At 46.5% G+C, this 286,944-nt stretch overlaps 4 protein-coding genes across 8 annotated transcripts; all 4 read right to left on the bottom strand.

The window, feature by feature from the left end:
• Window positions 1-3,057: 3,057 nt before the first annotated feature.
• Window positions 3,058-66,571, bottom strand: CAPN5 (calpain 5). 5 transcript variants are annotated; one of them, XM_075140304.1, is made up of 14 exons: window positions 66,370-66,571; window positions 63,736-63,862; window positions 47,081-47,257; window positions 27,126-27,257; window positions 15,420-15,628; window positions 14,792-14,984; window positions 14,057-14,250; window positions 13,248-13,325; window positions 12,537-12,732; window positions 11,407-11,529; window positions 10,698-10,894; window positions 10,206-10,327; window positions 6,723-6,859; window positions 3,058-6,381 (listed from the first exon to the last, which is right to left on the bottom strand). In XM_075140304.1, exons 3-14 carry the CDS (start codon window positions 47,240-47,242, stop codon window positions 6,199-6,201), a joined length of 1,926 nt encoding a protein of 641 aa, XP_074996405.1. In that variant the 5' UTR covers window positions 47,243-47,257; window positions 63,736-63,862; window positions 66,370-66,571; the 3' UTR covers window positions 3,058-6,198. The 5 variants fall into 5 exon arrangements, with proteins under 5 accessions (XP_074996405.1, XP_074996403.1, XP_074996402.1 ...); XM_075140302.1 differs by lacking the exon at window positions 63,736-63,862; XM_075140301.1 differs by lacking the exons at window positions 63,736-63,862; window positions 66,370-66,571 and adding an exon at window positions 62,301-62,384.
• OMP (olfactory marker protein) lies at window positions 15,638-23,069 on the bottom strand. Its single transcript, XM_075140324.1, has one exon. The coding sequence runs from the start codon at window positions 21,358-21,360 to the stop codon at window positions 20,881-20,883; it is 480 nt and encodes a 159-aa protein (XP_074996425.1). The 5' UTR covers window positions 21,361-23,069; the 3' UTR covers window positions 15,638-20,880.
• A 12,816-nt stretch (window positions 66,572-79,387) lies between the features above and the next one.
• ACER3 (alkaline ceramidase 3) lies at window positions 79,388-139,165 on the bottom strand. Its single transcript, XM_075140289.1, has 11 exons — window positions 138,983-139,165; window positions 117,858-117,968; window positions 109,884-109,936; window positions 105,659-105,711; window positions 103,412-103,493; window positions 102,230-102,265; window positions 94,026-94,084; window positions 90,665-90,766; window positions 87,835-87,939; window positions 86,066-86,111; window positions 79,388-85,836 (listed from the first exon to the last, which is right to left on the bottom strand). The coding sequence occupies exons 1-11, from the start codon at window positions 139,083-139,085 to the stop codon at window positions 85,783-85,785; spliced, it is 804 nt and encodes a 267-aa protein (XP_074996390.1). The 5' UTR covers window positions 139,086-139,165; the 3' UTR covers window positions 79,388-85,782.
• A 45,286-nt stretch (window positions 139,166-184,451) lies between these two features.
• On the bottom strand, window positions 184,452-201,017 carry TSKU (tsukushi, small leucine rich proteoglycan). Its single transcript, XM_075140334.1, has 2 exons — window positions 200,935-201,017; window positions 184,452-187,885 (listed from the first exon to the last, which is right to left on the bottom strand). The coding sequence occupies exon 2, from the start codon at window positions 187,876-187,878 to the stop codon at window positions 186,820-186,822; it is 1,059 nt and encodes a 352-aa protein (XP_074996435.1). The 5' UTR covers window positions 187,879-187,885; window positions 200,935-201,017; the 3' UTR covers window positions 184,452-186,819.
• Between the last annotated feature and the right edge of the window lie 85,927 nt (window positions 201,018-286,944).

The following is a 286,944-nucleotide window of genomic DNA, read 5'->3' on the forward strand; positions in this document are numbered from 1 at the left end:
CATCCCCAGCCCTCAGCCTGGTCCCTGCTGGGTGCACCCTGCCACCCCCCACTCCGCCTTACCTCAGCGGGGCATGGCCGGGGCCGGAGCCGGGGAAGGGGCGCTGGTGCCCGGCGCGGAGCCGCGCTGCCTCCGGCACCGAGCGAGGGCAGCGCCTGCCCTGCCCGCTGCTGAGCCTCTTAGCGGGGGAGGAGCCGGGATACAGCCAGCCCCTGGTGTGTGTGTGTGTGTGTGTGAGTGTGTGTGTGAGTGTGTGTGTGATACCTCCAGCCCGGGGACACCCAAGCATCCCCACACCCCAAAGATGCACCCTCCTGCATCCCTGGGGTCTGCCCCAGACTGTGGTACCCATGAAGAGTCCTGCTACGAGTTAAGCTGCATTTTCAAATCCTCGTTGTGCAGAGCTCTGATGGGCAAAAGGATGGCTGAGAGGATCCCTCTGCCCCATGCAAAGAGGTCTCAGGGGTGTGCAAGGGACCATATTGAGGTCCCGTGGGATGGGGCCAGGAGCCGACAGGCGTTCTGATTTGAATGCACCAGCCTACGCTTGTAAATGTGGAAACTGGGAGAGAGAAACGCTTGAGGACCAGGAAACTCAGAGCTCAGGTTTTGCCTAGAAGCTTAACTCTGACCTGGTGACTCCCTGCCCAAATCTGGGCTAGTGTCTTTTCTCCTTCCTGCTGAGAAAGGTGGGGTTGGCTTTTAACTGTGCTATGAAACATCATGAGGTTTCTTACTTTGGTATAAAGCGTGGCATTTTAGGCATTTTAGCTAGTGAATGGTGCAAAACACGCCTTTTTATTTGCAGTGTTATCACACAAGGTGTTTCTAAACTCCGCTTTGGAATGAGGGGGCCTGCACCCCTCCTGGGGACTGGGACGGCTGAATTTTTTTGGTGATACTGCAGAATTAAGGCGCAATAAGAGGCAGCCTCCTTCCTCCAAAGCCACACCAGGAACTCTGCTCAATAGGTGGGAGCCACCCTGTCCCTTCCCCAGCTCTTCGAAACTCCCTGCTGCTGCCCAGCCCTCTCGTGGGAACCAGCTATGAATAGACTCAGTTGACTTTAAGCTCAAGAGAGATGATTTATGACCACCCGGGGCCATGCTCAGTTTCACTCAAGCCCTACTCACTGTGGCAATGTGGTGTGTGTGGATGCGAGGGCAGATACTGGTTGTGCCCGGGATTTACTTTGCTCTGGACCACATCCGATGTGCCTTGGAAAGGGTCCAGCCTCGGGCAGCCTTTTCTTGTGCCCAGCATGTCCCATGGGTGTGTGGGAAGGCAGCGAGGGAGGTTCTGCCAGGGACACAGGGCTGGACATGCTCCTCTGCCTGCATCGCTGGGTTTGTAGGTGGGATTTGAAAAGCACGAGGAGCTTTTGGACAACTGCTCAGAACAGACTCTCATAGCTGTGGGTCATGGGCTAATCCCTTGGTATTTAATACCTGTGACATTGGCCAAGGATGTGGTAGCACCTGAGCAGCTCTGAGGGACAGGCAATGAACCCATCCCCTTGCTGAAAACCCTTCTTGCTGGTAATCCCTGCTCCTTTTGAGCAGCAGGAGGCTCATATCCATATGGGGTGGAATGTATATGGGCGTTAGGCTGGGAAGCTGCAGGCTGTAGGGTACCCAACGCCAAGAAGAAATATTCCAGCATCATCTTGCAACCATGGTAGGATGTCTATTCTTCCATGGAGATGCTCTTGCAGGTCAAAAGGGGAGACTCTGAAGTGTCGGTTTAGTTAGGTTAACATTACTGAGCAGAAATCCCTGGCAGGTGGCGGCGCTGAAGGGATGAGGAGATGCTGCAGGACCCCTGGGGAGCCTGGGCTGGATCCTGCCTGGAGCTGTGCACCACTGCTGCTGGTCTCCGAACATGCACGAGCTCCTCACATCTCCACACTGATGTGCTGGGGTCCCACACCAGTTCCAGCATCCCTGCCCATGTTGCCAGCCCACACGTCGGTGTGCACCACCAGCACAGGGACAGGCAGGGCTGCAAAGCGACCGCCACTTTCAAACCCACTGCCCCAGTACCAGCAAAACCGAGATGTGGATGCTGGTGGAGAATCATGACCTCCATGCCTACAGGATGATTTGTGGCTTATCCAGGCTTGCATAGACCTTTTTTTGAATGTGCAGAAAGCAGGATTCAGTAAAGCCACCTGGTCTACACCAGAGCTCTTGTGCTACATCCAGCCACAAGTATCACAGCCCCATAGGTGCTCAGCCATGTCTACTGCTCAGGACATCCTCCATGAGAGTATTAGGATGTTTGTGAGGTTGAGATGTTTGTGAGGCTCCCTCCCGAAGAATGGTCCTTGCGAGCTGTTCCAGTGATGGAGGCAGAAGAGTAGGATGCTCCTTTCTGTATCTAGGGTTTGGTGACACACTTTGTCCCAGGGGATGATCCCAGGATCTGGACAGGTGCCCCCACCCCGGAATAAAAAGGTTTTTTCCTTTTTTTGCCTCCTCTAGGCTCTTGAGGATGGGCTGCTCCTCCATGCTACAAAGACCTCGAGCACAGGCAGGTGATGGAGCTGGGGGCTGGAATCTGAGATGGGAGCAAGACCCTAGGGCCAGCGCTTTGGGGCGGTGTGTTACAGCAGCAAAACTGGAGACTCCCACGGGCAGGGAGAGGCTTTTCACTTTTCAAATGCTCCCAACGTGCAATCTGCAGGTTTGTTCTTTGAGGAAAAGCCATCCGAAAAATCACATCCTCCTGCTGCTTCGCCCATAATTTTTTTTTTTTTTTTTTTTTTTTTGTGATCTGCAGAGCTTTTTCTGAGTCAGGTGAGGCTCAAAAAACCAGGTTCCCTGCATTACGGTGACTCTGAGGCATAGGATGCAAAGGTTTTACAGTCAGAGGAGGTTACCCTTCTCCTCTGTGGCTTTTCCCAATGAACGTGAGCGTAAGCTTGTGTAAAACCTTCATGCAGATTGCCTTGCGGAACCGAGTTTAGTGAATCAAGCAAATTAAAAAGGCTCTGCAGAGCCACCTTGTGCCCATCAAAAGCATTCTGGAAGAACGCAGCAGTTTAAAGGCAGGGAGTCTGAATAAAATATACACAATTTATTTATAGGAGGTTTATAGCTGTACAACGTTGCCTTTCTGATCGGACCACTCTCTGATCTTGTGCAGCGTGACACGTCAGTGCCTTTGGAGATGAAGACAAGTCACAGCCTGTTTTAACATGCAGACATCAAAAAGAAAAGGATTTCACAGAGTGTAATGGCAGACTACTTGCAACCATTGAAATGATTAACAAAAGAGATGGAAAATAAATCAGAGACACGTCCTACAAGACCTGGAGGGGACTGGAAAGTGCTCATCAGCTCTGCCCTCCCCTCAGACAAAAAAAAACCCTGAATATTTCTGTCTACTTCATTCAACGAGAAAAGGCATCAACATTAGGAAAGGCGTTTCAATAACTGCCCTCCCCCATCTGCTCAAACAACACAAGACCAAAAAAAAGCAACAAAGGTAATTTTTGTTATTCCATTGGAAATGTCGGGAGAAGAAAACTGCTCCTCTAACTTTTCAAAAGTTTTCAGAAAAAAGGACAAATATTACTGGTATTAAGACATTTTGGTCCTGATATAGTATGTTGATTCTTTTTTTTTGAAGAAGCAGCTGTTAAAGAGCTGCTTTTCCTCTCTTTATGGCTTGATTCTCTGTAGGAAGGAAGGAGGCTGCCCATGGGTACCCCTCGGCAAGCTTCAGCGCCGTTCCTTGGGGATCACGGTGCGGTTTGGCACATGTCAGGGCACTCCTGGCCAAATGGCTCTCATTTGCTGAAGCTACCAGTAGCCCGATTTCCTGAGAAAACAAGGCTAATGCAGGCAGGCTGGCTACCCCCATCTGATGGTGATGGTGCAAAGCTCCTGTGATGTTCCTCTGATGTTCTCCCTTAGCTAAATAGCTCTTCTCCCTGCCAGGTGAGGTATCTTTGGGCATCACAGTCCCTCTCACATACCACTCTGAACATGAGCCTGTGAGATCTTCTCCTAAGACCTAAATCATGCCTTCTAGCCCCACAATGCTGCTTCCATTTATTTTTCAGTGATGAGTCCCATGAACAAAACCAGAATAAAATCAAAGTATCTCTGAATCGGTCTGCCCAAATTCAAGGATTTGCTTTGACCTTAGGGTGAAAATGTCACTTTATCAAATTAGGAGCCAATTCCGCAAGATGCTGAACTAACCCAGGTCCCAGTGATGGCACCAGGAGTTGGAGGGTGCTCAGCACAAGCCAGGAATAATTGGGACCTGGAAAGAGCATCCTGTGGGCCACTGCTTGCCTCAAAGTCCTGGAAAACAAGACCTAAGAAAATAAGCAATTTGGTCAAAAACCAAATTCATAACCACAGGAGGTAAACTCTGAAGATGAGGAAAGGGGAACAACAGCCTACAAAAATCGATGAAGTTGTACCGTACGCTTCTGGATGCACCAAGAATTGAGCTGGCAGCTAATGTGACTTTGGGGAACATCTTCTCACGTTGCAGACTTAGCAGATCTTTAGGGACTTTTTAAAAAAACACAGACTTGCAGCACAAACATGGGCATTTAGAAGGGCAAACAGAAAACCCTACTGGCTATGACAAAAGAAAGCTTTCCTGTTCACTTGTTCTTGCAGGCAGAGGATTCTTGTCAGGCCAATATTTACCAGGATTACAAGATTACATCATGAGTATTCATTTCCACTTGCACGCAGGTGACTGCAAAAGATTTGCTTGTTAGAAAATCTGACAGAAAAATCCCTTAGCTTGCACCATTTTTAAAGGCACACGAATAAAAAAAAACCCAACCTAACAACAGGAGGAAAAACATGCTTTGAAACCTGCCCCGATCAGCTGCTGACAGGCCAGGCAAGGGTTTGTGGTTTGGCTTAGCTGGGATGGTTTATAAGAAGCCGGATTCTGCCACCCAGTGGAATAAGGAAGATAAACCCAGTCTTCATGGCAAACAGGAGCAGAGGATGGCCCTAGACGTGGCCCCGAGGATGCATTTGGGTTGTGCTTGTGAGACTGGCTCTGGCACTGCGCAACTCATCCTCCAGGCCAGGAGACTGGAAATTAATGGTGAAAAATAGACACTGGTATGAATTAATTATTCCCAGCATTTTCAGGCTGCACTGGGAGCAGTAGTCCTCTTCTCTCCTCTAGCACAAGCTAAAATCCCACTATTTTTTTAAAAGAATTTGGGAAAGCGAGGCACTGAGACATGATGCACTGTATGCAGCAGTAAAAATGGTGCCCATTGAGCAAAGCTCCCCATCCCTTGGACCTGATGCTTTGGCCTTCAGAGGAACTGATCTCCTCTTATCTAAACACTGAACGGCCCCAGCAGACAACCCACCCCAACCACGGGGGTGAGCTCTTGGGATGGGGACTGCATGAAGACATGGAATCAGCGGGCACCAGGGCAGGTCGAGAGGCACATGCCGGAGCTGAGTCCAGACCGATTCAAAAACTTGACCCCAGAAAACAGTTGTCCCACCATGGTTGTTGGCATCTTTGCATCCTTCAGAGTTGCATGGGGTTGAACAAGACTCAGGAGGAGACAGCTCATCCCTAAAATGATGGAGCCAGTAGTCTTGTTGCCCCTGTGGATTTGGGACTGCCTTGCTGCATTTTCCTTCCAGTCGCAGTATGCAAACCCATACCCAGAAAACATCCAAAAGGCCCCAATCTATTTTTCCCCTTCTCCTTTGCTGAGGTGCCTCCACAGAGAAGCGATTAAATGGCAGTTTCACAGGAGACGACTCCACGCACACTACTCTAAAACCAAGCAGGCACATCGAAGATGCATTGAAGCGGCTGGTGGGACCACAGCGGACACACGTGTGCGTGGTGGCACGTGCGTGCCAGCCCGTGTAAACAAACAGCATCAGGGCATCGTGCTCTGGCTGTCAGGACACACAGCGTGCTCGCGGCGATCCCACGGGGCACACGGCAGCGGTGGGGGCTGCAGAGGACGCCAGCAGGAGGATTGTTGCGGTTCCCCAAAAAGGCACCATTTTTCAACATGGAAAACACAAGATTGGCTCCTTTGAGTGGAATGCATGCATAGTTCATATACACTTTGCAGATGGAAGGTAGGCTCTGTGTGTGCGTATATATATATATATGTATGTATGTGTGCATGTTTATATACACATTTGTGGCACCAGAAGAAGAGTCCTTGAGTACTTAGACGTTGGTGAGGATGTTACTGCTCAGCAGCCTCACGGCGATGGTTCCAGAGAGATCGTTTGATCTCCTGTTCCCCTTGTCCTGGAGATGCAGCGTGTGCACTGACTGCCGGTCGCTGGGATCCCCCGTGAGCACCACTTGGCCCAAGAACTCGTCGCTTATTAAGTTGTGGTTCCAGATCTGGGGAAACAAAACAGACATGAGGGCAGCTCCTTGAGGGATGCAGCCAACTTTCACGCACCGAAGAGGAGAAGGGGTTGTTGGGGACCTGCTCTGAGCTGGAGCCGTGGAGGTGGTCGAGGTGTGGGGTGGTTCACTCTGTAACTGAGAGGGGTGAAGGACATGCATTCACCAGTTGTCACGGCTCAGCTGTGGTCGTGAGAGGTTGAGCTGCATGAGCTGATGATGTTCAGCCTTGGGGAACAGACCCGTTGTGGACAGTGTGAGGAGAAGGCAAGTGGGGGGGGGTCCAAGTGAGAGAGGGTCTCCATCCCTCGGCTCACTGCTTGCCTGCTGGATACCTGAACAATGATGGGTTGTCCTGGCTTCTTGCGGTAGAAGAGACCTTTCACGTCAAATTCTGGAGATACCGTGTTCTTCTTCACTGGAGAGCGAACCTTTTGCCCTTCGCACTTCATGATGACATAAGGGTCAGCTCCTGGGGAGAGAAAAAGGAATTTTTGCTTTGTTGTAGCTCCTGTAATTCCTCAGAGCCCTTTTCCAGGGGTGTCATGCAGCAGTTTTTCTCCACACCCCACCAGAGGAGATGGATCTGTGCCAAAGAGTTCATCACACCCCAGATGATGTCCGTGAAGCTCAGCTGATGGGCTCACGCTTACTCCTGTTAGGTGGCATTGTCCCCCGTGTGGCAAGCGGTGATGGACTGCCGAGAAATGGCCACCTCTTCCCTGACCACATATTCTATATAACACTCCTTCATCACCCAAAATCCTCCTGGCCTTTGGGATAAATCTTTCATGGAAGACACTGACCTGCTCACCTCTCCCTTTCAGGATTTGCCCTGCTGAAGGCAGGCAGAAATAAAGCCATGGAGAAGAGAACTGGGCTCACAGAGCTTGTTTCACACAAAGAAACCGAGAGGAACAGCAAGAGCCTTCAAGCTGCAAAACCCCACTTGCTTCTGCTGCAGCTCGTATACTTCCCAGCCAGGCTAACCTTGGCTTTACTTTAAGGTGATAACTAGCTACATCAGCAGGGACTGTGCTTTTCACCCCTATGCACAAATCATTGGCACATCTTAAATTCCTCCCAGATTGAGACTCAAATGCTGCAGGGGTTGTCAGTATAACGACTAACGCTGGGGTAAGAAACATGCTGGGTGGTCAAGGTGATGAGAGATGGCACAATGCTGAGCCAAAATTAAGTTCCAAGATGTGTTAATTTATGAGATCAAAAAATGAGACCCCTGGGGCATTGGGGTGCTCACCAAACCTTGGTGAGCAACCAATGAATGGGGAGCCTTAGGATGGAAATATATTTAAAAGACTTTTAAAAAGGTGAAGATGGTTGTTAGAGTATTTGCTTTGGGCAAGAATTGAGGGAGAAGATCTTGGACATTAGGAGAAATTTCTTTACTGAAAGAGTGGTCAGGCCTTGGAACAGGCTGCCCAGGGAAGTGGTGGAGTCACCATCCCTGGAAGTATTTAAAAGACGTGTAGATGAGGCCCTTAGGGACATGGTGTAGTGGGCATGGTGTGTTGGGTTGACGGTTGGACACGATGATCTTAGAGGTCTTTTCCAACCTTAATGATTCTATGATTCTATGATTCTATGAAAATGTCAAAAAGAATCATTGGTGGCAGTGAGAGACATGGGGAAGAGAAAGATTGGGCATTAGGGGGCAACCAGGGGAAATGAGTGGGAACCAGAGGAGATGAAAGCAGACAAAACGGGTAAGTGGGAAGCCAGAGGAGAAGTTCATGAAGGGATGTGTAACAGGTCAGTGGGAAAGGAAGGTTATCGCAATATCCCAGCCGGAACAAGACAGTCATGGGGAACAAGCAGGCCACAAAGTTGGAGAGTAAAGTACCAAGTTCAGAGAATACCAGGCTTCAGCTGGACGGTACCTGAGCTTCCAGGAGAGGGAAATAGTCCCTCATTAGTGAACATTTTCCCCTTATGAAACAAGTGCTCGTTTTGGGAATTTCAGTAGAGAATGAGCTATTGCCATGGAAATTTAACCGCCAGAATGCATTTTCTCACCATGAGTTTTAGTGGCTCTGATGGAAACACAGACCAGGTGGATGAGTTTTCTTGTCCAAGGGAAATGTGGAAATGAGGAGGAAGAAACCACCCCCTCCTGAGGGCCAGGGATTTAAGGACCACATCTTTGATTGCCAGACCACCTCCTTGCTAGCTTTCTGTTTGCAAGGACCTGGCTCCTCTGGTGAGACACAGCTGCTGGATTTCACAGCTGTTTTTCCAAACTAGCCTTGTCTTTTGGGATGTCCCATTAAATTCTCATATTCCATCAGCTGGAGCCAAATTCCTATCTGTAAATCACTATTTCCAAAGTAGTGTGAAAGGCCTGGGCCGGGAGATGCGAGAGATGCCATTGCACTGGAAAGCACCACACATGCAGGCTGTTGGTGGTGGGAGCTGAACAGCTGGAAAGCAGCTGGAAGAAAGCCATTCCCAAGGGCCTTTTGCTGAAAAAATGTTTTATGGCTCCAGAATCCACATGTACCTTTGTCTGAAGGAAAGATAAAGCTCCTTGTTTCTGTGAACAGTTCAGAGACCTTTGGCTACAGATTTCCCTGCATTGCTACAGATACACTGAGCTATTGTGAGTAACCCAAGAAAAAACAACCTACCTAGGGTAAAATTCCCTCCCCAAACACCAGACAGGATAGAAGGAGTCTCTCTGTGGCATGTGATAAATAAGCAAATTGGGGTTGCCCTTGCCCTACGGAAGGATCCTGCTCATTACTTTCGGGGCTCTAGTGGTACGGAGCCCTGACAATAATGCTTGGGTGAAAAAAAAACCAAAACATTTTAATTAAGTTTTTAATTTAGATTTTTTAAATTTTCAGCTTTCAATTTTTATACTTTAAATTTGGCTTGAAAGTGCCTGGCTAAACCTTGCCACATTCAACACATGTCCTTGACTCAGGAAATGGGGGAGAAAGGCCAGGATCTGGTCTGTTCCCATGGTGGAAAGGCATTTGCTTCTCTAATCGCAACTTCTAGACCTTTCATCCCTACTTCAATGATCTCCCAGTACAAGTCATCACTACCCCTGGGTTTCTTGGTCCAGATGCCCCAGGAGGACTGAACATGGGGCTCTTGCCATGAGCTTCTGTGTGGCTGCAGGACATGGTGAGGCATGGTGCTGCTGCTGTTTTTCATGCAAGAGAAATGTTGGATATCAAAATTGCATCAGAGCAGGGTAGGACCATGCAAATGAACCTTTAGAAGACCAAGGAGGCAGAAACACAGTGAGCTGTGCTGGTGGTGGCTCAGGTCATCTCAGAGGGCTCCTAGGAGCCAAGCGTGGAGCAGGACTTAGAGGAAATAGAGGGAGAGGCTCTTGATCCATACCATCCCAAAATGAGCTAGATTTGACCTACCCTGTACTGATAGACATTTATCCAGTCTCCGGTGATGAACACTACCCCAACACATCAGCCTGTTCCATTGCTCCTCTGTCCTTCCTACTAAAAAGCTTTTAAATACGATTCCTGACTTTTACAGCTGCTCATACTCAGGAGGAAAGTGTGGATTTGGGGAAGTTTTGGGAGGATCTCCCGAGGATCTTAGACAACAGCCTAAATATAACAGCTCCCAGATCATGTCCACAGCAAGGAGTTTGATTCTCCATGGATTTTCTCCTTCTCTGGTGTCTGAATCAGGCATGTTCACTGAAAAAAATATCTGAGGACATAACAAATCCCACCTCATGAAACCACCTTCCCCTTTTCCCACTGAAGCAACCATCTCCCAACTTCTCCAGGACTAGACAACAGGCAGGGAAAGACCAGTACCTCCTTGGGAGTCCTGATTCTTGAGCCCGGCTGCAGCGAGGACATGGATTTGGGATACCACTTGCGGGTAACCACACATCCCGCTCCAGCAGGTGTGTGGTGGCTCATCCAGCGTCAGCTCTCTGCAGGGAAAAACATGTGGCCTTTGAGAGGCGCCCAGCCTTATCCCATGGGCAGACCAGAGAGTTTGCTCTAGCAGGATGGAAGGAGCATAGTCCATGTCCACTATCAGACTCTGTTCCCCACTCCGACCTCCTCAACCTGGGTTTGGGATGCTCTCCCATGTCATGCTTAGAAGCAGAATGGGAGCTTCTCTGCATGTCTGTGGTGAGACCTGTAAAGATCCCCTGTCTCTTGGCCACCCTTGAAAGGAAGCCAAACACCAGCTCCAGGCAAGCCTATGACCAACTCCAGTCAGAAAAACCACATCTCAAAAGCACGAGGCTGTCTCCAAATAGCCAGCTCCTCCCCATCACTGCTCTTGCTCCTTACCGGCAATCTGAAGGCACATCTGTGAAAATCCTGAGAAGGAACTCGCCTACATGACCGGGGTCAAAAGTGGTGGGGATGATAACGTAGCGGCCTTCCTTCAAGTCCGTCCTCAGGAAGACGCTACGGGAGTTGATGTAAATGGAGCTAGCCACCTTCTGCTGGAGGGTGTGCATCCGGTAGTTCCTGTTCAGCTCCACCTGGGCAGAGACCACAGCAGGACGGTCAGCACTGACTGACAATGTATTGGTATCCACCTTGGGGGGCCAGACTGCGAGGACTGACCCCACAGCGCTGGGAGAGCTGGAGTTAAGAGAACCAGCAAAATGGTCCCAACTGGGTTGGATGGAAAATAAGTGTGGATGTGGCTCTCCCAACTCTGTTGACTCAGGGACTCATTCTCTCTTGCATCCCAGATTGACACTGGGGGCCCAGCAAGTAACACATAAGGATCACTCTAACGGATTTCAACATTTGGAGGTAACAGACTAACGGTTGCTTTTAGCAAGGAGAACTTGTCCATGCTGTCACTGTTCACCTCTGAAATCTCTCGTCATCTCTAGCGGGGGGCAGGCTGTGCTGAAGGCACCCCAGAGGCACCCAGATAATGTTTAAATGAACAATACCAATGGTCATGCAGGACGGATGTATCACTCCACCACTAACAAATTTATGGGGGTATTCAGGCCAACATGCAGGAACCACGATCTACCTTATGGATATCAAAGCCTATGGCCAAGTTCTCTCCTTTGCCTTCTTTGCGACTGGTCCTTTTTGGCTTCTGCTGGATGGAGATCAGCACTTCATCTTCTGCCTTCTTCACATCAAACACGTACTAGAAGCAAAGGGAGGAAGGTAAGGGAGGACTTCTACTAAGACAGGATCACTGGGCATGGGTGGGGGTGGACACACAGTAGAGTTAATCTCAGCTTCTCCTCACCCGCCTCACTGCAGGGACAGCCTGGCTTCAGTACCAGCATTGAGAGCCCCTACCCACTCCTCTTGGGAACTGGCATCATCTTGTCAAGCCAGACACCTTTTTGACTCATCTTAGAAAAAGACTGGGAAATCCAGTCTTTGAATTGCTCGGCAGAATCCAAGGAGTCTAGATGCAGTCTCATACCAGAAACTTTCACCCCTTGCAGTCTGCCACAAGTCCTCCTACAACGCATGTATGGAGGAACCGATGTTCACAGAGACCTAAGATCAAGGCTAATACAGAGCTGGAAGCAGGAAACAACTTTCCCACATCCTTGATGACAACTCCTGCAATGGACCAGACCATCCTTCATCTGCTTGTTAGATGAAGGACTCACAAGAACTTGTCTCATGTTACTGAGAATCGCAGTTCAGAGCAGGACAGGACAGAAGAGTTTGTTCCAGGAGATGAACTTCAGAGTAAGGCCTTTTCTGAAGGCCAAGCTAGAAGGAAATGGTCCTATAAACGATACCTGTCCCGGTAAATTTAACAGTGCCAAGGTTTGGGCAAAGGAACTGGAATTTGATCATTCAGACATCCAAATAGTTGGAAATGATTCCTGGCCCTGTTTGACGGCACCAGCTAACACTGCTACCCTGTGGCACGGTTTGCTGTTTCCTAGGGCCAGGACACTCTACACCAGGCACTTGGATGCAGTCTCCCTGATAAGAGCGGTAAGGTTAATAGAGTTGGTCTGGATGCTGGTCATGCTGTGCCAGCGGTCTCAGCCAGAGAATGGTCATGAGCACATTTAATCTACTAGAGTTCTGGTAGCCATTTTGGCCTTCTAGGTCCCTCTAGGAGATTTAAACACTTGGAAGCACATGTGAAAGCTCCAGAAGGTCCTCTGCTCCATGACTCACTTGGGGGTTCTGCAAAAAGGTGTCCTTGTGGTTGATACAGCCTCCAGAGCGGTTCTTCAAGGGGTCACTGTTTCTGGTCCACGCCCCGTGTAGCACTGCCTCCTCCCAGGTCTTGTGGATGCTCAGGTAGGACGTGTTGATGAGACGGCACTTGATGATGTCCGTGAAGTATTTGCAGAAATCTTCAAAGGTCATCCTAAGTCAGGAAAGGACAGAGCTGGGTTATGCTTCATTCCCCCGAACAGTACGCTGCAGGGATTTTCTTGGTCACCTGTTTGAGACAGTGTGTGGGTAGCCTCTGATGGCTGATGAATAAGAAAAGAGATGGAGATACCTTTCTCCGTGCATGCAGTAAATAATTCTTCCGTTTAAACACTAGAGCTATGTGTTTTGGAGTGGGAGAAGCAGAGTAGTGGCCCTTCCTCCACACATGGGTACATGTTGTATTGAAACGTACCTGGTGAGGCTGTTAAGTTCAGCACATTCCTAACAGGTTCCTGGTGAAATAGTTTGGACCCAGTGTGATACAGAGCAGCATGGCCATCCAAAGCTAATACCCACGGGCTCAAGGAGGAGGCTTCACTAAAGATTCGAGGGCTTGGAAGGCCGTTTGCTCTGGATAGCTGTATGCATGGAAATGACTCACATGCTTCATGGGGTGGGAGGACTCTGTGAGCGTGGCCCATGGCAATAACCCCAGGAGGGACTCACCAGAACTCTCCGTCGTCTTCCACCGTCATCCCCATCTTCTCTCTCTCACTTTTACTCACTTTCTGCCACTCCTCAGAGCTGTGGGAAGAGTACAGGATCATTACTGCGAGGGCAAAGGGACACACAAGAATTCAAGAGGCTACTTGGCCTCGGCAGCATCTCTCAAGGGCACAAGGCCTGTATGAAGCTCCAGCCATACAACCCGTCCCTACACTGCTCTGGTTAGCTCATCTTCCAAACATGGGGGGACTGCAGCATGGCTTGGAGCTTCAACTTCCTTCCTGACCAGTGGAGCTGAATCCAGCTTGGCAAAATTTTGTTTGGCCGGTACAATCACAACCCTATCAGTGAAGATAACAAAATGGACTCTGGCCAAAGGCTCTGGTTATACCAGCCCTTGGTTCTTCATCCCACCCACAGACACTGCAGCAGTCAGTGGTGGCAGGGATTGATTCTGTTGGGTGCTATTTTTGCTGCAATAAGAGTGGGAGTGGAAAGGTGAGCTATAATCATCCTTCACTAGTGTGAACATGCTGGCAATTTCTCCACAACACCCACAGAGTCTTAATGAGAAGGTCTGCCAAGCTGAGCCACCCTCCTGCTGACCTCCAGGGACCCCAGGGCAAGGAATGAATCTACCCCAGTGAAATAGTAGGCTTAGGACATGGGTTGAAGCAGCATCCCACAGCTGCCTATACAACGTTATCCTATGGGTGTGGATGTAGTCAAATTGCCTCATGTCTCAAGGCTTGCTCCAACCCAGCTTTTCCCACCAAAAAAAGGTGCTGCTGCTGCTCATCCTAACTCACGTGTCACTCCAAGGGCCGTTCCACTCCCGCTCACCCCACGGGTTGCGCATGCGGATCATGTCCAGCTTCTCCGACTTGAAGAAGGACAGCAGGCCATGGCCCAGGCGGACCTTCCGCACATCCGTCACCGCGTACGCGTGGCCCTTCACCAGTCCGCAGGCCAGGCGGGCCTCCATGTCAGCCGCTGACATGGCCTGGGCAGGGGGACACAGACAGTGTAAGACAGGGGGATGTGACCGCCTTTGCAGGGACTGGATGAAAAAGGAGCTCAGATTTCCTCACAGGTTTCTCTGAGCCAAAAAGAAGAGCACCAATGCTCGGGGAGAGAGCCAGTTGCCTCGGCAGATGTATCAGATACCATTTTAGGTGCTAGATCCTTCCTGGTCTTCATCTGCTCTATGAGGTCTCTGAGCTCCCATGCTGTCAACCAATAAAGTTGATTCTACTGGTTATAATGGGAGGTCCGGCACCCAGTGTTTATAGAGATGTCCACATGCAGACACCAAAACACCCATTTCAAGGGTTGTGGGATGAATCTGGGCTCTTGGACATAGCAATGAGGAATAAAGAGGACTGGCATCCAGGCTTGACACCTTTTGCCATCCACAAGAAGAAGTAGGAACCCTTGGCCATAATTTATCTGATCTAATTTAGAAGTCTCCGACAGTGTAAGACAACTGCATCCTAAAATGCCTATTCCCCTGAGACCCTGACCATACAGGTAACGTTGCTTACTTTGATGGAGCAGCTGATGAGGCCTCCCCGGTTGTGCACCTTCAATACGCGCTCAAAGAGGAGGTTTCGCTTGGCTTCATCAGCAATGTAGTCCCCTTCAGTCAGGTCAATAGGTTCAGAGATCCCACCGGTAAAGTCTACCAGGGCATCAGCTGTGTTGCCTCCATCCAGGGCCTCATAACAGCCTGACAACCTGAAAGAGGGTGACGGGGATGGCACAACAACACTGGCTTGACATTTTAAGGGGTCTGGGACAGTTCTTGGGGCAGCCTGGAGAACAGAGATTTGTAATAGAACTTTCAGTGGGTGAGGACAGCAAACTAGGGTGAAAAAAGAAAGACCCATGCTGCTTGCAGCACTCTTGCTGTCATAGGACAAAGTAAAGGGAACTTGAAATCTCTAGGATAGGCGTTACTTAAACAAACGTGGAGTTGGAGGATATTTTGCTTTGAGGGTAAATTAAGGCTACAGAAGTTTTTTTCTTACAGTTTCTGTCTGTTTGAGATATGTCCTACTCCTCCCCAGGAAAGCTGTTGTTTCCACTGGTGCAAACCAACTGATGAATGAATTGAGAGGAAAAACAGGGTGCCCGGGTCCCAGTTTGTCCTTCAACCGCCTGGGTACCTACTTGGCATAAGCTTTCTCCACCAAGGCGCACCAGAACTCGTTCCTGGAGTTGGAGTGGCAGTAGATGAGTTGGTTGTGGAGCGTGGGCAGGCGGTCATCTATCACCACGTCCAGCCACTGACCGAAACGCCAGAACTGGAAGTGGAAGATCCCCACGTAGCTCTCGGGTTTCTCAGGATTCCACTCCTGCTCCTTCCAGTCTGGGATGACCTGCAAGAGAGGAGGCACGTGCACCTAGGTTATTCCCTTTTTTGCTGGGTTTGACTCTTATCTTGGAACTAATGCAGACAATATCAAAGACAAGGAAGAATGTGAGGGGAATGGACTTGCTTACAGCCTGTTGGGGACAGATTTTGGACCTGGTTCCTCCAATGCAGACTAGATTAACATGTACTGGAATAGCTTAGACTTCATCATGCCTTGGAAGATGGAGCTAAAGATCCTCGTCCTGTTTCTTATAATTCTACCCTAGACATCTGCTGCCATCTACTGCTGCGGACAGGAGCAGAAGAGATCTGACCAGGGATGGTTATTTTTATGACCGCACTTTTGTTCATTTTAGTGTCAGTAGGGTACCACTAAGAGAGGGCACCTTTTTGATTCTTTTACTTGATTCTACTGTGACTTGACTGGCCCAAGAACAAGTGTTGTATTCATCTACCTGCTGGCAATGAACAGAGACCAGACACTGCATACATCTACTCTGCTAAATAAAAGTGGGAAAAGTGAGATCCCCATCCCCACAAGGTCTCCGTTCTTCCCTGTCAAGAGCTACCATGCTCATCCAAGCAAGCAAGCATGGGGAGGTGACTTTCTGAAAGAAGGAAAAAAGGGCCTGGGGTGAAAGAAACCCTAGAGCAGCTGAGGGGCTGAGGGAGCGCGAGTTTGGTGTCACTGCCATCTGCACTACCAGTGGGACAGGCACAAGCGAAGGGTAGCTGCCAAAGTCCATAGTCCTTCACAGCTGCAGGCACCACCAGCTTTGCTTTGGATGGAAAATCCACCCAACAGCTGGGACAGAAATGGGCACAGCCATGCACAGATGCTGCATCTAGGAGGATCTGCATTTTATTTAGACCGGGACATAGAGGCACACAGCAAGGAACTGCCCCGCCACAGCTTGGCTTTTGTTGAGGGTGAAGGCAACATGGTTTTACTTCATGTCCAGGGTGGGCCGTGAGGTCATGTATAGTTAATGTAGTTGATAGTTGACAGGTACTGACCGATTCAGCTGCAGGAACATGACCGACTGTCCACACCTTTGCTTCTTTACTTACCAGCTCCCAAAGCATCATGATCTAAGCGAGGAAAGACCCCAGCGTGCCCACAGGGAAAATTATGGTCCAATACACCAGATAATCACTGTCCCGTGGAGACAGCTGCGAGTCTTGGGGTGGGATAGGACAGGACACAGCTACATTGCATGGAAAGAGGCTCTTCAGGATGTCCCAGGCCATGGTGAGATCCCCTGTACCATGCCTTGGCCCTTGCTCCCTGCCGGAGCCTTCTGCTTTTTTTTTTTTTGGCTGCCGTCACGAAGCCGTAACCCTGCAGAGAGACTTCTCTCTGGAGAGCCCCCCAACTCCTTAGCAACCAGCAACGATCTAGCCCAGGGCTTTTATTGCTCCTACACTGAAATATTAATGATGCCATCAGCCCTGCGAGCTCAATGGCACTCTTGAGTTGTCTAGATCAATAGATGCAGAGCAGACAGAGCCATGAAAAAGAGCTGCTTTTGGAGGGTTTGGTGTTTTCCAGGAGTGCTAACAGCGATGCCCCAGACTCTCTCTGGGAGAGAGCCGGGAAAGGTCAGACAGCCCTCCATCAGTCCCCATCGATTCCCTCCTGAGTGGAGCTCATCCTAATGAATTGTCATAGAGGACCATTGTGCTAATCAACTCGCTATTAATGTGGGCTTAGAAATGATTACGGCATTGATTAGAGGCAGTTTCCAGCTGGCTGGTTCTGAGACTTGCCATTACTGTCATTGGTGGCAGGAGATACCAGTTCCTACCATCCTCCTCCATCCCTTCATTTGGGGACAGTGCTGAAAACACCCTCTGCTGCTGAAGGTAGCAAAAGCGGTCAGCCTTCATACGGAGCAGGATCCAGGAGCAAGGACTGGTCATGTTTCTACACCGACCCAAGGGAAAATGAGAGGAGCCTGATCTCCAGAGCCCAACCTGTCCTCAACCTGCCAAAGTTCAAGGTGTGAGCTCAGGTTCCTCCCCTGAGCTCCTCCCAGAGCACAGCATCCCACCCAGGCCAAGGATCCCTCCAGTTGCTTCACCCCCTGGCCAAGGTGTCTGTGACTCCCTTGGCTGTAGGGGAGCGGTGGCAGCTCTAGCTGCGGTGCCTATCGGGACATCACACTTCAAGGCATAAAGCACAACCCCTGTCTGTGACCTGCCACTGCGTATTACCTAAAGGATTAACCTGGGGTACATCTACAAACCCCAGCAGTAGCTGGAGCCCAGATCCCTCCAGGAGATCATCATACGACTGAGGTCTGCGGCTCCCACTCACTCCCAGGAAACCTCCCCAGACATGTCCAACCTTCTTCAGTGGATGCTGGAGAGCATGCCATGGACCACCCATCCCAGGATCCCACTGAGTCCTGGGCTCAAATTGGTTGTGCGACACTGAGGCAGTGGAAACCATGTCTCATTCACCCAACTGTGCTGCTTTTTGCTTAGGGGCTCCCAAAATCTGGAGCTGTAACACCCTTTACTGGGACAAATTTACAGTGAAAGGGCTCAGAGACAGGTAAATTGGGAGCCCAGAAACACCAGGTTCATTTCCCTAAGCTGGTTTAGGGCTTTTCTCATTTTTCTTGAGTGGCTAATGAAGAGGAAAGGCACCTCTGACCCTGGAGAAAGGTCCTTGATTAGAAGGAGGAATTGGTAGACACCGATTCCTCCAAGCAGGGGCTCTTCTGCTGGGAACTGGCCAGCTCAGGAAGGGGAGGGAGGGACCCAGCTGTGCCAATCTGCTGAACCACGGTACAAACTGGGATGAAATTCCCCTGGGAGATGGGACAGAGAGGTGTACTTGAAAGCCTTTATGGGATGCTGAAACTGTGTAGGGAGAGTTTTAGTGACTGGTGTAAAGAGGCTTATCTTCCCTGCAGCAGAGAGAGATCACACTGCCCCACTCACCTCCCTCCCCCAGCTCTGATGGAAAGGAGGATCCACCTGAGGATCCACCTGAGGATCGTTTCCCCACCTCTGCCCAGCTTCAAACCCCTCCCCAAAGCACACAAACTCCTAAATGCTCCATTAAGCCTTTCACACCAAGAGAAAAGAAGGTAAATGTTCATTTTACTTTTTACAGGAGATAAAAAAGTGCTCAAAAATACCAACAGTGACTTGAAAATTGGTGGGTGCTGCTTTATTGTGTGCAAGATTGGGGCAGCTTCCAAAAAGAATATGAAGAAGACACGCACAGCCTCAGTCCTTACGGGGAACCCTGTTGACTAGGCTTTTATTTACTGTGGTACATCAATACCCAGCAAGGTATCTGCAGCAAGAACTCTACCCCAGCAACCAGCAACGTAGCAATGGCATATTGTCAGACCTGGCGTGTAAAATCCCCTTTGGATGTTGGCAGTGGCTCCTGTTATTTGATCTAATGTGGTTTGCAGTCAGGAACTCTGCTCTGGGATGTATGAGGAGGGATCTCCTATGGGAAAGTCTGCCAGGACCCTAGAAGTGGGTTTGGCCCACAGTGGGTCCATGCTATGACCAAGCAGGGATGCATCCATTTTTATCTCTCCTCACTGAGTGAAGCATTTCTTGGGGTCTAAACAAAGACATCAACTTCTCTGGCAATGTCCATGGCATGGCTGTATGATTCGGTGGTTGCTGAGCTTTGGTTGTGGGCAAGACTCAAAGCTCCCACCATCTCTCCAGCCAGTAGCTGATCTTCCTGCTTTCCTTCTCCTCTTTTCCTGGCATAGTTTGAGCATATCATTTTATACACTATTGTTGGGCTGGGGAGGGCATGAAGTCTGCATCTCTGGAGGCTTTGAAGAAGAGGTTGGACTCTTATGGGGATGGTACGCACAAGTCAGCAGGCCATGGGTACACCTTGTCCTGGCTTTCCCATCACTGCCCTCTCCTTACACATCTCAGGAAAATCTCAGGCCATACCTTGAGGAGCGCTCACCCACATTTGCGTGCGATCTTAGCAAAGGACCAGTTGTAATAATACTTGACTCTTTCAAAGGACATTTCTATCTGTGGGTCTCAAGAAGCTTCATCAAAGTACCCTCCACTTTTTGATGGAGGAAAAGGCAACGTCCAAAGTTAGTAGTTTATTCACAGTCATGGGACAAGCCAGGCACAAAACACTCTCCTGCCTCTAAACCTGCAAAGGTACCGTCTCCCCTCTCTGCTCCCATGGCCACCCAGACATCCCTCCCTGCCTCAGCATTTGTAGAGGGTGGGAGATGCTGTTTTTTAGGGACAGCAGCAGCAGGTTCCTGCTTTTCAAAGTGCTCTGGAGCCTCACAGATCTCTATAGATGCTTCAGAATAAATATATGCATGGGTGCTTTAAGGCCACAACAATGCACAAATTGTTTTTGCTGCAGGGGATGCAATGCTGGCTCAGACCTACAGCCTGCTCTGAGCTGCTGGCTCACTTGCCCGGCTCTGCACACACATGCACGCCTGCTCCAACCCATCTCAGGACCAACAATCTCCAGGCAGCACAAGGTGAGCCATGTGCTGAAGTACATCTCCCCACAGTGACCCCCAGCAAGAAATGGTGGCGACTGTCAGGAAAAGGGTGGTCCAACCTCCCTGCACCAGTTCGTCCAGTGGGTTTGCAATCTGCAGAATTCAGCATGTCCAAATGTACTTCAGCTTCATGGCAAGGTGATCCTCCATGGGACTGGTCTTCACAGACACCAAGCAGCCACCGTTGCAGCAGGAATCACTGCAGCCTGCAAGCACTCAGCATCCTTGCAAGGAGAAGCACTCCATCGCAAACAAGCTCTCCCTTTTTCATGGCTAGGATGGAAACTGGAAGCCAGGGCTCTCTCCAGGTTGTCTCTCCTGTTTCTAGTGTGGCAATTCCTTATTTTTCCATCAGGCTTTTGGTACGCAGTTGGAGGACTTAAGGCAGCCTCATATTTCCAAGTCAGTAAGACCCTGCGCCAGTCAGATGTGGTGAATCCCTGCTGAATTCACAAGCATGCAGTTTTATGGTCTAGGCAAATACAGCAGCAAGCTCATGGCCCCCTCCTCCCCATCGTTCAGACAGAGGACAGCAAGTATGGGGAACGTTTCACAGGGCTGAGGGGTTCCAGAAGCACCGAGCTGTCCCCCACTTTTTCGCGACGCCGTCCCTCATTAAAAAAAAAAGAACCACGTAAAAAATGAACCGAGAACCGAACTTAGAGAAAGAAAAATGAAGACAAAAGCACAGCTGGAGCAAGGAGGGCTGAGCAAGAGGGGATCAAGCTTTAAAAATGATGGAGCCCTTCAGCTGAGCTGGTTCAAGGCCGTCAGTGAAAGCGAGGAGGAAATACATCACCTTGCGGATCTGGGCTAACTCCGCTATCCGCTCCCCAAATTCCTGGGCATCTGCCTCATTGCACTCCACCTCCTTGGCCCCTGGCTTCTTCCAGAAGATGCCCGCCGGCTCCAGCAGCTGCCGGTTCATAAGGTGGGTGAGATCAGGAGTCCAGTGCTGGGAGGTGCCGGTCACTGTGACCTTCCCGGGTCTCTCCAGCTGGATGTCCCAGCGGAGGAAGCGCAGGTTGTGCTGCTGGATGAAATCCACTCGGTAGACGTGCTCATTGGGACACAGCAGCTTCTCACCATCCTGGGGCCTCACGTTTTTTTGCTGCAGGCTCTGGAATCGCAGTCGCATGCACCGGGTGAGCTGGTCATCACGGACGAAGGGAAGCTCGAGCATCCCTGCCTCGGCTGCCATCGCCTCGGTTGCTCCTCTGCTACGTCCTCAGCAACGTTTGGCTTTCAAACAGGACACGCAGGGGGAAAAAGCCTCCAAACCCCCGGAGCTGGTGCCCCCTCTCCACGGTCCCAGCGGTGCTAGGCAACCCGGGCCAGTGACGCAAAACACCCTCCGGGGCTTCCTCTGGGTGCCCTCCCGCCTCATTTGCAGATTAGGAACTGATGGTGCTGCTGTGCACGATAATCTATAGGGAAGGGATGTCTGATGTCAGCCTCCCTGGCAACCTCCCTGACAACCGCGGCTCGTTATCTTGAAACGAAGGCGTGCAGCCACAGGGATGCCACCCACCAGGTCTGGGTGGCAGTGGCTTTCTCTGAGTGTAGGCTCATTGGATAATTCAGGTTGGAAGGAGACTCTGGAGGGGTCTGGTCCAACCTGCTGCTCAAAGCAGGACTTACTTCAAGGTTAAATCAGGTTGCTCGGGGCTTTGTCCAGTCCCTCTTGGAGTAGTACCTCCATGGACGGAGATCCCACAGACTCTCTGGACCCCTGTTCCAGTATCTGACCACGCTCATGCTGAAGATAAGCTGGAACTTGTACTGTTGTCTTTTGTCCTGTGACTGTGCATCCCCAGCAAGAGTCTGGCTCCATCTTGTCCACACCTTCCCATTAGGGACCTGCAGACAGCAATAAGCTACCCTTTCGCCTTCCCTCCTCCCGGCCGGCTCTCTCAGCCTCTCCTTGCATGTCCTGTGCTCCAGACCATCTCGGTAGCTTCTATCAGGCTCGCTTCAGTCTGCCACTGTCTTCTTCTGGGGACCCCAAAACAGTGCCCAGATGGGGGGATTAACAAATGCCAGACAGAGGGAAAGAATAATTTCCCTTACCCTGCTGGCTGCAGTCACGTTAGTTTGGCCCCCATCTCTGCAATGGTGCATGTTTGACTCATAGTCAACTTGTCCCTCAGGAACTCGTGTCCTTTTCTGGATGGCGCAGCTGGTGGGAGTCAGGCTCCACACTGCTGCAGCAGCAGGCGGATGCCAGCAGCTCAGCATGGATCTGCCTGCCCTTGAACGGACTGGCCCGATGTTGGAGAGGGTGCTCACATGTGGGCTTCACCTTAGTGCACCTGGGGAAGGGTAACTCAGGCACGGTCTGCGCCTCAATGCTTGTCTCTTTGGGCCAGGTGGAGAAGCAGGTCCAAGATGCAAGCAACCCAAACAACTTCTTTCCAGGCACGGCAGGGATGCTCTGAGCCCACGTGAGCACTAGCAAGACCATCGTGCCCAACCTGGAACCACTCATTCCCCAGCAATTGCTGTGCATGATTAAACCCAGAGCACTGGTATTGTGCTGGTGGGTTGTCCAGACAGTGGATGGGATAAAGGGGGATAGTGCTGAACGCTTTTCTCTTTGCAGGGTGCTGGGTGGCTCCATGAGGCTGTGGATCCTGAGGAGAGGTGCCATGCCAAGCCATGCCCCCCTTCTGCCAAGTGGCCCTGTGACACAACAGCTAAACCACAGCCACAGTTTTAGGTGCACCATGGAAAGGCCTGACTCCTGCAAGCGTGCTATGGTATCTTTGGGATGTAGTTACTGGTTTGGACTCTTAGAGAGTGCAGGGATTTCAGCACAAAGCTTTAGACGTTGTGTGGAGTCAAGTCGTTTGGGTTCTCTCCATCCTATCTGTGACTCAGGTTGGCTTCTGCCACCTGCCATGTTTGCAGGGCACTTTGGGAGCTCAAACTGTGTTAAATGAACTCCAGGAAACAGTTTTTCTAAAATATTTTTACAAAAGGCTGTGCCATCACCTGGACTGTGTCACACTTGACTCACAACCACCCAGAATGATCCCTGGAGGCTATCACTTTGATTTCCAGAAGAAGTCCCAAAAAAGTCTCCATCAGAAGTTGGCCTTGGCCAGACAAACCGCAGACACCAGGGGCCCAAGATGGGTCATTTTCCTGGGAACTGTCCTGCAGCCACCAGTCTGCTGTTACTCCTAAAGACCCCAAGGACAGTCAAGAAAGCTAAGAGCTACACAGACCCATTTGAAGGGACAAAAGAGAGGTCTGAGGAAACCTGACCCTTCTGGCTGTTCTCTGAGCTCTTGCCTCACTTGTTTACTAGCTTTAAAACACCTTTAGCAACAACTGTTGATCCAACCCTTGGGTTTTAAAAGTTCAATAACCCTGGGGACCTTTTTGAGCTGAGCTACATGTGACAATGTCACATGGACCTTGATTGGACTGCCTTCTTTCTTTTACCCCCCTATGTGGTAGCAGCAGCAGAAGCAATGACTTTGCACCTGATGATGAACGGACTGCAGTGGGGTCCAGCCCCCAGGCACCATGCGATGTTCTTCCCCTGCCCTGGCTAAGGCACAATATCAGCCTTTGGGTCCTCCTCAGAGAGAAATAACTAACCCCAGGCTGTAGAAGACCTGTGCAAAATGGACTTTGGGAGGTGGGTGCCCTCAGAGCTATTTGCTTGTGGCATCTCATCCAAGACTGCCCTGTGCTCTGCAAGCAACACAGGGGGAAGGAGACCAGGCTAGGTGGTGGAGATGCAGGGTTGTCTGAACCACTTGGCCTCAGAGTCTGGCCCCTGTCCCTCCTTTGTTGAGCAATACCAATGCAACATGTGGGAGCACAGGTTATAGATCCAGACAACCCCTTAGGACAAAGCGCTGCTGGAAATTATTTAAACCTCCCCCCCATTTCAAGGCCTTAGAATTATAGAATCATAGAATCATTAAGGTTGGAAAAGACCTCTAAGATCATCGAGTCCAACCGTCAACCCAACACCACCATGCCCACTACACCATGTCCCTAAGGGGGACCTCATCTACACGTCTTTTACATACTTCCAGGATTGGTGACTCCACCACTTCCCTGGGCAGCCTGTTCCAAGGCCTGACCACTCTTTCAGGAAAGAAATTTCTCCTGATGTCCAATCTAAACCTCCCTTGGCGCAACTTGAGGCCATTTCCTCTCGTCCTATCGCTTGTTACTTGGGAGAAGAGACCAACGCCCACCTCGCTACAACCTCCTTTCAGGTAGTTGTAGAGCACGATGAGGTCTCCCCTCAGCCTCCTCTTCTCCAGGCTAAACAACCCCAGTTCCCTCAGCCGCTCATCATCAGTCTTGTGCTCCAGGCCCTTCACCAGCTTCGTTGCCCTTCTCTGGACATGCTCCAGCACCTCAGTGTCCTTCTGGTGGCGAGGGGCCCAAAACTGAACACAGTATTCGAGGTTTCTTTCATAAGAGCTAGACACCTCTGAAGGGTCACAGAAAGGATGTTATAGAGCCAGATCACACCTAAAGCCATGTAGGGCCAGCCGAGAGTCAAGAAAATAGAAAACAGCTCTAAATTAACGTCCAGTCCCCCATTCCCACTCAGTGACTCAAACACCACAGGCTTAATGGGAAGGAGGAACATGGAGGGAGCCTTGGAGCAAGGTGGAAGAAAGCGTGTGAATAAAATCATCTCTTGGGATACACAGGGATGTGGCTGGCCCGTCCTATTGCCTTGAAGGTATTCCCCCTCCCCACACTTGAGAGAGACAGTTTCATTGTGTGAAGTGAAGCAAGGGACACACAGAGCCTAAGTTACACCCTGGTGTAAATCAGGATTACATTTTCCAGCAGCAATGGGAGACCTGGGCCAAGATCCCTGTACTGATATTTCAGTGATACTAAAACCTGCATCAGCATCTTTCAGCTCCTCCTGGACCCTGAATCAGAGATGTTTTGGTGCCTAATGACACTAAAACTAGATTTTAAACTAGGTTTAAAAACCTAGAGGTTTACTGCCTTGTCAGTCCTCTTAACGGTTACTTACATCAGCATATGGACCAGTCAGGAGTAGAGGTTTGCCCTGCAGGCATTGGGTCCTATGTGTGGAGATGCCTGAGGGTCAAGGAGCAACAGGTACCTCCAGCAATGTTATCACAATTGCACGTGCGGCCCTACCAAGGACCAAGAGGTCCATTATTTCTGGGCCAACGAAGGGGTCCGAGATCTTCGGCAAGGACCATGCTCTAATCCCAGCACATCTAGCAGAGCTGGCGTCTCTTTGGACCGAGGGGTTAATCTGTGCACTTGACGTCTCCCATTTTGGTTTAAAAGTTGCTGCTGCAGTTTATAGCCACGCTTACTCCTTGCAATTCATCATAAGCCCTCAAAGCACCTCGCAAAGGGTGAGCAAAGGTCCCATCTAATTCAGAGGTCTCCTAAAGCAGAGGTGTTCTGAAGCATGTCTGACCAGAGCCCTGTAGCAAATACCACAGGAAAAAACTGGGAGGGAAGGCTTGGGCTGAGGGCTGCAGCTTTTGCTTTTGCCAGAAAACAAACCTTTCTGAAAGAAAGAGGCGGCAGGTAAAGAAGAGCCTCTGAGACTTAAGGGCATGGAAAATGAGAAGGCACAAACACCCACAGACAAATTACCAAGGGAGGAAAAGCAATGCCATTGGCAAACTGAAATAATGAGGTATCCAAAGGGACCTGCGTTCTGTTCGGCTGGCATTTCCCAGGGCAGGGCTGGAAGTGAATGGTGAGGAGGGAAGACAACTCGCCCGCTTGCCCTTGGGAGACGTCGATGCAGAGGAAGAAGCTAAACAACCCCTTGCACCACACTTGTAACGAGAGCCGCAACAGTCACCGCAGCCACGATGGGAGGAAACCTTACTGCTTATCCTGAAGCCAACAACAGCTATCCTGTTCCCATATAAAGAAAAACCTGGATTTTAACAGAAGATGAGGATGCCGCAACAAACACAAATTCCCGAGCTTAGTGTTCATGATCACAAAAACCACACGCAGCAGAGACTGGAAGTACCACAGCTCAGAGCGCAGATGCAAAGGCGTAGGGTGGAGGGACCCCTTTTGGGTCCGTTGCAGTAGGGGGCTGTGGGTGAAGCAGGTGGTGCTGTCTGCACACACTGGAGGACTTTGGTGGCTGCCTTTTGCAGTAAAATCTAGGAAAAGGTGCTTGCAACTTGCTGGTCTCTTGTCCTACAATGAGGCACGCCTGTACCCCGGTCTGAAGCCCCCCTGCCTTAGCTTTCACAAGACTGACTTCTTCTGTAGCTGAGGACGTGGTGGAGACAGGCACAGACTGTCCAAGGATGTAGCACGGAGCACCACTGTCTGTGGTTGCTCCCCGGGTCAGCAGCCCCTTGCTTTGGTGGAGCTCCTTGCTGGTTTTCTGGCCCACAACACAGTCCCCTTTGGACCTCATGCTCGAAGGAGCACTGCTACATGGTGCAATCCAGCCACGGGACGTGCCAGGGATGGATGCTTTGGGGAAAGTAGTGGTTTGGGAGAGATACTAAGACCCTCAAATCACCCTATCTGCCCCAGCGCAAGGTGTCTCATTGCCAAGGTGGGCACATGCTAAGCAGCCGAAGAGAGGTAACGCCAGGGGGACTAGGGAAACGGGGCCAAACGCTGCAGCTGAGCTTCCTGAATTTTGTTCTTCTTGTTGTTTTTTAGGTTATTTTGGAGTGGGGAGGGTCAGATTTGGGATCTGGAGGACAGCACTTGGGACTTGATCCACTTGGTTAAGGAGAAACTGGCCAAGGGTTTGGCTTGAGTGTGATGTGACTGCAGCCGTGATGACTAATTGCCCTTGAAAGACAGTCCTTTAAGGGAGTTTTTTGCACAAGAACAGTTTTTCAGGACCTGAGGCGTCCCTGAAGAACCAGTTTTTGAGCTGGACAAACACAACGTGAAGCCAAGGTGTTGAAGACGGGCTTTGCCCTGGCCTGGGGAATCGCTTACCTTCTGCCACAGAGACTCCCGGGACGCCAGGGAGGAGCAGGCAGCCACGAACCAGCAATTCCCGACCTGGCCCTGGTGTAAGTCATGGGAGCTGATCCCGTCCACAAAGAGGTATGGATCATCGCAGATGTCCTGTGAGACAGGAGAAAAAGAGACACACTGGGTAAGCGAGGAGACAAGGAAATCAGGAGGAAGGCTTCTTGGCAAAGGAAAATCTCTTTCTCTCTTCCTCAAGCTCAATTTAAATCCCACCTGCAGCTTTCTGCTGGCCTCGCTCATCACGCCGGTGGCAGGAGGACCCTGTCCTGCCTTCTGCTCTCACCAGGACATGGGCAGCATCACTGCCAAAGTGATGCCAGACCTACTCCCTATTCTGTTCCAGCATCAGCACAGCTTTGTTATAATTATCCTTGGTGATAATGGTACATTTTCACACCATTACAGCCCCAGTGACCCATCCCCTCTTCTAAGTCTACTCTGTTATTTCTCATAAGCCCTTCAGCTCTCTCTACTCCATGACTGCTTTACAAGCTTCTCCCTCTCCTATTTTGCTCTGCAGAGCATGAGAGCATCACCCAAAGCCATTGTCTCCCATACTGGAACTTGTGGATCCATCCAAAAATAAAACCCTGTAGGAGCAAGGCAGAGCCAGGCATTTAGATGAGGAATCACAGTGCCTAAATCAGACAGTTCACCCAGGAAAGCTCAACGCAGATTGAGGGCTCAGCCATGGTTGCAAGAAACCAAGTGTCCTCACCCAGGAGGTCTATCCTTTCAGATCTTAGCACAGCAGATGGAGAAAATTTGGTGAGCCAAAAGTTTGCAGCTGGGCCAGGAGGATTAATTGCTCATTCTGACAGCAAAACCAGCATGGTGGATTGTGCACGGGCACCATGAACGAAGAAACTTGGGTTGGAGGCCCCTAGGAGGTGAACTCATCCCTCCAACCACTCAGGCACCAACCACATCGCCTTTCCTCTGCCCGGCTCCTGCCAGGCTGTCGACCCTTCTTCCCACCCCCACTTAGAGCCTGGCCAAGAAAACACTTAAATAACACAGGGTGTTGAGCAAGCTTCGTGTGAAACACTGCTTTTTTTTTTTTTTTTTGCTTTTCTCCTGATCAATCCAGTTTGGAAGGTCATGTCCAGCTGGAGGCTGGGACAGACAAAGAGCTGAAAGAATCTTTTCCCCTTTGTTATTATGTTTAATTTGAAGGGGGGGGGAAGGAAAAGCAGATTTTCCTTCTTCACCCACATCTCCAGTTTTTCAGGCTGGTTGCATCCAGAATAACATGTTCCCCCAAAACTTTGCACATGAGGACTTGCATTGCCTCTGCCCATCACGGGGAGGAAAAGAAATCGCCGCTTCGTAAGCACCTCCTGCTATTCCCACCTAACCCAGCCAGCACCGTACCCCTAAAAAATAACCAGACACAAACTGGGCAGGGATCAAACCCAAGGGAAAGGATAATCCCCTCCCAGCTGCAGGCGTTGCAGGAGGTTGGGATAAGCACTAGAGGGAAGCAAGCTGACAGCCGCCAAAGGCAAGAGCCACCTGCGCTTCTCGGCATGGCTGAGTGCTGACGGGGATGGGAGAGGAGCGGTGGGGTTTAACTCCTGTTTCATACCACCGAGGAAGCGCCCAGCAGCAGGGGATGCGTCCGGCCTGTCTGTTGGTGATGGGGATGTCTGCAAGATCAGCTCTTAGTGATCCTGCTCTGGGGGGCCAGAGGCACCGTGTTTCATAGAATCATAGAATCATAGAATCATGAAGGTTGGAAAAGATCTCTAAGATCATCGAGTCCAACCGTCAACCCAACACTACCATGCCCACTACACCATGTCCCTAAGCGCCTCATCTACACGTCTTTTAAATACTTCCAGGGATGGGGACTCAACCACTTCCCTGGGCAGCCTGTTCCAAGGCCTGACCACTCTTTCAGGAAAGAAATCTTTCCTAATGTGCAACCTAAACCTCCCTTGGCGCAACTTGAGGCCATTTCCTCTCGTCCTATCGCTTGTTACTTGGGAGAAGAGACCAACACCCACCTCGCTACAACCTCCTTTCAGGAGGTTTGCCCCATTTGAGGACCACAGCTGCCCTTTCTACCCTTGGGTGAATCTGCAGTGTACAAAAAAGGAGTTGCTTGGTATTACGTAGACAGGGGAGAACACAAAAGCATGAAAAATGTACCCTGCTTGGCAGAAATTAGCACAGGGTAGAGGGTGTCAGACGCTCAGGGACCTTTCCTAAGAGCAGAGCTGCCAGTTAGTTGTGATTTCCTCATCACCAGGGAAGAGTTTGCAAATTAAAACCCCATGGTTGCTCATTTTAATAGAGGGAAGCCCTATGTACTCATCAGAAGAGCAGCCTGCCCTGGCACAGACGAGGGGTGCAGCTCGTTAGACCCTATTCTCTCGGACCCATGGCAGCAACAAAAGTGCCATGGCTGGAAACGCTCGTGCCAGGGCAGGCTCCCTCTGCAAAACACAATTCTCGTTTGACTCAGCTTCTCTTCCCACTAATGCAGATGGGTCCCTAAGGGCGTATCGTTCTTGAAGGATTCATTCAGGCAGCTCTTCAGATGCTGCAGTAGGCGTTTCCCATTCAGGTGCACACTCGGATGTAGCGTTTCAAGGTGCTTTTGGTCCAGCGTGGTTGTGGCTGAAAGCACACGCTTGCTCTACAACTTAGCAGCCCACAGACTTTTTAACCTCCTTTTTAACCTCCTTCCCTCATAACGTGCAAAACCCCATGGCAGTTTGCAGCTGAATTGGAAGTTTCCTAGGAGCACGAAGGTTGCTAAATGCTGTGGCAGGGGGTGACAGCCTCTCCTTTGACCCAGGGTCTTGCATGCCTGGTGCCTGGCATGCAAGATCAGGCCTTGGAGAAGGAGTGATGCTTCGCACGAGGATCAGCCCAGCATGATATACAGGCCCGACTGGAAGGAAACACCACGTGAGCTCTGCACAAAACTTGTACAAATCCCAAAATGCTCAGTGAGTCTTCCCAGAAGTCCACCCTGAAGGACAGAGAGGGGCTGCCATGCTTCCCTGCAGAAGGACCACGCAGCATCCGCAAGCCCTAGGACCGAGCTCGGTCCCAGTGATCCTAAGCACAGAATCACCAAATCAATGCGGTTAGAAGGAACTTCTGGAGATCATCCAGTCCATCCCACCTACTCAAAGCAGGGTCAGCTAGAGCAGGTTGCCCAGGACCGTGTTCAGTCAGGTTTTGAATATCTCTAGGGATGGAGACTCCACAACCTCTCTGGGCAACCTGTGCCAGTATTTGGACCACCCTCACAGTAAAAAAGTCTTTTCTCATGTTTAAATGGAATTTCCTGTTTTTCAGTTTGTGCTCACCGTCTCTTGTCCTGTCACTGGGCACCACTGAGGAGTCTGGCCTGTCTTCTTCATTCCCTGCCATCAGGTATTTATGCACATCGTTAAGATCCCCCTGAGCCTTCTCTTCTCCAGACTGAAGAGTCCCAGCTCCCTCAGCCTCTCCTCGTGTCAGATGCTCCAGACCCTTAAAGATCTTCATGGCCCTTCGCTGCACTCGCACAGGGGAAGGCAGCATTGCCTCCTTGCTCTAACGCTGTGGAGCTGATCCCATCAGGGTAAGACTCATCCGTGGGTCAGTCTCCCCAGCAAAACTTCCTGAGAAGGTTTCCCAAATCCCTTAGGCTGGAGCTTCCAAATATTAAATTATTTGGATTCTTCAGTCCCCACTGAAGCTGAGCTCCCACTCACACATTTTGGCCCTGGTCTAGACTGCGTGGCCTTCAATCTGCAGGGATGACATTCCCTGGGTGCTCTGCCTGTGCTGAGGTGGGAGCAGGGGTCCAAGGCACTGCTCCAGCAAGGCTGCAATGCCCTCAGGATTGCACGGAGCACAGTTGTGATGCAGCACCTTCAGGGTGCAAAGCATACTCTGAGCCACGAAGCACCATGCCCACATGCAGAGGTGGGTGATGAACTAGGGGGAACTAGGTCAAAAAGAGCCCAGAAAAGCATTGAACTTAGTTTTCCTTTTCCTGAGGACAGAGCTGAAAGAGATAAAGAGCTTGTTCTGCAGCCAGACTGAATTACAGGGCCTGGAGTTTGTATGTGCAAGGGGAGGAGAGAAGCAGAGATGCTCTGATCATAGAAGGTCACCACCTTGGTTTCCTCCCCTCCCTCCCGTGCAGCAGACAGAAACCAGGTGAGCAATAACATTTACCCAGACGGGCACTTCTCCAAAAAGCAAACACGACGTCACCCTCCCAGCACCCCGACCCCGAGAGAAGAGGGCAGCACACAAATGCGCACACCCACACACAGCCCGGGGGCCTTCTGGGTTCGGGCATCAGCCACCACAGAGCCAGCTCAAACCGCCCCGTGGCACCCAAGGTTTCAGCAGTGAGTCCGTCCTGTCCTTCATCTCACCACAGCCAGCTCCTGGGTGGTAGCTGCTCCTAGTCTGGACACAAATGGTGAATGGCAAGGAATAGGGGGGGACAAGCCAAAAGCTATGGCTGCAGGGAAGCTATGGCTTCAATGTGTTGCTCTTGACTCCACCTTGGCCAAGAGGGCCATCCATGCCTCTTCACCCCCAAGGAGAACCTGTCTTGGAGCATCCCAAACGTCCTAAGCACCATCAGAGCTGATTTGCCCTCCCTAAAAGTGGCTGCTGAAATGGCCACTGAGCTCCAGGCTACAAAATACAACTTAGAGAAAGCCTGTGCGGATGGTCCTATGGAAAGATACAGCCTGATAACAGAGGGAGGGCCAAACTAGTGATTCAAAGTTCTAGTGATTCATATACTCCTTCCCACATCCTTCCTCCTGCAAGGGATGTGGGACAGAGGTGGAAATCAGAGCCGGGGCTGGGAGAGGACTTTGAGGTCCCTGTCGATGAGAGGCTGATTGCAGAGGTACCAGGTCTGGTTTATAGGAGCCTCGAACGGGCCAGTTTGCTCCCTCTGGCTTTAGGTTATTGAAGTCCATTAAGGAAAAAAAGACCCAATCAGTGCAATTATCTTGCACTTGGTGGTGTAATTTTGCTTCCCACCAAAAAGCATGTGGGCTTTTCCTCTGCTCTCCCCTTTGGTACTCTCTCCCCCAACACACGCCATTTCCTTCCAAATGCATTTAAACCAGAAAATATCACCCTCGTCTTCTCCAGCTAGTTCAGTTCCACACAGGGTAGTAATGAGCAAATCACCCTCTAATTGGCTTTATAATTGGTAACTGTCTTATCATAAATGTCTCCCAGTGCAGATTTTTGAGCTTTAGATTCACTGGGGATCTGGATCATGTCAAGGCAGCTGCGGGGAGGGAAAAAGCTAAAGGGAGAAAATAACCATGTGAGATACATCATCTGCTGCGTGCCAGGACCATTTTTTGCTAACAAGATTTTGCAAGGAGCAGACTCGTCTAATTGCATTGCAGAGCCTGGCTGTTTCAGGCACGATGCTTTCCCTCAGACTTGCAAAATCAGCAAGATAATCTATTAGCGTGGCTGCGCTTTCCCCCCTCCTGGGCAATGGGGAACCAGAAAGATCCTGTGTCTTAAATGTCACTCACGCAGCCAAGAGAGCAAGAGGCATCTGAGCACAGCGAGCAACGGTGACACAGCTGACGCAAAGGTCCCTGCGCTGCCTTGCTGCGGGTACCTGCGCTGGGATGCGATTTTGCAAAAAGGGTAATTAAAACATTTGCACCAGGGTGATACAGGGAAGGGAAATAGGGTGAGTTTAGAAAACCAGGGGTCCGTGTTTTCAGAGGGATTATTATAGAATCATAGAATCATACAATGGTTTGGGTTAGAAGGGACCTTTAAAGGCCATCTAGTCCAAGCCTCCTGCAATGAGCAGGGACATCTTCAACGAGATCAGGTTGCTCAGAGCCCCGTCCAACCTGACCTTGAATGTTTCCAGGGATGGGGCCTCTACCACCTCTCTGGGCAACCTGTGCCAGTGTTTCACCACCCTCATTGTAAAGAATTTCTTCCTTACATCTTGTCTGAATCTATAGTCTTTTAGTTTAAAACCATTCCCCCTTGTCCTATCGCTACAGGCCCTGATAAAATTTATCTCCTCAGCGTCTCGGCTTCACACATATTGAAGGGTAGGTTTGGTTGGTAATATCTGCACCCTATAAAACTGTTTGTGGGGGTTTGTATTGCCTCAGTCAGGCATCCCTAATGCTAATCCACTCAGAGTATCTCAATGTATACTTGTATCTGTTATCAGCTCCCATGCCATGCAAAGGGCGTTGGACACCTCCACCCACAGCAAACAGGACTTACTTGTAAAGGGAGGCATCAAAAAAATACACTCCCCACCAACCCCATGACTCTGCTTTTGTACCTCAGCACCACGCCGTGCTGTTTGTTTTGGCACCAGAAAGAGCGGGGACGGTGGCAAACAAGATCTAAAGGTCAATTTGCAGGCTTAGCAGCCTTGACAGGTCCCTCTGCGGTTTTATCTTTCGGGTATCCAAAGTACAAAGGCACCAAGGAGGCCTCCTTTAAAGCAATGAGACATGGAGAGATGCAACGTGCGGTGAGAGCACTGCACCTCCCCAGGAGCAGGCGGAGAGGGAGAAGGATAGGAAGGAGACTGGAACAAGTGCAGAGACCTCAGACCCGCCGTTCCCGTTCCTCCTGCCTGTGCTCTCCAGGGATGCACTCTTGGAAAGCCTCACCATTACTCAGCCCAGGACTTCTTCGTAACTGAAGAAGTGGAGGCAGAGGCAGAGGCCTCCACAGCTTGGCTTTTAGCATCTCCACACATTCATAGAATCATAGAATCATTAAGGTTGGAAAAGACCTCTAAGATCATCGAGTCCAACCATCAACCCAACACCACCATGCCCACTACACCATGTCCCTAAGCGCCTCATCTACACATCTTTTAAATACCTCCAGGGATGGGGACTCCACCACTTCCCTGGGAAGCCTGTTCCAAGGCCTGACCACTCTTTCAGGAAAGAAATTTCTCCTAATGTCCAATCTAAACCTCCCTTGGCGCAACTTGAGGCCATTTCCTCTTGTCCTATCGCTTGTTACTTGGGAGAAGAGACCAACCCCCACCTCGCTACAACCTCCTTTCAGGTAGTTGTAGAGCGTGATGAGGTCTCCCCTCAGCCTCCTCTTCTCCAGACTAAACAGTCCCAGTTCCCTCAGCTGCTCCTCATCAGACTTGTGCTCCAAGTCGCAGATGCAGCCCTCCCCAGCCTGCCTCTCCCACAGCAAGTTATTTTGATGTGTCTGGTTGCAGATCCGCTATGAAAAAATACTCCCTGGATCCTGACAGCCCTGAGAATTGCAGATCTCAGTGCCAAACTGGGAAAGTCTTCCCACGCCTCGCTGACAAACTGGGGGCTGGGATGCTCAGAGCAGTGAGATGACGTGCTCCAGGTTACCCCATCCAGAGGCAGCAGTGGTCCCTCTTAGTTTCAAGTCCCAGCGCAGTCCGGTCACTGCACGAGCCATCGTTCCTTCATGGAAACGATGTCACCTGGCTCCTTTTCATGCTGCATCGCCTGAGCCAGCCTGACCCTTACGAGTGCACACAACTACAGTCTTGAGAAGTGAAGGAGAGGACACTGAGCAAATGCAGCAGCTCTCAGGGATGGCTCCACCTGGATCTCCTTCCCTTAAATATCGTACATGTAAGCACGGGCTCTAGGGAGCTACACCAGAGAGGTGGAGGAGGACAAACAAAAATAAGTTCCCATGGCTGTTTTAACACCCTGTGACAGATATGTCCCTCTGATTCACCACAGTGCTGCTGGCCACCTTCTCCCAAGTCCCTCCATCCTCCATCATATCCCAGCCTTGAGCTCTCCTACAGATCTCCCTTGACCAAGCTCCTTTGAGATGATGCTAAGGACTTGCAGGGCGAGGAACAATCCTGGTTTGCCAGCATCATGGGTTTAAAATACACCCACCCTCCAAAGCCTGTCCTCTCACCGTGGCACTGATCTCACCTCAACTGTGCCAGCACTTCTAGTTGTGGGGTCTAACCTCAACCAGAGGAAATGCTTTGGCTTGAAACTATCTTCATCAGGCCCCAAACTAGTTCTTGGGGAGGTTCACAGTCACACTGGTACAAGTGAGGGACCATGAACCACAGGCATGAGCCATGAGGATGTCCACTTGCACCACTTTTGAGCCATCAGTCCCCACCCTGGAGGACATGGTGGTGGGGATATGTTGGTGGGAAGGAAGGAACCTATCCAAGTAAGCCCTGCTGTGAGAAACCACAGTATTTTGGGAGGAATGGTCCAAAACCACCCACTCAGCTATTGTGAAATCCTGGAGCAAGCTGATGTGGCCACGAGCTCGGCTGCACGGTTTCTGCCTCCAAGCGACATAATTCAGGTTTGGCACTCGTGCCTGCTGAACGCTGCCCTGCCTGAATCCCAATTCCTGCGTCTCACCAAAAGCCAATCTTCTAAAACAGCATTTAGGAATATAAATTATGCTGGGGCTTGTTTTGTTTTGGTTTTTTTTTAATTATCCTAAGAGCCAAGTTATTGATGGGAAAAGAAAGAACCCGAAGCCGCAAAGGAAAATTACCTCCACCCTCCACTGTGCATATCTCAGAACAAAACCTCCTAACTACTTTTCCACGGGGATACCTCCCACACCCCCTTGAGCTATACTGTCCCAGGGCAAGGAACTGCCCTTTGGTTTGTGATTGTGTCATATTTATAGCACAGCAGCACCAAGACTTGACCCCATCACGGTCCAAATTAATCCCTGACTATGTAATGACGATGAAGAGGTTATCGTGAGTTTGAGCCATTTAAAGAAATGACTTCCAGCCCACACCTATTCTGGTTATTCATACCCTGGGTGTAGCTTTACAAACAGAGAAACCCGCTTTATGAGAAAACCACCCTCTCGAAATGTGGACTCCCAGTTTCTGTTAGCTGGGAGAAGGGACAAAAAGGGGCATTATTTAGAGAAAATGATTCAATATTCAGCCACCAGGAAAAGGCTGAGCTCCTGCCACTATTGAGAGAAGGAAGTGGAGAGGAACTTGGCAGCAGGGTTGGCCATAAGCACCCAGCGTTAGCTGGCGCTGGCTGGCACCTCTAAGGGGGATGTTCACCAAAAAGGATGAAGCCTATATTTAACAACCAGCAGGGATCTTCCCATGAGACCATGGGCTCGAGTCATGAAACTGCAGGAGTTCACAGAGACGTCAAACTCAAGCAAGCTTCATCTCTCCTTGGTAACATCACTTTCCTCTATGGTGATTTCCTCCTGACCTGCTCGACTTTCCCAGTAACACAGGCAATACGCAGCATTTCCAGATGAGACTTTGAAGCCTTCAACTCATGCTCAGTTTGCTGCCAGTTTACTGAGAGACACAACAATGCAGGTACAGCAGCAGCAGCTCCAAGACAGGAATATGCACAAGCTCTCCCAGCAATAGGTAGCACAGGGTCTTCACACAAACTCACGACATGCAAACTCACGACATGCTTTACATGGGCTGTATACAAGCTAAACGTGTGTATGATTAGACTTTTAGCCAGTTTCTCCAGTTATTGAGCACTCTGTTTATGTTTTCCATCATTAATTCTTACATAACTCTATCAGTGGTATTTGTATCAGACCACAGCCAAGCTTTAACCATCCGTGACCACTCTCCATTAAGATGGTTTGTCCACCCTTTTCCTTCTTGGAGGGGAACTGGGAGGAATGCATCACTGAGCGGTGGTTTCCTCCCAAAGATCCAGAAACATCAAAGATGTGGGATGCTTTGTTTCATCTCTACGTGAACACACAGGTCACCCCTCCCAAGCTGCAGCCTCTTGCCTTCTTGGTCAACACAGCTCCTGCTGGCCCCAGCTATCACCCGAAGGGGACAGATGCTTCAGCTCACCCTTGCTGACCTGACTTCTTGTGAGATCTGAGCAAGATACCACCAGCCTCAAGGGGTGGGGAAGAGAGGCCAGCTTGCCCCTGTCCCACAGGGACTGGGAACAGTGACTGAAGCACTGATCTCATTTAGGGCACCTGGGAAGCCAGGGCCAAAAAGGGGGTGAAGCCAGAGCATCTAGCAAACTCCCATGAGGGCATCACCCTGGGGTGCTGCTTTTGGCTGCACTTTCTGTACCAAAGGATAGTCTAAATGGTGGGTTTTCATAGAGATGAGCATCCAGATCAGGATGCGAAGGGGTCCACAGATCACACAGGTTGGCACCCCGCTGTGCAGGCTTGGTCCTGGCGAGCTCCACTACCCAGCGCCTGTGCTTTGCTCCAGGGCACTGCCAACACCTAAAGCCTTTGTCCTTTCTCAAGGATGCTTTTCATTCTCCTCCACTCCCCTGAGTGCCCCAGTCCAAGACCGGTTTGTCCACAGGGTTGCGTGGGACATAGCAGGGAGCTGAGCACCAGGTCCCTGCAACCACGTGGCAGCAAGACAGCGTGCAGGGTGGGGACGATGGCCATGAGCATGGGTAGGATGGTCAAGCAGGGCAGCACCATCCCAAGGAATTCATCCCCCCATTGCACGGTGTTTCAGCACACACAAGTCTAAATGATTGCATTGAGCTAAGTGCCTTCGCTTAGGACAAAAATCCCACCCTACCACGCTTCCCTGCACTACACACCTCAGTCTGCTTCCTAAACAGGTTTTTAACCTTTGCAGGGCTTTGGGGCAGTGCTTGCACAGTCTCTGTGGTAAATTGTATATATCAGAGGAGAAACGGTGCCATTCCACTTACTGTCAAATTGTCTTGGGCTTTTATTTTAAAAAGGGATAAGTTGGAGAATTTAATGCTCCCTACAAATAATTCAGATGGCATCAGTAGTTTGGCAGCAAGGAAAGGACAAGCCCTTGCCCTGGGGTGTTTACAAAGACAGACGCTAGCTGCATTTATTCATTCCCCGTCAACCCATCGATGCTTCTGGACTGGACAGGAGTGCAGACTCTGCTGAGCGAGGCAAGAAGGAAAGATGATGGAGCGAGGGTTTGTACCTGCCTCTTTACAGGTGTAGGTATCCCTCTGTCCCAACCACATATGCATTACAGGGTTACCATATATTTGAAGGGAACAGAAATGCAGAAGCAAGCGAGTGCACACACAAGATCCAAGGGGTGTACGCTGAAGCTAAGCCAATTCACACCAAAAAAAAGAAAAAAAAAATGCAAATCCTGAGGCAGGGACTGGTCTTTAGAGCAAGTGACCCAGAGCCGCGGTGGATTTTCCTCTCCTGGAAAAATAAAACTAGATGGTGCTTAGAGGAAGCAGGTCAAATTTAGTTCAAGGGGGATTAATTCAAGGAAGTGCCGTGACCTCTCGTTATGCAGAAATCTGCCAACACATCCACAACGGTTCCCTCTGGCTTCGAATCCGCCAGACCAAGGAAACGGCTCCTTTTCTGCTCCAACCGCAGGGCCAGCGTGGCCCCGGCTGTTGTCCTCCCACCAACGCTTCCTCCTATTTGTCTCTTCCTTTAACCACTTCTTGCAGCAGCCTCGATTTTACTGCTCCTCATGTTTTATTTTCCTTCTGCAAGAGGCAGCACCGTGCCTGATCGAATCTTTGCAAGGGGACTTTGCAAGAGCTTTGGCGAAAGGCATTTGTTCCAGCAGGACCGAGACTGCCTTTAACACAGGCAAATCGCCCCAAAATCCCATCCTCTCTGAGGGCTCAAAAATTAGAGCTCACAGGCGGTGCAGCACCTCCCAGCTTGCACCAAGATTAAAAGCCTGGGCTGATCCAGGGCATCACTAGCTCTGTATCTGCTCCGTAGGCTGAATGTGCCCCTCCGGCACCCCAGAGCCAAATCTGGAAGGATTTGCCCAATTCCCTCCCATGGACCTCAGAGGGCAGTGGATGTCCAGGGCTCCTTTCTGCGACACACTCTGCTATCATAGATAGAATCATAGAATAGAATCATGGAATCATTAAGGTTGGAAAAGACCTCTAAGATCATCGAGTCCAACCATCAACCCAACACACCATGCCCACTAAACCACGTCCCTAAGGGCCTCATCGACACATCTTTTAAATACTTCCAGGGATGGTGACTCCACCACTTCCCTGGGCAGCCTGTTCCAAGGCCTGACCACTCTTTCAGCAAAGAAATTTCTCCTAATGTCCAATCTAAACCTCCCTTGGTGCAACTTGAGGCCATTTCCTCTTGTCCTATCGCTAGTTACTTGGCAGAAGAGACCAACCCCCACCTCGCTACAACCTCCTTTCAGGTAGTTGTAGAGCGCGATGAGGTCTCCCCTCAGCCTCCTCTTCTCCAGGCTAAACATCCCCAGTTCCCTCAGCCGTTCCTCATCAGACTTGTGCTCCAGGCCCTTCACCAGCTTCGTTGCCCTTCTCTGGACACGCTCCAGCACCTCCATGTCCTTCTTGTAGTGAGGGGCCCAAAACTGAACACAGGATTCGAGGTGCAGCCTCACCAGTGCCGAGTACAGGGGCACGATCACCTCCCTGCTCCTGCTGGCCACACTATTTCTGATACAGGCCAGGATGCTGTTGGCCTTCTTGGCCACCTGGGCACACTGCCGGCTCATGTTCAGCCGGCTGTCGACCAGCACCCCCAGGTCCTTTTCCTCTGGGCAGCTTTCCAACCGCTCTTGCCCACTTGTTATGCTCTTCCCCGTTACCCATACAATAATTTCTAGACATCGACACGCAGTTGCATTAAGAAGCAGGCAATGAATCCAATCCACTGATTTTACTGTTGCTTTTGCATCTAAGGCTGTGTCCTTCTGATGCCGAGGACAGAGCAGACTGGCTGGCTAATTTCTTATCAAAGGCTGCAGTGAGCCATACTCACGCCGAGCAGCTTTATCACCTCCTGTCCTCATTGGGGCAAAGGGGGAGAGCGGCTTTGCCTGGCACCGTGGGGCCATGGCCCTGGGAGGATCCGGTGAGATCTGCTGGAACGCAGCCAGGGTCATCATCACGTTTAATGAGAGGAGAGACCTTTTAAAATAAGCATAAATAATAACAAAAATGCTCTTGTCCATCCTTGAGGGGAAGGAACGGGGGGAGCCTGTGGATGGCTTAAAAACATAAAAACAAGGTCAATTCAGAGATTGCATTAAATGGTGACCAAATCCTTTTCTGGCAAGGAGCAACCAGACTGGCAATCAGCTCCAGGCTTTACTGAAAACAGCAGATAAATTAACAGGTGAGCGGCTCACAAATTCCTAAGCTGAGAAAAGCAAAGGTCTGGAAGGACTCCGACTCCCGTAATGGATCGCAGACAGATGATAGACTCTGCTCGGAGGAGACGATCCCTCAGTCCATCCAGCAGCACAGAGGAGCCACAGCGTCAATGCTAACCACAGCCATCCTTCGGGCAGGACCAAAACTGAGTGAGACAGGCCAAAAAGCTGCAAAAAGCTGAGCAAAGACATCCCTGGAGCACAGGTGCCAGAGGTTAGTATTTCTGGCAGAAGAAGGTCCAGGTGGGGCACCAGAAGGTTATTGCTCCCAATGACTATTACCATTTTAATTGCCTCTGTGCGCCTGCTTCGGGTGAGCTCTTAGAGCAAAGAACTGCAAGAACTTAACCTCTGTCTTCTCCATTATCTTCACCCTTGTGTTTTTGCCAGCTTCCCAGCCTGCCCTATACACTGGGGAAAAGACCTTTTAATGCAGAAACTTGCAGGCAGGCAAGTGCCGGTCTTGCTTTTAGTGAATTAGTTCATTGACTCCTTTCCCCTTCCAGGAAAACCCCGCAGGGATTGATTGTATAACCCTCACTCAGCAAGTGAAAGGAGCTAAGTGCTTAACAATGCAAGGAAAAGGGGATCTGAAAGATGCTCTCCCATCCTGCAATATCTCCTCATCCTCCAAACACAATAGCATCGAATTCAGGAGACAATGGCTATAACGGACAAAACCCACGTACACAAGTCAGGCTAGATATATGTAAGGCCGACAGGGGAGCGGCTACTGAAAAATGGTATTTTCTCAGTTTCTAAACCAAGATTCCTTTTCTCTGGCTGGAAAAAAAAAAAACAAAACAAAACCACAGGGCTGTGAATGAGGGCATCTCGCCCCACTGCCACAGTAGGGCTGAAAATGCCATGGCCCCACTGCCCTAAGACCTCTTGCTTCCCACAACCCTTCCCAAAACACCTGGGCTCTCTGTCTCCCCCAAAACTACTCTGACTCTCAGACTTTCCCCTCCAAATGACTTTGCCTCTGCACCCAGATAAAATGATGTTACCGTTTAGCAAGAATCTACCTTTGTGCTGTCTAATCAGTGACAATCTCCCTTGACAATTCCTGCAGAGATAACTCGGCGCTTGCAAGCAAACGCTGGAGAGATATAAAAATACTGAGAAACAGGGTTGGAGGGCAAAACTCTTCCCCTGAAGACGGGAGGCTGTAGACTTCATCCAAGAGAGTTTCTCTGGTGGTTGCAACCAGCCAGGCTTGAACTCACAGTGCAGAGGTGCAGCTCAGGTTCAACCATCACCGCACGTCACCTTGAGCCACCCAGTCACTGTGACAACAGTCTGCTTGGAAACCCTCGTGCTTCGTCACAGCTGCTCGTTACACCACCTTTGGTGCAGCTCGTAGTCCCTCCAAGCATCTTTGGGATCTCTCGTCCCAACCACTCTGCATCTTGGGGAAGATCATGAGGTGCTTCTGCAAGGTCCTGTGACACACTGCTGTGGACAGGGAAACACTCAGCACACAGCAGCCCCGTCTGCCTCCCAGGCAGGAAAAAACCTTCTCCAAGCTCAACCTTGCTCCCTGGGAAGAGCTGAAGGACCAGAGCATGGTTCAACATCACATCTGTGCATGGCCTAAGTCTCCCACCAGGCTTCATTTGCTTCCCACAGGAGCACAGTGATGCCCAAATTTGTCCTGGCTGGTGACCAGTCTCAGCAGCAGGTCATCGCTTGGTGGACTGAACCTGAACCTGAACCACGTGGCCCTCCTTGCTGCAGAGAGAAAGCAAGCCCTTGCTAAGGCCCAGGGGTACTAACGACCTTAATTTAACCCTGTACCAATCCCATGGCATCACTGGAAGTGGCTTGTACCCAAGAAGAGAGTTTGGGACAGTGATGATTAGAAGAGATGAACTCTTCTCCCACTAGGTAGATGAAGAGGTAGATGAACCTCTTCTACCCTGGACATCACTGTTTTTTTTCCCCAGGGGATCAACAGATCCGGGTGCCCCAGATCCCCCCTTATTTCTGCCTCCCAGCCTGCATCTCATCCAGCCCCCTCCCTTCTTCTCAGTACCACCCTTCCCCATTTACCCAGCTCCCAAAAGCCCAGACCAGCTCACCAATGCACAGACTAAAACTCCTGCTCCCGCGCTGCACTGCCAGCACTCCCGTCTCAAACGGGGAGGGCAAAACCCAGAACTTGAGGATCAGGCTAAGACCTTCTCTCGCCTGAATACAGAGATCTCCCTCTCCTTCGTATGGTAGCAGGCAGAGCGCAAGGGAAAGGAGTTTCAAGCAAGGTACTGGGATTTGGGCTTAGTCCAAAAAAGCTGGGTTTAATTTCTAACGCAATAGCCGAGTGCTGCTGCCAGAAAGAGCCGCTGATGCTTCCCTAGCCAGCTCCAAAATCTGCTTTGGCTCAGCAATGAGCAGCCAGTCTCATTTTTAAGTGGATGCCCTAAAACAACGCTCTTCAGGACCCCCTTCCCAGCTCAGGCTGATGCTACGCCTGCCCTCCCTCCAACACGCTCGAACAATTAGCTTTCTGGTTTCGCCGCGCTGCATCACGAAGACGTCCCGCAAACAACCACCGAAGCCAAAGCCCGATCAGAGGGCTCAAACAGCTGCTCCCTCTGCAAAGATCTGGCAATCAGAGCAGGGCTCGAGGCCAGGGGAAAGCAGGGAGGAAGGGAGGGAGGGAGGGAGGACACCCCGCTGGAAAGAATAAGGCTGAGCCTGTGCCAGGAAAGGCTGCAACGCCAGATGCAGAAGGAAGTTGAAGCAAAACAGCCTGACCTGGGAAGGGTTATTCATCAGCTGTTCCAGCAAAGCCCTTCAGCCTCCCCTTTTCCTCCCTGCTCAGAAAAACCTGAAGCAAGAGGGGTTTTTTTTTGTTTGGTTTGTTTTTTTTTTTTTTTGCCAAAGCAACCTCAGGCTTTGGGAGCACATGGAGGAGCAGAAAGGATGAGAGCAGGTCCTGGTCGGGAAGGAAGGGATGCGCACACGAGGGTGGGCTGTTTAGATCTGTACTAGTGCCATGTAAATATATGGGAATGAGATCCTGCCTCTGCCAAAGCTCATTCCCACTATCCCAGTGAGTTCACTGCAGTTACTTTTTCACATGCAAGTGCTTTGCCTGAAAAAGTTAGCTCCTACGTATCACTTCTCTGCATAGATCATAAGCGGCAGCCTTTCTGAGAAAGCAGACAGTTGTTTTTAATAGTTGATGCCTTTTATTTCCACTCTCCACCCACTCTGCTCTCACAGCAAAGCTTGAGGCATGATGAGCTCTTGCGTTTTATCATGCAGTTACAGCTGAAACTCTCCAAAACAAACCACGGCCGCGGCCCTGAGAGATAACAGAGGTGTGTACACACCATCCCCTCCCTGCAGACAGCGTCCCCGGGACTGGCAGACTCCATTTCTGCGTCAGGAACTCCCCAAAACAGCACTTGCCAAAAGCTGGGACTATCACTCTCTTTCTTCTAAACAAAAAGAAAACATGATTGCCTAAGGAAAGATTTGCTGGTTGTAATAGAAGGAGGATGCTGTAGGATCTTAGTGTGGTTTAATAACCATACCGTGCAATTACCACACAAGCAGAGCAGTTGATTTGAACTTCATGGACATTTTGGACCCTAGCGAATACTGCATTCAACTGGAGAAGCCGATGATGTTTCTCTGTGAAGACCCTACCTGGTTTCTCCCATGCAACGTCCAACAGTTGCTTCCAGCTCTTCCTCCACAACCTCCGAGCGTTGCCACTACGTCCCGAGCAGAGACCAGACCAAGCAGTTTCCAAGATGTAGGAAAGAGCGTGGTTAATTCTGCAGCAGACCTCAGGCTGGACACACAGCAAGACCCGCTACAGTGGGTGTAAAATTGTTTCAGAGCAACGTGGGATTTTACAACTGCATTCATGCAGTTTCTTACACCCTCTCCCAGCTCTCTGGCAGACAGCAAAGCGGTGAGATGTACATCAAGAGCCCTAACACCCAGATGCACTGCGTTTCTTGCAGAAGATGCTGGGACCTTTTGCTGGGCTCTCTCCCTTAGAGAGCCGGTATGAATTCAGGCAGAATTGGGTCCAGCAATTAAAAATGTCACTTTGCATTGGCTGGCTGGCACAAAGCAGTTCTTCTTCCCAAGAAATTCAGTCACTTTTGCCAAAATGGACAACTGAAAGAGAAGAACCTGGAGAAGTCCTTTAGAGAAAGAGCCCTCTGGAAATTTCAGCAGTAACCAGGGCACATGTGAGCTCAAATTCTTTTTTTATGACAATTTTGTGGTCAGGACAGCTACACAGGTCTGATCAGACAATTCTAGCAGACAGTGGCATCAAGGAGATTGCTATTGCTCAGCATGGACTCCTTTTGGTGCCAAAATTGCTGGCAAAGTTCCCTTCGTCTGGTGCAGAAGCAGCGAAGGTTAAGCACGTAGGACCTTGCTTGTATGTGGGACCCACTTCCATCACCCATTCCCACTGCCAGCCCATGCCAGAAGAAGCCTCTGTTCAAACTGCAGAGCTGGCTGGTTGGAAAGAGCTTGAATTCACTCCATGCTTGAGCAGGGATGGGCTTGGACCCAGCTGAGCATGCCACCATGTAGGTGAAGACCAGGAGGTGCAGAACCTTTCTTAGAAAGATATCATGCTCTCAGGAGCAAGGCAGCAACAGGAGGATACCTTGCTGGCTGACCTCATGTCTTCCTAAGGAAGAGTTGATGTTACACGTCTGAAGACCAAGGGCTGCAAGTGAGCTGAAAACCAGAAAAGCGGATGGAGAAAAGGTGGGTCACCCATTCAGAAAAGGTCTCCCTGAAAAGAAGCACTGACAAGTCTAATTATCATAAAGTCTGAATAATCAGCGTCGTTCGTGACCCATGTAGGAAGCTCTGTGACATAGAATCATAGAATCATTAAGGTTGGAAAAGACCTCTAAGATCATCGAGTCCAACCGTCAACCCAACACCACCATGCCCACTACACCATGTCCCTAAGCGCCTCATCTACACGTCTTTTAAATACCTCCAGGGATGGGGACTCAACCACTCCCCTGGGCAGCCTGTTCCAAAGCCTGACCACTCTTTCGGTAAAGAAATTTTTCCTGATGTCCAGTCTAAACCTCCCTTGGTGCAACTTGAGGCCATTTCCTCTCGCCCTATCACTTGTTACTTGGGAGAAGAGACCAACCCCCACCTCGCTACAACCTCCTTTCAGGTAGTTGTAGAGCGCGATGAGGTCTCCCCTCAGCCTCCTCTTCTCCAGACTAAACACCCCCAGTTCCCTCAGCCGCTCCTTATCAGACTTGTGCCACTGAAGACGAGCAAACTTTGCCCCTCTACAACTGCATCCAACCCTCTGTCGTTAGACGTGGGGCTGAATTAATGTGTGGCTCTGAATGCAAAACAGCAAGGGGGTGTCAAATAATACATCCTTACCCTGTAGGCCCAAAGAAAGTTGTTTAGAAAGTCTTGGGCATCACCCATCTGCGGGATGTGCAAGGGGTTTTCAAGTTGTCCTCCACAATAAGACCAAGCCATGGTGAGCCCTGCTTTCAGAAGACAGCTGTGCACGGAGCATCTTTCCACTCCAGCGGACAAGGGGAATAAGCTAAAATGCACGCAGAGCCTTGCACAATCCCTGTGTCCAGGCAGAGCTGGCACGGAAGAGCCCAAGGCAGAGCAGAGGGAAGCGAGACCTCCTCCCCCAAGAAGCCCGGTGGGATGCTGGAGGCTTCAGCCCCTCCTGCCACACAGAAAGACCCACTTCAGCTCCGTCTCTCTCTTCACACAAAGCCTTTTTGTCCACCCCCCCAGACTGCCCTCACCCAGACAGACGCGGCACTGTCTTGCGAAAGGCCAGATGATTTTCTGGGCTGCCGGCGGAGGGGGAGGAGGACAACGGCAGCTCAGGCGACCCTGCCACGCTGAAATGCCACCAAGCTGTGCGTGCGAAACAGCACGGGCTGGGCAGCGAGGGCTGCTCCTCCCCGCAGGCCAGGAAGGAGAACCAGGTGTGTTAGATGCTGTGATGTTGCCTCTCCCCAACCGCAATTATCGTTGCTCCCTGGGACTCCTTTCATGGCAGTCAGAGAAGTGGCCTCGTGGTCAACCCCAAGCAGATGGCCATACCAGGGCATACAAATTCCCCTAGACATAGTGCCCTCAGGCTCTGATGTGCATCTTTTGGGCAGGCACTGAGGACAGTAGAAGGGGGACAGGCAGCACCGGGGACAGCAACGTTACCCCCGGCCCCCCACAACCTGCCTCCATGCCAGACACAGCAGAGGACACGCAGAGAGCCTCTTGCAGAGGTCGCTGGTTTTGCACAGGAGAAGAAGGATGAGTTAGACCACCCACCCCCAAAAGACCCCAAGACCAACTAACCTACCCAAAGTTTGTCTTCTTTTCCCTTTCCAAATGGATCAGAAGAGTATTCAAAGAGAAGTCTTTGCCCTGCTGAACCCACCAGACTGAACAAGAGCGCCCAACACTAACCTGGCCGCAAATCATCTCTGTTTTATGCATGGGGAAACTGAGTCACAGAGAAGCCTCCTTTGCTCCTGGGCCTCACTGGGAGCAGAACAACTTGGACCTGAGTGCAGCAGGTCTCTCTGGCATCCCAGAGGCTCATGATACTGAGCCTGGGCAAATAAACCCTGCTGGGGAGAGGAGATGTTGGCTGGGGCTTGGCAGCCTTGGTGAAGGATGCGCTGTGCATTTTCGGGGATGTCTGAGAGCAGAGATGGTGTAAAACAGTGTCGAGGTGCAAGGGGATGGGTGCACTTACTTTCGGCCGCTTCCACTGGATACCCTGGATCCTTGACTTGTAGAAGAGCGAGTCGTCGTTGGCAGGGAAAAGTGGGTCCTCAAAGAGCTGCTTCCGCCTCTGACACTCCTTCTTCAGGGAGGCGTAGCGTTGGTTCTCGTATGGCTTCACCGAGGAGAACATCCTTCCCCACCGGCCCTGGGAGGACAGGCAGATCGGGAGTGAGACAGGGCAGGATCTGGCCAGGGACACCCCATCCTCCTCCACAGCATCTGGGTGGCAGGACCAAGACATTGTGGCTGGAGACAACCATCTCTATCTCTGCCTTCTCCCAGATTTGGCTGTCCTACATCTCTAGACCCCACATTTATAGTCCCACGAAGCACCTCTGGCTCACTCCAGGAGGTAACAGTGTGCTCCATCACCAATTTGAACAGGCAGGGAAAATCCTGCATCCAAACAAGGAGAGATGGATGACTCCTCAAAGCTCAGGCATAGCTTGCAGATCCTCTGGACACGGGACTGTCATTTCCCCCAGAGCTGGCCAAACACCACCAAAATGGGCACAGTAGGAAATGACAACTGGTGTCCTGCCTTTTAGTGAATTCGTAACTCATTTGGGAAAAACACAGCCCTCGGAGGCAAAGGAGGAGAAGACATCTCCTGCAAACTGGGTGTGCACAGGTTTTACGGGGGCTAAGCCCTACCCAGAGCACCCCCACCATGCAGCCTCGACTCACGGACATACATTTCGTGATTTCATCAGAGACGCCAGTTTCTCAGTAGACTTTATATCAGCTCTGTTTTTAATTAAAAAAAGGCCTCCTGGCAGAGCGCCACGTGTTTCTGGATTAATTATTCTGTCTTGACAAGCGTCTAGCTTCCAGGGCAGAGACGTGAATTTAGCAATTCAGAAGACAGCAGGAAACCGTTGCCCAAACGCCCCCCAGAGAAAGTGCAGCACCTCTCCATCACCCCTGCCATTTGGTCACTGGGAACCAACCACTTTGGTCGGGTCCTCATCCCTCCACCCTGCAGTTTGAGTCACCTTGGTCCCACAGCGGGCAGAAGAGAAGGGGGTGCTCTACGTTGTTCCCCTTTACTAAATCACAGACCTTCTTCCAAAGCTCCGTCCCTAAGTTTCTCTGTATTTATTTATAACAGCCACGTGCAATCCTTCTCTCCCCAAAATGGGATGTCCTGTTCAAACTGTTGACCATTCCCTAGTCTGGAAACATCTAGTCTGGTTTCCTAAAGAAATGGGGGTTTGTGTGCCACATAATCCCAGCTGCAGTCTCCAGCACCACCCATGGTAAAATGAAGGGTGCCCCATCCAGCGGGCAGATGCATCCAACAAGCCTAAACCATCACTCCCAGTAGACGTATAGAAACTATATGCTTATTGTGGTGAACATCCACAGACACTTAAAATCATCACATGGGGTGGGACAAGGAAATTGCAATAAAGGCTAATTGGAAGCAGCTAATCTGTAAACAGCCCAAATCCCAGGGATTATATGATCACTTTCAGTCGGGCATCAATTTAGGAGCGGTGTCGCATCCCTTGTTAATGAATCGCTAGGATTAGCTGAAGGAAAGCTAAACCAACGCCCGTGCTGATCAGAGCAATCCTCCGAGAGCATCACCTGCCCAGCCAGCCTCCTCTCCTCTGGGAGAGAAGAAAACACTTCACTTCTGCAAAGCAGAAGAGCAAAGCATAGGTTCTAATTGACCGTATTTATCAGCCTGATTAGCAGCACAAGTGCTCATCACTCAGAGCTTAAGTGAACCCAAAATAACCCCCTTGTTGGCTGCTCCACAGGTCTCTGCTGCTGAGGATCAGTTGCTAAAGCAGCTGGTGGGGTTCTTTGTGCCAGCCACCCACCTTCCTCCAAATCACCTAGCGCCTCATGCCCCAAGATGCAGCGACCGCAAATAAATGTGCAAAGGGGCAATTAGGCTTTTAACTAAACGGGGTTTGAACTGCAAGAAAGGCACCACCCTGGGTGGACTGCATAGGATGGACTGGTGCAACAGGTAGATGCATCTCCCACGAGGAGACCATTAGCACTGGATGGCCAACGACCCACCTGCCCAGACGTCTCTCTACTCCCATCTCCCCGATGTGGAGGAAGAACATAGCGAGCATTCAGCGATGATCCTCCAGGATTGTGGATTTGAGATTTTATAGTTTATAACTATGAAAACGTCCCTGCTCATTGCAGGGGGGTTGGACTAGATGACCTTTAAAGGTCCCTTCCAACCCAAACCATTCGATGATTCTATAACATCTTAGCTTGCAGGCCAAAGACAGGGAGAGCAGCTGCCTGCGTGGGGCCAGTTTAAAAAGTATTAATTCACACAGGAGCCTTTGAAGGCAGCTCAGCAACGCTTGAGGTGCTGTGGTATAACGGGCTTACAGCGACGCTCATGGGATTTTCTCCTTGGCGTGAGGACCAGTTCCCAGATGCTACAGAGGCCCAAGTGCATCACCTGCCCTCAGAAAAGCCTTAAAAATAAATGGCCCAATATCAAAACCTGCATAACACACCAGATGTACTCCTTGTAGAAAAGCAGGGAGCCTCACGGAGCAGCCAGGGAACGCACCCAGCAATCAAAACATGCAGCCACTCTGCTAAGAGGGCCAGAGACCCAACTAGCCTCCAGATCTCCAGCAGAAGAAGGGGGTGAAGGACAGGGGAGACATCCCTAGGGAGGTCGTGGGGACATCTCGGCAGTGAATGAGCTCCTTTCGAGTGACCATCAGGCAGGACTTTCACAGTGACAGCGCTCACTGCGACAGAGAGAGACAGGCAGTGCTGGGAAAGGATGGTTGGCAGCTGCCTTCTGCACGGATACAACTGAGAGAGAAGGATGCCGCTGCTAACTGAGACGCAAGATGAATTGCTCGGACTGGTGCAGGAGCTGGCCTGACAGACGGGAAAGGATGTTTCCATAGGAGGTCGTGCAGAAAGAACCAGCGAGATTTAGGAAGAGAGCCTGGAGAAGAGGGGAGGGAGGTCCGGTGCCTTTCTAAAAGCCACACTCAAGTTAAGGTGGGAGTTATGGGTTTGACCCAGGAGATGCTGGATGCTGCTCCGCAGCCTGTCCCGTGGCCGAGGGCTGGCACTTGGCTGCTCATTCATAAAATTCCTGCTCCTCCCCGGGCAGCTCTGCAACGACGGCTTGGAGCTGCGTTTTCCAACGACCCTTGCAGTGCCAACTTCCACGAGTCACCCTGGGCAACGTCCATCCCTATGAGAACAGGACCGTGGTCCTCTCGGCCAAGGAGCTCCAGCCTTTCTGCCATCCAAATTTGCCTGGGGGAAAAGGGCCAACTCCTTGCCCTGCTATCCCACCCCACGGTGACTGTCACCTTGACAGCCATCTGTCCTCGCTGCGGGGCTGCTCTCACACGAGAGGGTGGAGATGGATTGGAGTTGCAAAAGAAATGCCAAGCAGAACGAGAAGGGATACTGCTCAGGATCATTTAAAAAAAAAAAAACCAAACCCAAAACCTTGCAAAACAATTAAAAGGAAGGGCCAGGGGGAACGTTCTTCGGGCAGTGTTAAAATTCATTACTCCCTCTAATTTGCAGCATTTCATGCTTACCAGGCTGAACTTCAGATCTGCCACATTAAAATGCTCAAGGGCTGTCTAATTACTCTTCGCCTTCTTGCACCAAGCTAGGATGCTCCAGGAGCACAAGAACTGGGCGTTTTCGTGCCTGGTCCAAATTAACAACCCTACACTTGCACGTGCATGTGTCTCTGTGGGCAGGGAGGGGTATCCGAACTCACAACCCTCTTAGTAGAGCTAAATTTTTGGAAACAGAGGTCTGAGCCCAACCTCAGACCAGCCACGAAGGAGTTAAACAGGAAACTATTTTATTCGAGGAAGGAGCCAGACGTATGACTCAGGGGTGTTGTGGACTCCCCCTTTCCACCTCCAGCATCGTCCAGGCGTTTGAGCTCCTGCCAGCTGGTAACGATTACGGCTCCGAGCACCGAAATGGGGAGGATTGAAAGCGCTTGCGTTGGCCAGGACCAAATACTTGCTGAAAGGCTCTTCCTTCCTCTCCCACAAACCGCTTCCTCTCCCTCCCTTCCAGGTCGGAGGCTCCTGTACCACCACTAGCTGGCACGGGCTCACCACGCTTGCGTTATCGCAAGGCTGCACCCCCAGCCAGGAGCAAAGGGCTCCTTGCTCGTAGATCCTACAGCTGCCTGCCTCTAGATCAGACAAAACACTTTGTCCTTAAAGGACAGGATCTGCTGGCCTGTCTTCTCCAGCTCTGTTCTCACTGAGCACAAGGCATCTTTGACATCGCATCGCAAAGGCATAGGATCGGCCAAGAAGACAATGTAGGAACCAGGCATGCGGTTGCTCAAGCCCCAACCAGGTGCAGTCCTATGGGGGCAACCTACAACACTGCAGCCTAATAGCAGGGTGTTCAGAGCAGCCGGCTCTTTCCAAAAATGTTATTTAAATCATTTTTTCCAGTTTGAGTGTTTCTATTGACGGCCATGGGACAACACTGGGGTTGCCCTCCCGCCTACCAACACAGAATTCCAGCTCTCTTGAGGAAACGCTGCCAACACAAGGACAGCTTTAAACAGTATGATTCTATGATTCTATTAGGGACATGGTGTAGTGGGCATGGTGTGTTGGGTTGACGGTTGGACACGATGATCTTAGAGGTCTTTTCCAACCTGTATGATTCTAAACACCCTTTCTCCAGAACCCAGGGAAGATGCAGTTGAACCATGAATCACTCCCTACACCAAACACGAGATAGGCGCTCCACACCTCTTGGCCACCATCTCTATGAACAAAAAAGCCTCAAGTCACAGGTTACAAAGTGACAGTCCATTGAAAGGCCATCAGGACCAGCAGCACATGGTCCACAGCAGGTCTGAGCTTCATTCCTAAAGCCCTTTCCTGCTCCCAGCTGTGCATCTACCACAGCTTTGCTTTGGACTTGATGTGGCATGGCCCGGAGCCAGCAGGACCGCGTAGCATCCTGCATTAGCAACATCCGCAAGGGCTGGAAGGTGAAGCCACACTGATGAAAATTAGAAAACAAGACATCATTTCTTCTCAAATTGACTGCGGTTAACCAGGGGAGCTAATTCCTGTGGGAAGTCATAGGTAGTTCATCTCCAGATGTTTCTGAGCAGAGTTGGGCGTCTTTCCAGAGTAGCTGCTTGAGCCAAAATGCATATTACTGAGCATTTACAGTGGTTACTTGCTGAAACAAAACTACTGAAGAACGGAAGACTGAATGTCTCTTGTTGGCCTTTATCTCTTCCCTTCATCCAGTGATATCTCTGTTCTCATTTAAGAGCTAAAAACTCCACTAGGCTAAAGGTGAAACAACCATTTTACTCTTTACCATATCTATATCAAGCTCCGATTTTTGTCAACGATTTGCTGCAGCACAGCTGGGGTCTGACACACGGACACCTGAACACAGCACCTTTCAGCCAGAGGGTTAACTTGTGTGCATGCACACAGGGACAAGCCGCCCTCCCTCAAAAACTCGGTGTAGTGGATTTAGTCTCAAAAAAGTCCTGATGGGTTAAGGGCTGTTCAGGGTGAGTAAACCCACTGCATCGATACGGCTTTTTGCAAGCACCTAAGTATGGCAAATGCTCCCTGATGATACCTCCTCCTCTATGGAGTGGGAAAAAGCACCACTCTCCATCTGCAGGGATCCTGGTCCCTTCTGCAAAGCACTCCGAGACCTATAAAGGTACTGTCTAACAGTTGGCTATTACTGCAAAAACCTCAAGAAAAAAAGTCATCTTTCATTAAAAAGTGCATTTGCAGCACAGCCAGGGAAGGGGCCAGGGTCACTCATCCTAGCAGAAAACGAGTGCAAGTGACTCTGTATCACCAAAGCAAGCTTGGCTGGCAACGTCTGCACAAAATCAACCGAAGATAAGTTGTCACATTTGGAGGCTGTTTCCAGCAACGCACGGCGATTTTTATCATGCTTTCTTTATTTCCTCTGTTTTTTTTTTTCCTCCAGAACATCGCTCCTTTGTTGCTTAACGGCAATAAGACGGTGCAGGGAGAAACGCAGCTGGTCAGCGCAAGTCTCCTTCTCCTGCTCTCCCCCAAGGCACAGGGCCACGTGAGCACCAGGCAAACACCACGGGCAAGGAAAAAGCAAAACCAAAGCTCAGAGGTTTGCAACTGATGGGGGCATCAGTTGCCACCCTTTTCACTGGCACCTTGCACCCCGACAAGCCCCTCGCTGAGAAAGGACTGATGGGTTTACATGGAGATGCAGCGTTCAATCTGTTTTTTCCTGAGAAGGCTGGGGTTAACGGGAGGGTCTGGGCATTCCTGGATGCCCGTCAGTTGGGTGTGATGGCCAGGAGCTCCCTTTCGCTTGGATAACTCACACCGGGCCGCCTTTGGCCTCGGGAGTTCCTCATTCCTTGCAGATATGAGTCACCGTTTTGCAAACAGAGTCGGTGTTGGAGCTGCAGGAAGAAAGGGCAGCCCGGCACCGTAAACACCCCAATAACCCTGCGTTGACGGCAAGCTCTGCCCGGCAAGAGCACTGCACACAAAATGCGTTTGTGGCACCAGCCAGACCGGCCCTTCTGCTCAACACAGACGTTAAGGTCAGATGGGACCAGGCATCCTGGCACAGGCAGGAGAGACAGACTCAAAGCAAAGCTGGTGGCAGCATCCCCCACTGGACTGGGAAATGCAGGAGGCTGGAAAGACGCAGGACTAGCAGGGACAGGGGTGGAAGAAAAGCCAAAGGAGACGACAGAAGGGCAGACCCAAAAGCAGTGGGAAGAGGGAGGCTAACGTGCCACCAAGCTGCCAGCCTCGGCCGAGGAGCTGAAGATATTTGCCACTCTGGGTCCAGCTCACCCCAACCCACTCATGGTTTGGGGAGAACATAGAAGCTCACTTCTGGGTATCCCCCAACCCATCCCCAGGTGCTCTTCAAGCTCTGAGCTAGCCTTACCGCGGCAGACACACATTACAGTAGGCTTGTTCCCCAGGCCACAGCAGAGTTAAAAACCCTGGTAGATCAGCCGAGGTTGCAGGACAAGCACTGAAAGGTGAATTAATGGGCTTTGCCAATGCCCAGCCCCTGGAGACAGCCATCGCTTCGCTAACCCTCCACGCCCCAGCACACGAGCCCTGACCCTGGTTAATAATTGCAAGGAGCAGCACAGAGCACCAGCACCAGCGAAGCACTCCTGAGCTCACCCAGGAGCCCTGGGGCTTCCCCAAAAAAACCTTGCTGCCGGCAGGAACCTTCTCCAAGGCTCCCCCAGGTTTATATACAGCAACCCAAACCGGGATGGAGTAGCACGGGGACGTGGGGCTGGTCTCACCTCGCAAGGTCTAGGTTCAAACATGGCATTGCTCACACAGAGCAGGTTTTCAGGCATTGGAGCAATACAGCTTAGGAAAAACAGAGTCGTGCATGCAGAATAGAGCCACCTCCATCTCTGGTCATCCGGCCACATGGCCCTTGCTTATCCCAAGAGGGCTGTCACCCCACACGTGCATCGCATTGAACGCAGACCACCCACCCCACGAGGTTACAGGAGTGCTGTGACCTTCTCAGCATCCATTTTGATCACCGTTGGTTAAAAAAAAAAAAAAAGAAAACAAAAGGATGCTATCTTTGTAGGAGTGGAGCGAACATGTATTTCTATTATTTATTCAGGGCTTCTAATTGAACGTCTGGACCAGCTTCTTTTAAATCCGGTCACACTGACTCCACTGGAAGCCTTGCACCACATCAATACACTCACACTGGTTTTCTTGCCAGCTGGGCAAAAACATTATGGTCTGTATCTCTGTGACGTGGCTAGAGGGAAGGACAGAAGAGTCACAGGGCATTGCTTGAGGTAGTCTAGAGAGCCTTTTTCTTGGGCATTAAGGGTCACAGAGATGCTTCGTTAAGAGGTTTGGGTAATTGGAAAATTCATTCAGGAAACTCATCATTAGCACAGATAAAATGCAGCACATCTCCATGCAAATGCTCTGCCTTCAATAGCTTCTGCAGCCTCTGGGATAATTAAAGCAATTGAACTTCAAAAGACACAGAGACGCGTGCCCAAGGAGCAGAAGAGAACGGGGCTGCAGCTATTCTGGAGGAGACTGAATTGAGGCAGCTGGATCCTACAAGATGGTCCCTCCCAGACTAGCTGTGCTGTTTGCCCCTCCGGCTGATCCAAATCATCCCTCCTGGAGGATCAGGATCACACCATAACACCAAGACCATCCCCAGGGCTACGGGTTTCTTCTCTCTCCCTCACCTTCACCCCTTGGTGCAGGCAGAACCCAAAACTTTGTCCTCTTGGAGACCTGGAGATACGACCAAGTCCTTCAGGTCTCCTCTTGAGAGACTCCTGGCCACACCAGAAATGTGTCCCTTGACCTGCTCCTGTTCAAACCGAGCAGGACCCAAACATCACCTGCAATTTCAGCCAACGAAGGCTCTGACATCAGGCTCCACACACCAAACTTTGTCCCAACCCTACAACTCCTGGCCCCACGTCACGACTCAAACCTCTGCCAAGACAACATCTCCCAATTTTGGCTAATAAACAGTTTTAGTATTTTCTCTTTGCCAGACCTAGACCTGAATAAAAGCACCGAGGCACTCTGCTCCTTGTCCTCCTCCAACTTGGTACCTCCATTTTCAGTTTTCCCCTTTCACAGGCTCTTAACCCCCTTGCCAGCCCCTTCCTGAGCCCCACGTCCCATCAATTCCATAGCCACAACAGCAAATATCCAAACCGCACCTGGGTACTGCCTGACTTCAGAACATTCCCCTTGGCTGCAAAACCTTCAGGCTGGGCCAGCAAGATCTACCATTTTTTGATTTTACCTCCTTTTCCCTCCCTGTCTTTCACAAGCCTTTTCTGCCTGTGACTCTTCTAAAGCATCGCCCTCCCAGGACTGCCCCTCAGGGACATCCCCCCAGAGGCCGGGATTACAGGCAGCATCATCAGGAGAGACCCTACACACACAGAATAAAAACCAGTCATCCACCCAGGTCAAAAGATTTCTTCCAGGTGAGGATTCCTCTTCTTTTGAAGACCTCTTGCTCTGCCGCAGCCCAGCACGGCTGGTGCTTGCTTCTGCTGCCGTGCCCGGTAGCAGGATCCATCACCCCTGCTCTCATTCCAGCAAAAATATCTGCCACAGCTGGAAATCCTTGCTCATATCTCTTTAGATATCATGCTGCAGCAGCCCTGAGCTGGAGCTCAGAGCTTCACTTCCCCGCGTGGGACAGAACCCTGCTGCAGCCCCGCGTTAGACGCAATAAATCACGGCTCTCCTGCTCCTGCATGAAGACCTGCCAGGCAGGCAAAGGCAAGACTTGTCGGGCAAGCAGGCAACGGACACCATCCCCGTGCAACGCCCACGCAGCAGCGGGTGGCCCGGCTCCATGCAAAAGCAGAATTTGCAGCTGCATCTTTTACCAATGCAAGAACTTCCCTTTGTTCAGCAGAGAAATCACCTCCCTTAATCATCCCGGAGCAATCTTTACAGTATTTACACATGCTCAGACAACTGGTAGGACCAGCTCTGCAAGGTTTTTGGAGCGGCAAGCGTGCAAATACTTTGTAGGAAGCTCTTGCTTACCAGGGTGTGGCTTGCAAAAAATAAAACTCCAAACTCTGAGCAACAAACAGGCGTGTTTCCTTCTTCTTTATAAGGGGAAGGGGGGCAATGGTGGAACAACTCGGGACGGGCTGGAAAGGGATGGAGTCAACCAGAGCCATCTGCATCCTGCACCAGTGAGCCAGGGAACCTCAAACCAGTAGAAATGCAAATGTAAGCTGGGACAGAGGGTGCTCACTGCAAGGGAGGGGTGTGTTTTCTCACCCAGGGAATTCACTGTATGAATTATCTGGACATAGAACAAAAAACAAAACACAGGAACAACAACAAAAACGCAGTGGGGGGAAAAGCATCTTGGTTTAAGGAAAGGCCAGGCAGGAGCAAAGCTGGAGCCTCTGATCATCCGATGATCAGAGAGACCTGCTGCCCGTCATGTTGTAACTCCGGAGAAAGCAATATGACGTGTCCCTTTCCCCGATGGTCAAAGCGAAGCCCTGCCCTGGGCTGCTGCAGCCGTATTTGATCCGTTATGGCCAGATTACAGGTTAAACCTCGAAGCAATAGAACAGGGCTGCAGCCTCCCTCATCCGAGGATGAGCTCCAGCCAGCCAGGGAGATGATTTGCCCGATAAGCTAAGGAGGTACCTGCAGGGTGGGGAGAAGAAACCCTCTCCCACGTCTCATTTCAGAGCTCCCCATTAAGGTTTTCCAGCCTCCCAGCGTTAAGCTGGTTGGGGTGCTTTACAGTCCCCTCTCCCCTTAACCTACGTCCACGACCGATTGAAATCACAGAGAGAGCAGAGATGATGCTCAGATGGACGGCAGGAGGATTAAAACTGATCATTTTTGCACAAGGGCAAACCAAGGGGCAGGGAGCGCTTTTCTGTGCCGGAAAAGTATTTTAAGGTAAAATGCATCAAAACCTTGTTGAATTGGGACATACCTCCTAGAGTACATGAAAGCTGCCTACGCGAGCAGGCAGGGGGTGAGGAGCTCAGTCCAGCCCCCTCTGAAGGGCTGGATCAGGCCCAAAGGAGCCGGTTCTCTGCTGCAAACCCCGCGGGCTCCCAGCACGGCTTTGCAGGGGTATCAACCGTCACGTCTCCAGCGCAGGAGGATCCCCAAAGCATGAAGATCTGCAATATTGGCTGAAAACTAATGCATCATGCAGAAAGGCAAAAGCTGTTGAAGCCTCCCTGGCCGCAGAGTGCGGAGCAGAAAGGATTTTTTTCTCCAGAGGGGATGAAAAACTCAATGGCAACCATTCCTATTCCCACCATGACCTCAAGAAGTTACCCCTATATTAAGGCACGAGCATGAGGAGGCTCCATGGTGCAAAGGGAAGAGCTGAGAGCAGGGGAAGGGTTAATGTTGCAGCCAGACAGATGTTCGAGTGGTGAAAAAAGCAGCCCCCATGAAGCCAATGGGTCCGTGTCCATTTTCTGCACTGCCCAGAGCCTGGCCCATTCTCCCCGGGTAATCAACTGGAAGTGAGCAGAGCCGGAGTAATCGCCGTACCTCATTCCCCATCCACGATGCCGCCCACGGGGCCGGGAGATGGAGGACCACCGCCTGGCCTGAAGCAGGTCCAAGCAAGCCCATCGTTGAGCCTTTGTGCTCCACAAGCAGCTCAGAAGAGCAGGTGAAGGCTCAGGCATGAAGACATCAGCAAACAAACGGTACTCGAGTGTGTCCCACGACACCAGGGCATGAGCAAAGGACGATAGACACCTCTCTATGGGCTGAAACCCTCCTGCAAGTATGGAGGAGGTTTCACCTCTGGACATCTGCAGAGAAAGGAGTTGACACCTCTAAAGGCTAGTGAGGAGGAGGAGGGAGAGTGCCTCATCCCAGCCTTCAAGGCACAGCTGCATCTTTCTCATTCTCCACGTAGTAACCTGCTGCTGCCCTGCTTGGGGGAAGCGTTAGGAGAGGGGTCTGGGCACCTCTGGACCAGCCAAAATTATCCGGTAACAAATGCACAAGCGTGAGCAGATTTAGAGGATGCACCCGTTCTTAGTATCATCATACCCCAGCACAAACGCGGTCTAAATCTCCTCTTGGGATCAGATCCAAAGCCTTCTTAAAGCATCAATGCTTTGTTGTTAATCTGTGCTGCAACCAGGGAAGGGAGAGCTGGATTTCTTTTTTTTCTTTGAGGCATAATCAAAGTCAAAAAATTATCTCGGTGACATGGCTGGGCTTCATCTGCTTCACGCCTGGTCTGGTGGAGAGACCCGCTTGGCGAAGACAGCCCTTCCCAAAGGAGATTCCAGGACAAGGTGTCTGGACCAGACAGTCCTTGCCTCCTACCTCGACAAGCCCCAAATCCTCTTTTTATCACAGTCAAGCACCTAAGAAGAGAGGTGATGTGCCCTAATTAACACTCTCTTACCCTCCTCCGATGGGATGCAGTTCCACAGCCTCTAGATAAGCCTCCCAAGCTAAACTGAATGAATTCACACCCATTTGTCCCCACACCAACACTCTCCTCCAGTTTAAATAGCTCTTCTGCCTCCCTGGTGTTCACCCCTTGGGTGTATTTATAGGCAGCAAGCACATCTCCTCTCCGCTTTTGTTTCGCTGGGCTTTTATAGCCTCCCGTATAATAGCTCTCCATCCCTCTGATCAGCCTCACAGCCCTGTTTCCCTGCACCTGCTCCAGGCTGAGTTAATCCCTCTCAAGCAGCAGATCTCAGAGCCTGGTTCTTCCACGTTAACCCTTCCGTACCCTTGTCCCACCAACACCCTTTGCCTAGTTCCCCTCACCTTTTTACAACCCTCCCAGAGGCACCCGGGGACCAAACCAGCCCCAAAGCCCCAACCTCTGCCATCTCAACGGGATTCTAAACGTAGCACAAAGCCCAGCCACACAGCACCTCACTGTATGGCCTGATATATGTCCTAGGGGACATCCCCACACCCTGCAACTCATCCTCGAGGTCAGCCGGTTCCCTCTGGCCAAGCATCTCATCCGCCCCGTAAGGACGGTGCCTCTCGGCTTGGTTTTGCAGGCGAATCTTGGCATGAAAAATGAGATCTTCCCTTAAAGGCTTTAAAGCAGATTTAAGCTCTCCTGCGTGGGGTTAATCTGCCCAGCAGTGCCCTTTGCCACCTCCCCCAGCCCCCCGGCAGAAGTCTTCTCCACTGACATACTCCCACATGCACTAAGTGTGTGAAACCCCGTCAAGTCCAGATAAAGGAGACCTGGAGGATCTCCTTTGCCTAAAAATGAGAACAAAGCTACAGGTCGGTCCAGCACAGCCCCCTTTGGTAACAGTCCTGGGTTTCCACCTCCCTCCACCCCAGGAGCTTGAGGATGCCCACGGTAGTTCTCCATGGGCATCCATCACCAGCTGAAAGAGCTCCCTTGAACAGACAACGCTGCGGGGGAGACAGCAGCCGAGCAGGGATTTTGCTGGGCTCGTGGCCATGTCAAAACCCCACCTAAGTCATTTCTTACCAGAACAGGCAAGGATGGGGGGCTGGTGGCAGAGAGCAGGGTGGAACTTGACTCTGCCACGAACCTCCCGAGTGCCTTGGTCATGTCACTTTGCCCCTTTTTTATGTGTCACCGCTTTGCAGACAGGATTATTGCTTCTGCGTGTCACACAGAGTGTCCCTAGGACATGACAAAGGGGCTTGATTTCTATTCTGAGCAGGGCCTGCTACAGCAAGCCCCGTTGCCTTCCTCAAAACCTGCTTTGCCTTTCGCTAAGGCCTTGATCCTCCACTCTGCTGCCAACGAGAAAGTTTTTCCCAACCAATTCTGGCGCACCGTTCCTGGCAAGCGCCAGACACCAAGTAAGCCGGCTCCCACGCACGCAGCAGCGTTTGTACACACGCACCCATTGCAGGGGGGGATTTAGACCTCTCATCCAGCTCCCAAGGGTGGAAGGTCTCTCAAAGAGCATCCATCAATCCCTCTTGGGTTTTACAACCCTGCTGCCTGGCTCATGGGCTGGAGCGGCGCCCCAGGCAATTCGCGTTATAGAATTACTTAAATAAGTAGGAGGCAGCCTATGTTCCTGGGAAGGGCAGGGGGGAAATAGATGGCACCAGCAGGACAGATGTGACATTGCACTGAGCGGGAGCTAAGTGGTGAGCACCCGGATCAGGCCCCGGCTCCTCCATCCATGCCTGGCTCCGCTGCTTTTCCCCCTCCCCGCTTCTTGCAGCCCCAAGGATGCTCCCAACGAGTGATACCTGTTCTCGCCTGCATCCCTAAGCTTGCCCCTCCTCAATTCACCCCGAGCAGCACGGTTAGCCAGGCTCTCTGCATCTGCCTTGGGCTACCCACCACCCATGTGCAGGGTGTGGGGTGGGAGATACAGCTGCAGGGACTCTGTGTTGCCCTCACCCCAGTATAACACCAGTTCAGCACACCTGGACACCAGGCTGAGCCTGGGAGGGGGATCTGAGCCCTGAAAGATGTGAGAGTGGATGGAAATGAAAGGCGCCCTGGGGAAAGTCTGCAGCACGGTCCTTGCTGGATGCAGCAAGAAAAGCAGCTGAGGATTTAACAGCATCCCCCGCTCCCCGCCGTGCTCGCTGCCCTGCTTTCATCTCCTTTCGCCACATCTGCCCGCACTCCCCACCAAGCTCAGAGCTAACGCAGCACCCAGGCAGAAACGTAATGGTAATTGGTAATAAATAATTGGTAATAAATCCAAGCATCGCACGCGGGTGGATCTGCAGGGTCAGGCGAGCAGCCCGGGCTCACCTGGCAGCTACCGGAGCGGGAGGCGAGGGACAGAGGACCAGAGTCACTTCTGATGGGACACCCTCCACTAGAAAGCACCAAGCTGGTTTCTCAGGTTCAAAATAACATTTTTCGGGGCAGGAAGAAAGGGAGAAAAGGATGGTGCCTCCCACCCCTGGGATACAGGAAATCCAGATTCGTATCTCTGCCTTGAAACCCAAAAAGACATCAGTCTGCTGCGCCCCAGCAGCAGCCTGGCCCACCCCGAGGGCAGGAGCTCTCCCTCACGTTGCATTTTGTGCAACTTACTAAAAGCCCTTGGGTTTGTCCCCAAAAAATAGAACAAAGAACAATACCGAAACCTCAGGACTTTTTCCCGGCTCAGAAATCCTGCTCTCCAGCCAGCGCCGGTCTCTGCGAGGCCTCGCTGCTGAAAGTTTCTGTCCAGCTTGGCTCCGCCAGCAGAAACAACCCGGCCTGGGAGCAGCTGTGGGGTTTTAACCATCTCGGGCGCGACTTTCAGATGCGCCGGCCCCGAGCACCCCAACTTCCAGCATCCCCAAAAACTAGACCTCACGCCGGCGCTCCCTAAAGGCAAAAGCAGCAACGTGCTCCACGCCAGGCAGCGCAGGGGAGGAGGCGGGTGCCTGCTTTTGGCTTTTTTTTTTGCCCCCAAATAATCTTACACACACACCCCCACCCCCCGCAATGCAGCTACACCCCCATTCCCAAAGCCACAGGTGCCCTGAGCATCCCCCGAGGGGGAGCCTGGACCCCCGGGGCAGGGCGCGGAGCTGCCTCCCCGCGGAGGGAGCAGCAGCGGGGAGGGGAAGGGGGGATGCGGGGAGGGGAAGGGGGGAAGGGGGGATGCGGGGACAAGCCGCCCCCCTCCCCCCGAGGTCGGGGCTCGCCTTACCTACCCGTTGCCGGTGCTGTTGCCCGATGCCGGTGGCCGGTGCCGCCGCTCCGGGCGCGCCGCTGCCCGCAGCGCTTCGCCTCCCCCCCCCCCCACCCCCGCCAAGCACCGCCCCGACGGGGCGGGCAGCGACCGCCGCCCCCGCGCCTGCGCTGGGACCGGCACTGGGAAGGGGAACCAGCACCGGGAATGGGAATGGGCACCGGGAATGATCGGTTCCACCGTTGGGAACTGGGATCGTCACTAGGAACTAGGGACTGGCACCGCCCGGCAGTGGGAAACGGGAGCGGCACCGGCTGGCACTGGTCCAGGACCTTCTCCCGAGACTGGGAACCAGTATGGTAAACTGGGAACCCCACTGGGAATCGGGATTTGGGACGGGTATTGCCCAGGCACCAGGATATGGGATCAACTGGGAAACAGGCCCATCACCGGGAGCTGGCACCATCCAGATGGGAAACTGGGACAGGGAATGGGGCTGCCCAGGCACCAGCACCACCAGCTGGGTCCGGGGAACTGGGACCAATGCCTGGATCACCTGGGCACTGGCAGCAGCCACTGGGACTTCCCAGGCACTGGCACTTGGACCAGCACTGGGACCAGCATTGCCCTGGCACTGGATACTGGGACAAGGTCCCACTGGCTCTGCCTGGGACCTGGCACCAGGACTGGGAACTGGGCAAACTGGAGCACCACGCACCAGCAGAGCGCTGCACACCGGGGTCACCCAGGCACCAGGGTGCATTGGGACATCACCCATAGAGGGTGCAGGTGAGAGTCATCAGGGGTCGCAGGATTTGGGAGCAAAGGGGACATCCCCCACTCAGGAATGATGCGGGGCAGGATCACTGAGGTTGAAGGAGACGTGTTTTCCAGCCCCAGACCAAAGTTATTCCCCTTTTCTGTTTTACAAGAGGGAAACTGAGGCACTGGAGAGGGGAGTTCAAAGGCTGGGTGGCTGCTTGGCCCCCCCTGCCCATCCACAGAGGTGGACATGCAATGGGTGTCATGGGGCTGGTGATGGGGCATCAGGTGTGCCCCCACAGTGGAAAATGTACATTCCCAGCTTACAAATATACAGCCGAGAGGGGAAAAATAAACATGACCCACCCAAAAGTGCATCCCCCACAGCGGGAAGGAGCCGGTGGGGTTTTACAGACCCTGTGTCACGGGCAGCTCTGACTTGACACACAAGCTTTATTGGCAGTATTCAGGGTTTATCGTAAATTAGGCCAAAAAGAGATGGCAAGGGAAGAACAATTAAAGAAAATGTTTGTAAATGACGGGAATAAACTTTTTGCATTCAAAACTAGACAACAAAAAAAATCAAGGCCAAGGGTTAGCTGCTGCCCGCCAGCGACAGAGTGAAAGCTTAAAGACGTCTGCTTGCCACGTTTGCAGTAATGCAGTGAAATTCTGGTGATAAAATTCGGTGTCACCTGCAGCCGTACGTGGTCACCACGGATCACGTGGGTGATTCACCTCCTCTAGGCCCAGCCATTTCCTCAAGTTTCTTATTACCTGAAACCCCCCTGGACTTTTCATATTGAGGTTCTTGGTATTTTCCTGTTAATTTTATGATCATTTCATTACTTATTCAATTCATGCAATATTTGTGTTACAATTATTTTAATTCATTTATTAGTTGAAGGAATAGGAAAGCCAAAAATCTGTAGTTTCACGAATGCTTTCTTTGGCAGCAAAAGTAATTTTCTAAGGGTCCTGGATGTTCACAAGTCTATGGGGCCGGATGGGATCCACCCGAGGGTTCTGAGGGAGCTGGCGGAGGAGCTTGCCGAGCCGCTCTCCATCATTTACCAGCAGTCCTGGTTAACTGGGGAGGTCCCGGACGACTGGAGGCTCGCCAATGTGACTCCCATCTACAAGAAGGGCCGGAAGGAGGATCCGGGGAACTACAGACCGGTCAGCCTGACCTCGGTGCCGGGGAAGATCATGGAGCGGTTGGTTTTGAGGGTGCTCACGAGCCATGTCCGGGACAACCAGGGGATCAGGCCCAGCCAGCCCGGGTTCATGGAAGGCAGGTCCTGCTTGACCAACCTGATCTCCTTCTATGACCAGGTGACCCGCCTCGTGGATGAGGGAAAGGCAGTGGATGTGGTCTACTTGGACTTCAGTAAAGCCTTTGACACTGTCTCCCACAGCATTCTCCTAGAGAAGCTGGCGGCTCACGGCCTAGACAGGTGCACTCTTCGCTGGGTAAAAAACTGGCTGGACGGCCGGGCCCAGAGAGTTGTGGTCAACGGAGTTAAATCCAGTTGGCGGCCGGTCACGAGCGGTGTTCCCCAGGGCTCAGTTTTGGGGCTGGTCCTGTTCAATATCTTCATCAATGATCTGGACGAGGGGATCGAGTGCTCCCTCAGTAAGTTTGCAGATGACACCAAGCTGGGCGGGAGTGTTGATCTGCTGGAGGGTATGAAGGCTCTGCAGAGGGACCTGGACAGGCTGGATCGATGGGCTGAGGCCAATGTATGAGGTTCAACAAGGCCAAGTGCCGGGTCCTGCACTTCGGCCACAACAACCCCAGGCAACGCTACAGCTTGGGGAAGAGTGGCTGGAAAGCTGCCCGGAGGAAAAGGACGTGGGGGTGTTGGTCGACAGCCGGCTGAACATGAGCCGGCAGTGTGCTCAGGTGGCCAAGAAGGCCAACGGCATCCTGGCCTGTATCAGAAATAGTGTGGCCAGCAGGAGCAGGGAGGTGATCGTGCCCCTGTACTCGGCACTGGTGAGGCCGCACCTCGAATCCTGTGTTCAGTTTTGGGCCCCTCACTACAAGAAGGACATGGAGGTGCTGGAGCGCGTCCAGAGAAGGGCAACGAAGCTGGTGAAGGGCCTGGAGCACAAGTCTTATGAGGAGCGGCTGAGGGAACTGGGGGTGTTTAGCCTGGAGAAGAGGAGGCTGAGGGGAGACCTCATCGCGCTCTACAACTACCTGAAAGGAGGTTGTAGCGAGGTGGGTGTTGGTCTCTTCTGCCAAGTAACAAGTGATAGGACGAGAGGAAATGGCCTCAAGTTGCGCCAAGGGAGGTTTAGATTGAACATTAGGAAAAATTTCTTTCCTGAAAGAGTGGTCAGGCCTTGGAACAGGCTGCCCAGGGAAGTGGTGGAGTCACCATCCCTGGAGGTATTTAAAAGACGTGTAGATGAGGCCCTTAGGGACATGGTGTAGTGGGCATGGTGGTGTTGGGTTGACGGTTGGACACGATGATCTTAGAGGTCTTTTCCAACCTGTATGATTCTATGATTCTATGATTCTATGATTCTATGATTCCTTCTCTTTGCTTGTTTTCCCCTCTCCCCCACGGATCTCGGGGCTGCTGTGCTCAAAACCAGGTCAGTGCAAGAGTCCTGTTTCACGCACCCCTCTTCTCTCCCCTCATCAAAAATCGCCAAAAAAAAAACCAACCCTAAAACCCACAGGGTTTTAGGACCCCATATTTAGGACCCCGTATTAGGTCCGGAGCCCGGCCATGCGCAGTGCTGAACCATCGCCCTAACCGTGGTGGGAAACCCCAGCAGCAAATGGCAAAGACCAAAAAAAAACGGGGGGGGGGGGGGGGGGAAGACAAACCCTCAAGTTTCTGAATGTTTGTAAAGGAGAAAAGTAGATCCTACACAGGTCTCCAACCCCCAAATCATCAGGAATGGCCCTAAAACCAGCTACCAGGCAGGCTAGGGCAGGGATGGATGCTGCTGGTGCTGCTCCCCGGGAGGGCAGGGAGAGCATAAAGCCCATTTTGATTTGCAATGTGCTTAAATGGGGAGACATTCCATCACTGTTAATTAATTAATATCATCATCCATCATTCCTCCCACCACTACAGACACCTCCTGCCCAGTTAGCCACCGTGGGCTTGCTTTAACAGCAACGGAGGTAAATAGGTGAATTCCTATCGTACTGTTTCACCTATTTGACCCCAACGCTGCTAAGGGGACGTGGGGACCGGGGGGCAGTTTGTCATCCACGGGGGTGATGGGCGATGCCGTGCGGCGCCGGACGAAGGGATTAAAAAGAGGAAGAAGTAAAAATGAAAAACCAGAGAAAATGGGCTCACCCTTGAGACGAATCAGCAGCGTGAGCCCGGCTTGTTAACCGGCTGGAAAACGTTAGGGAAAATCTCCTCCGCTGAATTAAGGCGGCGAGCGGGTCCCCAGCCGCTCCCATCTCCCCACGGGGACATGGAGCCCGAGCCCGCTCTCGTCGCAGGCCCAGATCTCGCCGATTAACTTAGTTGCATTTTCGATTTCAGCCTCAGCAGGGGAAGGAAAATTATGTAAATACGATTTATAACGACGCTTCGTTGCTCCTCAGCGTGATAACAAATGAGGCCGCGGTGACGGGGGTGACGCGAGGGCTGCGCCGGGGGGAAGGAAGAAATAATGGCGCTTTAAAACTGGACCCCGAAAATAAGTAGGAATAAGGTAAAAGGCAAAGTGGAGGAGGAAAATTGCAGCCGGCGATTCCTCCAACAAACGGGATTTCATTGTTCCTTCTGGGATTTCAAAGCGGATGACTTAGGGAGGTTTTCCTCCCTCCTGGGAATAATTTGTTGTTCTTGCTCACGCAGGGGACCCCCAAAGTGAGGTTTGGTCCTGGTGTGGTTCAAGGTGAGGGTCTGCCTGCCTGGGGCGGTGGAGAACTGCCCACTCCTGCCACCCCTGCTCCTGCGAGGCCAGCTCTCCCCCTCCGAAGGCATGTTTGGGGGAGAAAAGTGAGAAAACGACTGCAGGTGGGCAGCTGGTGCCCATATCCTTATTTTCATGCCATGGAGATGCAGGGAGCAACCTCCGACGGCCCCATCCCCAACGCAGGAGCTGCCTGGTGAGAGCGGTCTGAGCACTGTTGATCCCACCAGCTTGAGTCTTCTGCTACTCTTTGAAGAGACCAAGAAATGAGCCTGCTACGATTCCTCCGGTGGTCCATCTGCACATGAATTAAACAGCATTTTTCTCAATTTTACAAAGTTGTTTGCCCCGGTTGCAGCCGCTGGAATACCAGTAATGTATTCTCTCCTTTGCCTCTCCACATGATTGCAGCATAATCTCCTACTCACTTGATTTATTTAAGCAGGCCTTCAGATGCTCCAGTAATGGGAGTCATTTAGGTCCCTCTGCAGATATGTATTTATTTATTGCTGTTCATTTAAACTGCAGAGCCAGTTGGCAGGAGAGAGACAAGACTGGGGTCACAAGGATGCTAAATTATTCGCTGTCAAAAATAGCTGGTTGAGAAAGTTAAATTAAGCAAGGTCATTCAAGGTCATAGTCAATCACTGGTGGGAGGAGAAGGGCGTTAATTAGCTGTTTTATTTATGGGGGTCATTGTGACCAAAGGACCATCGGTTGATAACGAAAAGGGAAACTATAGCAACTCCTCTTGTTCTTTGGCAGAAGCAGCTCTTGGATGAGAAGCCAAATTGCTGTCCTTGACCATGACGGAGAAGTTGAGGCTATTGAAAGGCAGCGTTGTGATGCTCACGGAGACCCTGTGGAGCCCCGTGAGGCATGGGCCAGGGAATTCCCCCTTGCAAAGTCCATCTTGGGGCTGAACTCGGTAATGCTCCTTCCACAAAGATGCTTGAGAAGCGGCTGGGAAAGTGCTTAGCAATGGTGGAGGTCTCAGAAGGCATCTGAGATACTTTGGTCGCTCATGCAGACAGGCCCTTGACCGAGATTTTGCCATCTTTCTTGGCAGATGGTGCAGGAGCTGCATATCCTTTCTGTTAATACTTGTGTTTCATTTCCCATTTGAACTTCACCAGCGTCTTCTTACAGCTATTAGACCTTGCAATATTCTTTTCCTCCTAGTTTAATTGCTCCCTAAGATCAGGCATCTTCTCCCTTTCCATTCTCCTCTATGCACTACCATGGACCAGCTAAGGTAGGAAAACCAATTACTAAACTGGGCAGGTATAACCTGGAGTCACTAGGAGCCAACAAATCCACACCTTGTAGCTCGCTGCATGATCTTCCATAGGAGAACAGCATGATCATGGCAGCCAGGTCTTTAATGATAGCAGTACCTGGCCAGAAGAGACCTTTCCATCCAAAGGTCCATATCAATAACCTTTCATCATCAAAAGGCCCATTTTTCCCCTATTTCTTCATAAAATGAGAGGTGGAAACCATAAGGCCTGACAAAACCCACCCTCTGCCTTGCTGCCTGGCGAACGCATCAGCCGCGGTTTGGGATGCGCCCGCGCCGTGATCCGCACAGCAGTTGGCTGGCAAACAGCTCGCGCTAATTGATAACTCTGCTGGGAAATCCATACCATTAAATTCTCCACTTAATTGTCTGTATCAGCGCTTACTTCTGCACAGTCACAAATCAGGCAGCTTTTTAATGGGCCGGCTGCTATTAAGCAAGACAAAAGTCAACCAGCAAGAAGCTTGCTTGAAGAAGAATGAAAACGCGACATCGGGGTTTATAATGGAGGAGAGCGTTGATGTTGCAGCTGAGATCAGGGTGGGAACTGTGGCCCGGAGAGATGCTGAGAGATTGGCCTTCCCCTGAAAAGCCAGCACGGTAAATCAGCAGAGGAAAGGTTATCCATGATTATATCTACAGAAGATATCACAAATCAAGCTCTGGCAGCACGGGGCTGCTTGAGCATTTACTCTTCTCTATCCTGAATCCTCCTTGAACCCTCCTCCTCGGGGGTGACGCCAGGTGACACAAGTGTTGGGAAATGGGGCTCAGGTCCCCAGTCCCTGGGCTGGCTGAGCAGCCTTTTGCTCAGCAGTACGTAATTAGAGGAGAGCTGGGCTTACTCTAACAGCTTTTCTACCCCGCATTGACCTGCTCTACCCCGCATCGACCTGCTCTCCTACCCCGCATCGACCTGCTCTCCTACGCAACTACTCGCCTGCTTATGAATAAGCAGCTTCAGATGAAAATGCCCAAGCGCTGAAAAAAAAATGGTGTTGCAAAGCCTGGTTTAGGGATGTGCTACAACATTAAAACTCAAACGTGCCAGCCCAGCCCTGCAGCACTTGGGGGTAATCTGCACTTAAGGAGATGAGGTTGGGGCAAGCGTCCTGGCTAAACCCCAGCTGGGTTTGCAGCCGGGTGGCTGAACAGCTAAACTGCTGTGCAGAATGGGGAGATAGCACCTAAAGGGCAGCTTGGAGGATGCAGATGTGAGCATTTCCCACCCTCTTAACCCACCATAATTCCTTCTGGGCTCCAGGAGTGTGACATGGCCCCTCTATTCCTGGGCTTTTGAAGAGCCTGAACCCATTGTCACAACAGAGCAGAGAAACCCTCAAATTTTCAAGGCTTCCAGACATAAATGATGGACCTAGGAATAGCAGAGAACTGAGTAACAGCCAATAGTACTCCTCCATCTTACCTGCCATCCATCCTTTTCACAGAATCATTAAGGTTGGAAAAGACCTCTAAGATCATCGAGTCCAATCATCAACCCAACACCACCATGCCCACTACACCATGTCCCTAAGCGCCTCATCTACACGTCTTTTAAATACCTCCAGGGATGGGGACTCCACCACTTCCCTGGGCAGCCTGTTCCAAGGCCTGACCACTCTTTTGGTAAAGAAATTTCTCCTAATGTCCAATCTAAACCTCCCTTGGCGCAACTTGAGGCCATTTCCTCTTGTCCTATCGCTTGTTACTTGGGAGAAGAGACCAACCCCCACCTCGCTACAACCTCCTTTCAGGTAGTTGTAGAGCGCGATGAGGTCTCCCCTCAGCCTCCTCTTCTCCAGGCTAAACAACCCCAGTTCCCTCAGCCGCTCCTCATCAGACTTGTGCTCCAGGCCCTTCACCAGCTTCGTTGCCCTCCTCTGGACACGCTCCAGCACCTCCATGTCCTTCTTGTAGTGAGGGGCCCAAAACTGAACACAGGATTCGAGGTGCGGCCTCACCAGTGCCCAGTACAGGGGCTGGACTATCATAGAAAACAAGGAGATAACAACTCCCAGCACCATGTCCCTTATGTTCCTCCTTAACTGAAAAGAACAAAATCTTTCCTGAAACCCCAACGGGATGCCAGGACCAGGTGGGGGTCGGTGAGTAACAACCTACGGGTGCTGCCCTCTGCCAAAGCCCTGAGACATCAGCATATAAAAGCGGTGGCCGAGAGCTCCCACCTTGCCAGGGTTTCTCATGACACAAGCAGCACTGGAGCGCTCGGAAGTCAATCCCATCTCCTGGCCACAAACCCTCCAGGACTTTGGTCATGATTCAGCCATGACCACCCAAGCTGGAGAGGACCAGGGCTCAGCTGCTTTGGCAGGGATGCACCTCTGCTCGGGAGCAGACAGCGTTATAGGAGCTCAGTCGATGACCTTGATTTTTCCATGGGGTTTTCCACAGGGAGAAGCAAGATGGTTTGGAAAACAAGCGGGTTGCCAGCAATCCTACATTCCCTGGATTAGAGAGGAAGGAAAGGAGCAAACGGCACCGCTGTCCTCTCAGCTGCTCTTTATTTATGACAGGTCAGAAGCCGCCCTAACAAATGCTGACTCGCAACTGTCCTGCCAAGAGCTTTTTAGGCAATTTTCCTGCTGATTCTCTTCTTCACCCCAGAGACAAGAAAATTACAGGGTTTTTTTTCCCCCCTCTGTCACCACCTCTGCCTTCAGCCCCCAGCAGACAGACATCTGAAGCTCCCGTTTCCAGCAGCTCCCAAGAGCAGAGAGCCGGGTAATGAGGAGCCGCACATCAAGGCTCTTCCGCACAACTCTTCTTGCAGATAAGCAGCTTGTTGTGATGTTAGGACAACTTCTGATCGTGGCTTCATAAGCCTAAATCAACGCTTGGGGGAATGACTTTGGATTTACACTGGTGTCACTGAGACCGAGTTTTGCTTGGTAACAGCTTCCCTCTGCAAGTCGCACTCGCTGCGCAAACCCGTGGCTTGTTTCTGAAGGACTCACAGAAAGGCAGGATTTGCTTTTTCTAAGCGAATTTTAGAAAACTCTGCTGTGTTTTGAGTTTCTCTTTGTTTCCCAGTTCCCTAACAATACCGTCCATTTACAATGTGTAGATACATCAAAACACCACCTGGTTCCTGTGTCAGAAGAGACTTTGTCCTTCCAGTTGGTCATCTTCAGATATCGCTTTTGGACTGTCCTCCTTGGTTTTTGGAGTGGTAGCTCTGGGGAGGAGCAGCAGGTAAACGATGGACCTCATGGGAACACCCGTGAGCAAGTCCTTGCTACCATTATGTAAAGCAAAGCTCCCAGAAGAAGACAGGGCCAAAGATGACTCAGATGATTCCCTACAGGACAAGACAGTAAGATGACTAGCCAGTGGATCTGAAAGGACAAATGTCCCCAGGATATATTCATTTTGTGCAATGTATTTCTGACTGAGCTACCTCCAAAACCCACCAGGACCTATGGGTTGGCCACTCACATCCATTGCATTTCAAAGAATCGGAGGTTTCAGAGGGGCTGAGGATAGTTTGCCGTGGTGGCCATGTGTTCCAACAGTCCCTTCAACCCCCTGCACCAGGAACCACGCATCCATGTTTCCATCACACTCATCCCATGAGAACTTGCCATTTGGAAACATCCCTACCGTTACCAAGGCAGGTATCTTCACTCTACGACCTACTCTCCTTCAGCAAGGAATGTCTCTAGGACATGTCCTGGAGGCTCCTAGGGTATTTCTTTCTATGTATTTCTTATCAGCCTAACCTTGACCCCAACATCAGCGTGCAGCAACTCCAGCACTTGTGCTGACTGCTGCACTTGGTGAGGAAGCCAACTCCAACCTCTGCTTCCGGACTGTCTCCGATTACAGAGCTCGGGGAAGTTGCCTGAGTATTAATTAGAGAGGTCACCTCTACATCTCAGCTTCATCCGGGCTTAGCTTCAAACACTAGGCAAGCATAAAACCATTAGCGATATCAAGATTTATTTGCTGCAGTACAGACTGGCTGGAAAGGTGGAGCTGAGGGTGTGGGAAAACACATCATCAATGTAATTCTTCGTGTGAACCCCAGCAGCAAGGCACGGCTCAGCATCCTCGTCGAACTCCTGAACCATAATTCAGCTTGTTTGGGAGTCCACAAGAGCCTTGACTTGGGTACAGCCCCTCAATGCACGCTCAGAAATCATCCTCTTTTCTTGCAGTCTCTAGCAATCGGCTTCTGCCCCTTCCTCCTCTGCAAGTTTTATATTTCAGGGGAAAATACTGTCCTGTAGCCAAAATGAGCGTGTAGGAGAAGGAGATGTTCCCAAATGTACTTTTTTTTCCAAGAGATCTTTGACACAGTAGTTTCTCATTGCTGCCAATTTGTGAAGTGGACTCAACCATTATTTTAAAAGCTCTGGATACACCTTTTTAGCATATGCTGGGAAAAGCAGCAATTACCCGGCACTGCTGATGAGACTGCTGGTTACCACCTGTGTTGTGCAAATACTCCCCTCACACACCAGTAACACAGGTGACGGTACTGATGGCATCTTGCGTGCCTTGATTCCCCTCTTTTTCCAAGTTTTAGAGAACAGGGATGTCTCAATCAAAAATCTTGAGGAGAACGTGACACTAATTTTAAATGCTCTGTGTAGCCAGAGCAGGCTCAGGCACTGCATGCATGGTGATGAGGCCCCCTAAATCTTCAGAGGGTTCCTGGGAAGGCTTCTCCACCAACCCCAAAACTACGATATGCCCAAGGTCCACCTAAGCTTCAGCAAACCCTGCTGAGTTAGCTAGGTTTTTTTTTAAAAAACCTTATTTACTTAGCCCTCCAGACAGCTTTCCTCCCTCTTTTGCACAACACAACTACATTAGTCAAGTAAATGAATAACGATACAGTTTCTGAGCAGACCTGTGGTGCTGCCAAGAAGCTGTTGCTTCATTAAATCCGTGTCATATCTACTTCCACTCACACAAGGATGCACGTCTTGGCTGCTGGGCAATGTACACAAGTCGAGAATTTGGGCTTTTTCTTGCGTTTCAGATTCTTGGTGGTTTTTTTAAAGGAGATGGCATCGCGCAGTCCATGGGCAGAGCAACGGAGAAGGAATCAGGAACTCTCTGATCCTGCAAAAAAGCAAATGTGAATCTTATTTCGGAGAAAAATATATCCAGCTCACAGTTAGCATTTTCTATTTTGCAATGTGGCAGGAAAAGCAGTTACTCCAATTCTCTCCCGACTCTGCAACCCTACTGGCTCGTGCCGTAATTACACCTGATCTCATTAACGAAGCGCTGCCAGACCTGGCTGGGATTTGGAGAGGAGATCTAGGAAAAAGACAGGTGTTGCAAGAGGTGGCAGGGCTGATTCACAGCTTGGCTATCTTCCCTCTGAATCAGCAGGAAAATAATTAATATCCCAGGCTAGCAATAGAGGACAGCAGCCACCTAGATAATTATACGGTCTTCTTTACAATCTGAGGTCCTCCTTATTTTTTAATAACTCAAGTAATCTCACTTACTTGCCAGTCACAAAGAAAGGGCAGTATTAATTAGCAAATAAATGCATTGTGCGAAGCATTTGGGAAGGGAAAGTGGTTAACTTCACCTTGAATTCTCAGCAGAGCCTCTTGTTTTGTCCTGGCAGGGGTTTGCAGCCTAAACCCAGTCCTGGGACTTGCCGTGGTGTTTTCAGCGAACCTCAGCTGGTCTGGGCTGTGGAAGGAGATGTTCACTGCCAGCGGGACGGGCTTGGGATGCCTGACCCAGGTGCTGCATCCTTTGGGAGCCTTTGGTCTTGCTCAAAGGGTTCCCAGGGGGATGGCACTGTCAAATGGGCATTCCTGTGTTTTAAAGGGGAAAAAGAGAGAAAAAACCAGACCCAGCAGTGGTCATATAGCACAGAAAGACCCATCACCACGTATGAGGCTGGGAAATCATACTGCCCAAGCATCCAAATCCATCCCAAAGCATCCAGATTGTTTCCTCTTTGCACGTGGTATTTTAGTAAGTCTAATGATATACACAGCCAATGAAATGTCTTTTCATCGCTGTATGTCTTTGCCAAAAAGAGGGCACTGATGCCAAAAAGAGATAGAGGAAAAAAAGGTTTCAGAATTGAAAAGTTTCTATTTTAACTCTGAGGACAGGAAAAAAAAAATATAATTCAGTTCAGTGATATCAATAGTCAGAGAAAAAAAGGAAGATGGAAATCCCCTGCACATTCAGCTTCTCACACGGAGAAAAGCCCAAAGGAGGGACAAGGCTTGTATCTAACTTAGACATCAGGGAAAACTTTCCAAGTCTCGCGTTGGAGCGGGCAGGCAGGGGAGACGGTGGCATCCCTGCCCCTGGAGGTCTCAAACACCATCGGGGAAAGGCTGGGTTGTGCTCGGGCACGGCAGCTGGGGGGGCTGCCGGTAGGAGGGGATGGAGCATCGTGCTGGCCCTAACTGGCACACCCCGTCCCCCCATTAGCAGGGGAAAACAGGGTGACCCCCCCAGGCAGAAGCAGCCCTCTGCTTTTGGGTACGGCTCCCGCCGCCGCAGCATCGCTGCGTGCCAGTTTTTATCTGGGAGGGGGTGAGTTAATCAGTAAAACAGCTCAGCCAGGGACACGGGGCATCGTCCCTTCCTCCGAGCACCCGAATCGTGTCGCTCCCGTCGTACCCACAGATCGATGTTGTCAAACAGGGGAAATCCCACAGGCTGCTATCTGGGTCAGCGCAGGTGATCGCAGAAATCACGTTGTGAAGAACTGGGTGGGCTCCATCTCATCAGCCAAGCCAAGGAAAAAAAAAAAAAAAAGAAACAAGGCCTTTAATGCAAGCGCAGTAGGGTTTTACTCTTCACACGGACATGGACCATACTTTCCCAGCTCATACAGATATACGTTTCTTTCTGGGACCGATGAATGAGACTTACAACTACTGTCACACCTTAATGAGTAACACTGGAGACTCCTCCTGCTCTCCCTAATTGGCTGACTTCTGAATTCAAGCTGCAGGAGCCATCTCCGATATTATCAGACTGTGTGTATATATATAAAATTAAAATATACCTTAGTTGTCAGTGAGTGTTTCTCCCATTTTGCTCTTTGTCCCTGATCCAAGATCTCTAAGCAGAAATAGCCAAGCTGGGCATGGATTCAGGCAGGAAAACACCAGGGTTTCATTTGAAATCAGAAGCTGTAAAGGGATGTTCTCCTCCACCTCCAGCCTTCCCACCTGATGATGTTTCTGCTCCAGATACTCATCACCACCCTTGCTGGAGATAATTGCCTCCACCACTCTGTCTAGCACCGTTAAATCTACCTAAGGCAAGAATGACCAGGTTTTTACGTTGGTTTGGGGTTCTGTCTTTAAAAAGATACGTCCTGAGTGGTGTTTAAACATTGATTTCCCCTAAAGCCTGATCCATGCCAAGATTTCATCGTGGGTTTGGGCTGGGGTTGTTGCTGTGATGGTTGTACAAACCTGACGTAGAGCTGCTGATGTGCCCCGTGATGCTTAGCGGAGAGGAAGGGGTCTGCTGGGATGCAACACGGATCATGGTATGGGAAACATGATCATGAACACCACGTGATGTGAGCATATGGACAAACCCACCGAGTATCAGATGTCCTGGGTGTTACTGAAGAGCCACGACTGCTCTGGAGGGGCGTACGTGAGCGCGTCGGCTGCAAAGCAAATTGATAGCGAGCTGTCAAATTCAGGGGGACGTGGCCCAAAGATCTTCAGCAGAAACAACTCCACAATGTTCATCAGCCCTCCTGCTTCAATTAATGCCAGCGGCAAGAAAACACCGCTGGAATTTGTTTGCTTTTCAGATAACCTGTATAAAAATATCCCTTTTGTAACAGCTCTGCTTTGATGCCGTTTTGCTCGCAGGTTTGTTGCTGGTTTTCATCCTTGTAACTAGCACTTAATCTTGTTTTCATTCCAGCTAAGGCAGGACGTTAAAACCAAGAAGATTAAAGAAAAAAACCAAACAAATAGAAGGAAAAAAAAAAAACCCCTTGGAGGACTCCAAACGAACAAAATCCTGTTAAGCAATGACTCACAAGTGCCTGGACAGGTTTGCCTGGGTGCAGAGTGGATTTGGCCGTCCTGTTCGTCACTTCTCTTACCTGAGGAGAGGAAGCTGGACTTGTCCCCAGGCTTCTACAATACTGCAATATTTTAACAAATTTACTCCGTTCCGCTGTTCGGCAGTGAGTCAACACGCCAGCTATGAGGAAAAAGCAGTGCTCAGGTTAGGCAGCCACATAAATCACTGCAGCTCTGCTGCTCAGCCAGCCTATAAATATTAGGGGTTGGACATCACTTTACATCAGCAGAGTAATTCAATTAATTCAATTGCTGTGGGATCATGCGAGCTGCTATTCATTAGCATTCACCTACCTGATCTCAGCGATGAGGAACCACCGAGTCAGAGCCCTCGACGTCTCAAGGTGTCGCCGGGTGCTGTGCTGTTGGCGCGCGGTCCACAGGAGCCGCACGCATGAAGCTCTGCTGGTCCCCGCGCTGGCTCTACGTGAGTGTCAGTACCATTAATTACTACTAATTCCATTAAGTCAGCGCGTGCCTCTTGCATGCAAATTACAGAGTCAGTCTCAGGGAAGGCGATTAATGAGGTTGGACATTTTTCAGCTATTTGGATTGCCGTGGCAGCTGGAAAGCGTCACGCACTGGGTGTTGCATGGGAGCAAGGTGAGATACCCAGCTTGGGGGTATTTCAGCTTGGTAAGGAACTTAGGAGCCTGAATTAACTATATTGATTGCAAAATAGGGCTAAAATAAGTCCGCGCAGTTTCTGCTTGTAGGTTGGGATGTTTTATCCATCACACATGCTGCTCCACACAACATTAGTTCAGTGTTGGCAAACACAGGGTCCCTCATGTGCACAAGGTGAACGAGGACATCCCAGCTCCGTTCCTGCTCAGGGTGCGGGGGACCTCCTTGAGCTCCAGGTCTCACCACATTAACCCCTCTCGGGCTCTCAGGCGACTGAGTCTGAATCCAGACATTTGTCCTTGTCCTGCCTCTGTTGATTGTCCCTCCCATGCCAGCACAAGCGTGGTGGAGTTATCTGTCTGTCCTGTCCCCATGGGGACCCATCCGAGGAGCCCTGCTGAACCCCAATCTGGCGTTGGGCCTATCCCTTCAGGCAACCCAAGTTAGCCCCATCTTAGCTGTTGGAAAAGGGGCTGTTTGGGGAGGCAGACACAGGGCAGATGGCCCTGAAGGTGTTCTCTGAGGACACAAAGCTCTCCTAGGTAGTGCCAAATCACCGATCTGACCTCTGGCCAGTTCAAGTCTTGTTTTAGAATCATAGAATCATGAAGGTTGGAAAAGACCTCTAAGATCATCGAATCCAACCGTCAACCCAACACACCATGCCCACTACACCATGTCCCTAAGCACCTCATCTACACGTCTTTTAAATACTTCCAGGGATGGTGACTCCACCACTTCCCTGGGCAGCCTGTTCCAAGGCCTGACCACTCTTTCAGCAAAGAAATTTCTCCTAATGTCCAATCTAAACCTCCCCTGGTGCAACTTGAGGCCATTTCCTCTCGTCCTATCGCTGTTACTTGACAGAAGAGACCAACCCCCACCTCACTACAACCTCCTTTCAGGTAGTTGTAGAGCGCGATGAGGTCTCCCCTCAGCCTCCTCTTCTCCAGACTAAACACCCCCAGTTCCCTCAGCCGCTCCCCATCAGACTTGTGCTCCAGGCCCTTCACCAGCTTCGTTGCCCTCCTCTGGACACGCTCCAGCACCTCCATGTCCTTCTTGTAGTGAGGGGCCCAAAACTGAACACAGGATTCGAGGTGCGGCCTCACCAGTGCCGAGTACAGGGGCACGATCACCTCCCTGCTCCTGCTGGCCACACTATTTCTGATACAGGCCAGGATGCCGTTGGCCTTCTTGGCCACCTGGGCACACTGCCGGCTCATGTTCAGCTGGCTGTCAACCAGCACCCCCAGGTCCTTTTCCTCTGGGCAGCTTTCCAACCACTCTTCCCCAAGCCTGTAGCGTTGCCTGGGGTTGTTGTGGCCGAAGTGCAGGACCCGGCACTTGGCCTTGTTGAATCTCATACATTGGCCTGGGCCCATCGATCCAGCCTGTCCAGGTCCCTCTACAGAGCCTTCCTACCCTCCAGCAGATCAACACTCCCGCCCAACTTGGTGTCATCTGCAAACTGACTGAGGGAGCACTCGATCCCCTCGTCCAGATCGTTGATAAAGATATTGAACAGGACCGGCCCCAGTACTGAGCCCTGGGGAACACCGCTCGTGACCGGCCGCCAACTGGATTTAACTCTGTTGACCACAACTCTCTGGGCTCGGCCGTCCAGCCAGTTTTTTACCCAGTGAAGAGTGGACCTGTCTAGGCCGTGAGCCGCCAGCTTCTCCAGGAGATAAGGCCAGGAGATAACATAAGCCTGTTCAGCAGAAGCACGTTGAGTGCTTGGTCCCTCTGGGGGGAGGTAAGAGCCCACCCAAGATCACTTGGGCTGCCTGAGGTACATTCGCAGCAAAAAAAAAGGAGTCACCCACAGAGGAGACAGACGCATCATAGCTCCGTTAGTGAGTCCATTATCTCCACCATCTCCATGCACGTAGCACCAAAGGTCCAGGCTGGATCGCCAGCTCCTCTGCCAAACTGGCAGCAACTGTCTCCATTGTGGGTACAGCACCAAGCACAGCCAGGTCTCTGGTTAGAGCCACTGGGATTAAAGTGTTGCAAATATATAGCTTCAGTTTTAGCCTTTGAACAGGCTGAATAAAGAAAAAACAAGGGGGGGGGGAATGGGAAATTAATAAAGCTGCAAGTAAGTTGGCAGTTTTGAAATGGAATTCTCAAGCTCAAAACTGAATTTTCTGGTTGGGAGGAGGTCTTTGACAGAATCACAATGTTTTTCTCCCCAGGAAAAGAAGCCAAGATGCCCAAGAAGCCAAGATGCCCAAGCTTTGTGCTACTACCATGGGGGCTCAGACTGTGGCAGCTGCAGGCAGGCAGCTTCCCCATCACTGCAGGTGACACAAATCCTGCTGTTCTAACTTGTGCACCCACTAGCCGAGACATACAACCACGCATCTACTGAACAGCATCGAGATGAACCGGCCAGCCCCCTGCAACGCAAAAGCCAAGAAACACCTGGGGAAAGTTGTATTTAAAACAAAATTCTTTAATAATTTTAACTATAAAGACACAAATTAGTGCTTGACTGCAGCATGAATAACAAATGACATACATTAAATATTTCAAAGCTACTGTGCTTTGCAAAACAAGATATGTTGATACATATAAGTCTAACGTTAGTTACCAGCTGGTTTGGTACAACGAATCAAAATTGTCACTGAACGTTGCTCAATGCAGCTGTGTTTTACAGGTCAACTGCTATTCATCTGTCACAGTGTCATTACCTATCTGCAACAATATACTGAATTTCAGGAAAAAAATAACGTTAGAACCAATAGTGTCAATGTTAGAAAGTTTGGTCACGTAACGCGCGGGGTATTTCATGTCTATTACAGGTGGACAGATGTTATTTGCTAAGACAGTAAACATCATCAATGCATTAAGCTGAGTTCAATAGTCAACATCAAATAATCAACATCAATTTGGAAGATCAAGAGAAAAACCAATTCCTGTTCAGTCTAAGGAGTAACTACTGCTTATGCTGCTTGAAACTCTCTCCTCCAAAATCCAGGGAGCAATAGTATACACAACCAAAATTCTTCTGCAGCGACTGACCAAGGCTTTAATTTAGAAAACATTTTGGTACGTGATTTGCTATGAGCATGTGTGAAAGCCCATTCTATTCAACATTGGCTTTGGAGAAACATGTATATGTTCCAGAGCTTTGGGGAAAGAAAGATGAATCTGAGAATTGTGCTTACAGCTATTCCTGTGGACAAATAATCAAAAGACCCTTTATCTTTGCATTTTTAAAATCTCAACAACCTGGTCTAAACATCAGGCAGATTCAATTTGTGTGAAATATCTGCAAAAAAAAAATTTGCAGGCACTGGTTTAGGGTCTTGCATTAACTGGATTCTGAACTTGGTTCTTCTTAAATCTGCAATTACATACTTAATCACATCTAAACACTTTCAACAAGTAAAAACGCAGAGTTCTGAAGTAAAGTAAGAGGTTCAGGCATCAACCCTGCCCCCAAAATTGTACACGTGAAGCCCCATATCCCCAGTCCTGTTTGGAGCATCTGGCAGGGAGCTCCAGTAACGGGGCTCTGCATAAAGTGCTTGCTTGACTGCTGCGCCCTCACACCGCCCGTCATTGAACTACACACACCAAAATAAACACCACTGGGCTACATCTCCCAGCCAGCTTTCAAAATCTGGGAAGATGCAACAGCATCAGGGACATGGGGTAGTCAGGCACAAGTCTGAGCCAAGCAGAGGCAGCCACGTCCTGGATAACTATGTTTCTGGAAAGTGACTAAAAAGAGTGCTGTGACTCCTGCAGCAGGATAATTTTTAACAAAAAAACAAACAGACCTCCCACCTACCAAGGACCTTGTCTTAGGGATCGCAGGAGAAAACACAGCCTCAGCTCTCAGAAAAGACTTGCAACAGAGATCAGGCACTTGGCAGCCATAGGCAGTCATGAATGAGAAACTGAACAAAGAAACCCCAAACCAATCTTAAGAATTATACAGTATATTCTCTGTAGTTACGTTACGGACTCTCAAACAAAGCTGGCAGAGGACGTTCCAGATGGATAAGAAATGTATTCATTCATGTACGAAACAATCTGTGTCACGTTCCATCCTCATAAAAAAACAGCTGAATAATCTACTATGAACCGAATGTAACAGAGTCTACAGCACTTCTGTGGTAAAGAGTGAAAAGTCAGCATGGAAAGCTAAATGTATAAATAGCAAAACATTCAAGCTTGTAACATAAGTATCTAAAGTGCAGTTATCAGGAGGGTGGTTGATGTAATACTACAGGATTCTGTGCTTAATCTTTTGTTATTCTCCTTCCATGTAAGATTTCTTAATCTCCTTCTGGCTCTCGCTTCTCACGGGTAACAAAGACTCCATCATTTATCCCTCTTCATACTAAAGTCTCACAGTTAAATAGTACTTTGCAGTTAAAGGCTCCCACCGCCTACTTCTAAAGTGCAGATGGGGTTTCTTTAAAGTAAATCGTTTTACCTGAATATGTTAATTTAAATTATGGGGCACACATTCTGCCAAAGTTAAGATGTGTTCCTGGATTGTGAGGTCTACTGAAGAAAACAGCAGTGCTGCTTCGTTAGAGCTCGTCTTCCACTGAGAAGTGTTATATTGAATTGTTTCACCACCTGCTATCAAATGCTAAAAATATATTCACAGAGAGAAACAGGTTTAAAAGAAAAGGTATTACCGAAATTCTTGAATGCAGAGTAAACAAGGTGGTAGTGACTGTGAGAAACACTCGTGATACTGGGAGGATTTTCCATTGCTAAAAGTTTCACATGGAGGAGTCAGCTGAAAAACTCATTCAGCTGTTTGAAACCCGGTGTTGGAAGCAAATGCACTATAGTCCAAAGAATCAACTGCATTTCAAATCACACAACGTCCCTTCAGCCAAACAAGACAGCACAGTATTAGATTAAAAGAGAATTAAAGCTAATTATAATAACAGTATTTTCCATCACATCTCTTCCAAAATCATGTAAAACAAGTTATATTGTTTGCATCTTAGCTTTAAATGTAACTTAACGGCCAAAAAGGTTTCACTTCACTTCTCTGAATTAAAGTCCTCCTCCTCATATCTCTTTCTAAAGCAGCCAGGCTTCTGCACGCAGATGAACAGCAGACTGAGCACAACCTAAACGTGACAGACACCGAACAAGTCAGGATGTTTACGGAGAGTGAACTGAGTCAGCCGCGGATCAATACAACGCTGTGGCAAACCTCAGGGGCTGCCTGGTCTAAGTCAGGCTGCACATTCAGGCAGACGTAATTAAGGGCACAGGTGATGTACAATACATGACGGAGGTAGATCGGCAAGTGATAGACTGCATATTCCAATTTGGACTACGGGGTAGTCTTCTGAACACTTGCAGGTAGCGCATCTTCCTTATGCTAAAAGAAAAAGCATTAAAATGAAGTCCGGAGATGACTAATACTGCTAGCTAACAACACTGCCTTCAAAACGCGGACGAGATTCGTCCCGATGACAGATTTCTGTTTATCATGTCTTATCTTCGGTTCTGGATAATGCATGTCTTGAGCTATATCCAGAAAATCTAGATTCCCAGCACAAGGTATGGTGTTGATCTGTACTGGGAGAGTAATTTTGAGGTTTTTCTTTTATTTCCAAGGAAGAATTTTTCAGTTCACGGTCTGCAGAACTACTTGCTGCTGATCTGTGCCAAGCCGATGGTCGTAAGGTGGCAGATTTCCTGGTTCTTCATGGATGTTAAAGAATGAGAGTTCATTGCTATCAAGTCTGTCCAACGCATCCTGTAGGATTCACATTAAACAACACCTGCTACATCTCTAATTCCCTTTAAAGTAGCTGCTGTCTGAATCCTACTCAAAAATAGGATCAAAAATGACCCGCCTTATAAGATGTAGTGCAAAAAAAGTTTGGGATATGCTGCTCTAAGGTTTGTAGAAAAGAAATCAGCATGTCATACAAGTGATATAAATAAAAAGCAATTTAACAGACATTTAACACATTACAGGAGTAAGGATATATGTCTTTCCAGGCACTAGAAAAGGCAGTCTGAATTTTGGTGACATGCAGTTAAAACTGGCTTGCCGTTTTCAGTATCACTCACAAGATCAGTAAGGCAGTGAAACCAAAGCACCCATAATTTTAGATTATTTATGCTCACAAGGATACACACGTAAATTACATTCTTCAGGATCTAACATAACCTGAAAGAAAGGCTGCTGGAAGGGTGGTAGAGGTGTGCATGTTTTTGGTCATCTGGAATGAAGGAAGAAGCCAATTTGTGTAATTTTTTTTTCAAAGATAAAAACATCAGTGACAAATGATGTGTGAATGAAAAGCTAACAGCAGCATAAAATTAAAACGAGGGCTTTTCCAACTTTTTTTTTTTAAATCCCAACAATTTAATTCAACAAAATCTGAAAAGAAAAATACATTCCTAGTTGCAAATGTGTAGGAGAATCAACAAATTTCTGTAAAATTTACCATTGTAGAGACGCCTTATCAATAAGAAAGTGGCTTTTCAGCACACTCTGGTTCCTGCAATTATAGGGAAACCAAATAGAGCCCCCAGATCCTCCAGTAACAAAACTAAGGCCACTAAAATAAAGGTTTTGTTCGTTTTCTTAAAAATAATATCATACTTAGCAGATATCACAAGTGATTGTTGATAGGTCCCGTTGCTGCACTGCTCCTATTATGGGACTTCTTCCCTAACTTACGAAAACATGTAAACATACTAATAAGAAAACTGGATACAGTGTACAGAAGCATGCTTGAGAGCGCCTGGAGGTCAATAGACAGGCACTTATTTTTAAGCTACATTTTTAAAACAGTTCTCAGATCTCTTTACAAAAAATATGCCTTCTGGATAATTAAAGACACTTGATCCAAGACAGCATTTTCCTACCTCTATGCTAGTTATTCCAACGTCTTTCAGTCTGAAGATCACTCAAATTTCCCAACACAGATGCTGACCTTGTCTACAGAACTGGAGCCTACTGACAACAAATCTGTTTCAAAATTTTCATTCAAGAACCTTTATAGTGGTTTGCTGATTACAGATTGAAATGCACTGCTACTGGCACTTGCTTAAACCTCACTGAAGTCATTCAAGGTTACCTATCTTTTTCTAGCCCTGAGTTTGGGTCTGTTTGATCCCAAGAGTCCAGGGTCAGTCACATAACAAAAGCCCCCATTTTATTTGGAGATTCACATCAGCAGGAGGGCTACTGATGGACACGGAGGATGCAGCTAAGGTGCAAACAGGAAAAAAGAAAAAATATATTAAAGAGAGGAGACCATTTTACTCAGTGTTGATTGTACAATATAGATTTCAGTCTGACTTCTTCAGCAGTCGGAGCAAGGAAGCTTACACTAGCCAGGACTTTGTGATCTAGGAGACAGCTTTATAGCTACATTACTGTGCCTTGCTGCTGTGGGCACATTTAAAATCAATACAGAATGGGATTTCCAATCAGTCTGAGTATTTCCCTTTTTTCCTTCATGGCAAGAAGGTTAAATCCCTCAGAGCATCAAAAGCAGACAAAAATTGCACCGCATGGCAGCTAGCAGGCCCAGAGACAGACTCGGTTAGTTGCCCCAAGATCTGAAGAGTCAAAACCACAGCCTCCAATATGAGGTATATTTTGAAAAACTGTGTTAGTTCAATGTTTTCTTTATGCTTTAACTTTCATCAGCTGGGTAGATAAAAATTGCAGAAACCAGAGGGTTTGTTCCCCCCATTAATCCCCAAAGTTTGGTTTTAAAAAGATGGTCAACTTTCCACAGAGTAACCGTGTGATGGACAGATTAAGAGCAAGCAATCAAAGTGCTGCCAATTATATTTTGGGCTATCCTCAACATCAATCTTGTTCTTTACTCTTTCTTCAATATTTCTGAATAAGAAGATGCTTCTGAAAGTCAGACCAATATTTAAGACTTGTAAAATAAGGGAAAGAGATGAATTCAAAGCTGAACTAGCACACATCTAACGTGTTTGTCAATCTGTAGTATGAATGGGACATGGGGAGTAAAAAATAGGGATAGAAAAGGGAGGCATGTAAATAATAATTATAAAAAAATAAAAAAAGTGTTTCTTGTGTTTATACAGTCACCCTGCAGTCTCCTGAGGGATCACTGGTCCAACAAATTAGGAACTCAGTTTCCACACACAATCAAGAACCTTTATAATACTTCACCATCTTAAGTGTCTTCTGCCAGTCACACCCTGGAACATCCTCCACGATGCACCTCAGTTGGACTAAAGAGAAGATGGAAGCTTGGTACAAAATGAACTATATGGCACAGGTATCCCAACCGTTTTGCTTAAAATATAAATTGCAAAGGAAGCAAGATAGAATAAAGCCCTAAATCAATCATTACATACTTCATTAATTGTATAAAAGTGCAAGATTAAAGTAGTTCAGGTTAAGCATTCAGTTCACTATAGGCCACACAAATGCTTAGCTCGGCCATCAATGGCCTGTTTTTGTCATTCAGTTACTAATATTAGTTTAAACCACAGAAAGAACAACAACTGAATGAAAAACATATGCAATCCACTTCAAAAATGGTTAGTTTTCTGTGACCAGCACGAAATATTAGCTCAGTATCATCAGCTATACAATATATACATAAAAATATTGTGTCTTAATCTTTGTTTTAACAACTTAGAATAAAGCTGTACTAAACATTATTTCCTTAGTGTGCCAACTCTTTGCTCTGTTCCGGCCAGCTGGCCTAGTAACACAGAGAAGTCCTTTTATAGCAATGGTACTTGAATTGATCCATAATTTTGACACTTCAGCCATAGTAACTGTGGAATTGCTTTATTCAGCCAGGCTAGGTGATCGCATGCGACTGCCTAGGTCTCAGTCAAAGCTTCTTGGGCGGCTCCACAAGAAGAACAGGCCATATTCCAAAAACAAACTGTTAAAAGAAAAATAGGAAGAGGGGGGAAGATTTCTTGGAATATTGTGTCTCTTGGAATAGAAATCAAACACTGTTAACCATCGTTTCAACCGCATTTCTTGGGATGTAAGTAGAAATCAAAGATAGTACCCTAACAGGCATAATCAGTGAGCCCCAACGCAAGTTCAAAGCACAAGACATCCAAATGCTGCAGTGCATTAATGGACACAAAATATTGCTTGCTTACCTTCACCTTTGGCCTGTGTTTCAGGAAAAGTGTCCGTGTGTATAAACTGAGGAAAAGGAGAAAAGTGTGCTTAAAATTTCATGTATAAGACAGCATACAAAATAATAATGATGTACTAATCCCAGTTTTATCTTCCAACTAGAGAAGAATTGCTTCTGTGATCGCAGAGCTACCCATTCTGCCTAGATTTACGCAAAATAGGAGATATTAGCCTACACTAAATCCCTTTGTGCTAGACTATGATTAGCAAACTAATCTACCCTATTACCTATGTGGGAAGAAAGAGGGAAACCCAGAGAAGTAAATTATCTCTCCGCTATGGAAAAGACTAAACAGGGACTAGAGCCTGTCATTTTGGAAGGATGAAATTAAATCAGTGTACCACAAAACATAGCAGATGTTAAGCAGGGTGAGGGGAAAGCAGCATAGCTTGATTCTGTATCCCATTTTTGTTCCTATACACCCTCTCCCCTCAGTAGATCTTTTCCTGTGTACGACCTCACTTTTTAAAGTGGTCATAGGTGATGCCACCGTGTGGCTGAGAAAATACTCGGGAAACTACTGCAGGGAAAGCATGTAGTTCATTGGGGTAGGACAGACAAATCAGGCATCTGCACATTCCCCAAGGGCTGGAGGATACAAACCCGAACTATTTTCTCTGTGCAGCATGCTGGAAAAACCTTGCCTATGCTATCCAAACTCTCTGCATCAGCTTGCTTTCTGTAAGGAATTTTCTTCAAAAGATTATCTCAAGCTGTTTAGGGCAGCAGACAACCTGTCAGCCAAAATAGAGCAGCTGTTTTTCACATACCATGACACATTTTATATATACATATATATACACACACATGTACATATAGAGACACATCCATATACACATGTATGTATGTACATATATACATATACGTATATATAAAAAAAGCTATCAGAATAGCTACTGGAAATGTACTTTTCCTTGCATTTTCCTTTTACTAGCTATTTTAACATTTGACAAAAAAGGAGAACACTGTGTTAGATGTAGAAAAACTGATATGTAATCAAGTTTTCTCGACTACATAGAATGTAGCTGTTAAACAAACATTCTCTTATGATTAAGTGATAAAACATTATTTCATTACATAATGAAAAAAACACAGAAATTCTTTGGATTCCAGCTTAAATTCTATTTTTGTTCCTGGTTCCACTAGATGGTGGTATAGAGCAAAAACAGAGACAAAAATCTGCTGGCTGCAGACATGCTAACTCAGGCTTTCATTTAAGTCTCCTTCTAAAACTAATATCCTGCGCTTCTGGGAACAGCTCTGCTCCAACCACTTCAGCTGTCACCCTTCTGCTCTATAGCACGATGCCTGCTAGTTTTCAGGAGCAACAGTGCCTATCAAAAAGATTAGTTATGCTTCTAAAATGAAACATGTTTAAGTACTTCAGGATTGCTGTTCAAGAACAGAAAGGTATTAATAGCTTATCTTTTGAAATCAATATACTGTCAAATAGTTTTGCAGTTTAACTGCTACAGGGTTCCCATTTCCAAATTGCATTTTCCTGAAGAACCATGACTATTTAAAAATTAATGATTACATTTTGAAGAATATAAATTACTTCTATAGAGTTTTTAGACCAGTTGCAAAGAGGAAAGAAAAACTTCCACCAGTTTAGTAAGAAGTCATTTTCCTGCTCTTCTGGCTGATACAACATTTTGAAGTAAATCTGAACCTGGGAAAGCTCCTAAGACTGCTTTATGAACATCCAGTTTAGGAAACATTTCCTACCTTAGCAGGATATGAAGGTAAGAGCCCAGGCCTGTGAGAATATGCCACCATGCATGAAACTGTGTCACAGCTCCCAGAACAGGAGGCATCTTCTCTCGTAGTGCTCTGTAAGAAAGAAACACCATGCAATGTTTTTTTTTTCAAGCTAAGCCATCTCAAATCGCATGTGTCAGATCACACATTACTGTTTCCGTGTCTCAGGCATCTGCTTCACGAGTGAGGCTTCACGTAGTCAGGCCTTCAGCAGGTGCAGAACAGCAGTTACACCTTATATTGCCCGTGTAGAGAGATATTAGCAAACTGGCTTTCTTACACATTTAAAGAAAGCACAGACTTCTTCATACAATGAGTGATCAGTTACTTCTGGACTCAAATTTCAGGTAATATACTTATGGCATCCCACAGTCCCAAATGAGTTCTACCATTCTCCTCCCCAAAACCTGGTGAACTACTGTCCATAGGATGAAATGCTGAGTTTAAAGTCTGAGAGAGGAAATAGGATCCATCAGACATCACCACTTTACATTTGGCAATCACATCACCTATTCTCCAGCTCCATGGAAGATTAGCTTGCCTTTCTCTGTTGTACTCTAAAAGAGGGACAAAGTGGATGTTTAGTGAGAAAGTAATGAAAGTAGAGGGTCTGAGATGCTCCGCCAACGTGCTTTGTATTTTGCTCAGTTATGGCGTGTGAGCTACTTGGGAACAGACTAAGGGAGATAGAGAAAGAAAGGGGAGGAACTACATTGCCCTGATTTCTCCTGCTCACTAGGCTTCTGCAGATAACGCCTATTTTGGTTGATGGTGGAGCAAATGTTTGCATCTGCATGTCTTCTTTTTTAACTTTCATTTCACATTCAGTCAAAACAAAGAAGGGAAAACAATGGTCACAGGTGTCAAGGAAGAAAAATCTGCAGCTTCTGTAATACTTATTTACTGCTTGATGTTACAGTGTTCAGTCCCCCTGACTAATTGCTAATCCCTGAGCTACTGCTTAGCTTCCAGAGCTGCTCAGTCACAAATATGAACACAGAGCTTCGATTCAGTCAGCCCGGGAATGACATAGTGGAACACACAGACTGTCACCCCGGCACAGCCTCTGAGTCTTTCAATGGCAGGAAATCTCAAAGCTCAAGTTCAAAAGTGCACAGATCCAACCAGGGAAGCTGAGTGCTACAGATGGTTTTTTTGTTAGTGTTTTTTTTTTTTTTTTAAAATAAGCTCCAAATTTAATGAAATATGGAAAACCAAAAACTGAACCAAAATACAATTTTGAACATTAAAACCAAAAAGAGCAGGTAGGTGGATGATTCATAGGTTAGATCTTTAAAGAATAAAAAATTACAAGGAACTAGAATATATTTTCTCCAAAGGTTCGAGTTATAATACCACCTGGAGAAATTCAAGGCTCTGCAGACATCTGACTAAAGCTAGTAAACAAGCGTATTTATTTTTTTCCAGTACCATAACCAAACAAGTATTACAGGAAATATGCTAACTTCTTTTTTCCCTTTGCAAAATGAGGATGCAAAAAAGTGCTTCAGCAGCTGGTGAAATCTTTGAGCCTAGGAACAAGTTCAAAAGCCCCACGGACCTGCAGCAGCTCAGCAGGCTTCGTGAATTAGGGGTAATGATCTCACCAGTGATGTGATGCAGCTGCAAAAATCAATCCTGATGCCAATATTTGCAATGTCACTGTATACCCACCTACTTGTGTTGGTAACTAACTTTTCTATGCCATCTGTATCAAGCGTTTCTAGAGATGAGGCACCATGTATTATATTCAGTACACCTATGTTTTTTAAAAAAAGTTTCAAGAAAACTCTGTTGGAGTTAACTTTCAATTGGCCTAGCGTAGTGCAAGGACTACAGAGCCAAAAGGGACAGATGGAAAACACAAGACTTCTTTACAGCATACTATGGTCCTACTCTGACAAAGCAACCTACTAGGACAATTCTATACACCACAGATTCAGCGGCATAACAATATATCATATAGTCAAGAATGGATTTTCTGGATGCTGGCATCAACCTTTCCATCTCCTCCAGCTTGCGGCGGAACACAAGCACCACAACTAAGCGAAAGAAAGGTGCAGTTGTCCAGTGCCAGAGGGACAGGCATTCAGAGAAAACTTGCTGGACTGGTGTTCTTTCTTGCACGGATGGGACATCTAGCTATACGACGAGATGGTGGGTTCCTATAAGCTTTGTCTGGAAGCCTTTTTTACCCCATTTGGCAATACACTAAACAGAGAGGAAGTCTTTCCTGCCCTCCTCTACGAGTGCTAAGCCAGAAGACTTCAGGCTAATAACGACAGCCAAGCACGGTGTATCGGCTCACAGAGTTACTGTTCTTTCTGAGACGCTCAAACAGTTGTTGTTTATTGCTGACAGATACATTGCAATACATATTTCTTTAACCTGCAGAACTACTGCTTTTCATATTTTCCTGGGAAATGGCAAGGGCAGAAACCAAAAAAAGCAGGATAAAAAACTCATTCAGATGAAATCAAGTGTGAATAGCAGGGTTTAGTAAGCCACAGATCCTCAAAATTACTTCAGTGACATTACTTTCTCTCAATTTAAATTGAAGTTCAAGAGAAATATCAATTATTTAAAAAAATAAATCTATTCATGGATTAAAAAAAACGTTAAAAAACTGTTGAGTGCTGAATCTAGTCATGAGCAAACTGGATAAAACCCTTGTGAATGTTTTGTAGGCAGTGTACCGTACATACCATGAGATGGACTTGAATATACACCACAGAAAAAACAAAGCTTTATGCTAGAAGACTATTAAGAGCTATCCGGACAAAGTGAAAGAACTCACCTCAGTTTATCACAGAAAATGTTGTCCACATTCCAGAGAAAAAATCCCATTAAAAATACAGTTAAAGATGTATAGCCTAGACCTCTAAGCCATGGGTATACCCTAGAGAGACAGAGAGAGAGAGAAATAACGCAAACTTTAGTTCAAGATTCTTTAAAGGCAGCTTTCATGTAACATACATAAATAGTATTACATAGAAATAAACTGCTTTATTTTTTTTTTTCCAAAAGGAAAAACATCAACTTCAAATCTCATCTATTTAAATATTGTATTTTACCTGTATTTTACCTCCTCCCCTCTCTCCTGAATTCACATTCTCCGAGACTGGTCTTTTATATGTTTTGCTTATATATTTCTAATTGTTCCCCTAAATACTGCTCTCTCCTAACGCAACAAGTAAGTGGGAAAACTGAAGTTGGCTAAAAGGTGGAGTCCCACGTATAATCTTTCAGTTAAAAAACAGCTATGTTACAAATTAGGACTCTCCCAAAAGAAGAGGCTCTTTTCTATCCCTATACTAGGGGACTTGTTTAAATAAGGTCTTTCAAAACAACTGTAGTCTTTTGTGAATGTAGACCACCATGACCAACAACTAACCAAATGAACGGTTTTAGAAAACAGTAATTTCATGTTGTATTTTATCGTTGAGTGCTATTGGGGATGGAAAAATGTCAATTTCATTTTGTGAGGAAAAAAAAAAATCCTCTTTAGGATATGGGAAACACACTGAAGAATCAGATGCAATAAAGTGCATCATTAATAAATTTACCCTCACTATCTGCATTCAGGTTGGACCACGAAATTGTAAACTTCCTACATGGAAGTTGGCAGCATTTGCTCCTTTCCCACTAATAAGACAAGTCCAAATGCAAACCCAATTCCAACCCTAAAAGGCTGCCATGAAATACTGTTCAAGTTATTTTTAAGCATTATGAATGCACAGTTTAGATTCTGGGTTAAAATGCATTCCTGAGCTGTTTTTCTCCACTGTTATACACAGCGCATGTTTCAGAGCTGTGAGCCGTGGCAGCCAAATGTGCAAAACACGACAGGTAGAGCTTCTTCCACAGGGCAAGCTAACCAGATACAAGTTGTACCTGTTCACAACAAGTGTACTGCCAATATAAACTAGCAAAATCTCTATTTGTTTAGTCTAATAAATGCACGGAACCCCATGCGGTACATGGCAGAGACTACATTGTAATATTCCCGACTCAGTGCTCTAGAGACATAAGCAAGTCCAGGACATGAAAGAGCACTAAATGGTATGTTATACATGCTGGTAATTAGGTAATTATAGCTAGAATTGTTCAGGGAATAAATGGTGTTGTTTTGTGAAAGAATTAGAGAGAGGCTGGCATCATTTATTAATGGAGAACATGCTTTGTGAACAGAGAACAACATTTGCCAACTTGTGATCTTGGGAAGGAAGCAGACCCAAGAAAGAGATGAAAAGTGTGGGGGAAACAGGCAGGAACAGCAACAAATGATGAGGACAGGAGGAGGCAGCAGCCTGGAAGGAACAACATGCTGTTCTTTGAGATTTTTACTCTAAGCTCAGAGCGACTTCAAGCCCCGCACTAAGAAATACGAGTGATAGGAAGCTAATATATACTAAGGAAGTAAGAAACAAAATAGGCAGAAATCAGGGTCGATATGCAAGTTGAAACAGGCTTGGACAAGTCCTAGCACTATCAATAGAAAGACAGGAATATGTTTTAGCAGCACAGAGGAAGTAAATCCAAAAGTGTACTTGGGGATGACTTTTATAGAGAAAAGAACGGGTGCCTTCAGGTTGGCACAGCTTCTCTAGCAGAACTAATTGAAAATTAGTAGTATTGTAGTTAAAATTTAGAAGTAGTTTAAACCTACTTCTTTCCCCACCCCAACTTTCTAACCAGTTTGCATAATATAACCAAAGGGGGGAGCAAGTCTTTGTAGTAACTTCATGTTGCAATGAAGTGATCTAGCTAATTAAGAAAATACACCCCAAACCCCTAAATTTTAAGCAATAAAGTAGGTGGAACTTCAGAGACAGACTTTGCTGGAGGAAAACAATGAATGATACCCTGGGAGGGAGGACGATGGTGTTATTGATAGTGACAGAAGACAACTAAATGCTTCAGAAATAATGAGAATGCACAAGTATGTGGAATTTGCAGAACTGGAAAGATAGCAGGCCCAAGGGTTTGTCTACGCGAAGAAATGTAATCTAAGTGACTAGAACTGTGCTAAATCCTTCTGTAAAATGACCTGAACTTTATTCAACTCAGTTTCCCTTGGAAATGAATTAAGGTAATATCACTTAAGATCTGAAGGTTAGGATTAAAATTTCCACGTTTGTGGGTTTGAAAAGTGCCTTTAAACCGGTGATTGTTTCTAAAGCTGCAAGCAACACGCTATCAGTTTTAAGTTCTTGTTTAATAAAAGACTGTGAACATTTACACTTGGTCTGTGGGGATTTCTTGGGGAAAGTCAAACCAAATTAACTGAAATTGCAATTGGAAGGTGATTCAATGAATCTACTTTAAATTCACACCTCGAAACAAAGTTTAACAGAAAGCACATTTAGAATGAAGACAGTAGAGAGAAATCAGTAATTTTCAGGGGCAATCCCCAAACACATGAGAACGCCAACTATTCACAGGGGAGAGACAGGAAGGGGCAACCAACTGAGCCCCTGAAAACTAAAGGTATGTGTTTACTCCAATACTGATTCAATTACTCTTCCTTCACTTTTACCTACCAAGTCTCTGCTCCGATGATTCTAATGCTTCTCAATGACTCCTAGCATTTCTAATATCCTTTTGTTTGTTATAAATAGTTTTTATTTCAATTTCCATAATGTATACCTAACTTTACCCAGTCAAAACTGTAAAGAAAACTATCATTTAACCTTCTGTGTTACTACCTTTTACATTCAGATTTTACATGCTTGAGTAGGGAAGAGGAAAGGAAAATACTAATCGACGGTTCAGCTCTGCAGTCTTACTCTCACCTCTCTCCAAGTATCATCATTAGATTTTGGACACTGGCAATAGATTTCAGGCATTACCCAGCAATATGAAGACAGAAACTCCATTCCCCTTGACGTCCCAGGCTAACAGCTGAAGCCACTAGCAGAACACCCGGCAGTGAACACTGATCATAAGAGTAGAGACCTGTTTTGTTTAATGTTATCCCAGTGGCTTCAAAGAAATGCAAGGAGATGAGCCATTCCCTTTCAACCAAGCAGAGCACATGAGCTAGCATTATGTACCCAGTTAAAGAAATTTTGCCATTGCCAATTTCTCATGTCAAGCCCACCAAAGATACAAATGCTAAGTTATATCTTATAATGCTGAACTAAATGGTTACTTACCATAATACTATATAAACAGATCGTAGAACTATAATGGAAACTAGTGTTCCATACATGATCTGGAAATAAAAACAGAGATAAAATTCAGCAGTTGGATTCAAAAGACTTTATAAAACACTACAGGAGTAAAAAACTTTTGAAGTCTCTGATTTTTATTTCTTAGTCTCAGGAAAATAGTATCCCCTCTAACTTCCTCTCCAGACAGTCTTCCATAAAAGTTTCAAATAAAAGTATGATTATAAACCATGCGCTTTATGCAATTACAGGAAAAGTCTGTTGCGTAAAACCGCTGTTTCACTTTTTTGAATTAGAAAGCAAACACTAGATGGCACTCAGTAAGCATCCTGAAATCAAAATGGTAACTAATGCCTATTATCTCTTCTGTATCCGTGCATTTTAGCCCGGGATTGCATAAGCATCAGCTAAAACCGTTTTTGAAAGCTATACTTCCTTCACTGATATTTGGTTAATATTTTTTCCTGAAAGCAAACACCTGAACAGACTATGTACTATGCCCACACTGTGCACCAGTATGGAAGAAACTTTCCAGGAAGCATTTAAACCCAACTATTACAGATTGTCAGGATTCAATCTAATTATACAGTGGGAAGGCTGCACGCTCTGAAAAGAACCATGAGCAAAATCTGGCTCACAGTAGGCTTGATGAATTTGAACATAATTGCCTGACTTACATAAAAAGTCAAAGTAATAATTTATTTTCTGCCTTATGATCTTTAAATCACTCTCCCTTTTTTTATTCACAAGCTTAGGATCCACATAACACTATCTCCAAGACGTACAGACTACAGAAGAGAAGAAATGTGGTCAGTCATGCCTGAAAAGTGATGCAGAAGACACTGGAGCAGGCAGGATTTTCAGACACTGGTGACATTAGATTACTCTCCATGCTTTTTGTTCTGAACACTGTTTACCTCCTGCCAAAAGGCAGTTTGTTCCAAGCAGTTGTGCCTTGCCCTTTGCCTCTCTCCAGTGGCCCACAAGCCCCTCGCTCTTTTTCACTTCCTTGTTCACTGACTTTCCTTTCTCATTTTGCTTTTAGTTAACCCCCATCTAATGCTGCCTTGTTTTACATGAAACAGAAAAATGATAAACCTTTGCTGCCTATTTTTAAAAGCCACTAAACCTCACAGAGGTGTGTTTACAAACCAGTGTCCTTACCATGTTCCACTGAGCTCCTCATACCTTTCCTTCTTTTACATTGTCTTCAAGGCAAGGACTACCTCTTACTCTGCTGTAACCGGGGCATTCAGCTATTACTATCCCACAGGCATATGGACGTGTCTAATCATCTGACATAAAATAGATTGCTGTAATAATGCAAAGTGAAACCTGCCTTTCAAAAGTCCATAAAGGCAAATTTTCAAACTCCTTTTAGCTTTAAGGATGAGGTTAGTAGCGCACACCATATTATCAGTGCATACATACAGAACAAGACAACAGAGCCATTATGTTTGACAACAGGTAAACGTAAGCTCCAATATTGACTATGCAAAGTCATTCAGCACAGCAGCTCTTTATTTGCATTCAGAGTGAGATCAAATAACTTCAGTAACTAAACTACTACTGCTGTGTGTTCTGCTCTGTAGAGCTAAACAAAGCAAAACTATTTGAAAGGCTAATTGCTTCTGGCTTGTACTTTATACAAAACTGTTAGCTAATTCCAGTCTCCTTGCTGGGGTACAGCACATAAATCGGGGGGGGGGGGAGGGGAACCAACAAAACCCGCTAGACACAGCCTGAGTATCAAGTGCTTATCAGTCCCAGGCTAAAGGTAGAAAGAGGACTGCTCAGGTATGCTAGGTGCTGCATGCTGGTACAATTTTTCATCACTGACATTTTGCCTAAAAAGATGCCACCATATAACAATACAGACTAAATTTAAAAGTTAAATGCCATTTTACTTCATCAGTCTCATTTGAAACAGCCTGTTTCGTTTTCCTAATCAAATCCAGTAATTTATTCTAAGAGCGGGATGGCACAGAGGAAGAAACTTATCGAAAGGCTCCTCTGGAACCCAAAGCACAGTCTGATGTCCCTTCCTTGCTGATCTCCTCCTTCCTACAATTTCCATTGCTAAAATGCTCTTCTGCAGCAAAGACACAGGAAAAACCTACCCATGAAGAGAAATTTCTATCATACTCGTTAGGGGTGTGACCACCTTCATGCTTTTATCCAATTTGCTCTTGAGTTGTTTGTACAAGGAGTTAAATAGCGTCAGACTATGCCTAGAGAAACATGGCTTATAGGCAGATCAAAGCCCAGGTAAAACACAGGCTAAAAATGCTATTTTTTGCAGCAGTTGCTGAAAGGAGGAAAGAGCAAAAGCTAAGAAAAGATTGCTTTGTAGAGCCTCTGGCTTGGTATCTCCTAGTGAGTTGCTTAGTGGCTTGCAGAAGAGGACAGTCTTAATGGAGGGAGGAAGGAAAAAAATAAAAAGAACCTAGCAGTGACTGAAGAAAAATATGCTCACAGTTGACACTTCAATTTCTTGCCTTTTCCGCTCCCCCACACAAACAGGTTGTTAGCAGCAAAACACATTCGTGTTTAAAAGCCTGTGAAAGACTGGAACAACAAACTGTTCTGCTCTGCACGCTCCAGTCCTCCCCTTCACGCTGAAGGCAAGCATCGAGGAGGTGTTGCTGGGATATGCAGAGACTGTAGCTGCACATCTCACTACAGCTGTTTCTTACTAGAGGCCTATAAACTGAGCTACATAACTTAGTCTATACTTCAGGGAGCAGTGCTTACTTTTACTCCTTTACCACCCATGGATTTACTATTTTCATCATGCCAAAAATTTGTTAGGTATTATCCATCCACCCAAAGAAGGATAAAGTATAAAATAATGAAAAAAAAAAAAATCTACCTTATTCAAGTTGACTCAAATTTTTCAATTCCTTTAGCTCCCTTTGTTCTTCCTCTTTAACTAACACATCATTTAAGTGACAGATGAAAACCCAAGTAAGTTTTGTGCTATTTTGTCTCATAGTCCCTTTAAATTGTAAGCCAAAGAACACCCTTGCACTACAGTTGAAACAAAAGGAAACAGCAGAACCTCATCATCTTTTGTTATCACTAGATAGTTGCCTCTTTGCTGTTTAAGATGCAAATAAAGATGCACGTATTTCAGCTTTCAAGCCCGGATCTTTGCAATGGGCAAAACCCCAAAGTCTTATTAATACACAGTGACTACCCGATAAGGCAGCCAAATATGAAGAACATACTTCTAATTCACAAATGGGAAGTAAGCGTTTCAGGGCTTAGTGTTTGGCAGCATTTTTGACGTGGAGGCAGTTAAGCAAATCATATAGATTCACTTCTTATGCAAGTCAGAGGCAAGGCTGGTACTCCACACTGGGGGGAGCATACAAAACTGGTTCTTCATCTACCCTTCTAGTACAGAAAGCGTACTAGCCTGCTATTTCCACTTCTGCTTCCTCTGCTCCTGGCCTTCTGCCCATCCTTTGTTAATAAAGTCAATTTACCAGTCTCAAATATTAGTGTACACATTGGGAACCACACTGAGAGATTTGGTGTTCTTGGCGACCACTGCTTATCTATTAATATACTAACCAGCTATCAAAAAAATAGTTAGCCTAAGTACTTGAAGCTGGAAACTGTATTTGGAATTTACAAAAAGAAAACAGGGTTCTATATGTTCTTCGATTTCTGGAAAAGAAATCTGAGCAGAGAGAAAAAGGAAGGACAATCCCCACAATGACACGGAAACACCAAGTATTTCAGCATAGTTATGGCTGTTTAGTACTACATGCTGTCCTGACAGCTCCTAAGTGAACTAATTCAGATTCACTTGGTTTGGTCTTGCTTAGATGCACGTACGTGATGGCAAAGCGACACACAAGTCACTGCTGCTGCATGGCACAGAGCAGCTCTCCAGAGCTTCTGGAGCACTGTCTAGTGTTCCAGACATGCACTTTTTAGGCAAAATGTGATGAAGAATAGTACCAGCAAGCAGTAAACTGAGCTTGTAGAGCTGATCCTTTGGAGAGTCTGCACATCCTTCCACATTCCCTAAGTTACTGTGCGGGTAGAGGTACTAGCCAGAATGAAAGCTGTATTCACTTTCTGGAAGACATCCCCAAACAAGCTGTGTAACAGAGTGAAATGTCACTCAAATTAGTTTCATACGTGGTCTTCAGTAGGACAATGCCCAAGTAGAAAAAGCTCTGTGGTGAAGACATGCCCTGAAAAGGTCATTTTTAACAGATTGCTTGGCAACCTGGACATGTAGAAAGTAAGAAACACGTTCCTCTAAAAGGCACAATATATTAAGCCACAAACCTACAACTAACTGTTGCCTTAGCAGCAGGAGGGACTCTGGAGAGCTGTAGGACTTCGAGTGGGTCCATGTAGATTCCCCAAAATGGGGAGTCCTGTAAGTTTGAACAGGTTGTACCCTGACATAACATATTCTTCATGCAGTTTCAGGCTCTCGTATGTACTTCTACATACACATTTCATAGTGATTTCACTTCCTTCTTTGCATTTGTATATTTAAAACACCCGTGGAGAACAATATTCTTAATTTTTTCATGGAAGCAAATGAAATACCTTTTTCTCCCACACTCACTGTCTCCCTCTTACCCAAAGTCACCTTAATTGGTAAATCCAATACTTGTATTTTACTTCTATCACTATTGCAGAAAATTCACTGGTCATATTATTATGCTGTGATCAGAGAACACATCCAGCACTCACTCACTCCCTCCTTTAGTGATCTATGTGCAGTTGAGAACAAGAACAGTTGGTATTTGCCCATCAGTGCATGCTCTTCCATTCTGAATCATTTTTCATCCTAGTCCTCAAGGTCTCCCAGTTACCCCTTCATCTCCTCCTCTGTACTCAGTGATGCTCTGAACTTTGTATCATCACAAAGACCATCAGTACACAACTCTGTTTTTCCTGCTACAGGCCATTAAATAAAAACAGTCCCACTACTGAGCCCAAGAAAGTCCAGACTGAGACTGCCTTTCACCATCTCCTTTAACCATTTTCCACTTACTTAAGGTCACTCCCTTACCCTATTTGCAATTCTTATACTGATCTACTTCTCCAGCTTGCTTAGTTTCTCATGGGACACCATAACAACACTTCTGGAATGTCTATACAAAAGACTTTTTTTAAATCACATTTCCTAATGTAGAAGAAAAAGCTACCAAAAAAAAAAAAAAGCTATCAGGTTAGCCTGAACATTTCACCTAATTTTCTATTTACCTTTTAATTATTTGTTTGCTCAAAATTTGCTTCAAACTCTTGCAGCAGCTGACTATGCAAATAAAACAGGTTTTTAGAGCTAATTCATTATTCACATAACTTGGGCCACTAGCTGAATGAGGTTTTTGATCACTACAAGTGTATAGCCAGCATATGGTATGTAGCAACTAAACAAATCAGGATGGAAAACAATATTTTGTAGGTGACAGCTTTCTAGGCCATATCATATTAGAAAGAAGGCTGTTTGTAAGACCTGAGTCTAAAAATTTAACTGCCGTGGTAATTTCTTCTATTTCCAGTGCTGTCTTATATTTGCCTGTCTATGGATCGCTCCACACCAGCAGCCAGTCGTCCCCTACCCCCTTCCTTGTGTAAGCACAAATATACATGCGGTAAACAGGGATGAGCAACTAATCTGACACAAAACTAATTCTGAGGAGAGTTTTAACCTGTTCAGTTCCCCAATCAAATTCATATCAGTAAATTTGTGCGCCAGATGGGAAAGAGGGCAGAGGCATAGTTGTTTTCTTTGACAATGATGCTGGCTTAAAAACAACTAGGAACCTGGGATTGTTTAGCACCATGGAAATTAGGTAATAACAGTGCTCTAGCCTGAGAAATTTTGACATGAACAAGACAATACATGCTTGTAAAGGCCACTGCTATCTTTCATTTAATTGATGAAGCCGCAAAAAATACCAGATCAGTTGTCAGGCAGGGAAGTGTTTTTTTCCTTCTAATGATGTGTAGCCTCCAACTGACCGAAACATGCATCTCATCCCTCCTATGGTTAAAGCACTAAGATCCTTGAAGATCTGCAGTATGTGGATGGAGAAAAAGAAGCTGGTCTCTGTTGCCACTGTGCCATGAATAACAAACTGAGATCTCCTTCATGCCCTGCTGGCAGTAAGCAATTTATGAGCCTAAGTTGGGAAGGAAAGTAGAAAGTAATTCACTGAAAAACGAGGCTTGGATTCTGGCTACTGAATATAATAGGATCCTTTTCCATTCTTATTACTCTCCTTTCAGGGAAAAAACCACGCTGAAACAATGAACAATATAAAGTTGTCCATGTAGTTATCCCCCTTTTTGCAAGGCTGACAAATGATGATGATCACAGACAAATACCTAGAGGAATCAAATGCTGCTTTATGTCCTGACGCTGCTTTCCAATACAGCTGAGGACTGAGACTATGATTTAAACTATGATTGCACAAGCATATTTAACTTTACTTCAAGTCTATGTGACCCATTCAGTTGGAAAATACTTACTGAAATTATATTGAGGGGTTTTTTTTTTTTGGTGCACTCTAAAATAAAGGACAAGTATTAAGAAAATAACCTTGCTTAGCTGTGCAGTCAGAGAAATGTTTCCTCTGGATTTACAACATATTTGGCAAAGATTGTGAAAAAATGAGTGCAGTACTTGAACGTTTGGAATTTGGCCATAGCTGTATGTTCTCCATAAAAATCAATTTGGAAAGAGTTGTAAAACGTCCAGCACTTTTATGAGCCTAAATCTTTTCTACATTGATTCCTCATGTATAAATTATAACAGGGAATTCATATTCTGAACCTAAGAGAAAGCAGATGCAAAAAATTAAAGGTCCGGGGCAACAGTTTAAAGTTTCCCTATTTCCGTCTTTCCCGACAACTCATAGTATTTATCATCTTAGTATCTGTGACAGGGGACAATACCTATGTCAATGCATCAAACTGGAATATAGTGAAGCTGTGATATATTTATTGCAATAAATGTAGCTTGAGTAGATAATTGATTAAAGAAATAAAAGTCCAATCTCAGTAGTAAATTCTGCCACTGTTGTTAACAAAATTACTTTAAGTCACTTCATTCAAAACCAGTTATAATCAGCTCAGTAAAAGCATCAGAAATTGCTGCTTTCACCCCAGCCAGCATCTTCCTGCCGGAAAGGTAAGTAGGGGGAAAAAAGAAAGGATTTAATTAACATTATCAAAAAAACGCTGCAAGTTTCTCTTTTTATCTATAGGTAGAGTAACAATTCATTTTTCTAGGAGAGATTATTCGGAGCAGCTGGGAATTTATTTTATTCATCAGTGCTTCACTAATCCACCAACAGGAATCACGTATCATTTTTACAACTGCTGATGCAGCAGGCACATTTTGACAAGCAATGGCACTACCAATTTCAGAAATTAAGGCTTTAAAGCTCTGGCCTGCAAAGAGCTCAGTGTTTTCTCTTGGCAATTTTTCATCTCTTATACCTAATCAAAAAATCATAACAGAGGAAAAACTACTCACGGCATGCATAAACGAGCATGATTTCTAACCTCTTGTGAAGAGGCAAGTGATACAAGTCCTATCCCCACAGGCAGTGGATGCATATTCATACTCTTGGGCTGCTACAAAAGGAACCTGTACCAAATGTGCCATTAAGCCCGTAAGACTGTAGCAACCAGCCTGCTACATAACCCTAGAAGATTCTGTGTTCAAATTCAGCTTGAATTTACACAAAGTAAAATTGAGTAGTTAAAAAACCCCCAAACGAATATGTTAAAGTGGACAGGAGAACATGGTGCTAAGTCACCCAAGCCACGTTACGGTATCATGTCATAGCTTCACAGCAGCTGCTAGTGGAAAGAAGCGGACAAGGACTCATTAAGCCCTCCCCCTCACACACACCTTAGCCCATAGCGAGGGTCACCTTGTTACACTTGCCACTGATGAAAACCATGTGAAATATTAGGTCAAATGCTAAAACACAACACACATTAAACCATTCCGGTTTTTCAGGTCACCAAGTAAGAGGATGGCAACATGACAGGCAGCAATACTGCTTAAAGAAAAAGCAAAAGGCAAATTGTGCTTGCCTTCCATCTTCCTTCCAACTATAAAATCCTGTAAAACATTCCACTAAATCAGCATAGTTTAAAAACAAGATTAGCTTCTCCAACAGAGCAAGATTTACCTGATGGAATACAGGCTCTTTCAAATTTAAGTAAACCTGGAAAGATTAAAAAAAGAGAAATAATTTGCAACAGAAAACGATCATAACATTATTCATCTAAATATTGCCAAGACTTGTTCTGTAGAATCAAGACACAAGTGCCTATCCATGCACCATTAAAGTTGATTAAACATTTGAAGTTTCCTCTGGCAAAACCTGAGGTTTTAACTGTGGAATTATTTTAAATTAAGAAGCACAAATAGAGACACTAACATCTAAAATCTCCTCATTTAATAGAGTTGCAACACATCAAAAACAATTAAGATGCAGAAATTACCAGACACATTCTCGATATGCATTGCAAGAAAATGTACTCTACTTTCATTTGCTATTATTAGTGTTTCTGACAATGCTTTAACATTTCAGTTCATTTTACAAAAAGCTAGTAGTTCTTCCTATTGTTAATGCAGTTCATTTAATTTCTGCTTTTGAAGAGAGAAGGGCACTAGACCTTAGGCATAACATGCTACAAGTGCAAAAAATTTTAGGAGGCACAGAAGAGAACAGGCAAGTATTTTGAAGGCAGAAGATGATCTATAATACTTCTCTTTTTTTTTTTTAAGACATTATTGTCAATAAAAATAATAAAGGAGATTCCTTCTGTGGTTGGCAGCCAGCACAAAACTCATTTTATTCATAAAGGGAGCACGCTACACTGAGAAAGGGAATCAAGTTAGCCATGACACAGTTAAAATTCTTCTAATTTTTCTAACAGCTAACTTCCTTTCTTATTCCAGCTGTTGTTTTAAAACACAAGTCAATATCCTGGACTGTGTATCACAGTTCACTTTTTGCAGTCTGTTGAACAGGATTATTCTCATTTCTGTAGATTAATTAACGTGAGGGAAGATGAGGAATGCAGCTTATCCAAGGTCTCACAACAAGTCAGGGGTGACTGTTTTTCTCACATTCCTATTCTAGCAACTGGATTTCTGCTTTTCTTCTTCATTTATTCTACACAGTGGTTTAGATAGAAAGGTTTCAGGTTTCTCTGGCCAGCAGGTAATTTTTCTGACAAAAGAATAATTTGTCTTTCTTGACTGGAAGTGAGAGAGATTCAGTACTGCCTGTACAACGTTCCTTCACTGGCCAGAAAACTGTCAACCTACAGGTGAAAATGCCGTATTAGAAAAAGTTACTTACTATGCTGACTACGAAGCTGTATGTTATTAACAAGAAAAGCAGTGGATAATTGACTGTGTTCTTGTACTTGAAACATTCATACCTGGAACAGAACATAAAGGAGAGCGGTAACATTCATCACTTACCATATAAAGGATGCATTTTTCAAGGTATATTATCACAAAATTTGTGAGAAAATTGATCCAAGTGAGTCTTAAGCCCTTCAAGAAATTGTAGCTCCTCCAATCGAGAGGTGTCATTTTAATATAAAAATTCACACTTTTACCAATAAATGTTTTTTAAAAAATCTAGTGGGAAAAAACCCAATAAGCTCATGCATATACAAAAAATAACCCAGTCAGTTGAAAGAGTTTGGGAAGCAGAAGCATTTTCAGAAGGTGCTTAAGGGGTGATAATGGATGGCAAATTAGAAATGAGTTTAAAATGCAATACAGCTGCCAAAAACCATTACATCTGTGAGCTAAAGGCAGCATGGGAAAGGGACTGCCTTACAAAACAGTGAACTCTAGAGATCTGTTAAAATGCAGATTGTTTATGGCTTTACTACAGTCAGAGTGCAGTAAATTTGCTAGATTGGGTAATGGAAGAAGTGTAAGGTAAAAACAGCTAATTGCTCCCAGTATGTAAAATAACTAATTAAAAGTAGCTTCGCAATCTCTACATTGCACTTCAGTCTCAGTTGTGATGGAATTACACACACACATCCCAGACCATATCTCCATCAGAAAAAAAGTCCAAAAAACCCAACAAAAATGGACTTTAAGCAGCACAAAATCATTAGGGCTAGAGGAAGTTTTCTGTGTAACTCCAAGTTACATCTGCTAGTTTATTTGTTTATGAAACTTTTGGAAACAGACACCATCATGGATGAATAAAAGGAAACAAAGAAAAAACATGTAGGAATACCTGGGGAAAAAAAAAATTCTACAAGACGGCACAATGTGCTATATTGCAAAATGGCTTGCCAAAGTAATTGCACAGCTTGAGAGTCAGTAGGACCGAATGATGTATAAGGGAATGTCTTGTGCAGAACCACCCTGCCACCTACCTTCAAGAAAACCAAAATGATTATTAAAGGCCTCCTAAATGAAACATTAGCTCATTCTTCAGAACATTTTAATTACTACCAAACGTACATACACAGAATCTTATTAGAGCTATAAACGCAGTAAGACTTCAGTGCTTTTGAAGATAATAAAGTAACCATTGCACAAAATAAGCATGATTATTTTTTTAAACAGATTTTTATAGCCACTTCTCATCCTTTTCCCTAATCACATTCAAATCAGACAAAATAAATGCAAAGGCAATTTCAAGGAGGTAGGGAGCTACAATGGAAATATTTCCACTAACAGAGGCATTATGATTCTGGTCCTGAGTTTGCACAAATCATACTAATGCATGAATCACAAACTGATGGTAATTTCCGCAGATGACGGTTTAGTCCTATAGCATCCCATCTCCTTTGCAAGCTACCAGTAATCTTCACCAAAGATATTCCAATTTTCAACGGCTGAATATTTTTTATGTTCAAAAGTAAAGACAATTTTTTTGTCTTTTTGTCTGCAACAAGTTGATTATCATTTGGATTTTCCAAGTGACAGAACAAATCACATTAAATCCAGGCCTTGCAGCAACAGGCAAGAAAAAGACAACTTATGGTATCTTTATAGTCACCAAATGCTACTTTGCTCCCGAAATTAAATGGGAGAAAACATCCTGGCATGGCATTAAGCTGCCACGCGTGTTCCAAGACACTCTCCACATAATATGCATTCAACTCTTCATAAAATCTTTTTTTCTTTAATTTTCCAGGTTTAACCAGAAATCTGAAATTTGCATTTGGAGTCAGACTACATGGTAGAAATACAGCTCAAATAAATTACAATGTTGATAATTTTATAGGCGTTACTGAAGTTGATTTTATGATGTCTGCTGTTTACATACCAAGTAACACTGAGTTCTGGTTGTATACTACACAAAGTCTTTAACAAATGTTATTTTTTTTCCTGCTAAACAAACACTGGTAAAACATCTCTAAATTAGCAAAACTAGGACTAAAGCCAGCCTGGTGCTCTAATGGCCCAGTCATAATGCTCTCCTGCTAGCAAAATTGAGATCTCACTGAGATCAGTAGAAGCTTCAGTGTCAGCCTCACTACACACTAGATTGGGCTTCACAGATTCCACATTTCAAAAGTTAATATTTCATAAATATTCAGAAAAAAAACATTTAACAAATACTTACAGGCAGTAGACAAACACACAACAACTGTATATCATTGGCAGTTCATCCAACAGCTACAAAAAGCAGAGACATCAAAACGTGAAAACTACTTTTAACTCACACACTTGTGTAAGTTAATTAAGAAGAGATAAGGCTGAAGAAAACAGGAGTTAAGTCATTTGGATATCCACCTTCTTGACTGTACTTCAGTATGCAGCAGTGTCAAATCCTACTCAGCTACTGAAAGCTTGCTGCATTAATAAGCTTATTACTCTGAATCTTTTGAATATTACGTTTCATAAAAAGCCCATGCCTTCAAAGAACCATGCCGTTTTCGCTGCTCATACCTCTCAAAACATTTATAAGAATTAGTTTTGTAAAGTCACTTGAATAGGACCACCCCATTTATAGCCTGCTCAATACAGCCAGTAGCCTTTTCTTACTTCTGTACAAACTTCACAGAGAAACTGAAATCTTTTCCATAACATAAAATAGAACTTCAGCCCATTAGGAAGCACCTTGCAACGTGCTTGCATGTTTACTTCCTAATTTTGGAAATTTCTTACATTGTTTTAATTCAGAGACAGGTTTTTTGTTTGTTTGTTTGTTTGTTGTAGGGTTCTCCCTCCCCCCCCCCCCAGTCATGACTGCCACATAATGTTTTATTGTCTTAAATAATTTTTATACTTTGGGAGAAGACCAGCATGTTACAGCTAAAACAGTTATTTCTCCAGGAACTTGCCACCTTAATGGAGATGGAATTAAAATAGCAATCACAAGAGAGGTGATTTCTCAAGAACAGGTAGGCTCAAAATTGCCATTTATTTATCATTAGAGGGGGAAAAAAAAGTAAAAATCATAGCACCATTTTCTTCTAAAACTTTTCTCATCTAAGAACATTAACAAATTTCTGCTCATAAACATATAGTTAAACTTACCTCCTCTTAGGAAGGACTCAAAACCATGAAAATGCAAAAGCATACAAATGGATCAATGAAGATCCACTGCCTCCGATTTCTAATATGTTAAGCAAACGTTAATAGTTAGGCATCTTAGAATTGTTACACCAGGTTTGACTCTTTCCTAAGAAACTCAAGAACTAGATGCAAACAAGATTTTGATCTTTTTTCACCATCACTCTGAAAGTTGTTGATGGCCATGCCTGTACAGAAATTACCTTCCTACTACCGGTACTGGGTACTTAACGGGTTCACAACCATGTTTTTCTGAATAATGAGACACATTAAGAGCAATACCAGCTTACACAAACCCTTTTATAAAGCCACCCTGATTGTGCTTGGTTTGGAAGAATTTTTCTAACTGCACAAGCAAAAACTTTCCTTTAGTTTTGAAATTTCTTATTGGGGGGGAAAAAAGTGATCTAGTTCTTTACAGGAGAGAGATGTATTATCCTGAGTGTGAACTATTAGCTTTTCGTCGTTTTGGTCATGGAAACTTCAGGAAATGTTTCACAATACTGCTAAACGGATCTACTGACTAGCTGCCACTGAAAGGGCAGGTCTTGCTCCTTCACCCACGCTCCCACTGCTTCTCTCATGTGAGGCAGTCATGCTCGCCTCACCCACGGTGAGCCAGTTCCAATAGCTGATCCAGCACACAACTAACCTTGCAGAAAAAGGTTTCAATCCCTGAATCTGTGCATTATAGGGTCAGGGACCACAACAGGTAGCACAAAGAAAGTATCAGGAACACAGATGGCAGCTGCAGCTAACAGGCATGTTAGGTGGTACCTTGCCATCACATTAGTTTATCTTTGCTGTGATGCCTTAGAGAGGAAAAAATAGAAGCAATAGCTGAATTTAGCTTTATACTAATAGTTATTATTTATAAGTTTAGTGAGATGCTTTACTAAGTCTGATAGGAATTAGCTGCAGGATTAATTCATGCAGCTCTTTAAGAGCGTCAGTCGTTTAAGGGCTCCTAAAAGAAAAAGGGAGGAAAAAAGAACAAGAAATACAATACAGCAAAATTTTTCAAATTTGGGCAGCTGATTACACTCTTAAGTTCATTTGCTGGCAGCATCTCAGGGACATAACAGTAACATCAAAGAGCCTCTCAAAAGATCCTAGTTAGAATTTGCTTGCAGAAGACAATGGCTTCTGTATCCAAAGGAATTAATTCTTCCAGAAATATTGTCAACAGCATGTCTGAACATGTCTGAACAATAAAGAAACATGGACAGAAGGAAACTCAGTGAGCTGATTTCGCTGGTTAAATAAGCATTTTGGATTCTTGAGGAATGCACAATCAAGCAGATTCCCATAAAAATAAGAGAAAGAGAGGTGATTGCTTCAGAACTGTTCTAAATAGCTGCTTTCAAGAACAGAAGCTTTCACATTTCTCTTAATTAAGCAATCTGAATTGACCATTTACAGTATTAAGATTGTGAAACAAATGTAAAAAAAAACACCCAAAAAACCCCAAATCTCTTCGAACAGCTATCAATGCTGACTTTTATTCATAACAAGGGATAAAGTGAACGAGAAAAGATTATTTACAGGTTGAAATGTTTCCTCTATGGTGATTCCTGGGCTAGCAATCACAGTAATTATGGGCCGCTTGCAGATTTCACTTGGCTGCCAAAATAATAAGCGTACTTTCTCTGCCTCACAGGAAGCCTTTTACACCAGTTGGAAAGATGATGCAAGACATTCTTGCTCCCCTCTCATCTGCTTCTGTCCGCCCTTTACTTACCACAGTTCATAGGCCCCTTAGTTGTTCTGATGCAACACCATAACTACATGGTAAGTAGCATCAAAGTGACTTGGACTAAAATAGCCTCTACACACACACCAAAAAAAAAAACCCAACCCACATAAGAATGTTTTAAGCCTGGATCATTTTAATGATCTGGGTTTCAGGGTGGCCTTGCTCACCTCTGCATCAGTGTAAGAACAAGGATTTGAAACACTGGCAGGGTTAGGAACAAGCAGCTGAGGGAAGAGAGATAAAAAGGTGGAAATTCAAGGCAGTTTCACCACTGAAGAGAATATAGGTAAATCACACCTCAATTTGGGAGGGAGTGGTGAAATGGCTCTAGAAACCACCTTTTTCATGCCAGGAAAAGCACCAAATACTCTTTTGTGGTGGCAACAGTATGCTCCATGGAGGCTGACAGTCCCCAGCACATGCCAGAGATACAAAACAAACTGTAATTCAGTTCAAGTTTAAGACACCTAACTTTTGGCGTCCACATATGCAGTGTCTCAGGTCCCATTATGATCAGTAGAAATCCAGGACTCAATTCAGTCACCACGGCATAGGTGCCTAATGCCATCTGAGATGCTCTGTCATCTCCAATACACCCACCCAAGACTGGCAGATGTGACACGGGGATCTTTGTGGGATGGCAGCTGGAGGCCAGACAGAACACTCACGAGGTCAAAAATGACACTAAACATAAACTGAATATTCAGAAAAACGAGTATTATTCAAGTTAAGACTGCCAATGGAGTCTGGAGAATGCTTCAGCCCAGCTGACCGGCTCTCCGAACTCCACTGACCTAACTGTATTTCCACTGACTACGGTGGGAGCACAGACTTCCAGCACACACTTCTAAATATAGGTTTCTTAATTCTGAACTGAGTCCCACTTCACGCTGACTTTGATTCAAAGATGAATTTCCTCAATCTTCTCAGACCTAAAACAGGACAACAGGACAAGACTCCTTGTGTCCCCTTAGAAAATGGGAAATACCAGGACCAAATCCTTATGCCCAGTGATTTATTACAGAATGCCTCTACTTGAGAATGAGAGAGAGAGAGAGGGGAAGACTCAACTATTGCTACTCAGAAGATACTGACTTCAGTATTAATGCTACAGGTACATCTAGATAAATAGAAAATGTAATAGAAAACATTAAGATGAAAAACAGGATACAATAAATAACAATAACTCTAGTCTATACTGCTTGCTATTAAGCCAAAGCTGTAGGAATTTTAAAATAACAACTTGAGTAAAAAGATAAAGTGTCTTCTACCAACATAAGCAATCGATTATAGCTCTTATTTTAGATGCAAATATATATTCCTGTACATCTATCGGTGGAAAATATCTAATGAAACAAGACCCGTGCTACTCTTGTTGAGAGCAGGAGTCATGTACAATGATACTTAAGGTAGATTACCTCACGTTATACGAGTTTCATCTAGTCAAGAAATGGCAATATGACTATATAGTGAGATACACATATAAAATGATTCACAGCTACTTATCAATACTCACCTGCATTTCATACTTCAGGGTCATGTGGAAGCACCAAGATCCTAATCCCACAGCTGAAAATAAATCAAAACTTTCGGTTTTTTACAGTTAACATGAAAGTCTACATGTAAAACTTTCAGGTACATTAACTTAAATGCATGAACTTTGCTGGGAAAAAAATTAGAACATCAGCATCCCATTTCAGGGACAAACCCCCGATTTTCCACAGCCTTCTACTTTATACTTTAGTCACCAGTGATGCCCTTGAATTTATGGTTTTTTGGGCGGTGAGTGTCCTCTTTCCCTCCTCTCAATACTGTCTCCTATGAACTAGTGTAATCTCAATGAGGATAGGAGTGGATGGAACCCAGAATGAATGGAACAGTATCATTCTATTTCTCTTTTTTCTTTTTTTTTTTATTTTAAGTACTTAAAGATTTATCATTCTCAATCCTTCTATAATGCAAAGCATCATTCAACTGCTAGTATTCCTGAAAGCCTGTGATATTTCTGCTTGTTGTCCAGTTTAAAAGGTAAGTTTTACAAGGAGCTTTTTGTCAGCTGTAGAAGCAGAAATGAATTGCTACTAGAACTCAGAACTAGAAATTCAGGGTGAACAAACAAAACCCACGCAGTATGAATTCGTTCTATGAAACAAGAGCACCATTTCTAAGCCTTCTTCTTGGAAGCTTATCCTTCTATGTAATGATTTTTATTTATTTGAAATACTTTATTTTTAAACTCTGAATTTACTTCTGAAATTAATTTATGAGATATATACTTCATCTACACACAGCTTTTTCAGTTAGACAAGGACAATGTTTCTTGGAAGTTAGATTTCACTGTTTAGAGCAAAGCTGGTAGAGTATTTAATGTATCATTCATTACTTTGAAATGTTATCAGTTAAACACTCTCATTAAGCACCAGCTCATTTTTATTTTGCAAGAACAAGTACATTAATGCGATGTCTTGTCCTCCTTCAGGAAATTATGTTTTACCTCAGACTCTACTTTCAGAGAAAGCCAAGTAATTTGCACTCAAGCCTTGATCACTGGGTAGTGCTGCTGTGCTTTGCTGCAAGAGCATAACCTTTCTACATGCAGCAGCTAGATTTCACCGATGCATAAGCAGACCTCTATCAAACAAACTCTGCATTTTGTAAAGGATTCCGAAGACAGTTGATAGACATGTCTGGAGATGTTTCTTTAGATGCTATTAGACTAGAATTGTGATTCTTACACGTACTCAATGAAATGCAATACCTAAGCATGTAACTTTACTGAAACATAAAACTGTAACACAGCTACATTTAAAAACGTATTGCCAAATACTTTAATGTCATTAATTCTCTGGGAAAATTAAGCATGGCCGTCTACCAGAACATAAACCACCATATGCACTTCTGTAAGTTCTGATTAAATTGTTTTGCTTCTGAAAAATCTTTTCAAACAATAAGCAACAACTGTTTTTCACCTTCATTGAGATTTTAATGAGAAATTCTCATAGCCATTTTTCTATGTATACAGAATATACTACAACTACTGTCCATTCTGAAGAAAAAAACCATTAAGATCGTCATTAAAACAGTACCATCCATTATCCTGGCTGTCACAGTGATTTCAGTATCTTCATGATACAAACTCTTATAATTTGTAACAAGTGCAATTTTGAAGTATGGGCAAAATCATTGCCTAACAAATTTCAACTGATTTTAAATTAACAAAATGTGTTGTTACGGGGGGGGTTTCTTCTTGTTTTTGGGGGGGTGGGTGGGAGGTTTTTTATTAATGTTATTGGGGTTAATAAATCTCAACAATCAGCTACTAAACTCCTCCCCTTCCTCCTATATGATTAGAAGCAGTTATTTCTAGATTATTTTTCCTTTCCAGTCTTTGTAAAAATCAAGAATGCTGCAGATATTAGTGTTTCAGGTCATTAATCCCACGACTACAATTAATTTCTAAAAATAATTAAAAAAACCCTCTTACTGCTGTGTAATGATCACACTTGGAGTTTCTTTGATTATGAAATTTTACTATGCATTGGAGAACGATGCTTTACCTGTATTGTGTAGCAATAAAATAGCTATCTGAAACAAGAAAAGTTTACAGGGATTCATCATATGGTCCTTCCTAAAATAAAAACCTGTACTGGAAATGGCTGTAATACTGCTTGCTCCAATCTTGACAGAGTTCATGAACACAGTCAAGTCTGTTTGGTATTTAAGTGCATTCTGGAAGAAACTCAGGATGTTACCTGACTACAGAAACTGTATGACTAGATTATTCATCAGATGACACTCTCCCTCTCAAGACTGCACAGACAACATTTCCTCAAACACTATTGTGGTAACTATGCACAACAGCATCTTTTTGAAGAGATGGTTTACATGCAGACTGAAGAATAAAACTATGATTCTTTACATATCCCATTTATACCTGCTTATTGCAGAAGGATAACTTAAAAAGGTGTTTTACATTGCAGAGGGATAACTTAAAAATGTTTTACATCTAGACATCGAATGAGCTAAGACCCAAGTTTCTCATTTGCTACCTTTGGCATACATTATATCTTAACACAGAACTGTGCAAAAAGCTTCATGAATCTGTTCAAGAAGGAGGAAGAAGGAAACTGCATTAAGAGATGATGAACTGAACTGTAGCAGCTGAAGCATATGTCATACTCTGCTTCACTAACATCACTGTATAACTGGTAAACTTCAGCAGAGGGGAACTAATACCTAATACTGCACTCACTGGGCCAAGAGCTGTGCCAGTCAGAGTTGCTGTCTCGTGGCTTAACGCAGGATTAGTGTTTGGTGCTGAAAACATTGCAAAGTAAAAAGACGAAACACCTATCACATGCCAAGGATCGCAAGGAAATCTTTATTTCCTCTGCTCTGCCCAGAGCACACTACCTTTTTGTCACACTTAAAGTCTAACTTGTAAACTTACAAGGGGCTTAACATGTATTTCTCTCCAGTAAATAGTGGTTTAATACTTAAGCTCAAATGTCGTCACATGCAGCTTCTACCTGCAGTTCTACAGAAATGCAGCTATCTTTAGATATACTTCTCATCACATAACTTCAGGATCAAGACATTTCTAAGGAATATTTACTTCACAAAAACTATCACTGCAATAAGAGGTTCTACTAGCTTTGTACTTTTCAAAATGCGAGTGAACACGATCACTGCAATTTACACCAATTTTCATTAGAAGCAACTTCCCATACAGCCATTGACAAACGGAGAAACAGATTTGCTCCTTATCTTGTAAGCAGGGGTTACATCAACAAACCTCTCAAGCTACAGGGAATATACATAAATCATGTATTAAGCACAGAATACATATTAAGTCACAATATTATGAGATCAGAATAGCACTTAAAAAGACTGGAAATACAAAGTCAGGGTAGGTGCTATATGTAGACTAACATGGTCTTTTTCGTCCTGCAGCAAACACAAGTGTGATTACTGCCAATTGATAAAATAGTTGCGTTAGTGACGATGTAAAAGCAATGCATCTGCAAATTTTACTTCATACACAGTTATTTCACTGTGCTTCAGCACTGTCAAAGACTTCAAGGCAATATTCATGTTAGAAATAATCTGACATTATACATGAGATCCAGCTCCATATATGAACCATATAAACTCTCAGGATTTGAACCCCAGAGGGACACAAATATCCCCTACGAATTTTTCAATAGTTTTAGGAAGAATCAGAAGTATCACACAATCAGTGATAATTCATTTTGGTATAAGACTATCCATCAGCATTCAAAATTCTTATCATATAAAGCCTAAAGCCTTTATAGAAAAAACCAGTTTATTATGATTTCATAGATATGGTTTGAATTTAAACTGTACAGGTTCTGTATGAAAACATTCTGAAGAAAGGATGCTCCAGATGCAAACACCTTTATTGAGGTATCTACACATGAACTAAGGTGTCAAAGCTTCCACTAAAGAGAATGGCATTATAAAGAGTAATTCAGCTGACCAAAGGGGATATTTTAGGATGAGCCAAATGATTCTCTAGGTTTTACTGGCTGCAGTAGGAGACAGACCCCTCTGCACAGGTAGATACAAGTTTAGGTGTTTGAATCTGGAGCTGAATTCCACCGACGGTTTCTTACAATGATAAAACTGAACTAAAGATAAACAACAACATACTGCATCATAGACAGTCAAAGAATGAAACACGATGAAAAAGTAGAATTAAATGAACAATTTTTATAGAATTATTTTGTTTTGTGTTTTCCTTTCACAGCGTAAGAGACAGGAGAGACCTTGGTTGCTCCAAGGGTACAGCTCTACAATAAACTCGAGCATGGCTGGGACTGTTCCCAGACACTATAATGCAACCATCTGCTCTAGTGAATTGTTAGAACAGTCTGCGGCGTGAATCTGGCCTGTTCCAACTTTCCCCGAGCAGCTCCCAGGCACAGCCCAGCAGCCAGAAGAGCCCAGGGCCCGTGCCCAGCAGGGAATTTGTATGCGGTCACCTTGTTTTGGAGGCTAAGACGAACAGACACGGGCTGTTCCACACTACTTGGCTTCAGCACTCAGGAATGTTCCTGAGCACATTTGATCTACTAACGCTGACATAGACTAAGCACCTTCTCTACGGCCGTTAGGTAAGAATAAGGGAATTAACTTTGACTGAAGGGCTTCTAACAACTATTTTCACAGATACAGAGTTTCACTGGAAATGAAGTTTAGAAAGTTGTTTACGAGTTCCTATCGCTATGTCTAACATAGAAAACTTTTTGCATCCTTTTTTCCCTCCATTTTGGCACAGCTTCAATGACTGAGCCCTATTAAACAGGCCAAAGAAATACAAAACAGAACAATCCTTCCAAATTTCAAGTAAAGCATCTAATAAAGTATATAACTCCACTGACTGCTTTTTCTTGTCTTCTTAGGTCCAAACCAGTTACACTCTCTTTTTTTTAATATATATAATTTTTTTTTTTTTTTTTTTTTTTTTTTTTTTAAAATCGAGACCCGTCTAGAATATGAACCATTTGGGAATCATAGTTTCCCAGGACGCGTGAGGAAATGACATATGGTAGAACCTGATACAACACCACAGCATCATAAGGAACCATTCAAAAACAACTGCTTATTCTTCAAGGTCGTGACAGTCTGATGATTTGTTCTACCTACTTCATGAGATGCCACATGCTAAAGTAATTGCTTAAGATTATTCTTCATAATCTATAGGTTGATTAAATAGTTCTCTCAAGCTTAAAAATCTTATCCAGTTCCTATAGAGTTCATTGACACATGCCCTTTGAGCTGAAAGACAGCAGAAATAAGGGCTGAGAACAGTGCGCTGTATCTCAAAAAACTTGCTGAAAAGTGCAACTTGGTCTCGGCACCAGAACGAACAAGAAATTTATTTGAATAGTTGTTTAGAAATCCCCCTTCTTGTCCTGCCAACGTTGGATCTTAGCATGTATGTGAAGTGAACAGTGCTTCCCTAATTCAAAACGCATTTGGTTCAAAGAGGAAATAAATGTCAACAAAAGAAATTGTGGGGTATAAAATCAAGCACTGAACACAGCGTGGTAAAACACAAAGGAACTGACAATCAGCTAAATGTCTGGAAGCATCCAGAAGAAACAGCTGATTTGGATCAAAATAACGTCTAGAAACAACACTTATGTTCTCAAATGCTAACAGATTTAATTTTAATGTCCGCTTTGACAGCTGTCTTTTAACATCTTGTAAAATCTCAGTAATGATTCAAAGTTGTTAAAACCTAACTAAAGTGCCCTCCCTTTCACCCCCATATTCATAGCAGAATTGTTAAAGAATTTCTACTTTAACAAAACAACCCTTAGACACTACTAGCTAGTTAGAAGCTCTGCTATATGGTCTTTAATGAAGCATGGTACGTGAAGTGAAATCAGAAGTTTGTGTTAAATTCACTATCCGTTTACAGATTAGGTCTATACTTGTTTGTTACAAATCAGGTAAGTAGAGTGAAATCCATTAATAAATAAAATTACTGTAAGGGAAAGAATTCTCTCTGGTACTTCCTTACAAAAAGAAATTTCTGTACACTTTATCTCCACTTCAGTATGCTTCTCATTCAGTCACATGCACAGGAAGAATGCCAATGTTCCTGGCACTTTTCAACTATATTTAAAATTTGCTGCTTTTATTCTATAGTACAACAAACGTTAAAAGGTTTGTGATTCCAAACCATCCTGTTCCTGTTTTTCACTGAGAAACTATAAAGTCTTCTATATTCCTTTACATCTTTCAACTGCTGTAAAACAGTCCAACTTTATGAATACTGAAGCAGAGACAAAACAGCAGAGAAACATTTTTGGGAGTGACCTTTAATGTTAGGTTCCAACACACGAGATAAAAATCAAGCCATGCAAGCATTTATCACTTCAGACAGGAGTCAAGGGCATCCCAGTCACAGATGAGCAGAGCCCAGCTGGAACTCAGGACTGCCCTCCAGCACTGCTGTCAAATACGTAGGCTGAGCTCCCCTTCACGAACACCAAGAACAGTATAAAACTGAAGTCCATGGTATTTATTGGGCTCAAAGACAGACTTTTAAAAAAACAAAAAAAAACCAAAAAACATTTTAAACATTAAACGATATATAAGAAATGCCCACTCAGGGCAGTCTTGGTGTGACCGCCTGACATTCTGGTCAGATAGTGGCACACTTTGTCCATCATGAAGTGTCACTGACAGTGGTGGCCACAAGTTACGGTGAAGATTTGAGTCTCAAATACAGATTTTTACTTTTTTTTTTTTAATTTAGAAAGAATGGCAGTATAGGATACTTCGATTCAAGAACACACAAAAAATGTCAACTTCAGCAAACGCTTACATAGTTTCTTTCCCTGTCTTTTTAAAAGGAAACCCTGACCTTCAAGAATTCCTTCTGCCAAACTATTTTATACTCAGACAAAAATGAATAATTACTCAAAACCATAAAAAGCTTACAAATGGCTATTTGGAAAGTGTTCAGACAACATTCAAAGCTGTACATTGTTGCTGCTTATCCTTCACACATATCAGCAAAGCTGCCGTAACTGAAAAACCATGAAGTTGTACCTAATACATGTTACAGTTTAATTGCCATCAACAATTCATTTAGCATATGGATATGTGGTTTTCGACAATGTTTGTCTAAATACAAGTATGCCAATCTTAAAAGTAACATTTACAATAAACCAATCTCTTACCACTGAGAAGACAGGGAAACGTAGCCTCCACAGAGATAGGAGATATAGCAAACATAGAAATCCTGTGAAACACAGAAATTCTGTGAAATCTACTTCGAGACCCAGCTGCCAAATCTGAACCTTCTTGAAACATCTTCTTTTCTCACAAGGAACATGACTTCTAGTTGCATAATTAACGTTTTAAAGGAAGTTGGTTCTTTTCTGGATTTTGCTATTTTAGAAAAAACAGACTGCCCTTAAGTTCACCTATGCAAAAATGTCACATTGTTCTTCCATCCCTGCAAAACTTCCCAGACATGATGGCAGTTAGGTTGTTGGGTGATATATGCCAAAGAGGAACTGAAAACAAATTCAAACTCATGAAAGAATGCTTTTCCAGTTCCCTCAAGATCTTGGCCATTTCTTGTATTACTGTTCCATACAAATGTCACAAAAATATTAATATAGTGTGAAACTGTTTGGAAGTAGGACAAGACATATTCTGTAAATCATCATTCAAGGACACAGTAAGCTAAGATGCACTGAGCAGGACTTAAAGCCGGAAAAGGATCACTTTAAAATCTCATAAAGTTATTTAGTGAATTCTAACTTCATGTCCTTCCAAGAAACACCGATTTTCTGTAAACATTAACAAGTATAACAAATTGAGGTTTACGTTTCACACACATAGCATTTGGATTTAACTACTTGGTTTATTAATATTTGGATATTGTTCATTGCACATCTGAGCTCTCTTTATAATGAAGGAGCAAATTAAGTTTTACACATACCTGTAAGACACAAATATGCAGCTAAATACCGTTTTTCAAGGCCATCTTTATACGTCTGAATCGCACCATAGATTGGAGGTAGAATGAAAATCAGGTTACTCACTGTGTTCCCTGTAGGGCAGAAACCAAAAGCAAGATTTAGAATTGGGTACCATGCACTTTAAATAAATCAAGCTGCATTCACTCATTAAAGACAGGTTTGACAGTTTTCATCCAGAAAACTACACCTTTCTGGAAGTTGTCTTCTGCTTTCACACATAATACAAAGTTAAATTTTGGTACAACACAGTTAACTGCCTGAAGGCTAAGAACATTTTAACTTGTCTTTTTTCACATGTATGGATAGTAATAAAATACTAATTTAACTAAAAAGTTTGATTTAGATGATGCTTACTTTCTTGGCAGGAGGCAGAAAAATAGGGTTACCTTGATTGCACAGCTCATGAATTAAAACCCGATTCCTTAAAGAGATATAAGCCCCAAATAGTTCAAGCCTGGTATTTTAAAAGAACTGTTTGTTTGTTTTTTTTTCTTTTCTTAAACCTATTCTTGGAACTCTCTCCTCCACACTCCCTTCAGATACTTTAAGGTCAGCGAGTGACTCATTCCCATATGAAAACAGTTCAAACTTCAGCGTGCCAGTCACTGCGCACACGCAGAACAAGCCGGGTGGGACGCTACATCACAGATCACAATGTAAGACCAAAGACTGTAAGAGGGTACGACACGGAATAGCAAAAAGTCAGAAGCCACGACTGATCAGCATGATAGGCAACTGTCAAAGCTTATTAAGAGCCTGAACTTCAGCAAGATCCACTGCTCTCCATCCCTCCTGCTGAAGCTGGGATGCAATGCAAAGAAATGACATGTGTTGCAGAGATCAGAAAAAGCAAGAACAAGCCAAGAGCCCAGCTCTCATACCGGAAGGCATGACGGCTCTTCCTGCACTTGGGAAGATGAAGGAACCTTTCTTTTTGTTTTCCTTAAGAATACTCTCCCAGTCTGATTTAGATGGTTTTTTCAAACTGTCCTGGCGTATGCAAAAGTACAATGAAATATTGAGAAGTGAAGCATAAGGAAATGGTACATTTCTCAGCAGAAGGGATGCAGATTCAGCTTTTTAGCCTAACCACAAATCATAATTTTGAGAATAACGGTTATGTAACGGGCATAAAATGACATGCAATTTGGGAAAAAGAGCAAATCTATTAAAAAAGGCAGAATGTTGCTTACATAAATTAAACTGCACACTTTCACATGCCGTCAGTTAAATATATACAAAATTGAAACTAATTTCCAGATATCTCAATGGAAAGTACAATGTACAGAGAGGCCAAAAAAAACCCGATTTCTGGCTTTTTTATTCAGCAGAAAATCTCAAAAGAGTTTCACTTTCTAAAACACAGAACAAGAGTGAGCAGGCCATGTCTGAATCACTCCCCTAATTCAAGCACCTATTTTTCAGGAGTCCTACTTCCCAAGATCCATCCCAAAAAAAAGGCAAAAACTACCAAACTATGATCATGCAACCCCAAAGTATTACAGCACCACTGGGAACAAAAATCCATACTGTACAGGTTTACATAAAATTCAAACCCAAATGGAAAAAAGGTAATTTCACAACACATGACGCAGAAGCGTACCTAGTTAACAAGTTAGCTCTTCTAAATTCTCACAAAGTAGATTCAAATCTCAGTTTGAGACAGTCTTCTCAACTAGATAAAAATCACATCTGATTTTTATCAGATCTTCTTTAAATCACTTCCTTATTGATTTAACATCATCTCCTGCACAACCATGAATTTCACCAAGTTACAACAAGCAAAACAGAGATGTGCCAGAGATCTTACTCTTCTAGTCTGTAGTACTTACTACTAGCTCTGTAGTAAGTTCCTCCATGTAAAAGAAGCTGAAACCAAAACAGCTCTGCAAAGACATACAAGTTTATACCAATATAAAAGGCCTTTTTCATGCTCAAATTCTTTGGGGAATCATTAACCTTTTACCACATTCCCACAATGTTGCAATGGGCAGTGATTCACTTTCAGCGGAGACCAGGTTTGGAAGAAATCCACCAAAACTCAGTATTGTGTGGTACGCTGACCATTGCCACGTCCTCCCACAGATCATGCAAAGATGTCATCCAGCCTCAAAAAGTAGAGTAAAGGCTATATAGTCTGGATAGCGAATCTTCTGCTTCCTAAAGACGTTCTCAACTATGCCCATTTTCCAGAGACGTTATTAGACATTACATAAATATCAGCGTTCAAGGTCACTTTGTTATGAAACTGTCAAAAACCTGGCAAAAATTCAAATATGAAAATGCCGAACAAAAGAAATACCACAATGTTTATCCGCACCTGGGAAGGCACGTGACTTTAGAAGAGATTTGCAGTAGGACAACAAACTTCAGATGGATGTAAGAATGCAGAAAAGGCATTCTTCTGTAGGAAAGGGAAGGTTTCAACACTTCCTGTAAAGCTATAATTATGTTAAATTATTGAAAATTTACGAGCGTTTAATCTAGGACCATCTTGCTGAGAGAGGAAATACTGTAAACCTAATCTAGCTGTAAATTCCTGCCACTCCTTCTCTGCACTTTTTGGCCCTTATTATTCAGAACATTTATAGAACAGATTAGGCAAGCCTATTTGCAAAACACACGTATTGAAAGTTGTGCAAATTTTTTACAAAGGGAAATGGGGGTGGGGGAACAATGAAGTCCTCTGGCATGCTGCTAGCAAAATGACTTCTTTCAAGAACAAAAACTACAAGGCCTCTTTCAAATGCAAGGTCCCTAGGAGTGCGTATTTCATAAAAGTCTAGCTAGTCTTTACAGGATTATCCTCACATAGAATAGCTTATAAAATCATTAAAAGGGATTTTTACTAATTCCATCAAAAAATGGCAGTGGGATATGCACAGAGATTAGCAAACAAGGAAAGAAAGAAGGAAAAAGGTGACACAACTACAGATCCATAACTCTAAAGTTAATTAACAAGCAAGGAAGTGAAACAAGTTTTGAAGGAAATAGATATGGAAGTTAAAAATGGGAAAAAAGTTAAACTGCCAAGAAACCTAATCTTTTTCTTTTTCACCCGATTTTCTTTTTTTAAAGAAAAGGAAAAAAATAATGCAGCAGACCTCCTTGGGAAAATCAGATATTGGAGAAAATTTGCAACTAAGGCACAAGCAGAAGGTATGCAAAATAATTAAAGAAGAGATTATTGGTTATGCCTGTAAGAAATATAGTATATCAGAAATTAGATGAATGCACGTGGATGGACCTGGGCTTAACTCTTACAGCATTCTTATATTTCGGTACTGGATTCCTTGAATACTGGTCCAGAGAGTGATCTAATTTTCTTCAGTGACCAAAGACTGCTTCTCAGCATTTTATCTTCAGCATGTCTTGTCAACAGGAAGGAGGACTATATTGTCAGAGGAAGAAATGAATGAACTTGTGGACTGAAATGACAGGAACAGCATTAAATATGATGGCCAAGAACATGCCTTTCAATGCAAATATGAATCCTTATTCCAAATGTAGGATTAACCTATTTGAAGAGGCAGAAAAGTGAATTAAGATCGCATGGTGACTGACCATAAGCCATCACTGTAGGCACCAAACCCCCTAAATTTATTTCCAGTAGAGGCAGGGAAAATAGTAATGTCTTCATGCAAGCCAATAGTAGAATACACTGTTCTCTAGTTATCGATAAAAGAAAAGAGAAAGCACAGCTGGTGCAGAGGAGCATCACTCAGATGGGAGTGATGAATGGGAGCTTACAACATCGGAAGGGACAAAAATTGCTTAGCTCACCTAGCCTAACAAAACAATGGCTGGATGGAATAAAACTGCGCTCGGTAAATACACCATGGGTAAATGCCAAGGACGAAAGGGAGCTATTTGAACTGAAGGATAATACTGACAAAAGAATAAATAGATATAAACTAACCCTAAATAAATGCGGGCTAGAATTAAGAGGAAAGCTTCCCACTGAAGAGAACTTCCACAACTGCTTCCCAACAGAAATGGGCAGCATGATGAACCTACCTGCTTTCGGGTGAAGCTCAGTAAGCTCAGAAGCCAGATTACATGATGTGGTGGCCTATCACAGTAGTAAAACAGACTATGTCCACAAAGATTATACATGGTACTGGGTAAAGTGCTAAATTAATGTCTAATCATGAAAAATGCAGACTGTGTGACTGACCTTACAAATTTTCATAAAAATCTTTCAAGACTGTTTTAATGCAAACCATTGTTTCAAAATACTGTTTTATTCATTGAGAGAACGCCATACAGTACCAGAACAAAAGGAAATTTATGCAAAACATCATTTCAACAGGCCTCTGTCTATGGGAAGGTCAGCTGTAAGAGTGTTAAACCACATCTGCACCCTGTTCTACAAATACAACAGCAAAACCTGACAAGTCTTTTTTACGATGCATGTACATTCAGAGTCATCTTCAGGTCCTGAAAAATATGCATATTATCATAAATGCACAAAGATCTGTACAGTGACTTACCACCTCAAAGACAAAAAAATATAAACTTAAAGAGGAAATAGTATTTATGGGCAAACACAGGCACAATATACTGCTTACTGTTACACAGACAGCTTGGTACAGTTAGAGAGTACACAAATTTGAAGGACCTTACTTTCATAAAGTTTCCATTTCCCCAAATACATAGTTAATTCTACATTAGAAAGTCATTTCTACAATGAAGTTGGATGAGGAGTCAAAAGGAAAAAACAAGTAAAGTTGTAAATAAGTCAATTTGTAACAGAACATGGTCATAAAGAAATAATACGCAGGATGCAAAAACGTCAGGAACACAACACTGGGAGTTAGAATACAGGTGATGTTTTCAGTGAGAGAGGAAAAGTGCTATTATAAAAAAGAAGCAAAAATTATCATCTTCAGCTTTTGACAAGGTGACCAATGGGATTTACACAGTGTTAAGAGATCCTTTCTCCTCTGTTTGTACACAGAATGACTGCAAGATTTACCAACTGCAAGGATCTTGTCAAATGTTAAAATGTTCTTTCTCTGTCAAACAAATGAAGACTTTTCACTCTGCTACGGTTTCTACAAGACTCAAAAACAATAGAAATAGATGTTACCCTCAGAGAGGAGAGAAAATTTTTGCAGTTAAAACAGTTGACTATACATAAAAAGCTCATTTAAAATCAAAACCAACAAACATGACATTCACTACAGGCTTTCAGCTTCCCCTAAAGGACAACTGCATCTCACTGTGAAACAGGAGAAAGGAAAGTGGCTGCTGTTTTCTAAAATAGATAGATACCTAAGTTGCAATAAAGTCAAAATGTCCCTTTAAGTAAAACAAATAAGCAAACAAGCAAGCAAGCAAACAAACAAGACTTTGAGGCTGAAAACATCCATTTCATTGTCTGGATATCACGGTGCTCTGCAGTCAATTTTAGTGCACTTCCTGGATCACGTAGCTTTTTCCTTTTCCATTATTGCATGAAGAAAATAAAAATAATTATAAAAATCAAAGCCTGTCAGATGGCATCATGCAGAACTTGAATCATCCTTCTAGCTGCTTTCAGATATAAGGAATTCTATTTCATGGCTTTTGTTTCTGGAATCATCTCAAGCAGCTCTGGTGCAAACTACTGCTCATTATTAGAGGGTTTACCAAATTTAAAGAAATTGCGAAGCAACACAATTCAGGCACATTTGAGAGCATAACCATCTACCACTAGGTACCCTCTCTTTTAAAGAAAGATTTTTCTCTTGGAACGATCTCTAGGGATATGAAACCAAAGATCAACACACACAGAGAGTAACAGCGAAAGAAAGGCACAGAAAGGGTAGTCTTGTGGCCTCAGCAGCACCCGATAAGATGAAACAATGAAAGACAAAAAGGTGTTTGGAAATTAGATTTGAACTGGAGGAGTGGGTAGCCTAACAGCTGAAAGACTGAGGAGGAATCTAGAGTATTTCCTTGTATGAATAAGAAACTCATTCAAATCTAATACAGGAGTCTTGCTAAGATACAAGTACTTCATAGCTCACCTATCACAGCATTCTAAGTGTCAACAGAGGAATTAATTTGAATAAAACCCAACAAGTTTCCATACAGTATATGCTATCTATTATCAGTCAATAATAACTAAGCCAGAGCCCAGAGGAGGTTTCTATCACTGATGTTTCAAAATACAGGCATTTCATGATTGTTCAGAAGACCCAACTACACAGACTCAGCTGTTTTGGCCACTAACTTCAATCTTGTGCTGTTTTCGCTTACGGCTTATCACCAGGAGGGCAGTATAGGAATTAGATTTTCACTTCCAACAGCCATTTTTAATATCTTCCACTTCAAAGTCTACAATAACTGCACTTCAGAGTGTCAGGAAATGAAAACTCCTGTCTCCATTTGATATTTCAGAAGGAGCTCAAGGGGAGAAAACCAAGTCATCCCGATGGGAATTTTGCCAATATGTAATTAATAAACTCCCTACTTGCTAATGTGCATAAAGGATCAATATAAACTTCCTGTTACTGAGTCAAACACAACACAGCATTACTCCAGGCTGGGGCACAGGATCAACGCGGACTTAAAAAAAAATAAAAAATGGGGGCTAGGGGTGTTTAGAGTGTTTATTTTTAAGCGACAAGATCTATTTCTTACCTCCTGTAATTCTGCTTTCCAAATACTAAGCAAGCCTTGCTTTTGTTTCCCTGGACATTAACTGAAGTTGCAACTTCAGCAATTCAGCTGCAACTTGTATTAGCCACCACATTTCTAATAACAAAACAGGAAAAATACTGAAGCAATTACTGAACTGTATAAGCTATGTATGAAAGCTTCCTGAAGAACTATAAAAATGGGTACAGATGAATAACAATTCAAACTAATGGGTTATTAGAGGGACTATTAGATCTCCCTAGGTATTTAAAATAAAATCAAAAATCTAAAGAGCAAGTTCATATGGATCATAGCAATCATAAAATTAAAAGGTAGATAAAACACCATAGAAAAATGTGATAAAGTGAGCACATTACAAAGGAATGCTGCATTAATCTAGCTCTGTATAGATGTTGGCATACTATTATGAGAAAAAAACGGTAAGGGACAAATGAGAGGGAGGGGTCAGATATAGCAAGCAGGAGCACTACAAAGGAAAAGAAAGATCTTAAAAGAACAGCTACCTAAACGTCAGCCAGGCAGCAGCTACAAGAAAGCAACGTGAAAGCCAACAGATTTACATGGGAGAAGGACTGAAAAAAAATAAAATTATTTGTATTACTAAAGAAGAGCATTCTGATCAGCACTTACAGACTGAAAGAAGGAAAAGGGAAGTTTAGGTAGAACATCTAGAAATCAAGTTTATTTGGCAGCAGCAACATCTCCCAAAAGAAGCCATGAATCCTGGAACAGTTTCAAACAAGAGTGGACAACACGGTGCAAGATACATGAAGAAAACAATCCACCACGGGTAAAGAAAAGAAGCAAACGAGGCAGGAACGCAGCCCCTCCTCAATGCTAGCACCAGCACAGATGCATACCACTGGTGTGAGCACACTGCGTTCCAGTCGCATCTCAGCCCCAGCCACAGCAAAGCGCTGCTTCCAGTAAGTCAAAGTGCTGGGACAAGGCCAAAAAAACTAAAGGCAGCATTGCTGCTGCAGAGCTGGTGGCCAGCTGGGAGGTTTTAGCGTTTAAAGTCAGTGTGCAGGGCAGTGCTTCTAGATCTTCTAGGCTGCTTCTCCCTTGCTGGGCCTCCATTTCTCCAGGATACATAAATGTACGCCGGTATCTTTCTGAAGAGGTAAACCATTTCAGTGATTTACTGGATTGGGGAGGGGTAAGGAGGTAGTTTTAGGGGAAAAAAAAAATTAATTATTAACAACACAATTTGATTTTTATCCCCAGTGCTCATTTATGAGCAGTTCCAACATGCTGTGTCAAGTGATACGTTCCGATTTATGGCCTTACACACTTTATATTCCAGCTGCAGAATTCATTCCCTTGGCATTCATCATACTAGTTCAACTAATATTTTTGTAGATGTTTCTACTCTGATTACAGTATTTCGTGTTACATTTGTGTTCAAAACAATCAAAAGGTAATTAGAAGAAAAAGCTCTCGTCACTCCTGACTAACAAAGCACACACAAGAAAGCTCAGTTCAAACCTGTAAAGTGTGGGTGTATTTTCTAATGCACAAGCCTCTCTTTGGTATGCACGTCTTACAAAAGCACTTATTATTAAACTGCTTCTAAATTGCCCTAGGTTACAGTTAAGCTATTCTTTTCTTTACCCTCACCTCTCTACAAAGTGCTTTGCTACTGTGTAGTAAAGACACTAGAAAATCAGAACCTAACAGGAGACTGCACTAACGCTGACCTTGCTTCTTACGTATACCATACTAAAAATAAACGAGTGAAAGCTAATACTACACAAATCCAAATTTTAAAGCTCCACATGTTTCTTCATAAGCAATCCCAGAAATCCAACATTTGCATTCATAGTGCAGATTTAAACTTAGATGGTGAAACATTCATTGCTGGGCTAAGAAGTTTTTGCTCTTCCCCCTCAAATCTAAAACATATTGGTTACCTATTTAGTCTCCATTACTGCAGGGTCTGAGCAACCCCGGTCTTCTGTCTACTTATCCTCAATATCCTTGCAAGAAGAGGACAGGCTAGAAGAGGGTGCCTGAGTCACAAACCAACCTGCATAAAACTGAAGCCAGGACTTTCAAACACCAAAGTGTTCCCCTAGCCACTAGACCATCCTCACCTGCCCCAATAAAAATAATGAGTTCATCTCATAAAGGAAGCTTCAAAGTAGAAAGTACATCAGGATGAGAACTGGGTATGTTCCAGAAACAACATTTTTGTTACCAATTCCTATAATGCTTAGCGTAACGGAGTCTTCCTCCTCCTCCTACTGGAATTCTTAAAGACTATCACAAATGAAGAAAAAGTGTCTAAAGAGCCAGAACTTGGACTGATGTTTTTTTTGAGGAAGGATGACTGATTTTTTTTTTCAGAGGGATCTGTCTTGAAGTCTTTCATGAGTGAAGTCCAAGGTCTGCACGAGATGCTGTTCCTCAGAAGAGTTAATAGGCCAGATTACAAAATGTGGAGGACCGACTGTGAAATTTAACAGGTAATTATGAAAGCAATTGCAAGGGAAATATTCTGAGGTGACAGGCCAGAATAAAGATAGCTACAACAGCTAAATCAAAAAGCCATGTTCCTCACTTTTGAAACCAGTTTTGCTATTTATCTTACTGTGGCTCTATGTCTTTCGCATGTAGGCCTGTCACACGTGCAGGGCATTCTGAACCATTAATAAATTTTTTTTGGCGTTTTGAAGGGACCATTACACAAAAAATAACGGTATTTAAGGATGTAACAAAAGTGCTAGAATCTATCCTTGGCCATTTTTTGAGATTGCAGGAAGCAGCCTGGACAAATATGATAGTACACAGCTCCTTTACAGGACATTTTATTCCCAGTCCAAGTTATCCACAATTAACTGGACTATGAGGAATAAAGTTGCATTACAATTAGCTGATATGCCATCCTGTCATATTTTAATGTTGCTTTCCTAGAGTATGGGAAGCCTCATGGAAAAGAAAGCATCATTTCCCTGCTAAATGTGCACCTAAGATGATAGCAAGCAGACCAATTACTCTGAAGTACACCTGGAAGGATTTTGCAAGTAAACTTAAAATAAAAACAGTTGACATAGGCAGATCATTTGAAATATCAATCTAAAAAGCTCACCGAAAGCAAGTGCTTACAGCTGGAAAATGCAATCAAAGTCTAAAGAGATTAGGCTGAGATGATGTAAAGTTAGAATATTACATGCAATAAGCTCATTGCTGAAGGGCAGATTTGCTGCTATTATAGCCTTTACTGGAAAACAAAATAAAACATATTTTAAATGTTATTTTAAGACAGGCTGATGATGTCAGATTGGAAGGAAACAACCAAGATGGGGGAGCTTACTCTTCAGCCACTGCTAAAACTAAGCAGTGACCAGTATGATGTTATAGCAATAATCCATTTAATTTTCATCATACTTAACTCCTTCCAGTTCACCCTTCTTCTTCTATGCTGGTGTCAGCATCCTGGCTTCATGTTCACTGTCTGCACCAACTCCTCTAAACCTAAGGGTCTGTCCAGAACAGAAAGTACAGCTTTTGGCAGCTGACAGTTTTGAGCTACCAGAGTACATCCAGCCCAGCATCTGTCGGCTCTCACCACAAATAGAGATACCAGCTTGAGGCACAATATGCTGTGGGTATCATCTCAGAGGCTTTGTAGGACTCTTGCAGGCACTGCAGTGAGATACAAGAGCTAAGCATTTGGGGAGCCCAATATGCTCAGTGGATGGTGGATGGCAAAGAATAACGTGTGTCAGTGCTCTTTTCCAGATATTTGTAGTTTTAGTTTGAGTAGCCTTTCTTCGAAATCCAAATCCTCTTGCATTCCTCCCTTTCTTGCTATCAGCGTGGATTTCCTCTCCGTGTCCAGAATGATTAAAGTCTCTCCTACTAATGACTCATGCCATTCTTTTGCATTTTGCCCTACTTGGATGGTAGGAAATTATAGGTGAGGTGCTATGTGACAAATGTAAAACAGAGCACGTGGGAATAATGAAACTAGTCAGCAACCACTGCCTGATTCAGATATACAGCAACCATTCAAATGCTGATTGGTGACATTCCCCCTCTCATCAGCAGTATTAACAGAAAATCCCATCTGTAACTATCTTTTTTTGCAGGACTGCCTTAAATGAAAAATCTGAAGGCTACCTGGAACATGTGATAGAAGAAAGGCACCTGACCTCAGAAACTACTCGGGCTCTTCTTTTTCACTCCTAAATACCCAACTTTATCTCTTTTACGTAGGCACTTCTTTTCACTAAAGTCTTCACAACCTTCACAACCTTGTTAATATGACAACCTCTGGCACGAACTTTCAACAGTACCCAATTAATTCCCTAACCCAAGACTCAAAGGTTGTCGCTCCTGGTCTGCAACTTCTAAATCCAACTCTATTCTTTAGTCAGTGTCCAACTGTCATTTCAAGAAAACTTTCTTGTTCTTGCTTGACAAATGAAAAGAAAAAAATTGGCAGTTGCCTATCCACCCACAAACCTTGGCAAAACCTATTTATCTAGAGGGAAAATGGAGCTGCTTCTTCACAAAGACAATAGGATCAAAGCCCGCATCTTAAGTATCTCACAATCTAAACCAAACACGGGAAGAGATATACAACACATTGAAGGTTCGAACTTTAAAGACTGTCTTTTTGTTATAAATATAACTTAATATAGTATCTATACAATAACAGTTCATAAGGTGGGTGGCAAGCATTCGGGCAGAAGTCAGTTTTACCGAATAATGGTATGAAACAGTCAAAAACTGTACACAAAATCAACGAAATTCCCAGCACAAATGGTGGCCCAAAGACTGGCAGAGGAAAACTTTCAGAGGACAGGTTTGAGACAAATGTAGAAGTAGTACAATAAAAGCAGAAAAAAAAAAGTTAATACAAAAGCCATGTGGAAATTGGCATGGAAGAGTTTAAAGGCAGGAAAAAGAACTGAAGAGCTTGGAAGGGAAAAGGAAATAGCTTTAAAATATTTCTCTGCAGCCTAGAACAGAGAAAGAAAAAAAGACAAGAAAAATTAAATTGGGATGGACTCAAGAGTTTTAGCATTCGAGTACTGTGGTGATGTTAGACATCGTGCTGAAGACTATATTCTGAGGGGCCTCACAGGAAGATAAAACTTGGGCCTTGAAAGATTTAACAGCCACCAAACCCCAAACATCTGAGTGAAAAGCAACTGTGATATCACAGATCACAAAGGCATAGCAGTTTGTTTAAGTGATCGAAAACAACATCTGCTGTATGATTTCACTACCGTGGTGCACTTCCCTGCTGCCTTCCAAGGCATCTACACAATTCAATTGAGCTGATTCTTATTAGAGACTGCACTCACCAGCTCGAAAGAGGCACAAGCAATGCAAACTGGCAATGCTCATCTGGTTTTCACTCTGCTACTTGTAAAGAAAGCCATAAACTTCCACATTGCTGCTGCTAGCTGCAGCTTTATGGAGATGGCATTAAACTGTACCCTTTTGCAGAAGCCAGATCTGCAGGTACAGGGTGCCATGAACAAAAGTACATTGCCAACCTTCTTTCTAAATTTCTGTTACTAAATTGAAAAAATAAAGAAAAATGTTTTGCTTCTCCAATTTTCCAGGCTGTTCACTCATGCACGGGTCAGCACGCTGCATACAGTTAGTTCTCTCTGCTTACATGGGTCATTTCCACAACTGTGAAAAGGATTTGGAAAAAAAAGAAAAACCCAAAGGAAAAAAAAAAAAAAAGAAGATAAAGGCATCAGTTTTCATTCATGAGCAAAATATCACCTGGAGCAACTCCGAGTTTATATATTTTGTATTTTTTTTTCTTAAGTCTACAAGATTTAAAACCTGAAAAAAATGTGTATCCTGTGGGAGGTATGCAGGGAATATCTGTAGAAGTAGACCCTGCAGCTCTCCTCCCGAGTGTAGTAACCCACACAGCAGGCTCTGCAGCTTCCCTGCTGCAGTCTGGGGCCAGCACCAGACCTGGCAGTCTCTGGCAGGAGGAGAGTACTGGAAACTCCCTCCAAGAGCAATCAAGTCTATAATGAGAATCACACAAACATACCCTTTCTTACACAGTAAACCTCGTTAAGTACTTGTAGAAGAAAAATACACCCATTTTACCTAGAAGAAATGTCAATTCCACTCTGTGACAATAAAATCAGTTCTTTGGGTCATCTTAGCTCCCTGATGTAGGTGACCCATTTGATTTCAGAGAAAGCCAGATCTGCAGATCCTATTTCTCAATGACATATAAGTAATTTTTCAGGTATCCCTAGGTTTCTTCATTGTAAGGTCAAAACACCCATTAGAAGGGATCACAGTAGCGTGCTTTTCAGTTGGGATGCAGGCCTCTGCCTGAACAAACAAATGGTGGTGACCAGGGAAGATGAAGACAACCTGATGAACAAATGACAGATCTAATCAGAAATACTCTGTCCCAAGATTGTCGGTGTCCAGACTATTTTTTACGCTCAACTATGCTACAGAGCTCTATAGGATGACTTCTTTGATCTAATACTGCATCTAATTCTTAAATGCTGGATCTCGTCCAAATGAAAATCCTTATCCAACTGGAATTAGCAATTACTAAAAATCTAGCCTTCGGGGTAGCAGCATCTTGAGCTTCCGCTGCAAGTAATGAGCTCATTAAAGCACTGTATAAATCAGACAGCCTCCAGGGTCACGTTTTATGACCATAAAGTTGATTCCTTGAAATCCTACTAGTTGGAATTCACACAAAACATACTCTGGTGTCCTGTGCCATATACCCATGACTCACAGAAAAGCAGATGTGAAAGAAGAAACTGACGGAGAGGTACAGCTAGTACAAGTTATGTATGCTGTCCTGGCTTCACTCACTTCGTGCTGTTAGGTAGAGGCAGATGTTCAGCTCACCCCCAACACGATGTCTTTTTCCAATTCTGCTTGTCTGCTTTCCTACCGAGCCTTGCCTTCTCCTCAAACCTAAAAGTCGAGTCTCAAACTAACGTCCTGAACCTTGTCCAGCTGAACCAGCCCACACTCTTGTCCCCTTCTCCAGCACCTCTGGTTAGAGAGGAGGATCAGGGCAACGTTGCCTCGACCAGGCTGCAAGGGAAAATACCCTCTTGCTCACAAAGCCAGCTGGAGATCCTTTAAGAGACACACAGCCTGCACATATCATTCCTGGGTCACTCCAAGGACACTGGATTCTGAAAACAAGTCCAAAGGAACGAAGGAATAATGCAAAATAAAATAAAATAAAGCCCCAGGACACACCTGGGAAACAGATACGCTGCTGAGCACTAATCTCAATTTTGAAATAAAGTTTGGAATTTCCCTCAGGAAAGCTCTGCGACGTGGAGGGCAGGTTGAGTCACCAGCTGCTGGAAAGGCAAAGAACTGGAGAGGAACCTCGTAAGGCGGGGGGGGGGGGGGGCACAAATGGCGCGTCTCCCCGTGAGGATTGATGGAGAGGGCTACTTCTGCCTCCCAAACTCCAGACACACTGAAGTACATACTCTGCCAGAGGTCAATGGACCTTACTGGAAAGGAGCTACTGATCCTGCAGATGCTGACTGCACTGATCACCTAGAAAACATCAGTTTTTCAGTCACTGATCCCAGTGCATATGCAGCATATTTCTTCAAGGAAATTAATTTTTAAAAACAGATAGAAAAAAAATCCTGGTCAGACACTTCAGGTTTTAGAGCTAGCACAAAAACCCCAAGTATTTTACAGATGCATTTTCAAGTGCACAAAAGGGTCTGTGCCTGAAACCTTAAATCTAAACGGTGCCCCGCAAAATCACTGGCACTCTACCCAGACCTTGCCTATATGGGGATATTCAGATCAATTAATGGTAAAAGATCGACACTAAAGCAGTGCTGCTCTGGTTTTTTTGAGTTGTAACATTCTCTAGAAACTTCTCTCTTCCTGACACCTTCTTTCTTTCTTTGTAGCACTTCCACAATCACAGAATAACCAAGCACCTTTAATTCATAGAGCAGCTCAGCTTCTCTGCTAACGGACTGAAAAACAGCTGTAATTAATAAGGCAGGTATAAAGAGCTCCACTCCTAAAAAACTCAAAGCAATCAAAGGTAGGTAGCTTTCCCCTGAAAACCACTTGTAAGTTAGTTCCCTTCTAGCATTATAAATTTCATTTTTTTATATATATTTTGAATTAAAAGAACTTTTCGCATTTTCTTAACCTTTCACAATCCATAAGCCTTTCTGTGATCCTCTTTAGGCTTTTGAGATAGTCAGAGAAACAGTCAAGTGTGTTAGCACTTGCATGCATTGCAAGATAAAACAATGATATACTGCTGAGTTGTTGGGACTGGAGACAACTGCCAGAGTTCCTTTGAACATTTTTGCAGCGATTATTAAATCTTTCTTTTGTTTAAAAAACATCTTCCCCACTGATCTGTGAAGGGCTCCAGCAAATATGGAAAATGCATTACATAAATAGCAGTTTCACACACACACACACAAAAAGACACAACAAACCCCAGACTAAAGACATTTTTGTCTTTCAATTATGACAACAGTCATTTTTATCTGTGACTAAAGGCTCATTTAAAGGCATTAAAAGTCAGCAGTGTTCCTTTACCATAATTTATTTTACATTAATCTTCCTATTTCTAGCTACAAATATATATTCTGCAAATTCGTATCATGCAGTTCATAAACCTGTCTGCCTTAGTTTGCACATAAGCAAAATTAAATTGTACGAATGCCACTGCTCTGTTACCATTTGGAGTAGCAGATGTCCAATTGCCAGCTGTACAAGTACTGAATATGAAGCACTAATTATAAAGTAATCAAATGCTTTGTTAAACCATATTTAAGAATTTTATTGTCACTTAATAACTGCGCAAGTATTACTAGATAAACACACATGTGGTCCATTACCACAGCGTCCGTCAAGTTTTAAGCATATCCATAATGTGATGGATAAATGAGAACTGTTGATTGGACAAACGTAGACTTTCCAAAAGCTTTGACCCTGTCTTTCAATGAAGGCTCTTGGGAAAACAGAGAATTAAGCTGTCATGAGATGAAAGGTAGAGTTGCATCATGGATTAGAAAGTGGCAAAGAGACAAAAAAAAAAAAAGGAAGAATTTAAAAAAATATATAAATCGTTCATTGTGGCAAAATGCATCAAAACAGTGACACAAGATTATCCTCAGGCTTAAGTCAAGTATATACATTTACAACCTGGGAAGGGAAATAAATTAATGCAACAGTATTCGCCACTGACTCAAAATCACTTAAAATCATTAAAGAAATAAGAAAGCATGACAGCAGAGACCGTCCATCTGGCTTATGAGTGTACTTCCGCTATATTATTCTTTGAAGGAAGGAACCCCTCTTTCAACGTCTTTTTGTCCGCAGCACAAAAAGCAAGCTGTAAGTGTTCATCTCAAAAAGCATCCCACAGCTGAGCACTGTTCTGTACACTCCACCTGACTTTATAGCCACCATCAATTAGTTTAATGCTCCCTTTACCTCTTCGTCCGTACTGCCCCTAAGTTGAGGGAGCTTCCTCAAGGAGCCTGATAAATTTAAAGAGGAAACCTGTGATGTGGTTTCCTGCAATTAGGTCATTAAAGTTACACACTCAAATCCCTTTCAGTCTTAAAGTCTGTGAGGCTGTGACATCGTCTTCTCTTAAATCGCACTTCAGAACTCATCTGTGTCATGATGTCTTTAAATAATTCAGCCGCAGCCAGGCAGTTGGGCTGATCACACCCAATTAATCCTGATGATTCTTCCTTCACCTGCCACTTTATTATTGAAAGAACAGACAGAGCTCTTGAAGCCAGACAGAGTTGGCTTTATTTTATTTTTTTAACTCACAAGGATAGTACCTAGCCCAACAGTCTCTGGCTGCTTTCCAATGCCTCTGGCAAAAGAGGCAAAACACAGCAGGACACCCAAGAGGAACAGGTGACAATACATATGTGGCAGTCAAAATTCAGTATTAATGACGTTATTCTAACTTTAAGTAAATTTTGCAAGTTGTTAAGTTCCAAAGTAGTGATCCCCATGCAAAACAGAGATCTGTGCATCTTTGACAGTTCTCTTTTTTGAGCAAAGCTTAAAAAAACCCCAGTATTTTTGTGTCACTGTTCACAATGTAGAGAATGCTTGCATGGCAGCAGTCTACACGTTAATGAGATATCTCATACCTAACAACACAGGTAACAGTCATCTCAATCTTTTATCTCTCATCTGAAACAAAAATAGGAAGGATTTAAGGAAAAGCAGCAAAAGTGGCTAGAAACATGGGCAGATTCTCATGATCTTCCCCCCCGCCCCCCCCCCCCAATAAAGGTGCATAAGGAAACCACAGTTACAAATATTTGTTTACCAGATCTCTAATGAAAACAAAAAGCAATGGATTGAACTCTGGTAATAAAAAAAAAAAAAACACCTTTTCTTATATAAAGGTAGCAGAACATACTGAGACAGGACCAGAAGCCAAGAAACAAAACAGTTTCACCAATTCCTTGAGAAGCCCGAAGCTATATTCCAGATGCTTGCTGCTGTAAATGCCAACGTAAGGATATACTATCTCAAAAGCAGTCATGTTGTAGGTGATGCATATTACTCATGGACAATGATAGCTCAAGGCAGTATTTCACATACCTGGAAACATCACTCAAGTTTGATCCAAACTGAAACACAGCACTGAGCGGGTAACGACAACAAATTCGCCCTCATGATTCTCCTGACTGAGAATTATAAACCCTCGGGTACCACACAGGGCTCCTTTGAATTTAAAGTATATTTTAAAGTGATACTACTCTCTATGTTTTCAACAAAGGAAATCTATGAAGATTAGTTATATCCTACACGACAAACCCTTCTTACTGGGATAATAGTGAATGCAAGAAGGGTAAGGCACTTATCATATAGACATTCACATCAAAACAGACCCCCAAAACTGAACAATACGTGGGTTAAACTGGCCTGAAACATCAACCCTGCTAAAATCAGGAGTAAACTGTAATATTTAAACCCTTAGTGCAAAACAACAGCACTTATATTTGACCTTGTTCTGTTTGCTTGGGTGGGAGGATGCTGTTTTTTTCCTTTATTATTATTATTTTGCTTAAGTTGGTGTAAAAAAGGTTGGGAAATTCAGCCATACAAGCACTGGGAGCTGGAAAAGACTAGTTAAAAAAAAAAAAAAAAGCATCTCTACTGCTTGCCCTCCAGCACACAGGAGTCAATCCAAAACTCCTGAGAAACCCTGAAGAAGGAATTACTACACTATACAATAGATTTGATCAGTGAGGGATATAAGAGTCATTTTAGGGCTTAACATAATTAAGCTGGCAAAATAATTCTTTTCAACTGGTTTTCCATTTCAATAGGTTTAATACTCTACAGAAGGACGTAGAGCAGTTAGTCATCCATCTCCACAAGGGAGGAAAACTGGCTAGGTGCAGACTCAGAAAGGCAAGAAAAAGCATTTTTCATTATTAAAAAAAAAGAATCTTTGAATACAGGTCATTGTGTTTGGGGTACATCAAGAGAATGCCAATATGAGGTGTACAAAAACACCTTACCTCACCTTTGCATCTCTGAATATGTACAACTGATTAGCTGCCATAATTTACACTACTTCTTTAAGGAGTGAATGGCTAACAACTGCGTGTAGGCTTCTGGAACACAATGTAGCAATTTGTACTAAAATTAGCATATTAAAACCAAATTGCTAAATGACATAAAGGTGTAATTTGCACAACAAGCTTTCAGTTTGGCTCTTCAGCCTGCAACCTAAGGAAAACATAATATTTGATTTAGACCTGCCAGTATCCTTCAAGCTTTGGGCCTCCAACAGTTTCTTATAAATTATTTATAACAAACATTTAATGCAAAATTTTAAAATATACCATCAGCTTCACTGAGTGGTACCAGAACAGCAAGAAATCAGAAACCGATTTTCACCCTTCTGTAAGGTAAAACTTAAAATAATACAGGCTATACGTGGGTTTTAAAAACAGTATCAGCAACATCACAAATTACCACAATGAGAACTCTGAGAGAGATGAGAAAAATATTTTTGTACTTTCTGGTTTGTTTGCTCTCTGAATTTTAGTTTTTGATAGAGTAAGGAGGCCACAAAGGCACAGCAACTGACAGAAGACCGCTGGGCCACACAGACCCCGAATATACTCTCAAGTTTTCTGCTAAAGCAACGAGATTTCAGGGTAACATCTCTCTGGTATTCCAAAGTAATGAGCTTCACATTAAGTATTTTAGAGAAAGTTGGGAAAGACCCCTTAGTTGTTTTAGGAAAGATACGTTGCCAACCAACTTTTGCTGGCTAAGATTTAAATGCGGTGGGTTCATATCCTCAAACAAAAAAAAAAAAAAAAAAAAGATTTTTACCTCTGACCCTGAAAGTGCAGTTACAGAATTATTGCTAAAGAAAATCTAAACCATCTTGACATGCCTACTGAAATTATCTACTGTTAAGCTAGCCCTAAAACAAAGTGGGCTTACTTACTGTTTTGCTTTCTAAACTTGGACCATTTAAACTTTAATTTACAGCACAGCCCTTATACACATTTTTTCGGCGCAACTGACAGACCAACAAACTGTGGTCCTAAACACTAAAACCGTAAGGAGGGACCAGACCTTCTAGAATTAGTCCCTTTTTCTTCAGAACACATGCCTTTCCACCTCCCACCATTAATCTCATCCTCATCTTCCTTCTCCTGAGTAATCTAGAAGCGGATGAAAAGTATCAGTTCACAAGGCCAACAATGAGGGGATTATTTCAAAAATTTACATGCTAGTCAAATTTATTTTTACATGGGTGAAGCAACAGAGCTTCCTCTTCCCTATGAGGATTATCTCACAAATTACTTTTACCATGAGGAAAACACAAAAATACATACTCTGCAAAAGTCTCATTCTATTTAAGAACTTCTAAGTTTGTCCATTTTAAGACTATTTAATTTTGTTCCCTCTTCAGCCGGCCTGCCTCTTCTCAGCCATAAATCTATACACCAACTTCCTTTTTCCTCCGAGTTTCTATGCCACCTATCTACTGTTATTCAGATCCTATACGCCTCCCCATTCCCGCACTCTGAAATCTCTTTCACAACTATTCATTTTGGTCCCTCACCCATGTCAGCGTTTGTAACCAGGACTCACAGCCTGGCATGGATGCCCAGAACCTTCCATCTCCTGCATGCCAAGTTCTTCCAAAGCGCTTCTGAAGCATCCCAGCTATGCGAAAGGCCGCCTCGGATTGCCCACTCCAAGCACTTCAGAGTAGGTGAGCCTGTTCACTTTAGTACTATTTTCCTAGCGTCTTAACACTTCAAAAGCAGCTGCCTATCTTATGCGTGCGAAAGCTTTTTGTAGGACAGGGTGTCTGTCAGGCGGCAGCACATAACTACAACTACTACACCCTTTAAAGTCACTGCCCAGGATACCAAAATATTTAATTTTTCAGCAAAACATCAGTGACAGAGGGCTTGATCCTTTACCAGCTACCACAATATACTCCCTTCTCAAGTACCTGCTGGATGACCCTGTAGTCAAAGCACCTTCTTCTTTCCCTAAAACGGGCTTGAATATATTTAAATTCCTGACTGCCTCTGAATAACAGAGTTTTGAGGTCAAAACAATGGCCTGCTCTCTTGCCGTTGCTCTCAGCTATCCTAAAAGACCACCACCTGCAACAGAGTGACTCTTTGAGCTATTCTAACTCCCACCACCTGCAACAGAGCAACCTGATGATGGTTGAGACCCGTCAAAGACCAGTTGGGTGAAGGTGTCTCTCTTGGATGAGGATGTCTTTTCTGTACAAGGTATCTTCTCCCTCCCTGCTCTCCCTGAACAGTTGCGCATGGTTTAACCATCCGTGGCTGGGCAGATGCTCCCATCTCCTCTCAAGGGGAGCAGAACTGCAGACCCACGCGGCTTTACAGCATGGCACCCCAAGCACGATTTCAGTGAAAAATCCCCTCTTTGGCCATCCCTGCAGTGCCACACAACCACCCCTGCTCCAGTGCCAAGCCCCCCGAAACCCACCTCACCCGGCCACCCCACCTCAGCTGCCCCCTTGATGCCTCCCCAAGCCCCTGGACACCCTCCTCCTGCCCTACCATCACTTCGGGGACAGGCCAAAGGGACAGACTTGGGATGGAGGGGCCCAAACAACACGCTGGGGCACGGGGAGAGAGGGGGCTACACTACCCCCTCCTTAAAACACGGATTTGGGGGGGAAGGGGACAGGAAAACACCCATTGCCATCCGCGGGGGCTGGCTGAGGGGCAGGGGCCCCGTTACCCCGCCATTTGCCCCCCTCAGGAAAGAGAGGCCATGGAGGAGGGGGGATTCCCCTGCCGTGGGGCCTAGTCCGTGGGGTGAGGGCACGGAGGGCTGCGGCGGGGGAGGCGATGACTGAGGCGGCGGCGGGACGCGGCCCCCGGGGCCGGGGGCGGCCACTCACAGAACTCAGCGATGTAGTAGGAGACGGCGTAGTTCTCCTCGCACCACTCCAAGGTGGAGGTCGGCAGGCCCCAGTAGCCCTCCCGGTCGGCGGCCGGAGCCATCGCGGCACCCGCTTCAGGCCAGAGCGGAGCAAGGCGAAGGGGGAGGAGGGAGAAGGGCGCCGGGCCCGGAGCGCGGCGGCGGCAACAGCAGCGGCAACGGCAGCGGAGGGCGGGGGCCGGCGCTGGGCCCGCCCGGCCGGGGGAGGAGCCGCCGCGGCGGGAGCGGGGCGGGGGGCGGAAACCCGCGGGTTGCCATGGCGACGGGCTGCGGCCTGCGGGCGCGGGAAGGCCGGGCCGGGCCGGGCGTCGTCGCCGCGCTCGTTTGAGGGGGGGAATTTAGAGGGGAGAAAAATGTTGAGGTGAAAAAGGCAGATTTAGGGAAAGTCTGGTGGGGAAAGACCGTCTGGGGGCGCATTGGGCTCAGAGGGCCCGCGCGACGCCCCTGTGGAGAGGAGGCAGGACGGGCACCATCACGGCGCTGCGGCGGCTCTCTCCTCACCCGCCTTTCGGGCAAAATACGCTCCCCCGTGTCGGTTTGGTGGCTCTGAGGTGGTTTCCATCCCTGGTTTTCCTTGTAGACGGCAGGGAGGGTTTGTAACGTGAGCGCGCTGTCTTCATGTTTTTAAATGAGGAGGAAAGAGTTTCTCGTACTCCTGGGCCGGGAGGAGGAAGGAGGTTTTTTATAGCACTGCCTACTACACGGGGTTTTTGTCTCATCTGATGCCTTATTTAGTTTCCTCAGTGCTTACTACGCGTACTATACTTACATCCAGAATATGCAAAGTGCTTTTCAAACGGAGTTGAAAGGCAAATAGAGTCTAAAAAGGGAAAGACTTGAAACAATGGAAAAGAATAAAACACACAAGTAGAGGCCTAATAATATCGTGTGGTTTTTATGTTTCAGAAATAGTTCCAAAGACTTGACGAGACGCTTCGGGCAGACCTTGAGGGCCGTACACAGTGCTTATACCCTGCTGGTCAGCAGAATTTATTATATTTGCATATAAACACACAAACTTCTTTTTCCACGTCTTTTTTCTCCTCACCCCCCCTTCTGTAAGCTAAAAAACTCCAATCTAAACACAGACCTTTCCCAGTATAAATGCTGATGTTTCATATTGTATACATCTGCCATGAAGAATAACCTGCCTTCGGCAGTTCAGCGTGTATATAATTGCTTTCAGCATCAGGTAGAGATGTATTTAACGTTTTTCATAATGATATAAAGCCTTCAAAGCAAAATTTATTTTAGTGATGGCAATGATAAAATACTTAGATTGTCCAAACATCATCAAAATCACTGTGGATATTTTTATGCAGACGTGTCTCTTTATTTTTTTCAGAGCTAGATTATCCTCCCCAGATTTAGGCTTTCAAGATTGAGGTCTGGAAGAGCACCAAACTGATTCAGAAGCACAAGACTGGTTGTAAACAACGAGGAAGATTCTAGCCTGCTTGATGCACTTTAGCTTTTTGGGCTTTTGAATGTTCAGTTTATATAGTAAGGAAGTTTGTAGGGCTCTGATCTATCTTTTGTTATCACAGTTAACCATTTTAAGACTAAAAGTTCTTACAGAAAAATAATTCAAAGTTTGAAATAGCAGTAGTTCAGAAACTAAAGAAATAGCTATTAAATATCCCATTTGCACACTAGGAGCACAAAACGGGAGCAATATGAAAACCCAAGCAATCTGTGTAATACTCAATTGCAGTTTGCTTTAAATAAATAATTTAAAATATTGATGCTTGTTTCTTTTCTCATCGCATGCATGCTGGACATGAGAAGATTTGTAACTGCGATGAAAACAGAAGTCAGGCATGAAACTGACTTTAAAACTGAGCAAGAGAAATAAATGAAAGATTGTATAGGGTAGATAACAACAACAGTGTGGGTAGTTATCCATTCTGTTTTTTCTAGATAGACAAGCAAAAATGTATAGCTAGCCCTTAATTTGAATCATTGGGGAATTTTTATTTATTTGACGTGTTTCTGTAGTATTCTCCATCACAATATGCATTTACCTCTGACTTATTCTGCAGCTTGGTTCTCTGCTTTTGAACTCTGGCAAACCTTTCAGTCATAGCGCTCAGAAGGATAGTATTGAAGAGGCAGCCAAAAACCGTTGCCATACACGCTTTTTCTCCCTGAAACTGTTCTGTAAAGGTAAATTCATCTTCTACAAAAACAACTTTGACCATTTCAGCTGTTATAATCATACATATTAAAAGCAATACTTTTCTTCTGTAACCCTGAGCTACGCTTTGTTGTGTACATTACTGCACTGGATATAATGTGACAGCCTGAAGTTATTTGCATCTAAACATGGTCTATCTGACTAGACAGTCAAACCTACCTCTGTCCAGGTGTTGGATTTTCTTTGTCTGACCTGTACGACCTATGGAGGGAATATCTTGTTTCTGAAATAACGAGAAGAGAAACAAACATAGAGCTCCTGAAATGCTTATTTTCGGTATTACTAAAAATGTACTTGACATGCCAATGGAGTAATTTCCTGTGGCCTCATGTTGCCTGTGGCATAGGATCAGTTTTCTGTTGCCCTGAAACCTCACGACTTAGCCGATCAGTTAGGTTAATTGAGTCATGTCAGTTTACACCACTAGAGGGATATGTCCTGTAAATTTAGTATGTGGATCCAACAGTTTTTTGCTTGGAGAAAAGGAAAGGGCTGCTGTTCAAAAATTGCACGTGTTCAGCTGTTTCTCTTTGTGATCCCTGGAATTCGGGGAATGACACCTGAAGAAGAACATTTCTCTCTATCCCTGCTCTATGCAATCACTTTGTCATGGCTTGTGCTGCTGGTAGTTTAATTTCTGCATAAAATGAGACCTAACAAACGGATTGATTAGAACTCATTATGGCTACATATGTTGGAGAAGATTGTACATAGTCCCTCTCATCAGCATATGCATGCGAAGGGGGAGATAAAATTGACACAAAATCTTGAAGATGTTTTCACTACTTGGTTCTAATGTTAAAATAAAGGTATCAGCCACATAAATAAAGCTGAATTTTGCGCTACAAACTGCCTGTTCAAGTTTTATGTCAATTATGAACCTGTGCCTCTTCTAGAACCTTATTTTATTGGGTCATAGTGTATGCAACATCTTAGGCACGGAATCCTGAGTCAGGGTTCTCAGCTCAAAAGTCTCATATCCCATGATAATGTCGGCTTCCAAATACTGCAGCTCAAAGTGTCATTATTGGCAGCTTTCTGAATTGTCTAGTCTGTACCGGTTACAGAAAAAGGTCATTAACACCTCTAGATCCTGCAAGCCTGATCCTGTGTAACATGTAATTTATCCCATTGATTTATATGCAGATAGCATGAGTAAGGTGCTAAAAGCAGGATTATAAGAGGATGAATCAGACTATTTGTAAAGTGCCTTGAAGTGTAAGAGCTCTTTATGAGCACTGTTGTTGGGATGATGATAATTATGCCTGAAGTAATATCACAGAAATTTATCGGCACCTGAATGAGTGAAAAAAAGTCGTTTCCTAACATGAAGAAGAATCTGATCCAAGAAACTTCAGCAGACATTAGCAGAACTGATTTCCTATTCATAACTAAGTAAAGCAGAAACGTCTGCGCTGAAGTTAAATGGAGTCGTGCGTTTGTAAAGCATCATCAAAGGGACTCGAGTCCTAGAGCCATATAAATATTCATAAATCCGCCCGTATGACTGTTCTTAGTCATATTTTCAAGGCTGTTGTATGCATTTTGGCAAATGGCTGCGGTCGTGAATGACAGCATCACAGATTTCGGCTCTGTGGGTGCTGTGAGCATCCAGCACTGAAGGGCTCAGGTAGGAATACAACCACCTGAATAGTGTTATAAAGGGTTGATGAAAACAGGGGCTGCTGAGCGCGGGTATTTAGGAAAGGAGGCGCAACCTGCCGAGGACAGGACATTCCCTCGTGCAGACGACGGTTCAGTCCTATATCCAGTCCTTAAAGCAGATTTTAGGGAGGCATTTTTATTCTCCATCCTTTTCCTAGCGCAAGCCTATCTGATCTGGTCTATCGAGATGTATCCCAGAACCTTTTGAATCAAAAGCTGAGGCAGGTGATACCATCCACAGCAGGTCCCATTTTACCAAAATTGGGATGTTTGCTTTCTTGTAGCAGTGGATTAAGCTGAAGCTTATCTGCACCCAGTGGTTACTACCCGAAAGCGGAAAGCATGCGTAGGTGTCTCCAGTTTTCAAGCCGTTGTATTAGCATGAAATAAAACTGATGTCAGTTTGCACTAATTTGCAGAGCTGAAATTGGTACAGGAGGAGATAAACCTGTTGTTCAGCCATTCCCACGGGAGAAGCAGTTGACACTGGGAAGGAGAGCTCAGCTTAGTAATCTTTCCAGTCATCTGAGCTTAATTCACCCCTATACGTGAATCAGAGCCCTTATCAGCTGCAAAATGTCTATGGTAGATGTACACCAGTTTAAGCGGAAATATCACATGAGAATCTATCATGGGAGGGAGACTTTCCAAAAGCACAAATGGCATGTGCCTCAATCTCACTGACTTTCAAAGGAATCTGGGAATCAGTCTGCCTTTGTGCTTTGGAATTCTTCTCATGCTGTAAAAAAGCAAAATCAAATGCTGTAACAATTCATTGTTTACACTTGTAAACAGCCTTCTCTTTAGGAAAAATATAGCAAGCTGTCTTTTTCTGCCTGCTAATTTACATACATAGAGCTCAGTATGAAGAGACTTGCATGAACTTTGTGACAATATTTAAGTGTGTTAATCTCAATTTGGAGCCTGCCTTAAAGGCTCAGTTCAATTCCTTAAATGCTGGCATCTTGTGTCATTTGAGATTCTTTCCGAGCAGCAGCTGAGGGCCAGGCAGGATGCCCTGGGGTCACTGGGTCTTCCCCAGATCCAGTGTCATACCCCATATGGCTCTCAGCTGCTTTGTGTCCAAGAGCACTAAATGTCTATGTTTTAGCAACTGAATTGACCTTAGGTGTCTGGCTTTTTTGGCTAGATGAAGTTGGGTGAGGTCATGAATCCCAACTCCTTACTCTCTTCTGAAAAGCATTCCACTCTGGTTTGAGGTCAACGAAGCTCCTGTTACATTTTCTCTACTTGCAGTGTCCATGGAAGGTACATACCTAATCGACTCTTGGACTTGCGTTGACCTCAGTTGGCTGGAATTGAGGCATTTATGGGAAGCAGCCTTACTTCTGGATATTATACCACTCATTGGAGTTACCTGTCCTTAGGACATAAGCTCCCTATATGAAATCTGGGAGGAGACATATACCGGAGGACGAGAGCCACAAAACATTGGCTCTCTCCAGCACCTTAACAGGCAGCACGGAGTCCATTTGGGACCCAGAAAATGGCAGTAGCCCTTTTCACATGGTGAGAAGAGGAGCAGTGCTCCTCTCTGTTTGTTCCTGTCCTAGCTCCCTCCCCGTGAATGGAGCTGAGAAAGGGTTTGGAGGAGAACACATCGCTGGTTCTCTCTTACAACCAGCTCCTTTTGGGGAAGAGAAGGGAGGGCACTGGCAGCTTGCAATTAAAATAAGAATCTGTACGTAGTATCATGATATTGCTGTGGCACAGAGGAAAGACAGTTGTTGTACAACAAACGTATTTTCAACCCTGCAGGAAATATTTTGTGGTCTCCATGTTTTATGTGACTTGACAGTGTCCGAAGCCATTGGGTGAATTAGGCAGGACTCACCTGGTAATAGCAGGCAGGTGGCCATAAATAGCAAGCTTTTGGGTGTTAGCATCAGTTTGCTAACCTGTCCAGCTAAAGCTCCTCAAACTGGGGCCTCCTCCCATCTACATTCATGCTGCTAAAGTTTCTGGCAGTGATTTCAAGTGCCAACTCCTGGTGTGTCTCCATCCTTCCCACTCATACCATTTTGCGTGTATGATCAGATGGAGACTGGGCAAAGACTGATCAGTGACCACCTATTGCAGGAATGGAAATCCCAACGATATAAGGCAAATTTTGGAGGCAAAATATCGTCAAGAAGCAAGAAACTGCCTGGAAGAGAGGCTAATCTGAAGTCTCTGAGGGATAAGGGCTGAAGCTTTTTTACCTCAAAACCCCAGTGGGAACGGATTTAGAGGAACTAGCTATTGCTAGTGTCTCACCCTTTTCTTATAACCTTCAGTTTAGGGAAAAAAGCACACACAGACCATTTGTTCACTGTATCTTTGTACTGAATCCGTTAGTGTCTGAACCTGGAAGGCGATATATCCCACCCCGTGCGCTATAAAACCCTTGCCTATCCAATTGTGCCCTTTGGTCTCATTGATAGGGAAAGCAATTTCCTCGTATTGCTGCTCTTGGAAACCTCTGCAACAAAAGGGGAAAACCAGTAGGAGCAAGCAGAAAGTCTCAGCGGTAAGCAGATACAGATGTATTAAAATGTCAGATGTTAAAAGAATCTTTAAAAAATTGAACACTTGAAATAGCTTCAGTTGCACTGCACCTACAGTAGGGAAGGCAGCTGGTATTTTCTTCCTTGATCTCTGGGAAAATGGCATATTTACCCCAAACATATGCAAATTTTTCTACCTAGCCTGGAAATGAAGCACGTTCTGCTCACGGGAAGAAACCACTGCTGTATTTGTCTCATTTACTGCAGGAAGGAGGAGGAGAGGAAAGAGATCAGGTCATTATTTACTTGGCAAAAATCCTTTGTTACTTTTCTGGTTATCAGTTAATTACTAGTGAGCTAATCAACTTACACCTCAGCCAAACACTTTCCTTTAACAAGTCATTCATAAAGGAGACTGCTCAGACAGTTCAAATTGACTTCATTAGCATAGCTTGGATATTTCAGACCTATGAACTAAAAGGGGGATAAAAAGAAACACAAGGAAATACAGTAATACATTTCCACTTGCAACTTTCTTCTGGGAAGATTTATGTCCCCATGGTCATTCCCCCAGTAAACATTTGGTGATCAGCCTCAATAGAAGAGCTCATTACTAGACAGAGAAAGAAAGACGTTTTCTGGAGCTTTTGTACCACTGACCCAACTTTCTTGGTGGCATCAGCTCCCGAGAAGTGAGTCACTTTAGCTTGTATTGCAGAAAGCCATTGCTTTAGCCACCTTGGCGAGGCCCTCACGCTTCATGAATTCATATGAATGAGAGTTGGCTTCTGGGCATGGTAGTGTCCAGGTGTTTGACACACCAAACTTCATACATCTCTCCTACCAAAACTGTATTTGAGAGTGGGTCCATCAGCACACACTTTTCTGAAAAGTTTCATCCAGAAGCCTGACATAATTATTTAATTACAACGTGAATTACCTAATTGCGACATATGAAGCTACATCATACGTCTGAATCACATTCTGAATTCTGCCTGTGTTAAGGCATTATGGCTGCAATGGTAAGTCAATGTGATATAATACTGAATTACTGTCTCAGGCAACTTCTCTCTGTACCGAGTGCTGACTCTGGCAGCTGTGGACAGTCTGAATCACTCGATGGTTTTCTGAGTTCAAATGCCACGGTAGGTGTGACCTAAAAGTTAGGCAATGCTAATACATGGTTTAAACTTGACGCAATACGCTTAGCACAAGCCATAGAGCACCCTCTGTGAACGCTGCGTGATTTCTGTGATCCATATTAATGTGAGCCATATTAATGGCCATTCTGTGAGCCCTATTAATGGCTTTGTCGCTGTCTGGTGGAAACTGGAGTGTGACTGTCTGAGGAAAGGGATACAATGACTCTGCCTTGTAGGCTATACTTCAAAAACCAAGTCTAGGTTTGTCACCTGTAAAATAAGAAAAAGGCCCTTGGAGTAACCATTGCTGGTCCCAGGGCTGGCCTTTCTCTGGGATCATCGCTGAACAAGGCTGGGGGACTACTCTAGGACTGAAATGGCTGCATCACTTCTGCAGTCCAAACCACGTGCCCCATCCACGAGCAGGTACAACGGATATAGGTTAGGGGATTGCTGATGCTCAAAGGAAAGGGGAATAAAATTCAGCCAGATTGCAGCTCAGGTCAGCTTCTCTCAGGCCAGTCTTCCCAAAGAAAGCTGCGACGTGCCTAAGGGTTGGTCCTGTGCATCAGCCCATTTGATCAAAGGCTAAGCAGTGTTTCTGGATGAATTAATTTTTTTTTTAAACACCATCAGAGCAAAGATGCTAGCTACTGTTCGGTGCTCCTGAGGTACCAGAGCCAACCAGAAACAGTTTAACACCTTCCTTCTTGTATTCCTCTCTTAAAAGGAGCATTTCTACCCACTCCTTCCTTTGCCAGAGACTCTGCGCTATTCACATGACCATCTCCATTTTTGAAGCCAACGCTCTCGGAAGGCTTTGGAGGCCAGACTGCTAATCTCTCGACAAGCAAGTGTATTTCTTGACAGTGTGATTGGTGTTGGCCCATCGCCCTTAACGGCTTGGCCCTCTGACAGCTGGCAGTGATTTTCTGACGACTGGAGCCCCAGTCACATGCCCCCTGACAGCAGCAGAATAATATTCTCATGCCTGCGATAATGGCAAATGCGTTTGGAAAGCTCATGAATAAAATTCCCTTCTCTGTCTCTTTTTATAACTCTGACATGCTTTTCTGTTGCCCAGTTTCTCCTCGTTCTTTTTTTTTTTTTTTTAACCCCCCCTCCACACTTATTTCTCCCACTCTATTATTATTCCTCGTGTTATCGGATTGGCAGAGACAGACACTTCTAATTTCTTCCCTGCTTGAGGTTCAATGCTCTTTCTTTTGGTCTTTGAGCAATATTCCCCAGATATTGTTGGCAGGAGGCTCTGTCGGTGCTGAGTCCTGTGTGAAACTGCCGTGCAGAGCCCCTCTTATTTTGCTCCTACCAGCTTCTAACAATGCCGGTTCCGTCTTCCATCGCCCTCGCTTGCCAGTTTTGATATTTATTTTCAAAACATGCCTTTGACTCTTGTCTTTTCTCAGGGAAGTTTGGGCTTGGTTCCACAAGCCTGACGTACCTCCTAATTCAAAGTGCAGAGAGGAACCGCGGGTGCAGGGAGGCAGGGGAAAGGAGGAGCCGCGGTGTAAAAGCTGGTTTTTATTTTTGCCTTAGCTCGTGGAAAGTATGGCTTGCCCTCGACTGAGCAGGAGGAGGTGGCTGGGGCTTATAGCTCAGCTATGTGTCGGAGCAGGAGTCAAGGAAGCAGAATCTGGGGATTTTCTTAATGGGACTTATTTATTATCCCAGGGAAACTGGTCGTAGGAGGGAGGGGATTGCTGCCAGCATGCGGGAAACCTCCTGTTTCAGCAATCTGGGATGACAGATTAATCTCTAATTCTCTCGGGGTTCTGGTAAGATAGGAAAATAGATTATCTTGCTGTTTGCAATACCCCCCTCAAAATGAACGCACGTCACTAAACAAACAGTCCTACTTCTTTTTCAAAGGCGGGACACCGCCGCACAAACCAAACAGGTACCGTCGTGCATAACAACACCCCCCCTGTTCCGTGATACCTGTTCCATGATTACATTTGTTTAGCGGTGGTCAGTGGTGCTCAACGGCTCTGGCTCCAAGGCTGAAGCAGTTCCTGAGCTGTGCTTGCTCTCTGAAAAGAGGACTCAGACTGATAAGTCTTGCCGTGTGGGCACTTTGCTGGCTCTGAGCCTGCCTGCAGCAGAAGTTCAAAACTTCCACGCCGTGTTTAGGAATAGCTGAGCAGAGAAAACTGCTCCTTTGCTCCAATTCACACGTCCTCCTCTGGGTAATGTGAACAAGAGCTGGGACCTGCATGACTACACCCAACATGGGCCCTAGCCTTCCTTTCACAGCTGTGCCCCAGGCTGTGCGCACATACGTGAAGAACATGGGCATCAGCCTGAAAATGGACTTAAACCCAACAGTCTTTGGGACTATTTATACATAGGACAAGAACAATACATGTGGAGACGAAGACCTTTGGTATTCCTAAATGTTGTTGAGAAGGAGATCCACAGCTGGAGTGCGAAACTCCTTTTGTTCACAAAGATATGTCAGAAATAGCTGGTTTAGGTGTTAGCAGAATAACTTGGGTGTGCAACCACTGTAAGGGAGAGGGACATGAGGCTCCTGCATTGAATGAGCTGCTCTGGGCTCGGCTGTGATTTCTCTCCGTCTTTCTGCTGCTTGGGGGCACTAGTTCCTACTGGTTTGTGCTGGTGAGGGAGGAAAGTAGGACAGCTTTATGTTCCATCTGAGCCTAGGTCAGCCCTGGGAGCACTTCCATGCACAGCAGGACCTCTTTTCTTGGGGTTCCCAAGAAAAAATCTGCAAGCTGCTGTAGCCTGAGCTCTTCCAAAGGCAAGAATATGCTTTTTGGAAGTGTTTGGGGGAACTCCAAGGAGAACAGCTTCTTTTGGAGGCAAGGAAATCGCTGCAGCTACCTGTACAGCCAGGTGGGCGAGCTGAAACAAGTGGCTCCCTGGAGCCTCCATCATTGTTCTCGGGAGCACAGTTAGGACAAGCTTCTGTTCTGTGCCGCGTGGGTGTCTCAGATTAGGAAAAATACCCTGGAATTTCCTCCCATTGCTGCACTGTGCTGCTGCTAACAAGGGGCTGCCACAGGGGATCTCGCTTTATTTTATACAGAGACTTTCATGTGGGATGTCTTCCAAAATGCTCGGAGTTACCTCGAGGGTGTTTTAACTGGACATTTGTGAAATACTCTCTGGAGCACTTACTGGTGGTCCGGGAAGATGATCTGGCTCATCAGGAGGCCTTGGTCCACCTTGGTTTTCCGTTCTCAGACACTGGGATGCTGTAGGATGAAGCAGACCAGAGCCCAGTGCTCTCCTGGACTCTGGGCATCGCAGTGCCACTGAGGTATCTTCTCTCCTGTAAAGGTGTGCTGTGATCCAGTGTTGCTGTTGGTGGCAACAGACCATCAGCTTTGTACTGAGTTTGCAAGGCCTCAGGACTGAGCCTTGCCACGTTTTCTGTCTGAAAGTTTTTTCACCTGCCTAAGCTTTGTTTTTTTTGGGTTAGCTGTGACAGCAATTTCTTCGATGGACCAGATGTCTACAGCTAATTTGCTATACCTTTGTATAACCAGAGTTTACGTGAGTAGCAGTAACAAGCAGTTATTCTATCAAGAACAAGACAGAGCTCTAACACAATGACGTATTATAGAGAAATAGAGAGCTGGGACGATAGCAGAGACCTTGAGAAGTGGAGATACAGGATGCAGTGCTGAGGGGTGCACGCGTGGTATGAGAGAAGATGGGGCATGGGCTGGCCCTGGAGACCTCATGGCTATAAACAACTCACCCATGGGTAGTTACAGAAATGCAGACCTGGATGTGGACAAAACTAGTTTTAGGGGTATCAAAGAAAACCAAGAAATAGTATCTAAGATACATAACATATGTATAGTAAATTCGGATGTAACCTGGATCTGTAGATTCATGAAGAAAGAGAAAGGTGTAAAAGCCTATTAATTAGCATATAAAAATGACCTGAAGTGGATTTTAGAGTGAGGAAGGATAAACCAGTAACATAAACAGCATATTCTTCCCAATGAAGTGCACCAGAGGCTGATGACTTATGGTGTTACCCTCTCCAGCAGTCCAAAATTACTGATTTTAAGACCCAACAGAGCAACGGAAGAGTGAGCGTAACACCAGAAAGAGGGATAGAAACTAAACTAATGCAATTTTAATTGTATTATTTCTATTATTGAATCTTTTTCTGTATAGAATTACTTTATATGGAATTATTATTTTTTCTTTTTCTCTAATAATCAGATCAAGACTAATAATGATTCTTGAGTTAGAGAGTTAAGTTTTCAATTATACTAACAATAAGTTCTTGGCTTTACCTACATATACAGTGTGCTTCCTCTTTGCCCTTGCACAACATTTGGATTATAACACTTCAGAGGTTGAATATTTTGGCTGAAATACAAATATCTACAGAGTAGGTGTTTCCATCCAAGCTGGTTACCACAGATGCTCATTATTGTCAGCGGAGACTATAATTTAATCTTAAAGTAGAAGTCTAAAAAGGGGTCAGATTAATCATGCTGTAAGACTGTCTCCTTTTTTTCTGTTAACTATACACAGAACCTAGGCTGACTAGCTTAGACGGAATTGGTTTAAGACTCGGGATGTCTTGAAATGATGTGAATCCAGCCCAGATGTGCACACTGTTCTGACTTCACACGATTTTGTCCGCAGACCTGAGATGTCCTTGAGACCGGTGATCCTGGAAACCCTTCCTAGAAGGATCCATTGATCAGGTAGTGTTGCTGCAAGGGTAGAAGGGACATGCAGAAGCAGCTGACCAGGCAGCTGATGAGTGGGGTCAGGTCCCATTTGGGAAGCTAGGATTTCCTCTACGTTTCCTCAAGCCAACACCTATGTGCATATGTAGGCTGCAGCTGACACCCCGAGCAGCGTAGGCATCGCTATGCTGGTGAAGGACAGCGACAGCTACGCTTACATTCCATTTCCTAATATCAGGCTGAATTCGTTAGCATGACTTTTCAATTAGTTATCTAAACAGAGGCTTCTAAAAAGACCTGATACTCAGAAAACACTATTCATTTCCAAGACCGCTGGGACGCTGATGTTACAGAGAGCTGCCACATCAACAAACCAGCTTGTCTGTGCTAATGGATGCAATTCCAGGGAAGGACATGCACACGAGTGTGTCTAGGCTGGAACTCAGGCTTTGAAGATCATTTCCTACCTGTCTGAAGCATCTCTCACTGAACATATCAGTCCTTTACTGTTCATTTATTGGGTTTATTTACTTTACTCCCCTTGCTGGCTGGTAAGGCTTGCTGCCCTGGCCCTTGTCTGATTCAGACCTTACAGCCCTTCTCCAGGCTCCTGGTGGACCCTGATTTATCATAGAATCATAGAATCATTTTGGTTGGAAAAGACCCTTAAGATCATCAAGTCCAACTGTTAACCTAGCACTGCCAAGTCCACCACTAAACCATGTCCCTAAGCACCACATCTACACGTCTTTTAAATACCTCCAGGGATGGGGACTCAACCACTTCCCTGGGCAGCCTGTTCCAAGGCCTGACCACTCTTTCGGTAGAGAAATTTTTCCTAATGTCCAGTCTAAACCTCCCTTGGCGCAACTTGAGGCCATTTCCTCTTGTCCTATCGCTTGTTACTTGGGAGAAGAGACCAACGCCCACCTCGCTACAACCTCCTTTCAGGTAGTTGTAGAATAAATAGAAAAGAGTTGCCAATAGGACAAGAAATGCCCTGTGTTGGGACAGGACCACTTGTGCAGGTGGTCGTATTCATGATGTGATATTGCTGGAGTGTTTACTGATTATTGGATATCACTCTGTGAATCCCAAGGGCTGGTATGGATTCTTGATCAGACCCTTTTTAATCTAAAATTGCATAACATTTCTTAGAACTATTTTTTGTTTGCACTGAAGACCAGCATTTGCATCTAAGCTGAGTCTTACTGAGCTGGTCAATGTACAGGTAGTCCTCCTTGCCAAAAGTGTATGGTTTGACAGAAAAGACAGATGAGGGGGACAAGACATCCATGGAGATAGGGTTATCCGCCCCTGCGCTACATAGCAAGTCAAGTAACCAAAAGACCAGAGCTTTTGTCTCTGATGCCCAGCCTCATCCAACCGATGGCACATGTTCTTCTCCATGTTTCCTATTCTGTTGCTTCAGATGTGCTTCAGGATGGTCTGTTGGTGGCCACCATATGAGCCCCAGGTCCTGGGATGGTTCTTCTCACTCGCCACCTTAATCTTAGAGGAGCTGGCACTCATGTCCTACACTGCAGAAGAGCTGAGTGAACTGGGGTTTTGCTTCCTACTATAGCTCAGATCAACAGGGGTGGTTGAAGCAGCTCACTGGTTCTCAACTCAAGCCATGCTTCCCCTTGCCAGTTATGAGATTAAAACACCAGTAAATTCTGTAGGACTTTTCTTCCTTTTTTTTTTCCCCTTAAGAGGTGGAACAGGTTCTGATTTTCCAACTTTTTGTTTTTTTACAGCCAAGACAGTTAGAAATGTACTTAAAAATTCAAACTGAGAATCCCCTGTATTCACACAATCCCAAAAGCTGGGACTTACCCCCCTTCCAGCCCTGCCTCCTCACCTTCCCACAGTGTATGATGCACGGTAGCACAGAGGAAGATGAAAACAGTGAAAGGCTCAATAGGTGATGATTTGGTGACTCATATTTGACGAATGGCTCACAACCAGCTTTACATGGGATGTAGTTTAACTGCTTCAGTCCCCTTTGCATCTAAAGCAGACTACCGTCCCTTCTGCTTCGTGGCAGCCACGCTCCCAGTGCCAAATGTTGTGCTTTGTTAATCCAAGTGTATCAAGAGACAACTGCCTTTTGCTATTTGCAGCACGTAAAAATCAATATGCCACTTACATATCCTCTCTGACTGTCATCCCAGACACTTCTACTCTGCTATTACGTGCAGAAAGTTTACCTCCTTCAAGCAGAACGCTGTCTATTTTCTGCACGAATGCGAGAAATGCTCCAACGTTATGGCCCCATCTAAATTATAGGTGCGAGAAGAGGATTTGTGAAGAATATTACAGGATGGGTGGCTTGTGAAAACAGAGTACTTGTCCCCAAGAATATCCTTTCTATTTCCACAGCCCTAAGCTTTTACTGAGAACCAAATTTTGACCGTACACCTCAACTGTAAGGTGTCCATAGACCTCTGTCTTGGAGCTGTGGTGGAACAAGTGAGGACAAGATGAGATCCAAGAGCCAAGAATCCCTTATAGACCTGTCCTATCTGATCTGCAACACCGTAGACTATTTTGGGGCTGAAGAGCCAAGCTGTTGTGCACAATATGTGAAAGACAGCATGGCCTGTGTGACCGTGGTCTTAAAAATAGGATAGAGGGGAGAGATACATGGAGAGGGAGAAAAGGAAAGAAAAGGTGGTTGAGGAAATGATTGAGAATGCCCTACGGAGAATGAGCTGCTTTGAAGCATGTAATGGCCTAAACAGCGCATGTAGACACCTAGTTTAGATATCTAAATCTTGGGACAGGAAAATCTTGGAAGAGGAAAGCCAACACAGACGCTAAGGGACACACAAGAGGGCTCAGATGCCAGGTCCCCTTGGCAGAGTAGGGAAACTGAGGTACCTGTGCAGTGGGACGGCAGGCAGGCAGTACAAAATGGGAACCACCAAGCTCGGTAGTGGGCAGCACCATGGCCGGGGCAAAATCCTCTGGTCTCTGGGATAGATGGGCCACACTGAGGTCTCCCTCACAGGGCAGGTAGAGCCTTCACCCAAACAAGCCTGTTCTGGCCCTCCCTGCCATATGGCAGGAGCCATCATCCCCTTCTCCATCCCTTGCCCTCTCTGTCGGGTAGATGACACCCACCGCACCTCAGTGCTTGTTCCGATTGCAGCAAAAGGAGCAGGTTTTGCCTGTTTTCCATTGCTCCATTCTCAGAAGAGGTTTCTCCAGCAGCCCTTCTCTGGTCTCTGCAGTCCTGGCCATGGTGACTGCTGGCTCTGAGCCCACCCCGTCTCCTTCTGGGGGAAGGTGCCAGCAGATGGTGCTCTAAGACCCCAAATTTAGCTCTTCTGCCCCACATCCCAGGGCAGGGGTACCTTGGCACAAGCACCCCACAGATCCTCTCTGATCAGATCTTTCTCACCCTGGGCACTGCGCTTTGAAGTTTCTGTAGGGTCAAATGCTCAAGGCAAAGTTTCAAAGTTATGGATGTTATAACTTCTAGCTCCATCCATCCCCAAGGGCCTTTCGTGCCAGTAGCATTTTTCCCTGGCAGGGGGGATTTCCAAGCTAAAATGAAAATGATATTAACTTCTTTCATCAGAGTTGGTCTATTCTGGAGAAGATCAACTAATTCTTTCCTCTAACTCGCTCATAAAAAGCTGTAGCCCGCATCTTGCCGGCATATCCTCGTATAGCAGGTGCCACTGACTTGATGATGGTGCTTTGATAAGACTCTGGTCCAGCTTAGAGATGTTCCCAGCAATCCTCAGGAATCGACAAAGCCATTTTCTGATAAAAAGACAAATTTCAAGGCAAAAAAAATTAGTTCAACTCATGACAATATACCTTGGACTCAGGCAAAAAAAGGCAGTGCCGGTGAGAGTGAGTTACAGCTGTGCTCTGTAGTTTATGGGAGAAATAGGGTCTGTGTTTAGAAAGCAAGAAGAATAGTGTAAGAAAGTGCTTTTAAGCTGTCAGCTATTTATGTCCCTTGCTTGTTTAATTACGGACTAAATATAACGGTGGGAGGGACCAGAGGGTGCAAGTACTTTGGTGCCTTTGCACAAAAGCTGTGTAGAAACTTTAAATTCGTGCTGCACTACTGTTTGCTTTATGGCGATGATTTGTGGGGAAGCGATAGCAAGAGGTGAAGGTTTGCCTGCATTGCCTGGGGCACGGTTGCTTGGGTATTTGGGCTGGGAGGTCAGACAGTAAGTTTTGTGCTCTTGCAACTTGTGAGTCCTTCTGTTCAGTTGCTGCAATGAATAAATCTATTATTTTGTGGGGGATCCCCCCAAGCTCCCATTTCAGTAACAGCTTTTCCTCATTGGAAACCAAGCTGCTGTTGCTCACCCAAGAAAAGCCAATGCTATGGTGTTTGCTCCAAAACAGGCAACTGGTTTTCGTGGCTTTTCCCCACCAAAATGCAGCTGTCTCTGAGATAAACCACAGCAGGGGCTTAACACCGTGCAACGGCTTAGCAAGAAGACTCACACGTCCTGCTGAAACTATAAGGGGGAATTTGGGTTAGCAGGATATAATTACGAGAGCTGGAGTTTGGCTGTGTGACTAGAGCTAACATCCTTTCACTCCAGAAAATTGCTGTGAAGGATTTCAGGCGAACATGAGTCTCGTTCCTGAGTCCCATCCTAGAGATGGCAGCTCCCGCGGTGGCTGTGGCACCCATCGTGAGAGGAAGAAGATGCTGGAAATGCTGCTTAGGAAGCCCTGCAATCCTCCTGCACCTTTGCTTCTGGGAAGAGGCTGGAGGAAAAAATAAGCAATTTGATAGAAAACGGAGAAATACGCCAGTAATGAGATAGCTGTCAACACTCCCTGTGGATAACCTCACGACAGCAGAATTATTTATAGACAGAAGTGTCTGAGAACTTATTTTCTTTGACACTGTGGCCGTGGCAGAGTAATGGATAGCTCTACAGGACGGGTTTTCAAAACCACTCAATTAGGAGCAATGAGGTGCAAAATTACATGTGCAAAGAGATGGAAACGTAGATGTTTGAGATGAAAGGGGCCTTGCTGGCATGCCAGCACCACCCAGTTCCCAACAGGGCGGAAAGAGACCTCTTGTCTAAGCACCCCGATGTAAAATTGTTCTTTTTTATGGATATTTATGATATGTGGAGCCTGAAAACTAGAGACGGTTGGGTTATTGTTTGCTGCTCTGGATGCCTGTGTGTGTATAAATCCCTGTCTACACAGGGAAATTGGTTTCCTTCTCTCCAGAGGAAGAAAGTTAGAAAGAACTCGATTTAAAGTGGAGTTACCATTTTGATGCATTCCTTGGGATAAGAGAAAGAGTAGCTTTTTCTAAAAGGGCATATCCATCTGAGGAGGTCATCAGACAGAGGTCTGATCAGAAACTGCTCACTTAGAAGCACAGCCAGCAAGCTCTCCTTGGTTTTATTCTTCCTTGCCATTGCTCACAACCCAAAATAAAAAAGTATCACTAGCCCGAAAATTAGTGGTCTTCTCCTTGAGTAAGGAAGCATTTTGCTCAGGGATGGACAAGAAGATTTTATTTTACTGCTAAAAATGTCTTTGTCAGACTGGACTGGCGTTTACTGACCTTTGGGAGTTTGAGGGATCCAGGCTTTCAGATCACACTCAGTCCCTGGGAAAAATGTCCCTCCGGTTCTGCTTTTTCTGATTACAGCTGAACTTTTGTCCTGAGAGGAGAGTGCAGCTCACTGCTTATTTCAGCTGTTCTCGAGGCTTGTGCTGGTCTTTATTCCAGGATGTCTCTTTTGCTGAATAAATTTCAGGAGAAAGGAGGGAGGAAAACTGGTACCCAGTAAACCTCTTGCAGTAGAGCCATTTCCCTTGCAGCAGAAGTGACATTATTTCATAGAATAAAGGGGCAACGACCCATTAAGGGTCATAAAGATTCCCTGGTTCTTATTAAGACTGAATTGCAGCTGCAATGATTTGAATGGCAAAGGGCTCCAAATGCAATCAGTTGGCTCATTGGGTCACCGTGAGCATGGGCTGCAGGCTGCATCGCTCCTTTCTTCTTTCCTGCTTCGCCCTCTGCTTTCTTGATACAATCTCCATCTTCTTCCGTGATGTATACATACAATACCAGAGTCTTTATTATTATTCCTGTTTGCAGTAGTCATTACAACACTGGGGATTAATCAGCAGGGCAAAATCCGGCCAGCGAGTGCCAGCAGACCCAAGCGTAGGCATCTGATCACGTTTTGAAGCCTCAGCATTAGGAGTCAGCTGTGGTCTAGCCAGCAGGGAGGAGAGGTCTGAGTGCTATCTTGTACTCTTTTGGGGAGCATTTCTGAGCCCCTGGACAGACGGGATAAGCAGCAGCTCTGCAGTTTGAGCATTGACTGTGTTTCGTGCGGTTGGTCTCCTTTTCCTGAACCTCCCCAGCATCCTTGTGTTGCTATACACAAACCGCATCCATCACAGGGTGGGATTAACTTCATTTTCCTTCACACATCTAAGTGCAGATGTCTCCATTTGATTGAATCACCTTCAGCTCCCATTTTTGGTCACAGAAGAGAAATGACCACTGCTAAAGCAATTCCCCAACCCATTTTAGGTGCCTGCCTTAGGATAAGTCAAATGATATATTGTGCCTCTAAAATAAAATGAGACAACTCCTCGCTGACTTGGGTTGCCTATGCCAATTGCAAAGGATTGAGATACAGCCCCACTAAAACTTCACCAAGCCTCATGTGCCTAATCAGCAAAAGGATTTTTCCCCAAGCATTTAAGAATGTAGACAAAGATCAATTTAACACAACTATTAACCCCAGACGTATTGGGCAGTGCTTTGGTTTTCTCTGAAGGTCACACTCCCGTGTGGTGTTCCGAGAGTGGTTTAATCCTCTGGTCTGCAGATGCTTGTGAGTCCATGAGACCTCCCCAAAGGGCCGGTGAAAAGTAGAAACGACAGGCTTAGCCATCTCAGCTGTTGTACAAGAGTCTGTAGCTCCATGGGGGAATTTGTCCGATCCAGGTTGAAAACCACTGTCAGAGGACATGTCCTCTTCTGGGCTGTCCTGACATCTGTGTTACAGTCAGTTGATGATGGCAAACCCTGTTCTCCATCATGATTGAGTCTCGGGCGTGTTGATTCTTGCTGTCATTGCAGCTGTATACACCCAGGGCGCGTTGATTTGTCCATCTGGGAGAAGCATGTGTGGGGTGGTGGTGGTGTGTCCTCCCCCGTGTCACCTACGCCTGATGCTGAAAGGCGCCGTGGACCATGTGCCATCCCTGAGCCATGGGCCAAGACTCACAGAGTGATCGGAGACTCCTGGCCCAGGGAACATTTGTATCTGAGCCCTGTGATAATAAAAGGGCAGCCAAGACCTCACTCCAGGCAATTCCCAATTTTAATCCCCAATTTTTCCCTTCCCTTAATTTGCTGCTCTTGCCCCATCCCCAGGGCAGACCCCAGGCTGGGGTAGGGGGCTGTGAGTAGGAAGAGCCATCCCCTCAGGGATGCCCCAAGCTCCAACCTCGGGGCTTTTACACAGGAACCGGGTGGCACCACCATGTTGGTCCATGTGTAGGTTGCCTGCCTGTGGCCTTGCCTCCTCTCCGCAGCGTTGCTCCCATAAAATGAGCCGTGGTCAGCCATTATGGATGCGGAGCGTGTTGGCGTGGAAGGAGCGTCATTCATCAAGGGGCTCCGATCTCTACTCATTATGTGCCGGCTACAATGAATCAACGTTAATGAGGCCATTTTTGGTCATTTCCACTTTGTGTGCACAATAATTATTTTCCACCCTTGCAAAATAGTCCCTAATTAAACTGATGGATTTCAGCAAGGTCTTGCGAGACTAAACCCTGTTTCTCTTTTATAGAGGTAGCGTGGCCTGTGAAATCCATTGCGACCGAGCTCTGCAAGGCACAACAGAGTTTTCAAATACCTCCCTTTGCTGGATTTTAATAGGCTGAACAAATGGAAACCTTTGGTGAAATCAAAGATAAAGAAAGAGGCGACACGTCTCTTTCTTGTGGAGGAAAAAAAAAAAAAAACCAGCCACCCAACGTAATTCCTTTAAATGCCCTAGGACAATGTGATATCAAACGTGCAGGAGAACAAGATGAAACTCATTAATTCACTCGAGTCAGAAATGCCTGCTCATGAAAATGCAGGCAGGAAACTGTTCTCTTTTTACGGTCTGAATTAAACAAGGGGCGACGTTTCCATGTATTGCCCCCTGCTCTGTAAACATCCCTGCTGCAAAGGGACCGTCTGAATGCAGCATCTTCAAGCCGTTGCGCCGCACTAGAGTCCTATTTCTTCTCAGTGATGGCTGTTGAACGAAATGGAGGTCAGGAGCCTATTAATACCAGCCTTAAAGACAGCAGTGCTCTTCGAGGAGCCTGGAGGAGCCTACGCTTTAAAGCTAAATGGTCTCACTGTCAAACTGTAACTGCTGTCCGTGGGCCAAGCTGTTACACCAGCTTTGGAAATGGTTGGTGCTTGTTGCGTGAGCAGATTACAACAAATCAGCTGAGCCCCAGCAATTTCTTGGGTGTAAACTCGTCGCCAGGCAAAAGCGCTGTTATTGGTCTGAGCTTAGCTCATGAGCGGAGAGGATGAGCCTAAACTAGATTACGTCTCGTTATCTGCAGGCTGGAAAGCTCACAGAGGCAGCTGATGAGCAGTATCTCAAGACAGAGTAACGTGACCTTGTGCTCGTGTCTTCAGGCAGTAGGAACATGACATCTGTGGCTGCTTGTTTATTTGGGGGTTGAAAGCAAAAGCAAAGAAAGAGTCTAAGGCCTTGTGTAAAGGCTCCCAGCCCATGTGCTCTAAGACCAAAAACCACTTTGTGGGGAACCTTCATGGAAGACAGATGCAAGCCCAAAGCCAGCAGCAAATTGGGATTGACCCCTCCACACCACATAGGAGCTCATCCCTTTATGCCCCCGAGTCTCCTTCTGTTCTTAGGGGAAATATAATTCATGCAAGCGCTGAAAGGACAGAGGAACTCAAAGCTGAAATGCGCAGGGCTCAATCAATGGCATCAATAATGATATGAAACGCCTGTTCACCCCAAGGGCAGCGTCGTGGCTGACCATTGCTGCCTCTCCCTCAGCCCATCTGCAGGGACCATGCCCTGTACCTTTCCTTCTTTACATCTCAGCATCTTACATGCCACCTTTCAGCCTGATTTTCCTTTTTCCCCTTTTTATTTGATGTGCAACCACCAAAGAAAAGACAAAACAGAGAGAAAGACGACCGAGACCTTAAGAGGCATGCTGGCAGAATTGTGCTCAGAGCAGAAGTACATCAGTTTGGATATGGAGCATTGATTTCTTTTTATCACCCTGCTTATTAACTACACAGGATTTGCTCTTAAGAAAAAATAAATCAAAATGAGCCTAGAGGAATTGTGAGAGATAAGGGAAAGGATGTTTTCTCAAGTTATTTCTCGTGAAATGCTTTTAGTTCCAGATCTTAGGTAGGGAGCAAGTTCCCCATCTTCTTTTTCAGTAATTAAAAGGAAAAAAGAAAACCTGGCAGTTTACCAGACATTCTTTACACATAGAATTAATATCTTTTTATCTTCCAGAGATAATACATTGAGCTAGAGGAGTCAGATCAGAACACGAACGTCTTTGTTGTAATTCCAACTCAAAGAAACATTTTTGTTCTAATAAAACCTAACAGTATTAAGTGGCCTTGATTTTCCATTGCAGTATTGTGGCTTGGTGCCTGAGTAGCATCATATGGCTGGATCTTCAGATGGGGTAAGCTGGTTGGTTTACCAGTAAGGTAAAAGCTAAAGCTATTTATTTAACTGGGACTCCATTGCTCTGGTTAAACAAAGAATCTAGCCCATTGTTTTCGGTAAAGTTACCTTGAGGTCATGCAGCAGGGTATCAGTGTTCAAATCAAGTTGCCCGGCACTGGGGACACAGGACACAGTGAGACAATTAATAATGCAATTAAACAATGCAAAGGTGCTGGAAAGAAAAAGTAACCCAAGGAAAAAGAAACAGATTCCTCAGGTGCAGAGATTCGGGGAGACAAACAGAAAGTCAATGTGTTTTGTAGAAAAGACGGTGTTGAACAGAGGGAGTCCTTACACTGAAAATGGAGCGACCCTGAACCTCCTGGCTGAGACCAATTCCTAATGAGCAGCCTGAAGGAGACAAAGCAACCCCCTACCTCTCTCCCTCCCGAATTCTTTCCTTTGATTGTTTGTTTACCTATTTTCATATCAAAGACTCAACTTGGGTGTCTTCCATCTTGGCTATCACCATCACCAAGGAATGAGCTTCAAGTCAACCTTGAAAGCTGGCTTCTCAGGAAACCTTCAGTAACAGGTTTTACATGTTATCTTAAAATTCCTTTCAGAAGCATCAAAGTAACCACTAATTGCTGTGCCCTGCCTCACAAATGTCTGGATCTGAATGATGCATGGGAGCTGTTTAGTTTGGATGATTTAAGAATATTTCATTATTTTACTCTCAGGTAGACAATCAGGAGTCAGAAAAATGCTGCTATAGTCAAGTCACTTTGACTCAGCTAAGCAGCTGAGCATTGCTCCCCACCTTGCGGTCTTCATGTTTTTCCAAGGTCTTCATGTCATTCATGTCATTCCAGTCTTCATGTCATTCCTGAGAGATTCCCAAAGCTCTCATCTTCCTGTACCAGCTTAAAGAACTGAAGGAATCACCCACTCACATTCTAGATGGAGGACACCTCACGGTTTGATGGTCGTGTCTTGAGATCAGTTGTTGCTTCACCACATGCAACCTGGATTCCAAGACCAGATCACTCTGAGTGTCTACTCCAAACAAAAGGAGAAGCCTCCAAAATGATCTCCATGGATTCTGGCTTAAAGAAATCTGTAATGACCCCGTATGCAGTAACATCAAACTTTCTGTTTCCATCAGCAATGAGAACAGAGATGGGCACAGAGAAGAAACTACCAGATTTAATCAAGTTTCAGCTGCAGTTTCTCATACTCAAGGCTGTGCTATAAAAACCCAGACCGTAGGTGTCACACACACCATCTGAGTGCCCACCTGGCAGGATGGCTTGGAGATACAGCTCCTGCCTGCACACAGCATGTGAGCCAGGAGAGCAGCTCATGGTCAGGCCGTTTGGATGCTGAGCCCCTTCACAAATGGGACCTTCAGTTACAAGCAGAGAGGCAGTAGAGCAGGTGAAGCGTTTGCTGTGCAACAGACACCTGTTAAATTAATCGCAGGGAGATGAGCGCTAATTAACTGATCATGCTAATGAGAACGTTGGATTTTGGCAATCATAGAATCATAGAATCATTAAGGTTGGAAAAGACCTCTAAGATCATTGAGTCCAACCATCAACCCAACGCCACCATGCCCACTAAACCATGTCCCTAAGCGCCTCATCTACACGTCTTTTAAATACTTCCAGGGATGGGGACTCAACCACTTCCCTGGGCAGCCTGTTCCAAGGCCTGACCACTCTTTCAGTAAAGAAATTTCTCCTAATGTCCAGCCTAAACCTCCCCTGGCGCAACTTGAGGCCATTTCCTCTCGTCCTATTGCTTGTTACTTGGGAGAAGAGACCAACCCCCACCTCGCTACAACCTCCTTTCAGGTAGTTGTACAGCGCGATGAGGTCTCCCCTCAGCCTCCTCTTCTCCAGACTAAACAACCCCAGTTCCCTCAGCCGTTCCCCATGAGACTTGTGCTCCAGGCCCTTCACCAGCTTCGTTGCCCTCCTCTGGACACGCTCCAGCACCTCCATGTCCTTCTTGTAGTGAGGGGCCCAAAACTGAACACAGGATTCGAGGTGCGGCCTCACCAGTGCTGAGTACAGGGGCACGATCACCTCCCTGCTCCTGCTGGCCACACTATTTCTGATACAGAATGCGTTTATTTTTTTGATCGGAGAGAATTGTGGATGCTGGTGTGGAGGACGAGACAACGTGATCCTGAGAGATTTATGGGGGCTCTGCATTGCGACTCCGAGAAAATTATTTTAAAAGCTTTTATATTAAAAAAGCTTTTATATTAAAACGGCAATTACATTCTAACAAGAGAATAACAAGCCGAGACCTCGTGTTGTCAGGTGCTCTCTGAGGTTTTCAGTTCTGGTCTTGCTGCCACATAAAGTAATGCTTTTTTTGTGTTCCCTGTTATTTACCTGGGAATTTATGACAGTTTGAAGTCCATCACACTGATTCAACCTCAGATGCACTACAGATCTATCAAATTCCCAGAGGTCACCCAGGCCTGTGTTTGCCACCAGATGCACAGCAGTTTCCTGGTCCTTGGTTTTTCCTGAGGGGTATATGTGCCTTCAGAGAGATTATTTAAATGTTACTAATAAGCGACATTGGTTAACGAGATTTCTCTCTCGTTTCTGCAAGCCTCATTCCTTCAGGGATCTTATGAAGGACAATTTGATCAAAAATCTGCTCTCATTTTTCAGGATTAATCAATTAATTAGTGCCAGGGCATGCTCTGAGGCCTGGAGCATCCATTCAATTATCTCTTGCTACATTGCCAGACTGGTCTGTGGCTTGGCTCACACCACTGCTGAATTTCTGAGCAGGTTTCAAGGGATAACGCGGGTCAGGAATGATTCCCAATGGGCAGCTCAGGTCAGTAATGTTCATCTCCCCATCTGCTGACCATCAGGGAGCGCAGGCAGAGATGCAGGGGCCATATCACAGTGTAACAGACTTTTATAGAATCATAGAATCATAGGATGGTTTGGGTTGGAAGGGACCTTTAAAGGCCATCTAGTCCAACCCCCTGCCGTGGGCAGGGACATCTTCCACTAGATCAGGTTGCTCAGAGCCCCGTCCAACCTGACCTGGAATGTTTCCAGGGATGGGGCATCTACCACCTCTCTGGGCAACCTGTGCCAGGGTTTCACCACCCTCATCGTAAAACATTTCTTCCCTATATCCAGTCTGAATCTACCCTCTTTTAAAACCATTCCCCCTTGTCCTGTCGCAACAGGCCCTGCTAAAAAGTTTGTCCCCATCTTTCTTAGAGGCCCCCTTTAATTACTGAAAGGCTGCAATAAGGTCTCCCCGCAGCCTTCTCTTCTCCAGGCTGAACAACCCCAACTCTCTCAGCCTTTCCTCACAGCAGAGCTGTTCCCTCCCCCTGATCATTTTCGTGGCCTCCTCTGGACCCGCTCCCACAGGTCCATGTCTGTCCTGTGCTGAGGACCCCCGAGCTGGACGCAGCACTGCAGGGGGGGTCTCACCAGAGCAGAGCAGAGGGGCAGAATCCCCTCCCTCGACCTGCTGGCCACGCTGCTGGTGATGCAGCCCAGGACACGGTTGGCCTTCTGGGCTGCAAGCGCACAGTGTCAGCTTGTGTCCATTTTATCTCTGCAACACTGGACAGCTTCTCTTAGACCAGCCTTCTGCTATTTCCCCTGGTTCTCCAAGCTGTCTGGGGCCACCAGGACATGGTTAGCACGGTGCTGAGCCCTGACACAACTCTGAGCAGGGACAGGTACAGGAGCATAGCCCAAAACTGTGCTAGCACAGCCACACCGCTTGCAGCCCTGGAGCATGGGTGGAGAGGAGACATCTGCCTGAAAATCCTTTCCAGAGGCTGGTAGGGAGACAGAGACGTCTGCACAATGACTGTTAGCAAAGTGTAGGTCATAACTTTATATTTTGTTCCATACTACTTAGATTTATCATTTAAAAATAACCACCTCTTCTGAAAGGCTGCACCAGTGGAGCTGAACGACAGTGAGAGGTGGTCCCATGTTTCTAGAAGAGGGTTGATGATGCTTTCGCATAGAGGAGACCCAGTTTTCCAGCCATTTCTGCCTGCCCTGCTCTGCCAGCCCTCTGTCTCACCAACTGACACAGGTGGCACCGGGCAGCATCCTTGGTCCGTTGGGACAGGAGACAGCCAGACCCATCCACGTGCACAACTGGGGTTTCCAGGTCCTCCCTGTCTACTGCATCTTCAGAGCACCAGCTGTTCTGTCCATCTCTCAGCGGGTGTCGAGTCCCGTGTAGGGATTTGGCCCTGATGCAATGATCGTTGTCAGATAAAATTAACGGAGGTCATCTCATTCACACGGAGGCTGGTCAGCTGAGCAGAGCTGCGTGACAAGCTTTAATTAGATCCACAATGATTGTCCTCCCTGGGAGAGTTGTTTGGTGGCTTGCTCAACACATGCAACGTAAGTGGCTGGTTGCCACCACGTGCTAGAGGGCAGCTCCCGAGTGCTCCTCCTAACAAGAGTGGGGAGAAATTTGTGTGAAACAAATTAGGACAGGGTTTTGGGCTTGCTTTCCCTCAAAAACACACTTTTGTGCCGTTCCCTCCCACAATCATGTGTTTGCTCTCACTTTTTCCTCCCCCATACGCACAGTCGCACCTTTGCACACCTCTGCTGGTCTCTTTCTCTCATGACCATATGCTCTTCAGTCTTTCTCCATTCTGTTTCTCACAGCCCCCTCCAGTTCATCTCCATCACGTTTGAGGTCTTTTTGTCTCTCTCAGGATGAAGTCTGATGGCAGAAATGCTCACAGGTGAGTGGGTTTATAGGGAAAATTCCCCTCACGCAAAGCTCTGCTGCAGGACACCAATGGGGAGGCAGGCTGGTGTGACCACCCAGGTACAGCAGTAGATAGGCGGAGAAGCTGGGAGCAGGGAGAGGGGTAGGACCTTCAGGGGAGACCAAGAAATGCCTTCTGCTATCAGTTGCAATTGTGTTAACAGTCAATTAAGTTACTTTGGACTACGGCCCAGGTTCAGCAAGGCCATTCTTTAGAGTAAGTCCAACCCAAAGCAGGAAGGAAACCGTACAATATGAATGAGCTGGTCATAGGCTTACAGTTCTCTCCGCTCCAGGCTCCTACACTTTAGCTAATCGTACTTTTTGTGCCCCCCCTTTCTTCCCCAGACCTGGCAGAGATCATATTTTGGGCAAAGCTTTAGGCACGGTCTTACTGGGTCTTCACTGATCAGTTCAGTATTTTGACATCTGGCAGCAGGAGTCTTCCCTGAGCAAGACCTCTGAGCTTTGGTTGGTGTGAATGAAAGGGAAGGAGAAAGTTGGCATGCTTGCATTCCCACCGGGCCAAGTCCTTTCCTCCACCATGATGCAGAACAGCAGCTCCTTATCCCGTCAAACCCCCAATCTCCTTCACAAGCTTCAGAGGGCTTAGTTTTGTTTAACCTTCTCTTTCCAGTTCTTAATAAATTTCCTTTGGGCTTTATTTAGAGCCAGCAGTTGTTCCCACTGGGATGTTGCCAGGCAAGGAATTAATTTGTTTGGATGGAGATATGAGGGGTCAGCGTGGCAAATTTAGACAAACCTCAAATGTTGGACTGGACGTTCATAGCATCTCACTATAATGGCTTGGACTGGATTTTTCTTTAGAAAGTCTCTGTGGTACAAATGGGGCAACCTGGGGGAAAATAAATGGCGGAAGAGCAAGGATCTACCTGTTCTCATGCACCTTTAACATCAAACTTTCTTTTCTCTCAAGTGTATCTGGCATTCAGGCTCGTATGTCACCCTGCCCTATCTCCTTGCAGCAGATACTGCTTCCATCAGCACGTTAGCCTTTTACTTGCCACCCTACTGCTGCCCAGCTATTACACTCATTTGTCTGGATGATATTTTAATGAACAGAGGTGACAGATGATGCTGAAGTCTGTCTCCTTTGCCAGGTGATATGCAAAAGAGCGAAACTTCAGTGTGACAAGCTGTCAAATGGCTCTTCTGGAGGAGAATTTCAGTCCTAACCATTAAAACACGTGTCTGACAGTGTCTGCTCAAAGCATCAGTCTCTGAAAGAGGCAACCATAGAGTGAGACTCTGCACAGCTTTGCTTCAGTTCCTAAATTGTTCTTTCTCCGGCCTCACACCTTTGGTGGTTATTGGCAAAATGAGAAATGAGGGAGAAGAGAGATTGGCTTGGCTGATAGCTTTATTTCCGTTCCCATCTTTGTCTGCACCACTGGGGAAAACCAGATAGAACGGCAAAAGGTCTGGAAATTAAGTGGAATCAGAAAAAAAATGGGAGTAATTTCTTCTTGCGCTTGCTCCGAAATTTTGAGTGCTGGGGACAGAGATGGAAGAAATCATTTCTCTGAACAGCCCCACAGTGGGACTTGTTTCACCTCTCTGGATCATCATGAAGCTGGTCACCATGGGCTTCCTTAATAGTCAACGGAGGGAAATAGGCATTTCTATGGTGTGATTTATCTGCCCTGCTTCAGGTCTTCACCCCTAGGCGAGCTGATTCATACACAGCAGTGCCCGTTCCCCTCCATTGAGTCTGGGCTGCTAGCTTGAAAGGAGATGTCTACATGGGATAAAACAAATCCCCACCTCCTGCCCCTGTATCTTGTCTTGGCTCCTAAGCTGTCTCTATTTTTGACCCAACGTGCTCAGCTCTCTCATGGTATAGAGACCCTCAGTAGTCATAGCAGGGTGTCTTCTCAAAGAAGTCAGAGTTTCATAGTAAGTAGCTCTAAATCAGAAAGACCCCTGCTCAGTGTAACACAGCTCTGGGTTTACATGATGGTACTGGATCAGGCTCAGAGGTGAACCTTGAGGACTTCTCTACTCTGCTCCATTGGGAAAATGCAGTTTTCCTCCCTTTTTTGGGGTGGTGGAAGGCTCCTTTCTAGGAGCAGCTTAGTTTGGTGGCATAATTTCTGTTGCTCTGGGTTGTGCAGGTCTCACTGAAGCCCATTGGCTTCTGGATAAAATTCTGGATGCAAAGACAACTCAGAACCCAACCTCCACCCCATTGCATTTGCCTCCACAAGAAGGAACGAATAATCAAACCTGAGGGCCCTAACCTATCCAAAAAAATAAAAGACAAGGAAAACCAGGCACAAGAACAAACACTTAGGAGGTAGGAAAGGAGTGAGACAACATAGCAAATGCCCCGTTCCCTGGTTAGCTGTTGACTCTGTCAGTCTTCTGTAACATCACCCCTTGCATAGCTAGCACTAGGCAATCCTTCATCATTTCTCTCCTCCAGCCCAAGGAGAACAATGCAATCTCCAAGGTCAACGTAATTACCTGCTCCTTCTCATTAAAAGAATTGCCAAAGTATCCATTTAAAATCATTAGCCTCCCCGCCCCTTTCATTGCAAATGATTTATGAGGAGGTTATTTATTCCCTCTTCTTTTCTCCTGCACACCTTCCTAATTAGGAGCGGCACATTGAGGTCCTCCATTCTCCAGGGTGGAATCCTATTTATTGCAAAAGGGGGAGCATAGCAAGCTGGAAAATAAAGCAGGCAGCTATTTGTTTTAAAGGAATAAAATCCATTTCATGGCTGATACTAGAGAAACAGCTCCAGCCCCAAGTCCTCTGCTTACAGACCGCAGGACAAAGCAAAAACCAGCTGTGTAGGTGAAGGGTTTAGTAGATACTCGTTCAACTCTTGACCATGCAGGAGAGAGGACGATGGAGTGAGTTTCCCACCCACCAAAAAGGCAATAATTTTGGCCCATTTAAGCTGCTTGGAGCTGCGTGGCTGTCTTCCCACTTGTAAGGCTGTATGTCTTCCTAGCAACACAAAACAGCAAATCACACTTGGACGCTGGCTATTTTGAGCCAGCAGAACAGTCATGCTTGGCCAGGCTATGGAAGACACTCTGTAGATCCCCATTAAATGGGAGAATTTGAGAATTTCAGCCCTGCGTGATGATGCTGGGAGCTGCCAGAAGTGACAATAGTCTTTTGTTGCAAGTGTTTGGAAACTACAGTGCTAATGTCGTGACAGCACAATTAGCTGTAATTTTTTTCAACCAGTTTTAGTGCTCTTTCCTAAGACCACATACGCCATCTGAGATTTGCCAGCGCTCAGCAGACCCTGTAGCCAACAATGTTATTCATTTAGACCTAACACGGTCTCTTACTGCATCTTGTTACTGCAAGCCCTTTGTAGAAACCAACTCATTCCTTTTCTGGGTAATCCCAGGAAAATCCTTGTGGGGAGAGGGATGAAGAAGCGGCTTCTGGGTCCCGTGGATTTTGTCTGGCGTTGTGATCGTGGTGTGAGGATCTCAAGAGCTGCACATGCAGCTAAGCAGCATAATTTGTACAGCAGTTTCCCTGCCAAGCTGTTAACAAATGTGTCCAGGTGATGGAAGAATGAGTGGGGAGCTTCGTGATTTAGGGGACGGTGCTCGCACACTGCTGCCATCCCCCAAATCACCACAAAGTTCTTTAATGAAAGAGCGGTCAAGCCTTGGAACAGGCTGCCCAGGGAAGTGGTTGAGTCACCATCCCTGGAGGTATTTAAAAGACGTGTAGATGAGGCGCTTAGGGACATGGTGTAGTGGGCATGGTGGTGTTGGGTTGATGGTTGGACTCGATGATCTTAGAGGTCTTTTCCAACCTTAATGATTCTATGATTCTATGAAATACCTGCAGGATAACAGTCAAACACATGCAGGATAAATGTAACTGAGATAAAGAAGAGGAGCATAAAGAGACTGGACAGAAAATCAGGATAGAAATGGTCAAGTTCTGGTCCCACATCAGTTTTGAGCTCTTGTTCCATGAGTATGAAAGGAGTAATTTCTAAAAGCTCCCTGACTGTGGTTCAGCAGAAGCTCTTGGTGTAAGTATAGCTATTAGCATGAAATCTTTTAAAATTAAAAGAGTTAATTAAAATTAAGAGTTGCGTCTCTCTTCTTGGTCTCAGCAGCCTAGCTTTGAAACCCAAGACTTGCCATTTCCTCCGAGTGTCTTTTTTCTGCCTGCGAATGAAGCCTGCCTGAATTTACTCACCTCCAACATCTTTCTGTTACTGGCCCTTATAATTACAGGATTGGTCTTGCAGGGTGTCCCTTGGGAATGAACAGGCAGGAACTTATTCCTGCTGCTGCCTTGTGTTGTGAGAGGTGTTATGGGTACATTATGATCCTAGTTCTGTGCTTTCTACCTCAGTTTCCCCATGAGTAAAAGGAAGATAATTACACTGGCTTTGGAGAACATGAGGAATCAAGCACCTGGGGATAATTGCTTTTGTGGACTCCTTGGGCATGCTGGGCTTCACAGCCTCCTTGAGCACTCTTCACTTGAGATCTTGTCCTGCATCAGAAACAAAGTGCCTGTGGCCAAAAGAAGGGGGCAAATCAGCTTTCCTAGTAGTGTTTTTCTGCAAACACAGAGGGACCCTCAGACAGGAGATGGCGTTGCCTCCTGAGCCTCCATCACAGCCCTGGTCCACGTCGGGCTTTCTCCCAGCCCTCCCAGCCCCTTTGCCCTTTCCCCATCTGTTCGCTGGAGAAGGTTGGTTATCTCAGGTTTGGTTCCATGGAAATACCTCCCTACTTCATCCCAATTCACCGTGAAGTGTCAATAACTGGTGGCTTTTTGGCATGGGCATGAAATTTCTCTCTCCCTGGGGAGAGAGGACTGTGCCTTGTAAGACATGAAGTCCCATGATGGGGTGATCTTTCCTCCATCACCACCTGGTCTATTGGGATGGGGGATGTCTCCCTTGATAGGTTTATGCAGTGCACAGCATGACAAAGTTCTCCTGGAGGACCAGCGTGGTCCTCCAGCCATGGACCCATCTGAGGGTTTAAGGACCATTCCCTACCCCATGTCCTTAGCGGGGCACATGCCCCGGCTGGCTTGGCACAACGGGCAAGGACCAAACAGCCAGGTCTCTGCCCTCCATGCCCGGTTTGCGCCTGGCAGGCCTAAGTGGTTTGGGTCTGAGCTCCCCGGCGCCACAAGGAATGTTTTGATGCAGAGACATGCTTGTTTGACACCGCCTCAGCTCTGTGCTAATTAAATCCAAAGAGTAATCATTATTTCATTGAGTTTCCTCCAGCGCTGTAATTCCATCTCTGCTGTGGCAGAAAGCCCTGGGCGGAGAGGGAGTTACAAGGGCAGTGCTTTAGGCTAGGTTTTGTCTCCTTTTCTTTTCTTTTTTCTTTTCTTTTCTTTTCTTTTCTTTTCTTTTCTTTTCTTTTCTTTTCTTTTCTTTTCTTTTCTTTTCTTTTCTTTTCTTTTCTTTTCTTTTCTTTTCTTTTCTTTTCTTTTTTCTTTTCTCTTTTCTTTTCTTTTCTTTTCTTTTTTCTTTTCTTTTCTTTTCTTTTCTTTTCTTTTCTTTTCTTTTCTTTTCTTTTCTTTTCTTTTCTTTTCTTTTCTTTTCTTTTCTTTTCTTTTCTTTTCTTTTCTTTTCTTTTCTCTTTTCTTTTCTTTTCTCTTTTCTTTTCTCTTTTCTTTTCTTTTCTTTTCTTTTCTCTTTTCTTTTCTTTTCTCTTTTCTTTTCTCTTTTCTTTTCTTGCCTTGCCCCGCCCTCTCCTCTCCTCTCCTCTCCTCTCCTCTCCTCTCCTCTCCTCTCCTCTCCTCTCCTCTCCTCTCCTCTCCTCTCCTCTCCTCTCCTCTCCTCTCCTCTCCTCTCTCTTTGTTATTTCTTTTGTCCGCTCTCTCTTTCTCTCTCTCTAATAAAAAAGGTGGTTCTTCATGCAATGAGTAATTCCTTGCTGCAAAACCATGGCTGTATGAGAAAGTCACACAGGTTCAAAGAGAAACCGGTCAGGTTCATGAAGAAAAATCCATTGAGGACTGCTAGAAACCACCCCCAGTTTAGGAGCTTCATGAGGATCCAGGGATGTGGCTGGAGTCAAGGAAATCACTCTGGGAAACAGCACCTCTGCTCACCCTCTTCTCAGGCATTTCCTGGGGCACTGAGGGGGACTTTTGATCTGACCAATACATATTGTTATTTGTCCCTCCCTCCCACCAGGCCCACCCCCGGCCATGTGGCATGGTCACCCCTCAACGTTTGCAGAATCCCTTTTGCCCTGGACCAGGCCCCGTAGGCAGCAGGGTCCCCTTCCAGTAGGTTCAGCCCATGGGAGGCAGGATCCATGCAGCATCACGCAGGAGAGGGTTAAAAGGATCCTGTTCCCATTGGGAGCAAGGACCTGAGACAGCAGAGGAAGAGGGAGAGATGGAAACCCCGCATGCCGCGATCCTTGCAAACATATTCCCGCAGGGGGTAAGTGCATGTGTGTTCACTGGGACTGCTCCATCTTCTCTTCGCTCCTGCCTGCACAGGGATGCGTAGTGAACAGGGGCCTCCGTATCACCAATACCCAGGGCTCTCCGAGAGACCTGGACTGAAATTGGATTTTGTGGTTCAGTGACCGAAATCAAGAAGATAAAAAAAAAAAAAAAATCAGTTCTCTTTGAAGCAAAAGGGGTCTTCAAGGGGGTTTCAGCAAAACGATTAAAAAAACCCACCAAATAATAAAAAACACCTGAAGTGACTTCATTGTGGCTTAATGCTCAGTGTTCCCTTTCTGTTCATAATGAAACATTTTATTTTTATTCTGGATTATTTAGCATGTCTTAGTTTTACCTTTTTTTCTTTTTCTTCTTTTTTTGCCCCCTTTGAGATACATCATAAAGAAAAACTAAAAAAAAAAAAAGGAAAACACCAGTCTGGACTTTTGGTTACACTTCATTTCTGACACTGCTGGAATGGGATTTTTGAGCATCCTCCCCAGCCCACACAGAAACCTGGTTTCACAGGCAGTTTCAGTTCCTCTGAAATGGCTGTTTCTTCATTAAATGAGTTGTAGATTATTCTAGAGAGATTATATTGAAATATAATATATTGAAAATCTATTTTTCACAGCTGAGAAACTGAGTCAGAGAGAGCTCTTTGCCTTAGAGAAATATCTTGCTGCTGTGACCAGTTCAGTCTGGGCCCCCTCTGACTCTTTGGAGTTCGTCTCACCTGACTTCCAGTGTCTCAAGTGTTAATGTCTCCATCTGGGCCAATCACCCCTGGCTCCCTTTAAATTCTGTGGGGAGAAACAGGCATTTTCAAGAGTTGCTCCATCTGGCATATTTTGGCACTTCTCCATGTGGCTGGATGACTCCCAGCCCTTATTCTCGGTGGTTCTTGGCTGTTCTCTTCCCTGGAGATGACACCATCCAGAAGTTTGCCTTGTTTGGATAGATCCTGGCTTTGGCCACATCCCGTTGAGGCTTGCACCCCTTTCTCCATCACAACCACTCTATTTATCTGCTCTTCCAAGGTTTGTCTGCTTTTCTTCCTCCCGTTTCTGGCACGGAGGAATGGGTTGCATGATCTCATTGAGTTGTTGGAGAACTGTTTGCAGGCTGCCACTGCCGAGTGACAGGTGAGTCACAGCCTCGTGTCCTCAGCAATTTTTTAAACCTCGTTGGGCCAGAGGACACCTTTCCATCCCCTATCAATTTAGCACAGTCAGACTACGTCTCTTTATTGCTGTTGCAATATAAATACCAGGCAAAACCAAAAACCTCTAAGTTGTTCTGTGATTCATATGAGGTTTGAAGAAATGTGGAGGCTTATCTATCTTCCAGTAGGCTAACGGGATAAGAGCCAGGAATTTCTGAGCTCTCTTCCCAGCATTGGCTGCATGCTCTTGAGCTGGGATCTCAGCCTGTGTTATGCATTTCCCCTTGATTTGCCTGACACGTCATGTACCAGTCGAATATGGATCCTTACACAGGGGAGTTTATGGTTCCTAAATTCACAGACCGCACAGTCAAACGGCACCACGAGGATCATCTTATCTGACCTTCTGTATACAGAAAATAGATTTTTCCCAGAAATTGGATTAGAGCATCTCCTTTCATAGATACCTAATCTTTATTTCAACATAAGAAGCAGTGGTGACTTGGCAGCCTCCTTGATAAGCTGTTCCAATATTTAATTACCTTCATAGCAGTGAGTTGGTGTCCACGTCAAAGGTTGAATTAATCTAGTGCTATCTTCCATCCATCATGTCTTCTTATTCTCCTTATCAACATGGCTGAAGAACCTCCCCTTCTCTGCCTCTCTGTCAGACAGCTTTCCCCTATGTAAATACCCATATGTAATGATCCCTCTCACCCTTCTCTTTGACGAATAAGGTTACGTTCCTAAATCTTTACATTGACCAGTTTTGCATCTAATCCCTGGCCCTCTGCTACTTCCCCAGCCTCTGGTTCAGCAGAACTGACCCGTCACCTCCTAGCAGCCCTAGCCTACTGTCTACTACGGCAAGAAGGTGTCCTTTCTGCAGGATCTTTCTTCATTTTGGATGCCCAAGATCTTTGTGGGCCCCTTCTGGTACATCAGCTTGGCTGGCGCTCACCCATCCCCAACTCACTGCAGGTCAAGGCAGTCCCTCACCCTTTAGGGGCGAAATACCCTCTGACAGGGTATTTGCCCTCCAGGTTGACACCCCTTTGACTCTCTCTCCTTCCGTGGGTGCACCTATGTATCAGCCCAGTACGTTTCCTATCCCATAGACCTTTGAACTCCCTCAAACCCCGTCCGCTTCTCAGTCCTCTTAAAGTCCTTCTGCAACTCCTTCCAGTGCCTCCTCCCCAGCCCATCCTCCTAAGCCTGCCTCTGGGCTTTGAGCCCTTTAACCCGCCTGGACCTGCTGCCATCTGCTTCTCCGCTGCTGTCCACTTGAAACCATCTCTGGTAAGAAAAGGGTTATAACCCCATCCCTTTACAGCCACGTTTCAAGAGCTGTCAAGGGGCCAGTTCTGACACCGTTTAATGCATGTTTTGTTAATCTCATCTAACACAGTTTGGAAGGAAAAAAAGCAGAATGCCTTGGAGGAACCGCGATGCATTAAACCACCACAGCTGCCTTTATCAGCAGAGGCTCAGAGGCTGAAACGCGATGAATGCTGATGAAGGTTTTCTGCTCCGCCATCTGACTGTTTACAGACATATGTGCATTTTGTCCAGATTACAAGCTCGCTGATGAATCCCAAATTAACTGCTCTATTGTTTTGCTAAGAACTGATGGTGCTCACCCTTCTGGTTGTCCCTTTCTCCTCTGCCCATGTTGCCATGACCCAGACCCTGTGCCAGCCCATTCCTCTTCCCTGAGGTTCCCCAAGACTTGTTAGATTTAATGTTAATGGCTCTTCGGGCCATTTCTTGGGGGCTCCTGGCAGTGAGTTATCCAGGCCTATTGCTTTGAAAGATGTCATCACAGCAGATAATTCTCTCTTGCTGCAGATGATTAGCTTTCTGCTCCATCCACCTCGTCATGGTGCCTTCTTCCAAACAGGGACTAGAGAGATCTATCAGGGATTTCTGAGTCACTGGCTGTGATCCTGCTGAGCGCATCCAGTGATCAGCCTGGTCCTGACCTTGTGCTCTTTTTGTATGTAGGAAATTTTTAAAATGATGCCTCTGAACCTCAGGCCTGAAGCCTCTGAACCTTGGGACTGTCATGCCCCATCAAGGATCTATCGAATGAACTGAACACCTAACCTGGTTTTAAAGGAATTCACACCCATGCTCACCTAAACTTTTCTGCCAGAAAGAGGTTAACCTGAGCCAAGGGCTGAATCTTAATTGCAACTCATTCTCTCTTCCCAGCAAAATCAGTCCTCCTGGACAAGACATATCTGGAGGAAAGGGCTTTTTCCTGTCATCAGGGCAGAAAGAGTGTGAGAGGTCCCATTCATTTCCCAGTGCCATTGCCTTTAGGCCCGATGGATGAGTTCTTCTCTGGTGAAGTGCCATTTCTTTGCATGGATGAATATGGTGGCTATGCTACTTCTCTGGTGATCTAACTGACTCATGTCAATACAGGTGTATTTTTTGTGTCACAGGAAATTTGCAGGCACTGCCTGACAAAGCGATCTGCAGACACACACACTAGACCTCCAGGCTTTTGCTTTGGGAATGCCCAGAGACTCGCTGTGCTTTGTATTTTGCAATGACTTGCATCCCTGATGATGCTAACACCGGATCCTCCTCCTGGCAGCAGAGTTGGTACCCACCACCATGAGGAGGTGCAGTGGCACGTCTTCGTGACAAAGTTATCTCAAGGCCGGAAAAGGCATCAATATTTACAGAAAGAAGTGGTATCTAATCACTTCTTTTCCCCCATGAATACATGCCACTTCGGAACAGACAGCGGTAACCCATGTCACCCTGACATCCCCCTGGACAGTTCGGTGTGTTGGCAGCACCGCTTTGCTGCGGTGGCTGTGAAGGGGATCGATCTTCAGGCTGCCACCCTAACCAGATCCCAAGACCTTTCTGAGCATCACTTCTGCTTATCCCAGTCCAAAGAGAACCTGACTGGTGCCTGGGAGAAGAACAGGTCCCGTAGCTGATAAAAATGCCATCTATCATCTGCTGCATCCCAGGCTGTGCCTGGTGCTGGAAGGTGGTTAACGAGGGAACCAGCCTTCAGCAGGGGCTCAGCAGTTCAAACGTAGCTGATATGCAGCGTCATTGCCTGTCAGTCATTAACTCCATGACTTCATCACCGCATCTGTGGGGATAAGGACAAGGAGTCACCCACTCAGGCTGCAGCTAGGGAACATTGAGGTTAGAGGCTGAGGAGTAGTTTTAGATTAGACATAAGAAAACAATTTTTTATGATAAGGGTGGTGAGACACTGGAATAGGTTGCCCAGAGAAGTTGTCGATGCCCCATCATTGGAAGTGTTCAAGGTCAGGTTGGACGGGGCTGTCAGCAACCTGGTCTAGTGAAAGATGTCCCTGCCCATGGCAAGGGGATTGGACTAGATGAGCTTTAAAGGTCCCTTCCAGCCCAAATCATTCCATGATTCTATAATTCTATGGTGAGAACAGCAAAATTAAGGCTGAAATTTACTTCTTTAGAGAGGATACGGCATCTCTGTTGCTGCGGGTCTGCAAGAGCGATGGAGACACGCTCCTGTCAGAAAGTGTAAATCCGGCTGATACCAAGATGATGCCATGGGTGAGTTGGCCGTTGGTGCCCTTGGTTCTAGGACTTGAGCCAAGATGCTGGGCTTTATCTATAACAGAGCAGTGCGGATGCAGCAAACAGCTCGGGGTACGCTGTTAGCCCTTAGCATCCCTGCTGCCCAGAGCTCCCATGCTGAAAGCAAACGTTCCCATGTATGAGAGCGTTTCTATGGCCGCCTCACATTGTATGCACGTGAACAGAGTCGAGGGTGTGAGGGATAGGGGATATTCTCGGTGTCTTTGCTGTATGGTGGAACCAGCCCTGGAAAGTCTCTGCCCAGCCAGGTGCTGGCTCTGATTGGAACAGCAATGGGGCAGGCACTGTGACAGGGACAACAATGTGATACCTTGCTTTGGGTTCCTAGAGCAGAGACAATCCTTTCTGCCACCCCAAGGGTACTTCTGCCCAGGACTACTCTGGTGGAAGAGGCCAGGAGAGAAGAGAGGTGGGTGTGCAGCAGGACTGCCATGGGCGCAGGCCATCTTCCTCTCTCCCTAGCAATCACGAAGGGCGTTAAGAAATAAAATGTAGATTTTTGCAACCATTAGGGAAGTTCTACCTGTCAGCTTCTGGGATTTTGTCCTCTCTTCCAACTGCCTATGAGATTAGTTCAATCCCTGGGAAGAGCCATGCAGCTTTCTTCTAGGCTTTCAAACATATTTTGAGTTTGAAGGAGCGAAGATAAGCAGTAAAAGCAAATACAACAAATTGCTCATAGCTGCTTGTGCCCAGCACCACCTTTGTCAGTCGGAAGGGAAATCTCTGTTCTTGGACAACCGAGTACTTTGCAAGGAAGCGTTTGAATCTCGGGGATCTTTGGATATATGAAGAGGTTTGGAGTCTGAACAGCCCCTCTAACTCCCCAGTCTGTTGCTATCCCCATTGCTCAGTTGGGCAGGCACACAAGCTCTGTCCATGCTGAACCAAGAGGGTAGGGAAGTGTGATGAGGAGAGACCCAAGCTGGTGGGACAGAAGCCAGGCAGGTCTAGCTGCAGCCAGAATGCTTTGGCCAGGTGTCAACTGAGCTCGGTGCCAAAGCTAATAAGCTTGCCAGGAGCCAGGACTTCCTTGCTTGGATGAAAAACTAGGCTAATGGTGCTTGGCTGGCTCCAGAGCTCTGCTGGAAATTGCGTAGCTCTGCAAGTGAAACTGCTGCTTCAGACGGGGCAACCATCTTCTCTTCTGCAGCAGATAACACAGGGATTTGTGGCACTGAAATGGGGACATGTCCTGACACAAGGGTTGTCCTGGCGCCCTTCTCTTCCGCTGTGGCTTGAAGAGAGAGAAAACGAAGGAATTACCACCTCATTTCCATCAGGCTGCTGGGGCTGTTACCGTAATTTCGATATCCCCTTGGTGACTCTAGGAATGGGTCCCTGCTAGCTGTGGTGCTTCCGCTCTGCTTTGGGATGCTGGCACAACGCACACTTTATAGCTCTGATTTTAGCTTCAGGAAAGGGGAAGCTGAAGCAATTCCAGACAGAGCTTTTTCCTGCCTAAATTGGTTGCCCATGGACTGCAGGCTGTGACTGGGGGATGTTCTCCATGCATAAAGGACCTACCACTGCTTTTCTGGGGCTGCTGAAACTCAGCAAACAGTATTTGTAGAGCCACCACAGAAAAACACTATTTTTCCCCAAAAGCAATGAAACCCAAACCCATTGTGAACCTGGTAGTGCTCTTTCCCAGAACAGCACTTCTTTCCCTGGCATCACCAAGAGTCTACACTCCTCCTGTGGAGCAGAGGCTGGCCTGCTTGTGTGAGAACGTAGAAATAGCGAATGAGCAAAAGTAGAGACAAGAATATTCTTATGGAGAATATTTTGGGGTGAAAAGGTGTCTCACTGGTGAATTCAAACCCAGCTGTGAAATAGCCTCCAAAGGGAGAAGCCCACTGGACTTGTTGAAAGGCTTGACACACCATTAGGGCAATATCACAGCAAGCAGGTAGGGACTCGATGGAGCCAATGTGGGTTCCTGAAGCGACCAAGAAAAAAATACAGCTTTGTGATGAGGCCTTCCGAAAACTGACTGAAACACAGTCCTAATCTTCCCATATTTCTGTGATAATATCCTCTTTGGAGGTCTTCTCTGGTTGCAAGATCTCTGGGGCAGGATCCTTCCCTGCCATGGGAGGAGCGTTGGTCTTGGGAGGTTGAGGATGCTGCCACAAGGACATTTAGAAAGGATGGTAAAAATAGCATGGTGGCACAGTTGCCACCATGGATTACCCAGGCATTTCCCGTGGGATATCACAGGGATACGTTCTGTGCCCTCCTCCTTTCCTGTTTATTCAAGGGGATTTTCACCTCTGTGGTCTCTAGGATGCAGGTCCCAGATGGCACTATGACAAACAGGCAGCTGTTGGGTGGGGGTTTTTTTGAAGACAAAAAAATCACTTTACAAAAAATCTAAATGAGAAAAATTCTATGCACAAATACTTCTAGGGAAGATGGAGAATTTTGATGCTGGTGATTAGGATGAGTAGCAAAATAGGGAAAAATCTTGCCCCTTGTGTTCCTGCAAAAGAGACTGCAGGTCAGGACCAAACAGGAATCTGTTTTCCACGGCATATCTCACAGGAAAAGCTACCCCCTCTTCAGGAGTTTCTTACCATAGACAGAGATAGCAGGTCTGAGAATTACCTCCAGAGATGCCCAGTTCTTCCAGCAAATAAATCTATCCAGTATTTCAGGTTTCATAATCACTGAAGCGATAAAAGAAATGACAGCAGTGAGTACGGGTAAAGCAAAAAAAGACTATAGAATATTGTTCTTCAGAACTATCCTAAAGGTTATGGAGCAGCACAGATTGATTTATGCTTTAATATGAGTTCTCAGATGTTTGATCAACACAATGAGGTTTTATGAATGCTGGCCGACCTGTGGTAACTATATGCACTTAGCTCGTTGCAACCATGAGGTAGGACATATTAGCGTAAATGCTTGACTGAAGTTTATGCTGACGTGCTCTCCCTCACAACAGCTGAAGCTAAGAACTTAGATTTGGTCGGTGAGCAGGGCTCAGTTGAAATCTAGGGATTTTCTGAGCTGTGGTAATTATTGTATGGATGAATCCTACAAAAAGGTTAAGGACAATCATTGGCAGAAGGGGACTTAACAGCCTGGTGTGGTTGAATTAGGGACAGTAGTAGAGCCCCGAGGACATGGAAGACTTGCCTTCCAAACTGAAGGGCAGCTGAAATGAAGTCGAAATGAGGTGAAAAACAGCCCTGGCTGGAAAGAACTTCAGGCCTTATAGCTTTCATCAGGCTGTAGAAGTGTGTGCCCCATGAAGGACCCCAAATTCAGTTTTGGGGTCATGCCAGAGCTCTGCTCTGTCCCCGACCTTCTTCCTTACCATCATACCTGGTCCTGTCCCACGTGGTGAGAAGAAGGTGTTGAGATAGTTCCTCTCAAAGACTTATTGAACAAGACAGGTATTGAACATACTCCAGCCCCTCAGAGATGCTTAGTAGAGCATCTACCATGGGGCAAAGAGGATAGCTAATGATGTGAGCTGAGAAAGCATCATTAACAATGCAAGGATTTTAGGACCATAGGCCCAAGGATGACCTCGGTTGTCAATGGAGACTTGCCAATGCAGGTGTCAGCTCTGGTGATGCAGAGCTTGTCTTTCAGGACATTGTCTAACCTAATAGTCCAACGCTTCACAGTCCTACATTTATCTTCACAGCAGCCCAGCCAGGGCTGAGTTATAGGTTGGAAGCTGGCAAGATGCTCAGAGGTACTTGGGAGCCTTCAGTCCACCTGTTTTGAACCTAAAATGGATGCAGACATCGTTCGTAGAGTCCAGATACTGTTGTGAAGAGGGACCCAGAGTGCTCATTGTGCAGGGCACGATGCTCTTCTTGCTGTGCAGTTCTGCTAGCGGCTGCATGGCCACCTGAGGGTTGGTTCAGCTCCCCGATCTGTCTGAAAACCGATCGTCTTTTCTGATACAGTGAAGGGCTGCACAAATGCTGGGTTTGATGTAATGGAAAGGAAGGTCAGAGCAACCTCTCTGCTGCCTTGCAGTCACAAGGTGACTTAAACCACCCGTGGAAACACACCTCAGAAAAGTTGTCATTCATGTGCCCTAGCCCACCCAGAAAGTCCAGCACGGTAGAGGAGCTTGAACCTAGTTTCTGGGTGAGCGACCCATAACCTTCCTTGGTCCTCTGTCGGCTGAGACCCCCCCACATGCTGCCGGGACCACGATGTTACGTGCCTCTGCCAATCCCTTGGGCATCTCTGGACCATTCCTTTACCTGGAACCCCTCCGAAATCAAGGGGCAGCTTGATCTCACCAAAATGCATCATCACACGCCGCTTAGCAGCACCACGCCGCCAACATCATCGCTGGTAAAAACCCACGGGCTGTAATGTGCCGGGCTTCCGTCAAAAGGGGCTCTGGGAGGAAGAAGCCATGTGTTTCCTTTAACCTACAATAAAGCGAAGCAGTTCAAAGAGAAGGAAAAGGAGGTTAACGATCTCTTTGAAATGTAGGTTCAAATTCCCAGCACAGCCCGAGTCAATTACCAGCAAGCGCCGTGACACACATCCACCGCTAACGAGGAAGAGGAGGGGAGCGCTTGGCGCAGAGGTCCAGGCAGGCAGCGGCAGGGGTTAAAGGACATCACCGCGGTGGTGGGAAAGTTTCCAGGGGCAAAACTTTGGTTTTTTTCAGGCTGATTCATCCCCCTGGGGTGCACCCGGAGTGGAGGCTGGACCAGTGGAAGGGATGGAACTGGGCAGGGTGACAGCACATCCCCCTTGCCCAAACCCCCTTGCAGCTGGCAGGGGTTTTTTGAAGGATGCGCCTGGCAGAGCGGGCTGTTGCTTTCTCCGGGGCACTCCTCCTTGGCAGAATGAACCACCCTCATTTTAATGCCATTAATGAAAGGCAGTGCAGGGGTGGGGATGGGGCAGGAGGGGGTGGGTTTTTTCTGGCACTGAGGGATGTGTGCACGCAGACATACAAATACTGGGAGACAAAGACTGTGATTAAGGGCCGGTGCTCCGACTCCTTACTTATTACAGGAGAGGATTTATCTGATGGCCTAGTTTCAGCTCCAATTTTCCACCTTTTAATCAGGTTCCTGGGTCTGCTTGTCTACTCAAAAAGGGGAGGAAGGGGATGTCTCACGGGCGATGGGGCAGGAATAATGCTACGGCGTTGCCTCTAGAAACATGCATGGGGCAGAGGGTTTCGCTGCCCCAAAGCTTTCCCAGGAGGCAGATCCCGGGGCATCCAGAAGGATTATACCCAGCCATACAGCATTATTTTCTGGCATGGCAAGAGTGCATCCGTGCTTTCCAGCCTGACCAAGCCAGGGTGTGTGGAACAAATGTGTTGGAAATAAAAACCTCCTGCAAAATGGAAAATGTACGGAGGAACAGCTATTTTTAAAAGGGACGGCACCTACTGCTGCTATGAAGTCAGTCACATAATCAGTCAGCGAGGGACTTCTGTAGGCTGGCAGCTGACAGCCAGGAGAAACAGCTCCAACAGACCATCGAGAAGAAAATGGGAGCTTTTGGGTACCAAGAGGTGCAACTTTTCAAATAAAGAGAAGAAGGTTGTCCTCTGCTGCCCTGGGCATGAGGCAGATGGGGGGAAGCAATCCTTGGTGTCTTTTCCAACATGCTGGAAAGGGGGATGAGATGCTGATAACCCTCCAGGAGAGAGAGTGCTGCAAGCAAACGCCAGCTCAGCCACTTCATCCCCCTCCCTAACCCAGCCTATCCGTATTGCCCAGCCTCCGCTGAGGTTTTCCTGCTTCTAAAAATATTCAACCTCTAATTAAAACGCCCATCTTGCTTGCCAGGGCAAACGTATCCAGCCACAGAGCTGAGTTGGTCCTGGAGACGGCCAGAGCTTGCAGCTAACCAGCTTGGCCGGCTTTCCTGGCATGGGCAGCTCGGGCGATGTCTGACACCAGGGTTCAGTCCGTCACGCCGTGTTATCAAGCTGACAGCAGCTTCAGGAAGCTGGCATGAGGACCTCCTCAAATTTTCCAAGCCTGAAGCCACCGTGTGCCTTTTCCTCCTCCGTGGGGACGTTAGTGCTATGGTTCAGGTGTCAGGGTCCCGTGGTGGAGAAGGACGCATGCGTGGGCGACGCGGGAGCTCACGCTGCCGATAGAGGCTTGCATGCTTCTTCCCATGCAGAGGGCTTCGGAAAGGCTATGTAAATAATAGCAAAAACTAAATAAATAGCAAAATGAGAAGAAGTTAAGGCAAGGGGGCAAAGGAGTACTGAGAGGGACAAGGTCCAGCACAGCGCTGGAGCATCATATAAGTGGGGCATTCACATGGAAGTGGGAGAAGCCAGCTTCAGACCTGTTGCTCCCTGGACAGTGTCCATCCCCTGGCAGACCAGGACAGCAGGACACTCTCCACCTCTCCAACTGAGCCCGTTGTCCCAGGGCAGGAGGGATCCCATCCAGAAGGAGCATGGTGGTATGGCCTAATGGTCACAGCAACGCAATGGTGGACACCGGAGGAGCAGTCATCTCTAAGGGTTGGTGGTGGCTTTTCCCCTACAGTCCATAACAGTGCTGGGAGCAGGATCTGGCCTCTCCTGGAGATGTCTACCCCCAGGTTATAATCTGACTATACCTTGCATGATGTCCTGGAGGACAGGGCAGTTTTGGGAGGCAGACGGAGAACCAACAGCCTCTTCCAGGCAGCCTGCAGCTCTGCCTGCCTGGATGGAAGATGCAGTTGTTCCTTCAGGCTTGGGAGGACCTGGAACGCTGCAGCTTCCCGGGGGCGGTTTCCTCACTGGGTGTCTGCTTGCATCACTTTTATACACAGCATCGAGAAGTGCTTAAAATTAAATTTGCTATTTAAGAGCAGGCAAAGCCCTCCTGAGATGTTTCTATTTATTCTTTACTTGCAATGGCTCTGCACGCTCTTAGCCCTCCATGCAGCAGCCCCCGCTCCTCAGAGAGCGGTGCTGAAGCTGGACCACGCGTATCCCACCGCCGAAAGCTCTGCGGTCTGGCAGCATGCAGCTTTCTGTGCCGTGGCATCGCTCCTGTACCCATTCGCTTCCTTTCATCCCCATCGTCTTGTGAAACAGCTCGTGGGCTCTCCCTGCATCACCCATTCTGCAAATCCAGCCTTTCAACCCTAGCAGACTGTGTCCCACATCGGCCAAATCCATGAAGAGATTCCCCACCATCTCTGACAAGCTTTGGAGCAGATCCTGGAGCAGGAAATTTGCTCCAGATACTCTTGTGCTTCTTCACTGCCACGTGTCCATAATTTCCTTTGAATCAGCCAGTGAAGCTCTCAAGCATTTCTGCCAGCGAGGAGCCCAGTGAGCCAAACACAGCGGGACAAATCCTGCCCCCAGTTTGGAGATGCAACGCTCGTGAGGCTGGTGGGGCTGAGCAGAGCAAGGAGAGAAGCCGTCTTGCACTTCAGACCCAACGACAGCTGCCGCCTTCCCAGCACTAAGGCAATAAATCCGGGGGATCTGGATTTATTCTCCTCCAAATCACTTTATTATATTGTGAGTAATCACAAAGCCTTACAATGCTGCAGAGGTTCTTTAAAAAAACCCAAACTAACACAACAACGGTATTTGCCAGCTTTTGCTAAGACTTATTTAGCTAGCAGCTAGCGTGAGATTACACAAGGAAATCTTGCAGTCTTCAATTGGATTGTCACACTGGGTTTTAAATTTACCACAGTGGTGCAAAGACGGTAACGTTGACGGTATGTGACCCCCGAAACATTTAATCTACGTACAGACTTATAAAATTAAACAACTTTTTTTAAAATTACATTTTCTGCCAGCAGAAAAGAATTCTCTTAAAAAGGCAAGATCCACTAAAAAACCACTTCCTCCCTCTCAAACTGCCCCCGTCTTGCACTGCAGTTGGTTGCTGTTCCCCTCCAGATCCCTGCCTGTAGGCAGTCCCGTTGCCTTTTTAAGAAAAATCAATGTTTCTTGTGACTGTGAAGGCTGGTGGAGCATTGCAAAGGGTCAGCAGAGGGGGAAAACCCCCAGCACTGAAAGAAAGTGTTAAAATCCCACCCTAAGGTCCGCAAACAAATCATTGAAAAGGAGATGGATGAAAATGTGGGAGAAGGATTTCAGTATCCAAAGTGAGGTGTTGCCTCTGGCTTTTATGGGCTCAGTGGGTTTCAACCATGCCTGGAGACAGCTGCTTTGAGCAATAGGGTTTTCATTTGCAAAGACCTTCGGGGGTGTGAGGACGAAGCCTGAGCTCCTCCCAACACTCCCAAGGAGGGTTGTGGAATAGGTTTATATCTGCATCACCTTTGCGTGGACCTCCCTAAACCAGCTTCAGACATTGAAGGTTGCCCTGATGCAAGGTTGGGTTTAGAGACCAAGCTGCACACCAACCCGAGCAGGACCCCCATCCACAACACCCCTTCCCATCCCCAGGACAGAACATGCCAGGTATGGACCAGACCGTGCCAGGTATGGACCAGACCTCAGCAGACACCTCCACTGCAGGAGCTCCTTTAAGCAGGTTGAAGGCTTCACAGACGGCATTGAGTCAAGCTGTGCTGCCTTCCCCTGCTTTCTCCTAGCCTGGAGGAGAAGGGGGACAAGAGGGGTTCCCCTTTGCTTCGCTAGCATTTCAGAAACGAAGGAAAAAATGACGAAATCTCTGAGGATCAGGCTTTTAATCAGATTTCAGCTGGCAGCCAAGGAGCTGTGTGAAAGAAAGAAAAGCCACAACTCTGGAAAAAAAAAAAACCCAAGATCTTTCCCCTGATAGGCAAAGCGCTCCAGGGTCGCAGGCGTCAGTGTTAATTCCTCCCCTGGCACGTTCTGGAGAGTGTTTCGGCGCTGGAAATTGCCTCACACGAGCCCAGCTGAGTCGCAGATGTTCGGATGGGGGAACGTCAGCATGGAAACCGTTTACTCTCACGTCCTCTGGGTCTGCGTCTTGGTTTGATGAGGTCGTCAAGACGAGAATCCCTGTCAAGCTTTTCTTCCAAGCTTCCCCGGAAAGGGAGAAGGGATTTTTTTTTTTTTTTAAGCTAGGCTACAGCTCAGTTAATTCGCTTCATCGGAGGCTGGTTCCTGGGTGAGATGCGGCTGTTGGCAGACCCCTCTGCTTCCCTTGCTCCGCTGCACATCATCTCTGAGCAATACTTCGCTACAGTTAGAAAGATGGGAGGTTGCCAAGGTTGGACCTGAAGTAATTTGATGTGAGAAGGATCAAGATGGGAAAATACAGAGAAAATTGTGGGAAAAGTTCTCGACTTACTCAATGTTCATCACACACCTATGCAAATAACATGTAAAAAGCAGCACATTAGGAGCACCCTGTATTCAGGTTTGTCTGGAAATGTTTCTTCAAGACTGAAAGTGCACGACAGGGAACAGGGTGCTGCTAATGAAGGCAACATCCAGAAGGCACTTCTTGGGGGGTAATAATTAAAAAAATGGATGATGCATGGGTTTGTAAGCAAGCAGCTACAGAGTCGGTATGTTTTGGTGTGTGCTCTGGAGAGACGTAGCTTTGCTCCTACAAACGTGTCTGGGGCACGAAGGTTTGCTCCAGACTGGCTGTTCTGCCCTGGGACCTACAGAGCAGCTTGGTCCCCGTTGTCCAGCAACACCGCTCTTGAGCTAACGGGCTGCATGCAGGACCTCGATGCATTGGGCAAAATCTGGAGCCTGCAGATGATGCGGGCCAGGATTTGAGAGTTTATAAAGTCCACAAACAATCAAGTATTGGCATATACAAATATATAAATTATTGACAGTTTTACAAAAGGCACACTGCAAGCCATCTCAGTCCGACATCTGTACAAATCCCACGGCCCCCCGCCCTCCCTTCCCCACCCGTTCTCCCCAGTTTCATCACAAAACATAAGGCGCCGCCGCTACGGACCCGTGGCTGTCGTGGCAACTGAGGACCTCTTTTTTAGTCAGCCCAATTTGTCGGTGGTACTGTCCTTCTTTGATCGTCTTAAGACACTGTATGTTCTTCTCCAAGGTGATGCTTTTGATGGAAGGCAGATATTTCAGCACAGTTTTTGGCAAGGATGACACGCCTGTCCCAGAGAGGTTGAGCTCTTGTAGAGAGTTCAGACCAAAGATAACTTCAGCAGTCAGTGACTTCAGGTCGGGATTGCTGGATAAATCCAGAACTTGGAGGGCTGGTAGTTCCTTGAAGCTATAAGGAGATAACTCTTCAAAGCCATGCAGGCTGCTGAGGGATAAATGAATCAAATCTTTCAGCCCCGTGAAGCCTCCTTTCTCAATATTGACTAGAGGATTCCCGTCAAGATTTAAGTATCGGAGAGGAATCCCTTGAAGGTTTGGCACAGCCGTTAGCTTGTTTCCAGAAAGATTTAAGTTCTGAATGTTGGGGATGCTCTTTTCACGGTGCCTCGTAATTGTGCTGAGCATATTATTGGATAGATCCACATTCAGGGGTTTTCCTTGACCTTTTGAAGCAAAAATGTCCATAGCTATATCCAAAAGCTTGTTATTGCTCAAATCTATGTCGCCCAGAGGAGAACTGGAGAAACAGTCCTCTGGAAGGACTTCCAGAGAGTTATGACTCAGATCCAAGGACTCCAGGTACCGAAGCCTGGAGAAGGTTGTGGAGGAAATCTTGGCAATTTTGTTGTAGCTCAGGTCGAGGCTCACCAAGGTGGTGTATCCAGGGCCAGTAAGCATCGATTCATTGATTGTTTCCAGTTTGTTTGATGATAGATCCAAGTAGGAGGTATCCAGAGGGATTGGGACAGGAACAATGTGTGAGCCTATTCCACTGCAGTCCACCTTGGTCAAACTAAAGCTGTCAAAGAGACCAAAGCTTTCCACTTCGCAGTGGCAGCCAGGGAAGCAGGTTTTGGTGGTACCAAAACAAGGAAGGAGAAGCAGCAAATTGAACCAGGCTAGGAACTGCATTGTTGACCTGGAAAACAAGATGATAAGAAAATAGATTTAATTGCCATACAAAATTACTTCATTGAAGATGTGTAACAGTTTGAGTCGTGCAGTCTTCTCTATCTTTCCAAAGGGTTAGATTAAGTATACCCTCAAATAGCATGGATGTCCCAACACGTTGTCTCTCATGTTGTGAACCCCACTGGGAACTTAATGGATAAAAAAATACTGGGTTAACAGTCTCTGCAGATATAAGCAAGTTAAGACACAACTGGAAATTAGCTGCCTTAAAGCAAGATCTATCCAACATGCATCCTTTTGACTGGACCATGGAAGAAGCTAAATGACAGCTCAAACCCTGAGTCATTTTACAGCCCGGCAAACTTCAGCACACAGAGGTCTTCGTGTCAGGGCATCCATGTGAGGTTTGGGAGCGCTGGGTTCAAGACCCTGCATTGACAGGTTGGCGAAATCATGTAGGCTGTGCACCAAGCGGGAGACTTAGGTGACCAAAACCCTTATCAGGGAAGGAAAAACCAAAGCTCTGTTCAAATTTCCTATAGATGACAGAGATGACGGCATCATCAGAACATCCTCCAGAATGAACAGCTAGAAAGCCCAGCTGCCCACTGCCCAAATGGACAGCACGTCTCCCTTCCTTAGACTTCAGGTCCAAATTTAGAAGTAGGATCATTGCTTTATGTCAACTGGCTAAAAAAGAGGGCTAAAACCAACCCTCCTCGGGCTGGTGGCAGGCAGGACAGACAACGGCTACTTGGCTCCTCGCTTGCCGAAGCAGAGGAACCAAGGACTGCTCAGTCTAACCCAGACTCTGCTGTGGTGGGCCCAGCGTTCTGCACAGGCATCGGGTGGAGACAGCCAATTTGTTTCATATAGAGCCTCTGGAGAGTCTTTGCTAATTACATTAAGTATTCTCTCTGATTAACGATGCCAGCAAGCAAGGAGCTTTCTCCACCCCTCAAGTTTTGACACTTTTCCATCTAAGACGTTTCTGTCCCTCCATCGTCACAGTCGAGGGAGGAAGAGAGCTGATCTGCACCTCACCGGCTTTGCTGGACCTCTTCAGGTCGCATCCTAACGGCTCCTCCACACAACTGTGGGCATCAGCAGCTGCGTGATTTCAACAGCCAGCCAAAAAAGCTTTAGCTCTGCATCTCTGGAGAAGGTAAATTGGAGCGTGCCAGCATCTTGCAGGTCAGCAGAGGCAGCAAGGGCTGTCCTCGTTGGTTCCCATTGCAGTCATGGGTGATGGCTCCTCATGCCTTACAAACAAGGTCTCCAGGGGGCTGGCAACAAAAATTCCCACCAAACCAGGCAAGCGGATCCATCAGCACCGCTCTTCAGCTGTGCTGCTGGTGATAAACAGAGACTCACGTGCCAAGCACTCATTTAGCTAAAAAAAAAAAAAAATAAATCCCCTTTAAACGTGTGTTCTTATCCCCACCTCAGCCCCCCCGGTCTCTATTCTCACCTTTCCCACCGCTGTTTAAAAGCACTTTATTAACTTCATTGCAGTATCACCTTTCCCACACACCCTTTGATCTGGCTGAGGTGCCTTCCCCACAGCCCTTGCACCTTCCCAGGACCATTTCCTAGAAGTTCACACTTCATCTCCCCTCACCCACCCCTTGGCAGCAGTTTCTCTCCCTTTTCAGCATGGTCTTCTTGGCCCTGCTCTCCTTCCCAGGAGACAGACCAAGGACTACTTGCCAATGTGCAAAAGAAGTGCAAAGGGGAAAAAGCGTTGCAAAAATATTGTCCTGATCACTGATATGACTTGTCTGGCGGTAACTCCCAGACCTCCTGCAAATAGAGAGCAGAAATTGGGATTCTGGCCAAAAAGCCTGCAACCAAAGCATTGCTAAAGGCCAACACGCAGTCCTCCGGGGTCCATTATTCTATAGAAACAACAGAAAATCAGTAAAATGAGCCCTAGTCCCAGCCCGTTCGACTGTTTCTTGAGAAAACACATATGTGTGCAGAGGGGACGCAGGGGGTAGAGCTCCCTTCTGCAGACACGTTTCCAGATATCCCTTTCCTAACGACATCAAGGCTGATCCCCTCTGGTTCTGTGCAGACAGACCATAGCTTGCTCCCTTCTGCAGTTCCTCCTAAACTAAATAACACTTTTTTTTTTTCACGAAGCTGCATTTGGAACACACTGAAATGTTTTATTACCAGGGGAAATTACAGCAGTGGGGAGCTCTTTGGAAAGTCAAAAAGCAAAAATCCAAATGTTAAATGTCTCATGTACAGGGAATTACCGGCGTGTCAGCTCAGTCTACTGGTATTTCTTCTCCGAAATCCCTCCCAGTGGCTATTCCCACTTGATGTCTCAACAGGGAAAGCGCCTCCTAACTTAGAATCATAGAATAGTTTGGGTTGAAAGGGACCTTTAAAGGTCATCTAGTCCAACGCCCCTGCCGTGGGCAGGGACATCTTCAACTAGATGAGGTTGCTCAGAGCCCTGTCCAACCTGACCTGGAATGTTTCCAGGGATGGGGCATCTACCACCTCTCTGGGCAACCTGTGCCAGTGTTTCACCACCCTCATCGTAAAACATTTCTTCCTTATATCCAGTCTAAATCTCTCCTCTTTTAGTTTAAAACCACTCCCCCTTGTCCTGTCGCAACAGGCCCTGCTAAAAAGTTTGCCATCATCTTTCTTATAAGATATAACTTCTTATAACTTCTCCTTCGAAAGCCCAGCTCAGTTCCTCATGGCATTCTGTTGGCTCCGGTGGCAGCTGGATCAGACCCCAGCAGGTCCAAAGACACATCAGTGTGAGATTTGGCTTTCTGAGGACTCTTAAGACCTTCACGGGCTCCTGCTGGGCCACCTGAAGAAAACCAAGAGGGCAATCTCCAAAGTCTTAGTTTAACTGACAGAAGAATCAAAGCCAACACTGGACTTTGATATGCGGCTGCTCAAACCCCTTTTGACATGGGAATTCCCTTCCCAATCAGCCTCAAAAATGATCGCCAGAAGTGGGCAGACACAGTGACTCCCACTGCAACATCCATGGCTCCAGCCAGCAGCAAGCCCGAAACATTACGCAGCTGAAATGCAGTACACAAAGCTCAGCTTAGGTATTTGCACAACATCTATTGCCTCTTCCCTCCTCACAGCACTGCCCCAAATTCTCCCTTACTGGCTGTGCAATTGCTTTGCAGATGAGATACCATCCATTACTACCAGTTAAAAACTCCCTTACGGAGCAGCATGAAGCATTCATAGGCTAACAAGCCACTTGGCCAATAGCTCTGCTAAAAGATAGGAGAAATGAAGGTACTGGTCATCTTCCAGTCCAAGAAAGAGACTCCTGCATTGCCAGATAATCAACGAAGAGCTTAGTCAGGTACAGGCATGCTTCATCAGTGCATGGAGCAATCGATAGCGCTCTTTGAAATGGGGAAAGAAACATGCCGCAGGCATTTACAGTTCATCTGTGTACAGCGTGCATTTGAAACCGCATCAAATTGCCTTTGGATTGCTGCCTATGAGCTGCTCTGTTGATAAAGGCAAGAAGCCAAGGTATCCCCTCGTAAAAGGAAGATGAGTTATCCTCCTGCAGCACTGGAGAGATTCACCTGGAGGAAACAACCACGAGCCAGAAACTACCAGCCCCATCACCTGGGATGGCGAGGGGAAAGCCACCGGGAGAAAACAGTCCCCTCTCAGGCTGGTTCAGCCATGACCTCTTCATTTCTATGGCTGTTGTGGGGTGGAGAGATCCCAGGGATAAATTTTGGCCATCTGACAGCTCTGGGGGCCTTGTTATACCCACTGATTTCAACAGGAGATGCTGGGGGTGCAGCATTGTCCCCCACGTTTCAGGTGCCCGGAGTGGTTGCAGGGCTCTGGTCTTTGTATCTCGCTCGTCCTTTCTACACAGCAAATATCCTGAGACAACCCCAAGGAGATGCAGTGGTGGGTAACAGAGCCAAGGTTGGACCAAGCTCCTAGCAGGGTGCTAGCCTTCTCCCCAGATCCCACATCTTTCCCTGAGCCTGCAGATGCCCTGATGCCTCCTCCCTGCTCTGCTCATCCTCTGCATAATCTCACCTCACATTGAGATTTCCCTGCCAAAAAAAGAAGTTTAAATCTGATTTTAAAACTAGACTGCAAAGGAAACCCAGGTCTCAGCTGATGGTCGGGGGGGTGGGAGAGAGGAAAGCCCTGTTACGGTGTTGTTGCAAATTCACTCTTCTCACTGCACTTGATTTCCTCCCTCTCCCCTTCCCTAAAGACTTTTCTCACTAGTCTTCCCAAATCCACAGCTGAGACTTTGCCACCTCGTTCCCACCCAAGGGAGATGTGCTGACACATCCCGCCCTGAACGGAAGCCCATTGCTTGGGGACTGGTCCCCCCCCTCGGGAATGCGGAGATGAAGAGGATGCTACCTAGGCTACCTCCGGTTGCCCTGGCAACCACCAAGCCAGAAATCCCTACAGCCAAAAATCAAGGACTAATTAAAAAATAATACAAGAGGGAGGTGTTTGACAGTTCGTTGTTTGATGGAGTCAGGAGACGTCCCCCCTGTTCATGCTGCGCTCCTCGGCCTCCCCCAACATCTCATTTGGCAAAGCATCAGCTGAAATGCAGCTGGAATCGGGGCTGAAGACCCAAAGTCACCCAATGAGGCTTAACTAAGAAGTGCAGGTTGTCTCTACGGTGGTGTGAAGAGAAAGAAATTGCTCCAAAAGGGGATGAAAGCCACCTAAGACCAAACCCATTCTTGGAGATGCCCCATCTCTCCCTTGACCATGGTGGAGAGGGACGCCTGCTCTCCTTGGGCTGCCGGTTCCCACCCCACACCTGGCTGCCTCCTCCAAACCCAAGTCCCACCCAACAACCAGGTGCACCCAAGATGAATCAATTCAGCTCACTCATCCAACAAAAAACCTCATCTTCCTTTTCCCCCTTTGGTGAGTCAGTTTTCCAGCCGCGGGGTTACCAGTCTGACACAGGAATGGGGAAAACAGGACCTGTCTTTTCAACAGCAGATCAGCTATGACATGAAGCCCCGTGTGTCTAAGATGCGGTGGATCGATCCTGGTAATTTCCAGGTTTCTTGCCAATCTGCTGCCGGATTAATTCTGGGTTAACAACACATATAGCAACCTTTAAAGGAAAAAGGCAAAAAAAAGGAAAGGCTGGAGTCTGCCTATCCCAAATAGAGTTGCTGTTCTAGCAAAGGACGGAGGAGTTGGATTAGCAACAATATTTCATCAGGAAGAAAATTTAGGGATTGTCTTCTGTCTCTTGCATCAGCCAAGTGAACAAAAAGCAAAGTCTTTATAGCAAAGCCCACAAGGCCCACTTGGCTGCATGCACTAATTGAGGGCAGGGGAAAGGGAACGCTATTGGAAAGCGAAACAAGCTGCATAGGTTGTGATAGAGGCCATAAATCCTCCAGACTGCAAAAAAAAAAAAAAGATAGTTGGCTCTTTCTTTCTTTAAATACTTGGGAGGCTCTGAGAGGCAGCTGGGATCTGGAGCAGCAGGATGCTCCTGAGTTGCTTCTCCAACAACAAAAGTACTTCAGAGACGTTCCCCCCCCCCCTGCCCCCCATTAATTATTCTGTAAAATAGGAATAATTATTGAATAAAGTGTAGCAACAGCTACACTTTTCCAGTCTGGACTCTCCCGGGCTGAGTCCAAATGACGCCACAGATGCAATCGCAGCCCGGTCTCCAGATCCCACGCGCCAATGTGAGCCGACAGCAAAGCTGGTTCAAACCAGCCGACAACCGGAGACTATTAATCCCTTAACTCGCAAGCACACACCCCTCACGTGACAGAGAAACTGCTGCTGACAAGGTTACTCTTTTTTTTTTTTGTGTGAATCCATTGAAAGTAAAGGTCATCCAAGCTTTTACTCTGCCTGCTTCAGACACCGGCTCTTCCCTGCAGAAGGGGTCCCCGCACGCGTGCCGCAAAGAGCTGTAAAGCTTATTAAACCAAATAATGCTTCTTCACAAAGGAGTTTTGGTGTAAAGGGGAACAGGGCTTTCTGATCCATTTTTGTTGTTTTGCTGGTTTGGGGTATGCTTTGCAAATACTGGTTCTGGTTTTATACTCAGTATTTGTGATTTCTTGGATTTAGGGAGAGGAGAGCTAATGAGAATCCAAGAAGTACCTGCTATTTAGGTTTGATCCTGCATTTGCTTAGATGGGTTTAGGGGAGTTCAGTGGAGTTACTCTAGGTGTCAGTGACAGCAGGATGAGAATGAGTCCCTTGGCTCTTCTAAATTCAGCTTGATTTCACGGAGCCCATCATCAGGAGCCATTGCACAAGTCGCTTTTGAGTGATAAGTTATCACCCTTCACTTCACACTGGTGGTTTTATCAGTGGGAAGTGCAAAGCTGTTTAGACAGCAGAGCCATCCCCAATTACTCATCAGGATATAAAGAAGGGGATGTGCAACCCCCAGTCGTCTTCTCCTCACCCTATTTCCCCCACCAACGCATGCAAGCATTGGGATGGGGGGAAACTCAGCCACTGGGATGGTGCCTTTAGCCCTTATGGCTCAATGTAAAGAGACGTCGAGGGCCTGAACAGGAGGTAAAATCACCCTGTAGGTGCCTGAATGCTTTTTGCTCCATTTTCCCACTCGCTGGGGAAAATCAGAATTAAATGCAGGGAACGAGGAAAAAAAAAAGAAAATATTTCTCTATGAATTCCTTTCTGCTTTAATGACTTCTAATAATGGATGTGAAAGCACCTCCTTTGCATTCAGTCAAGAGCCCCACCACCAAAGGGGGAGTCGTTAGCAAGTAATTAACCCAGTGGTATCAGGAATCTACGTTACCAGGCTATGCAAGAATAATATACAATAGGCACCAAACTGGGGATGGAAAGAAAAAGTCGTCTCTCCTCCCTCAATGCAGAGACCTGGTTGTATTTAAGGCAGACCAGGGTGGGTGATGTGATGGGGACGGGTGGGCTCAGGACGGGATTTCCCCTCACTGACCTGTGGGTCCCCAGGGATCACAGGAGGTAGCCAAGACAAGCAGATCTTGAGCCAGTGGTTCATTTGCTCTGCAGGGTGCTTTGTTCCCGTTTAGGTGATTTCAAGAGGGGACAAAACTGCCATAAAGAGAGGTGAGATGCTGCTCCCAGATCTGGACAAGAACCACATTGCTCTGCATCAAGTCTATCTTTGCAAGACTTGAATCTCACCAAAAAAACCATGGAATTTGGGGTGTGGACAGCCAGAAGGGCCGAGGAAGGCAAAACCAAGACACCGTTCCTCATTTTCCCCATATCTCAGTTATCTGCATTAACTTTTCTCAGCTCCGTACATAGAGAAACTGCTGAGCCCAAACCACAATGATTAACCAGCATCCCACCGATCTCCTGTCCTTCAGGGAGAAGAATGGATCTCCCACCTTCAGGGAGATTTTCATGGACATTACAGGGGATGGGATAGATAAGATTAGCAAGAGCAAAGCCAAATTAAGCATCAGAAGCATTTCACAAGCCCAAAGCCAAACCCAAGCAACCCCTCAACCCACCTGCAGAGGAGACATATGGGATTATCAAGAGGGAACCCAGCACCTCCAAATCCTACGGCTTCACACTATGGGTTTGTTTTCAAACATGTGATGCCGCCCCTTGCTCAGCTGAAACCGCCTCTGCCCTATTTTTTTCTTTAAAATTAAAAAAAAAAAAAAATTGTCCTTTCTTTAGAAAAGAAATGGAGAGCCCCATTAAAATAGTCTTTGCTCCAACTGTTAATGTCACAAATCCCATCTGCTTTGTGAGAAGCAATGGGTAATTTATCATCCTAGTGTTTAAACAGCTAATAGTTTATTCCACTTGTGCAATCTCTCCCCCCGCATCCCTCATCCCCCCCAAGGAGGAAATCAAGGTGCGGCGCGGTGTATTTTGGGCTCTGACAAAAGAAAACCTGTGCGGGCAGGTCTGCCAGCCCATACGGCGAGTTCCAGCTGATTTATATCGGCAGCTGAAATACGGACAATTTCTGCCGCCCCGAGAGCTGTTTGCCTCAAAAAGCCACAGCTTGGAAGCAAACAACAGCCCAACTCCCGGCAATTTCACCTCGAGTGCGAAAAAGTCGGTGCGACCTCCAGCACGGGCAAATTAGGAATTAAATCACCGCTGCACCAGGGTTTTGCACAAAAATCCCCCTTCCCCGCTCAGCCCAGGAAGCTGTCAGGTTAATAGCGGTTTTATTCGGGGATGGGGAAATAGTCTCCCGTGGCTTTGGAAAGCAATTTTGTTCGCCAGCCTCACGCTGAGCTGTGCTTGTGCCTGGAGGAGGCGTTCCCGAAAGGAAATGAAGTTTGCCAAGCCTCTGGAGCGGAGGCATCCTGGCCCCACCGTTGCCTCCTGGCTATGCCAGCTGCAGGACCACTCAAACTGGGAGCATCGGCAGCCGCACGCCCGTTCCCAGCAGCCCGGGATGCGCGGGATCAAGGTGCCTGCAAGTGATGCAGGAGCTCAGGGCTTTCTCCTGCTCCAGCATCACCCCGGGGGTGACCACCCCGAATCCTTTTACCCCCCGACAGCCCCTGCTTCCCGTCCTCCCCCTCTGCTTTGTAACAGCGAGCGTTTCCAGGCACGGGAGGTCTCGCTATCCCAGCACTTGCTGAGCGTAACACAGACCTCATCTCAGCCGGGAACACAAATATTTTTCTTAATCGCCTCAAACTCAGCCCGAACAGGATCTTTATCACAAACCCAGCGCCACATCCCAGAACGGGAGGTCTCCGTTGCAGAGGAGTTATTTTGGCACAAATAGGTTTACGAACCAGCCCTTCGGCATTGCGCTTCACAGCAAAGGGAGAAGCTTACACCGAGTTTTACACCATCCCTACTGCATTTTGCTGTAGAGGGACCTGCTGAAGCTACCAACAGATCCCCCTGCCCCAGCATCTCCGATGCCCAAGGGCTCGCCGTGATGCATGGAGGGAGGCTGCGAGTACCCAGGCTTTACCCAAATCACAGCAGTAACCCTGGGAGGATTAAATCCTCCTTCTTCAGGGCTGCATCCCCCTTTGCAAAAGATCAATTTAAAAATGATGGATCGCAGTTTCGTCTGCAACGTCGGGGTTGCACATGCTTCCCCCTCCTCTCCGACCATTCCTGGTGTCAGACTAAGAAAGCCGACAAGCTGACGTGAATTTTTAAAGCATAAAACACCTGAGGCAGGACCTTATTTCTTACTGGTCAATTATTGAAAGCTAAAAAGATCCTAGCAAGCTTCTCCTATAGCCTCAGCCCTTGACAATGCTCTCCCACACCTGATCCTCAACCCCAGCCGGTTCCTGTGCCGGCTCCTGCTACAACGATACTTTTTCATAGCACTCCGGCTCCCAGAGACATGATATAATTCAAGAGGAATGCACTCCGGGATGAACACCATACGCCAGGCCAGCAAGAAACGTTAAGAGGTGCAGCATGGGGAGAAGAAACCTCTTAACCACCATGGACGCTTCTTGGTTTTAACTGTTAATAGAGCTGCTTGGCCGTATCATCGTGCCTGGTTGGGAAATGCCACCTGCCAGGAATGTCCCTGGGATGGCACATGCCATGTCCCACCCCAGGAGAGCGCAGGTTGCAAGGACCCACCAGCGGCTGTCTGGTCCATGAGGGAAAGGCGTGATGTCTATGGATGTACCCCTATGGAGGTACCCCACATCCTTGACCTGCTTTGCTTTCAACCACCCCAGTGGGCTGCAGAAGGACCATGCTGCATGGATGGACATGGATGGGTTCTCCTGGAGAGGATAAACTGAGCAGGGGGAAGGAAGGAAAAGAGAGGAGGGATGGTGCCAGGGGAAGGAACATCCCAGGATGATGCCTCTGCCCTTCCTGGTGAGACACAGCCCACCAGGAACTCATAGCAGCCCCATCATCCTGTATCTCTTAGGGCTTTCCAGCTCTTTCTCCTCGAAACAGAAGTGGCTGCAAATCAGCTGCCTCCGACGGGTGCCTTGGTCGCGCCCGGCTCCAGCAAGCAGAGGGCAGCGGCACCAGCCGAAATCACGCGAAAAACAGAAGGAAAAGAAATTCGCCCTGGTGGGACTTTGACTGGGCAATGCCTCCAGCCCTGGCAGAAGGATTTTAAGAAGACCCCACATGGCTTTAGCTCCCTGAAAGGCAGCAGCTCCCAAGCTCCCTTCTCCTAGCAGCCCTGCGGGACTGCTGGCTTCAGTAAGGGAGGGCAAAGCGAGGAGACAACGTTAGGCTGGGTGCCCCTCGGTGCTGCCTCAGCCGGCCCAGGGCTTCTTTGTGGGCTTTTTATTTATTTTTGTGGTTGGGGTTTTTTTTTTTTTTTCATGCACAATAATCTCCGGGCCTCTTTGCCGCCTGTAGCTCTCAGCGTGCAGCTGCAGACCCTCCACCGAGGAGATAATAAATACAATCCTGGCCGTCATTGTTGCAAACAGCACAGCTGGAGGCTCCCGTCTCGTTCCCCTCCCGGCCTTTCTCTTCCCTCCCCCACCCCCCCCACCCCAATAATTCTTGCAACATGGTGCTGCGAACAATGAACGCCAGTGAAAACGCCCAGCAGAGCATCAGCCGGGGCTTCAGGAGCTGCCCCCAGCCCGGCAAAGCGCATGAGGCATTCGCTATGCCCAGCGGGTCTCCTACAAGATTTGGGAAGGGGGGATTTGGGGAGGGGAAGGGGATCTGGGTAAAGCTGACAAAGGGTTTAGCAACAGGGCATCATCCTCACCGTGGTTCCCACCCCGGATGATGCTTGACTGCACCAGTGACGTGGTGTTGTGGCGTCTTCTTAGCTCTTTGTCTCCCCTCCCTGGCCTGGGATCCTCCAGTCCGTCTTGGTTGGCATGGGGTTTTGGAGAGAAAGGTCATCTAAAGCGGGTTGGGAGAGCCACGTCCCCAGCAGGACCCATTTCTCACTGCTGATGTTACAGTAAGTCCCCATTCACGTGCCTCAGTTTCCCTCCTGACACCTTCAGGTTGAGTAACCCCAAGACCGAGAGGTGTTCATTCCTGCGTTGGGGATGGGGGTACCATCCCCAGGTTCAAATCCCACCAGTTTAACTGGGAACGGAGCACAAGCCAAGACGCCCCAGTCTCACCTCGCGCAGAAGCCCCCAGGCAACACCGCCACTGCCACAACTGGTCCAGCCAAATGCCACCACTGTCCTCGTGCACCATGTCCAATCCTGCCTTGCCTGGACACTCTGGAGACACCAGCTCTGTTTTGCCATCTGCAAAATGGGCAGCCAGGCTGGGGGACAGGGAAGGGGACATCTGGGGAGGTGTTTGGGGTGGAAAAGTATCTAAGCACCTCTCAAACCAGTGTTTGTGGACTCTAAACCGTGGCTGCAGTCTCGGTGGCTGCCAACAGCAGGCCTGCCTCTTCAGGGACCTCTGCCCACCCATGCTGCTCACCTCCCCTGCTTCCATCCTGTCCCCATCCCTGTCCCCTTGTTTTTGGAACAGCTCTGTGGCACTTCTGCCATGCCATGGAGGTGCCGCAAGTCACCCAGGACACGCACAACCATCTTCCTTTACCATTTAACCCTATATTAAGCCACCTCCTAAACCAATTTGACCTGATTTCGCTGACCGGCAAAGACAGGCTTCCCAAATTGCAGCATCCTCATACGTGTCCCCCATATGGACTACGTGGGGCTGGCCCCTTCCACCCTGTTCCTTCCTCCAAAGCCAGGGGAGGTCACCATGTACCATGTTGTGAGCACAGGAGATAGGGACATCACCATGGGACATTTGGGGACAGTCCAGAAGAGCAATGCTCTCCCACAGTGCATGAGACTGGCCAGGTTCAGAGTTACCCTGTGATCCTTTAATCCTTTGAATTGGAGGTCTCTTGCAAGGGGTTGCAAGAGGTTGGTCCTGGAGGTCCAACACACCTTGGGTGGGAACTGAGCCTTCGCACCGGGATTAAAGGATTTTGGAGGAAGGGTCTCCTCCATCCTGCTGTGTGAAACTTGGCCTTGCCATGCATCCTGCCGCAGACATCTCATTCTCAAGGATGGGAGGAAAACGGGTGATTTTGGGTCAGGGATGTGTCCTGCCCCACTTAGAAAGCTCTGCGCACGTTTGTCACTTCAGACATGATGGGGGTGAGGAATCACATCCGCTTTGACCCATCTGCCACAGGAGGGCTTTACGTTTAAATCTCAGTCTTTCCTGATGAGGGATCTTTTATTCAAAATCAAAAAAAAAAAAAAGGTCCTTATTTCCCTCCCCACCCCTGGGTTTGAGCTGCCGGGCACAAACCAGGAGAAAAGAGAGGAGTCAGCATCCCAGATATATGGACAGCAAAAAAGAAGGAGGAGGAGGGAAAGGGGAAGGAAAAGAAAACCCACAGATGCCGGCACTCAGATATTACACACAGCACATGGCCCCTCGCTCAGCTACGGCAAAGATAAAGTGGGTTTTTCTCCCAGTTTGCCACTGCTCCAACAGGCAGATTTCCAGCCTGGTTAATGCAACTCAGGAATGTCCCGTGCTAAGGCAGCCAGGCTGGTTTAATCTCTTGCAAGCGGCGGGGAGGGGGGAGGCCGGGGCGATTCTCAGAGCACATATTTCCTTCCCCCTCCCCACTCTGCATCTTAAATACTCCAAGAGAGAACGATGGAAACTCCCAGGAAATTAAAAAAAAAAAAAAAAAAAAAAATTGCAATACAAATGAAAATCTCAAGGCTTCCCTGTAATGAATGGCTGAGCCATTCATACGTTCCCCTTGATAGGTCCAGGTGCCAAGTTTTAAGACAAGAAACGGCTTGCTCAAGCCAGCCTTTATCTCTTCCCGGCCCTCCACATCTCAGCGTTCGGAAGTTTCTTTTGATAGCCTGCCAGGCGGCCAGCGCTGCGGCTACCGGGCACGGCCCGGGGGTGCCGGGGGTCAGGAGGGCTGCTGGACAAGGATGCCTTGTCTTATCCCACCCTCCAGCCTCTGCTTCTCCCCACCAACCAGCTGACAAGCGGGGAGGAGGAGGGAGAAGAGACTGAAAGAGGAGAAAAAAAAAAGCAGTTAGGGATGGAGGGAAAACTCTAAACCTCCGGAAGACGATGGCTCACCTTTTTTTCCCGGCTCTGTCTCGCACCGGGGTGGCACACGCTGCCGTTCACTGCGGGGCTGGGGGAGCACAGGGTGCTTTTTCCTATATCCAAAAAAAAAAAAAAAAGACGACTTTTGCATGTTTTTTTGTTTTACAGCTCTTTTTTCCCAATTTCCTCCCACCCTTTCAATGCTGTTTTATTCCTTGCACTCAGTCTTAAAGAATAGGGGAGCAGGAGACCCTCACCCCAACCCTGCACCCTTCCCTGCCAGTCCACCTCATTGTCAGAAATTAATGTCCCCTGGGATGTCCATCATGCCCTCGTTCCCTCTGGGCATTTTGTAATTGCTCCCCACTGCCTCTGCAAGCAGCTGCTCAAATTCATTCACAAACCAGCAGCGTCTCCCCGCAGCATGCTGCAAGGGAAAGCCCGCCCGGGTGCTGCCACCCAACCTCCTGCCTACCCCGGTCCCGAGCATCGCTCACCCCGCGCACCCACCGCCTCCGGAGAGGGACCCTGCATCGGAGCGGGGCGACGGCTGAGCACAGGTCAGGGCCTCGCCGGGCCATTTATAACCCACGTGTGAGCAAGCAACTCCCGTGTCCTCTTGGGACAGGGACTGGTTCCCCGTGGGTCAAGAAGGGACACGAGCCGTGCCCCGTGCCAGCACGACGGCAGACGCTAACCCACTTTGCCTTTGCAGCGCCTGGCTGCCGACAGCGAGCAGCCAGCCAAGTTTAGACTGCAAATTCTCCCAGGGACGTACCAGGCTCTCTCCGGTCCTTTCAGCATCTAACACATCCAAGGTGCTTCTTATTCCCGGAGAGATGGGCGAGACGTTGGTCTAACCCTGCCTTTCCCCAGCGCCTCTTCTCCCGGTATTCGTTCTGCTCTCTACCGCTGCAATAAAGCCGCGCGCGCTGCCAGCCGAGCTTTGGAGCGGCGATCAATGCAATATTTCAGCGCAACGCCAGCGATCGGCACCGGCTGCTCTCTGCAGAGCAATAGCACAGTGTCCACCCAGACAAGTTTCCTACTGTAACTTCAGTGAATGCGGTTATTCAGGCTAACGGCAGCTGATTTATCATGGCAGACACCCGGGGAAATCTTTCGACTCGGGAGACTGGAGGCTTCTCGCCCGGCTGCCGCGATGAACGCCGTGAGCTCGGCACGGCTCGCCGTGCTCTCGTTACACCCGTGCTCGAATGCCTTCGTTGCCACCGAATTACGTTAGTTAACCGCGATGGAGAGCGTCGGTTAACGGAGGCGATGCCACTTCCCCACGACACCAAGCTACCAGCTCCGTCCTCGCCGCTCTCCTCCCAGCCTTCCCAAATCCCAAGCAGAGGAGTAAAGTTGACGGACCCTTTTGTTTCCAGAGAGCTGGCACGTGTTGTGGTTTACAGGGCTAATAAATCTGCCGTGCTCTGCGCCTTTTAATGACTGCAGCATTAATAACAAGTTTCCATGGAGCTGCTTAAAAGTTTACAGGGTGTGTGCGTTATCAGGGGAACCCCGTGCTTTCTGACCTCCTGCTTCAAAAGTCACAACCAGCAGCCTTTTTTTTTTTTTTTTTTTTTTTCTTTCCAATAAGAGAACAAATAAATCCTGGTCTGCTTCCTCTCCCTTCCCCCCCGCTCCCCAAACACACCTTCCCCTCCAGCTTAATCCACTTACAGACATGGGAATTTCCCAGGCAGGGAGCTTTGCCCTGCCCTTATCTCTGGGGAGAGGACCCCCCCCCTTTGCACCTTTCAGCCTCTTCACCCCATTCCAGGCGACCTCCTCTAAGCTTCACCCATTTCTCCTTTCTCCCCTTACCTTGGGTAAGCTGCAAAACCCTGCGAACCTCCCAGCACCAGAATCCGACTAAAAAGCCTCTCTCTTCTCCCCGACCGCCGTGCTGGGAGGGGAGGGCCGGGGGGGGAGAGGAGGGGAGACAGGGAGCCCTGTGTGAAATCAAAGCCCCCAAACCGGGCACGGGAGGCGGTGCGGAGCCTCCAGCTGCTGCTCGGATTACTTTGCAGCCGTGGCAATCCCAAGCACTCTACAAACCACCATTGCACCGCGGGGCGGGGGGGGGGGGGGTGGAAGGAGAGGGGATGAGATCCCGCCTGGAGATTCTTCATCCCACCCCGGCTGCAGCCCTTGGGGGCGAGGGAGCCGGGCTGGGGGCTCGTACGAACCCGGCTGCACCCTAAAATTTCCCCCTTTGAGAAAACCAGAGGTGGGGAAAAAAGTAGTTTACATCCACCCGAGACCTCTGTCCTTGCCCCCCCCGCCCGCACCCGAGGTGTTTTGCAGCCGATGCCCCCCCCCGCGCCGCACCGCCGGCCGCTGAGCCCCGACGCGAGGCAAAACTCATCACACCAAAAAAGTTTCCCTATTCGGAGGTTGCCGGGGGTGGGAGGGCTCCCCAGCAGATACCCCCAGGGCTGGCCCTGCGCATCCCCAGCTCCCCGGGGATGGGGGGGGACAAGCGGGGGAGGCAGGGAGGGCTCAGCCCACCCTTATATAGCGAGCTATTTCCCCCCAAAAATGAGAATTGGGGGGGGGGGAGTGGTGCAACACCCCGCGGCTCTGCACACCCTGCCTGGGCGGCTGCCTGCGAGCCTGGGGAGGGGATGGGGGCGGCGGGGGGGGGACACTCACCGGGGCCGGGGTCGGTTCCCACTGCCGGGCCGGTTCCCACGCCGCGCAGCCCCGGTTCCCACGGCGGGGAGCGGGTGCCGCCGGGAGCCGGTAGCAGTAAGGCTTGGGGCCGGGTGTCCCCTTCCTCCCTCCTCCTTCTCCCTCCTCCTCCTCCTCCTCCTCCTCCTTCTCCTCCTCCTCGTCCAAGGCGTGCAGCTGGCCGGGCAAGCGGGCTGCCCCTTCCCCGCAGGAGGAGGGAGGAGGGAGCTCAACAGATGGCTGCACACAAGGGAACATCTGGGAGGAGGAGGAGGAGGAGGAGGAGGAGGAAGGAGGCAGGAGGCAGGACTTGCGCTCGGTTGTGCCACTCCTGAGCTGGCAGACCCCCCTTTTGGGGGAAAAGGGGGGTGTCAAGCCGGCTTTGCACACACACACACACATGCTCCCCCTCCCTGCTGTTCTGCATCTCCCCTGGGGAAAGTCCCTTGTCGTCCCTTTGCTTTCTTGGGAATCACTCCAGAGTTACCCTCACAGCACAGCCCTGTTCCCAGCCCTGACCTCTACGGGGCTGTATTTGCAGGAGTGGGTCCTATTCCTGAAAACCACCTGCACCCAGTTTTCCAGGCCTATAGGGACACAGTCAGCTCCGGCACCCCGGGGTGCTGAGTCAGACAAGGCAGCACCAAGGTCTGAGCAATGCCAGCTCCGTGCTGTAAACTCAGATTCCCAATTTTGGGGAGGGAACTTGGACTGTGGATGTTGGCTTGGGGTGCGCTGCTCCTGGTTCGGCACCCAGACCCACCACCAGCTGCTGCAGGAGACTGGGACTAATAAATTGTATGGTGTAACCCCTGAAATAGGATAAAACAAACAAAAAAAAGCAAGTAGTAATCCACAGTTTGGGGAACAGAGAGTCTGGACCCCATCGCTGTAGGATCTGGACCCCATCGCTGTAGGATGGGCAGTCTCTGGGGCTTCTCCAAGGAGGCTGTGAAAGAGCAGCCCCGCACCAAATTTTCTTGACTGTTAGGTGTAATGGCCCGGCGGTGGCCGGCTCCGCTTGAGTCACGATGCTGGTGCTGGAAAAAGAAACAGGAACCTACCTAGTGTCATGGTGCTGTGACACTTTAGACAAGGGAAAAGGGACCTCGAGGGTCCGTGAGTCACAGGGGCCTCATCCTGCAGCTGGCTGCGGCTTCCCACACCTCACCCCTGGTGCTAGCCATGATCAGTGGCCTGTGACAGATCCGTGCCAGGTCCCAACCCCGTGTGCGGTTACTTGTTTCTTAAAAAGTTGAGATTAAGAAAGCACAACCGGGCTCCCTGTGTTTACTTTTAGTAGCGCTGGGGCTTTGGAATACACCACACGCCCAATACCGATGATCAGAGTTTGCTCAGACCATGGCCCTCACGCCAGCGGGTGGCTGAGATTTGCATTTAGCATCTCTTTGTGATGAAAAGGTGGCGAAAAGGCAGGTTTTTTTGCTCTGCTCAGCTGCTTTCTCCGAGCACATCGCTCCACAACCTGCTTGAAGATTTGCGGCATGACCCCCCCGCAGCGAACACAGCTCTGATCAGAGGGGCTGGGGCTTGAGGTGGGAGATACTGGGGGCATCAGGAGGAGGTCGCAGCGGTTCCTCGCCACCCTCTGAATTTCTGAGTGTGGCTTATCGAGGTTATATGTGCACATTCTGCACCCACGGCTCAGGAGCTGCTTTTTGGGAATCACCATCAGACTCTGAGAGCCCTGCCAAGGGGGGCACGAGCAGCCCCGGGGAGCCAGACGGAGGAAATCTCTGCTAGGATTCAGCTGAGCCAAGTGCTTTTTGGGGAAAACCCTGGGAAAACCCCTTAATCTGGGTTGTGATTTTCCATGTAAAGGTGGCAGTGAAATCTCCAGACATGAACAGTCTGCCGTAAGGATCCATTCACCCAGCTCTTTGCACCGTTCATTTTTATAGCTCTGGGTAGGGGAAGTTGCTAAGCTGGAAGCTTTTGTTTAATTTTCCATTTTGTTCATTTTTCCGTGCCTCATGCTAGGCCTTTGCCATGTCAAAGTTGGCCTCGGTAAAGCAAAACGCCAGTTTGAAGCTGGAGGAGTTGGAAATTAAACTCTCTAGCTGAGATAAAGTCCAGCGGTCAGCACTGCCAGGTCTGGTGATTTGAAAGGAAGAACTGAAAAACATGAGCCTGGCTTAAAACATCTGAATTTTGCTAAGGATCTTTAAATTTTGTTTTCTTTATTTGAAGCCTAAAATGAGCGTGCTTTGCAATAGCTGCTGGTAGCTGGACATGGGAAAATTGTGTACTCAGAAATTTTGTTGCTCAGATGAAAAAATAATCAACCAAGAGGTATTTTGGCTTGAACTTCTAATGCTAAGATTTTAATAAGATTTCCCCAGTTTGATGGACTTGGCCAAAATCATGCCAGGGAGAGGGCTGACAATTTAATTCTGGGTGATCTGGGAGTAGGGATTAGCCCTGGTGTGATGCTAAGACAAAATTAGCCCTGGTGTGTGTCCATCTCTGCTTCTTAGCTCTTTCAACCATCTCCCACTGAGATCTGTACTTCTTCTGGAAGTGGGGTGTCCTCCTCCTGGTGCTCAGTCCGTGCAGATGATGGATGACAAAGTGATGCCTCATGCTGCCATGGTCCACATCTCTACCGTGAAACCCTCCATTGCCAAGTGCCTTGGCTGGACAGTCCATAGGTGGATGCTCCCTCCAGCAGATGAAACCCAGCTAATTATCATGATAACACCAAGGTGATTTTTAGAGGACATTTAGTCTTAAGGTCATGTTTCCCACCATTACTATTTCTATTTCTTTGCCACATGGGAGCACGTTTTCTTAAAGATAAAACAGGGTTTTCCCAGAGCTGTGTGGTCCCATGGGCTGAACCTTCACATGCAAAGCCAGCCACGCGGGGCACAAATTTCCCACCTATCTCAGTTCACTGCCTAAATAGTCCAGGGTAGGATGAAAGATGGAAATAGAGGGGGATTTGCTTGAGGTCATGCAACACCAAATGATGGTAGGACCTCACTTGGGGTTTTAGGCAGGGCTGTAGCCATGGGTTACCCTCCTTTTTCACTTTGGAAAAGTAGATGAGGGCAGTTCTGCTAAAATTACTCCATTTCACCCTGATTTTAAGGTCTAGATATAATATAATTTTGCCAGCACCATGTTGAAACATCAGGAAGCTGAGAGCCAGATCTCTATGCTGTCCCTCAGCCCAGCTTCTTTTTTCTCTTGCTGTCTCCAGGTGTGAGGGTTTGGTCTGCATTCATGGCCCGTTTCTCCAGCTCAGCTCCGCACCAGCACAGATGGATCTTCAGTTTTCTCTCTGGCCCTGTGGCCCTGAACAGCATCACTCCAAATAGCCCCCATATACTGCTGCGGCAGAGACCCTGACAGGTCTGAGGACCCTAAGACATCTTCTCCCAGCTCAGTTCTTCCAGGGCCATGCTGAGCCTTCCTCTGACCTTCTGTTCCCGGAAGACACCAGCTCAGTTCCTTGTTTCTCAACAGCTGATAACATCATGCCTGGGTTGGCTTGTTAAAATCCAGACAACTCTTAAGCCAAAGGAAAGATATCTGAGTCACTCTGAGTTTCTCTTGAATAAATTCTAATAGACACATATTGGGCAACAGGAGTTAGAGAGTGAATGAGGATGACATAAGCTGGATTAGTAAGAAGATCTAGTGTTGGAATTTTGCCCCATGATGTTTGAGTCCCTCCCTGAGATCTCATTTCGCTTCCTCTTCTTATGCAATCCCAGGAAATGAGATTTCTCGTGCACCAAACTGTTGGAAAAAGCCACAAAGCCAGATGGGTGCCTTGCAATCCCCAACTCTGATCTTCTCCCCCACGTGTTCCCCTCCCTGGGTATTCCTGCAGAGGAAGGGGCCTTCCCTTTCTGCTGTGCAAGGGATTGCTTATGAACTCTCTCCTTTGTGGTTGAGATAAAGCAGATGTCTTAGGAAGTTGTCCAAGCTCGATTGCATTTGATGGGATTTCTCAGAAGGAAGCACCCACAGCAGCAGCCAGCACCATTACTTGTAGGACAGTTTAGTTATTGCAAGAAGTCAGAAAAAAAGCTGCCCACAATAACAGCAAACAACCACCACCAGTTCCCACTGGGAAAATGTGAAAGAGATAGGTGTATCTGTTTGCTCTGGGAATGTTTCCCATCCTTGTGGGAGTCCTGTAGTAAGTCAGAGCTAGAAGCAGAGGTTTTTTGAATTTCTATATCAAGCAAGACTTAAAAAAAAAAACTACCTGCAGCTGCACCCGTGGCATTCAGGGGAATTCTTTCTTGGAAACACATTGCACTCTGCTGTACACAGCCTTGGTCAAAAATACAGGTTGTTCTGTAGGTCCATCCTAACCCTTTGTCACTGGACCATGTCTTATGGATGGAAGTCCACTCGTCAGTGATTGACTGCAGTCAATTCACTTGGTCTGTGTTGACCAATGGACTTTTATGGAAAACTGTGTCACCTCTTTGCTCACAGTGTTGATTATATCTTTCTTGATTGAGGGCCAGTAGGAAAAATACCCAAAGAACATTTGGGAAAGGAGGCAGAACCCAGCTCCTCCTGGTGGAAGCCCCTTGGCTGTAGGCAAGAATCGAGGTTCCTCTTGCTCGTGCTTCCTGTCTGGCCACATGAATTTTGCTCTCCTCAGTGCCTGATGACCCAGCTTGAGCAAGAGGAACAGAGGAGAGCCCCTTCCTCACTGTTCATCCCCTGCCCCTACTGTCCCCTCACCCCAATTGCTCCATAGCCTGGTGGATTTGACACTGTTTTGTCTAGTGGGATCTATGGATTTCAGCTCCCTTGCATTGAGGAGGCCTTCTTTTTTGCATTTTGACCAAAATTCAGCAACAGGAAGGGAGGGCACTGCCTTGCTATGCAGTAGCTTGGCTCACAGACTATCATGGAGGAACGCTGAGTCTTCTGTGGCATTGCCTAGGTCCCATCCACCGAGGGAGAGAAGCAGGGTCTCATTCAACTCCACCGAAATCACCCCTAGACGCCTTCTCTCCACGGACAGCTTATGATAGTTTTATCACCACACGGGGGCCAAACATCTACTTTTCAGGTATTGTGGAGCCTAAACAGCCTGCCCAAGAGAAGTGTGGGCTTTTGTCCATCTGGCTGTATTAACGGGTCCTGGCAAGTGGGTGGTTGTTTCCCAGCAAGCTGCTCACTGGACTGTTTGTTTCCTTTCTATATATGTTGAGTGTCTCATTGCAGATATTGACTGCCCTTTGACATCAGTCAATATTTAGCTCTTGAGTTAATAAATATTTAGATTTACTTGGATGAAATCAATGTGTCCTAAGCTCTTTCTGCTATCATTCATGGTTAAGCCCTGGGGCCAATGGGTAGGAAAACCCTGTCATGCTTTCAAGACCTGTTTCTGCAATGGTATTTGTAGATTGAGTTCATTCTGTTCACGAAAGATCACATCCTCAGCTGTGTTGAATGCTACCTGGAGCCATCATGGTTCCTAAGATCACACAAGGAAGGAAGTAAAGCACAGGGATTTTAATTTTTTTCTTCTTCTCAGTTTTGTTCGAACAGCTTCACGTTGGCATCAGCACATCAATCTGTAGATTGAAGGGGTGTTGGCATCTTTCTAACGCCATGTTGGGGTTTTCACTCAGTTCCATGTCTTTGGATCCTCAAATCCTCAGAGGTTTCTTCATCTCTATTTCCCATATAAACTGGATGGAATCAGAATCCCTTTGAGAAGGTGGAAATCTTTGAAAATCAAAGCCAGGCTGTGCAGTCCATATTTACCCCGTCAATCCATACTGAAAGAGTTTGCATGGTGCATTCAGGGCGCCAGCACCCTACTTGGATGCTGCAAGCTATACTTTGGTCACCTCATCCCAAAAAAGATATTGAAGTGTGGGATGAGGCCCTTTATCCAAACGTTCAGAGACTTGAAAATCCTCTTGGAGTACAGTCTGGAAAATAAGACTCATTTACACTGACAAGGTGAGAACTAATGAGGTAAGAACTATATACCGTGCATGCATACAGGGACAGCTCTCAAGATGCAAACTCAAGGAATAATTTAGGTTGGGAAGGACCTCTGGAGGTCTTTGGTCCAAAAATCCAATGTTCAACTTTTATCCCAGAAAGCTCTTAAACACTCATTCAACATTTTGCATTTGCTAAAGCGCCGTTGATTTCACTTCTGCAGAGGATTATGAGTTTCACTAAACACCTGTGGCCTTTGTTAAATGTGTGGGTACAAGTACGTTGCTGAAACAAGCCCTGCAGCAACACGTGTTGTGGAAAAAAAGGAAACAATAGACGATATTTAGCTATTTTTAAAATGCTGTTGTTGGAGAAAGCTGTTGACACTCTTTTCTTGCTCCCTAAGCAATGAAACCTGGTTTCCTACTCCCCTGCACCTTTGCATCCTGCAGTACTCCCAGTTCTTCCCAGTGTGCCCTACCATTTTGGTCAGGAAAGGGCAACCTACATTATTGCTGGTAGGGCCCTGAGGTACCAGCTGGTAGACCAGTAGGCATTTGCTGATTGGTCAGTTGGCTGCTGCCTTGCAGGATGAGTAAGGAATTGCCTTTCCATAGTGGGCCCATTAACATAGATTAATTTGCATGTAATTCTCTCTTAATTTGCCTTTAATTCTCCTTTCTCTGATTGCTGATATTAATGAAACTTGGTAGCCCCACAGAGTGGCAAAGACCCTTTTCTGAAAGTGGGGTGATACTGGCCAACAAGCTTAAAAGTGTCGACACTTAATGGCTAGGCAAAATGATCACACGGGCATCATTTTGTTCGGGAACCAGGCTAGGAGAGCAAAATAACTCCAGTCCCAATAAAAGGCACCATTTTTTTTCCATTCTTCTTCTTTTCTCAGTCTAAGATAAAATGGTTATGAAAGTTTTTTCCTTCTTTTAATTTAAAGATAAAATTCACCTATGCGCTGAAGCCTTGGAAGCAAGTTTTTAGCCCAAAGCACAAAATCATTACTTGATGAAGTTAGGCTTTGAGCAGCCAAATTTCAAAAGAAAACATTGACTTGGGGTGCTTTTGCTTGTCATTTGAGAAGATTAAGCACCATATAGTGGGAAATAAAGACAACAGGAGGCCAAATACCCGGAAAATCTTTTATCTGGTGGAATTGCCTGCCGAGGGAAGCAAGGGATGCCCTTGTTGTTGATACTTTTAAAGTTAGATTAGGACAAGAATGAAAGCACCTACTGCCTAATATCTAGATCCTGTTTCTTGTAATCTTAACGAAAATACTCTGACTGCAGAGGGTACAGCACAGTCTTCTCCCTTATCTCTCTGCTAATCACTCTCTCCCTCCTCTGAAGCTACCTATAATGTCCATTGCTATGGTAACCGAGCATGGTATGTATCACAGACAAGATGACATATGCATCTTTTCCTGCTTTAATAGCTCCTCTGTTTAGGCTGCGGTCTTCCCTCATTGCCGAGTTCCCCAGCGGACATACGTATGCTGACTTCATGGGTTTTGTATCTCCTCACGGGCAGCTGCCACGCTCACCCGCTGAACCGCCGGCGCCGCAGAGCCCGGTGGGTTGTCATTCAAACCAGCTTCGCACGGACCATAAATTTGTGATGCATTCCTCTGAGGTTTAATTACATGTATTTTTAACCGAGTGGCAAGAAAATATTTTGAAAGAAACAATGTTCATTGAGCTTAAAGTGTGATTACCCAATAGCTAAATATGCCTAGAGAAATGGGAGTTATTGCATTCTTGGCTTTGTCAGGCAGGTCAGTCATTAAACTTTAACAAATGAAGCCAATATTTTATCTCAGCAAGTTTGCACCAGTGAACATTGATCCATTGGCTGTTTGTTCATGCTCCAAAGTACATGCCCATCAATACCCAGAAGCCTTGCAAATGGAAGGACGGGGTCATAATGAAACAAGCAGACAGTTGTCAGCAATGCTTAGATGATTTACATCATCTTGCAAAGAGTCAGCTGCAGACAAAGCTCAAGATTTAATGGTAAAGGCAGAAGCTGGTCTTCTCCATCACAGAAGGGCATGTGGGGTGGTATGAGCTGCAAACACAGCCTGTCTGCTTCCTTGGAGTCCCTCAGCAACAAGTGCTCAGGACTATTTCTGTTGCAAGAGATAAGAGCACCAGAAGCCTTCACTGAGACGATAGTTGGATTAGTAAGAGATGGTGCCTTCTGCAAAGACCTTACATCTCAGTGGGGACAGGCACACACAGCTTTAGATGGGAAGAGGACACAGAGAAGGAAAGGGACTTGCTGAAGTTCCTGACATCAACCTGACTTCACACCAATCTTGGCCAGGGGGACCTGAAGAGGTCCAGCAATAAGATGTTGGTTCCATAATGCTCTGCAGCAAACAAAGGTCCTCTTGTTTCGCCTCCTGAGCGCTGAGCTTGGTGTGTTGCCTTCATCCTCTCCCCCTCAAGAAGGAAACGTGAAGGTTGAAGGAGCAAGGCTTGCTTGCCCTTGCCTTGCCAAACAGAAGCTGAATGAAGTTGCTCTACCTAAATGCATGGGGATGTAAACACTGCGGAGGGGAAAGAGCTAGTTAAGCTGAAAGCTGCCTCTGGAACACAAATAACTGGATATGATGGGGCAGAAATTACGGCTGGAAACGCGATGTTTTCTGTCTCAGGTTGTGAGATAGAACTAGCAAGGCATAGATATAATGGCCCAGGAGTTTTTGCTAATTCTTTGAGGCATATCATATTTCATATCTGTGGGCAAAATCGTATCTATTTGGTGGGTTTCCTCTCCCTCCTTTACCCCCTTTTACTCTTACTCTGCCCTCCTGCCTGCAGCAAAGCTCCCCAGGAGCTCACTTCCCATCCAAATCCCAAATCCCAAACCTCGAGTCTCGTGGTTTCTTCTGAAGCACACAGATGACTCAGAGCGCGCCAGGGAGCTACGCGGCAAAGACTGGGCTCCACTGGAGAGAAAAGGTGCATTTTTCTTATGGACTAATGAAGGTGCCGAGTTATCCTGCGATAAAAAAATGAGGAAGAAAAGGCCTCTTCATTTTACTGGGAGGCACGTTCGTGGGAATTGGTGTGATGTATAAACACCTGAAGTGCCTCTTTGCTGGGCTGGTGGGGCTTGTGCATATTATTCCTGCTAAGGTAAAAACACGTTTGTGTGTGCCAGCTGTAATGAGGTTGTATTTCCAACAGAGCTGGCTCTCTCGGCAGATTATCTTTTCCCCTGAATGATACAAAAAATTTCTGCTATCTCTGCCTATAACCTCCTCCCACTGAGTGTTTTGGTGAAGCTGCTGGACTCTATTGTGCAAATTGTTTATGGTTTTAGATGTTATTGTGGGTGAGCGAGTGAATAGCTGAGACCTGGGCTTCCCAGGGGAAGCCTGCTCTTACTAAGCCCAAGGAAATGTAATTACCCTCAAGCCCCTCTGTTGGCCAACAGCACATGGAGGGGAGAAGGCAGAGAGGAGAAGTGATGCAAAAACTTGATTTCATAGAAAAACAGGCTAAATACACAGATTTAGGAGCAAGAAGCAGCTCTGACTTACGTAGTGAGACCGTCTCAGTAGGAGAGGTGTCCCTGGTAGTTTCTTGGTTTCTCTGTTCTTTTTGTCTTTTGAACAGTGTGATGAGATTGAAAGGCCTCAGATGGACTGCAGCTTCCTGGAGGCCCATTTTCTGATCATTCCCTGATTTTAAATTGATTGTTTCTTATTTGAAATGGAGGTAGCCCGTGCTATCACTGGAGGCACCTCCCGACTCTCGTGGCAAAGGGTTCTGTCCCATTCTTCCTCCTGATGTGGCTAAGCCACGGCTGGGACAGCCTGGGGTTTCTTCCCACCCATGTGTCATTTCCTGGTGTCAGTAGTGAGAAAAATTAGCTATACTGGCACTTTGCAAGCTTCATTAAGTGATAGCCGGAGCCTAGCTGCTGCCGCTCCTAGGAGGGTGTGAATATGGGTTGTCTCCGGAGGGTTCATACAGATAGGGTCCAATCAGAATGATGCATGAAAAACTATTTTTTAAACTCAATCAGATGGATTTTCTTGAATGTCTGGAAAAGTGTTAATGTCACCCTTGTAGACAACACAGGTAAGCAAGTGCCAAAGACTTCTCTGGGTCTTTATATATGCTGGGGTTTAGTCCTCTCTCTCTGTCCACTCCCACTCAATAACCCAGGTCACTCATAGGAGCTGGAGTGTGTAACTGCTAGTGGTTGATGACCTCTTGACTAAGCCAAGCTGATCAAGCTTGAATGTATGTCTTTGGTCTTCTGCCATCTCTTTGCTTTCTGTCTTACCTCCACCATCTTTCAGCTGTTCCAGTTTGCTCCTTGATTCTTCTCTTCTCTTGACTTGAGTCTTCTCCCCTTGCTTCTTCATTAATCTTAAAATTGTTCCTCTTTGCATCTGCTTTGGCCCAAAGACATCCGTGGTTCCTTCTGTTTGATACCTACTCCACTGAAGGCAGGTGGTCCTGTCGCCCAGGGCAATGCTGTAGGTATCTCAGACTGATACAGCTCCATGAAGACACCCTTAGTCCCTGAGGCTGTGACTTTCTATGCAACAGCATTACTGAAGGAATATGTCTTTAAAAACTCCTTCTGGAGGAAGTCCTCAGGTATGCTTATGCTGCCTGAGAAATACAAATTAATCTTTTTGTTCTCTTCCTGCATTTTTCTCTCTCCAATTGCTGTCCCTACTCCTGCACCAGCCATGTCAGTGTTTATTGGAAGTTTGCGTTAACAAAAGTATTTTTACTATGTGTGAAGACCATCATCCCCAATTCTGATATGTCTGCCAATTGCTTGGTGTCATTTGCATCAGATAAGGATTTTAACGGTATAACACCGTTGTCATGAGACTCATCTCAGCTTGGGTTGTGACTACACCGTATAGGAAGATGACGAAACGTTAACAGTTACTCTGCGCAGCCTTCTGACTTGAAGCCGTTGCTTAACTTTCTCCTTGCTCCCACTGCGCCCACAGAGCAATTGTAGTTACGATGCTTTTAGCTGGAACACATCTGATTTTGTTACTTTTTACGGCGCTTCTCTCAAAATGAAAGCAAATATCCTCAAAAGCAGCTTTAATTGCCATCTCGCTCTTTTTCTACCCACCATCAGAGCGCGGACATTTGACCTAACCCTCTCCCACACTTTAGCATTTTTCAGCCATTGCTTCCTATGTAATTTACCTTAATCAGCCAACAATTACGTCCGCTGTGATTTTCCCACTGCCCTGTAATGTATGTCTTTATAGTTTCACTGGTGGCAGTAACACGTGCATGATTTTTGACCAATGATTTGATGCCTCCTCTTTTCCTTAGGCGTGGGGTGATCTCTAATGGTCCTGGGACATACGCTGCTAAAAGGATGGAAGATACTGTTGCTACTATATAGTCTTCTATGACGTTGGCTCAGGGTTGATGGCTTTTTTGTCTTGCAAGCTACTCTCTTGATGTTGATCTGGCGTGATTGTATCCAGGTAGATGAGAGTGTTTAGCCAAATACTCTTTCCACGTCTCCACCTTCCCATTCACGTTTGCTATCAGGCCACCAGGACTCCTCGTGGTGCTCCCAGCACTGGCACGCTGTTGTTCTCATTGAACACAATCTTTTTCCATCTCAATTTCACACCTTATTTTCCTGGTGCTTCTCTATACCCTGAAAAGGTTTATTTGGAAATTTTCCTCTGCTTTGTTTTGTGCTTTTATTTCCACTCTCCCATGATCCTTGGCTCTGTTTGCATTTTCGCTCTTGTTTTGATGTTTGTCCAGCTCCTCCTTGTTTGCTTAGGCCTCCCAATAAGTTCCCTACTGTGTTCTCTATTGCTTCCTTAAATATTTCCCATCTGGTCTCTACTGAGATTTCTTTATCATTCCAGATTAATGACCTGAAACGCTCTCCAAGCATTACCTTCTCTGTCTCTCTCAAAGACTTGCCTTTTAAACTTTGCAGGATCAAATTTAGCTCCAGTGTCACCCATCTTTCTCTTGGGCTTTAATGTGTTCGTCCTCTTTCCAGTAAGTACTTCATGATCGCTGCTGCCCTTCAGCATCGCTATAGACTTTCACATCCAGCAGTGACTCTGTTGTGCCTTTTGCAGATAATCATGTGGTCCATCTGTTTTTGTGTGTGACCAGCTGGTGACCCCTTGTAAATCCATGAGGGAGCCAAATGCCACCGGTGATCAGACTTCACACCTCACAGCAACTCCTCAACTTCTCACCAGTTCAACTCCTCCCAGTCCCACGTGGCCCAGCATACCCTTTCGCTTGTTATTTCTGCTTTCATCCTCTATGTTCCCAGCTTTCACCTTCACAACTGCCTCATAAGCTGGGGCCTCGTTTCCGACACCGTATTGACAAAATTTGTATTTTCCCTTCTTTGCAACTTGTTTTGGTGCATAACAGAAAATCAGAGCTAGGCAGAGATTACTGCAGGCTGCAGTAAATATTGCTGTGCTGATCCTCTCAGGCACTAGTTTCGCGTTGTTCACAGAAGTCCTTATTCCTTTTGCACATGGGGGCAATATTACTCATTTGGGAAAAAAAAAAAAAAAGAAAGAAGTATAATATCAAATTACCTGTGCCTCCAGGGTGTCTCTGGTTTAGCAGCTGTGGATGCATAGCTCAGCTGTGCTGCTCACTGGCCTGGGGTGAGGGGCAGGTCCAGGAGCCCATCTCAGAAGCTTATGGTGTGTTCAGCCATTCTCCAACCTCCATGACCATTTCCATGGGTTTGGGTCATCAGTCAGATTGAATTGCAAACCTCCTCCTTCAACAAGTTCTGGATATAATGACTGGTTATGCCTCTCTGGTTTACGTAAAAGCCTCGCCATCCTTTGCTGGCATGGGTATCAGTGCCACCTTCATATCTTGTCTTCCACAACTGAAGTTTGGACTGCTTGGATTTAAAATCTGAGTTTTCCTCTGTCTACATAGACAAGGTGAAATGAGCTTCTTTAGTAGAAGATGCAACTTCTTCTTTTGCTTTAGAGGAGACAAATTCATGACATTTTATTCAGTAATATTTGATGTGACATTCCCGGGTCATTCCCATCCATCACCTAAATACGGAGCTGCAAAGAGTCTGGATCCCGGCACAGGAGCAACCTGTCTTCCTTTAATTTTTAGGATATGTGTTTAATAAGATGTTTATTAAAATATTCTGAAGTAGAAACAGTGAACAGAGAGGACATAAAAGGATGGGATTCAGTTTGAAATTAAGATACGTACATTTATGTGTCTGCTTTAGGTGTCTGCATGTGAGATATGCATCTAAGCTCCCACAGCAGTGAATGGAAATGCGGTTGCTACCTAAATACAACCATCCGGTGCTATGTGAGATGCTGGCTGGGCGTTCCTGCTGGCCTACAGTTGTCAGTCCCTTAGGGCACAGGAGTGAACAGGTCTTTTGTCATATCATCCGGCACCATGTGGATGTGTCAGACACCCGATGCCACCTCAAAAGGCAGTTGGTGTTTTCATTTGCACTAGCTAAGCCTCTAGTCAACACCGGCAATGTAGTCCAGATTCAGCTAAGCAAACACGGTGTTGGGTTTTAGAGGCAACTGAATCCCTTTGCAGCCCCATCAACTGTGCAGACCAAATCTCCATCGATTGTGGTGCAGTCTCAGATGCCCACGGAGACATTTATGCTTCTGTGCCTCACCAAAGTACAACAGGGAGGTCAGCTACCTCAAGGAATGATGTCATCAGCTTAAATTATCCCTCTTCTGTTACCACTTCAAAACATCCAGAGTTTGGATTAACAGTGGACAGTCAATGCAATTTTTTAGTAGTTCATTCTAGAATCCTCCCAGAAACAGCCAAGCCCAAATCACCCTTGCATTGCTCTCAGTTTTGTCACTTAAACCACTGCCGTATGAGATACGGCCAGAATGGTGTCCTCTGATACTCATTTTGTGGGGTGCAAATGAATAAGTCCAGGGCAATGCCCAAAGAGTTTCATTGGGAATTTCCTACTAGCCACAACCGGTATCCCACAGAGAGAGAGATACTCCTTGGGATCCCAGACTGTAGTGATCCCTAACGGCATTTCTGAACAACTGGAGCATGCCTGAAAACACTGTATGGAGGAAGGAGCTGAAATGTGATGAGCAGAGCAGCTTGGTCCGTGTTTCATCACATTCAATGTAGAAAAAGCAAGATGCAACTGGTGTTTCTCAAGAGAAATACATCTAAGACGAGTGGTGCAAATGTAGATCAGCTGTGATCTTTCTGTGATCACGAAGTTTGTTCCCTTCTGTGAACCGTTAATGCCAATGTGTATATTGATTGCATATCATCTTCCCTCCTTAACAGCTAAAATATACAGCACAGCTGGGCCTAACTAGGGCTGAAATAGGACAATGAAGGACAAAACCATCTGTAACTGCTATTTTTTCTTAACCAGCCATAACCAAAGTCCCAACAATGATTCAGAGATCCCAGGGCTGGAAGGAACCAGCATGATCATCTAAATTGACCTGCTGCATCATTAAAGCAACAAAATTTCACTCATTATGAAGTCCACCGATACAGGAGTGACTATGCCAGAGCACATGTTCTCAGGAGATGTCCACTCTTGACTCACAGCCTCTTAGAGGAACAGTCGATACCTAGATAGAAATATACACTTAGTTATGAGAGAAACTAATAGACAGTTCTCAAAAATACATAGCTCAGAGTCTGTACTTAGGAAAATCAATTAAATATATCAAATTGCCAAAGCTACTCTGCACAACGTAACGATCAGTAAAACCATGGTCAGACTAGAGAGCTGCCAACACATGATTTCCTCTCCTGGTGATTTTCTTGGTTATGCCTTCTGGGGTGGCTTGAGCTTCTGAGTGATGTCTTGCACAGCCAAGATATAGCTGCATTCATTGGCTTAGACTGCAAGATGGTACAGGCTGGACCATGGTTTGCTTAGCCTTGCTCTTCCCCAGGCCAAGTCTTCTCCGATGAAACTGAGCCTTTCTTCCAGATAGATTCACATCTAGTGACAGTGTTTTAAGCAGAGACTTCTTTTCTCCTGAGCTGCAGTTCACAGACCCTAAAACTGAACCATCCCAACAGATGCAGGAGAGCTGAAGGTAGTGGTGGCATCTAGACCATTGGGCCTCCCATATTCAAAGCGATGGTTGGACTCGATCTCAGAGGTCTTTTCCAACCTTAATGATTCTGTGATTCTATGATTCTATGATTCTAAGTCATACAGGGAATTTCTTTCTCTGGGATTTGAGCACTTAACTCTCTTATCTCAATCTCGGCGCCTCTAGAACTGGCCTGCATTTTTATGCATTAAACCACTGGGCCAACTCTTGTCCCAACAGCAAGTTCAGCCTATTCCAACATGGGATCCTACTAGTCATTAGAAGACTAAAATCAATAAATAACTATGAAGGCACGTAATGGAGATGCTCTCCCCATGCTACGCTGTTCCCAGTATGTCACCCATCTGTCTATGCGGTGCCACCATCAGTGCAACATGGGGAGGGTATATAGGTGGTATAAGATGAGAGGAGGAGGCTGTGGCATGAAAAGTCTGAGAGACCAGAACTTGCTTTTCCATTGGGTCTATTGCAGCCAGAATTGTTAATCTGCACAAACTGCAACCCCTCTCTAATTGCCTCCAGCCTTAGGGGCAGAGGTGGAACGAGGAGGATGGATTGCAGATTTAGAAACAGGATATCAGCTTTCTTATAATCACAGATTTTAAAACTGGAGAGGCATTAAAATATCACCTTTCTTGACCTCCCCTGGGGCCCAGAAGTTCCCATGCTTTGAGGGGAGCTTGTTACCAGCACCTAGGATGCTGTTGCATTTCCGAATAAGTAGACATGGCAAATGCATTTTAGAAATAGGCATAAAATCTCAGCAGCGACTGAACAACAACTGCCTTTGTCTCTCAACCTCCCCCCAAATGCTTATACAATTGAAAATGAAATTGCACCTCTGGGCTGAGCTGCAGCCGTGCTCCTCAGAGGCCCCTTCAATCCAATTGGCAAAGGCTGGGGTCTGGCAAGGCTTAGTCAGCTCGTGTTTGCAAAACGCTTTGGAAATGAAAACTGCTGCGCAGCACTGAGTCATGCAGCTGTGACTATGGAAAAGCGAAGTTTGTGGAGCCTAGGAGTAAATCTGGATCCCTTGTGGAGAGCAACTGGGATCTGTGGGTTAAGTGTAGAGTTCATATGAGCAACAATAACTCAGGATGGGGCACGGGGGACCTCAGCGTTATAGACTGCTCTAGGAAAAGGGAAGTCTTGGGTGGTTTTGCAGGCAGAGTAGCCTGTTTGGGACCGACAGGCATTGCACTTTGGACGTGTATTCTGCTCCCCAGTACAATGGCAGAAGTCTGGCTGTGCACCGTGGAGGGAAGCACTGCTGCTCTGGATTAGTGATAACCTTGCAGAGAGAAAGGAATGAACCTGGTCAGCAAAACCAAGCATTTAACCAAAGAGAAACAAGACCGTATAATGTTTCTGTATCCAGGTCAGCTCTCATTGTCAGTCCTGGGCATCCGTATTGCCTGACTGCCACGGTAACTGGTGCCCTCCCTACCTCCTGTGCTGTGTTGATGAGGATTCCCATCTGATGGGTGAGGAATTGGGGCAAAAGGGCCATTTTCAGACCCCCTTTTCTGATGCCTCTGTTCAAGGAGTGAGGAGCCATTCAGCCATGCCAGGGCTCACAACAACCCATGGTAACTGGATGCTGTAGGTGCCTCTCTTGGATATCTTTTCCATTTCTTCCGAAGGACCTGACCCAAATATGCTATAAGCCACTGGATTTGAATCTGCCTTTTAGGGGACCTGAAGGTCTGTCCCTCTACTGCTTTTCTTCCAGTTATGCAGTTATCCACTTATGTTTCTTTTCTTCCAGTTATAGGGGTTTTTTTTGAGAGAGAAAGAAAGGCCAACTGGGGGGAAAAAAAAGTAGATACTTCTGTTAAAACCCCCTCGCTTTCTCTATTTTACTTTGGTATTGTGAGCAGATCCAAGTGAAGCTCCATCTGCAATATCAATTTGGGTTGTTCCTTCCCTCTGTCTGCAGGGAGAGGTCTCTGTTAGCCAAACGATTATTCTTGGAATAATAAAAACTTACAGCTGGAACTAAGAGCCTGGCTGATGCAAACAATAAAACCATGGGAAGGCATACAGAAAGAAGAGATCGCTTTGGCTTGCCAGGCTCAGAAATCTCCCTGTCTGTGTGGTTGCTTGCTTTCACCCCCCTGAAGATCAAACTCTTCAAAATTAACCCATCTGCTGACATGGAATAAAAACGGAGAGCATGGAAGGAAAATTCTACCTGAAATAGCAGTGATACCTTCAGCAAGAGGGGAAGGTAGGCAGCCTGCAGCTCACAGCGCCCATGTAACAGCTTGTGTAAGGAGGGAGGAATCGAAACAGAAACCAGAAAGAAAATACCACCCGGTATTACTCTGCAGATATGGGGATCTCCTAAGTTTTGGCGTGAATAACGCAGTGAATAATATTACAGCAAGTGCTGTCATAGCAGAACGGCATAAAACCAAAAAACTGGGATGTCTTCAGGATGCATTTAAGCCTAAAATTCCCTTAAATGTGGGCTTAAGTCCATTCCCTGCTCAACAAATCGATATATGCAATGTGTGCAATCACCTGGTCCCCGAATCCTTTTTACTCCTAAAGGTCTCAAGGGCTTTGCAAGCATTAAAGTGACAAAACATGACACATCAACACACACATAAACTACAATACAGGGGCTACCAGCTAAAATAAGTTAGCGACCTGTGATCTCATGTGCTGTCATCTCAGCTCCTCTCTAAAGCTGATGGAGGTGAGAGCTCATGAGGTATCTGATGTGTCTGACGGCATGTAGGCTCTGACCTTCATAAAGAGAGCAGAGAGAGGGTCTTCTCTTAAATTTAATGATGCCCAAAGTCTTAGCATATATTCTGGTTAAGTTTTTGATCTGAAGGTGCTGTAAATCCTCATCACGTAAAGGTGTCCAGCTCACCAGGAAAATGCTTTTTTCAGCCGCTCCTCAACATTTTCCAAACTGGCAGGGGCAAGCTGTCCCTTCCCTCTTCTCACTCTCCTTGGAGCCAGATGCCCTCGGAGACTGCTTGACGGTTAAGCGTTTCGAGCCGCAGGGATGCTCGCCGCCGTGCTGTGTGTCCAAGGCAGCCAGCCCGCTGCAGGGCTTGGCAGAGGAGCCAGATTCCTTGGCCTGGCCCTCAACCACAAGTTCATCTTCGCATACCAGGAGCAGTAACACGGCTCCTGGCTTTTCACAGAGCCAGAGCTGCCGCTAGACACCAAATCAGGAATAAAGGAGAAACAGTCACATATATTTTGTTTGCAAGACAAATGCAAACAAAGATGTTTTGCTTTTGAAACCACAAAATTCTGCAGTTTACAAAGAATTCCTTGCGTGTCCCCTAACACTCCCTGTCCTCTTCTCTTCTTACCCCCTCCCTGGCTCATCACGTGCTGCTCCCTGTCCTACCTATTTTCCCTCATTAGAGAAAAAAGCAGGAGCAAAACATATCCCCACCAAAGCCCCAGCACCCTGTAGGCAAGCTAGATGTGTACATTGGCTTTTTGGGGACATACATGGATGGGCAGGGGTTATACGTTATTCAATCCAGACCGCTTCTGCCTTGGGTCCTGAGCTCCCAGTGGTGTAAAACATCTCTTAAACTACCATGTGCTAGAGAGGGCTAAAAGAACTTTGACTCTTCAACTCCCCTCCCTGCCTACTACATCCCAGTACTGACACCATTCCCACCATTGTTCTCCTCCACCTTCTCCATCTTTACTCCAGATTTAGGAAGAGATGGGAAGATCTGAGATGGGAAGAGCTGCAATGCCAACAGGATGGCAGAAGAGAGGAGAGGGAGATTAGCCAGGATGGGATGGTAGCTGTTAGATGGTCTTTCTGGTGGTTCCCATCCCTCTGTGCAACCCTAAGCGGTGGCTAAGTAAGAACTGAATCCTACTCTGAAACCAAGCTCCAGAGCCAAGCACCGGTTACAGACAGAGCCCGGCCAGAGCCCACCTCCCTTGGGCATCTCAGAGCTTCCTCAGCTCTATTTCCAAGTTCGGTGCAGCTCTCTGCACACGCATACTGGGTCACATCTTCCCTCACTGATTCCTTCAAGTGCTATTGCTCAGTGAGAGAAAGAAAAATAAGCCGGTGTTCATCTTTCCTCCCTAGACCCTGCCTTGACCCCTCTCACGCACCAGTCCTTGCCGTTTCCAGTACTCCAAACAATGTGTGTCTTTTACCCCAGCACCTCTATGTAAACTGATACCAATCCCAGCAAGCTGTTCCTCTTGCTTAAGGAGTTTAGTTTGCCAAACTGAAATTTGAGAAATTCAGACCAGAAAGAAATAGGAAGAGCAGTGGAAATTCCCCAGGGAACAGGATCGCAGAGAGGCGTGGGAGGTCCTCAAGCACAAGACTAGAGGACTTCCCACCAGACACAGCTTCATCCAACCAAGAGCAATGAGTTTGGTTTAGGACCTTGGATAAAATCCCCCAGGAATCTGTATGATGCTGAGGACCCACACATACTCTCTGTAAAACTCTCCCGTACTCTGTAGGTTGATTTTACCCAACAAAAACCTATCAAGAAGTGAAGAAAATTAAAATCTCAAAATCCAAGCCCTGAACCTGACCACAGAAAGCGTTTTAACCCTCTCAACCCTTCCACAGCCTCTTCTCTTCCCAGGAAGCTCACTGGGAACATCTCCATTGCCACTGAATTTATGGGGAAGGTATTCAGTTAGTGCAAGGACGTCACAGGTGGTAGCTAAATACAGAGGTAGATGGAGGGAGGGAGGGAGGGCGGGAGGAAGAGAGAGAGAGCACAAGCAGTTGTGGTTTCATTTGTATTTGCATAAACCAGACGCTGAGTGATACAAGATCAAAACACTTCACTAATCTATACAGCTGCACATGTGTAGAAGCGTTATGAGAGACTGGAAACTTCTTACACTGCGGTCTTGTTTTTCTGTATAGAATATATAGGAAAATCTTAAATTCTTAAAGCTGAGAAGAGCCATGGCTGATCCTTTCCAGCCCGAAAGGAAAGCTGTCTTGTTTGGGCAGCGGAACAGACTCAAATACCCGAGCTGAAAAACATGCACCACCAAATGCTGGAGCAGGTGTAGGATTTTTAGCCTGAAGGAATGAAGTAACCTATGAATTAAATAAGTAGATAAATAGGTTAAATATGCCTCTTTGGTAAAACATTGCAAAGAAAGTATAGAGTTCTCCTTTGCCTCCTGTATTTCGGGTGCCTTGTGCTTTTCACCAGCAAATACTAACTGATGCAGCAATGATTAGCCAAAATGCTAAACTATAGAGTTACCCCCTTCTTTTGACGAGCATGGTTCCCCCAAATCCCATCTCAGGGTGCACCTTGTGCAGACCAGCCCTGGAGAGCATGCCCTGAAATGCCGTCTGAATTGGGCACAGACGATAGGAAAACACTTACCTGGTGTATTAGGGTAGGCGTGAGCTAAGGACCGTGCTGCTCAGCTCTGCTGCCGCACAGATTTTAAAGCATCAAAGGAACGTGGAAACCATCTTTCACCCCACAGGGGCTCTGGTTGTGTGCGTGGCAACCCTGGAGCTGAGAAGGGTTAATCTGGGTAACGTTGGGCAACCTCATTGCTCTCTGCAGCTTCCTGAGGAGGGGAAGAGGAGAGGGAGGTGCTGAGCTCTTCTCCCTGGTATCCAGGGATAGGACGCATGGGAATGATTCAAAGCTGCGCCAGGGGAGGTTTAGACTGGACATTAGGAAGCATTTCTTTACCGAGAGGGTGGTCAAACACTGGAACAGGCTTCCTAGAGAGGTGGTCGATGCCCCAAGCCTGTCAGTATTTAAGAGACATTTGGACAATGCCCTTAATAACATGGTTTAGCTTGGTCAGCCCTGAATTGGTCAGGCAGTTGGACTAGATGATTGCTGTAGGTCCCTTCCAACTGAAATAGTCTATTCTATCCTATTCTATCAGCAGCAGTCTCTGAGCAGGGAAAATGAGCTGCTGCTGCTGGTGCTGTTCCTAGAGGCTTTGGATTCACTTTTAACACATTGCTCAAGGCAAAAGGAGGCATCTCAAGAGGTAAAAATGGCCATCAACAGCTGCAGAAGGTACCTAGAATGAGCTGGAGGAGCAGCTCTTTGCATGAAAAAAGCAAAGCAAGCTGTGGGCTGGGGTCTCTGGTTACTGAGCTGCAAAGCCTGCCTGTTCTCAGGCCCCCAGGACACAGCCCTTGAAGCCACAGGTGGGAAGCATGCTCACCCTTGAATGGTTTGGGTGAGAGTGGGTCAGTGTTTGAGCTCCTGATTAGCACCAAGAGAGCCAGGCTGGTCTGCTGGGTCAATAGGTGCCTCCTTCAACCACACCAGTCTCTTGGGATGAGCACCTCTGGAAGCTTTGAGGCTCTCCAAACCATAGCAGGCACCTCACCAGGGGTGTGCAGGACACTGCTCCTTCTGCTGGGGTGGGAAACGTGGCTCTGAGTCAACGGAGCAAAGACACAATGCACGCAATGGGAAAATATTCAACTCGGTGGTTTTGGCTCGAGCAGAGACCATTTCTCTCATGCCCATAGCCTTTCAGACCTGACTTTAGCAGGCACCTGCTGGCCCTATCTTGGCAGGGACTTCAGCTCTGGGAAAAAACTCTTCAGAGGAATGAAGGGCGCATTCAGCCCAGCCAGCAGTTGGTAAATGGGAACTTGGGTGCCTAATTCCGGTTTGAGGATGCTTACCGCCCCTTTTTGTGCCTCTCTGCACAAGGCAAACTTGGCTATATGCAGACCACACTGGATGTCACAAAAAAAACCCCTTCTGCCTCTCTGCTCTAATAATATCCCTGGGAGGAGAGCTTTGGCTTCTGCCTGGATCAGAGATGAGCAGAACAGGTAGAGTCCAGGCTTAGAGTCAAGGTCAGAAAATACTGCTTTTTTATAAGCCTGGTATTCTCTCTTTATTCTCCCTGCTCCTTCCCACTCTTCGTAGGACAGTTCAATATTACAGCTCCTGCTAATTATTCATCTATTTGCTATATTTGCTTCGGTAGCAGTTCACACCACGAACTCCCCTAACCCGCACGATCTAGCCTTCCTGGGTTGTAAATTAGCCAGAGCCGAGGCAGCGCTGATGGACGGTGGCCACGATGAACAGGTACTTCTTGCTTCCTTCCGTAAGCCGTTTCAGGATGACTTTGCAGCATTTCGAAGCACGCATGATCTTTGCTTCTCGTTTTTGCCTCGATGGTGCTTGGCCGAGGCATCACCGTGTCCCAGAGGAGTACATAAAGGCTAGGCTTATATTATGGGTGTCATATGAGTGAAATCAAACACAAGTTTGTGAGGCAATGATTAAAGAACAACCGCAGGTCTTGCAGGTCCCTTTCTTCTGTGTAAGATGATGGATTGCGTGGTGAGCTGGCGCACAGGAGAAATGGAAGGAGGTGACTTTGGACCTTTCATGCAACCACCTCCTGGGTACCCCAAGCAGGGGATGGCAGGGTCACAGGCAGGAGGGAGGCATCAGGGCTGTTAGCATGTGGACAAGGTTCCATACGGGTTTGGAGGGGCTGTGAGTGGAGCTCCAGTTATCCTGGCACTTTACACTGGGGTGTTCAACCTGATTTAACTCCACAGAAGTCACATAACCCTTACTTGTTTGAATAGTTTAAAGAGGAGCAACATCACTGGTTTCAAGAGAAGCACACCAGTGGAAAGCCAGCACAGACAAACTGAGTGAATCCAGCCCCTGACGCAGCTGGGACTAATGCACTTGAGAGGGAAACATCTGCTTTACAGGAAGAAGGTCAAAAGCGGGCTACTAGCCAGGAAGGGAATGTGGGATCATGGTAAAAATATCTCTGAAATGTCTGGACAGACCATAGTTAGGAGCAGAAGAGACAGCAGAGACGAGGCTGGATTGCATTCCTAGGGCAACACAATGTACATTAAATGCTTGGTGCAAGCCGCTCCAGTGCTGGTTAGATCCTGCTCGGAGGAGCCATTCGACATCCCAGGAACTTTGGTGTGATTGCACCATAGGCGATGACAGGAGTCCTCCATCTTTTTCTAAGCTTGAGGGTGGAAGATAAAGGGTTGTCAGGGTTGTGGGAGAGAGCATTCTCCAGAGTCAGACATGATCCACAGCCTGTTGCTGCTTTAACCAGCACTGCCAGCAGTGCGGGAGATTAGGCTTCTTCAAGCTAACCTGAAGGTTGCCCAAATGCAGCTCCCGTCCACAAGCAGGATTTTACCCAAAATCTTTGGATGCTACCGCACAAAAATTATAGCAGTGTGGTGTCTCGGTCTGAGACTGATTCCACAGCTGACTCTCCTTCAAATAAATTATTGCAAAAACCTGCCAAAACATGAGAATGGAGCAACTTCACTGAATTGAGTAGAGGCTTTCACTTGTTTCCACCATAGCAGAATAGGGCAAGTATGGTCTCTGTCCTTCTGGTAGAGCTGGAAATCGAGGAAGGTCCTCCAGGTGGGAAGCCCCCACCAAGTCAAGGAGCCAAACCACTCATGTCACTCACGTAACTTCAGGACATATGTTGGTGCTTCCCAGAGGATTTTTACCCTGTCTTTCCTAGTATGGTTCCTGCAAGGACCTGGTGGAGAGCGGGACCAGCTAATACAAGCAAGGTCCCTGCTGACCACCAGAGACTGGCATGGGCAACGGCACCTCCGTTACTCCTTGGTCTGCCCACAAAGCCCGAGCTGTACGACAGGCACTGAGAGTTGTGTGCTGCTGCTTCCTTCACTCTCCGTGGTCCATCTGCTGTGCAAAGCAGGCTGGGATAACTGGGGAGCCGGAGGAAGAGCCCAGGCACCGCACGGTGCTGCAGCAGGGAGAGGAGAGGATGCTCCTTGGGCAGGCGTGGTCCTCACCTTGCTTCTCTGGGGGAAAACCCCATGGAGCAACTGTGCTGCAGCCTCCCGCATGTAATTATCGCTCTAGCCACATCTTCTGGGCTTCAGGTCCTCTGCTTCCTGACTATATGTCAAACATGGAGGGATAAAGGCAGGGTGATGCTAGGCTGCCTGCCTCCTGGGCTGCTCAGCATCCTTTATCGTGTTTGCTCAGCTGTGGCTTTTTCCACTTTGGAGACGTTTCCCTAAAAATAACAGTGATGGTGGGGAGGAATGGTTGCCTTCTGTCCCTTCCCTTGGGGGGTTGCACCTATTTAAAGAGGCAGGTAAATAAATCCAGGAGTTTTTCTACCCATATAGTGGGTAAATACGCTGCTATAAAAACCTTTGGACAACACAGCAGTTTGATTAAGTGGCCTAATTTCCAGTGTAAAGCACCTGACAACATACTGCATTAATGAGAGTACCTGGCAGATAAAACCCAAGGCTGAGACTGGGCATTGCTCTGCTCCCATCCTTGCTGTCCAATGATTGGCAGGTTTCCTACACCTGCACGCTCTCCGCTGTCTTTCATACCCTCTTACGGCCAGGTTGTTAGGGCTGGGACAACCTCTAACTGAGTTGTATCAGGGTGATGTCAAGGGCTGCCCCAGTAATAGAGTAGTTGCTGAACACGAGGAGTCACTGCTGCCCTTCTGGGACTTCCCAGGGACACCTGAGAGTGAGCTCAGCCCCAGGGTTAGGTTACCCTGTGTGGTACCCAGATGGGTTCCCTGGGTACCCCAAAAGCATCGCTCTGTGCCTCCATGACGTTCCACTTCCATCCCGAAGTGTCTCACTTGCTTCTTCCTCCAGGCTGCCTTTTTCTTCCAGACTTCAGCCATGGTACAGGGTCATGTTTGGGGTCTTCTTCTGCGATGAAGCCTTGTCTGTCAGTGGGACAGGGTGCTTCTCCCGTCCCTTCACCCTGCTTACAGGAGAAGGAGTTACCGTGTATTGTCATAGCCAAGAAAAATATATTTTGGAGAGGACTTTAAACCTAACGATTCAAGGTGGGAATCAATGTCAGTGATACTCCTCCGGCAGGCAGAATTCCTCACACAATAGGGTTTTCCCCATCCTATGAGTTACTGGAAAAGGTGGGCATGGAGATATTAAAGGCAGCCCTGCCCTGCCAGGAAATCCCTCTAATAGCATGTTCCTATGGATATTTTCATTTTGACGTAGAAAAGCATCTATTACACAGGTTAAGCATCGCACGGGCAAGTGGGGAGAGCTGTAGGTTTTGTTTCGTTATCTAGGTTGGGGGGTGGAGTGTGCTGGTGTTGTTATGGGCAGGCAGGCTCCGTGGTGGGTATGAATACTGTTTTAAGGTCTCTGTCCCTTACGTGTTAGTGCTTACATCACTATGGGGAAAAGCACTCAAAAAGCCATAATGTGGATTAGCCGTGTTTTCTCCTTCTGGGAGATATTGCAGCAGTCCAGATTTTCAAGTGCTCAGCTCTCAGCTGTGATCTCTTCCAAAAATCTGTCCCCTTGCTCTGGGAGCTCTCCTGGCTCCAGACTCTGCAAACACTCCATATGTGTCAGTGAATAGAGAAAAAAAAGCAAGAATCAACAACTGCAGAAACACCCAAACCCCATACGGAACAAAAAGGGGCTTTAAGGAACCTAAATAAGACTTGTCCCCCCCTACAAAATGATGAGTTTTTTTGCTTCTACTTTCATTTCCTAACTGCCTCGGATCCTTTGAGGGCTTTTATGGCGGGGGTGGGGTTGATGCATTGCTCTCTGCCCTGATGAGACAGCCAGCAGTCCCTGCCCCAGCAAAGCCCGTGTTGTCTCGAGAACTTTTCAGGGAAAGTTTCCTCCAACTGCTCGGCCGGGCACGCTGCCAGCAAAGCCAGCCCCTCTGGGCTCATCAGAAGAGACCTTGTACTACATTTTCCACTATACTTATCTAATCTTGGCTTGCGTCCATCTAGTGTTTGTGCAGTAATTACCTCACTAGGCAAAACAGTTCCACTGCCTAATTGTCTTCACTCTCAGGAAATTGTTCCTACTAGCCAGCTAAATTTAATCTCCTCTTCCTTGCTCTATCCACCACAGCAAACCTGTGCAGCCCTTCTCCCTGCGCTTACGGTTCTATACATGAAGCGATTATATGGCGTTATCTGCTCTTATTTCTCTAGGTCAAACATGCAAAATTACGTTCGAGGACTCGTGTGGGTCACAACTGTCATCCTTAACTCATTTTCCTTGGGCTTGTTTGAACTTCTTTCTGCAATCTTGCAAACCACATCCAAAACTGAAGTGTGTTCATCTCCCAAGTGCATTGAACTCACAAATCAGGCTACCACAACACAGCTTTTCCTAAAAAAAACAGGAATGTAAAAAGAAGAGAGGTTTTTTTAAAACTTCACCTAGATCTTGAGCCTTGAGAGTTTTCTTTAAACTTTTTTTCAGTGGCTTTCAGTGATTGATATATCTTTCATTTTCTAAACGGAAGGTAAATGTTTGCAGATGACAAAGAAGTTGATGTCATATATTTTACCTTATGAGTTGGCACTGCTGGAACAGAGCAAGCTTAAGGGCATAACAGTAGCAACAAGTCATAGTGCAAACCGAAAGCGTAGTCCTTGTCCCCTTCTGGTCTCCCACCAGATTGAATTTGCAAACATTTTTGATGGGGTATCTTGCCTTAAAAGAGTCAGTAGATGTCAGGGAAACTTCCAACTTCTCAACTTGAAGGCCTTCCCAAGAGCCTTGAAAACAGCAGCAGAGAAAATCCAAAATTACTAAGCCCATATTTTGGGCAGTAGAAGACCCGTAGGTGCATCTGCTGGAACTTGGTACTAGAGAGGAGCAAAGCTGAGGGCTAGCAAGGATCAGATGGGGTTTTCCTATGGTGTGTGCTCTGTGGGAATTTAAAGGTAAGCGTGTGCTGGGGGAAGTTATCTGGGACATCAGGATGAATTCATTTGACAGCCATCAAATGAGGAGAGAACTGCCACATGAGAAAGGGCAGGAGCTCTGCTCCCAGACTCCGTCTCCTGAGAGAGCAGACGACCTTCCCCTGCACCCCTCTGCCACTGAGGAGGACTGCAAAAATTGCAATTGGTTTTCACCGTGTCTAGTAAAAAATTCCTCTCAGTCAACCCCCTCCAGCCTTTGCACCATAATCCTTGGCCATGACCAGGTCCTAGGTACACTGTGTCTGAACCACATGTTCAGGTTGCTCCCCAAGTCTGCCCTTGAACTTTGCTTCTCAACCTGTTGCGTCCTGCAACACCATTCATCTTTAGGAAGCCTGTCTTGAGTTGTGTCTCCATCTTCTACTCAACAGAGCAGGGTCAGGATATGGGGTCAGGCAAGGGTCTCAGTGGGCTTGGGGCTGGCTGAGAGGCCAGTTTCCATCCCTTCTGCTCCAGTGTGCCTTCCCAAATGTGTCTTTTGCCACGGCTCCACGATGCAGGGTCCACATACCCGCACATACACGTATACACACTCACTTGTGTGCAGCCAGCCTGCTTCCTAAAAACTCCACGTAGGTTCCTCACCTTCACTACATTGGTTTCTCCACCAGCTCCTTTCCAAGAGGTTTATAGTTACTATTTTCCAGCTCAGAGACATTTGCGACTGGCCCAGCAAAGCCTCATGGTGGGAGCAAGCGGGAGGAAAAAGGGTTGCGTTTGAGCTCAGAGGATTGCACCATCCTGGTAGAACCAGTTTCCCCAATGAGTCGCATCTTGCAGGTCTTTTAACACCTCAGTGTTGACATATGCCTGTGTCTCTCATGTCTGTGCTATTCCCAAATCCTGCTGGGAAGGGGGTTTGTCTTCTTCCCGAGAAAGCTTGTATCTGATGGGAGAGCTGGGATCTCCTCATGCACCTCCTCCTGCTTGAGCCATCACAAGTCGCATATCTGCTTTAGCATTGCAAAGGCTTCCACGGAGGACTTAACCCTGACCCTTAAAACCAAGGACTGCTTGCAGATATAGCTGGTGTGCTCTGACCCCTAAGCCAGGAACTAAGGAGAATTTGCCCCCACCCCGCTTTACAGATTGCCTTTAGGTCTCCAAGCATTTGGCTCAGGAATATCACCCGTGTTTGTGCAGGACCTAGTACAACTTCAGTTTGTGCCGAGAACTCACAGCTTCCTGCAATAAAGATACTCCATATCAATAAAGAATAGGATCAAGGCCATGAAAGGGGGTGTCACCACCAACCTACATGCTGAAGCGTTGTAAGAGATAGATGAAAAGGGAAAGAGCCCGTGTTAACTCCTCCAACCCACAATAAGTTTTTGGTCTGATGGAAAGACCATTTGCCCTTGCGAGAGCAAAGAACGCGCATGTCATATTGAAACCAGGGGAGGAAGGAAACGCAGAGCCCCATGGTGCCATTCTCGAATAAAGCCATTTTTCAAAGGTGGGACTGGGCTTTAAAACAGAGCCGTGGCTTGTGAAAAGACTGACTCAGTGTGTGCTGGGATCTGCAGGGTCCCAGGAGGAAGCCAGCTCTGATAGGACTTTTTTTTTTTTGGTATGGTAGGGACCTCTGGTTAGTTTTCTGTCGCAAAACTATTCACAACAACAGACACACACACACACAAAATCCCCGTGACTTTACCCTAATGGGCAGAAATTTAGTGATCAAAATTTTGGCCCTTTTAAAACCCCTTTGAAGTCAGAGGCCGAGGTTTTGTAGTTGTTTTTTCTAAAGCTCTCTGTAACTGCTGACATATGCTGCACATATGGTTTCAATGTGATTAGACTTCCGATCTGTTTTTTTTTCTTTTTGACTTGACAAAGTACCTACTCACCAGCCACATTTCCATGAGGAAGGGACTTTTAGTAAGATTCCCAGAAAGAAATGCACTTCTGCAGATTCATTAAACAAATAATAATCTCTCTTTTTGACTTCTTTTTCCTCCCTTTGAAATATGTGGGAATTTGCCCAAAGGAGGGAACCTTTAGGTGGGACCATGCTTTACTTCCCCAAATGCCCTCAGGAAAAATTACTCAAGGGTAATTACACATCTTTGCAGATGCACCGGGAATACACGGATCACTTGGTCTAGTTAGACAGCACTGGATCTGCAAGCATGAAGCTGTGTTATTATTTGTAGTGTTGAAAATGTCTGGAGGCCCCGGTGGCAAATGAGATGCCCCTGGGTAAGATGCTGCTTGTGGCAGGGGGTGGGAATTCAGCCCCATCTCCCGAAGAGGACAGGTGGTCCACTGCAATCATGAAGATCACCGCAGACAGCACAGATCCTCTCTGGAATTTCCTCTTAAATACCATTATTGGGGTTAAGGGTATGTCTTGAATGTCTTCAGGGTACCAGCAGCAGGCTGGGACCTTCGAGTCTTGAAGACCACCTGAGATCTACACGAATCAATAGCCAGAGACAAAGGTCCTCCTCGCTGTTTTGGCTTTTCTGAAGATCTCAGTGTCAGAGTAAAGTTTAACTCCATGTATGTTAACAAAGCAGTTGCCATATTAACACTCAGCCTCATCTTGTGTCCTGGATGTTCCCTAAGCCCCGATGCCTTCAGGCACAACAGGAGAGGTGCAGGGCTTTGCTCCACGTGTAGTACCCGAACTGTCTGCCCAGAGAGCAGATCCTGCAGCACAGAGGCAGCTACTGTATATCAGTATAAAGTATATCAGCGTCTATGGTGCTTGTGAAATTGTCACCACCTCATTTTGTTTCTGCACACCTCCCATCTCTCTCTTTGCCCTGTTAACTTCTTGTAGGCCTGCCATTTCTCATTCCCCTTAGAAATAACCTAATCCCACTTTGAACCCTGTCAGTCTTCCCCGCGTGATTCTTGTGGCAATGAATCCTCCAGGCTCATCAGACACGAGGTAAAATCAGAAGAGCTGGTGTGGAAATGCTGCCTACCCTTTCCAATGCGTCCCCTATGCAGCCAAACACTCCCAAAGGAGCCCTTTTCAGGACTCTTGTTTTATTGCATCTGCTCTATTGAAGTGCTGTTTTTCTCTGGTACTGCACTTTGCGTTCACCCACTCGGATAAAAACTGTTGTGAACTTTCCTGACCCGTTGCCTGTAGATTACGAAGTTCACGAGATGCAAGATTAACCCCGGGCTGCAAAGTTTCTAGGCTGAAGTCAGCTGATAAAAGCAAAATGCAAAATCACTGCTGCGCTCACTTTGCCAAGATAAAAGTTTGCTATCGGTGAGTTTGTAAACACTTGCAAAATACTTATGTAATAGAAGAATAAAGGTCATGGAAGTATCTGGATAGTCGTGAGAGAGGGAAGAAAAAATAGGTGCAGAGATGTGCAGAACATTTTGACCAGTTTATGAAGCTATATGATAAGAAAATGCTGGCGTCACACCCTCGGCTCTTGGGCGAACAAGTTTTTATGAAAGAAATAATGAGTGAGCAAGATTTACTCTTGAGATTTCCAGTAAAAATATATCTTGTCCAGTCACGCTACTTCGTGCAACACCAGCCGCTCTACCAGTCCAACAGGCATTTTTAAACTGGGACGCAAGCATGATCTCAGCCTTCCTCTCCACATATCATTTTCTCTCCCTGTCTCTCAGAAATAAGCACCTTTTCCCCTTCATTAGGATCACCTCTACCTTACAGGTACCAGGTGGTCTAACTGGTATAAGTCTAATTAAATGCAAGGCGCTTGTTCTCAAAGTTTGCTGCTCTCGCTTTAGCCTAGAGAAGCTGGTGCACCCAACATCTTGCTTACTTTCTCCAGCTGTATCAGGTGGGTAATAAGACACTGCTTCTATTGCAAACCTGTTATGGCTCAGTCGTTCTGGTGTTTCATGCCCTTTGTTTTCGTTGAACTGCGTTCAGACAACCTGGGTTAGCCTCTGTCAATCTTCAGCCCATGCTCTTGTGACCTCAAATGCCAAGATGCCAAGTGGGATTTAGATGAATATTCCCCAAAGTGTCCTACTCTGGGTGAAAAAGAGCAAAGATTGAGGCTTTAAAACATGAACTGTGGGGCACTGGGGCTTACTGGGAGAAGGGACACATGTCCAAGCATCCCCTGTCAGCGTCCAGGTTGGGTGACCTGGCCTGGGGCACACGTGCTCTCACTGAAGATGCCCATTCAATTTGTTCATGAAACTAATGAAATCAAAGTTTTATTTGAAAAGCCGTGTCTTGATCAAGAGTTTTCATGACTCTTGGTGACACCTGAGCATATCTTGCCTTGGTGACATCTGAGCACATTAAAGGTTAGTTCGTGTTAGTCACACCGAGCAACACGAACTAACCTGAGAAGAGGTGAAGGAGCAGGGTTTGTTTGATAATAAAAGGAGCTATCTCTGAACTAACAGCAAAAGTCACTTTTATCAGCTGCTTGGCACGCACAGCAGCTGTTTCCCTTTGCTGAGAAGCACCCATCACTTTCTACTGACTACAAGCCAATAAACTGCCAGGCCAATGACACACGTCTGAGTATCAAACGATCACATCGCAAAGGTTAAGGTGAAAAGATAGCAGTTGTAAATACAGCATTTTGCTCCAGGCTGCAGAGCTCCAAGTGGTCTGAGCGTGCTGGGTGTTTTCTGCTAGACAGATCTGCTGATTAAGTGGTGGGACAAGGACTTTTTCCTTTGCAAAGTTCACGGTGGGAAGTCCTGTTTGTTTAACCATCAGCTGCTGTGTCAGGAGAGTTCACCAAAAGCCTATGACTGGAGTTCAAACTGTGTTCCTCTCCTTTGGAAACAGAAGGGAAAATTGGGACCAAGCTTCGATTTAAAGATGAATAGCACATTTGCAATTAATGATGCCAATACACCGAGAGCTCTTTAACCACCAGCAATGAACTTGTGAATCTACAGAGCGTATTTTGGTGTAAAACACTTCTGTTTTGTGTAGGAAAATGAGGCATATCAGAGGGAACATTTTGCAAAATAATCGTGTCCTGTTTTGAAGATCCTTAATCCAACATGCACCTAAAATGGGACCTAAATGAAACACCAGAGGATGTCCACACAAGTCCTGACTAGAGACTCAGCAGCCTGAGGAGTACGAAAGGGACTTGCCCTCAGGTCTGTACAATGCAGATGTAAAGTACAGGACCGAAACTCCCTTCAAGGCCATGAAGAGCTATCATCTCATGCCCTTTCTGTAGCCAGCAGCAGCAATCAGCACCTGCACAGGCTTGCTGCCTCGCTGTATAGGGCTGACACTGGGTGACACCAATCCCCCTCCCTTCCAGGTGCCTTCAGGACATGCCTAGCTCCCACCGACTGTCTGCGTGAAGGGGAGAAATTCAGCTTGAGGGTCCCACCTTTCATAGGATCATAGGATAATTTGGGCTGGAAAGGACCTCAGGAGATACCAGTCCAACCTGCTGCTCCAAGCAGGGATGGATATAAGCCTGTGGATATACCCTATAAATGCCCTTTGAAGTGTTCATGGCTGGCACTATCTTCACCCCAGCTGGCAGACTGAGATAGTCTGGTCTGAATTATCCCAGGGCTTTAAGAATACTCAGTTTCCAAAATGTATGCCCTGAATACAGCCCAGAGGCATTCATGGCCTTGGGTCTTCAATCTTCTCAGCTTCCAGTTAGGGAACCTGCCCTCCCTGTAGGGTCAGTGGGAATGTCCCCAGGGGCAGCCCCTTGTTTTCTCTTTATTTAGGCATCGATCATACAGCAGGCAGGCTGCCCAGGGCACTGTGAAATGGGGAGATCGCAATCTGATTTATTACCTGGGATCCACTCATTAAAGACCCATAATTTCCAGAAGTCCTCGTGCAAGCAAAGAACAGCTTCCTTAGGCTCTCAGGGGAAAAATCATTATTTCCATAGCCCATGCGGCATCTCCCTTAAAATTTGCTCACAGCGCCTTGCAACCCAGCAACCAAGGTTACAGCAGATACCTTATTTCAGCCTTGCCAGCTAATTATATGCTGCAAATGCAGCTAACACCCATGGTCTAGCATTGCTTTAATGAAATCTCCCCAGTGGGGACTTGGAGGGGAAAAAAAAGAATATACACTATCTGTCCTGACGAAGTTGTTAATTTTACACTGACGACAGCAAAACCCTGAGGTGTCAGAGTGCTCTTTGCTGACTGCTGACGGAGATGTTATGCACGGCGTTAAAATTGTGGCCTTCTTGTAGCGTTCATGGTCCCTTGGTCTTCTATATAGAAATGCCCTTGAGGGGAGCGTTTGCTTTCCCATGCTTTTGGCGGGTCAGGGGCTGAGGCCTCGAAAATTGCCGAGATGCACGTCATCGAGCCCAGTGAGGTCAAAGGATTCATTGTGCGAGAAAGCTCTGGTTAAAGGAGGATTTGCAAAATCAAACCCTAACTGACTGTGAATTGTGCTGGCCCGGGGTAGCCACGTCCCTGGGATGTGAGAGAGCCACTTGTTGCAAATGTGGTGGGAAGAACTTGGAGCCACATTAGGTTTTAACCCTGATGGCTGCTGGTCAGATGAAATTTGTGTTAAATGGTCCAGAACGTAACTTGACCTGCCCTTTTCTCCACAAAAAAAGCCAACCTGCCTCCTGTGCTACCTGCGAGAAGGAACTGACTGTGTTGTCCCTTTTATCCTCATGACCATCTTCATTCATGACCATCTAGATTCGTCCCCATCCTCTGGCAGTTCCCATCCTTCAGGTGAGCAAGATCAGACACTTCCCTGGATCTTTAACATGAAACACCAGGGAAATGAAAACTCGTTTCCTACCTGTTCATCTCAGAGGAGTTCGTTAGGCAATGGTATATCCTGCACTTACTTCTGAACTGAGCCCAGTAAATTGTAATTGGCCTATGCAGATTTTCAGAGAAAATATCAACTTTTAATTTCCAAAAGAAAAAAGTCATATGTTCCAACAGTTAATCACTTCTCTGTTATTTCTGTCTCTACCTTCAGGTCAGTGCACCCTTTCCTGTTAGATCAGCAGACCTTTGTTGTGCAATCAAATGTCCTTCTCAAATACCATTTCCAAGGATATGTCCTCAAGGAAAAAAAGTAGCCAAGAGCATATGGAGATGCTGGATGGGCAATATAACACCTTTGGCTCCTTTGCTTCATAGCTAAGTGTCTGCTCACTGGGATTGACCAGAGTGGATTTCAACTTGAGTCTCACACCTTTGGTTTCCCAGCAAAATGCCGTTGCTGTTCCAGCAGCAGTCTCCAAGGGACCTTCCCTAACCGCTGTACCTCTGTTGAAGTCATTAGCTGGAAACTTGGCCTCAAGCCTTGCAAATGTGTGACCCTCCCTGTCATTGATTGCTAGCCTCTGAGTGAGTGATTTAATAATCCTGTACTAAAAACACGGAAAGAAGAACGTGACTGTGAGAACATTGTGGGAATGGTGGGAGCTCAGGAAGTACCATATTCCTGCCGAGAGGAGCCTGCACTCACGGGGAAAACTGAGCACAACAAAGCATGGCTCTGCTCCAGAGAGGTGTTGAAAAAGCAGGAGAAAACCCTCTTTTTCATGCTAAAACCCTTCCCCGTTTTATCAGTGTTGGTTAAAACAAATTCTCTTCTTTAGGAACAGGGGTCTTATAATTGCACAGCCTCTTCATGCCTTTAAACAGAGAGCTCCTTTGACATGTGCCTGCTGGCAGCGAACGCTTTCCTTCCATATGAATGGCTTTTATTTCCCTTCCTTTTCCTCAGCCTCACTTGTACCGTCACATCGTGCACAATCTTTAACCCAGCCGACCTCCTTTTGATACATCTATTTCCCACATTTAGAAAACATTTCCCATTTATTCTGAGGGGCCAGAGTTCCTTGACTTGGATTGCTTTTATATCCAGCCTGGGGAAGGGGAATGGGGGGACGCAGGGAAGAGTTCTTCCAGATCAGCAGTGTTGGCACAACTGTCCCTGCACGGCATGTGGTAAAACACGACGGTCAGGGAAATGTCGGGCTGATTCAGCCTGAATGGTTGCGGGATGGGAAAAGTCCCAATTTGCTTGGCTTAGCATAATCTTTTGGGCCAGTGCCCTGGATGATTATTATTGCAATATCCTTCCAGATCAAACCCAGATATCAACAGGAGCCCATCTTCCTGTTTACCATGTGGTTAAACAAGGCCAGGGAGCAATATGCAAGTATCTAAGGCATTTCAAAGCATTTAAGGAATTTCATTGTACTGGTGAAAGGCTTCCTCGCCTGTGATACAGCATAGCTGTCCAAGGACACTGCTATACGAACATATATCTTCTTATGGCAGCTGGGAGCCTGGGCTCTCCAAGCTCCGTTGCTGACTCCTTGTGTCATCCTGAGCAAGCCACATATCAGCTGCTTTTTGGTTTGACTTCCCCAGCTACAAAGAGGGGTTCAGTCCTGTGTTCATCTTGAGTTATAAGCAAGCAAAACCATGACTGGGAGATTTTGATTCCCAACACCATGAAATCAAAGGGCTGCTTCATCCAACAGTCTCGATCCATTTGGAAGATGGGTTTGGTTTTGTTTTGTTTGTGAATTTTTTTCACTGTGTTCAGCTTTCTGATCTCAATACCCATCCTAATGATCAGAAAGGGTCCTGTTCTGGCAGTTAGTTCATGAGCATCTCTGATCTCAGGTCTTGGGAGGAAAGGCCGATTCAGAGAAGAGAGTCCTTTGTCAAGTGGATCTCATTTAAAATCACTTAAGTATAGCAAGAGCTAATCGGGGTGTAAACTTGATCTTCCTCCTGCTCTGAGTGTAAAATTATTTTCTCTGGAAATTTGCAATTTGTTGGCAAAGGGGAGCAAATCATTCAAGTTCGACAATAGCTCCTTGTAAGGCAGAAAGTAATCTGATCTAGACAAAGTGGTGTTTGCGAATATGTTCTGCACATATATCATTAGGTTTGTTTGGAAATGCTTTTAAGGGATTAGGGACAAAATCTACCTTGGTGATTTTGGTGCAAATCTGAATTAGTTTCACAGAAGCAGTAGAATTCATTCTCATCAAGGTTGCTGGAAGGGAGTAGTGTTTGGCTCTTAATCTACTAAATCGTTTTCTTTGCCATGGTAAGTGCTCCAGAGGTCCATTTCTCTGGGTTGTACAGAGGGATCCACTTTACAAACCACCTTCTCATGCTATAACTTTACAACTGTGCTACTTTTTCCTCGGCTGGTGTCCTGCCGTTGGGAAATCTAGCTGCTGGCCTTCAGGGATCTCACCTGAGGAGTGAGTTATCAGATTTACAAAAAAAGGGATGCCTCTTTTTTTTTTTGAGGGGTGGAGTCCCTGCTGTCTTTCATCAGCAGTTCTGGGATGTTGTCAAACCAGACCTCTCCTCTTTCCTCCTCTTTTCCTCTCTTGTCTCCATCCTCTCTGAGGGTGCCTTAGTCTTCTTCATCCGTAATGTGGTGCGGGTACAAGCATCTTTCCAAGTCTGTAGTTCTCCCTGGGCATGTGGTTTTACCATAGCAATCTCTTCCCCCTTGGTTTCTCATACACGTAGAGACCAAGGGGAGCCTGAGATTGTAGTGTTGTCCCAGTGGTCCTCGCTAAAGACTAGATAGGATTTTGTTCACGTGCTGCCTGGCTCACACTCCTGTTCTCTTGGCATGAGCCAGAAAGCCCTGTTCAGAGGAAAGCCAAGTTGTCCAAAGGAGCGTTAATGGGCTGTGCTACTGCTGTCTGATGCAGCATTGACTGAACGTGCATTGAACTTGGCTCTACCTGGGCTGAAGCAAACATGACTTGGAGAGGGATCTAAGAGCACATCCTGGGGGTAAAACATGAAAAATGGAGGCTGTCTAGCCTAAAGAAGCAGGGCTGGTGAGGAGATGGGAGAAAAGTACATTCAAAGCTGCTGCAGAGAGGAAGAAATATAATTTTCTTCTTGTCTGTGCTGGCAAGAAGCTCAGGTTAGATGCTAGTTTGGACAACTTTAGATTTGAATCTGGTGGCAAAGGGAAAACACGGTGTGGCATCACACATGACAGCTGTTGGACTTATTGCAATTTAGATGCTTCTTGGTTTGAAATTGCTGAGAATCATCAATTAAGAGGCTCTTTTAAGGTTTCTAGCAGTATTCTTCAGTGTGGGTCTATGAGCATACAAAATGTGTCAACCAGCATCATACCAACGTGCCCATTTCCCTGCTTTAATATCCCGAGCGTGTGAAGGAGCACGATACAGGGTCTATTCCAAGAAAGGAGACATGCTGCTGTGTTTTAATGCCCTTTCTGCCTAGAGGTTGGTGTTCCCCTTTAGCTGCAATTTATGGGGGGGAGGATCTTCAGCCCCTTGGACTCCCCTCTCTTTGACCTGCTCCCTTCCATTCTTCTGGTGATCTCCAACCATTCACCTGCCATCAACCCTTCCCACTTCTCCCACCATTTTCCCTGCTTCTCTTCTTCCTCCACTAAACCCAATGCTTTTCTCCTCTGGTCTCTCCTCAAAGTCAACAATGTTCCCCCCTTTCCGACACCAATCTCCCTCTTCCCAATTGTTGTTCCCGCTTGCTACGTCTTTTGGTGTTCACAGGCGGAAGGGGAGATGAGGGTTAACTTCCCCGTGAACCTCTCCTTTCCTGAAATTTTTTTATTTAATCAATGAGGCCAGAGAGACTCTGTGGTTATTCTGGCTTGGATCTATCCGTCAGTTTAACCCTTCCGCTGGAGCAATTCTGTAGCTCTAATTTGCCAATGAGGTTTTTCTTCTGGGAAAACAGTGGACAGATCTGTAGCTCACAGATACAGGTCCTTAGCAAGTTGACCAGCAAATGGGAGCAATTCCTGGGCTGGAAATGGCTTTTCCATTAGTTCGAACATCACTTGGGCTTTGCAGAAGTGTCTGTGAGAGGCTGCAGCCACAAGTGCTGAAGAGCCATTGTGTTTGGGACCTTTTTGGTTGAATACAGAGCAGGGAGCAATTGGCTTGATTTTTGTACAAGTGGGGAATTTCTCCATTTCCTGTTTTATCCCGTAAGGAAAACTTTGTCTTGTATATGAGAAGGAGGGGCGAGGAAGAGGGTAAATTGCATCTGTGAAGTTACCCTTGTTGAGCAAGACTGCTTTGTCCCAGTGGGACCACCTTTCATTGAGTCTTTTTTCTTCATCTTCTTTTTGTTTCACTGATATTAAATCTTTTCACATAAAAATATCCATTGATATTGGCATCATGGGAGAAGGACAGCTTCTTGAACAGCTGGTGATCCCTTGAGGTCCCCAGCAACATGGCCTAGGAGATCCTTACTTGATGTGTATTGTGTTGGGTTTCAAGCACTTGGCAAAGGCTTTTTTTTGTGGAAAGGACACAATTTGGTTGACTCCAGATTTCCTAACAGGTATGAATATCACCGCTGCGAGGGCTGGGCTGCTTCTGCAGAGAGAAGGGAAAAGTCAAAGAGCTGGAGTGGATAGTTGTGAGGGAAACCTGTACTTAGGGGTCAGAGGACAGGAGACAAAGGCAGTGAATAATGCTGCTGTCTCCTTATCTCCCAGAGGTTCCACAAAGGAGCTGTAGCCTCCTGGTCTTCTCGCAGCAGCAAAGGTTATGGAGAAAGTTGTTGGTGATGGTGGAAATGCTTGGCTGGTGGTGGCATGCCTGACTTTCCAGGATCCTGGCAGATATGCAGGCAGCAGGGCCAAACCTTTTCAGGTGCCCTGGGCTCGCTGCTACCCAAGGAGCTGCACCTACTACTCTACATCAAACCCACTGAGACCTTGTCATGGTTTAACTCCAGCTGGCAGCTAAGCCCCACCCAGCTGCTCGCTCACTCCCCCCGGTGGGATGGGGGAGAGAATCGGAAGGGTAAAAGTGAGAAACTCGTGGGTTGAGATAAAGACAGTTTAACAGGTAAAGCAAAAGCCGCGCGCACAAGCAAAGCAAAACAAGGAATTCATTCCCTACTTCCCATCGGCAGGCAGGTGTTCAGCCATCTCCAGGAAAGCAGGGCTCCATCACGCGTAACGGTGACTTGGGAAGACAAACGCCATCACTCCAAACATCCCCCCCTTCGTTCTTCTTCCCCCAGCTTTATGTGCTGAGCATGACGTCATATGGTATGGGATATCCCTTTGGTCAGTTGGGGTCAGCTGTCCTGGCTGTGTCCCCTCCCAACTCCTTGTGCACCTGGCAGAGCATGGGAAGCTGAAAAGTCCTTGACTAGCGTAAACACTACTTAGCAACTCTAAAACATCAGGTTGTTATCGATATTATTCTCATATTAAATCCAAAACACCGCACTATACCAGCTACTGGGAAGAAAATTAACTCTATCCCAGATAAAACCAGGACAGACCTCTAGGGCACAAGGTACTGCATTCAGCCCAGCTACCATCAGGTAGCTTGAGGGACATCACATGTGGCTAGACAGGAACCAGCCAGGTGGCAGCAGGTCTGGGTCTGTCCTCGCTTTCTTGGGCTTTGATGCCAAAGTGACTGAAAGCCCGGTTGGGTGCCTGGAATGGTGGATCTGAATATGTCCCTTTTGCCTTCAGCATCATGGGTTGACTCCATCAGCAACAATCTTTCCTGCTGACCATTTTTTTTGCATAAACACACCCAAATCAGTCAACAGGAAGGCAATTTACAGCTTGTCCTGCGTCCCACTCATAACATTTAACAGCCAGTTAACAGTTTTTACAGGTACTGATTGCTCCAAATCCCCAAATTCCCTTGTTTTGTCCTGAAAACCATATTGCACTGGAATCCAGACCTGCACTCTGGGATTCAAGCAAATATAAATGACCCCCAAGGGCTTTCAGGCTGAGTTCCTCCTGGGGTGCCTTGTGGGACTTGTGCCTCTCAAAGGAGAGGGGAAAGCAGCTGTTGTGATCTGCTCCCACTCTGAATACCCTAATTCCAGCACGCTGCACCGCTCTGTGTCCTTGCTGCAATCAAATCACTCTGATGGTCGCTTTGCTGCTCCTGGGTCCATTTTTGTGGCTTCTGGGCTCCACAGTAGGGATGAACTGGTTTCCAAATGAAAAATTCAACACGTTGCATGAACTCGCAGTAAACAACTCTCTGTACTGGGAAAGCCATCAGGTTGTACTGACAGTGGAAATACTGCTTTGCAAATGGGCTCTCAGGCTCTCAGTGGAGCATTTGAGGAGCTCTTTCTCACTTTCTCTCTCTCTTTTTAAATTAGGGTTGTGAGCTGGCACTCAACTCCTGCTGTGAAAAAATAACACAGAAAAAAGAAGTACCAGAACTCAGTTGAGAGCTGCTGCCACTGCTCGTGACCACATGCTGCAATATGTATGTCAGTCACCTGAATAAACCCTAGGGGCCAAAAAAAATTTAAAAAAAAAAAAAATTAAAATATTGTAATGTTCTTGGAAAGCATTGTATTTGTAGGGTCAGGGTCTGTCTCCAGTGAAGAGGGGAGGGAGAAAGGCATCATGGATTAATAGGGAGCAAAAGCTTGTGCACTGGAGCAGAAAAAGGCACCCCAAGCTTCTGCCAAAGAAGGAGGCAGCAGTTCCCATCAAGTCACCGATCTGTTGTGCTGCTTTGTCTCACCGGGAAGGGCTTCCTGGTGGGGTGTCTTCTTGTGAAGACTTTCTCCTCACAGCTAAGAGGTTTTGGCTTTGCTCTCCATTTTGCTGTGACCTCCCCACAGATCATGCAGAGGTGGACCTAGAGAGGGGCTGAGGAGCCCTTAGTCCACATGTAACCCCCCCCCACCCTCATTCCCTTGGCTGAACTGTGGCTCCAAAGGCATTTACCACGGAGCCAAAACTGGCTACAGCAGCTGATTGCTATTCCCTTCCCTGGGCTGCACGACCCCCTCCTACAGCTTTAAAAAAATCCTTTTTTTTTTTTTTTTGTAAGGTTATTTTTAACTTAGATCAATTCACAGGTTTAGCATAAAACCGCCAGCCTGCTGCATGGGAATGACTCAAAGTGGTAGCATGCAGCCAACTGGGGAAAGTACATTGGGGTGGGGAAGAGGTGGAGAGAGAGTAGTTACATCTGCTTTGCCAACAAAAATACGGCTGGTGTTTTACCACCAGCTGAAGGAACGGGGTTGCTGCTGAGAGGAGTCCTTCTCCCCTCTTGGGAGAGGCTGGTGAGGAGCAAAGGAGATGAGGAATATGGGAGAGGGAAGGGAAGCAACCCCTTTTCAAAGGAATAAATTGCAGCGTTAACTTACCCAACGAGGTCAACCTCAGCCCAAAGGTCTTTGCAAAGCTGGGTTTGGGAACAGATGAAGTCCTGATTAGTCATGGCCGGTGGTAACACCCTCAAGCACTTTGCAGCCTGTCCTGAAACACCACCCCAAAGGTGGTTGTATTCCTCTCATACTGGCTGCTGACCAAAGGGAGCCATAAGAGCCTGTGCAGGGAGATTCCCTTGATTTTTTTAGGGATGCATCATTTATCTACTTCAGCTTTTTAATTTTATGCTTTCCTTGCTGATATTGAGAGGGATCCAGAAAGGAGGTGTCTTTGACATTTTGCATGCGTTTACTTAAATTCGTTTTTCCCATTTCATTTGATTAATTCTGTTTGTGTTTGTTTTATTTGGTTGGTGATGGAGTGTAGAATCATGCATGTCTGAAAGACTCTGTAATTGCATTGCCTGTCTTGTGATAGTGCAATTAATCAGGCATATTAATCATCACTGCTTTCCAATTATTGCCTCCCATGTAGATATATAGCCCTGAAAATTCAAGCATAAACCTAAATCTTTACAGGCTTATTCCTATGAATAACAGTTAATAGACGTGGTGACTTCCTCCATAACCTCTGGGCAAGGAGTGGCCTTTTGTGATGAGTTATTTATGCCGACTTGATTTGATTTGAAGACCTTGGTCGTTTACATGGTTTAATTGATGGAAGCTATTTCCCTGAAGCTTGAAGTCTTATATTTGATTTCTTTCCTGAGAATAACAATCTGTTTGTAGGTGCTCTGGATAGACGGTGTTTTGTGATATTTCTGTTATTACTTTACTTCCTAATAGTCTACAAAAAGGCTGTTAAAAGTCTTTAAGTTGCTTATTAAAAGGAGTCTTGAGTAAAATACAGCTTGACTAATATATGACCTACATGGATGGCAATGCATGGGTGGATTATAAACCTGTCAAAAGGCACTTTGGCTTTTAATTATGTTCTTTGGCAGGAAATAAATGCCATTCCTCTATGAGCTTTATTATCTTAAGCATACCCATGCCTCATCTGAAAGGAATTGTTAAGATTTATTGCCCAGCATTTAGCCATTGTGACACCGGAAGGAGTCTCCTGTTGCTGCGGCTGTGTTAGGTGGGAGAAGAGGTTCCTGAGATGAGCAATGTCTATTGAGTAGGGAATTCAGCATTGTGAACCTGAAATTTTGCTAAATACTGTTTAATGAGAGAGATTTTGGTGTCTTTGACACCCTGAGGTCCTCCACAATGTTGTCCCAAAGCATGAGAGCTCATAACACTGCTACAACAGACTCAGAATCCACTCTTGCTATGGCACTGGGTCTTTTACAGTCCTGAAATGCATGGCTGGAGACCATCTGTGTGAGCCTTTGCATGAAGGCCATTTTTTTTATTTCTGGCTTAAGTATTATAAGGTCAGGACTGGACTTATTGGATGCTGGACTTGACCGCTGAAGGACCATAGTGTGTTTTCATAAGCAGGTGGTTTGGAACAGGAGAGTTTTCAACCCAAAGAATTTCCAAAGCACTGAGAAACTGACTCCTGGTAGATGCAAGTGGAAATGATTGTAAATAGCTCATTGCACTAATTATGCAAATGATTGTATTTACACTGATAGGAACTCAAGGAGACCACTCAGCTTAGTCTGGACGCACATAGGTGTAACTAGAAAGTGAAGCCTCGTCCATCCCCTGCCTTGGTTCAGGACCTTTACAGATCTCCAGTAACCCATGGCTGATCACAAATCACGTAGTAAAAGCCTTCCCTCAAGGGCAGAAACTTGGTTTGAAGCTTTTACAGAGGAGCACGGGCATGGAAAGCCCTATATTACAGCTGTCACTGGGGTACAGAAGCTTTTTCCCTCCTTGCTATCCATTTTATTACCAACAGTTCTCATTTCCCTAATTTAATTAGCTAGCAAAAGACCATTTACATTCATTAAATAAATCAGCATTCTGGTTCATTGTGAAGCTAATGATCCAGTCTCTAATTCACGCGATTACAAGGAACTTGATAAACAAAAGTAGCTGCTGCCAGCAAGCACCTGCCCTGGTAAAACCCGGCTTTGCCAGCTCCATCCATTCAACGCTGGCCCCGTGGAGAGCCTGGTGCCCCCTGTCCTGTCCCTTTCATACCTGGATGCTGCAGGGTTCAATGGAAGATGTGTGTGGTCCTCGTTTGCTCCCTCTTTCAAGGGCACAATGAGTCCTTGCTCTGTGTAATACATGCCAGGGTAGGTGGTGTACAGGGGGCTGCCTGGAAAAGCTCACTATTTAGCTCAAAATTAATTATTTGGTTTTTGCAGCTTTGGAAGTGGTTGGTTTGATCTTGAGTACTGTGAAGGTGGGAGGTCTCAAACAGTTTCCAGGAATTGAGAAATATCCACAGTTCAGAGTCAACCACGCAAGTGGCTGAAATTAATAGGAAGTGGACAACTAAACAGCTTCATGGTGCAGGACCCAGGGGGGAGATCCAGGGGGGAGAAAAAGGGTGCAGCTGCCCCTGCTGGGTGGTGTAAAGCATGCGGTGGGCTTTGTTCTTCATGAAGAGGAGGGTGAGGGGACTGTGATCCCAGTGTTGAACTCGCATTGAACGTGGTGTTGAACTTAGAGGTTACACCAGGTGGGATTCTCTTAAGGAGGTGGGTCTCATTTTCTCACCACCATGGTAATGCAAGTGGTTCCTCATGAGAAACTATGAGGACGTGACCAGAGTCTCATCTCTTTTATACCAACAATGTTGGTGTCACTGGAGTCACTCCAACTTCAGACCAGAATAATCCAAGCTAACAGAGGATTCTGCTTCCATCCCCTTGAGGGTAGGCATCCAGAGATGGATAAGCCTAAATGAATCACTTCCTCCTCTTTTTTTTTTTTTCAGGCGCTGGAGAGTCATGCTTTGAAGTCTGAAATCCCAGCTTCATCCATCTGAGATGAACTCCCTCTGGGAGTACCAAGATGTCAGGATGGAATTTTGCTTTCCTGTCACTGCTGGGATGTTCTGCTGACAGCTCTGTAGACCTTGACTGCATTGACCTCCTGCAGCCCTGTTATTCATTTCTTTAAATTCTAGCGAGGGGAGGTATCACTTTGCAGACCAGTCCAGGGCTTTCAAACTCAGCCACATTTAGCAGCTGCTTCTGATGGGCTTCTGTCACACACTTTAGAGATAATCTGGCCAGCTGGGCTCAAGTTCATCCTACCTGTCACGGATTTCTAACTGAAGTATCTGAGCTGGGACCCTTTTCAGACTGATATAAACTGCTTCAACCTTCAGAGAGGGATTGAATCCAGTTAAGATTCAGGACTATAACCTTGGGCCTTTACTGTAGTTTGGTCACTCTCTCTCTAAAGGCAAATAACTTTTTAATGAATTCCAAATGATGAACTACACAACAGAAAGCTGACAAAAACATAAGTTTAACTGCAGCATTGTTCCAAACCATGAAACTCTATTATCTTTTTCATATTTCTAATATGAATACCCCTGCTGTTTCCTGAAAGTCTTTCTTTTTTTGGTCCATCATTAAAAACAAAGCCTATCTACATTTGTGCACAGAATAATTGGAAAGGAGAATTAGACTGAAAGGTAATGTAATAGCTTTCTAAACACTCACAGAAAATGAAGATCTGTGGAAATGTAAAATACTGGAACAGAAAATACCTTTGTCTTTGGAAGCCACAGGTCGAAATGTCCAAGACTGCTTTTCTAGTGGGTGGAAAGAGAAAGGCACTTGTGCAGGTTGATTCAAACCACCCTAATGTTTGTGTCCAAAGTGGAGTTGGCTGAATTGTCCTCTGAAAATCTCCTTCCCTTGCCTATAGAGAGAATAGTTAGACTAGATGCTGATCTTTTTTAAACATGTAGACTTAGGTGATATGAATCATACCCTGGCATCTAGTCAAATAACCAACAGAGATTGCAGAAAAGAAGGAGAAATCTCCAGGTGCATTAGCCAAGCAACTGCCTCTGAGTCCTACGGGTGCAGAAAGACAAAACCTTCCCAGGAACCTTTCTGCTGTCTACTTCAGGACCTTAGTTTGTATGCTCAGGTGATGAGCACAGTCACCTAAGGTATAGCCAGTGGAGAGAAGAAGAGAGAGACCTCTTCAGAGGGCACTTCAGAGCAGGAACATGAGCTGGCTTGACAATAGGTGTCATAATAGGTATTAATCTTAGCTTGTTAGGGGGAGCAGTGTCTTCCTTCACGTCCGCTCACCACCACGAATGTCAGGGCTGCTGCCAAAGCTGTCCAGGAATTCTGAACAGGCAACAGCATCCCCTGAGCAAAGGTGTAATCACCTTTCAGTAATAAAGCCCAGCGTTAGCACTTTTTTCTAGCTTCGGCTTTAAAATCAATTTGGGTTGAAAACAGGAGGCGAAAGAAAATTATGGTGCCAAAATAGACTAAAAACAATGAAAGCATTTTTGAGTTACAAGATGTTAAAGCATGAACCCTGAAATGAGATTTGGTATGTTTTTGCCCAGTATGCCTTTGTTTTCTCTCCCCATGATATTGCATCATAGCGAAGCATACTCCTTGGGGTTTAATGGGAACAATGTGTTTCTTCTTCTGAGGTGGTAGGGAAAGACGTTAGGTTATTCTTAGTTATTTGGATAAATGCTTGTGTTTTGTGAAGGACCTCCCAGTAAGTGCGTGGATACTGCTGTTGCTTAGCATGCTGTACTGGACTTGGAAGCAAAATGGTTTGTGTTTGAAATAGGGGTGGTGTTGCAGCTGAAGCAAAGTCTCAAAAACAAATTACAGCTGTTGATAAGGTGTGGTAAAGGCTGGAGGAGGTTTCTCTCCTCCTAACACAGGCACAAACCCAGCACTGGCACCCTTAGCTATGCCTAAATATGCAAGATAGCTTGGGCACACACGAGACAACCAGCTTGTCTGGGTGGCCTTCTGGTAAAATGGAAGGGCGTTACATATTTTCCCTTCCTCTGAATTCCTGTGTATTAATTAGGGAGGTGTTAACTGCAAAAGAGACTCTCATGGTAAGATCATAAGAAGGCACAGACACGGTTCCTCCGATAGATGCCCAGCGGTTTCTCTCTTGCCACGCTAAGCCTCCCTCCCCTTTGAGTCCTTTGCAGCTTCAGGGCTTGAGCTTGAAGTTAAGGACTAACCCGCCCTCCACATTTCATTACTGGGGTCAGAAATGGGACTTTGGGACCTTCCTAAGACGTGACTGTAAAATCTGCATCACGTGGCAGGCTCTGGGACAGTCAGCCACCCCCAGCTCACACTCAACGGGGAGACATATCCACGAGTGTTGCACACCCGTCTCACCCAGCTCCTTTCGAATCCAACCCTGCACAAAACATGCCCACGTGCATTCAACCCCAGTCCTTGTTTCCAAAGTTAATTACTTTTCTCCCCTTAAAGAGAATTCCTGCACTGTTGACATTCATCATCCGTTGTCAATCTCGCTGTGCGAAGACATATTGCGCTGTGTATTCTGTGCAGAGCCGGGAGTGTCCCAGTGGCGTTTTCTGAAAGTCATTTTGAGTAATCATCCCTGGAGGGTCCCTTAAGCACATTCAGCTCTACATCAAGCAGCATCACCTCCGCCTCATTAGCATTCTGCAAAGCGCCGCTCCCTTCCCCCTCCTGCCCTTTCTGCTCTTCACTGCAAGACAGACAGAAAGTCCTTCCTCTCCTCAAATAGCTCTACCGCTACCTCGTTCATCTTAGCACCTAAATCAGAACTGCCCGTGTGCTTGCTGCGTGCCATTATTTTTCACTCTGTCCCATCCCCTGCTCCTTTGGTGCCCTTCACAGGAGCTCGTGGTAGCAGTGTGAGAGCCTTCTCCCCTGCAGCTCCTACCATCTATTTATCTCCACCTTACTGAATTGTTTGAATAGCCAAGACTATTTCTACACTTTAGGAGCTTGGAAACATTTCCAGAGGCCTTACAGTGCTCACCCCATTGCCCTTTCCATATACATTATTGCAAAATCTTCCTTAGATCCGGGGCTTGGAAGTGCACAGATGTGGCTTAAAGGTGCACAGGTCTTGAGCGGAGTCTTTCCAAACTTTCTTCTTGTTTAGATCTCTGGTCCTCCATCCTCTTCTGCTGGGTCCCTAAAGTGGGGAAGGGCTCTGCATCGATACCACAGATGCTCCAGGCACGGCTGCGTGCTGGGGAGGATGCAGGACATGTGATTTACCATCTTTTTCTCATGGAACAGCTGCATGAAAAGCCACTAATTGAGTCTTTATCTTCAAGGTACGTTGTCTTTGATGGCTTTTCTGCTCTCCCTCCCTCTGCCGCCTCTCGTTCCTGCCGTCAGGCTGCTGCATGCCATCCCTTCTCCCCTGCCAGCACAGCTGCTCTGCTGAGAGCTGGCTTGGGGAACGGATCCAGCTTAAAAGCAATGTAGCCAAAACAGATTTTTGTTGGGTAATCGGTTGCTTCTCTGATTCTTTTTATCCTACCCTACACAGCCACATCTTTGCGGTACTACGCCATGATATGGCAGGAACAAACGCTTGGGAGCGGGTAAGGGACAAGGACTGGGAGGCAATTGTTTAAGCCGATGTTGCTGCAAAAGAAAATGAATCAAGAAACTACAGTCTGAGGTGCAAGGCCTCTAAGTGAAATAACAGTGGGGTAGTGTCACGGTACTTTAAATCCCCCAAGGAATTTGACTTACTGGACAGAGATCCTTTCTGCAAGAAAAACCCCCAAACAAACAGCCCTTTATAAATCAGGAAATGCATATTATCTCCTTCACCCTCTGCTCCTTTCTGTGCCTCTTCCTTTCAAAGTTAGAGTCATGAGGATATACAGAGATGCAGAATAATGTAATAAATAAATACGTGCCCTGGAGCTCAATTTTGATTGCAAATATTTTAGATCTGCATGGATTTGCGGAGACACCATAAGCTGCGCGGCAGAATGAAAGCCTGGCAACGTTCGTAGCTCCAGACCCCTGCTGAGAGCTTTTCAAATACATCGTTAAAGAAAAAGAAAATCATGGCAAAGGCTGAAAACAGCAAGCCTTTTCCCCCCGCTTGCTCCTCGTTTTTCAGTTCAGCACGTCCCAATGACATTTCCTCAGGTGTTAGGATGGGTGCTTTGAAAACCTGCCAGAATCACATTGTTTGTTCTCGGTTTAGAGCCACCAACTCCACCACCTGAAAGAAGCCCTTATCACCTACAAAAATGGGTCTTGCACCCCACGGCATGTGGGGAGGAAAGGCACAGAGGTGGTTTTTGTAAGTGGGAGTCTGCTGTTCACATTAGTTTCTGAGGCAGCTGAAAAATTTAGCACTGAGACTTTTTGGAAAATATCTTCACCTCTCCTTCACTGGCATGGTCCTCCCTGGGCTATTTCTTCTGCCACTAAAAGCAGCTCGAATTCCTGAGGCATGTGGGTTGGGACCTCAGACGTGCTGGATTCTTTCTGGAGGTATTTAAAAGACATGTAGATGTGGTGCTTAGGGACATGGTTTAGTGGTGGACTTGGCAGTGCTAGGTTAATGGTTGGACTCGATGATCTTAAGGGTCTTTTCCAACCTAAATGATTCTATGATTCTATGATTCTGTAGCTAGCGAAGAGAAATAGGTGCCCCCAGAAACTGATTTGGCCCTGCTCAGATCCTTATCACCTTTCGGGAGTGTCTCTGAGTTGTCCCAGGCTGTAGCACAACCTTGAGCAATCCGGTTCCCCACGTAGGCACTTTGGTCTGGTGTCAAATGTTGGGATGGGCTCTCCAGACCCAATGGTGCTGCCTTTTTAGAGGCTGGGGCAGAGAAAGCACAGGCATTTCAGGTGATGACAATCAGCTCACTGGGGACTGTGTTTGTGTCCGTCACTTCTCTTCCACCTTCTTTCTTCATCTCCTGCATCTGATTTCCCTGTGATCCCTTGCACTCCCCCGACCTCCAGTTCCTTACCACCTCCTGCACCAGCTCCTGTCTCCTGTTGTGTGCTGAAATGGGAAGCTCCTGGGGATGTTGGACCATCCAATTGATGTGGCCACAGTGCTATTGTTGTCTGAGCCAGGTAGCCTCATGCTAGTTCTGGTGACAACCATAGCTGCACCTTCAGACCATAGTACAAATTCTTTGCCCTCAGGCAGGAGGTGGGCTTTAAAATGCTTGATGTGAAACAGCAACCAAGGAATATGAATATTAAGCATTGCAAGACCTTGGAAAAATCTGTCCAAGTGTAGCACAAAGAAAGTAGCTGAGTGTGAAAAATGTATCCTTCCTAAATGTGAAAAGAAAGGCCAATGGGGATGCAAGCAGCCAGCAAGGAGGCAAGGCTCCTATTGCCTTGAAGCTCGGAGCCGTGGTGTGACCATGAGCGTGGTGCTAGAATGAGGAACCGCTGAAAGGCCAAACCCTTTTCCATCCCTGCTCACTAATATGAGGCTGCAGTAACACAAATGTGGCAAGCAAACGCCTCCGATTTCGTCTTCTGGTTTCAGGGCAAGCTTAATCCAGCACCAGTCTAATTGTGTTGCCCTGTGGTTTACTGAACCAGTCTCATCTTGTTCCTTGTGGTTAATACTAGCTGCTAAGACTTTTTGCCTTTAATTCTTCTTTTGACATCTCTTTTTGTCCTAGCTTAGGCTAAAGGGCTTAGCTTCTGAAGTATGCAACTTCTCTAAAGCATCCTAAGCCCTAAAAAAGCAATATTTAAGTACACTAGTTTTAATGCACCTCTTTGGTCTTCTTAATACCTTTAGGGGCATAAGCAGACTTTCTACGCTGTATTTATGCAGTATCTTACCCAGAGAGGTCTTAGTTCATGGCTTAGTTCATGTATTGCTAAAGATATCCACAACTTGCCACTCTGTTCTCTTGATCTTTAACTGGTCTTTAACCAGCATAGTTCAGCTGCAGACCCTTCATAGAGTGGGCAGGAGCTCACTCAACCTCACTTACTTGGGTGGAGGGGTCTCTAAACCAACATATGGGCCCACCGCAGCAGAGTGCCTTGGGAAACTTTCTCTAAATAAAGGCAAATATGTGCCACTTCTCTGCTGGGAGACCTTGCAAATCCCTCACCTCTAAGTTTCCCCACCACGACTTTCAGGGGAACAGGTCCAGAGAGGCAGTGTTGGTGCAACACAGCATCCCTGGGACCGGTCCACGCTGTCAACGTGGCGTGAAAACCTTTCTCCGTGGCATCTTCTGAGCATCTGCTGCACCGACCACAAAACCCTCCCTGTGGGACAGACTGTGGGGGCTGGGAGCTTCCTTCCCCTTCTTCCCCAAGCCCTTCAACTTAATTTGTGTCATTTTCTTCAGATGCAGCTGGAAAGAATTAAAATGTCAGCCAGGCACAATTGCCTCCATTGAGATGAAAAGCTGCTGGAAGAAACAATGCTAACAAGCATGGCAAAGAGAAAAAGGGAAAGCCTGGTGCTGTTTAGCTGGTAATAATTATTAGCCCCAGAAATGGAAAAAGGCAAGATCCAGTGTGGCTCCCGTTCAGTTCAGGGGAGGTCCAGTTAGGACCAGGTCGATGAGCGCTGCTTAATTGCTGCTAATCCGTTACTGGATGGAGTCTGGTCTCCAGGATGTGCCCGACATGCAAAATCACGTGGCAAGCCGGTTGCAGAGAGCAAGGGCAGGCAGAGATGCTCCTAAGACTTGGCTGTTGTAGGAGGTGACCTGCTTGGATAGGGTTACTTGATGACCGGTGGTTGTGGTGGTGCAAGGTTTAGGAGATGCTTTGGATATTCATGTGTTATCTAAAATGAAGTGATAGAAGGAGAAGTTTTCAACTGTTTTAGCCAAATAACTGTGTGAAGTCAGGATTCATCCCACCACAGCCCGAGATACTACAGGTAAAGAAGGAAAGAATTCAAGGAAATCGCTGAAGCTCCACATGCCTTTACTAGGAGAAGAGATCAGATGTGGCACTTCTGGATCAGGAACATGCAACAGCCCTGCCTTGAAGACTCAGTATTTTAGCCTACTGGTTAGCTTTGGAGAAACATAAAAAACGGGACTAGAAGGGCCCTCCGAGGTTGTAATTCCTGTTCCTATGTCCTCAGCCAGAGCGTCTTATCAGGGCTGAGTTCCTGCAAGCAATGTGGAGGATGCTCTGGGTCCACCAGCCCCTCTTCCTTCCTTCTCCTCTTTCCAAATCTTCCTTCTTTTTCTGGACAACATGAGGAGAATCCAGACAGCCTCGTGCCCATTGTGCAGCCAGTCTCAATTTGTAGCAGGAGCTGTAGCTAACTGCGCTCTTCCTCTTCTTCTTCACATCTTCCCAGTGCAGTTTCAGTACAGCACACACTTTATAAAGCAACCTCCTCAGATGAGAGCCTGGGGTCAGGGTTTCTTCCATGCTGTGTAAGTGGCTTCATTTATACCAGGGTTGCGTTGGGAAATATGGGACTAGAGAGTACTGGGAGGGCAATGACGTCCGAATCACAGTGGAAGTACTTGCGAACTGCAGATTGACTGTCTCTGGTCTACCCAGCTCTTAAAATCTGTCATGATTTCATGTGTTTTTCCAGTCTTTCTTGTTTATGTGCCCTGGGGTAGGTCAATGTTTGCCTCTGTTGCTGCAATGTGATGCTGGTGACTCAGTTTACATCCACCATCAGGCCAAATGTTTGATATGCCTCGGAACTCCTCTGTTTTCTTCAAGCTGAAGCAGTTGGCCTATAAAAGGTATGTTCCCTCCCTACAAATCTTGCTTAAGCTCAGCCTTGAAGTCTTTCAGGCAATATCTATCCCACATCAAGGCTGCATACACAGATTATTGCTTCTAGAAGGAGCAAGGTGGGAACTGGGCAGGACATGTTAAACACCAGATAATGGGGGTGACAGGACACCCTGGAAATTGTTTTTAAGGTGGAATTGATGGCGGAGAAAGGAAAACAGCTTAAAGGAAAACGCAAACTAGTTGTACATGATTGAAATCAAGGGGTATTAAGAGTAAGTTTAAATGTTTTCCTGGCCTGACGTCTAGGAGTTGCTTCATAGCAAAAGCCAAGACAAAGCAGTGAAAGACCGTTGCTGACCAAAGGAATACGACTGCACTGGACGGACTGTGAGATTTGAAGTGTACCTTTTTTTTTTAATAAAAAGCTTGCCCCCAACATGGCAGGCTGAGTTCATACTGAAGTACCAACACATGGGTGCTTTTCATTGCTTTCTGAGATAGGGGCTGCCCTTCTATCTCTTATCCAGTTCAGTAGCTGTGCTAAGTGTCACGACGTTTTCACAGCAGTGCAAAGACCGGACTGAAGCAATGTTCCAGCACTTCTGACATGCCCTAGCTTTTAATGCAAGCAGCAACACACTTCCCAGTTCAGTGGGACAGAGAGCTGTGATCTGTCTTGATGTGTGTTTCCAAGGGGGAGGCAAGGGAAGAGAATGGGTACTCAGACAAAGCCAATTCTTACAGTCCAATGGTCCAGTCAGACCATTGTTCCAGTTAATCCCATCTTCTCAGATAGCAACTGCTCATTGGGAAGATGAGACTCTTCCCAGGATGCAGCCGGTGAGCTGTGCAATACCCTCAACCGTGTGAAAAATGGCTTTCTCACCCTCCCATGTAAACTTCTTATGCCCTCTGAAGCATAACGCTAGATTACCTGAATAATACTGTCTTCCTGCTTCTTTTGGTTAAGCCCTTTCTTTGAGCTGAGATTTCTCCAGCGAGGCATTGAAGTGAAAATCACTCCTTGATGGCCCCGGTTGTAGTGACTTTCACAATAAACACCCTCTCCCCTTCCCCTGTTTTACCTCTTCCTTCAGAGCTAAGAGGTAAAAATGACAATATATGGTCATGACTTGTTTTGCAAGTGCGAGACATGGTCCCAAAGGGGATGTTTCTCCCGCGCCTGGCAGCAAGATCCCTTGCACAGATTTAGGGAATGTTTGAAATAGGAAACAGCCACGTAAGAGATCTCATACGTAAGAGATCAAGGAAGATGCTATCTGCCACACGCTGTCCTAGTTTGAATGGCACTGCAGTTTGGACACACTCAGAACTGCTTTCCTATGCCTGCCTTGGATACAGGCAGCACGTCTACCACAGCAGCATGGAGCTCCCCTGGGCTCTCCTGCTCTCCAGGGAGGGGTTGGAGCCCTCAGTGAACTACAGGATGCTGTGGCTCTCAAAATCTGAGTGATTAAACACAGCGATAGCTTCCTAACCTGCGCGGCAGACCCAGTTAGGAAATGGGTATATATTGCTGCAGTGACACCACTTTTCCTGGTGAAGCATCTAGAGAACCTCTGTATCAGACCTGGGGCCCTAACTGAAGAAGTTGGGCTTGCCAACTGCTCAGCCACCATCTGAGCTTGAATACCAGCCTCCGAGGTTCAGTGGTGCCATTGCAATAGGCTTTATGAAAAACAATTCTTTATTCCAGATGTGATAAACTCTATGCTGGAGAAATTTGGACTTCTAATAGAATTTAGGTGCCTGATATCTAGTTTGGTTCCCATTTGTATCTTAGAAAAACTTACTCCCTCAGTCCTTTCTCTGTGGGTAGATGTCCTACACCCAAAGGTGGTATGTCCCCATGAGCCTTCATCTTGCCTTGAGTTCACTCAATGGTAGCTGTGCCAACCTTACAGGAGCCAGGACAACCTGTTAAGTGTATTGACACCTCTTAAAGCAGGTTTTGTCCTGGTTTCAAGCACTGTTTAACACACTTGGTGGCTTGGCCCAGGGCTGCTACCACATCCAGGCAGCTTTAGAGAAAGGCCTCCAAATGGAGCTGATGCTATCCCAAGCCCAGCATAAGAGACAGGGACAACATCTGTGCCTGGCTTTGCCTCCCCAAAAGACCATGACATCGCATCCTCTTGCAGCTCAAAGCCCTGGGATGCCGGGAAGAGGCTGCTGCTTCAAGAAGATGCCCTGGCTCTGCAGTTGTGCTCCTTCAGAGGACCGCTTCCCCTCCTTCTTCTTGGTGCTGCCGTCTGCTTCCAGCCTTTGTGAATTCCTGCAGGGGCCTCGGGAGGAGGAATTACCCCTCCGTTAGCACTGCTCTGCATCCCAGGCTCCCATCAGGAGGCCGGGTCAGGAGGGCTTTGCCATCAAGGCGGTCTCTTTCCTCGGCTCTGCCAAATTGCCCCAGGGTGTCTCATTAAGCCCGCTGCTCCCTCACTGCGATGGAGCTCGTTTCCTTTTTAATGCATGGGCTGACAGGCCTGGAAATATCAAACTCGGCAGCTTTGCGCCCTGCTCAGATCTGAAGCGCCGTGCTTGGGAGCTAATTAGCTGGATTTCAAATCAGAAGGGCCTTCTCTGACAGCCCTGTTTCATCAGGACCTCCCAGGAAGATTGTTTTAAAGTTTTGTCCCTTCCCAGGCTTGAAATGAAGTCACAGGAAACGTCTCTTTTTTTTTGGGGGGGGGGGGGAAGCAGGCATTAAATTGTTTTTTTCCCTTTGCCTCATCCAGTACACTTCGTACTTCCTTCTAGGCAAGTAAAGATCGTTTCACACCTATCATCCACCTCTGTTTCAAGAAGCACTGGGGAGAGATATGTTTGCTTTCCTGGGAATCTCCCTACACCACCACCTCCTATCCCATGAAAATCACCATCAGCACAAGAGGAGCCTTGGAAGAAGGCTGTGCTTTTTTTTTTGCGTATTATGAGACAATTCTCCTCTGCCTGCTGCTCTGCCTCTGGGAAGCTACCACGGTGTTCAGTCACCTGCAGGACCACAGGTTTTAGGGCTGGAAGAGGGGATTCTGAGCATCCAACTGGATTTTCCAAATTATATCCTATGTTCCCTATCGCGAACCTTAAACTTCCACTACAGCCAGGGCATAACCAAAGTCAAGAGCTGAATTCACAGCTTTTGGCTCCTTATGTGTTGGCCAACATAAAATCAGTGGTGATTTTGTACTGCTCAGCTTTATACAGTTGGAAGAGACCTACGTTTTAGAGGCAGGTACTTAATGCTTTTTGCAGACCAAGCATTCACTGAGCGAGCATCAAAATCTCTACCCTTCTGTAACCTGCTCTGATGTGCTACAGAATTTCCCTAAAAGCTTCTTGTGTGAATTCAAGCCCACCTGGAGTTGTTATTCTTGCCCCAACCCATTCAACCACGCTTCTGCCTTCATCTCTGGACCTTTAATCACCTCTGCGGTGGATGCTGGGTTCCTACACAATACGTTGCTATGGGCAGTTGGCAGTCTCGGGAGCCACTACAATAAATTCCCACCTGAGTCCTTTGGCACCAATTCAGCCAGGCACTTTCTTCTTTATTTTCTCCCTCCACACCCCCAATTAAAAGTAATATGTCATTAAATTGCCTTTATATTTGTGTTGGTGGGCATGTCAAATGCTTTCACAATACCAGCTCTTACAAAACCTGAGACAAAGAGTCCCACACGAACTGGCTGCCCTCCGTCACTTCACTACAAAGTCCCTCATTGTACATCAAGCCTTAATAAAGGAAACCTAATGAGACACCGGAGGGGCCCCCAGCAACACAGGATCTGAGACCTGAGGAGGGGGAAGTGCGGGGGGGGGCTTTCAAACCTCTGCAGCATTAGGTAGCAGGAGTTATTTAACTGAGTGGAGCTGGGATTCTCCTCCAGGAAAAGCTAGCTGAGCCCTCAGGTGAAGGATTTCCAATGCCACCTCATGCTGGGGGCCTGATGTCTCCATTTCTGCAGAGTGGGGCATCTCTCCATCATGTGTCTGCAGAGCAGGGGGTGCAGCTCTACAGGAGCTGCGGGAGAGGATTTTCAGCTGAAAGCTTTGACGTGTCCTACACACGCTGCCTGATTAATCCCTTGCAGTCCTCCAGTGGAAGAGGGGAGGATGATTCATTCCCCATTTGACTGAAAGGAAACCAAAGCATGAAGAGACGAAAGGATACCAAAAAGAAAACTTCTACCCTGCTCTCCTGAGTTAGACCTTAATTAGTGATTCTGAATGTATCTACATGATATGTGGAGACAGGGATGAAGTCACTCTGCCCATGCCAAGCTCTCTGGACACAAGAAGGACCAAATCAGAGGCAGGGTTGGGGCACTACAGCTGGATCATGCCCCTTATATTTCGCCCTCATGCTACTGTATGTATATCCACAGTAACCTTTTGGATTAGGGTTGCCCAAAAGCTGCCGGATCCTGGCAGAGCAGCTTTGTTCTGCCTGTCTCCAGCCATGCCAACATGCTCAGCGAGGCATTGATAACCTGTTGATGAGGAGGGTGCATCCGTGGTGACCCCAGAACTGCAATCTGTGTTGAGATGGTGGTCTGAGTGGGTCTGCTTGGGGATGCAAGAAGAATACACGGGCAGAACATGGTCAGCCAAGGACGTGACGCAGAAGGCAGCCTGCAAATCACCTTCACACCTCTTCATGGCACCCAGCCCTTCTCCTGAACTGCAAACCCCTTCAGCCTCATGAGTGAGACATTGCTGCCCCACCGGAGAGTGTTGTGGCTGAAAGCAAATGGCAGACTGAAAAGGTCTCGCATTCACTGGTCCTGCTCCTGAGCAAATAAGTTCTGAGGAGCTAGAAGGGTCTACTGTGGGGTCAGGAGGTAGGGGTTCAAAGCCTCCTCTTTGGATTTGCACTGAAATCTGTCTCTGTGGAGCACTTTGGTGTTGCAGAAAGTTTGGGGTAGTCAGTGGAAAGTGCTGAGAGTGAATCATGGCCCCTTATTCCCTTGTGAGCCAACGGCTATGGAAAACTCCTGTGCATTAGCCAGGCTAGTCTGAGACCCTCTACATCCAGCATGTATATAAACTCCTCTTTTTCAATTAAACATACCCCTCTCAAATTCTGCTTTGCAAATGTGTACCGTGATCGGTTCAGCCTTTGCTAGAGGCACTCTGCTCTCTTTGAAGGGACCGTAGTATGGGTCGCCCAATGCCACCCGTGTTGTCTGCGGCTGTGTCGGTCATTGCAGACTCCAGTGTGTTCACTATAGCAGCAGGACTGAGGTGGCAAAACTCCCCTAGCAGAGGGTCAATAACAGCAATGCAGTTTGCTTGGGCAGTGGGATGCAATATATTGCAAACATCGTATGTGGTGAAACCTATATTATGCGATGAAAACAATTCCTTTGTCTTGCAGGTAGTGGCCAAAGGGGCTTTAATCATCCCATTTATTCTGGCCAGAGGAAAGGATGGTCTTACATTGTATGATATGACTGTATATGATTTCCTCTCCAAGCTGAGCACATGGCACTGCCCATCCTGGAAAGGAGGTGGTGTGAATAGTTGCCCACAACTGCTCATTTCTAGGAAGCAATGATTAAAACCAAGACATTCCCTTATTGGAAGTGAAGGAAACCTCTGGTCCCACTAAGTGGTGGATGTGTGAGGAACAGGGAAATGCTGGTGGGACTGACTGGACTTGCCTTCACCTGCTTTGCATTGCCAGTGTAAAAGGAACGAGCTGTTTGCACCCTCAGGTACATACTTGCCCTTGTGCGCTGGAGAAACAGGTTTCTGCCCATGGAGGGGAACTAATGTGGAGCTAGACAGGCACAGGTCTGCTCTCATGGACCTTATGCGGAAAAGATGCTGAACCCAGGTGTCCTCCCCTGGCTGCTAGCAGCCAGGAGTTTCTCATACCATCCTTAAAAGCTATCCCCATAGGGAAGCTGGGCCAGGACGTGGTTTGCCGTATAAAGTTATGCAGCGTGATGCTACCAAGTATCTCTGCCAGAAGGCAAGAATTTCAGGACTTCTTGCACCGTCCCTGTTTTATGAATTACTGGAGAACTGCATTTGCTTAGCTATCATCTAAAAAATATGTGCTTGCCCCACCCTAGCATGGAGGCTTGCGTTACTTCCCTGGAAGGTGAGCTCCCAGCTCTGCACCAAGTCCGGAGGAACCAGACTGTTGAATCAGCTCTGTGGGAATGCAGCCAAACCAAGCCAAGCAGCCAGTCCTGCGGAGTTTACGGATATTGTTCCAGTCCAAATCCTACTTCTAGCAATGGTCAAGACTGGTTGTATCGGAGGAAGATGCGTCAGCCAATGCTCAGTGTACTTGGTGCATGGGGACCTGAGCACATCATCTTGTTGGACAGCATTACACATAATAACATTTGCTTTGAAACCAGTCAGCATCACACCCTGTCCAGAAAAATTGGATCCTCCTTCCTTCAGCATGCAGAACTGCAGATGTTTTTAACAGCTGCAATGTTTTGCAGCTTTTAAAGCCAGCATCCATCCTTTAATTCAGTTCCCGTATCACTCAATGATGTGGCTGGCAAAGCTAACAGAGAGGATGAGTTGTCCTTTTGTTTCAAATGCATTTTCAGTGGCTGCCCAAGATGTTGGAAGATGCTCACAGAGAGAAGGCAGGCAGGGCAGTCCCTTGAGACTCAGGGGCAGAGTCTGGCAGAAAAGTGGTTTTGCTTTCAAGGAACTGTTAGTCCTTGTTGTCTCTTGTCCATGTTTTATAGTTGCAGAATGTGACTGTTTGAGAGGAGACTCAGACCTGGTCTGTTTAACAAGCTCAGTTTTAATTCAAGAGTACAAATGTGGTCAGATCTCTTATAAACAGATTGGTTCTTGCTGGCGGAGGAGGTTTCTCCAGAGAAAGTTTTGGCTCGGGGTAAACTGGCAGTTACAACCAGGTGAAAGCTGCTGGAGGACCGGACATTCCTCATCCGAACTGTAAAACACCACAAGCACTATAATCCACCGTAAGTTTTTGAAATGAGCAGGCAAGTTCTGCACTGCTTCGTCCCCCGTTCGTTGCCCATTGCCTCCAGCCAGGCACCGTGTTGTCCAGAGTTTTGTGTCTGAGTCCATCCCAGGTGCCCTGAAGAATAGGGCTGTGCTTCACCTCAGTGTTGCTCATCATCCACCTGGGCAGAAATTTGGAACAACTTTTTAACCCAGCCACCCAGCAAAACAAAGCCCAGCACCAAATAATTCAGGTGCTGTATCCTGAGGGTCTTTGCTTTGATCCAGCTGGCTCCTAGGACCAAGACTATGATGAGAGGCCAGACCCTGCCTCAGGGCGCTCAGTCACTGGCAGTCTGGACTCGGAAGCCTGGAGACCACAGTCCATCACTTGGTTTTATTTGAAAACTACCATCTAAAGTCATGACTATTTAAAGATCGTATCTATTTAAAACACACACACACATGAAAGGGAGCTAGAAATAGCAGGGGCTGTGAGGAATGGGGGCTGAGCTCGAATTCTTCCTCGTCTGAACACATGGTGACTTGGATGCTTTCCACGGATGGCTCACAGCCGCCGTTCCGGGACTGCCAACGGCAGGGAAAGCAACATCTCCCACACATGGTGACACCCCCCTGCCACCACAGGCCAGCCCTTCAGTTTATTTGCAGGTCGTTATCGCACTATTAATAGCTGGCACCTATGTCTAACCCTGCAGATGTACTTGCATGAGAGGCATCACCACGTTCAGAGTCCCTGGCGAGCCAGGGATGTTTGAAGTGTGACATCTGTGAGGACAAGAGAAGAGAAAGCCTGACACGAAAGAGAGTTAGAGAGGGCAGGCAGGGCACAAGGTATCTCAGGACCATCGCTGACCTACCAGAGACCTGTATGATACCTACTGTCATTCCTGCCTCATGGGGTTTACAGTCTGACCATGGTGATAGAGAGGAACCGACCCTGGGAAAACCCCCAGGGTCTTTTCTTTTTTTGCAATATTCTTCTCTCTGCTTCCTGGCTTCTTACTTTAGGCTAAATTTCTCCTTTCCACAATTCTGCAGCTTCTGGAGACATTGTCATCAGCCGTCATGGCCCCACGGGAAGAACCTCCTGTGGCCGCAGATGTAGAAAACAGAATCATCTTCTCATTCCAAGTGCAGCTGGTCTTTCTACAAGCGCTGGGCTACCCTGTGGGACTTGCTGTCCCAAGCGTGCTGCCTGCATCCCAGCCTGAGCAGCTGCAACCCCCGGGCTCTGCTCCAAGTGCAGACCTGGTGATCGGCATCCAGCACTCCATGAAAATGCTGGCTGCTGTCCGAGCTTCTCCCTTCCTGCTATAGCACAACAGCTGTGAAATGCATTACTCACAGATGTATATAATTAGGGTCCGGCACTGCCTTCCGATGGCATCTGAACCAAAAAGGCCAATGAAAATTGAACATGCTCACTTGATTTATTTATCTTGAATAAAAGATTCACACTCTGTAGACTTGTGCGATTCAGTTTTACTGATTTAGCCTCATCCTAATTGTGGGAACCAATGGAAGGAACCCTGCATCCAAAGGAATCATAGCTGAACTGTTGTTTCCAGCAAGACATTCCCTTATGGCCAGGAGGCTTTATGTCCTGGAGTTGTATAGGATCCTAAATGACAGAAGTAGGCCTTTATTGCTACTTTTTGGGATGATTATTTGTATCTTCCTGCCTGCCATGGAAAACTAATTTGCATCTCGACTAACACCAGCTGTTTGCTACTGTTGATGAGCTTCAGTCATCTGTAAGTTCTGTCAACAACATCACATTTTATATATAGTGCATTTTCCAACACGAGCTGGCACCAAGAGCCTTTCCAGCCACCACAATATCAGGAAATTTCCAATAGAGAGAGAGAACACCAAAAAAACCCAAAGAAATTCACAGTTTCCCTAAATAAAACTTACTTAAAATTTTGTCTTCAGGCAGCTCTGTGCAGTTTTTGGGAAAGCAGGCTGAGCTTGTTGAAGACATTGTGTGTCTACAGTGTTGAGGTGTCTCCCTTGTGTCTCCTGATGGCCTCAGCCCCCCATTTTGCAAGAACCTCTGCATGTGCTTTAAGCACAGAAGCAGCCGCAACAGAAGGTCTTTGTTGGGCTAAGATAACAGACAACTGACGGAGACAGGCAGCAGTGCAAAAGGTGATATTTGAAGATTGGTGGCCTTTTTTGATGGGCGACCGTACATTTTTAGGGGGCTAGGAGGATCAGGAGAGGGTCAGCACGCATTCAGAATGAACAGTGAGGAAGAAGAGGCAGGAAAATGCCAGCACAGAAAAAAGATGGTTAAAATGAGCTCGTGCCAAAATCACAGAGCAAGAACCAGCAGGAGTCAAACCAGAGATTTTATCTTTGTGTTCCCTGCTCAGATCATCTCTATGCTATTCTCTCCTTCTTTACTGCCGTTTTCCATTTATGGCTGCAGTTTTACAGAAACAAAGAATAAAGGTGTGTTGTGGGTTTTTTTTTTAATTTTATTTTGCAAATAGGCTGTATTAAGTTCATACTTGCGGATAGTTCCCATTTGTGGCTCTGCTATATCCAGAGATAGGATATCCATCATTCCTGGAGGTACATGCAGGCTGACATTTTCTGTTACACCAAAATATAATTAGATTTGCACACACCAAGCACAAGGTTATCGACCACGAAAACAAAAAGTCATTGCATGAACAGGGAGGAACACACCAATCCATCTAGGGACCAACAGATACAAAACCGGAATAATAGATGGGCTAACATGATGCTATCAGGGCCAATGTCCTGTCTGATTAAATCTAATTCATCAAACATCATCAAGGACAAAATGTCCCCTTTGCCCATAGTGGGATGCATGATGAGTAAGAAAAGAATATATGACTTCTAACATATTGCTGAGTTATTCTAAGTCCTCTGCATTTTGCAGCTGGTGGTCACAAAACACCCCTGTACTCTGGGCATCAAATCGGTTTGCAAATACTCCAGTTTTAGGGATGTTAATTTGTTAGATATTGCCTCAAACTGGAAAATTTGCAGGTAAGCTCTCCTTTCCAGTCTGCTGTGCTGCCTGCCAGTGGACTGAGGACATGGTAAGTATTGGGAATGCTTAGGTTCCCCTGCTGGTACGCATCCTTGAAGCCATGTACTCATGTTTATGTTTTCATGTTTAGTGTTTGTACGGACACTAAATTTGGTCTCCCTGGAAGCCTCGGGCTGACTCTGAACAAACAGCATGGATTCACTCAGTGGCTCTGCGACCACTGACATTGCACCCACTGCATGGTCCCAGCCTCAGGCGGGGGCAGGCTCGGTTTGGGGAAAAGCAGCTCATGGACACACCTGCTGTCAGTGCAAACCACAAGAAGAAAAAAACCACCTCAAACTAGTCCAGATTACAGGGAGAGAAAGTGAGTTATAAAAATCCATCAGCAACTGACTGAGGACTTTGCTAGCACATTTTAACTTTCCTGGGGAGCCAAAGAGAGGGATCTCTCTGCCTGCGACCTGGTGACTGACAGAGACTACGTCCGTGTTCAGCAGGTCTTGGACAAGACAAATTGACAGGTAAATTGGAAGTATTGGGTGAGACAATAATTCAATTTCTGTCATCGGTTCAGTTAATGGCTTTCATTTAAAGGGTTCATGGAGGTTCATTACTCTCCATTAAGCTGCCCCAGGTAGACACAGACAGATGGTAAACCAGTTTCCTCAAAGCACTCTACTAAAACCATTTACCTGGAGACAAATCCCTGAGCTTGGCTGTCAGAGGAGCCTGTCAGGCACATGGATAAGAGCCTGGGAAAGTCTCACAAGCTGGCTCTGGTGAACTCTGATCCTGGTGGGCCTGCAGGAGGTCTGCAGGGTGCACAGGCTGAAGACGACTGCTCGGGAGCAGATCTGCTGCAATATAAGGGTGGAGAGAAATTCAACCCAGAAGTTCTGCTCTTCCACTGCAGGGAACTGTGAGCCTGAAAATCCTCTGATGCTGAGTGTGTGTGGCTGCAGGGAGCAGGAGAGACCTCTCTGTGGGTCGATGCCACCTGCCCTCCCTCCTGTGCCACAGGAGATCGTCAACAGCCCTTTAATCCAGGATGTTCTTCTGGTCCATGTTGTGGGTGTTTAAACAACCTCAGAAAATCAGAAGCTCTACTGATCAGAGTCCCTGGCACCTCTTAAAGCAATGATGTCTCAGTGGAGTGGGCAAGAAATTTGGGTTCAAAAGACCTGGATCCACACTCTTTTTCTACTACAGGGTGAATCGGAAGAAATCATATCTGCTTTGCATGAAGGATGGGTGAAGAAGTACAGTGCATCTCTGCTCCTCTGCTTTGACATGTTGGGGATGGCCCGGGGCTAGTTATACTATGAGTCAGCCTGATATAGAAAAAGGGTCACAGCTTCAACTTTTGCGCCTGGTCCCTTGGCTTCCCTCCCACAGTTCCCCCATGGTAGCCCAGGGCTAGTACAGGCTGTGTGGCAGAGGACTGAGGCACCACACGTAAGCGTTTTCCTAGAAAGGATCTCTTAGGAGATTACTTGGGAGATGAGAAAAGTTTTATCCAAGCTTTTCAAAACTGTCAGAAAAGTAAATTTAAAAAGGCAGATGTCATATTCTCACCATCACATTGAACAAAGCTTCTTGGGTGGAAATGTTTCCTCTTTAATTTTCTCTGAGTTGTTTTGCCCTATTCTATTCAGCCAGGAAAATTGCATCAAGCACTTTTTAACAACCCCTCCTTTTCCAGCATACAGTCATGTCTCCTGGGTGGACTTGTCATTGCTGAGTTATCCTGGAGCAGGAAAATGTCAAAGAGCTCCAGAAGGCCTTGTGAGGGTGTGTTGGGGGGGCGGTTATATCAACACACTAAATAATGGATGCCTTGTGTGTGCAGGCAAAGCCAGGGCCAGAGATATGCCAGACTTAATGAAGGAGGATTCAGGCTGGCATTGCAGATGCAAGCACTAGAATGGCCCACTTCAGATGTCTTGCGACCCTTTGTGGCCCTACAGCTGCTTGGAGGGGTTTGACAAAAAGCTCTTGGACATTCCTAAGAAATGAGAGATGCTGCATGAGCACAAAGAAGGAGCTATCCGAGGAGCTGAACTGGGCTGGGGGCTCACAGAGCAGGCGAAAGCCATGACAAGTGGGTGTCCTGTGCAGGATGGGTGCTCAGAGGGGCTTAAGGGAGTGCTTTTAGAAAGCATGCTCCCTGTGGACACCCTTCTGCCACGTGACCCCCATTTCTTCTCTCCATGACCTGATGCATGGGGTAAGGAGAGCAGCAACGTGATACTCTCAAGAAAGAGAGATGCGATAAGAAAATCCACCTTTAGAGGTTCACACACGCCCTGCAAATGGCTCATTGAGACTAAAACTCATCACCATCCCTGAAGGCTGGAGTTAGTCTTGTAATGGGACCAGCAGACAAGAAATTACTTCTGCCTTGGAGGTAGACATCAACTTGCTCTATAAAAGTCAAACCAAAGTCTCAAGAAGTGTTACTTTACAGGAGTAATAAGCTACCCACTTATTGCTGGCTGGGGCAGCTCCAAGTTAACACCCTCCTTTTCTGTAGTATTCACCTTTTGCCATTTACCCAAAGCCTAAGTTGTCAGTTCTCTGCTTCGTACCACATTTCTCTCAGGATGGCAGGGGTTTGTTGCAACTACCACAACGCTGATAACGAGCAAGGAGCGAAAGGTCCTCCACACACCTCCAACTGCAGCTTTGTCTTCTCTGTAATGCCTTACACATCAAAAAAATAAAAGGCCCGTAGCCAAAACTGGAAAGTGTGTTTGCAAACTGCTGAATTTTGCCTGGAGTGAATTAATTTGAATTAAGAATGTACCGTTTTCCCAGTGGAGACAAGACCTCTTAGTATTTCTGTACTTCTTCCCCTCACCCGTATTCATTACAGTGATGGCTCACTATAACATGTGGTGCTCTGAGCACTGGGGTTACCAAAATCTGCCTTCCTATGAGTCCATGTCTTGGGGTTGATTCTCTAATGTCTAATAAGGGTTGGGGTTTTGCTGCAGACTTTCTTTCTGAACAACCGGTAAAGGTTTTCTAGGTTGACTATAAGCAGAAAATCTTTAGCTGTAGAATACCTCTGAGGTCTCCACCTTTCTGTCAAAAGTGATCGAAAATGAACAGCATGTTCAAAAATACCTGGGGAAAAAAGAAGAGGACTGAATGGTTAGGCAGGCAAAGACATCTACAGGGAGGCAACGGCAAAGGTAGCACGATTGCACAGTACTCATTTCCCTAGGAAACTAAGGCAAACAACATTTTCATTGCTTTTGATTATGTCCTGCTGTGCATTGCCATCTTCAGTCTGCAAACATCAAAAAGCCACTGCTGTACTAACCACATATGACATCTGATGCTGAACAGAAGGAGATTAAATCCCCAGTAACAGGGGACCTATTTCTATCTAAACTTCCCAGGCAATAATGCTAGAAAAGTGTTTTATAAAATGCATAAGATAATGAGAAGCTGAGAAAACATCTTCCAAAAAATCATTTCCAATCCCCTCTAACAATTGCCATCAAATCTTGAAATTTTGTTCTCATTTCAGTGCAAAGAAAAATAAGCATTAAAGAAGGTCTGTATTATGGCCTGGATGGATCTGAAGATGTTCGCATTGAGACCTCTAACTTCATGGGGTGGAGCGACGGGATCATGGCCTAAAAAATAAGAGTGGGAAGGTGATGTAACCAATAGACGGTGACATTTCACGGCATTGTCCCTAGACACAGTTCCAGGAATCACTATGCAACCAGGCAGATCCCAAGATGCTGAGCAGCGTTGTAGAGGGCAACTGCTAGAAGGGATGTCAAGGTAGCAGAAATGATGTGATAAGGAGTCCTTCCTTAGAAAGAAGGTGTGTACAGAGGGATATATTTCAGTCATGTTACTTGTGAGCTTACTTGTCTCCAACATTTGTGCTATGAACAATCTAGTCCCCCAGGTACTTCTACGTCTTCCTTAACCAAAACCAGGAAATAAGTCACTCCTTATCTACAGAAATGCAGAAACATTTTCTCCGAGTGCCACGTTAATGGGAAGAATCAGTGGGGAGTTCTTGAAAAGCACAACTGATACAATATATTTGCTGTAGCATCTCAGATCTTGCCTCTACCGGTGATGGACAGGTGTCACACCCTTTACGATGCCATGGTGGGTTGAAATGGGAAAATCTCATTTTGCATGTTTGTGTTTATTAGCAGCCTTGTTCAGAGAGGTGTTCAAGTCCTTCTCTCCTGTTCCCAAATTCTTTCCCTTCCATTTGTTAGTGGCAGCTGGACTCACCATTTCTGTCCTGACTCAGACTTCTCCTTAGCCCAAGAGATGTTCAGTGAAACATCAAAAAGTCAGTTATGTCATTAGACGAAAGATGATCCGCTTGGGCACAAGGTTTTCATCAGGTGCCTTGGGAGAGGTGATTATGCAGCTGCAAACACATCTGTGCAGCGCTGGAAGGGTGAGAAACATTGCAGCAGCAGCATGAACCATGACTGCTCGTAGGATCCACAGGGTTGTGTGCCCAGTGGTGGGGCCGAGCAGCTCCCAGGCATCTGTGTGCAAACATGGACATTCACAGTTTCTGGATCCAGTCTGGACATGGACTTACCAGCTCAGGTCTTGGATAATGGGGGGGGGTGTGTCTGGACTGTGATGTAAACATGGTTTAATAGCTGGAGGATTAAAGACAAGAGTTCATATCCCTTCTCACACCTGTCGGCATTAATGGTGGTAACTAGAGATGTCCTTGATAGTCATATAAAAACCAAATTCATTTGGAAGGCTATTCATTTCCTGCCTCCTGAAAAACAGTCTCCTCCCTTAGAAAGAAACTAAACCACAAAAGTCATCTCCTTTTGGAAACCAGTGTCAAAGAGGCTACGTGAGGACAGAGACACTTGGCTGTGTCGTTTCTGAAAGGCTGAAAGACTCCATGCTACTCCCAGAGGAAGCTGAGGGGCTCCCATGCAGAGGGTTATATGGGTTATACTGGTCACATTGCTAGGACAGTGTATCTGATCCATCATGTCTTCAGTGCGATTCGAATGTCCTGGTGGCTGAGGCAGCACCCTTAGGTGAAGTGGGTGAGAGACTGAATGTTCAGCCCACCCCAAAATCAGGATTCTTGGTTAGCACCTGAAATTTTAAGGTATTATTTAACCTCAGGAAATCTGCACAGTCACCCGGGCTGGTTGTCACCGGTTTTGATTTGACCAACTCTGAGCTTTGCACATCCAGGTACTCAGGCTGCTCTCTCACAACAAGGGCATGTGTGAAGATCCTTCCTCCATCATAGAATCATAGAATCATAGAATCATAGCATCATTAAGGTTGGAAAAGACCTCTGAGATCATCGAGTCCAACCGTCAACCCAACACCACCATGCCCACTACACCATGTCCCTAAGTACCTCATCTACACGTCTTTTAAATACTTCCACGGCTGGGGACTCCACCACTTCCCTGGGCAGCCTGTTCCAAGGCCTGACCACTCTTTCAGTAAAGAAATTTCTCCTGATGTCCAATCTAAACCTCCCTTGGCGCAACTTGAGGCCATTTCCTCTCGTCCTATCGCTTGTTACTTGGGAGAAGAGACCAACCCCCACCTCACCACCACCTCCTTTCAGGGAGTTGTAGAGCGCGATGAGGTCTCCCCTCAACCTCCTCTTCTCCAGACTAAACAACCCCAGTTCCCTCAGCCGCTCCCCATCAGACTTGTGCTCCAGGCCCTTCACCAGCTTCGTTGCCAGCTGAGGCACCAGCAGCCAAGATGAGATCCTTGTTGATACACTGAGAACTACAGGAAATGTATAGGGTCTGTCACACAGCGAGCCAAGTCACCACAGGCTCCTCTAGCTAGGGTTGAAGGCGACGTAGATCCTCCTCAGTTAGAAATGGGTTGGGGCAAGTAACATGCATCCATTTTGTACCAACAAAACTGAGAAAGCAACAAAGCCTTAAAGCAATCAAAGCAACTTCCAACAGTGCCAATAACTGCAATTCTAATCTAGAAGAGTGCTGAAGCTGTGCTTTGGTTGACTGCCTATTGCTGCACATTAATTAATCAGGGGCAGCAGTGGGGAAGGTGTCAATAGCCACCTTAGTCCCGTGGGTGCTGTAGGCTACAGGGAACATCACGCACTAGCCATAGCAGGCTGGGGGACCACCAGGCTCAGAATACCCTATGGCCATTTTGCTGCAGAGAATATAATTTGTTTCCTGGCTTTCCTGCTGTAAAGATATGGCCATCATTAATAATAATCACTGATTATGCCAGTCTCTAACTGAACACAAGACACCTTGGTGCGCAAAACAGGATAAGAATATATTGGCAGACAATCTAAAAAGACAAAAGTGAGGATTAGGTGGGTTCATTTGGGGATGTGATGGTCTAGAAGGGTGAACCAGAACCTAGTTTGACTAGTCATCTGCCAATCACACCAAGATGTCATTTCTGATTGCAGCTGAAGACATGCCTGCTTACTATTTCTTTCCTACCATGTTAACTATACTCGTCTTAAAGTATGAACTGCATTGTGGAGTCAGACTCATAAAGGAAGGCAATAATTAACACAATCATTGCTACATCTGTTAACCACAGATTCATCCTTCCAGGTCTTGGCAAGTCCCCACCAGGGTCATATCTTCCCATGCTATTTCATTTTGGCAGAGTTTTCAGACATAACTGCCATGACACAGAATGACACATATTGGCTGGAACGACAGCTCTTAGAACATTGTATTAGTCAGTCATACATTTTTATCTCAGCTAAATGCATTTAATTTCTTAATATTATAGTAGCGATTTGGACAAAAAGATCTATGAACTAGAGAAATGTGAAAAATTGGAATAAGATGCAAGAATGTTTTTACCAGGTCAAACAGAGTGTCCTGTCTCTGACATGTCAGTCGAGAACCTGTAGGAAAAGGTGTAATGGACAAAGGTGAAGTGAACTTTTCTAACAGACCTTCAGTAGCAAGTGATTTAGAGACTTCCTGAGCTAAAGCTTGAATATGGGCTACGTTTTCTGTGCAGTTACCATGTGTATATATTTTTTGGAAGCAAATTTCCATGCACCAAGTGAAAAAGAAATATGCCATTCCTGCTTGTTTTAAACCTGAAACCAGGAACTTCTTCCGAAGTTCCTTCACCACAAAATAGGCAATAATCCTCCCCTTCTCTGCACTGCTTATGGTTGTACAGATCATGATCTAAAAAGCAGCCCAAGTAGATAAACTCACCTGCAGAATTACCTAACTGGGACTTTGGTAACTTTCTTGCCCTCCAAATGATTGTTGTTATTGACATCTTGATTTCGGTTTCAAATCAGCTTCATCTGACTTGGCAAAAACTTCTGCTGTGCTTTGTTTCCAAGGAAATATTTGGGTCAAACATAGCAACCAGAAGCTGCTGTTATTATTATTTAGCAAATAACCCAAACCTTTGCTCTCCATCCAAGCATCCCTCAGACTTTGAAGAGTTTGGAAATCTAATCCCACACCGAAGCTTTGCAAACAATCCCTCTCTTTATAATGGGCCAAGCCACAAAGCCAAATCCAATCATGCCGAACCTTCGCGTTGCTCAATTCTTGATGTGAGCTCCAATTGCTGCTGTGTGTTTCCATCTCTGTTATTCATTACTGCTGTTATGCTGTACCTCCTTCTCCCTGTATCCGTAGGAAAATGCATCAGACCAAAACTGATGAGGCTTTCTAATATTGTCGACGGTGTTATTGCAGAACTGTATCCATTAGGTACCTTGAGGCTTATCAGAACCATCTGGAAAGTTATCCATCAAGGGTGTCGACAAAGGCCTCTGAGATTTCACCCTTTTCCTCTCAGACAAGCCTCTTCTAATTTTCTTTTGGGTAAACAGCTCCAAAACACCTCTGCTTCATCTCTAGTCAAAATATCACACATGAGGTAAACATACCCCATTTATATTCAAAATTTTGCTTGCTAGCTTGGTTTTTTGGTTTAGGTTTGGGGTTTTTTTCCCTCCAGAATTGCACAATAAAAATGTAATGATCCTCTGCATATATTATAGACATATATGGAGATCTATGCTGCTTAAACATTAAGCATAAGTGTTCACTTCATAACAAATTGCTGCAGAGGTTTACACTGCCCATAAAACAGGACTCAGCATGGGGCAATGATAGCCAGGAGTAGGCACTTATCCTTTGCTGTCTAGAGATGTGCCCCACTTTAACCAACATTAAATGGAAATTGAACCACTGATAAAGGCAAGGGAGTGAATTAAAAAACATAATCAGTGCCTGGCTCCTACCTATGTGTGTGTCCTTGATTCTTTCTGCCTTCTTGCTATATGACATTCTGGTTCTTGGGGCTTTGGGGTTTTTCTGCTAAAGGTTTTGAGTTTTCTATAGGCTTCTGGGAAGCTGTGACATCTTCTTGGTGGTTTTCCATGAGTCTTTCTGGACTATGTGGCTTCATCTGTTCTGCTAACGAATATTCTCTAGGGCTGGGGTCAAATAATACTGCTCGGGGTTTGTCCATGTAGCTTGTTTCTCTCACCAGAGAACAGAGTAGTCTCCTCTATGCTGCCTATGGGAATAGCCTTTGGCCTATGCTCTCCTCCAGATTGCTTGGGCATTGCCTCATCTGTTCTCTGGCATGAGACAACACATCAACAGCTCATGCTAACACTTAAATGGATTGGACTACTGCAGAACTGTGCTGGAGTCCATGTCCTGGCATGGGTTATTCTGCTGGGATAGATGTAGACCACATCTGTTGTAGTTGTATGAGCTGGATGAGCTCAGGATATCATCCGGGGGTCCTTCCAGTCAAATGTTCCTTTGATTTTACCTAAAGAAATTTAGATATTGGTGCACAGCTGAGTATTAAAAGGACAGTACCAGATTCTGGTATCTGTTACTTTAGAGCAAATCTGGAAAAACTGCCCTGACCAGCTAGCTGAGGGCAGTTTGCCATCAGAGGAGATCAAACAACTAAGGCTGAGGTATACAGGTGGTTTATTGCTCTACAACTGCATTCAGAGCTGCCATTTTCCACCGCGGAGATCTGACAGCAAACACGGAGCTTGACTGCCCTCGACAGCAAGTGACACTGGCTTGGGTAGGTGAGTGCTGGTGTGGATCTTGCTATTCAGGATGGCTGCTCTTGGCATCATTCCCTACCTCCACAGCGACAGTGACTTTAGCAGTCCACCTGCCTCAAGACAGCACCTTACCTGTAACATTGCAACCCCACAGGCGAGACCTGCAGCAATTCAAAGTCACTGAGAAGGAGCTTCCTTTAATAACGGCCCTGAAAGATGCCACAGCTTGGACAAGAGATGGTCAACAGAAGATGACTTACCCCTTTGCACCCAAAACATCACGCTGTGGCAGTGGTTCAGGCTAATTCAGGATGGTAAGTAGATGTAAGTCATCAAGATCAACTGTTGTGGTTTAACCCCGGCCGGCCGCTAAGCCCCACCCAGCCGCTCACTCGCTCCCCCCCGGTGGGATGGGGGAAAGAATCAGAAGGGTAAAAGTGAGAAAACTCGTGGGTTGAGATAAAGACAGTTTAACAGGTAAAGCAAAAGCCGCGCGCACAAGCAAAGCAAAACAAGGAATTCATTCACTGCTTCCCATCGGCAGGCAGGGGTTCAGCCATCTCCAGGAAAGCAGGGCTCCATCACGTGTAACGGTGACTTGGGAAGACAAACGCCATCGCTCCGAATGTCCCCCTCTTCCTTCTTCTTCCCCCAGCTTTATATGCTGAGCATGACGTCATACAGTATGGAATATCCCATTGGTCAGTTGTGTGTCCCAGCTGTGTCCCCTCCCAACTCCTTGTGCACCCCCAGCCTCCTCGCTGGTGGGGTGGGGTGAGGAGCAGAAAAGGCCTTGACTCTGTGTCAGCACTGCTCAGCAGTGACGAAAACATCCCTGTATTGTCAACACTTTTTCCAACACATGGCCCCATACCAGCTACTGTGAAGAAAATTAACCCTATCCCAGCCAAAACCAGCACACAACTGTTGAAGTCAGCTTCTCCAAGTATAGCTGTCAGTCACCTATGGCAACAGACTGTCAAGGGAAACGACCACAATGCCAGGACAACCACCTCTCCCCCTTTTCCAGCTCTGTTCCTGCCTTCTTCCCCTATTTCCTACATCCAGAGCAGGCCATGTTCTAGCTCTCAATCAAACCTCGATTTTGCTGGGAAGCCTGAGCCGCAATCTGTCTTTTATGCCTCCCAAAAGACCCAAAGACCCCAGCCTGATGTGTTTGGCTTCACGCATCACATTCACGTAGCACAGAAGTCTAAGCCAACATTGCTGAGCTCCAGGCTGTACAGTTCATGAAGACGTTTAGTTTCGTTCGTCGTACAGCCAGTCCTCTCTCCCGGTCTCCCTCTGAACTAAACTAGCAGTGTCACGTAGCTAAGTGAGTTTAAATATACAGCTTTTTGACACTGCGACGGTGCAACCCAAAATCTGGCTAGCAATAAACTTTATCCTCCTTCACCATTACGCCTCGTCTCTGCTTAGTCACTGCTTGAATTGGTGTCAGGGGTTCATTTCCCTGGAACAACGTGTCTTCTGCCCTGGAACAAGGCTTCCTTGTGAAGAGATGGATGCTGTGAACAGAGATGCCCGCCCAGCTGGAGGGTTCAGCTTCGGGGTGAGGGCTGGACAAACTCTGTGCGGAACAGATGCTTTAATATGGTCCTCTCTCCGACTGCAAAAGTTAACTCACTGCAAAACATGACCCTTTCTGTATTTCTTGCTGGGAGCTCCTTTAGCATCAGCACAGATGTCCTCTCAAGGGAATTATTTGCTTTTCCTCTATTTATCTGTTTTTCTGCCAGACAATGAAATAATAGGGGTTAGCACTCCCATCCTTGACTGGATGTTTATAACAAGCCAGTTCCAGCTAAACAAACTCTGGAGGAGGCGTGTATATTTTACAAGACTTCAGAAATAATGAATGATAATAAAGATACATAAAACCCTTGCAGGACACCATGCCCTGTGGCCAGGGAGTGGCAACTACATTTTGGGCTCTGTTCCTGGATGAACTCACGGCAGGAACACCAGTGAATAAAGACCTACGTATCAACAGCGAGCAGGAGACACAAATGCACTTCCATTATCATTTCGACTTGACTCCGTCCACCCAATGGCTCCCGTTGCCATAGCAATGGAGTGCCTCACCATTTTAATGTATTTTTCTTTGCAACACCCCCGTGAGTTGAGGAGGTATCATCTACACGTCACAAATGGGGAAATGAGGGACAGCAGGAGGTGTATTAATCCCCCTCTTTTAGCACCTAATTGAACTGGTGGGTTCATTTTGACACCCCAGCTCACGGCAAGGAGGGAGCTAGCACCAGCACCCCAACCCTGACATGTCCCAGCGTGTCCCTGCTCAGGAGGAGGGGGACATACAGGGGTAATGGTTTTAAACTAAAAGAGGGTATATTTAGACTAGATATAAGGAAGAAATTTTTTACAATGAGGGTGGCAAAACACTGGCACAAGTTGCCCAGAGAGGTGGTAGATGCCCCATCCCTGGGAACATTCAAGGTCAGGTTGGACGGGGCTCTGAGCAACCTGATCTAGGTGAAGATGTCCCTGCCCACGGCAGGGGGGCTGGACTAGACGACCTTTAAAGGTCCCTTCCAACCCAAACTATTCTATGATTCTATTCTATGATTCTGTGAATTGCAGATGTAAGATGTTTTACCAGTTAAAGGGAGTTTAAGTACAGTGCTGAGAGACAGCAAAGCTTGACCAGAGGATGCTAGGAGGTCTCTGGAAGATCCCAAAGTTGAATACTGATCCAAAACAATCCCTCTTACCATGCTGCTGATTGCTCAGATACAGTGGTACCTGCATGCCTGCGTATACTTGGACCTGGAGGCACCGTCTCAGGGGATTAACTTGTGGTGGCATCCCTCCTGCTAGCTCCCCTCCACTTAAGATGGGGTGCGGTGAGAGCTTCCTTTTAAACCCCCTCTTTCTGGGCAGCTCTCCCACCTCAGCCCCCCGCTGTAGAGCGGTAACTGAACATGGATTACCATGCACACACAGGGCCCTCAGCTTTGAAAGGACAAGATAATGCACTGTATGAGCGGGAAATTAAACTAGTTCCCTCAGTGTCCAACCCCATTCCAAAACTCAGCAAATAGCATTTTTCCCCCTCTTTTTTTTTTTTTTCACAGTAGTTTTAGTAAAATCTGAAGATGATCCCCCTGAAAGATAGCCGGGCTGCTCGCAGCTGTAATTTGCAGAAAAAAACTCTCATTTATACCCCTGGTCCTGGGAATTTAGTATTTATGTTGGGATATGGCAGGATGGCAGGCTGAGCATCCCAATGCACGGGGACCCACAGGCTTTGCCATGTCCCATCTGCGCTGTGGCCGCAGCAAAGGGAGGACCATCCAGAGCCGAGCCATCTCTCTTGTCTTCCCCTTCAAGGCTGTGCTTGTCTGCTCTCTTCTTACATCTCCGTGCCTGTCCGCTGCATTTGACCATGCTCCTCCTAGGTGGTTTTCCTCTCTGACCAGTTTCTCTCCCATCCCACCCTTCCCAGTCCCAAACCTCACTGATCCTCTCCGGTCACTGCCCTGTTGCTGGTGCATGCAAAACGGAGCAATGGTAGTGGGTAACCTTTGGTTGGGCAGATCAATGTTCCTTCTCCTCAGTGTGAAACACCCAGCTCCTTCCCCTCCTACCCACCAGGACCAGTGGTGGGATAAACTGCCTGTTCTCCCCCTAATGAAGAGTGACAAGCCCATAGCTCATCTCCACAGTCTGCTCAGACGTCTCCTGGGGATGCCAATTACAGCGCTAACGATGTGGACATCTGTCTACTAGCAGTTGGATGGAGACCACCGGTCTGCTCTGCTGTCAGCTGTTGGTGCTGTATAATTCGCACCGGCTGAGATGCCGCTCGACCATCAGTTTGTAGGCACACAGGGCACTTCCAGGCTCCCGAGAGATTTGGTCATCTCAGCCATTGGCCTGGATCTTGCCTCTTAACAGGCTGGAAGAGGGGAAGGAGAACATCTGGGTTCAGACCAGCCACCCGAGCAGGGGCACCTTGTGTCGTTTGAGGTGTCCTGGAGTATCTGATGTATGACACAGCCTATGGGAGACCTCTACCTTTTTTGAAGAGTCAATAGGAGACCAGGTGGGATGTCTTGGGGACCTCAGAGGGCATTAGGGAATGAGGTAGGGCTGATTTGTGTGACCACACTCAGGTATTTAGTGAAAGGGGAGGTGGCCTAGGACATTGCAGCTCCAGCAGGGCATGTAACTCCTACATAAGGCACACCACACTGCTGTGTTAGACCCAGAGGACATCATATATGTCATTATATACCTGGAGGTGCGGCTGAATGGAGCTGTTCAGCTGCTCAGATGTTTTAGGGGGAGCTGAATTACTTTCCAGGCTCCCTGATGGCTCCAATAACACTAAGTGCCACAGGACCTTGGGTACCCTGTGGACATGGAAACATGTCCTGGCATCAGCTGGAGGGCTCAGACCCACACCAGTGCCACCGCAGGGGACGCGTCTGCCACCAAGCACAGCTGGGAAGGGATTTCTTACAGCTGAAGGGCTGTGCTGGGAGGAAAGGAAGTTTCAAAGGATGTCAGGAAAGAAGGGACAAACTCAAGGTCCAAGACATCTTTGGAGGACGCAGCGTTTCACCCAGTGTCCGTTGCTGTTCACCCAAAGAGACCGCTCTCTGGGCCAGCCCTCAGCCTCACTGCTGGGGTGCTGGGCCACTCAGCTCCCCCAATTTTAAAGCAGGGGCTTCACCTTGCCGTCCGCAATGTCTTGGTCCAACTGCTCTGGAGAGGACAGCCTTTCTTCTGCTCTCCCAATGCAGCAGGATGGTGGATCAACCACAAGTTCCACTGCTATCCAACACAGAGCCAAGGGACAGAGCAAGGGACAGAGCGCACCAGGCAGGCAACACCATCCTTCCCCCCCGCCACTGGGTCCAAGCATCATTTTAATCATGGCTGAGGGCATTCCTGTTCCCTGGAGGAATGAGCTGGGTGTTTTTCAGGCATCACGCTTCATTAAGTGGTTTTATAGCATTACTTTGCAGCTGCAGGGTGCGGTAAGTGGGGGGCTGCAGCTCTGACTTGCTCATTAGCGCAAGGACTCTTAAGCACATGGCTCGATGAGACCCAGCGATCATCTGAGCAGGAAAAAAACTCAGAATAACATAAAATCAGGAGTGGTTATAAGTCTGGCATTTGGGGAGTCCTCTGAACCGTCTGTCATCCTCAGACGTTCACCACGAGGGAAACTTAATTAAAATGAGACGTTGAGAGAGGCTCACCACTCTTCTCTCCAGAGCAGCTCACCGCTTAATTGGAGAGACAAACAGTGCTCAGTGGCTTAGTGGAACAACCAAGGCTCTTTTGGTTCCAAGGAGGTCCCCGAATACGAAAAGAAAGGCTGAGGGTAGTGAAATGTATTTTACCAGCACTGATTTCAGCTTGCTCTAAGGATCAAAATCCTGCTGGTGATAGTTTAGTCCGGATGATGAACTGGCAAATCACACCTGCACTCGGTAAAATGTGTGGCTGGGAGAATAGAAACGCCCTCCCTTGTCGTGCTCTCCTGTTTTGCTTGCGAGTGCTCGTGTCCTGCAGAAATCTCTTTCCTGGGGAAAAAAAAAAGCCCTCTGACAGACCAGATGCTGATGCATCGTGTCTGATTCCCAGGGAGCTGACTTTGGTGGGATTTGGGTGTGAGCGGGGGATTAGAGCGCAGCCCAGGGACCAAGCTACCCCAGCTGAGTTGTTTTCCAGCCTAACCAGTTGGAAAAGCGTGCAGTCTACCAGCAAGGGAGCGCTCTCTCGTGGGCTACGTGGGGCATGAGCAGAGCATGTGTCAGCTCTGTTGGCTCAGAGGTGATTAACAAAGAAAATAAAGGCTGTGGAAGAAAGACATGACATAAGCCAGCACGGCAGTAAAGTGCAACCAGATGTCAGGTTGTTTTGATCTTCCCCTTGAAGAACTAAGGAAAAGGGGAGACAAATAAGCCCCCCAGGGTCATAGCCATTTTTGGCACCCGCTGTGCTGCTTGAGGCCAGCTGAGATGAAAGGGAAGGTCCAACATGTCACGTGGCCCCAGTTCCATGAACTGCAGAAACATGTAGGACAGCTCGCCGCAAGTCATAGACATGCTGGGTTTGCCCTAACTTCCCCCATGTCGGGGTTTTGGCAAAGCAGCCAGAACCTGAGGATGGCAGCAGGACCAGGAAATTTCAGCTGAGTGTCCTTCTGCCTATGGTGGTGAGAGGGTGGTGAACACAAGGAAGAAGAAGAAACAGAGATGAAGGATAGGAAGAAAAGCCTGTCAATTGGTACATGGTGGTTTGCTCAAACCTGACTCATACCTCCCCTTTTAAAGTCTTGCAGCCAGGCTTCTTATCTTTGCTGTGTGGGTGAAATGATTTGCCTATGGTCTTACAAAGTCTGTGACAAAGCAGGAAACCCTGAAACCACTTCTTTCACCTCCTGGAGTACCCTCCACCTCTTTGGACCTTCCTTGGTATCCCATGAAGAACGTGCAAGTTATTCTGCTCGCATTGCACCCACATACCCATCTCTGTTGCATCTCATTGCACAGGAGCTTTCAGAAACTAGAATAGCCACCAGAAAACCCCAGGAAGATAGCTGGAGCCTTTTCCAGCCCAGCTCCAATACATGGAGCTGAGCTAATGTGCAAAATGTTGATTCTTACAGTTAAGCGTATCCTTACGTGCTTTACTGTATGGAGGTTCCTCCTGGCCCAAAAGAATTCCTCCTTGGCCTTTTCACCCAAAGGATAATGCCCAGAGGTTGGGATGGGACCAGAACCAGTTTGACACTGCTGTGGATGAGCATCTTCGCTCCATCAGCTGAATACCTGATGGCATATTTACACTGCTCCTTGAGATCCTCCCTGCCAGCCAGCCAGATATGAAATCTTTTGGCAGATCCTCATCTAAACAGCCTAGTGCTCAGGAAAAACAGCGTAAATTGCTCAATATGGGGTAAAACATGGCTTGCACATATGTCTGCGGTCTTAGGGAAGAAGCAGAAGTGACAGCTCTTTGCTGCACCTGCTGCATTATCTACTCAGTATTTCAGTCACTCACGGTGATGCTAATCCAGATGCAGGCTTGGAAGTGTTTTGTGCTCTTTAAAACACAGGAGAAGGTATCCCAGGCTCCAATGTCTTATTGTATAAGACTACACGGTCTGCTTTAGTGATAGCTGCAGAGGGTAAAGTGATAGAAGAAAGGAGGCAAGGATGGGGTCTCTTTTTCACAGCATGAAGCTGGCAGCGCTGGTAGGAAAAGGCAAGCTACCCTCCCCATAGCCATACCCTGACTAAAACCGTCTGAGAAGGAGGCAGTCCTAGAACCTGGGGAAGAGATTCCTCACCAGACCTCTCTGTTTTGCCCGCCTTTGAGCACTGCAAGCCTCACAGAGACACCCTGACATCGATTTGAAAGGTCAAATGAGAACTGGCCTGGCCAGGGTTGTAGTCTGGGCTCAGGTCAGATGTGGGACTTCTTGGGCTCCAATGGGGAGCGAAGGGCAATGAAGCTGGAACGATGGAAAGTCAGGACCAGCCCATCAGAGCCAAGGACGGTTTAGGAAGGGGCTTTCCTGTCCCCCCTCTGATAAATCTCCCTACAGCTCTCTCTACAGATCCCTGCAGACATTCATGCAGCCTGGCCTGGCCATAGGCAAGCCAGATGGTTCCTAGAGCAGCAGATTTGCTGCTTCCCCAGACCTGGATGTTGCTTTTGCTTTTTTCTCCCCTGGCTCTGAGCATCCAAGATTTCCATTCTGGCTTGCAGAGCTCTCAGCAATGACTACCTGTGCCTCGTGTCTGCTACCCATCCACAGCAGCACCGGAGGTAACAGAGCAACACACAGTCAGCCTGAGAGGCTTATCGTTATCAGCTTAGGAGATGTAGGTCTTCAGGGAATTTTAATCAGCAGAGATACTTTCACACCCAAAGAGACAAAGATATTATCAATTCCCTTAAATGGGCACCAGAAGAGCTGAGCTGCAGCTCTTGGGACTCTTCCTCTGTTCATCCCGGCTGAAATAAATTGCTCCACGAAGCGCAGCAATGCCGTGCTGATCCCCAACTGCTCCAGTTCTTTGGCCACAGATGTACTTTGAAAGTTAAATTTCTCTGAAGGATTTCCTTTTCCATGAGGAACACGTCATTTATTTCTCTCACCGCTCTGGAAGGGACCCTTCGTGATGGCCACCCTGAAAAGCTGTACCAGGACACAGCAGGCTGCTGCTATTTAAAAATGTCTTCTGGGTCAATGCTTATTTTCACCGGTAGTTTTGATCTGTTTTTTCTCTCCCTCTTTCCGAGGGCATGCCACACTTGTCCTGCTGTAGCGTACCATGCTGTGCAGCAACAGATAATGGGGACTTAGCGAGGTGTTAGCCTGGATGTGCGTGTTTCGGATGAAGGGATTAATATCTGGGGGCTTGTTTGGGATTCTTGCAGACTCTGGGTTTGAAATACAGTCATGTTTACACTGGGATTTATCCTTTGTCTTGCTTCTGTCAACGTCTTCATTAAATTATAATTCCTCTAAAAAAAAAAAAAAAAATCACATGGCTGGCATGAAGATAGATAAGAGCAATTGATTATTTTATTTTTTTTCCCCTTCTGTGGTTAGTTGAATTGCAGGTATTGCTGGTTATTTGATGGCTGGGTGGCAGTTAGGACTGATCGTTTCTATACCCCCAGGAGGCAAAGGAAAAGAGACGCTGGGGGTGTTTTGCTCTGTTATCTCTGGTCTTAGCTTTACTGAAGAGCTAAAGCGTGTGTTTAACAGATGTGTCAGTCTAGCTGGGTTAGCTGAGTTTGAGCAGCACTACAAAATAACCATCTGCAATAGCCCGAGTGGTTCGAACGTCTCTTGGAAATAGTCATCTCAAGGGTTGTCTTTATGAATGACAATTAAAGGGCACTAAAGAGTAGGTGTTTTGTGCAGGCTCTGGAAATGAAGTGAAACCAAAATATTTCCTTCAGAGAGGGTCCTCAGAAAAGCTTTAAATACGGTTTTAAAAAACGCCAATAGAAATTCCTACAGATTAGCTTTTCTGCCAGTCTGAAATAGGGCCAGTTAATTACCGGTAAATCGAGCAGGCACTTGCCCAACCCTGTGGGCACAGAGGGGATTAGTGAGAAGGCTCGGGCAGACCACGGGCTTTCCATGGGAGAGGGCTTTGCAGGGAGTCAGCAGAGCCAGACTGCAGCCAGGTGGGGACTCTCCTGCCACGCTGCAATGCAAAGCAGCTGCCAGACACTGCCAGAGCAGCCCAAATGATATAGATATATATATAAAACTAAATATATCTATATATTTATAGGTGTAACTGAAGCAGGAGAGATGAAGCCATGAGGTTGCTGGAAGCTGCTGCCTGCTGACACCTTCCACCTACCCAGAAAAGTTCATACCTATCTCATGTTCCATATTAATTAATTAGTTTGTTAATTTATTTATTTATTTTCTGTAACTCCTCATTATGGATGAAGCGGTGTAATAAAATGGGGATATAAGAAAATATTGCATATGCTGCTGGTAAATTAAGAAAGTGTGTTGCAACAGGAGAGCTCTTATGTAGTAGAAGGTGGGTGTCGGGGAGCCCAGATGCTGCCAGAGAAGTGATTTAGGGCTGCATGGACATGCAGCTCGGAGCCTGGGGTGGTTTCTTTCTCTGCTCCGGAATGATCTCCTGTGTAACGTCTGGCAGGTCATGCAGAGACCTTACCTTGCTGGCCTAAGTCCTACATGATAGAAGTCTACTGTTAGAGGCAACATACCTCTTGGGTCTTGTTTCATCCCACACTAAAAAGAACATAAAGCTTTGGGTCTAGTACACGCATTTCCTATGCAGCCTAGGCTAGATAGCTAGACTTTGTGTGTCTTCAGTTTCTAAACCTTTAAATTATGCTAACAATGCTGTTCTGCTACCAGATATTGGCTAGATGTTTGGGTAGCCTGATAACCAGGGACAAAGGTATATATTGTGATAGGTAAGGTGAGAGCTGGAGGAAGATGTAACACCAGTACTGTATGGCCTGTGCTGTGTCATTCAGTATCCAAGTTAAAGTTTCTCCAGCAAACATTTGAAAGTTCAGATGTTTAGATAAGGTTGTAAAACTGGCTATTTTCTTCAAGCTGCCAAAGATGCCAGAGGCTAGGAGAGACCTATTGGGACAGAAGATGTTCTGGGATTATTTCTTCCATGGGGTTTGTAAAGTCTTGGTGTAAAGGAAATGCAACTCAGTGTCATGCTCAAGCTTTATTTTAGGGATAAATGCCATTTATCAGATCTGGCAGGATCTGATGAACACTTCAGTGAGGTTATGTTGTTGCGGGAAAGTTTGCAACATAGCATAGGGTAAGTCATCAAAACGTCAGCCAGACATTCATGAGTCCATTGACGCATTTGGAAGTCTTGTTACCATTCACCATGAACAGGGTTGGCCAAATCCCATCATTCTTTGTCTGCCAGAAGATTTAGTGTGATATTTTTTTTTCTTTTTGTTTTCTTGGCCGCACTGCAATGAAGCAATTTATTTTTTAAATATCCAAGGAACTACAAGCTTCCTGAACTCTGCAAGTGCTGGGTGGGTTTGCTGTTCCCCTCAGGTTTTCTGTTGAGGGCATCAGTGAAATCATCTTTGTCACTGAACTACTGTGGCTCATTTTCAGGCTTCTCCATGTTGGCCAGGCTTGCAAAGCATATATCAAACGCTCATCCACTTTCAGCTTCCTTGCCTATGAGACAGACCTGCTTCATAACTTTATTCCCAGATAAGACACCTGGCAATTTCTAAGGTCTCCAGACATAGATTCAGACATGTCTGAAGTTTTTTTGAATCTGACATATTTCAAGAAAAACATTTTAGACATGTTCGGCAAGTGCTTTTTCAGTTAACACCACATGAGACATTCCATCTCCTTCAGTACCTGGCTTTAACTCGCTTATTAAAAGTCCAACTTCACTAACCCTCATGTAAAGAAAATGATGAACAGTAGCCACTTCTTAGGTTGAATCATAGCTGGATTCTAAGAGGTTTGGAAATGTCCTCTGGAAGAGGAGTGTTTCTCTATGTATTGCTATGTAATGAGCTTCTGGAGACGAGGCTGTCAAATTAAACACTCAGGTTTTGATGCCTAAATAAATACACGTCTAAATACCTCATCCGGTGTTATGAGACTGTTTCCTGCCAGCTCTAATATTGACTATTCTAACTACCTGCAACGTCATATATTCCACTAATGCCAGTGCCAGAGATTTCAGATCTCACAGGCTACAAAATCAGCTTCCAAGAAAATCAAATAAATCTAGCCATTTGGGGAAAGAAGAGGGGCCACTTGAACCTGACCTTACAGGACTCTTCAGAGCTGACATATAGCTGCTCTGATGCAAAGACATACAGCAGCTCTGATGCAAACCAGATAATCTGGAGAAAAAGGGGTTCCACATGCTGGACTGCAACTTGAAAACAGGATAATACGGCACAGCGGGTCACTCCCTCCCAAAAAAAACAGCCCCGCCAAAACCATGGGACATGGAACCCTTCCCATGCTGCATGGCCAAGAAACTGATGTCGGATTGGGTTGACATCAAGCTTACTGAAAGTCATGGAAAGGACAAAATGGAGACGAACTTGTAAAGAATTAAATGCCAGGCAATGAGACTGGAGCGATAATAAATCTTGTCAGTCTGACTTTACATAATTTTTGTGATCGAATCACAATCTGGCATGTAAAGTCAAGTGGTGTCATTGTCTTCTTAAACCCCTACAAGTTGTCATCCTACTGAAGGTGATATTGAGAGAGAAAATTAATGCTACATAGTCAGTGTGTCCGTGTTATAAGAAATAAAAAATGATTAATTGATATTTTGAAATAAAATAGTAGATGAGAGCCTCCTTTGGTAGTGTTTTCTAGTGGAGCCTCTGGGATCTCATTTTTTCCAGTGCTGTTCAATAACTGTATCACATTATCTGGAAGAAACAGAAAAATCATTATTCATAAAACTTGCAGATTGGTCCGGATCTCTCACTAAATGGACATATTTGAAAAGTATCCACTAAACTAAAACCAGACGGGTTTGTATACATCTGGGAACAAAGAATTCATACCACACTTCCTAGGCAGATGTTTGCATTAAGGAAAGCAGAGATGGGCTTGAAAACAGTGATGCTGCAACAGTGCTCATCTGAGCTATAGAACTAAAGTGGAGAAAAATCAAGTAGGTGATAAAAGATGCCATCAGCTCTATATTCAGAATTAAGGAGTGAGGCTCACTCTCACAATGGAGACTGTTTTTAATTTAGCAAAGAGAAGGAAAATTAAAAATGAATGTCAAAAGAGCGTTACAAGGATGAAATCCTGAGAGCATGCTCTATGACAAAAGCCTTAAGGAGCTGTTTATTTATTTTGCTCACAAGATGACTAAGATGTGAGCTAATTATGGTGTGCAAATGTCTACAGGGCGGTGATACTTATTGTGCTTCTTGGTTTTTTGTTTCACAGGCAAAGGCAGAGTGAGAGCCAGTTGCAGGAATCTGAAGCCAGACACACCAGACGTTAAGTGGGTATTTTTAATGTTGAGGGTAATTAACAGTTGGAATAATAGACATGGGAACCTGGTAGATCCTCCAAGGCTGGAGCTTTTAATTAAGACTC

This window comes from Calonectris borealis, chromosome 1 (genome assembly GCF_964195595.1).
Source record: "Calonectris borealis chromosome 1, bCalBor7.hap1.2, whole genome shotgun sequence".
Lineage (NCBI taxonomy): Eukaryota > Metazoa > Chordata > Aves > Procellariiformes > Procellariidae > Calonectris > Calonectris borealis.

What these genes read in the sequence shown, in the direction of transcription:
- OMP (XM_075140324.1), bottom strand. Translation starts at nt 21,360, where the DNA reads ATGGCAGCCGAGGCAGGGATGCTCGAGCTTCCCTTCGTCCGTGATGAC.
- CAPN5 (XM_075140302.1), bottom strand. Translation starts at nt 47,242, where the DNA reads ATGTTCTCCTCGGTGAAGCCATACGAGAACCAACGCTACGCCTCCCTG. An exon ending in AACGGCCCTTGGAGTGACAC is followed by an intron (nt 13,326 to 14,056) that starts GTGAGTTAGGAT and finishes CTCTTCCCACAG; the next exon opens with CTCTGAGGAGTGGCAGAAAG. An exon ending in CCTTTTTGCAGAACCCCCAA is followed by an intron (nt 11,530 to 12,536) that starts GTGAGTCATGGA and finishes CTTTGCTTCTAG; the next exon opens with TACGTGTTTGATGTGAAGAA.
- ACER3 (XM_075140289.1), bottom strand. Translation starts at nt 139,085, where the DNA reads ATGGCTCCGGCCGCCGACCGGGAGGGCTACTGGGGCCTGCCGACCTCC. An exon ending in CTACTACATCGCTGAGTTCT is followed by an intron (nt 117,969 to 138,982) that starts GTGAGTGGCCGC and finishes TCTGCCCTACAG; the next exon opens with GGAACACAGTGAGTAACCTG. An exon ending in ACAGCTTCGTAGTCAGCATA is followed by an intron (nt 102,266 to 103,411) that starts GTAAGTAACTTT and finishes TAATCTTTCCAG; the next exon opens with GTTTACTTAAATTTGAAAGA.
- TSKU (XM_075140334.1), bottom strand. Translation starts at nt 187,878, where the DNA reads ATGCAGTTCCTAGCCTGGTTCAATTTGCTGCTTCTCCTTCCTTGTTTT.